Below are 243,793 nucleotides of genomic sequence, written 5' to 3' on the forward strand. Positions count from 1 at the left end.
AAAAAAAAAAAAAAGGATATGAACTGACATCAGAGAGTTGTATGAAGGCTGAATTGGCTGATCAATCCAAAGCCCCAAGCACTATGTGTGGTGCCCAGTAAGAGAGAATGAATGGCAGCTTTCATTAAAGAGGCTGAAAATTGTAAAGAGGCTGCTGGATTTTGTAGCTGGATTGATGATGAACATTGAAAGCAGTTCAGTGGAAAGGTAGGGTGGAGGTCTGGCTGTAGGTGAATGAGAGCTTGAGAAAGTGGCATCTCAGAGTGTAAAAACTACCTGCTCTTGGACCTCCGCTGTTGGTCTAGTGATTAAGACTCCAGGCTTTCACTACAGGGGACATGGGTTTGATCCTTGGATGCAGAAATGACATTTCACAACCGAGATCCAGTATGCTTCAAGGTGTGGCCAAAAAACCAAACAGCAAGAAACTACTTGCGCTGAAGCTAAATATATTGGCTTAGGAGAGGTGAGATGGGGTAGCTTTAACGAGTGACACAGGTTGAGGTGGGTTTTTTTTTTTTTTAATTGCCAGTTAGATAAAATCAGGGAGGTAATGAAGGGAACATTCCAGTTATGCTGAAAGTCTCCCAAAGAGATGACTTTGATAGACTTTATTTTAATCTTATTTCTCTGCATCTTTTTTCCTTTACTATAGATTTGCTACTCGGCTATCTTAGGAAAAGGATTTCTTAGGAAAAGGAAAATTGCCAAGTCATTTTGTTGAAACATTACTATAGGAACAGGAACACTTGAGAAAAAAATGTTACTGTAAACCCAGTTCTACAAATATTGAGTCTTTTCTATGCTAGGCATTTCTGGAAAACAAAACATGAATAACACATATCTTTTTTATGTCAGTGATGAAGGAATTATTGGGGTGTACACAGACTACTGCTGGATCACATAGAAGGGAGAGTAATTCTCATGAAATATGACTTTTTTTAATTGGAGAAGCTGGTCAGAAAATCTAGTAGGGAAACTTATTCAACAATTTTCACAGAAAAAACTCACTGCAGAAGACAAGTGGTTTAAAATACAGCAGATTAAGTCACTAGGCACTCAGTTCAGTCAGTTCAGTTCAGTCGCTCAGTCGTGTCTGACTCTTTGCGACCCCATGAATCACAGCACGCCAGGCCTCCCTGTCCATCACCAACTCCTTGAGTTCACTCAGACTCATGCCATCGAGTCAGTGATGCCATCCAGCCATCTCATCCTTGGTTGTCCCCTTCTCCTCCTGCCCCCAATCCCTCCCAGCATCAGGGTCTTTAACAATGAGTCAACTCTTCACATGAGGTGGCCAAAGTACTGGAGTTTCAGCTTTAGCATCATTCCTTCCAAAGAAATCCCAGGGCTGATCTCCTTTAGGATTGACTGGTTGGATCTCCTTGCAGTCCAAGGGACTCTCAAGAGTCTTCTCCAACACCACAGTTTAAAAGCATCAATTCTTCAGCACTCAGCTTTCTTCACAGTCCAACTCTCACATCCATACATGACCACAGGAAAACCATAGCCTTGACTAGATGGACCTTTGTTGGCAAAGTAATGTCTCTGCTTTTGAATATGCTATCTAGGTTGGTCATAGCTTTTCTTCCAAGGAGTAAGCGTCTTTTAATTTCATGGCTGCAGTCACCATCTGCAGTGATTTTGGAGCCCAAAAAAATAAAGTCTGACATTGTTTCCACTGTTTCCTCATCTATTTCCCATGAAGTGATGGGACCAGATGCTATGATCTTCTACTCAAGACCAATTACCTTTGTAGAAGTCAGAAACTGTTTAACGTTAAATAAATCAAGATACTTTATTAAAACATTAATCCTGAAGAAAATCACACCACTTCTGGGGGTGAGCAGCAACTTTTTAAATGGTGGATAGCACCATTATTTTTGTTTTTCACCCCAGAAAATATTTTCCAGATTACTCTTATTGCAGCAAAAATAATGTTTAGTGAGTGAAAACACAAGATGTTGCTTCCATATTTAACACAGAATGCAGAGAATAATTGCAGTTGAAAGACTGATTTCTTTTATAAAAAATATTATGCAGGAAGCTAAGGGGCAAGGGGTCAGAGATGGTCAGACATTTTTTGCCAAGCCCCAGTTTCTTTCACCCAGTACTCTTTCGGGTATTAAAAAAAAAACTTCAGATAAAAAAGGTGACCATTTGCCTTAGGGTAGTTTTATGGGCGGGGTAATGATGAACCACAAGCTGGAATCAAGATTGCCAGGAGAAATATCAATAACCTCAGATATGCAGATGACACCACCCTTATTGCAGAAAGTGAAAGTTAAAGTGAAGTCGCTTAGTCGCGCCGGACTATTTGAGACCCCTTGGACTGTAGCCCACCAGGCTCCTGTGTCCATGGAATTCTCCAGGCAAGAATACTGGAGTGGGTTGCCATTTCCTTCTCCTGGGGATCTTCCCAACCCAGGGATCAAATCCAGGTCTCCTGCATTGCAGGCAGACGCTTTAACCTCTGAGCCACCAGGGAAGCCCAAAGTGAAGAGGAACTAAAAAGCCTGTTGATGAAAGTGAAAGTGGAGAGTGAAAAAGTTGGCTTAAAGCTCAACATTCAGAAAACGAAGATCATGGCATCCGGTCCCATCACTTCATGGGAAATAGATGGGGAAACAGTAGAAACAATGTCAGACTATTTTTTTGGGCTCCAAAATCACTGCAGATGGTGACTGCAGCCATGAAATTAAAAGACGCTTACTCCTTGGAAGAAAAGCTATGACCAACCTAGATACCATATTCAAAAGCAGAGACATTACTTTGCCAACAAAGGTCCATCTAGTCAAGGCTATGGTTTTTCCTGTGGTCATGTATGGATGTGAGAGTTGGACTGTGAAGAAGGCTGAGTGTCGAAGAATTGATGCTTTTGAACTGTGGTGTTGGAGAAGACTCTTGAGAGTCCCTTGGACTGCAAGGAGATCCAACCAGTCCATTCTGAAGGAGATCAGCCCTGGGATTTCTTTGGAAGAAATGATGCTAAAGCTGAAACTCCAGTACTTTGGCCACCTCATGCGAAGAGTTGACTCACTGTTAAAGACCCTGATGCTGGGAGAGATGGGGGCAGGAGGAGAAGGGGACGACCGAGGATGAGATGGCTGGATGGCATCACTGACTCGATGGACGTGAGTCTGAGTGAACTCTGGGAGCTGGTGATGGACAGCGAGGCCTGGCGTGTTGCGATTCATGGGGTCGCAAAGAGTCGGACACGACGGAGCTGGATGATGACCAGAACGTCATTGCCTCGGAGGTGTGAACGTTGTGAGCCAAGGCCGCCCAGCCCCGAGCACCTGACGGCCACGCCCATACAATGTCCCGCCCCTCAGCCCCGCCCACCTGGACTCAGGGTCCCTTGGGCCAGCACCGTAAAGAGGCCCCGCCCTGTGGCACCTCTGTCCCCCGACCCAAGGGATGTTGTCAAGGGCGGTCCCGGAAGTGACGCAGGGACGCGCCCTCCATTTTGTGGGACGCCAGAGCAGCTAAGTGCGTCAGTTGTGGAGAGACGTAGACGAGTTGAGTCCTGGTCTGCGGGGAGGCGGCCGGCTCTATCGCAGACTACGGACCTCTCTGGGTCTCAGCTGCCAAAGATCCTGTCCGGTAGGTGAGTGGCTCACTTTGAGGGAAAGGCTTCTCGGATCGAGGCTTCTTCATGGCCGCTCAGATCGCGAGTGGTCAGGGCTGCTCTCTGTGCGGAGGACGGCGTCCAATGAGCGCAGTTTATTCGAGGTGGGCGCTGGGGCACGTCTCCCTTTGGGTATTGTGTGAGGGGACCTGAAGGTGGAAGGGCGGTCCTGGGCAGGGTCGTTTTTACAGAGGGGTCGTGCGCCCCTCCCTGCCTTTTTATTTCACTGTCTGAACCCCGGGAGTAGTGGGCCGAGACCTTTGCTCGGGGTGTGGTCGGGGCTGTCCCAGGGTGGGTACAGTGATCCGGAGCGGTGGGGTCGGGAGAGCGGGAGGGAACGGGGGGGTTTGGCACGCGCGGTTCTCCCCACCGCCGGCTCCGAGGCCGCCATTTTGTGGCTGCTCCGCGGCCACCCGCCGCCGTCTGCGCAGGCGCGGCGGTGGCGTCGCGAGATTCCGGCTTCCACCCGCTGTGACGCTCCCGGGACGCGCTTGCAGCCAGTCGCCATTGGGCTGGCCTTGCGGAGGGCGGGGTCGGCTCCGCCCGCACTTCTCGGCCTTTCCTAACTGCGGCAGATGGGAGGGGGCCAGAAGAGCCGGGGACAGTGTGCGGCTGCGCAGTTCCAGAGGCGGCAGTGGGCGTTGCGGTTGCTGCGGTCTGGGCCCAGGGAACGATCGTGTTGGGAGCCGAGTTTTAATTTTGTCTGCAAGGGACCCGGCCTAATAAGAGGCACTCTTGGCAATCTTGTTTATAACATCACCGGGTAAACATTTTATTTTATGCTGTTTATGTTTTTGGTCCCTTGACCAGGCATTCCTCTGACATTCACTGGTACTATCTCAATTGAATTTATTTCCTGACAGAAAGTACTAGCCGGACATGAGTGGCTGTCGAGTATTCATCGGGAGGCTAAATCCGGCGGCCAGGGAGAAAGACGTGGAAAGATTCTTCAAGGGGTATGGACGAATAAGAGATATTGATCTGAAAAGAGGCTTTGGTTTTGTGGTAAGTGTTTAGAACTGGTTGAATTTTCTATTGTTAGTGGGTAAAGATTGTTATAAGCAGTGCTTTTGAGTTTTTTGAGTCCCAATAGAGTATGTTTGGGAAATAGGCATTCTTAAAAGTAGTGAATTTTCTTAAAAGGAAAAGAATTTCACTCCTGGCTGGAGAAATCATTTCCGGTCCCTTTTTGATTGGGCTTAATTTATATGCTGTTGTCATTAACATACTTTTTCACAGGTATTTAGTGTTTTTAATGTGTTGTAGAATAGACTTTTAAAGCAGTGTTAAGCATTATATATATTTGTGTTTTAGGAATTTGAAGATCCCAGGGATGCGGATGATGCTGTATATGAACTTGATGGAAAAGAACTCTGCAGTGAAAGGTGATAATTTTATTTTTAGTTTTATGACTTAGCAGTCTAAAGATAAGCTAGGTATTGGGCTAGGTGTTTTTGTAAATAGATCTCTTATGTAGCTTAAAGTGGATAATGAAGATTTTTCTTCCTTTCCTGTAGGGTTACAATTGAACATGCTAGGGCTCGATCTCGAGGTGGAAGAGGTAGAGGACGCTACTCAGACCGTTTTAGTAGTCGCAGACCCCGAAATGATAGACGGTATGTGATGAATGGTGGATGGCTGCTTTGCACAAACATTACTGGAGGAGTCTTAATGTTCTAAAGTTGTTAGCAAAAGTGATTTTGCTGTATATGCATAATCAATTTTGTCATTCATGTGTTAGTCTGCTGTTTCTAATAAGCGTGAGTCATAAAATAATGCAGAAACTGTTGGTGGAAGTCATTTGAATGACTTGTCATACCTGATTGCTTGAACTTGCCCACAACTGAACACAATAGGTGCACGTTGCTGCATTTCTTCCATTGTGAGTACTCATTTTCTTCCTCAGAAATGCTCCACCTGTAAGAACAGAAAATCGGCTTATAGTTGAGAATTTATCTTCAAGAGTCAGCTGGCAGGTTTGTTGAAACACAGTTTTGAGATATTTTGATGTGGTTTTTTAAATATTAGTGGGTAGTTAATGTTTTTATTAATGTTTTATTAAAAGTAGTTTATCTTTAATGGACTTTTAATTGTAATTTTAAATTTTTAATTAAATGTAATTGGGGGATATTTCAAATTTTAATGCTAGTGATCAAATGTAAATGTTTTGAGGATATATTTTCTTGTTTTTAAAAATCAATTTTAACCAAATATTAAACCCTTTATTTGCCAGCCTATCTGTGTCGTTGGCCTTATGACGAGGAGTGCCTGTGGGTTATCCTAATCGTTGTCTTGGTCACTCTTGGTTGGGCCTGGTTGACTTTGCCAGTCAGCTCCTACAGTGATCAATTGGCCACCTCTAGATCTGTGTTTGCCGGTCTAGACGTAATCGGTGCACTTCTTGAAGTGCCAGGTTGCAGCGATCCCAGAGCGCTGATAACGTGATCTGATCCCTAAGTTGAGAGCTGTCTTCTGTAACGCTTCCGAATAAGAGGTCCTGGTCGAAAAGAGTTGAAAGATTCGAAATTAGGTGGTCGTTGGAATCCTGATCGCAGTAAAGTGGTCCTTGGTAACTACACAAGAGTAGAACCTGTCTGCATCCGCCAATAGTCTGCTAATAGGGAGGGCTGTGCGATTAAAGGCTTCCATCGATTGGGTAGTATCCTTCAAGTGGGTGGCGAAGAGCCAGTCGGGCATATGTCATGAAGGTTTCTCCGACCGATAAATGGTTTGCTGCTTGACTAGCCTAGGGAAATAATAATAAAGGTAAAGTAAACTTTTTTAATGACATATGGGGCACAAAATAACTGGTGTCTTGTAAATGTTCTGTTTTTAAATATAAAATTTCTACTTTAGTCTTTACTTTAAAAATATGTATTGTTTCTTTTTGTTTTTTTTTTTGTTTGTTTTGTTTTGTTTTTTTTCTTTTTGTATTGAGCTCAGTATAGACTAATACTACTTTAATGTTAAAATCTAAACTTCCTCTGGCATTTTGCTTAAAAGCAATATGCTATTTGCTTATTTCGTGCCCTGACATATATTATTTTAAAATTCTGATAGACTACAAGTGTGGTAAATACCATGTTTGTACTTTATCTAACATCTTCTCTTTCAGTAGTCTTGTTTTTATACATTGTGGTTGTTTGTGTGTCACGTTTCCTTTTCTCTGCTTAACTCGATCATCTTGTGTTAAGGATCTCAAAGATTTCATGAGACAAGCTGGGGAAGTAACCTTTGCGGATGCACATCGACCTAAATTAAATGAGGGGTGAGTATGTATTGGCATATGAGAGCCTTTTAAAATGTTCTGAAAGTTGTACTGTGAAGTTAGCGTTCTCAAAATTTGGACATCCTGCAATGTAGCAGTTCTCAATCAGGGTTGAATTTGCTTTTTCAGGGTACATGTGGCAGTGTCTGGAGACATTTTGGTTGTCAGAATTGAGGTTACTGCTTGCATCTTGTGGGTAGAGGTCATGTTGTTCAGTCGCTAAGTCATGTCTGACTCTGCAACCTTAAGAACTGCAGCACGTCAGACTTCCCTTCCCTTCGATGTCTTCCGCAGTTTGCTCATACTCATGTCCATTGAGTCCGTGATGCCATCCAACCATCTCATCCTCTATCATCTTCTCCTCTTGCCTCCAGTCTTTGCCAGCTTCAGGGTCTTTCCTAGTGAGTCAGCTCGTCGTATCAGGTGGCTAAAGTAGAGGTCAGAGATGTTATTGATCTTCCTGTAGTGGACAGGAAAGCTCCTCACTCCTATTGAATTATGTGGCTTAAGATGTCCACCGTTGGGAGGTTGAAGTTTCCTGTTCAATAATAGCGATAGTAAAATGAACGTTAAAAAGTAATTAAGCTAGACTGATAATGGTTTGTGAGATGATAAGAAGTATGTAACTTTACAAATAGTGTATTTTTCCTTTGTAGGGTAGTTGAGTTTGCCTCTTATGGTGACTTAAAGAATGCTATTGAAAAACTTTCTGGAAAAGAAATAAATGGGAGAAAAATCAAATTAATTGAAGGCAGCAAAAGGCACAGGTATCTCTAATATTTTTAAGTCATAGTTTTATTTAAGGGATTTGTGGGGGTCTGCTAGTTAGTTAATTTATTTTTTTCTTTCCTTTCTAGTAGGTCACGAAGCAGGTCTCGTTCCCGTACTAGGAGTTCCTCGAGGTCTCGTAGCCGATCTCGTTCCCGGAGTCGCAAGTCTTACAGCCGGTCCAGGAGCCGGAGTCGGAGCCGGAGCAAGTCTCGTTCTGTTAGTAGGTCTCCTGTGCCTGAGAAGAGCCAGAAACGTGGTTCTTCAAGTAGATCTAAGTCTCCAGCATCTGTGGATCGCCAGAGGTCCCGGTCCCGGTCCCGGTCCCGGTCAAGGTCCAGATCAGTTGACAGTGGCAATTAAACTGTAAATAACTTGCCCTAGGGGCCTTTTTTTAAAAAAAAAAATTCCCAAACCATACTTGCTAAAAATTCTGGTAAGTATGTGCTTTTCTGTGGGGTGGGATTTGGAGGGGGGTGGGTTGGGCTGGATATCTTTGTAGATGTGGACCACCAGGGGTTGTTGCAAACCAATTGTATTAAATGTCTTTTGATAAGCCTTCTGCTCACATTTTTGTGAATGTCTGAAGTATATAGTTTGTGTATATTGACAGAGCTCTTTTATTACTAAAGCAAATTTAATTTTTTTGTACTAGAAAAATTTTGAACGTTTTAGTTCCTGGTTATTCAGATAGTTAATGCAAAATTAGTTTAATACCTCAATTAAACTAATTAACAGCTTTGGACACTTAAAAGAGCTCTTAATTTGCTTGTACATAAAGGCTTAATATGAGTTTTCCTTGTTAGGGTTAAGGGTGTCCACCCACCCACCCTTTAACAGCTGTCTGGCAAAGACGTTAAGACAGCTGTTTGTTATTGATAATAAAAGGTTATAAAACTGCTTTTGTGTGTTTGTCTGAAGGAAGTATGGCTACCTACTTCTTCCCCATGCACTTTGATGCATTTAAAATCCGTCATCAGGAATGCTGTAGCAGTGAGGTAGGTGTGTGTGTCCTAGACATGTCCAACTCTTTGAGATTCCACGGACTGTAGCCTGCCAGTCTCCTCTCTCCATGGGATTTTCCAGTCAAGAATACTAGAGTGGGTTGCCACTCCCTCCTTCAGGGGAATCTTCTTGACCCAAGAATCCAGCCCACACATCTCTTATGTCTTCTACATTGTCATGTGGATTCTTTACCACTAAAGCCACCTGAGAAGCCACCTTAGTGAGGTATGGTGAGCTTTTTTTTTTTTTTTTTTAAATTAGTACCTTTGACGTTTCCAGGCTAGTCAAAAGATTGATGGAGTGTGAAGTATTAAAAGCAAATGATGACTTAGTTTTTTATGACGGTTTCCCTTGTGTGTGACCCTACCTGATTTTGGCATCAGGTTACTTAGGTTTTTCCATAGCCAAGAGAGGGACAGTTTGGGAAGCAGATTGTAAAAGTTAATACTTCATGCCTAACTTAAAGGTTGTAAAACGATTTTGATGGTCCGAGATCATTCCATAAAACTTAAAAATAACTGCATGTAAATGCTTGAAGAGGCTTTCACATACATTTTATTAATAGTCCTGAGAAATGGGCGTGACAGTCTGTTGAAGGGAAAACAGTTGGTAGTGAAACTGCTTAAGGTTCTACATCCACCTCTATTAAATGTTAGAGTCCTATATCTAGGAAATTAGTTTCGTTGTTTCTTCTAGGAATATCTCAGATAAGTTTGATTGAATGCTAGTCAAGATAAATGCTTGTTAAAATGAGTAACATGTAGTAGCTCTGTTAAGTTCCTTGCGGATGTAATGTCACTGAATCCTAAACCACTTAACTATTACATGTAGTATTTGTATAGAAGTATTTATATATATGTATGTGTAATTTTATTTTTTAATACAAAATTTTCTAAGAGGAGAGCCAGGGCCTGGAACAACAAGTAAATGGTAGACTGGCATTAGAACCTTGGAAGTCTAGTTCCAGAACCCCAAAACTACACTTACCTGCCCCAGCCTTTCAGGGATTTTGAGGAAGGCAGAATTGGCAGCACTAGGAACAGGCATTTGACAGTGGGAATCTGCATCAGCAGGCAGTGCATTTGAGAGTTCTTGGTAGGAAAGCTTTCCTGTGTTCAAGACTACAGAACTTAGGCCATGAAATTGTGAAGCTGATCACAATGCTTGGGAGAGTTTGTGTGGTGTACTTGTTGATTCACTTGAATGTGGGGCATTTTGTGGTTACCTCTGTGGGAAACCTAGGTTTTTTTTCTTTATAGTGTATCTGAAGGGTGTACAGTTCAGCCAGAAGTTGCTGATGTCAAATGGAGAGGTGTGATTATTTTCCCCCTTAGGCTGTTTAGATACAGTAACTCAGAAGGGCATGCTGTATGTACTTTGATGTTTTACCAGTGACTTCACCTCTGTCATTAAATACATAGTATCAGTGGCTTACCACTCTTAACAGGATAACGCGCTGTCTTTAAACAATGGCAGAGATGACCAAGTTAATTTTGAAGTGATAAGTTGGCCTGAATTCCCAGATACAGAACATCAGAAATAATGAGTGTGGCTGTAATCCTAAGCAAAGTTTTAGGACCAGGTTTTACAGTTAGTTGCTCAATTGTGTCCAACTGCAGGTTTTGTGTGGTGTGATGTAACTTTTTTCTGCTGTGTGGTGAGGCATAAGGATCTTTGTTCTCTGACAGGGATTGAACCCCTGCCCCCTGCAGTGGAAGCGTGAAGTCCTACTAATCACTGGACCACCAGGGGACTCCCTGTAATTACTTTTCTATATATAGTGGGTCCATAAACAATGCAGGTTTGATCTGCGTGGGTCTGCTTATATACAGACTTTGAATAAATACCTGTTGCTGTATTACATGGTCCATGGTTGGTTGAATCAGTTGATGTGGAATCTCAGATACAGAGAGCTGACTAAATTATACTCAAATTTTCAGCAACATGGAGATTGGCTATTCAGGGTTCAGCTTGGTCCTCTAAGGGAAATTTGAGTGTAATATATCTCAAGTTCAGCCATACTTTACTCAAAAAGCTGAACTTAACTGTTCTTCCTAACCAGGTCTCCTAGATGATGTCAGCCAGATATGAGAGAAAACAATTTGAACAGATAAGTAAACATAGGTAAAATGTAAGGTTGATAGGTGGCAGATAACTTTACAATTTTTTTTTAAAAAAACAAATTAGTGTTTTTAAGAGGTGGTTAATGACCCAAGTTGGTGTTCTGTTGGGAGTAGTGATAGTTATGGACATTGCCAAATGAATGCCAAGATATTTACTTGCCTAGGTTTCCATTTGTACTTAATTAAGGGATATGAAATTCACAAGGAACTTAGGTATAGTCAGGTGTTTTCAAGTGTTTTTATTTGTTAATCTTTGACTTAATGTGTCTATGTGTATGTATGTGTTTGCCTATGAGCAGTATGGAAAATGTGTAAATTTCATTGGGAAAAATTAGAAATTTAAGAATTTCAGTTACTCAGAAGTTAGCAATCACTAATTTTGGCAATACTTTACTGTCAATTTTAAATTTGAACATGACGTGAAAACTACTGATACCTAATGAACTGATGGGGTAGATTATTAGATTAGAGAAATTATTCTCTTGGTATTTATACTTCTCCTTGCTTTTTTGTTTTAAAGCTCTCTTCCAGAATTGTGTTCTCCAGAATGTCCTTTCATTTCAGTATGGTTGTGAGTTTGTCTTAGCCAGTTGGTGTCATGTTCTCAGTAGCTTTGTTGCCAGTGATGTCGAAAGGGAAAGAATGGGATCTAGATTTTTCTAAATCTTAAGGTTAGAAATGACTTCTGAAGTCTCTACTAATCCTACACTACTCTGAGCATCTTATTTCCCTTTTGGGTCACAAAACTGGGAATGGAATTTGGATATTTGATTTTAGGGTGAAAGCCCATTTATTGACCAACTCAGAAATTGCTTTTTTATGCCTGTTAGGCACTGTTCTGGGGATGCAAAGGCAGTTTTGGTCCCTGCCTTTGTAGGGCTATCCTAGAATAAGTCTTTCATTTTTAAAAACAGGTATCAAGTCCTGAGCTGAGGACAGGTTAGCCTTGTGGGGTGGACTCCCACTTTGTTCTCCATGCAAGCCTTAATGATTCTGATAGTTTATGCTGGAAATGCTGGAGAAAGCCTAAGAACACCACAGGTGGTTCCTCTTTCTGCTCTCTTCAGTTTGCCACGTTGAGTTGCTCAATTGCCTTCTGACCAGAATCCAGCTCTTTGGGGAAGGCTGAAGTAAACCCAACATTACACTCCTCCCCTTTGTAAGTGCCATTTCCCAGAGCTGTTGGGAGGGTTTCTTCAGTTGCATCAACTTTGTAGGTCATTTTTGTGTTATCTGTAAAGTTGAAAAGGGTCATGGGTTAGGACGAACAAAAGAGTGATTAAAAAACTTCTGTCTGGGGGATAATATCAACTTACCCTTAGGGTATGCTGTATTTTTTTCTCTTATCTCTTGTCCACCTCTCTCCCCATGACTTAGTCAAACTGAGGAAAAATTAGGTTTCCCCTCAACAACTCTAATGATAATACTAGAAACAAAAGGTCTAATAAAGAGCGCTAAGGTCTAGAGAACACTGACTCTGCTTCACTCCATCTCTATCATCTTAGTACAGCGGTACAGTTGGGGAGTTGAGTTCATGTAAGCAGTGCTTGACTTGCATTCAGGGAGCCAGTAGGGGCAGGGAGCACAGCGCTGTAAGTGGGAAGTCTTCCCAGAGGGTTTCCATACGCCTGCTGTGGTGTTGGGTTTACTTCTGCATACATGGTGGTAGCAAGGAGATATGCTTAGGGTTCACTCTTCCGTTTTCCCATCTTTCTAGAAGGGTATAAGAGTCCAAAGCACAAAAACTGACAGATTCTTAAACTTGAACACCACTTGGGCCCAGACAGTATGTGAGATGAGTAGTAATTTTCACTTAGTTTTCTCACAAGGATCTTCCTACATATATTGATGTCTAGAACCAGAGGCTGTAGAAAATGGCCTTTTGGCATTTCAGCCCTTTTTGGTACTAAAACCGCAAGCCTGGGGGTCTGGAATTGAGGGTGGAAATCTTGAATGGTAACAAATAGCTTGAGTTGCTTTTGGAGAAGTATCAGACTGTATACTTACCCATAGCTCTGTAGTTTTCAAGCAGAGCTGAGTATAAAAATGGTTCATAAGTAATGATCAGTTATTTGTTGGTTCCTTTTTGACTGCTTGATAACCAAGATTACATCTTTTAAGTTACTGTAAGTCTTCATTTGTTACTGTAAGATAAATTCTACCAGGGTAAGTTGTATCTTCTAGGGTGTGAATCAGTCTCTGGGTCTTGAGGAGGTCTTCAAGACATCCTCAAGTTCATGGGAAGTTGAGTCGGTTAAGAATGAGTGGTTAAGATGAATATACTACTAATGTTTAGAGTTATAAAATATTGAAATATGTTGCCAAATGAGATTGAGTTTTCTGGGTTTGAAAAAAGATACTGAAGAAAGATGAATATTTGATGTTTGCTTTGAGGAAAGGAGTCAGTGCGCTTTCTTGAAGTTTGTATCTTGAAGAGAATGAATACTCTTGAGCATCTTAAAAAAGATGCTGTAGGCTAGGAATTTGTGAATCCAGTAGTAATTAGATTAGATTAATGTGAATCCAGTAGTAATGATTAAATCTAGATTAATAGTTGACTTTTTGTTAGTGTGTAACCAGAGTTGGAATCCTCATTTTTTGATTTTGTTTTATTAGACTACATTGCTTTCATGTTTTCCCTCATAAAGCAATGCCAGTGGTGGGGGCTCTGACCTGGTTTCATGGCTTGAGAACCTACACTTAACACAGAATCTTACTGATGCCATAACCATGTAATGCTTAAGACAGTTCTGTCTGATTAATCCTAAATCCTGCATGGTCTTCCCCAGTTAAAGCAGCCCAAATCCCACCATGAGGCAAAGTCCCAGTGAAAATGAGATGCACTTATTATCAGTAGTTTGATTCTTTGGAATTCCTTCCTGCACATTGGTGCTGTGTGGTTCCTAATGACTTTATGAGTTACAGCCCCTCCTGAAAGGTCCTTGCCAGAGACAGTTGCTGGCGAAATCATGTCCCAGGTGAGAGTAGAGCTCAAAGGGGAATGATTCAGTACTTACCGCTGGAATGCTTGCATTTCTCATAGCACCTAAAGATGGCAACAAGGAGAAGCCCTTCTCCAACCTGGAAAATCATATAGAGGAGAGGAAAGAAGAAAAGTGGTCCGATGACTTCAGGGGGGAAGGTCACATTGAGGATGGTGGAGCAGAGTTGAATATTTTGGCATCCAGTCTCCATGCTGACAGTGCGTTTGGATCTGTGTTGATTAAAAAATAACCAAATACCTTCAGAGAAGGGACGTAAGGGTGCAGCTTCACTTGTTCATCTTTCTCCCAAGTACTTTATAAGACAGACTGACAGTCCAACACAGAAAGGTGGAACTGAGCCATGTGCACAGGGTTTTGAGAAAAGTCAAGTCGACGCCTCTCTTAGGTCACTAATCCAGCCTTGTGGAAGATGGTGACTAGTAGGTCCATGTTGGGGAGTTTTTAATGAGGGAATTTTTGATTAGCTTAGAAATCTACAATTTGTCACTTGTGGAATTACCAAAATGAATTTTGGAGAAAATGTCTGCTTCCGGGGAGAAAAGATATGAGCCAGTATCATTCATTGGCACATGTTGGTTACATATAGGACAATCAGGATTTCAGCGTAAAGTAAAAAATTGTCTAAATGTCTGGGAACCTTGTCCTGTGGTCCAATCTCTGGCTTGGATGTCTTCAAAACACAACTGAAAGTTTGGTTCCATGATCAGCCTTTAGAACACATTCTCTTGCTTTACACTTATGGGCTAAAGAATGTACTGTTACATTTATTTATTTATTTATTTTGTACTGTTATGTTTAATACAACATTTTATTTACTGAATTGCAGTTAGTGATTAAAATAGTTCTTTGCTAAAAAATTGTGAGCACTGTCTCTGCACATTTATTATAAAGTTGCCGCCCCAAGGTGGTGTGTTACAACTAAAACCTAGACAGAAAAGGAGGCAAAGGGGAAGGGATCCGTTTCCTCATCCAGGCTTGTCATGAAGACATGGAGCTACTCCGCTGCCCTTTACTACCAGGGAGTTGGGCAGGTGGTGGCATCTAGGCTCTGCTAGGGAGCACTTCGCCATGAACTGTTCCTCTTTGCATGATTAGATACCTTTGGATTTTGTTTCTTTGTGTTATTTATCCAGTACCTTTACTCCTCACTGTTCCTCAGTCCAAATTTCCTTGTTCCGTTTTTGCATTTGAATATATTGCTTAAAAATTATCTTCCCCAGGTCGTGGATCTTATCTTTATCCTGAGAGGTGTGGGACAGTGGGACCTAAAATAATAATACCTACCGTCCATTGAGGCAAAAAAGAGCAGAGAGAAGGTAGCCTAGCAGGAAGCCGATGAAAGGCATCAGGGAGGAGGTGGCCAGCAAGTGTGGTGTCATGACAAACAAGATGCTCTTGCCCACATTGAGGGCGGAGAGCACTACAACAGCCACACTGCACAAAAGCAGGAGGATGATCCCTCCCTGCAAAGAAGGACGAGAAGAAAAGGCAGTTAGAAGGCTGTGGGGATACGGAGGAGCACAGAGGGCTAGGGAAACACTGGTGGATATGGAAGGTGGAAAACATTTTAATAAACGTATTTGAAGTGGAAGGGAATACGCAAGACCTTTATCATCATCTTGGATTTCTTATCTTTAGCTGGGCAGCTTCCTGGAGGTCATAGATCTGATTACCATGTTACTGAAAGCTCAGCCAGACATAGTTTCTGATAGACATCTCTGAGTAGCGGGTTTTCAGTGAAGTGCTGTGACTCTGAAGGATGAGACTATTCAGCCCTCTGGCAAAGTGGATATTGTAAACAAAAGTTCTCTTTACACATCCCAACAATACTTCGGATGCTCTGGATATTTTGGAACTGAGTAGAAGCTGTTCTTAGAACCTGTCATACTTGTCTTAAATACCTCTTTTATGGGTAGGGACTTCATCTATTTTAGGATGAATCTGATTTCTGGAAGTTGCCAAAAGTCATTTGAAGCAACGCTGGTTAAAGCAGGTAATGAAGTCAGATAATGTGGTTTTAGATCTAAATGATGTATAGGGATGAGTGCTTTTCTTGAGTGACTTGCAAATTGGGATGATAGGAAAGTTCCTAAAAGGAGTTTCAAATAGCTCAGGTAATAATGGCATCTTTAGAAACAGTGCAGGTCCACCCTACCCCATATAAGAGCTGTGAAAGCAGCTGTCATCAGGAACAATGGTATGTTTTTATTTTAAAATTATGATTTTATAGTTGGATCTTAACACACCACTTAGAATTTTCAGTAGGCAATTTATCATGAAATTAGAATGTTAAGAATTTTCTCTACTAACAAGGATTCAGGGTTTCAAAGTGTGTTATATGTGTGCATTTTAGAGAGTGACATCTAAACTGATGAAATACTTGCATAAACTTAAGCTCTCATCTTCTGAGTTGAGGTGTTTAGTCACTAACTTGTGTCCGACTCTTTGCAACCCCATGGACTGTAACCACCAGCCTCCTCTGTCCATGGGATTTCCCAGGCAAGAATACTGGAGTGGGTTGCCATTTCCTTCTCCAGGCGATCTTCCTGACCCAGGGATTGAACCCTCATCTCCTGTGCTGACAGGCGGATTCTTTACCACCGAGCCATCAGAAAAGCCTCGTCTTCTCAGTAAAAGTGTGTGCAGCAAACTTTGCTTGAACTTACTGTGTTCTGTAATGGTTATGGTTCCATTTCCAGCTCATTTCACACCTGTGTTTGGTATTTCCTAAGGCTCAGATGGTAAAGTGTCTGCCTACAATGGGGGAGGACCCAGGTTCGATCTCTGGGTCGGGAAGATCCCCTGGAGAAGGAAATGGCACCCCACCCCAGTACTCTTGCCTGGAATATCCCATGGACGGAGGTGCCTCGTAGGCTACAGTCCATGGGGTTGCAAAGAGTTGGACACGACTGAGTGACTTCGCTTTCACTTTAATGCGATTTAAAAAAAAAATGTGGTAAAATATGTAGAACACAAAAGTTGCCATTTTACCCATTTTTGAGTATAATTCAGTGGCATTAATTACATTCAGTGTTGTCCTAGTGACAGTTTAAGGTTTATTTATATTGCTCTAATTGCAACTTCGCAGTTCAGCCTGTGTTTCTAAACCGTGTTGCAACTGATAATCATATAAAACAACACCTGTACTGTTGGTGGTCCTGTCCCAGGATAGGAAGGAATCTCACTAGTAACAGCGTGGTTTAAGTTTTATCAAGAGACTATTAACTGATGTAACTGACAGGGAAGCCTGGAGTGCTGCAGTCCATGGGGTTGCAAGAAGTCGAACACAACTGAGTGACTGAACAAAAATTAACTGATTAACTGCTTAGTTCACCTTTGGGTTTTGAATTAATTTCTCCTTTTGGACTTTTGCCTCTTGGGTTTGTCGTCTACCTGATGTCCAGATTTTGTTCTGAAGAGTGTAATGAAGAATGTAGGAGGTATTGGGCTACAAGGATTGTCTGTGAATCCGGAAGCCCTCTTTCTCTGCGTGAGTATTAAGCCCTCATTCTCATTCTCCCATTCTTGGGGCCTTTAGAGTGGCGGTGAGCATAGACATGGATGTGACCCTGGTGTGAAAACTGGCTTAGCTCTCCTCAGGGTGTGTAAACTGGTGAGTCATTCAGCTTTTTGAATGAGGTTGACAGCACAGCACCTAGCATCTTAGAACGACTGACTGCGTCGTAGCTTGTAGGGAAGGGAGTGGAGCTTAACATCCCGGCTTCTTGTCGCTCTCAGATCTGCCCATGACCTCTTGCTGAGAAGAGAGGCCGCAGTCATCGTCATTTCATAGGGCACCATGTTTTCTGTCACCTGCATTGCCCTGTCAGTGCTGACTGAAGCTGTGATGAGTGTGCGTCCATTGATGGGCAGCCAGCTCAGCTTGCCAGTGATCCAGGAGATAACCTGGCCTAACTCTTCCCATGTAGGTGACCTGGTAGGTGAGTGACCCAGTGAGGAAGTCAGTCCTCTCATTTAGGGAGTTTGTAGAGTTACAGAGAGGGGGAGGCAAGAGCAGAGACAAGTGTGAAAATTTGGACACAGAGGCCTGCAGGCTGCAGAAGTCACAAGGTGGCATAAACTGAGACAAAGGAAAGTCAGGTCATTGATCAGTAGCAGCAGGTGTGGGGAAAGCGTAGGTAGCGTGGTTGAGTCAGTGTCAGGGTGGGATCCTTATTGTAGTGAGAATAGTGAGGCTTACGTGAAGAGTGACACCTGGCCTGCGTCATGCTCAGGCTCACCGACTTTGTAACCTCATGGGCTTGAATGAACTCCTGCATGGGTGAGTTACAGTATTACTTGAATCACCTTTCCACATGGTGAAAATGTTAGTTGCTCAGTTGTGTCTGACTCTTTGTGACCCCCTGTAGCCTGCCAGTCTCCTGTTCATGGAATCTTCCAGGCAAGAATACTGGAGTGGGTTGCCAATTCCTTCTCCAGGGGGATTCCAGACCCAGGTCTCCCACATTGCAGGCAGATGCTTTACCATCTGAGCTACCAGGGAAGCCCAAATAGGGCATCCTTAAAATTGTATCTTGGTGTGTTTAAACGTGACCTCTCACTAGGGAATGCAACTGGTTGAGCAGTTGATGTGATTTTTATGTGGTTCTTTGTTACTGGCTCCTGTCTTTCCAGTCCAGGCGTATCTCAGCCCTTTTAATGTTCTCTGGGGTCATTTGCTATAGAATTGAGTCATGAATGTATAACAAAACAGGAATGAGAGACACTCCCTGGGCCTCAGTTATTCTGTATATAAAATGGGAATAAGGCAGGAGACTACTTCATCTTGAAGCCCTCTCTAGCTTTAAGATCTGAGATTCTTTTTTCCACCCTCAGAACACTTTAAAAAAAAATTGAAGTGTACTTGATTTACAGTGTTGTGTTAATTTCTGCTGTACAGCAAAGTGACTCATATATTTCGCATTCTTTTACATTTCATCACAGGATATTGAATATAGTTCACTGTGCTATGCAGTAGGCCCTTGTCCATCCATTATGTATATATCAGTTTACTAACCCCAAACCGCCATTCCATCCCTTCTCTACTGCCCCTCTCCCTCTTGGCAACAAGTCTGTTCTCTATGTCTGTGAGTCTGTTTCTGTTTCACAGTTAAGTTCATTCATGTTATATTTTAGATTCCACATATAAGTGATGTCTTACAGTATTTGTTATTCTCAGAAGAATACTTAGATCAGGAGACATGTTCTTATATCAGTTGCTTTTGGGATTCTAGTCTCTGGTTTCACCTATAAAGTGGAGGAGGGCAGAGTTGCTTTAAGTGATATCAGGGGTCATTTCATATTTTTATCTTCTGTGATATGTATTTTCTTTTGTTCCTACATTCCACAAGCTCTTTAGTAAGTGAGATGATAGGTTCATGTTTCTGGTTTTCTGTTTTTGTACTAATGTGTAGGAGAGACAGGATTTGTCCTTTATTCCTTTGTTTATTCTCAGGCATTAGATGTGAGTGTTGAGAATTCAGTGTTAACACACAGCCTTGAGATCTTGCTTCTTGCAGGTGGGTGGGGAATAAAAATGAGTGGTATTTTTAATACAGTACGATCAGTGCTACAAGGATGTTGGGTGATAAGGGAGCAAATAGGACACACATTCTGTCCAAGCTTGTGGGTTAAGAACAGCTTCCTAGAGGAGGTGCTAATTGTGTTGAGACTTGAAGGACGTGTCCAGTGAAAGCTGGTGGTGAAGGAGGTGGGATTTTGGAGAGAGGAGTATTCCAGGCAGAGGGAAGAGCATGTGCAAAGAAAAGAGCTGACCCTGGAGAGGTTGGTTGAGACCAAATCAAGAAAGGACTGAGGAGCCTCATCATTCCTGGGGTAGAATAAGGAACCAATGAGGGGCTTTAAGAGTCGAGTGACATGATAGTTTGTTCTTTCCACACTCAGGTTAAAATTAGGTAAGGGAACCAGGTTAGAAGTCTGAGTAGCTCAGTGAGTGAGGAGAGTGGCCTGAGTGAAGACAGTGGATGCAGGGATGGGGAGACATGGGCTCAAGCAAGAGACGGCAGAACTGGCAATCAGTGATCAGTGTGGGTGGGGAGGGAGGGAGGACGCGGAGAATGGCTTTCTGGTTTCTGGCTCAGGCAGTTGGGCACATTAAATGCTTCAGTGAGGTGATCACACAGGGAGGAGGGAAGAGCAAGTTTTGAGGAAATGGTTTAAATTTAAAACATACTGAGTTTTAAATGCCTGAGACATATTCAGTAGAAAGATTTGGTAGTTAATACATGGATGCTGGAGTCAGGAGAGACGTGAGAGCTGAAGATACTGTTCTGGTGGTCATTAGCTTGTAGATAGCTGTTGAGTTGGGCCAGATCTCATGGTGGGAAGGTCCCGGGCTTAGGTAAGAAAAGCAGAAACCTTGGGCTGAATGCAGAGAAGTAACCTTTGCCAGAGGAACTCAAAAGGGAGTTTGAAAAATGCCAGAGAGGTGGTAGGAAAGCAGGTGCCCTGTCACTGAAGCTGAGGAGAAAGATTTCTGAGGTGGAGGCAGTGGTCAGCCATATCAAAAACTGCTAAAGGAAGAGTTGAGTCAAGTCTGTTGGATTTGGTGAAGGAAGTGGAGCAGGTGGTCATCAAAATGTGAGTGGATGGGAGACCGAGGAGTAGACAGTGATCCATGAGGGTGGTCACTGGAGAACAGCCCTGGGGGCTGGGTGCGCGTGGAAGGTAGGTGGGGCAATGGGTGTCTCCTGGGACATGGCTAGGAAGGGGAGGAAAGACAGATGTTGGCTGAAACAGGAAGTACAGTCCAGTGACTACTTACTAAAAAAAGGAGAGATGTAAACCAGAACCGACGTTGATTGGGAAGAATTAATGTGGTGTCATTCTAGAAATGAGAGTGAGGAGGAGGCTATGGGGATAGAGGATATGATGAATAAAAGGAGATTACTGAGAAGCAAGGGTGAAAGCAGAAGATGCCGTCCAGAGCAGAGTGGGGTGATCAGCCATTTGGCAGGAGACTTCACATCTTCCAACAGGTCGGGAGGGGAACTGGCCGTGGTGTTAGGACTGCACCAGGGCAAGGGCAAAAATCTACCTTTGACGATGGTACTGTGAAAATTGAAAGACCCTGGAAACCCGACCAAACCTCTGTTCCAGGCCTAAAGCTGCTGCCAAGCCTTGCGCTTCCAAGTAGTGTACCCTGTAGACCGGCTCAAAGGCGTAGACCCAGGGGCAGGAACAAAAAACAGGCCTTCAGGAAGCAGAGTTTATACTGAGGACAAGGTTGGCACTTGTATCCCAGGGATGAGCAGTGAACCAGAGGAGAGACTGATGGGGACTGAGCTCCAAGGTCATAAGAGTTGGCAGAGGGAACTCTTAAGGGTCTGTTTTTTCCAAAGGCAAGACAGTGGCATGATGCCCTCATAGCATTCCCCCACACCCTTTGGGACCAACTCTCCACTTTCCTCCCATCCCATTCCCAAAGTGCTAGGAGTGTGCCTACCAGCTCTCTGGTCTCTTCCCTTCCACCTTCTCATCTAGTCAGCCATGTCTGCCTTTGGTCTCCCTCTGAACTCCTCTATTCAGGCGTTTCCTTAGGCTTACCCAAATCTGACCCTTTCTTCATGGTTTGGCTCAGGACCACCCCTCCTTCCATCCTCCAGAGAAACCTTTCTTGACTACCTGGCCCTTACTGACCTTACCTTCATGCATTCTGCCAATGCCTGACTATACACTGCTGGGTCTTGTTTCTCACGTGTACTGATTTTCTGCGAGTAAACTCTTTGAGAACAGTGAATCCTTAGAGAGTAGCATAAAACTTAACATCTAGTAGGCACATGATAAAAGCTTAATTATCAGAATGATTGTAGGTTGTGTGCAGTGTTTTCCTTTTTTTCCTGCTAACGCTTCAGAAATACTCTGATGTGCATTACCATCTGATGAAGTAGGTTGTATCAATAGCAGACTTTTTTTTTTAAGCAAGGAAAGAAAACTGACATAGAAAAAGCCCAAATGACTTGGTTCAAGCCATTCACTGCTATGATGGTGGGGTTCTCACTCCCTGCCCAGACCCCCACCTTCTTACCTTGGTGACATAGGGTACGTATTTTGGCCGTTTGGATTTGAGGATGATGCCTATGGTGCAAGGGATGAGAATCAGGAACAGTGATATCACGATGCCGCCGTAGGGCACCTTGTCCTTCAGGGACCCGTCGTAGATGCCCCTGGAGTAAAGGTACAGGAGGAGGGGCATCATGCCCAGGGCAAAGAAGGTGGAGCAGGTGGTCATCACGATGCTGAGAGGGAGACAGGAAAAATGCAGAGAGAGAGCGTGCTCATTAATTCAGGCCTACCTCATTTCATTGCAGTTCACAGTTGTGGTTTTACAAAATGAGCGTTCATGGCAATCCTGCATCAAGCAAGTCTGTTGGTGCTGTTTTTCCAAGAGCATTTGCTCATTTAGTGTCTCGTCATGTTTTAGTAAGTCTCGCAGTATTTCACGCTTTTTCATTGTATTTGTTACAGTGATTTTTGATATTACTATTGTAATTGTTTAGGGGCACTGCGAGTCATGCTCATGTAAGATGTCGAACTTCAAGGATATAAATATTGTGTGTGTTTTGACTGCTCCCCCTTTTCTCTCTCCTCGAGCCTCCTTGTTCCTTGAGACACAATACTGAAATTAGGCCGATTACGAACCCTACACTGGTCTCTTAAGTGTTCACGTGAAAGGTAGAGTCAGATGTCTCTTATGTTGTTAAGTTAAAAGGTAGAAATGTTTACTCTTAGGAAATTCTGTGGAAATCCCAGGCAGGCTGAAGGCCAGGCCTCTTGAACCTAACAGCCAAGTTGTAAGTACAAGGGAAAAGTTCTTGAAGAAAATTATAAGTGCTACCCTAGTGAACTCACAAATGAGAAGAAAGCAAAACAGCCTTATGGAGAAAGTTGTAGTGATCTAAAGAGACAATCAAACCAGCCACAACAGTCCCTTAAGCCAAAGCTTGATCCAGATCAAGGCCTGAACTCTCTTCAGTTCTAGGAAGGCTGAGAGAGAGGAGGAATCTGCAGAAGAAACATGCATGTTTCTTGACATATGCATATATATGCAAGTGCAGGGTGAAGCAGCAAGTTCTCATGTAGAAGCTGCAAGTTATCCAGAAGGTCTTCCTAAGATCATCAGTGAAGATGGCCATGCTAAACAGATTTTCAGTGCAGGTGAAACAAAAGATGAATCTACAGCTCCCATAGATAGTAACTCCTCTGACGGATCTGTGCAAAGTTAACAGAAAATCTTCAGGAAAGGATTCACTATTCTAGATGGCCATTCATGATTCCTGAAAGAGGTCAAAATATCAATGTTACAGGAGTTTAAAAGAAGCTAATTGCAACCCTCGTGGATGACTTTGAGCAATTCAAGACTAGTGGAGGAAGCAACTACAGATGTGACTGGTGAAAACAGCAAGAGAACTAGAAGTGGAGCCTGAAAATGTGACTGAATTGCTGCAACTCATGGTGAAACTTGAATGGATAAGGAGTTGCTTCTTACAGATGAGCAAAGAAAGTGGTTTCTTGGGGTGGAATCTACAACTTGTGAAGATGCAGTGAAGATTGTTGGAATGACAACAGAGCATTTAGAATTTTATGTAAACTTAGTTGATAAAGCAGTGGCAGGGTTTGAAATGATTGACTTCAATTTTGATAGAAGTCCTACTGTGCATAAAATGCCATCAAACAGCGAAATCATTTGTGAAGAAAGAGAAGGGAAGAGTCAATCGATGGGGCAAACTTCACTGTCTTATTTTAAGAAATTGCCACAGTCACCCTCACCTTCAGGAGCCACCATCCTGATCAGTCAGTAGCTGTCAACATTGAGGCAACACCCTCTACTGGCAGAAACATTACAGCTTGCTGAAGGCTCAGATGATGGTTAGCATTTTTTAGCAATAAAGTATTTTAAAATTAAGGTATGTATATTTTTTTAGACACAATGCTATTGCACCTTTAATAAGTTACAGTATAGTTTAAACATAACATGTATATGCACCAGGAAACTGAAAAATCCACATGACTTACAATATTGTGATATCCTGCTTTATGGTAGTGGTTGGGAAATGGACTTGCAGTATCCCCAGGGCATGCCTGTACTATTTGTGGTGTGCCTGCTATGTGCCAGGCATGGCGTGAAGAATCTTACATACGTTGCTTTGTTTCCTCTTCCCAGTAGTTGGAGGAGGTAAGCGTACGATCTCCTTTTTACTGATGAGGAGGAAGCTGGGGACTTGAAGGGTTGTGACTTGCCTAGGATCACAAAGGTGGGAAGGCTGAGGCAGGATTTGAACCCACGTCCCTGTACACTTCACTGTGAAAGGAGCCATTTTGATCTCCTCCATAATAGAACTCTTTTTGCTCTCTATACTTGTACATATGCACAGCCCGTTTTGAAAAAAGCTGTGCGATCCCATCACTGACTGTAGCCCATTGGATCGTAGAATAACACCTGACCTAGGGTGGCTAAGTGCCTGCCTTTAGAGCCTAGGGCATGGCTGGACATAGTGGTTCTGTGACTAAAATAACAAAGATCAAGCACATCAAGAACATTTTCTCTCAGGGAGTTTGAATGCATACACAATTACAGAGCACTTGGTCTTCGAGAGTGGGTGGCATGGGAGGGATTTCAGGCAAAAACCAAAAAACATGCAAAGAAAAAGCAGTAAACAGAGGTTATGATTAAGTGTGAAAGTCACTCAGTCTTATCTGACTCTCTACAACCCATAGTCCATGGAATTCTCCAGGCCAGAATACTGGAGTGGGTAGCCTTTCCCTTCTCCAGGGGATCTTCCCAACCCAGGGATTGAACCCAGGTCTCCTGCATTGCAGGTGGATTCTTTACCAGCTGAGCCACAAGGGAAGCACATATGATTAAGAGGACTGTGTAAAAAAAAAGAAAAAGTTAATTGAAGGAGCACAATAGTGGAATATTAGAGAAGGCAGCAATAGTTACCCACTGTTAAGTGACTAGATAATCTGGTCATCAGACCTGTTTTATATCTTGAATAATATTCTAGTCCCCAGCACTTGAGGACTTCTTAGGTGGTGCTAGTGGTAAAGAACCTGCCTGCCAAAAACAGAGATGTAAGAGATGTGGGTTCGAGCCCTAGGTTGGGAAGATCCCCTGGAGGAGGGCATGGCAGCCCACTCCAGTATTCTTGCCTGGACATTCCCATGGAGCCTGGCAGGCTACATTCTGGTCTGAAGCAGCATGCACACTTACACACACCCAGCATTGATAATCTCATGTCCTTTATGTTTTGGCTTATCTTTAACATTATTTAAGATAAATTGAGTGTGAGTTTCAGATCTTGAATAATAATGTATCTTCCCAATTCTCATTTGTATCCTAACTGTCCTATTGCTCTCTGCATTTGGAATCTCATCCTTGTTAATCTCAGAACACTGTAAGAAGAGGCCCTTCAGGAAGACCAACGGAGAGAGGAAGCTGCTAGGGAACATTCTTGGATTTGTAGACATTTACTTTACAATATGTTTTGGCTTCCATTCTAGTGAGAAGGTTGGGGATGAGGGGTTGATAGGACCCCAGGAAAGCTGCATGAAGTGTGTGTTCCTCCTCTCCATAGCCCTATTCACTATCGACACTTATTCATTGTTTTTATAGAGATCAAATATGACTCAAATGACCATCAACTACATCCTAGTCCAAAGGGTCTGGCGTATAGCCATCAAGAACATAATTGGTGGATGTATCACAAGGAGTCAGGAGCTGAGGAGAGACCCTCAAAAGATACTGTGGGCTGAATAATGGGAACCTCCCCACAACATACTCATGAACACCTAAAACACTTAAGCACATACTCCAGCTTGTAAGAAACTGAGGGAGGTTTCCAGGCACTAGAAACAAAGAATGTTGAGCAATTAGGTAGGCTTGTGCTGAAGCTGCAGCATGTGGAGTAGGTGGTAGGGTGTTAGTCTTGGTAATCTGGTGTTTAGGTTTTAATACATCAATACTCCAAAAGGACTATTGGAAAAATAGAACATCTAATTCTCTTATGGGTTGAAAATGAAATCATAATGGAAAAAAGGAATAGAAGAATATAGTATTTTAAAATATGGGGAGATGACAGAGGATGAGATGGTTGGATGGCATCACCAACTCGGACATGAGTTTGAGCAAGCTCTGGGAGTTGGTGATGGACAGGAAAGGCTGATGTGCTGCAATCCATGGGGTCGCAAAGAGTTTGACATGACTGAGCAACTGAACTGACTTTGGATTAGATAATGATTTCTTAGATGTGATTCCTAAATCACAGGAAACCAAAGGAAAAACAGGTAACTTTGACTTCAAAACTTAAAAAACTGTTTCAAAGGATACTCAAAATAAGTCTCCCACATAATGGGAGAAAATATTTGCAAATCATGTAAGTGTCCAGTGTCCAGAATATATAAAGAACTCTTATAATTCAACAGCTAAAAAACTCCAAATAACTCAATTTTAAAATGGGCAAAGGACTTGAATAGGCATTTCTCCAAAGATACACAGTTGGACAACAAACACATGAAAAGATCCTCAACACCGTTAGTTATAAAAGAAATACAAATTAAAATGGATAATGAAATGATAAAGTGGTAATGAGATACCACTTCACATCCCCTAGTAGAGCTAAACAATAAAAATGATGGATAAGTCTCAGTGAGAATGTGGAGAAACTGGAATCCTCTTATGTTTTTGATGGGCATGTTAATATAACTGCTCTGGAAAAGTTTTGACAGCTCTAAAAAAGTTAAACAGAGTTATCTACTGCTTCTTGGTATATACCCATAAGGAAAGCATATGTTTACACAAGTACATACAAGTGTTCATAGCAACATTAGTTATAGCTGAAAAGTGGAAAATAAAATATTGATGGATAAGCAAATTGTGGTATATTCATGTAATTGAATATTCTTCAGCCATAAAAAGCAATGAAGTACCACTATATATCAACTATCACATAGATGAATCTTGAAAACATGGCAAGAGAAGGAATCGAAAACAAAAGGCTAGGTATTATATGATTCCATTTGCATGAAATCTATAGGGACAGAAAATAGATCTGTGGTTGCTGGGGGCTGGAGAGAGAGAATGGGGAGTGACTGCTAATGTGTTTAAGTTTCTTTGGGGGATGATTAAAATATCCTGGAATTAGTGGTGATAGTTGTACCTTGTGAGTATACTATAAACTACTGACTTGTACACTTTAAAAAGGTGAATTTTATGGTGTGTGAATTGTATCTTAAAAAAATTAAAAATCTAGAGGACAAATATATTCATCCTTAGGAAAATTTATAGCTTGAAATGTTTATGAAGGAAAAGAAGAAGAGGTAATTAATATAATTATGTAAAAATAATTTATATACTTAATGAGCTAAGCTTTTTACTCAAGAGTCGGAAAGAGAAACTAAACCTAATGAAAGTAAGAGAAAATATTAGAGATGAGAGAATAAGCAATATAATTTAATTGAGGATCAATTACACCAAGAGCAAGTTCTTTACAAAGTCCGATAATATAAATACTTGCGGCAAGACTAGCCAAGAAAGAGGAGAATGGGCACAAATTGATGTTAGTATGAATGCAAAAAGAAATATAATTTCTGATACAGTAGAGATTTTAGAGGACCATAGAAGAAATCAAGGCTAGTCTTATATTTTCATTTTTGTATTCAGACTGAATGGACAATTTCCTGGGAAATATAATCTACAAAAACAAAATGAAGTTGAAAACCTGAATCAATTTAGACTCACTAAAGACATTTAATAAACACTTTGAAACCTATTATCCAAACCTCACATTAATGTATATAATTTTACAGTAGAGTTCTGCTAAACATTCAAAGTATAAATCATTTCAGTCTTATACAGAGTTAAGAAAGGGGAAACATGCCCCAAATTATATATGATTAATATGATTTTAGAACCAAAGGTAAAAAAGTCACATTACGAGAAAGAAAAATTAGGGACCATTCTCATTTATGAACACAGAAGCAAAAGTCACAAATAAAATGTTACCTAGTGAATCTAGCCATGCCTTTATAAAATAGTACAGTGAACAAAATGGGTTTATCCCAGCATATAAAAATGGTTTAATATTAGGCAATTTACTGATATGTATCACTGCAGTATTGGATTAAAGAAAAAAATGGTATCATAGATGTAGCAAAGTGTCATTCAACAAAATCCAGTGTTCATGCATGGCAAAAATCAGCACACTAGCAACAGAATGGATTCCCTTAACCTGAAAAGGGTTATCTGTCAAAAAAACCTACAGGAAATAGAAAACCTAATGGTGAAAAATTAGAGGAATAAAGGAAGGGTGCCTGTTCTCATCACATCACCTGCTGTAAATTACAGTCTGTACGTCTTTGCTAGCATTGCAAAACGAGAGAGAGGAAAACTATACAGATGGGAAAGGAAGAAACTAAAATATGCCGATGATAGAACTGTCCACAGAGGAAATTCAAGTGAATTTCTATTATAACTAGTAGATAGAATCCATGAAATTCTGAATACATTAGCAATAAAAAATCAATTAAAATTATACTATGAACAGTTATTAGTAAATGAATTTTTAATTATATGGAAGAACTTCCTAATATGAAATGATTGAATAAAAGGAAACCTGTACCAGTTTTGTGGATGGGAAGATTCAGTATTGATTTGTAAATTTAATGCAAACTTAACCAAACTTTCAGAAATAACTTGTCGACTTGAGAGTTAGTCTCAGAATTCAAATGAATGAGTAAAGGGTCAAAAATAATTAACATAATTTCCAAGAATAACAAGGTAGGGCAACTCCTTTCAATTATCAAGATTTATCATGGAGTTATAATTAAGAAAATGTGATACGGATGCAAGAATAGCCACATAGAATAGAAGAGAGATCTCAGACATAAACCCATGCTTATTTGAGCATCTGATCAACAAGAGGTGGTGTTACAAGTTGCTGGAAAAAAATTCACTGATCCTAGGAATTTTTTCTATTCACATGGAAAAGATACAATTAGATCACAGAATACATATTAATAAATTAAAGATCTTCATGTGAGATGCAAAGCTTTAAAACTTCTCAAACAGGTGAATGTATATATGACCTTGAAGGCAGTTAAGTGTTTCTTAGATAATCCCCCAAATATAAAATGTCAAGGAAAAATATTAATACAGTTGGTTAAATTATAATACGCACTGTTTTATATCATTATCAAAACGTAAGGCTAAGCCCCAAACTGGAAGTAGACTGTTGAAATATGTAAAAACAACAAATGACTACCAATTAATAAGAAGGAACCCCATCCCATAGAAAAATAGGCAAAGGGCATTATTTTCAGAAAGGACACCCGAATGGACAAAGAGATTTGAATAGGTGCTAGACCTCCTGTGAAAGTGAAAGTTGCTCAGTTGTGTCCGATTCTGCGACTCCATGGACGTCCATGGAATTCTCCAGGCCAGATACTGGAGTGGGTAGCCTTTCCCTTCCCCAGGGAATCTTCCTGACTCAGGAATCTAACCCGGGTCTCCCGCATTGTAGGTGAATTCTTTACCAGCTGAGCTACCAGGGAAGCCTATGATGAATTAAATTTAAAACCACCATGACATTTCACTTTGACCAAATAGAAAAATTGAAAAATCTGACAATTCCGAATACAGATGACGACACGGAGAAACAGGGACCTTCATACACTGCCCTGGGAAGTGAGAAGAACAACTACTCTGGATAGATGTTAGATGAAGACGTGCGACCCTCAAGACCCAGCAGTCCTGCGCTTGTGTATGCTCTCACAATGAGCATAGGGGCAGCAGGCAGAAGACTTGCTTAAACAGGAAATCCACACGAATGTCTGACGACAGGACAATGCAAGCAAACTATGGTGGTTGCGGTTTAGACGCTAAGCCATGTCCAACTCTTGAAACCCCGCGGGCTGTGGCCTGCCAGGCTCCTCTGTCCATAGAATTTTCCAGGCAAGAATACTGGAGTGGGTTGCCATTTCCTTCTCCAGGGGATGTTCCTGACCGCGGATCGAACCCGGGTCTCCTGCACTCCAGGCAGATTCTTAACTGACTGAGCTACCAGGGAAGCCTGGTACAAACTATACTGCAGTTCAAATGCACAAAATCACTCTTTTATTTTTAAACCTATCATCTCAAAGAAAGCAAGCTGTCAAATGATATGGGTAGTATGGTACAGTTCATGTAAAGTTTAAAAACATACAAATGCAGGAGTGTATCTTGCTGATGGATATATACATATATAGTAATATAAAATATAAAAGGGTTTGTGGAAGTGCTGAAAGTCAAATCCTGGGAGGTGCTCCCGTGAGCGTAGGGAGAGGGGAATGAGATTGGGAAGGGCAATCGGTGGGCTATAGTGCTAGCTATTGATCTCTGCCTGGGAGAAAGGCCACACACGAAACTTGTGGGCTTGTTTTGATGACCTTGAACAGGGGTCATGCTTACTTTGGCTTGGCATGTCAGGAGGTTTGGAATTTGCTCTGGGACTTGGTGTGCCTTGTGTACTGGGGTGTGTGTGTGGGAGCCGTGCTCCCAGACCTCCTGATACCTCCTCCACATGTGCAAGGGCTGGGCTCTTGGCCTCAATTTATGGTATCTGTAACGGTTGTGATCCTGTTATCCTGAAGGGCAGTGTTGGAAGGACAGTCCTGTTGTAGCTCTGAAACGAACCTGTCATGTGGTAACATTGTGAATCTGGGTTGCAGGCGGATTCTTTACCAGCTAAGCTGCCAGGGAAGCTGGCAACCCTTCTGCAACAGAATTAAGATATGGTCCAGGTTTCTCTCTACAGGACCCAGAGTCTGCTATGGACCTTGTTTAGGGGTCCAGGGACCAGGGGGAATGAGGACTTTTTTTTTTTTTAAAACCTTCCTGCTTAAATTCTCAGAGCACTCCACACAGCCTGCTTTGGGGCAACTGTATATACCCTGCTTGAGGGACAGGTTTTAAGCTCCTGTTAACAAAGGCATTGGCAGCAGAAGCTGAGGGAGCTGTGAGGGAACCGGTCAGCCTCTGGTGAAGTGGGAGACTTCGGGGAACCTGAGTAGCTTCTGTCTCCTCCTGCCTAGTCTTTCGTGGTGGGGAGAGCTGGGAGAATCCTTGGGTTCTCTCCACAGCCATTGGCTGTGCTGTAGGCTGGATGAGGGGTCAGGGGGGAGCAGGTGAAACTGAGGAGTGGCATAGGTGGTCGTCAAAGGGGCCCAGTTCTCCCTGGCCCTCTCTCCTCTGTCCCACAGGGAGGGAAATTTCTCTTGCCTGTGGGTCCACTGTCTTTTTTGAAGCATGACTCGGCATCCTGGAGGAAAGAGCTGCTGTGCCTGACTGCCTTGAAGGTCCACCCGGTGCGGGGGGGTGCCCAGCCTTCTGGAATATGCCTTCTCCCCCTTCCACCCATGAGGGTCTCCCTCAGCCTCACTCCAACCCTGAAGCAGAATGACTGGCAAGAGAGACCCTGGGACTGGCTCCAGACACAGCTTGCCCACAGATTCTCAGGAAGCCTCTAGCAAGTCTCTGGACTTCAGCTTCCTCACGTGTAAAGTGGAATTGGTCTCAACATTCCTTTCTAGTCCAGATGGGAATAGCATGGTATTGTACACAGGCCTCAAACCCGTAGCCTCTGGGTGGCATCTGGGCGGCATCTGGGCCTCTGACATGTACAGTTTGGCTTGCACAGTGTTTTAAAAAATTTGAAATCATTGCCAACAATTAAAAATTTGGAGATTTCACCTTCAAAGGGAGATTCTGTCTTCTCCTGAAAAGCAGGAAGCTATGCCAGCTATGAGTTCCTAATCCCACAACATCCACGGCAGAGATGGATGGCATATGCCCTGTGCAGGGAGGCCCACGCCTCAGAGGCTGGCGGTCACTCTGGCCACACCAGGCATTGAAGATATTTGAGTGAAAGCACAGGCTTTGGAGTCCCCAGACCTCAGATAAATGTATTAACCTCTCTAAGGCTCAGTTTCCTCGTCTCTAGAATGGAGCTCCTTATAGCACCTCCTCATGGAAGCAGTATCAGGATCCCATGTAGAGTCTTTGGCCCGTTGTCAGGCTGTCTTTTATTATCAGCATCATTATTGTTACTATAATACCTGTAACAAGTTGTCCCAGGTGAACTCAATCTGGAATTTGAAGTTTCTGGCAGCTTGTGATGGTGGAGGGTGAATGGGGTCAAAGGCCTGGTTTCATGTGTATGGGAGGTTGGTCTGTGGGAAGGGGCTTTATGGCAGAAGGTAGCTGTCCTGCAAAGTATTATCTCTTGAGGGGCCTAGGTGGAAGTGACAGCTGTCACCCAGGTGCCCAGACCAGGAGCCTGAGCAAGAGAGCATGAGTCACTGGAGGCGCCACTGGTGGAGGCCTAGAGCCTCTGGAAAGCAGGCATTGCCAAAGGGACCTGATTGGCACCCATTGGCTCAAGAGATTAGGACATCTGGTCACTCACACTTAGAGACTCCCCTACTATGCTTTACACTGCCTCCCACCTCCCCATGCAGCTCTGCTGATACCGAGCCATAAGGCCCTGAGTACTCTGCCAGGCTCCTCTGTCCATGGGGATTCTTCAGGCAAGAATACTGGAGTGGGTTGCCATGCTCTCCTCCAGGAGATCTTCCCAACCTAGGGATCGAACCCAGGTCTCCCGCATTGCAGGTGGATTCTTTACCAGCTAAGCCACCAGGCAGGCTTGCAACCCTTCTACATCAGAATTAAGATATGGTTCAGGTTTCTCTGTATGGGACACAGAGGCCGCATTGGGCCTGGTCTAGATCAGGTCAGGGGCTTGTTTTGCTGCAGGAAGGACCTGGATCAGATAAGGAGAAGAACTTCCTCACAGTGAGGTGGCTGAATACTGGACATGTTCCCATGAGAGACTGTACAAGCCAGGCTCTCTCTCCATCAAACACCTCAGTGAGGGTTGAATTATATGGGTGGAGAGTCCAGAGCTTCTCAGGCAGCAGGTCCAGGTAACCCCGCATGATCACTATCATTTTTTCATTTGAGAATCAGCTCCAGCATCACTTGGCATCACCAGGAAGAGGATTCCCTACTTGGCTGGTTTCCTTAGTGCAGTTCAGTCAGGGGCAGGGTAGGGGCAGGCACAAGCAGATGGGCTGTCTTGGATTTACTGCCCTGCCTGGCATGGAACAGCCTCTCCACTGAGGACTGAACCATAGGAGACAGGCTTGAGATGGGCAGTTAAGTAAGAACCAGAGCTCTTGTGCTGGTGAGTTTTCTTCAGCCAGCAGAAGCTGCTGCTGGAGCTGGAGCTGGTCTGACATGGCCTTGCCCTGGGAAGCATTCCAGACGAGTCCCACCTCTTTGGAAGGACAGATATTCCGCCACCCCCTGCAGGATTCTGCCCTTACTGACTTGTGCTGTAATGATTTGGGTGTGGGGATGCTGCTGTTGCCTCCTCCCAGTTTGGCTGAGGTGAGGCTTGTCCTGACATGGGACCCTGACCTGGTGCTGGGGGACTCCAGGATCTACCTGGCTGTGTCTTTGCGTTGAAGGGTTCTTGCCTCTGATGGGTGGAGAGGGGAGGTTTGGAGAGGACAGCCCACTTGTACAGACAGTTAGTTGGGGGGATCTTTGGCAATTCCTTCCTGCTCTGCAGGAACTGGAGGTTCTGAGCCGCCTTGATCTCCTTGGAGATCTTTGGGACTAATCTGCACTCCCTTTCATATCTCTGGCCTTGAAGCAGAATTCTGCCCACCCTGGCTGATGGGTGAAAGTTCATCAGAGGTCCCTTTGCTTTAAATCAGTACAGTATTCCTTCAAGACAGTCCTTGTGCCCCATTTGCGACAACCCTGGGAGTAGGGGCGGGATCTCTCCAGGATGTCCCTGGACCAGCTGAGCCCCATTGGCTTGGAGCCTAAGCCAAGATATACCCCAGCCCCTGCCCCCAGCCCAGTGTTAGCTTTTGACCATAAATGGCTGACACCCCCTGCCCTAGCAGCCTCCCAGCCCCCATTCACTCCCCTCCCAGCTCTTCGCCTTGACTGCAATCTCCCCCCAAGTTGCTCCCTCCTCACCCCCATTCCTACCTCAGGTTCATGTCCCCCTTTATGGCCAAGGTGAAGATGTTGGAGAGGTTCCCCCCCGGCGAGCAGCCGCAGATCAGGATGGCTAGGGCCTCGACGTTGTTCAGCTGGAAGAACTTGCCCAGTCCAAAGGCAGTGAGGGGCATGATGCCAAACTGCGCCACCAGGGCGACGGCCAGCCCCTTGGGCCTCCAGAAGTGCGCCTTGATCTTGCTGAACTCCATGGTGCAGCCCAGCGAGAGCATGATGGTTAATAGCATGATCACCAGAATGATGCTCAGCGCCCGGTCGGTGGGCCGCTTGCCGAAGTTGTGCGGGAGGGAGAAGTTGAACGGGGAAGACTCATTGAAGGCCTCCATCCTCCTGGAAGGCAGCGGTGGAAGAAAGGCTGAAGACCCCGTGCACCCCTGGTTGGTCTACTGACTCCCTGCCCTGCCAACTCCCTGCCCTGCCCAGTCCTTGCTGGGTGCCTTCCTCAATCACTTCCCAGGGCAGGGAGCTTCAGGGCAAAATGTAGATCTGAGCAAATAGAAGGATTATGCAACTGGCTGTTCTTTCTCTGGCTTTGGCCGCAAAAGAGAGAGAGTGTGCCCAGAGCCTTTTCTGTAGGGCTGTTCTTGCCCCTCCTGAATTCCTCAGCCTCTCTGCCTTCCCGGATGCCACTCACACCTCTTCTCACCTCCTGGCTGCTTCTGGAACAAGAGGCCTTATATTTCTTCTCCACATCCCCCCACCGCTCCCCCACTCCCACCTCCGAGCACGCCCACAGGCACTGTGTCCTGAGGACCGATCTGGGTCCAGCCCCTCTTTCTCTGCTCCGTCCCAGAGGCCACAGTTTCTCATTCAGGGGAAGGTGCCTCCCCTTGTCCAGACCCAAGGAAGTAACAAGAGTTGAATTTTACCTTTCCTTCTTGGAAAGGAGGTTGTGGGACAGAGGACAGGCGAATTACTGGCTTCTAGATGTGTCCATGACCCTTCTCCTGAAAGAGGAGAAGTGCCTGTGTCCTTCCCACTCAGGCTGGGAAACTCTTGTCTTAACCCCAAACCTGGCCACACAAGTTCTGGGGGAGGAACATGCCCCCAAGCAGGCTTACCACCAGGGAGGAGCCTGATGGGATGACCCAGGGGCTGGAAGGAAGCCTGGGGGCACTTTGCCCAAAGGGCTGCTCTGAGGGAACCCTGGCTGGGGAGATGTGTTGCAGTCAACAGCCGGAGGAGCCCTGCTGCTTGGGAGACTTGCCTAGAAGGAAGCAGGAATGCAGGTTTTTCCTGATTTCCTGACTGCTCTACTTTTGCTCTGCACCTATCCGGGAGCCAGGTTCTGCATGATGGTGGCAGTGGACAGAGGCAGGCACACCTGCTGGTCTCTCTCCTCCCATCGCAGCCTTGGAAAGTCAAGCATCTTCAGCGAGGGACAAGGAGCAGCATCAAAAGAATTGCCTCTAGCTTGGGCTGGAATCCAAGGGGCCTATATGGGATCTCATGTCTTCATCTTTGCTGAAACACAAGATAAGGAGTTCAGTGTGAGGCTCCAGAGGATAGGACAGGGACCAGAATGTGAACCACTCTGTAGGGAAGGTGGAGATAGATTTTGTCTTGATGTGAGGAACCACCCAAAAATTCCAGCTCTCCACTAATGGCCCCAGGGCCTCCTGAATCTTGCATAGATAAGGGTTGAGGGATAGGATCTGCACATTGTGCGCTCAAGAAGGCTGCTCTCTGGAGTTTTGCAGGTCACAGAGCTACACACTGTGACCTCAGTGACATGAAATTGAAGTCCTTTTCCCTCTGAGAGTCTCTGACACTAATGATTTCCTGGTGCTTGAGTTGGTCTGGCCTCAAGGAAAGGGACAGGACAAGTGGGAATGTTTAGATGCTCATTGGGTGGGTGGGGTGTGGACTGAATGTGCCTGGAAAGTCGGCGTAGGCCCAAAAAAGGCTGCTTTCGTTCTCTAAAGCTGGTCAGAAGAGACCCCCTAATGGAATGCTAGGGGAGAATTACTGATCATCAACTGAGTACTAGGCACTGTGGGAGCATTAAAAACTATATAATCCACGTTCCTGCCCTCAGGAGACTTGCCGTCCACATGACGATTCACAATGCAAAGCAAAGAGTAATCAAGGGCAGAGTCCAGGCTGTGCACTGCATAATGCTAGGGACGCCACACACTCGGACACCCTGTGCAACCACAGGTGTTTACACATCTGCCTTATGCCCAGGGAGGTGAGGAGTAATCAATCAGTATCTGTTAGAAGGGTTTCATGCTGTCTGGTTGACAGCATGGCGGCAGGGGCTGCTGAGGCGGCGGCGGCCTTGGTGGATGTAGGCTCAGCCAGGCAATTTGAGGAGCTGTTGTGCTTTAGAGCCAAGTCCCTCCTTGTGGTCCATTTCTGGGCACCATGGACTCCACGGTGCATCAGATGAACGGTGTGATGGCAGAGCTAGCAGAGAGCATTCCCAGGTTTCAAGCATGAAGAAATATTTCCAAGGAGTTTTAGTGCAGTGAAGGTTTTCGGACTTCAGATGCCCTTGATATCCTGCGGAATGCTTTGGTTTTACTAGTATTCCTGGTCTGGCCTCAGGCAGCTTTGCCTGCCACCATTGCCTTTGTCTTATTAAGAGTTCATCTTCTGGGAGCTCTTTAGAGGGGAGGCACATGTAGTGATCCTCCTGGCTTCAGCAGGAGTTTCAAGAACCTCATTTACTTCCCAGAAGAGTTTTCAGTGAGGGACCCTACTGGAAACCAGCAGGAATATGAGACGAGATCGGCTTTTAGGAACATATAGGAATTTGATTTTGTGAGTCAAGATGCTACTTGTTTTGTTCTGGCTTAAGACTGTTATCTTGTTTCACCTTAGTATTGCCTGTTTTTTGATTTGTATTACTTGGTGATTAGAATCCAGTAGTGCCAGGTTGGGGATCTTCACTGAGCCTGGCCCAGTGGCCAGTGTTCACCAGATGTTGGTCGAAAGAGTGACTGTGATGAGTGCCTTTGTCATCACCTTTCTGCTCTTGGTCTGAGTGTGGAATTGTACGAAAGAAAATGGCACAGACGTTTCTTAGACTTTAGAAAGAGTCTCTTTTAAACACCTGTCTCTGAATGCTTTGCCTTCTCTTTGTTCTTTTTTCATTTTTATTGGACAGTTGGGGCTTCTCAGGTGGTGCAGTGGTGAAGAATCTGGAGATTCTTCATCAAGAGGTGTAAGAGACACAGTTTCAGTCCCTGGGTTGGGAGGATCCCCTGGAGGAGGAAATGGCAACCCATTCTAGTATTCCTGCTGGTAAAATTCCATGAACAGAGGAGCCTGGCGGGCTAGTGCCCAGGGGGTCACAAACAGTTGGACATGACTGAGCTACTGAGCATATACATTGGACAGTTGACACTGATTTTAAAATGTATATAGTTTTTCACATTAAAAAATGAAAAGAATTTAAAATATTGCTTCAAAAGAGCATCCTAAAGAAAAAAGAACTAAGGTAGTAAAAGAGCACCCCAAAATATATGAGATGAAAAGTATAAATGAAAGTCAAATAACTACCTCAAACTGTATTATTGTCGTTTATTTGGATAGAAACCCCAGATTGGTTAAAGTTATAGATAAAGATAGTATTTCAAGCCCAGTGGAAATCTTTCACCCTTGGAAAAATACATGCATATATATTTAAAAACCCTTTAATAATGTAACTTTTCAATACATTTCCTGTAGGTAAAAATGTGAATTCCCCATCCTGGAATGTGAAGTCAAGTGGGCCTTAGAAAGCATCACTACGAACAAAGTTACTGGAGGTGATGGAATTCCAGTTGAGCTATTTCAAATCCTGAAAGATGATGCTGTGAAAGTGCTGCACTCTATATGCCAGCAAATTTGGAAAACTCAGCAGTGGCCACAGGACTGGAAAGGGTCAGTTTTCATTCCAATCCCAAAGAAAGGCAATGCCAAAGAATGCTCAAACTACCACACAATTGCACTCATCTCACATGCTAGTAAAGTAATGCTCAAAATTCTCCAAGCTAGGCTTCAGCAATACGTGAACTGTGAACTTCCAGATGTTCAAGCTGGTTTTAGAAAAGACAGAGGAGCCAGAGATCAAATTGCGAACATCTGCTGGATCATCGAAAAAGCAAGAGAGTTCCAGAAAAACATCTATTTCTGCATTATTGACTATGCCAAAGCCTTTGACTGTGTGGATCACAATAAACTGTGGAAAATTCTGAAAGAGATAAGAATACCAGACCACCTGACCTGCCTCTCGAGAAACATGTATGCAGGTCAGGAAGCAACAGTTAGAACTGGACATGGAACAACAGGCTGGTTCCAAATAGGAAAAGGAGTACATCAAGGCTGTATATTGTCACCCTGCTTATTTAACTTCTGTGCAGAGTACATCATGAGAAATGCTGGGCTGGAAGAAGCACAAGCTGGAATCAAGATTGCCGGGAGAAATATCAATCACCTCAGATATGCAGATGACACCACCCTTAAGGCAGAAAGTGAAGAGGCACTAAAAAGCCTCTTGATGAAAGTGAAAGAGGAGAGTGAAAAAGTTGGCTTAAAGCTCAACATTCAGAAAACGAAGATAATGGCATCTGGTCCCATCACTTCATGGGAAATAGATGGGGAAACAGTGGAAACAGTGTCAGACTTTATTTTTTGGGTTCCAAAATCACCAGATGGTGATTGCAGCTATGAAATTAAAAGACGCTTACTCCTTGGAAGGAAAGTTATGACCAACCTAGACAGCATATTAAAAACCAGAGACATTACTTTGCCAACAAAGGTCCATCTAGTCAAGGCTATGGTTTTTCCAATAGTCATGTATGGATGTGAGAGTTGGACTATAAAGAAAGCTGAGTACCAAAGAATTGATGCTTTTGAACTGTGGTGTTGGAGAAGACTCTTGAGAGTCTCTTGGGCTGTGATCCAACCAGTCCATCCTAAAGGAGATCAGTCCTGGGTGTTCACTGGAAGGGCTGATGTTGAAGCTGAAACTCCAGTACTCTGGCCACCTGATGCGAAGAGCTGACTTATTGGAAAAGACCCTGATTCTGGGAAAGATTGGGGGCAGGAGGAGAAGGGGATGACAGAGGATGAGATGTTTGGATGGCATCACCAACTCAATGGACATGGGTTTGGGTAGCCCCTGGGAGTTGGTGATGGACAGGGAGGCCTGGAGTGCTGCAGTTCATGGGGTCACAAAGAATCGGACACGACTGAGCGACTGAACTGAACTGAAACTGGATACTAAGCCATTTAATTTCTGTCGACTCTTTGTCCTTTCCCCTTTTCAGAAAACCAAAGTTCTACCTCCAACTGTGAATCTTTTCCTTTTGAAAACACATCTTCTTGCTCTCATCTCGCTTCCTTCCTGACTCTTCCCTTATCCATTTGGTTTGTTCCTTTGCAAAGAATGGAAAAATCTCTTCTAGGAAGCTGACAGTCTTCATCCTTTTCTCCATATCTCCTCTGCACCTACTCTAATGCCATGAAATTTGGAAGGCAGACAGGTGTATTTTGTGTTACATTAATAATAACTGGCAGCTATTAAGCACATGCTATGTGACAGACACGGTGGTTTCAGTTACATTTCTTACTCAGTCCTCACAAAAGCCTCACGAAGTAGGTACTGTTACTATTATTTTACAGATTAGGAAAGTAAGGTTCAGAGAGGGTAAGCAATCTGCCCAGTTTGCACTGCTGTTGATTGGTGGAACTGATATTCACACGCATGTCTGAGAGCCTGGGTATGGACACCCAGCCTGGCTCTGTGCCCCTGGCCGTGATGCTGAGTTGTTTCGTTGTGTTCCTTCTTCTGCCCCATCCTACCTTCTACTCACCCTGCTTTTAAGACCTGGAACCTTTGACTGGAAAAGTCCTTGTAATTACATGTTTCTTCCCAAATTGGACTGGACTGGTTTTTTTCATGGACTGGATATGCCAAGTGACACAACATCCAAATGCTTTAATAAGGATAGTAGTAGTCGAGGGAATTTAATTAAAGGGCACTGCAGCTTCAGCTCTAGCAAAATGAATTGTTTTCCCATATTCTGAAATGTCATAAAAAGTCTTCAATCAGCTATTGCCCTTAACTCCCAAATTCTACTTAGAGAAAACGATCCTACAGAAATATTTGAGTGTGAGGTTATACATACAAGGATTTTCACTGCAGCACTGTTGGTAGCAGTGAAATGTTAGGAACAATCTTGTTGCAGTTGTTTCGTCGTGAAGTTGTGTCTGACTGTTTTGTGACCCCATGGACTGTAGCCCTCCAAGCTCCTCTGTCCATGGGATTTCCCAGGCAGGAATACTGGGAATGGTTTGCTATTTCCTTGTCCAGAGAAACTTCCTGACTCAGGGATCAAACCCGTGTCTCCTGCATTGACAGGCAGATTATTTATCACTGAGCCACCAGGAAAGCCTGTTGCAGACAACCTTAATGTCTATTAATAGGTGACTGGTTATGGTGCATTTAAGTGAATGTAGCCATTAAAAAAATATGCTGGTGATTTATGCTATGAAAGTGGCAGGAGAAATTAGAATTTTCCTTTCTTTTCTTGGAAATCATTCAATGATCATAAGAAAAATGGAGGGGAAAACTCACAGAAAACTCCTGCATGCCACAACAGAGAGAGAGCTGACACAGTAATAAATAAATAAAGGGGCATAGAGGAAAGACATAAGAATGGCAAACAAAATAGAGAGGAAATACAGATGTAAGGAGAGGGTAGAGAGAACATGATAGAAATAGAATATAGGAAAAGGAAAATTTAATACATATATAACTGGAGTCTCTTTAGAAGAAAACCAAAACAGTGGAGCATTTCACAGAGGAACGTATGTTTTTGAAATACAGAAGACTTTAATTTATACCCTGTATCATGGGAGGTTATCCCAGAAGAGTTAACTTAGAGATACTGTCCTGGTAAAGTTAGATTACAAGGATGATCCATCAAGGAAAATGACCAAGGGAAAGTGTTACCCAGGGGCTTTCTCAACAGCCAAATTTCCCTTCAGCTGTGAAGACATGGTCTCGAACCATGTGAAGAGAGGGTCTCAAACATGGAAGAATTCAGAGAATATCAATTCTATGAACCTTTCTTAAGGAAATAACCAGAGAATGAATGTTAGCCAACTAAGAGATAATTGAGGAAATTATGGGGAAAAAGATTGACAGCAAGTTTTGAATACATTTATTGTGAACCCGCTCCAGTATTCTTGCCTGGAGAATCCCCTAGACAGAGGAGCCTGACAGGATACGGTCCACAGGGTCACACAGAGTCAGACACAACTGAGCGAATGAGTGTGAAAGCTAAAGTAATTCTACACATTAGGGTGATTGAAAGTATGTAAAAATGATATGTCCTGAGAATATATAAACAACGTCTCTAATGGATATTTGCAGAGGAAGTGAGAGAGTAAGTGAGAAGCAGAATAAGTTTACTGATTGCTATACCTTTAATAACTGGGAGTCAAAAAATATTCATCAAAGCTGACATACCAGGTGATAAAATAAGCACTTTTAAATACAAAGGTAAATTCTGAGAAGTATATTACTGACTAAAACTGGCCAAGAGAGGAGACAAAAGAAAAGAAGAGGAAATATGCTGACTTTTTCTGCCATTGTTCACAGCAAGGAAGTAATAGATATTTGAAAACAGATAACAGAAAGCTGGAGGTATTAAAGTTTTTATTATAAAAGTAACTTCTAAAAGCTTTCAACAAGTCCACAGGCTACATGGTAAGAGATTATGAAAACCTATAAAATTGAAAAGTATAATATGGTATTAGTGTGATAGAACCAGAACTAAGGTTCTATCACAATAAATGTGTATCACAATGTTCTATCACAATAAATGTTCTATCACAATAAATGTCTAAATAGGCTTAACTCACCTATTTAAAGAAAAAGAAATTCAGATTATATTTCTCAGCAAAACTGACCTTATGCTGTTGTCAAGCAAATGACTCATCTAAGATAAAGTGTTTCCCAGAAGGCTGAAAATACATGTATAATGATGCATGAGGCAAATGCAAAGAAAAGAAAGCACGAGTCGTAATCTCAATATCACATCAGGTGACGATGAAGAAAGGCACTTTGTAACATTCAAAAATGCAATTCACAATGAGGATATAACAGTTATGAATGCCTGTCTACCAAGAAACAAGGAACAATATTCATAAAGCTAAAATTACAGGAGATACAGAAAAAATAGACAAGCAAACAAATAGTGGGAGACTTCAATTCACCTCTTTTCAATCAATGACCTTGAATAGTAGAAAAAATAAATTGGATGTAGTAGACCACAATTCCTTATCCAAAACCCTCTGTAATTTTCCAAAGTTTGAAAAGGTGATATGGTACATATCAGTTCAGTTCAGCCGTTCAGTCATGTCTGACTCTTTGCGACTCCATGAACTGCAGCACGCCAGGCCGCTCTGTCCATCACCAACTCCTGGAGTCCACCCAAACCCATGTCCATTGTGTCAGTGATGCCATCCAAGCATCTCATCCTCTGTCGTCCCCTTCTCCTCCTGGCCTCAATCTTTCTCAGCATCAGGGTCTTTTCAAATGAGCCAGCTCTCTGCATCAGGTGGCCAATGTATTGGAGTTCCCTTTAGGATGGACTGGTTGGATATCCTTGCAGTCCATGGGACTCTCAAGAGTCTTCTCCAACACCACAGTTCAAAAGCATCATAAACATATATTATATATCATCCCAATTGGTATTTGGGATGATATATAATATATATGAATTTGGGGCTTGGGGCAGTACCATAATCAAACACACTGATATTTCTGCTGTAAGTCATTATGATGGGATAAATAAGGACTACAGATAGCCTCATACCAGTTCATCACAGGGTTTGCTGTCAAAGGAACTACAGAGAAAAAGAAAAAAACTTTCAGATTTCAGAACATTTTGGTTTAGGAATTGAAGAGTTGAGAGGTGAATCTGTTTCTGATTCTGCAACAGAGTGAGCTTGAGGCTCAGAAAGCCAAAGTCTGACAGCAGGTGTTGCCGCAAAGGAAGGCTTTTTGTTTGCGGGGCCTCAAGCAATGAGTGGGAGATAAGTGTCAGACCCCTTCCAGTTTTGTCTTTGAGTTAGGAATGATTTAAAGAGGAATAACAAAGAAACCGAGATTCGTCATTGTTTTGCGACATTTCTTTGATTTTTTCCTGATTGTGGTTTAGGAAGTTTTTCGTTTACAATTCTCTGGGAAGGTAGTCCATGGCTTGGCGTGGAGGGGAGGTGGTGGTCTGTGAGCTCATCTTGTCCTGGAGAAACAACCTGAGTTTGTAAGTTAATGGTGATCTCTATAATAGTAATTTTAGCACATTAACGATGCTATCAACCACACCAATCTCAGTCATCTGACTGCTTGCTTAGTGTCCAGCTACCAAAGGACTGAGGTCAGAAGAGACAAGAAAGGGATTGTGGTCAGACAAGAAAAGCAAGGGAATAAAGTCTGGGATGGAGAGAGTAAGTATGAATGCAGTAAGGGAAACTGGTTCTTCTGGGCTTGGTTTCAATTTCACATAGGAAAAACCTTTAACCTGTAACTCTAAAAAAGGATGAAGTACCTTGAAGTGCCTGTCACTTCAAGGTGAGGTGGGGTGGATGAGATTCAGGCAAAGATGACCCTTTTTCATGAGACTCAATTTTTGTTATTCAGGCGCTAAGTCGTGTCTGACTCTTCGTGACCCCATCAACTGTAGCACGCCAAGCTTCCCTGTCTTTCACTATCTCCCAGAGTTCACTCAAACTCATGTCCATTGAGTCAATGGTGCCATCCAACCATCTCATCCTCTGTCACCCCCTTCTTCTCTTGTCCTCAATCTTTCCCAGCATCAGAGTCTTTTCCAATGAGTCAGCTCTTCACATCAGGTAGCCAAAGTATCAAAATAACTATCCAAACAGAGGTTCTAGGGTTACCCTGGTTGAAGGAGGGGATACGTTAGAAGGGGTTTTTTTTCCATCCTAAGCACTGCCTGTTAGTTGCAAGTCTCTTGTAGTTAAAGCAAAATGGCATCCTCTCTGTTGTAACACGTGGTTGGGAAATACGTATACAAGACAGCAAACATGGTCTTTCAAACACTCTCAGAGGATTGATCTCCTACAAAGTAAATATGAAAGTGCTGAAAGGTCCACGCGGGGTGTGGAAAGAGCAGCCATCTGATCCTTGTGCTTTCTATGGCTAGACATAATGATACCACTCCTGGAGGATGTCTGGACTTTTTCTAGTCCACAAAACACATCAGTAATTGTCTGATTCGGGGGCTTCAGTTGCTGGGGCCACAGCCAACTTTCAGGTGATCAGTGATACTGATTATCAAGAACCTGGCCCACCTCTGTGAACTCAGAGGCCTGGAGGATTCCCTGGAGCGAAGGCAGTGGTGGGTGGAGGGCATTAGGCCTTTGACAGACCAGGATTGACCTGACATTTATGAACTTGAACTGGGGGATGCGGAAGACAGTTCTTCACTATTAGTGAAGAAGTTCTTCAATGGTTCTCCCAGTATCTCCTGGGCTGTGATTACTGCCATGCTCACTGTGGTTCCTACTCCACTCAGCCTGGAAAATGCTGAGGCTGGTGGAGCAGAGTTTAGCTTCCCCTCCTGCAGCAACTTCTTACCCATGTGTAAGCAAATATTCCATGGTCAGGAGAGAGCAAAGGGCATAGCAGACTAAAGTCCCTGGGGACAGAGAGTTGTAAACCCAGAGGGTCAGCAGTCCTTTTTAACATTGATTTCTGTTCAGCTTAAACAGAATTACACAAGGGAAACAGGTAGAGTAGGCAGAAAGGGAAGATAAGCACAAAGAAGAAAACAAAGTCTCACCACCAGCAGAGAGCATGGTTAATATTTCAGCCTGGTGGTTTCCAACTGGGTTCTTGGAGGAGCTGAAGGTGCTTTTAGGATTCCAAAAATGAGAGTTAGAATTTAATTAAAGAAGTAGGGAAAAACCATGTAAAAGCTGCAGTAAACAAACATACAGGTGAGCTTGACTGAGCAGTAACCTGTGGGGACCTCCAACACAGGAGGATGTGTGTCTCTGCTGGCTCTGGGCATTCGGGTGCACGGGTCAAGACGTGTCTTGGTCGGCAGGCTGCAGCCTCATGGGAAGGTGCACTTGTGAGAAATCGCAAGGGTCCCAGGCGGCTCATGGTGCAGGTCTGGATTTGAGGCTCCCAGGCTTAGGGCCTTCCCTTTTGCACGTGGACATTGACCTTACAGGGGAGTCATAGCTTGCGCAGCAAGAGGTGAATTTGTAACACACTGTGGTGCTGTTCTTCTCTCTTCATGATCACATGATGGATCATTTTAGCATCTGTCTTTTGTGTTTATTACTGAAGCATGGTAAATATCTTTGAAAAGAAATAACTTTTAATAAGTGGCAGGATGATAACGGTGAATATTAACCTTTCCCGTCCCTAAACCCACACGAACCTTCATCCTGAGGTCCCTCCGCTGAATGTCTGGTGAGTTCTCTGGCCTTCAGAGGAGGATTTCAGAAATGCAGAGAGAAAGAAGCAGGGGAATATGCAGGTTTTTTATTTAAAACTTAAAACAGAGAGGAGTCTTGATTGCTTTCAAGACCAAGGTCTGAACAACAGTCTCAGAGGATTCGGGAGTGGGAGGAAAGAGAATCAGAGAGGAAGCCAGAGAGAAATGAAGCCCATTGGAAAGGTGTTGCACTCTGTCCCCGCATCCCACTCAGGGTCATGACTCCAGCCTGGGGATGGTCACCTGAATAAATCTGGGGGCTCTGTGAGCAAAGAGGACCTGTGATCTTTCCTGGGTGGGGCCTGAAGGAACCATTGAGATCTAGCCAGCCCCCTACCTGCTATGGACGCAGGATCCAGGTTTAGAAAAGAAACTGTGAAGAAAGGATGCAGAGGGGCCCTGTACCCTTTTTGAGGGTGGCAGGCCAGCCCTAAACCCTGCTGCTGCTTGTCTATTTCTAGTCTGATCTGACCTTCCAACCTCCTATGAATTCTGTGAAAACCCGTTTTTCTTTTAACATCCCTCCTTTTGTTTAAGACCATTAAAGTTGTTTTTCCCTGTGGTTTTCAATCAGGCACTCTGGCCCACACAAGATGCAAAAACATTATTATATTGGATTCCCCTTGCCATGGTGGGGGCTGGGGCATAGAGATACAGCATACAGGGCCTTAGAAGTCATTGTCAGGTTTTATTTCTTGGTCTGGGAGATCCATACTGAAGTCTGTATTTTATTATTCATTATATATATGCACTATTTGGACATAGAGAATATTTTGTAATAAATATGAACATTTGAAGAATCATTGGAATGAATGGAAATCTCATGCCTGTTTACTCAGGTTTCCATATGACACTCTGTTTGAATCAGGGACAAAGTAAGCTGGTCCTGTTTTCATTGATTTTGTGCTCTAAATTAGGAATAAGAAAGTCCTTAAAAAAAAAAGTCCTTTGTAGCAACAAACTGGATCTAGTAGGTAATTTTGTGTCCCGGCAATGCAACCTCTTCAGTGCAATGCTAGGGTGCACTGCCAGCTCTGACTGCCATTTGAAATCAGCTAAAATTCTGAAATCAAATAATCATGACATAGTGTTATCCAATGGGGTAATTTATTACCTCCACTTTAAATCTTTAAATTTGCCTCTCAGAATGTTGCCCAACTAGGCAAATTGCAAAAGAAAGCAGAAGAGAGAAGAAATACAAGAAAGTTGGAAATATGTTGTTTACAAAGTCAGAAGGAAAATTTTCAAGCACTTTTGGATTTTCTTTTATATCTGTGTGCTTGTAAATGATCTCTTTCTTTGGTTAAGTGTGAATGATTAGAACTTTATATGAGTTCTTATGTGAGCACAAGGAATGATATAATTTCTGTTTCTATTAAATAGAGAATCCGTACTCCAACTAAACATATGTTAAAACAGGTTGAAGGGGTGGCAAGTTATCATCAGCTGCCAGGAGCCCGAATGCCTCCATCTGATGCTGGGAGGAGGGTGGGCATGTTGGTCCATCTTTACATTCCCCGCAGCTCCTAGAGCACTGTGAGATAAACGTTTGCTGCAGTGGCGATCATATTGCAATGTATAAATGTATCAACTCAACATGCGCGTGTTAAACTTCCAGAATGTTACATGCCAATCATATCTGAATTTAGAAAAAAATGCTTTGTGCGTGCTAGATCTCCTGTTATTTTTACCAGAAAAAATAAAAATGAATACAAAATTTTAGCTGCCCTTGCCAATTCTACCACCAGATGGCAGCAAGTCACCTCTGGTGGGATTGCCCTACACCCAGGCCAGCTGGGGCTTGGGGACCAGAAAGTAAACAGGGGTGTGTGGAAAGGCCACGAAAAGGGTAGGAATGGCATGTTTGTTTGTTTTTTGTTTGCTTTTGGTTTTGGCCATGCCGCATGACTTGCGGGATCTGTTTTGGAAATTTTTTTGGAAAATTTTTAATTGATGTACAGTTGATTTACAAGCTGTGTTAGTTCCTGCTGTACAGCTAAGTGATTCAGTTATATACGTGTGTGCATGCATGCTCAGTCGTGTTTGACTCTTTGTGACCCCCATGGACCTTAGCCTGCCAAGCTCCTCTGTCCATGGAATTTTCCAGACAACAATAACGGGAGTGGGTTGCCGTTTCCTACTCCAGAGGATCTTCCTGACCCAGGGATCAAACCCATGCCTCTTGCATCTCCTTCATTGTTAGGTGGATTCTTTACCACTGTGCCACCTGGAAAGCCATATATATATATATGAATATATATATATTTTATGTATGTATGAGAATATATATAACACATATTCTTATATATATTGGGCTTCCCTGGTGGCTCAGACAGTAAAGAATCAGCCTGCAATGCAGGAGACCCTGGACCAATCTCTGGGTAGGAAGATCCCCTGGAGAAGGGAATGGCAACCCACTCCAGTATTCTTGTCAGGAGAATTGTTATATATGTGTGTGTGTGTGTGTGTGTGTGTGTGTGTGTGCGCGCGCATGCATGTGTGTGCTAAGTCCCTTCAGTTTTGTCTGACTCCTGTGACCCCATGGACTGTAGCCTGCCAGCCTCCTGTGTCCATGGGATTCTCCAGGTAAGAATACTGGAGTGGATGGCCATGCTATCCTCCAGCCAGTCTTCCCAACCCAGGGGTCGAACCTAGGTCTCCCACACTGCAGGCAGATTCTTTACCATCTGAGCCACAAGGGAAGCCCAAACAAAAGTGAAAGTCGCTCAGTCGTGTCCGACTCTTTGTGACCCCATGGACTACAGAGTCCATGGAATTCTCCAGGCCAGAATACTGGAGTGGGTAGCCTTTCCCTTCTCCAGGCGATCTTCCCAATCCAGGAATCAAACCCAGGTCTCCCGCGTTGCGGGTGGATTCTTAACGAGCTGAACTACAAGGGAAACCCAAGAATACTGGAGTGGGCAGCCTATTCCTTCTTCAGGAGATCTTCCCAACCCAGGAATTGAACCAGGTCTTCTGCATTGCAGGTGGATTCTTTACCAACTGAGCTATCAGGGAAGCCCATATAAAAAATATATATATACTCTTTTTTAATATTGTTTTCCATTATGGTTTATCACAGAATACTGACTACAGTTCCCTGCACTATACTGGCGGACCATTCTGTATATACTAATTTGCATCTGCCAACCAATCCCAAACTCTCAGTTCCTCACCCTCACCCATTCTCCCCCGGGGCAACCACAATCTGTTCTCTACATCTGGGAGTCTGTTTCTGTTTTGCTGATATGTTCATTTGCGTCTTATTGTAGATTCCTCACACAAGTGATATTGTATGGTGTTTGTCTTTCTGTTTCTGAATTCACTTCATAAGATAATCTCAAGAGGCATTTTTAAAGTCATAGCTTTAATGTGTGACATTCCTACAGTTATTGGCTACCAGTTTCTTGAGACACGTTGGAAACTCCCCGAGCCCTCATGAAGCTCATCCACTCAGGTGTCACTGGTTCTGAGCCATGTCTCCACATGGCCCATAATTTCTGCCCAGGGAAAGCTCCATTTCAGGAAGAGCCTTGATTTCCTTTATATCAAGAAAATTTCTGGTTGTAGAAGGTTAACCCCTGCTTTTTGCTTCTGGGCTTATGTTGTCTTGGGGATCTTCGAAGCAAACAGGTGATGCTTGTGGGATCTTAGTTTCCTGACAAGGGATCAAATCCCGGCCCTCAGCAATGAGAGTGCTGAGTCCTAACCACTGGACCTCTAGGGAATTCCTGGGATGGCGTTTTGATTTAGAAAATTCTCAGTGGAAAAGGGGAAAAACCTGTTAGGAGTATAACTAAGCTTTACACAATTCACTGTGTCTTACAGTACTGTGTATAAACAACTTTTTTTTGTTGATTAGCCTAATTTAAGACTATTTTTCTATACATTCATATTTCCTCTTCATCTTTTATACAGTAGTTGTGAAATGTAAACTCCTCTTGCTTTCATGGTTTAAATGTTCTCTTCCAAACTCCAACACTTCTAATTGATTCATAAAAAGACCTGTAAGAATTAAAAACTGGCTTCCTTTAGGAGCACCTGTGACCTTTATTGAAGACCTATGTTGTGTGAGGCATTTTATGTATCAAATCCCTTTCATTTTTCACAACCGTGCCGTGAAATATTTACCATTAACCTCATGATACAAACGAGAAAACTGAGGCCCAGGGAGACTTAGAAAACTGGTCCCATAACAAGTCAGTGGCAGAGTCAGGTCTGAAGCTCCTCCACACTCATGCATGTCTTACAAGGTTTTTCGGTGTCATCACTGTTAACACTTTGGGCTGGATAATTCTCTGTTGGCGGGGTGGGCAGTGGGGAGAGGGGGAGGTGCAGGTGTTATCCTGGTTATGGCAGGATGTTTAACAGCATCGCTGGCCTCTGCCCACGAGATGCCAGCAACATCTCCTGACTTGTGCCAACCAAAAGTCTGCCAACATTGCCAGATGACCTCTGGGAGGCAAAACCATGACCAGTTGAGAACCACTGATGTATTGGAAGCTTTGCCTGGGCTTCTGGGTGCCACCTTAAATCAGAGAGACAGGGCTCTGCGAGGTGCTGGCTATTTGAAAGTCCTGCTCCAGCTGCCTTCCAGCTGCTGCTCTCCCTACAGGCCAAGGAGTCCGTGGAACTGAGGAGACGTGCCCACCTGGAACAACCCCACCCACTGGACTACGTTCTGTTTTCCAGGGCCTGCGAGGACTCACTGCCAGTTCTCCTGGCTGTTGGAGCGTCTGCTCCGGAGGGGTGGCTCAGTGTGTCTGCTGAGTGGGGAGGGAGGCATGCTAAACATGCGAACTATGCGTTTTGGACGCAAACACGCACGCAGGGCTCCCCCTATGAAGGATGGTGGTGGAGGTGGGAAGGAAAGGATGGCAGACCATCGGCAGGCCTCCCTGGAATCTTGACTCAGCCCGCAGGTATGCGGGTGGCCTCTCCAGACCCTGACTGCTGGTGTGGTCGTAGCTCACACAGTTTTGACCCATCCATGTGAAGACCTCAGAGTCACCATATTTGCCAACAGAAAAAGCCTCTTAGGGCTCCAGGTTTTCTCCTGAAATCCACATTTTTTCTAGAGAAATTGTCACTGTGTTTCTCACTTGGTGGTCATTTCTCACCAAGAAACAGCATTTTTTTTTTTTTCTTCTGGAAAAGCAGAAAGGAGTCAAGGAACTAAAGACACACTGAGAGGTGGGGCTCAGCCAGGCTCTGTCACCAGCCGGGGGGTCCTCACCCGCAGCAGCCTTCTGGAGGGGGTACAGTCAGCTTTGCAGAAGAGAGATAATGGCACCCCCTAACCTCATCCCCCACAAATGGAGCTATCTTTACCATTTTTACTTGAGGGAATCACATTGAGATGACCTCTGGATATACTTGATCACAACCAGTATGGGGTGGGACTGTTTTAACGCATTTAGAATCACTCAAAGCAAAAGTCTACCCATAATCCTCATTAATGGATCATTATAATGTTTTTCCCAGTTAAATTTTTTTTATTGTGGTATAATTGAGATACATTATAGTTTCAGGCATAAAACACGATATTTATATATATTGTGAAAAGTTCACCACAATAAGTCTAGCTAACATCTGTTACCATATATATAGAATTTTTTTTTTCTTGTGATGAGAGCTTTTAAGACTGCTTTTATCAACAAGTTTCAAACATGCAATACAGGGTTATTACTATGATCACCATGCTGTATATTACATCCCCACAACTTATTTATTTTATAACTAGAAGCTTCTACCCTTTGACCCCTTCCACCAATTTTTCCCACCTCCAACCTCCTCAGCTCTGGCAAGCAGCAGACTGTTCTCTATATCTATGAGCTGTTTTCAGTTTTTTGAACATTATAAATAATACACGTCTGTCAGGAGAGGACTGATTATTCATTCATAGTACATCCATATGCTGGAACCCAACACAACCGTTACAACCAACAGCAAACTTAAAAAGACAAGCTAAGATTCGTTTCTTCTTTCACTCATGTAACAGATATATTCTGGGCACATAGCATGTGTAGGTGGCAGGTTAAGGTGCTGACTAATAAAGAAATACATGTTTTGACTTGCAAAGATGTCCATGATACATTATTAAATTAAAAAATTCCAGCTCACAGTGTATAATAAAATCACATATATGCTATCATGTATTGGTATAATGGTAATAATAACCATTTACTGAATGCTGGGACCCATTATGCCTGAATTAGGCTAAGCACTCAGACATGATAATCACACATAATGCTCATATCTACAAGGAGTGTATATCCTATCTATTTTGCAAAAGAGATAGTTGAGGCCTTAGAAGTTTAGGTAACATAGTTAAGTTCATCCGTACAATCTTAAACTGCAGAGCTGGGATCAACTCTGACTAAAGAGCCTAAAATATCTGCAACTGTGCTGTATATCTTTTCCAAAAATATACACATATAAGGCAATCCAGTAAAACTGTCAAAAGAAGTAATCTGTGCTGTTAGGATTATGGGTAAATTGCAGATTATACTACTTTCTATATATTTAACTGAATTATATAATAAATTTGTCAAGTTCCAGAAAGAAATTTGAGATTTTGATTAAAATTGCATTTAACTTAGAGAATACTGTGGGTAGAATTACCATACGTAATAGTCAGAATTCCTATCTAGTATTTTGGCTGATTTTCCCATACAGATTCAAGTTATTTCTGCCTTACCCTTAAATTAAGTGTGATAATTTAAAATGCATAGACCTCACATCTTTCCTGTTCAGTTGAATCCCAGGTACTTCATGGTTTCTGTCACTGCTTTAAAATAAACTTTCCCTCCAGTTTCCTTTTCTAACTGGGCATTTCTGTTCTATGTCAAGGTAACTGATTCTTGGGTGTTAATTTTCTATTCAACCACTGTATTAAACCATCTTATGTTTAAATTTGAGGTGAAATTCACATAACATAAAATTAGCCATTTTAAAGTGAGCAATTCAGTGACAGTTAGCACATTTACAGTGTTATGCAACCCTTGCTTCTGTTTAGTTCCAAAACATTTAATCATCCTGAAATCAACCCCCTTGCCCATTAAGCTGTTATTTTCCAAAAACCATATTATTATTTTTTAATTGATTATCAGGAACTGGGGTTATGAAACCCTCCCATGGAAGTCATCAGGCCATGTGGCAGTGCCACCTGATGGAGGTGGTCGTGATGGTGTTGTGATGAGCTAGGCTGTGGATCTTCTTGTCTTCTAAATTGTGGGAAGCCCCGCAGATGCGGAAATTTTTTTTTTCATTACAGAATCTCACTGGGATTCCAGTCTTCCCTCCTTGCAGCTGGCCCTCCCCACTCCCAAGATAAAGCTGGGGCCCTGCTGACCTGCTTCGTCTCCTCTTATGACTACTGCCTCAAATTCCTGGGAGTCTCCAAGGAAAGCCTGGGACAGGACACATGTTTTAGGATGAGCTGTGTCGGAAAATGAAATGGGTCTAAGGTTTCTCCAAGTCTTAGACACATCTCTACACCCATTCTAAGCCTGCTTGAAAATAAACAGTTCAAGAGATTCACACTGGAATGGCCCTCAGACTTCCTTTGGTCAGTCACAAGCCTAGGTCTTGCTGCCAAGGATAATTGGTGCTTCCGCCCAGCTGGAGCCAAGCCACGTGCTGCCAGGCTGGTCAAGAAACCCTGGGGGTTTGGTGGAAGTTGAGGGCTGGGAGTGAGGGCAAACGCCTGGGAAGCCTGTTCATCTGTGATTGTCAAGACTCAGGGATATTTGCATGGTGTCTCATATTATTTGTATAAGCTGAAATTTATTCTTAAATTTCTCATTCTTTAGAAAGTTTATAATGATGCAAATAAAACAGGAAAAGCTTTCCAGTGGTTTTACTGTCATTGTGAGTCTGTTTTCTATTCCATTTTCCATTCATCACTGAGCCAGTGTTGGGGTGTGTGTGTGTGTGTGTGTGTGTGTGTGTGTGTGTGTGTGTGTGTTGATCTGGGTGCCACTTCCTGTGCTAGGCTGCAGATATTAAGACAATGTATTTTATTGAGTTTCTGTTGGGAGGACTAGAAGCCCAACTCCATTGGTCTCCACCTTCATCTTATGTTGCTCTCTTCACATGTAGCCACAACTGGGATTGTGGGACTGAGTTAGTTACATGTAGCAGAAATGAGGTATGTGGTGAAGTCGGCTCACATGTGAAGAGTCAGCTCCCAGTGGATCCCCGTAGTGCCAGGAGATGTGTGACCTTTAGTGAGTGTGTGGAAACCCTGCATGCTCTGAGCCCCTGCCTTGGGGTTTGGTATCTGTTACAGACTGAATGTCCATGTTGCTCCCAAATTCCTGTGCTGAAACCCTACCCCCAAAAGTGATGGTATTAGGAAGTGGTTAGAATTAGGTGCAGTCATGAGGATGGAGCCTCATAAATGGGGATTAGTGCCCTTTAAGAGTCGTGAGAGAGATGCTTCCTGTCTCTGCCTTCCTCCGTGTGAAGATGCAACAAGAAGACAGCAGTCTGCAAGCCAGCAGAACTCAACCATGATCTCAGACATCCAGCCTCCAGAACTGTGAGAAATACATTTCTGTTGCTTATAAGCTTCTAGTCGTAGCCCAGATGGACCAAGACAGTATCTGATGCTGATGTTCCAGTGGTACTGGGGGCCTGAATCTGGGCAGGAGACTGATCCTGGAAGACACTCTCGATTATGCTTGGACAGGCTGGTTCAGTTTTCCCTGTCATCCTCCTCCTGGAGCAGCCTCAGAGTGCGTGCCGACGGCTCCTCCACCTGCTGGTCTCACACATCCTTCCTTCTCTCTCCTGCCCCCTCACTTGCTCTCTTTTTCAGTTGTGTCTTTTCTTTATTAATAATTTAACTTAAAGTTTCTGATAGATAGAGTGTGCTAATTAAGTTAAGCATTCAGAGAGTTGCCAGTGATGTCACTGTACTGTGGAAATAAATAACGACAGCAAAACTTCTGGTCATAGAAAACAGAGTGAAAAGTTTCAAGTGGAATCAAGCAACAGAGAGCTGCCACAGAAGCAAAATGATCCACAAGGGTGAGGACTGGAACCCAGGACTCAGGTCATGAGGTCTCAGTTATACCTGTTGCCTCATCTTCACGTGTTGTATCTAGAGCTCTACCTACACATAAGTCAACAGAAGAATTCTGTGCAGCGGCCTTTGTAACTACCACAGCCATCGGAGTATGGTGGAAATGATACTATATGCGATCGGAGGCTGGTTCATAAAAATGCCATGAACTTTTACCAATGTTTCTTTATATTTTTTCTTGCAATTGCTATAGCTGCTTCTTTGTGAACACGGTTGCTGTATATTAATAATTTTATATCTTCATGGTGAATTACAGGCTTTATCATTATAAAATGCTCTTCCTGGTCTCTTTTAATGTCACTCCTCTTGTTGATTCTTATATTTACATATTCCCAGCATACTTTTTGGAAGAAAAGCTATGACCAACCTAGATAGCATATTCAAAAGCAGAGACATTACTTTGCCGACTCAGGTCCATCTAGTCAAGGCTATGGTTTTTCCTGTGGTCATGTATGGATGTGAGAGTTGGACTATGAAGAAGGCTGAGCGCTGAAGAATTGATGCTTTTGAACTGTGGTGTTGGAGAAGACTCTTGGGAGTCCCTTGGACTGCAAGGAGATCCAACCAGTCCATTCTGAAGGAGATCAGCCCTGGGATTTCTTTGGAAGGAATGATGCTAGAGCTGAAAATCCAGTACTTTGGCCACCTGATGCGAAGAGTTGACTCATTGGAAAAGACTCTGATGCTGGGAGGGATTGGGGGCAGGAGGAGAAGGGGACGACAGAGGATGAGATGGCTGGATGGCATCACTGATTCAATGGACGTGAATCTGAGTGAACTCCGGGAGTTGGTGATGGACAGGAAGGCCTGGAGTGCTGTGATTCATGGGGTAGCAAAGAGTCGGACATGACTGAACGACTGAACTGAACTGAACTGAGCATACCTTTGTCCATTTAAAAATTATTATGCTATCTGAATTTCTTTGTCTTTTGAGTGTGTCCCTTGTACATTGCGTAGGTCTTTGTTTTGTTTTGCTGGCCAGCCTAAGAATCTTTTCCTTTTTTGGAAAAACATTTATTTATTTGGCTGTGCCAGGTCTTAGTCGTGTTACATGGGATCTTTTAGTTGGGGCATGTGAACTCTTAGTTGGGATCTAGCTCCCTGACCTGGGATCGGATGGCCTACAGTATTGGGCGCGCAGACTCTTAGCCACTGGACCACCAGGGAAGTCCCCCAAATCTTTTCTCTTTAGTAGGTGAGTTAAAAGGAAAGTGGTGCCGTCAATATGTTTGGCTCATTTCTGTCATATTATTATGACATGGCACATATCTCTTATCTCTCATACTTCTTACTGTGTATCTCTCACTACGTGGACTTTTATGTTCTTTCTCTCTTGATACATCTTTTGGTATTTGGGAAGGTTTTAAGTTTTGTTCTAATGGTCATCTTTATATTCATACCTTTATATAATACCCAAAGTACCCTCTCTTCTTTGAAGGTGGCCCATTGTCTTTTGGTGCCATTATACTAAACAATGCTAAAATCAGGTAGTGACATCTTTTTCCTGCCTCCTCCTTTTATACCAGTATTTAAAGTAGTACTGTCATATTTCCAAAAAATACTTATAAGGCAATCAGCATGCTTATTCTACTTTTCATCCACACCCTCCATTCTTATCCACTTTATTATGATAGTTGCATTTTATTTACATTATCAGAAATGTAAGCACTACATGCTATCCTGTCTCACAACCATAATTCAGTCTTAATTTTACAGGTAAATATGTATTTAATGTCTACCACCAGTGCTTATGCAGGTATCTTTCCAGTCATTTTTTTGTTTGTTTGTTTGTTTTCTGAAACTAATTTTCTAATGGATTCCTTAGGAAAAGATCATGGAAAGATGTTCCAGAGTTCTCACATCTTATCAAGTTTTACTTGTGGCCTTTATACTTGAAGGTCAGTTTGGCTGGATATAAAACCTGCAGCTCACACTTTCCTTTTCTTGAGTAATTGATTGTATTTTGTCAAAAAGTATTGCTGTCAGAGAGACCGAGGACAACCTCATTTTCTTTCCCTTGTAAGTGGTCAATCTTTTTGCTTGGATGTCAGTTCTTTTCTTTCTTTCTTTGGCTGCACTCTACAGTTTATGGGATCTTAGTTCCCCAACCAAAGATTGAACCCGAGCCCTTGGCAGTGACATTAAGCACTGGACCATCAAGGAATTCCCAAACAATCCTTTTCTCTTTTCTGTTACTGCTTTTTTTATTTTAAAAAGGTGAATTGAGTATTTTTGGAGAAAAGAGTTAAGAGTTTTTTAGACTCTTGGTTCTAGAACTCCTGTTGTTTTTGCAAAGAGATAAAAAATATGGTGTGGCATTTTCTGACGTTTATTTCCTCTGCTTCACATTTTTTATCCTTTGCTCCTATTGTCCAGTCCTGTTCCACTTGGATGCTATTTTCAGCACCTTCTGGGTTTTCTTCTCAGATTAACTTGCTGTGTTTTTTGATGAATTTTGGGGGTTTGGGGATACTTAGTAGATTGGGGGTGCCCTGTTACCTAATACTGTTGTCCGAGGCCTCTGATTTTGCTATCCTGATGACTTCATCTGTGTTTGGTGGAGCTATAGGGGATTAAAAAGCTGTGCCCTTGCCACCATTTTCTCTGAATCCACTCTTACCCCTACATTTTAATAATAACCTTTAAATTTTCTGACAGCTTTAGATTTATAAGAATATTACAAAGGCAGTACAGAAAGATCCCATATACTCTGCCTCTGGGTTTTTCCTTTTATTAACATCTTCCTTTAGTACAGTACCTTCACTGTAATAAATGGACCAATATTAATACTTTATTATTAACTGAAGTCCATATTTTATTCAGATTTCCTCACTTTTTACTAACATCTTCTCCTGTCTCAGAACCCCTTCTAGGACACCACCATGCCTCCCTGTGCCTCCCTTGGCCATGGCGCTTTCCTTGTTTTTGAGGAGGACTGGCCAGATATTTTATAGAATGTCCCCCAGCTGAGATTTGTCTGATGTTTTTCTCATGACTAGATTGGGTTTATAGGTTTGGGGAGCGCTTCCCTTGTGGCTCAGCTGGTAAAGAATCCGCCTGCAATGCGGGAGACCTTGGGTTTAATCCCTGGGTTGGGAAGATCCCTTGGAGAAAGGAAAGGCTACCCACTCCAGTATTCTGGCCTGGAGAATTCCATGGACTGTATAGTCCATGGGGTCGCAAAGAGTCAGACATGACTGAGCAACTTTCACTTCACTTCATGGGTTTGGGGAGGAAGAGCCCAGAAGTATCATGCCCTTCTCTTCCCATTGTAGCAAGTGCACAGACAGCCTCTGTCTTCTTGTTTCTGACTCCTCTGTCCAGCTCAGAGAAAATAAGACTGATTCAATCTGAATAAGATTCCAAAGGTAGGAAGTGACAGAAGCCAGGGATACAACCCAAACTCAGCCTGCTTTACCTTGGAGCCTGAACTCTTAACCACTCTGCCATGTTGGTTCTAAGAATTAAATCACTGATTTAGCATAGGCTCCACACCACTTCCCTCATATCCCAGTTGGTAAAGAATCCGCCTGCAATGCAGGAGACCTCAATTCGATTCCTGGTTGGGAAGATCCCCTGGAGAAGGGAAAGGCTACCCACTCCAGTATTCTGGCCTGGAGAATTCCACGGACCATACAGACCTATACAGGGTCGCGTAGAGTCGGACTGGACTGAGCGACTTTCACTTTCGCTTTCCACACCTTTCTCTTCTTTCCGCTTCCTGTTCCAGCCTTGTGTCCTCTCCCCACTGTGTCCTCATCCAGGGGCCATGTCTCCTCTCCTGCCCTTGCTTTATGAAGGAAGACCACTCTTCCTCCTACCCAGGGGCAGGGCCATTTGCTCCTTGCCCACCTCCCCCCGACCAAGCTGCCAAGAGGCTCTGTGATGAATGGGAAAGGAAAGCGGAAGGGGTGGGAGGGAGGGAGACGGGAGGGCGGGGGAGAGAGGGATGAAGAAGAGGAGGGAAGAGGGGGGAGGGGAAGGGGGGAGGGGCCAGAATGGCAGATCCACAAACCCTAATTTAATCACAGGGCCCCATGCTCAATTTAACAGATACAAGGGCTCAGAATGGGGTCCCTGTGTGGCGGTGGGGCAATCAGCCCGCTGCGGTTCCTGGGAAAGCATTAATTGCGGATGACAATGTGTAAACAGTGGGGATGAATGGAGAGTGCAGGTGTGAGCTGCTGGGTCCAGCGGGGCTGTTTTCACACGAGCTGAGGCTCCCTCACTGCTGACCTGCTCCCCCAAACCGGATTAGTGGCAGCAGTTGGGGACCGTTGAGAGTGCTGGAGTTTGGCACGGAGCAAGGGGCTGAGAGCAGAAGGGGCGGGGCGGGGGAAGGGACAGGGAGGGCAGACGCCTCGGGAGACCCGGCCGGGGTGGGGTTGGGTGGGCGTAGGGGTGGGTGGGTGTGTGCGCCTGCCTACTTCTGGCCTGCCCCCAGCCAAGCAACCAACTCTCTGGAAAGCAAGGCCAAGTCTTGAAGAACAGCTAAGGGCATCAGAGCCTGGGCAGCACGGGGGCAAGACTGGGGTCTGCTTTATGTCGAGCCTGAGAGGCTGGAGAGGGCTCCCTGAAGTCTTGAGGTCCCAGGATCTCAGACCCTGGAGGTGTCTCGGACCCCGGAGTGGCTGGGCCTTTCTCAGTCAGCATGAACGGGCCCAGCTGATCTGGGTGGGAGAGTGTGGTGGTGGTGTGGAATTGGGGAGTTACTGAGAAACAAGTACAGGAAAGCCTTGATATTCAAACATCTTTCATCTTTGGATTCCAAAGCTCATTTCCAAAGCTGTCTCTGCCTGACATGTAAAAAAATGTAAGTTCCCAGAGTGTGCAGGGTTCCCTGCCAGGTCACACCTAGCTCCTGAAATCTCCCTGCTCTACTTACAGCAAGCACCCCAAGATTTTGACTTATTATGTCCTGTAATACTAATCATGCTATTTATTTATTACTATTATGGATTCTACTTAGTGAGTATTTCTTTGTGCCAGGCCCTCTGCTAAACACTGTACTTACGTGACCCACCAGGTCTGCTTCACGTCTAGCTTCCCATGTGTCTCTTGTCTTCTCAATTCTGTTGTGACTTTCTGGAGACAAAGACAATGCCCCCCATTCCTCTTGCCTCTCCCACAATTCCTAGAACTGAGCTGGACCCTCAGGAATCCTAAGAGTTCTTCAGCCTTTATCCAGTAGGCAGCGGAGATCCATTGCCTTCTGGTATTGCCTTCTGCCATTTCGGTAGAAGTCATCGGGTTTCTGATGCCACTGGCCACCGTGATGGCTGGGGATGGAGGAATGACTTGGAAGTAGATGGGTTTGAAGGAGTTGCAACAATTATTTTGTGAAGTAACTGCAGGCCCAGTTCTACAGGAAGCTTCTGCAACCCCCACAAGAGTGCCTATCTGGAGAAAACTAATTTGAGAAGATGCATGCATCCCAATGTTCATTGCAGCATTATTAACAATAGCCAAGACACGGAAGCAACCTAAATGTCCATTGACAGATAAATGGATGAAGAAAATGTGATACATATGTGTGATGAAATATTACTCAGCCATCGAAAAGAGTGAAGTAATGCCATTTGCAGCAACATGGAAGACCTAGAGATTGTCATACTGAGTGAAGTCAGACAGAGAAAGACAAATATCATATGTCTTATATGTGGAACACCCTCTCCTCCCAAATGAGATAAATGAACTTATTTAGAAAAAAGAAACATACCCAGAGACATAGAAACAGATTTATGGTTGCTTAAGGGGAAAAGAGGGGGGAGGGATAAATTAGGAGTTTGGGATTAAAATACACACACTATTACATAGAAAACAGATAACCAACAAGGACCTACTGTATAGCACAGGGAATTATACTCAACATTTTGTAATAACCGATAAGGGAAAAGAAACTGAAAAAGAATTTAGGGCTGGCTGGCTATGGGGTGCGACAGCCCAGGATTCTGGTTTGAATGACTGGCAGGGAGTACAGATTAAGGGGCAGGTTCACAGTACAAAATAATGAATTGGGTTTGGGGTGACTTTCTTTCTGATTATTACTATGGACTTAAGGTTGGTAACCATGATCTGAGAGCCAAAAAAGAGTGCCAAGGGTATTTCCTGGAAGAGGGTCAGCATGCCAGGTCCCCGCATCTCCTTTCACTTGAGGGACCAGGCTGAGTCACCAGCAGGAAGTGTTCCTGCTGAGGAATGCCAGCCTCATTCTGAACACCTTTCTGGGGTGCCAGTCTGGAGCTAGGGATCCAGAGCAGAGTGAATTGCTGATACAAATTGATAACAGGCTCAGAAGAGGAAAAGAAATCAAGTTGGCCCTAAAATATCTCATGTATAACTGAAGTGAAAACAGCACACAGATGTGAATTGCATTTGAGATCTTGAACTTGTGATTTTTCAGGTACACTGTTCTCCCTCCGCCACCTGTTTGTTTTTATTTCCTTTTTCAGAGAGATGAATTATATAGTTTTTTCCTTGCAAGGTCCTGGCACTTGAAGTGAAGTGACTTTCCAACCGCAGGGAAGGTCAATGGTAACCCAGATCTAAAACACTGGGAGTGATAAGCTAGATATTGAGTACTATCTGTATTTTTGCATCATTTTCCTATTTGAATTTCTAAATAATGGTTTTTGGTACAGTGGTTATGGAATCAGAGCCTGAAATCAGATCTCAGCTCTGTCACTTGCCAGCTGTGTGATTTTGGGCAATACTTAAGCACTCTCTGCCTTAGTTTCTCCATCTATAAAACGAGGATAGTCATACCTGCTGCAGGCTTCGCTGGTGGCTTAGATGGCAAAGAATCCGCTTACAATGCAGGAGACCTCGGTTTGGTCCCTGGGTTGGGAAGATCCCTTGCAGGAGGGCATGGCAACCCACTTCAGTATTCTTGCTTGGAGACTCTCCATGGACAGAGGAGCCTGGTGGGCTGCAGTCCATGGGGTGCCAAAGAGTTGGACACAACTGGGTGACTAAGCACAGCACACAATACTTACTGCATGGCACCACCATGAGGACCACAGGTGTTCACGCATCTACTTGCTGAGGAATGTGTCTGGCTCATCCTAAGTATCAGTATATATTGTGATCCTGGGAGTTTCTCAACTTTTCCTGCTTCAGCCCAAGAAATGCTCTTCTTGGGGAGCCCTCTGGCTTTTCTGCTTCATTGGTCCCTATACAAACTGTACATCAGCTTTTGGGGCCCTCAAGATGGAGTCCTACAAGGAAGTCATCATTCATATTCTCATCGAAGATGATTTAGCCCTGTGGGCCAGATTTGAATGGTGGTTCTTCCATGTTGGGATTTCTTGAATTAGATTTAAAAATGAAACTGATAGATACAGACTACTTGGGAAGTGGGAATATTAAAGAAAGAACCATCATTATTTCATGCAGGGACATTCTAGCACCAAAAATGTTGAAAGGGAACATTGGACATTGATGCGTTTTGACTACCAAGCATCCATTCACCTGCTTTAGCCAACAGCCCCTGTTTTGCTGTGTCCATCTCTCCCCAACAACCAGCCCCTGACTCAGAGCTGAAGCCTGGGGACAAGTGTAAGTCAGTCAGGGCTCCTCATTCCTCCGGGTCCAGCAATGAAGCTCAACCAGATGCTGAGACTGGTTGGAATTCTGTGGAAAAAGCAGCTGGTCCTTTCTGATGAGCTGGGACCTGAGAGCACATAGCCTGGAGGTGGTGCTGTCATATTCCTAGCAGCGGGGATCCTGAGGCCAACAAGGAGGAAGGCTGAATCAAAAGATGAAGAAGATTTTTGAGTTCCAAGTCCAGCAATGCCTGAAGCCTCTAGATTTTTTTAAATATAACCTTTTTATTTTAAAACAGTTTTAGATTTACAGAAACATTGTGAAAATAGTATAGAGAATTCCCATAGACCCTACACCCCATTGCTTCTATTATTTACAACTTACATTATTGTGGCACATGTATCTCAATGAATGAACTGGTATTGGTGCATTATTCAGTTCAGTTCAGTTCAGTCGCTCAGTCGTGTCCGACTCTTTGCGACCCCATGAATCTCAGCACACTAGGCCTCCCTGTCCATCACCAACTCCTGGAGTTCACTCAGACTCACGTCCATCGAGTCCATGATGCCATCCAGCCATCTCATCCTCTGTCGTTCCCTTCTTCTCCTGCCCCCAATCCCTCCAAGCATCAGAGTCTTTTCCAATGAGTCAACTCTTCACATGAGGTGGCCAAAGTGCTGGAGTTTCAGCTTTAGCACCATTCCTTCCAAGAAATCCCAGGGCTGATCTCCTTCAGGATGGACTGGCTGGATCTCCTTGCAGCCCAAAGGACTCTCAAGAGTCTTCTCCAACACCACAGTTCAAAAGCATCAGTTCTTCGGTGCTCAGCTTTCTTCACAGTCTAACTCTCACATCCATACATGACCACTGGAAAACCATAGCCTTGACTAGATGGACCTTTGTTAGCAAAGTAATGTCTCTGCTTTTGAATATGCTATCTAGGTTGGTCATAACTTTTCTTCCAAGGAGTAAGCGTCTTTTAATTTCATGGCTGCAGTCACCATCTGCAGTGATTTTGGAGCATTATTATTTTAAAATATTTATTTATTTATCCGCCTGTGCTGGGTCTTATTTTGCGGCACATGGGATGTTTAGTTGTGGCATGTGGGATCCAGTTCCCTGATGAGGGACTGAACCTGGGCCCCCTGCATTGAGAGCTTGGAGTCTTAGCCACTGGACCACCAGGGAAGTTCCTGGTATGTTATTATTAAACAAGGTCTATATTTTATTCATGCATTCTTAGTCTTCGCCAATGCCCTTTTCTATTTCAGGGGCCCACCCTGGATACCACATTCTATGTAGACTTCTTCTTGGCTGTGACAGTTTCTCAGACTTTCCTTGTTTTGGGTGACATTGACACTTTTGATAAATACTGGTCAGGTATCCTATAAAATGTCCCTTAATAGGTATTCGTCTGATGTTTTTGTTGTGATTAGGTTGGCATTGTATGTTTTGGGAGGAAGACCACAGAAGTGAAGTGTGGTTCTCATCACATCATATCAAGGGTGCCAGTCACCTGGTCAACAGGACATCACGGTTGATGTTGACCTTGATCACCTAACTGAGGTGGGGTCTTCAGGTTTCTCCACTGCCAAGTTATTTATTTATTCAAGGAATGGTTATGTTTATTATTTAAATATTCTTTCAAAAATCTTAAGAATGCCTCACTTGACAATGGTTGCTGGATGCTGTCTTTTTCTTTCTTAATTATTTACTTCTGGCTGGGCTGGGTCTTCATTGCTGCTCTGGCTTTCTCTAGCTGCGGAGCGCAGGGGCTACTCTCTAGTTGTGGTGTGATGGCTTCTCATTGCAGTAGCTCTCTTATTGCGGAACACAGGCTCCAGGCTGTGAGGGCCTCGGTAGTTGTGGCTTCCAGGCTCTAGAGCACAAGCTGAATAGCTGTGATGTACGGGCTTAGTTGCTCCGAGGCATGTGGGATCTTTCCCGATCAGGGATCGAACCCACGTCTCCTGCACTGGCAGGCGGATTCCTTACAACTGAGCCACCAGGGAAGCCCTGTCAAGTTATTTCTTATTGTCCTTTCCATACTGTTCTTTTTGGAAAGAATTCAGTACGTGCAGCCCATGCTTAAGGAGCAGGGATTTATGTTGCTTCCCTTTAAGGATGGAGTGTTCTACATAAATTATTTGGAATTCTTCTGCATGGGAGATTTTTCTTCTCATTTATGTATTCAATCATTTATTTATGTAAGTATGGACTCCTGCATATTTATTTTATACTTTGGGATATAATCCAATGCTACTTTATTGATTTTGTTGCTCAGACTGTTCCAACTTTGAGTACTGGCGGGTGGGAGGTGGTTGTCCATCAGTTGGCTACCATCGTTGTGGTCACCTTGGCTTTTCAGTGACACAAGCTATCAATTCCTTTTTAGTCTAAGTCAGTTTAAGTGAGGGTTTCTATCATTTGTAACCACAGGATTCTTAACAGCTCTTCAGGGAGTATGTAGGTTGCAATACTTGTTGAACACTTCACATGTTGCCAATATTTCTCTTATGTCAATGCAGCTGACTGACCATTTTACCCTGGAAAGAACCAATCCTCTCTTGGGCTGCGGCGAGCACTTTGCTGAGCCCTGTGGAAACAGCCGGAGGCTTGGGAGACGGGGGTGGGTGATGGTGGGGGTGGGGTGGGGTGGACAGATAAGTCATGTAACCAGCCTCTGAGTTAGTAAAAGGGCACAGAGATGAGAGGGGATTAAGTGACGCCACGTTGTGTCCAATCCTGTGCCCCTCATCTGCTGAGCCCCTCATCTGCTGAACTGGCTGCTGCAGAAAGTGAATGAGGCCCCCCAAACTAGGCTCCCAGATAAAACACAGGACATGCAACCAACTGTGAATTTCAGATGAGTATTGAGGAATTTTTAGTATATGTATGTCCCAAATATTGTAGTTGTTGTTCAGTCGCTAAGTCATGTTCGACTCTGTGACCCCATGGACTGCAGCATGCCAGGCCTCCCTGTCCATCACCATTTCCCAGAGTTTGCTCAAACGCATGTCCATTGAGTTGGTAATGCCATCCAGCCATCTCATCCTCTGTTGTCCCTTTCTCCTCCTGCCTTCAATCTTTCTCAGCATCAGGGTCTTTTCCAGTGAGTTGGCTCTTCAAATCAGGTGGCCAAAGGATTGGAGCTTCAGCTTCAGCATCAGTCCTTCCAATGAGTATCCAGGATTGATTTCCTTTAGGATTGACTAGTTTGATCTTCTTGCTGTCCAAGGGACTCTCAAGAGTCTTCTCCAGCACCATAGTTTGAAAGCATCAATTCTTCAGCAATCAGACTTTTTTATGTTCTCTCACATCCATACATGACTACTAGAAAAACCACAGCTTTGACTATATTGACTTTTGTCAGCAAAATGATGTCTTTGCTTTTTAATATGCTCTCTAGGTTTGTCATAGCTTTTCTTCCAAGGAGGAAGCGTCTTTCAATTTCGTGGCAGCAGTCACTCGCTCCACAGTGATTTTGGAGCCCAAGAAAATAAAAATCTGGCACTGTTTCCACTTTCTCCCCATCTATTTGCCGTGAAATGATGGGACAGGATGCCATGATCTTAGTTTTCTGAACATTGAGTTTTAAGGCAGCTTTTTCACTCTCCTCTTTCACCCTCATCAAGACACGAGTGTATGCTTATACTTAAAAAGTTATTTGTTGTTTATCTAAAATTCAAAGTTAAATGGGCATCCTGGTGCCCCTGCTCAAATGCCCTCCTGTGTTTAGGCTCCTCAGGGCAGGAACTCCAGGAAAGGTGACTTTGCAACTTCAACCTGACCCATAGCTTGAGCCATGTGGTGTCCTGGAGATGGACTTTGTCAGACTCTCATGGGTTCAGATCTCACTTCCCTGCCATTTTTGGCCAGTTGCTTGATAATTCTGAGCTCAGTTTCCACACTCCATCGTGCAAAGGGTTGTTAATTCATAGATGCCCTTATAACACTTTAGAGGGTTTCTTTGTGGATTAAATGGTCCAATATCTAGTGGGCACCCAGTCAACAGTGGCTGCTATCGATGATACTCTTATCTGGACAAGCAAACAGCAAGTCCTGTGAAGGCAAGAGAGGAGATTCAAGGTCATGGCAAATCAGCCTCCTCATTCCCAACCTATCCCCTTTTCTGAGCCAGAGCACAGCCCAAATCCCAGATGCAGAGGCTGGAGGTGAGGATGGGGTGAGGCTGCTCTGTGAGAACTTCTCTGAGGCCTGTGCTCTGGGCTGGAGCTCTGCATCCCCTCACTGTCCAGTTTTCTAAGGACTTGGGATCCTCCAGGTGGAGCTGGGCCTGGAGGCTGAAGGCAGGAGCCTGATTGATAGGGTTTGCAAGGTGCTAGTCCTTGGTGGGGGGCTTCCCAGGTGGCTCAGTAGTAAAGAATCTGCCTGCTAATGCAAGAGACACGGGTTCAATCCCTGGGTTGGGAAGATCCCTTGGAGAAGGGAATGGCTACCCACTCCAGTATTCTTGCCTGGGAAATCTCATAGACAGAGGAACCTGGCAGGCTACAGTCCATGGGGTTGACATGAATCAGACATGACTAAGCAACTAAAACACATCCTTGTGGACAAAAGAGGAAACTGGTTCCTTGGGAAAGCTGACTTTTCCTATCATAAACAGGGCAGGTACATACACAATGAAGTGAAGTCGCTCAGTCGTGTCCGACTCTTTGCGACCCCATGGACTGTAGCCTACCAGGCTCTCTGTTCATGGGATTTTCCAGGCAATAGTCCTGGAGTGGATTGACATTTCCTTCTCTAGGGGATCTTCCCAACCCCGGGATCAAACCCGGGTCTCCCGCATTGTAGACAGATGCTTTACCGTCTGAGCCACCAGGGAAGTCTTAAATGTAAATTCTATGCCTGGCTTACATGTGTGTGGAGTCCATGAGCAGTGATCAGCTGTGATCGACTCTTTTCGACCTCAGGGACTGTAGCTTGCTAGGCTCCTCTGTGCATGGAATTTTCCAGGCAAGAATATTGGAGTGGGTTGCCACGCCCTCCTCCAGGGGATCTTCCTGACCCAGGGATCGAACCTGTGTCTCTTTGTCTCTTTCATCTCCAACACTGGCGGGCATATTCTTAACCACTGAGCCACCTGGGAAGCCCCACATGCACAATAATGAAAGCTAAATTTATTGAGCACTTAGTATGTGCCAGACATTGTTTTAAGCACTTTTATCTTCCAGTTTTATTGTGATATAATTGACATAATATTGTACTAGTCCAAGCTATACCACATAATGATTTGATAATTGTATATATTTTAAAATGAGCACTGCAAGAAGTTTAGCTAACACCCATCACCTCACAGTTACTTTTTTTTTCTTGTGATGAGAACTTTTAATATGTACTCTCTTAGGAACTTTCAAATATACAACACAGCATTGTTAAGTATAGTCATATGCTGTGCATCACATCCCCAGAATATTATTTATCTTATAACTGGAGTTATTATCTTTTGATTCCTTCCACCCACTTTCCCCACTCTCTGCTTCTGGCAACCACCAATCTCTTCTCTGTATCTATGAGTTTGTTTTTATTTTTAAATTTTATTTTAAAATTTATTTATGTGGCTGAGTCGGGTCTTAATCACAGCATATGGGATCTCAGTTCCCTGACCAGAGATCGAACCCACATCCCCTGCATTGGAAGATGGCAGTTTCTTAACCACTGGACCACCAGGAAGTCCCTGTTTGCTTTTAGATTCCAGAAATAAGTGTGAATCATATCGTATTTGTCTTGCTCAGCCTGACTTATTTTGAGTAACATAACGCCCTCAAGGGCCACTCATGTCGTTGAAAATGACAAGATTTCATTCTTTTTCATGGCTGACTAACATTCCAGAGTATAGCCCAGGGGTCCCCACCTCCTGGATTCTAAGGCCTGATGATCTCAGGTGGAGTTGATGTAATAATAATAGAAATAAAGAGCACAAAAAATGTAATGCATTTGAATTATCCTGAAACCATCCCTCCTGCCCCAGTCCATGGAAAAATTGTCTTCTATGAAACCGGTCCCTGGGGCCAAAAAGATTGGGGACTGCTGATCCAGGCTGTTTCCATGTCTTGGCTATTGTAAATGGTGCTGCAATAAACACGGGAGAACATATATTATTTATCCTCATTATCCTGTTTTTTCCTTCCTCTGGGTATATTCCCTAAAGTGGGAAGGCTGAGTCATAGGTTAATTCTGTTTTTTAATGTTTTGAGGACTCTGCGCACTGTTCTCCATAGCAGCTGCACCAATTTACATTCCCACCAACAGTGCACAAGCGTTCCCTTTTCTCCACATCCTCGCCGGCATGTGTTACCGTTTGCCCTTTTGATAGCAGCCATTCTCACAGAAGTGAGGTATTATTAAAATATATTTTATTTATTTGGCTATGCTGGGTCTTAGTTGCAGCATGTGGGATCTAGAGCCCCGACCAGGGACTGAACTGGGGCCCCCTGCATTGGGAGCATGGAGTCTCAGCCCCTGAACCACCAGGGACGTCCCAAATGTGAGGTATTATGTATTTTGGGGGTATTACTTCATTTAATGATCAAAACTCAATTTTATTGGTGGAGAAACTGAGGCACAAAAGAATTAGGAAACCTGCCCAAAGTCACACACTTAGTAAATGCGACGGCCTGGCAGCTGTGTGCCAGCTGCACGCTCTGGTCTGTGAGCAGCAGGGTAAAGCTCTGGGAAGGCCCACCGCCCACCTTCCCCTCCCAGCCCCACTAGCCCGGAGTCGCTAGGTTTGTATCTTTATTGTGTAGTTGAGGACTCTGCAGTTTATAGAGCTTGCCGGAGGCATGATTTCACAAGTGAATTTCCAACTTGCAGGTGCCTGGAGGTGTCAAGGAGGGGAGGAGAGGCCAGTGATGACCTTTTCCCTTCACGCCAGCCCTCAGAAGAGGTGGAAGTGTGTTCTTATGCCTTGATTTATAGCAGGGGCATGGGATTTAGTTCCCGCTATCAACTTAGGAGCCACTTGAAGATTCTATTAAAAGAAAATTGCCTTGTAATTTATAACAGTGGGGGTGGGAGCTGTGGAAAAGAAACCAAAAGACAAATCCCAACCAAACAGGAAAACAATTTAAATGGTCAACAATAGAGGAACCCATTAACTCAACTATGGTACAAGGCCTTGATGGTGTATTTTTGCAGCCATTTAAAAATATTTTCCAAGACTATTAACATAGGAAAATGCCCCAGATAAAGTAAAAGCAGGAGATAAAAACTTTCTATGACATACCTCATTAAACAATGATAAATTTATAAATGACTTATTATACATACAAAAAGGCCTGAACAAAAGACTCTGGAATGTTGATAGCGGTTCTCTCCAGGCTGTGAAACTAATAGCAATTAAAAAAAAATTTTTTTAAACTATACTCTTACATACTTGCCACATATTTTACAAATCAGTTCCTTAACTCAGAGACCATTGGAGTTGAAAGGCATCCAGGTGGTATCCAACCATGGCATTTTAAAGGTGGGGAAACTGAGGTCCAGGCCTGGGAAAGCGGCAGAGGCCGGCAGGCTCCTTTGCCCCAGGACCCTGCCCGGAGGAGGTCAGCCCAGAACTCCCACTCTCTGGATAGGGGGATCGCGTGGGGCGCCCCCCTCCACGGGGCACGGCTGGAGTACAGGGGAGGAGGAGGCAGGTGGGGAGACGATGGGAGGGGGCTGACTGCAAGCGAAGATGGGGGAACCTTTCAAAAAATGGAAACCAGATGAACCGTTCAAAGGAGAGCACATTCTTCACGGCGCGCTCCTTTGTTGCGAGCGTGTGAGGCGGCGGCAGCTGCGCGCCTTGCCCCCAGCCCACGGCCCGACGGGGTGGACACGGATAACTGCATTAGACGCACTCAGCTCTTTTCAATAAAACGCTCTTGTTGGCGGCACAATAGGGGGAACGGGGCAGCAACCCCAGGCCCGGCCCGGGGCGCCCTGCCCTCCCTGCGGAGAGCCCAGAGCGCGCTCATTTTTCAGGTCTCGGCTAATTGACGTTTGGTCGCTGTAGGTTCAAAAGAAAAGGCCGAACTCAAGTCCACTTCCACCGGAAATGAGGCCGCCCTCCCCCACCCCTCCCCCGGGGGTCAGTCTCTGGGGGCGCAGCCGGGGACCACAGTGCAGCTGGCCACAGGCTGCGCGGGGAAACGCGCGCCCAGCAGAATCCTATTCCCAGTGTTGCTTTGATCGGAAGATCAGGTGTCCAGAGGGTGTCTACCCCAGGGCTGGGGCGCCATGCCTTCTAGTTTCCGTGGGAGAAATATCAATACATCTCGGGAAGGGGGCTGGTGACAGTTGCCAGTGTAGACAGTTTCAGGGCGGGAAGACTTCAGTAGAGATTACCAAATGCCACATTCTTTTAGCGATTCTAATAAAGATAGCTCAGAACATTCTTTATAAAAAAGAAAAAAAAAGGAAAGAATGAGTACAATGCTTTATCTAGGAGTGAGGTATTTACTGTCCTGGGTTTACAGATGTGAGAACCGAGAGGTTATTGACTTGCTAAAATTGCCATTAGGAAATGGCCAAGCTGGAATCTGAACCCAGGGCTGTTGACTTAAGTTTCTTAACCTGGGAGCTATTGACATTCTAGCCTCAATAATTCTTTGCTGAGGACTGTCCAGAGCCTTGCAGATGAGTGATAACACCCCTTTTTGGTCATGGCGACCAAAATGTCTCTAGATATTGCCAAATATCTCTTGCGGGGGGCAAATTCACCCTCTGCTGAGAGGCAGTGTTTTCAAACAAGCCCGGCATGCTGCATGTCCTGGTATGCTGGTTTGCACTGGGCTCAGTATTTCATCTTTTGGGGAAACCAGTTGGAACAGCAATGTGGAATTCTTTTCATAAAGATCAGCCCTGTGGTTTGTCGAGGGTGTGGTAGGAGAGTCGGCTGAAAAAGACAAGGTCAGACTGTCTGGACACCAGAACCCAAAGCTATGTTGAGCACTGGGGGGCATTTTGAATTGGGTGTCTGTCTGTCTGTCTGGGGTGGCCCTCAAACCCTTCAGCTGCTCTCCCCATTTCTCTCTGCCAAGACGGTCCTGCAAAGGGTGAGCCAACCTCCTGCCTCCATTCACTCTGCCAAACAGCAAATGTAGCCTTCTCCACTGGAAGGGCTGAAGTTTTGGGGATCGCAGCCAGTGAAGGCAGTATGAAGGAAGGTGACGTCACCCTTAAGAGAAACTGAGCCTCACTGTGGAATAAGGGGACCTTGTTGCAGGCAGTCAGCTGCCCTGTGGGCCCACGATGATGGGAAGGGGCTTGAGCCTGACTTTCATAAGTGCTCACAGCATTTTTAGCTGCAACTTGCGTGTGACCTTTCTTCCACCTCCTCGTCCTGCTGCGGGCCTGCTGCTGCTTTAGCTTCCTCAGTGGTTCCACTCCCCAGTCCCCAGAGCTGCTCGGGTCACTCAAAAGCCAACCGCAGGCTCTAGGGCCCCACTGAACTGAGGCCTGTGTCCGTCCAGCTGCCTCTTTCTCACTTAAAGTTGATTGATAACTGGGCAATCTCATATTTGTTTTTCCAGTGCTGACCCTCCTACTATCCAAATGGCTGTGTTGACTTTTTATGGGAAATGCCATTTACAGAAGGCCCTCTGGAAGGAGTGACATGTCCCTGAGGAAGTCAGAGACACCAGGGCCTACCAGGCTTTCCTCTTGTCCCCAGTACCCTTGCGAGCTGCAGTGGATGGGGATGGGGGCCTCAGAGACTTGGAGATGGAGCTTATCTTTTCTAATGGCGCTCCGTCAAGAGAGCATAGAGGATAAGGACTCCAAGGAATTAAAGAGAGGAACAGACCTCTGGAAAGAAAGGAAATGGGAGACTGGGATAGTAAAGAGCAATCTACATCTCAGATAACAAAAGGTTAGGACTTTTGATAACTGAAGATTGTGTCTTGCTCTTTCTCTAATATACCCGTAAGCATTTGGGTTAAGCACAAAAATGTGTATAGCTGTCCCTCCGGATTGGTTCCAGGACCTTCCCCCATACCCAAATCCACTGATGCTCAAGTCCCCTATATAAAATGGTATACTATTTGCATATGAACTATTCAGGTCTTCCCTTATACTTTAAATTTAAAGGGAAGACCTACAATACCTAATACAATGTAAATGCTATGTAAATAGTTGCCAGTGAAGCAAATTCAAGTTTTGCTTTTTGGAACTTTCTGTAATTAAATTTTATTTTTTTTCTCTTTTGAACTGCAGTTGGTGGAATCCATAGATATGGCGGAAACCATGGGTAACAGATGAGGCTGAGTGTGTATACACCCCCCACACACATAGCCTTAGTTTAGTTTGGTCCAAGACATACACTTTTTCGGTTTCCCCTCTTAGCCAATGATACATATTTGGTGGCCACAACTTCCTTCTAAAAGGACCGTTTGTTTTGTTTTATTTTTTTGGCGGCCCATGAGACATGTGAGATCTTAGTTCCCTGACCAGGGATCAAACCTGCACCCTCTGCAGCAGAAACGTGAAGTCTTAACCGCTGGACCGCCAGGGAAATCCTAGAGGACCATGTTACCAGAAGGAAGACAGGAAGATATGTATCTGTGTGCCTCCACCATATGGAACTGCTGCTTTTCTCTGCATGTTCCCCCTTCCCTGGGTGGTTCACACTGGTGCTGTTTTGCTGAGATTATCTGCACTATCCAACTTCATTAGTTGCAACCCCCTCCTTCCCTGGGACAAAAAATAAGGCCAAACTGTTCAAAAGAACACATGGAGACCCCATTAATGTGGGGCCTAATTGTGCCAATTCAACCCCCTCAATAACTCTAATTAAAACCTGTCTTGTGTGGGGAGCTGAATGGCCACACAGCTGTCATTCCAGACAATCCCATAACAGAGCTATGAAAAAAAAAAAAAAAAAAAAAGGCTCTTGATGCAATTTTGGGTGGTGGTTGTTATGGAAAGGGTCAGTGGGAGAGGATTAAGACCAGGGTGCAGTTGGAGCGGGGAACCTTGAAAAAGTCTTCTCTGTCAGGCCACAGTTGGAAATCCGAAGACCTTTAGCTTTTCCCTCTGGCTTCCCCCTCCTTTCCCTCCCCCGCTCTGCCCCCCAGGCAGGAACACCTGCATACTGACTGGAAGGGGCCGTGACCACCAGACACATGGATACCACAAGTTGATTGAAACATCTGAAAGAAGAGGGGGAAAAAAAGAAAAAACTCAACCAACACAATCGCACAGCCAAACCCGAGAAAGAGCTTTTTTTCTCTGCTTCTACCCTTGTCTGTTAGGATCCAGCTGCACTTTGCTGGGCACCATAAATAACTCTGCAATTACATTAATTGGTTGCATATTTGTTGACACTGAAGGAGCAGGCCTTGAGGTTGGGGGAGGTGGGTTTCAGCTGCAATTTAACACTCTTCCCCTCTGCCCTTCCTCCGGGTCTGATCTCCAACCACCCTGGCGGGCACTGAGTTTTTCTGGATGGAGGGAAGCAGTGGGCTGCCCAGCCTGTGTTGAATAGGCTTTGCCAGTCTCCAGGCACACTCCTGTCTCCTTTGTCGGCTGTCCCTGGATCCGTTTGTTGATCCACTGGGTTTAGAAGTTACACCTTGCTCTGGGAGAACTGAGCAATGGGTTCCTGGTAACACTCTATGGGGCTGAATTCCCTTTGGAGGCAGGGGATGTGGTGGACTTTTTGTCAGGCATACTGTTTGGATCAAATGAGAACTGGCTAGACCTTTGTCTGAATCCCCATACCCATCTTGGATGCTCCTTATGGCTTGGCCCACCCGATGGAGTTTCTCAAATTCCATTCCTTGGAAAGAGACAGAATCTTTGTTACCTCGTTCACTGTACCTCAGTCTGTGGGCAAGAGCAGGAAAATTTGGTTGGAAAACCAGCTCTCTCTTATCAGGGAGGACTTCACACAATGAAGTGGAGGGCAAGGAGGGGCGGGTACTGAGCTCCAACTGGCAGTTCAAATTCTGCTGAGTATCAGAAAATTGGGACTCATTCTCCTTCTGCCAGAACTAGAATGGGAGGCATTCCCCTGGGGTTCTGGCCTGGCGCTAGAGGGTGGGTGAGAGTCCACATGACACCCTGGTGGGGTGTGTCTTGGCAGTGGCCCTGCTGAGTGATGGGAACCATCCTTGGAAGGAGGAGCTGTGTCTGTTGAGTTCAGCGCTGTATCCCTACAATGGCCAGCAGGAGCCCAGCACACAGGAGGCTCTCAGCTCACACTGGATGGATGGATGAAGACCTGAAGTCCGGTTTCCTGGTGCTCTGGGCTCTTAAGAAGGAAGGAATTACATCAATCTGAAATCACTTGGTTTACTTCCAAATGGTACGATGGAAAGGGCATAGGCTTTGGAGCCAGCAGACTATAACTTTAAAACCTCTACTTTTTAAGCCATTCTAAGGACAAATAAGCACAGGTAAGTAAACACAACAAAAATGACTTCCTTTTCCTCTCTCTGTGAAGCCAGCCAGGGGAAGAACCTTCTGAATTGAGGCCTCTGATGGCCTCATTGCAAAATAAGGATAATGACATGGTCCTACATATTAGCAAAATGGAAAGCAGGCTTAAGAACCTGAAAGGTAGGCCAACCTGGTCTCCGGGCTTGCTCTCCACTAGTTCTTTGTATTTGCTGTTCCCTGTGTCTGGAATGCTCTTCCCCCAGATCTCTGCAGGGCTCAGGCCCTCAGTCCTTCAGGCCTTTGCCCAAATGTCACCCATTTGGAGAGGTCTTCTTCCAGCACCCTACCCAAAACAGCACTCCCCGCCCCCACGACCATCACTCTCTAGCTCCCTTACCTGCTTTGTTCTTCCTTGTGGTGCTTACCACCTCTGTCATATTACATATTAATTGTTTTGTTTGTTATCAGTGTTCTCTTATTACATACTAAGTTTTATGAGAATAGGAATTTGTCTGTTTTGTTCATGCTGTATCAGTTCAGTTCAGTTGCTCAGTCGTGTCCGACTCTTTGTGACCCCATGAACCGCAGCACCCCAGGCCTCCCTGTCCATCACCAACTCCCGGAGTTCACCCAAACCCATGTCCATCGAGTCGGTGATGCCATCCAACCACCTCATCCTCTGTCGCCCCCTTTTCCTCTTGCCCTCAATCTTTTCCAGCATCAGGGTCTTTTCCAGTGAGTCGGCTCTTCACATCAGGTGGCCTAGGTATTGGAGTTTCAGCTGCAGCATCAGTCTTTCCAATGAATATTCAGGGTTGATTTCCTTTAGGATTGACTGGTTTGATCTCCTTGCAGTCCAAGGGACTCTCAAGAGTCTTCTCCAGCACCACAGTTCAAAAGCATCAATTCTTTGGCACTCAGTGAAGATTGAGTACCTGGCCCTAAATATTTGTTGGATCAAATTATTTCAAGAGAAACCCATTGTAAGAAGTTGGCGAGTCTCTCTTTGGTTTCCAATTTGGGGGCTCCTAGAGCAGAGGTAAGATTACGGCCTTTGGAGCCAGATGGATCTGATTTCAAATCTTGGCTCCACCCCTCAAGAGTAATGCAGACTTGAGGCAATCACCCAGCACCTCTGAGCCTCAGTTTCCTTTTCTGAAGATGGTTATAGTAGCCCCATAGGACTATGGGGTGAATCGACATAACATTGGAAAAGTATTTTCAACATGTACAACAAATGGTGCACCACTGTCATCGTGGTCTCAGCCATCATCATTATCCTGATGCTGAAACCCTTCCTAATTGGGACTGGGGCTGGTCTAAGGCTTTGCAGTACCATGGGGGTGAGTGTTGAGAGTGCAGACTTCTATTGCAAAATACTCTCCCCCCACTAATCACACGTAAGGAGGGGTGAGCCAAGCCCTGTGTTGTTGCCTCTATGTCTCTCCTCACTTACTTTTAAAACTTGCACTTGGTTGCCAGTCACACAGTTATGAAGATGCAGAAGGACCCCAAATTCCACACTGCGTTTGTTCCCTCAAGTTTGGACGGATGGGGCAGAAGGTCCTGAGTGGTATTTGAGTCATTATCACCTTGACAATAAATCTGATTCCTCTTCAAACCAGAACACATTTCTGTGCAAAGCCAGGGTAAATGCCATCCCTTCAAAGAAGCCAAATGGATGAGTCAGAAGCAGACAAATCTGGGCTATTTTTCAGTGTCCTTGGGAGGTGATGAGTGGGCACACCCTCATTCCTTACCGACCACCAAGCGCTGGTCTCAGGTGTGGGCCGAGGAGATGGCCTGTTCCGGGCACTCAGCCTGTCAGTCCGCATTTGGACCGAGTGGCTTTCGTGGGATGTGGCAGCATCTCCCTACTCAGTCCCTTATTTAGCCATTCACCCTGTGTTCAGCTGCACTGTGTGGCGAGATACGTCTTTTTACATGCACACAGGGAAACACACACTCCATATACAAACAGTAGTCACTCCCTGCTTTTGGAGACTTGGAAACAGCATGGGTTTTGGAATTATCTAGACCTCAACATCAAGTACTAGCTTTGCCATGTAGTAGCTTTGTGACCCAGAGCAAAAGACCTGGGTTCCCTAGAAGTGGAATGTAGTTCCACCTGTGTGAACACTTTATACATCCAAAGGAGCTCTCCTTATTTCTCCTGGCAGGAGAGGTGGGGTTGACTAAGGGTTCCCAGGGAGAACAAAAGGGGAGGGAAAGGGGATAAATAGAGAACTACTGGGCATGGAGAGTGGGGGCAAAAGTGAAGAATCACTCCCCTGAGCAAAACCCCCGTGTTACGGCCCACCCCATGAGGCTGGGGTCAGGGGCCAATGGGCACTCAGTGCTACCCACACGAGACAGCACGGCCCTTCAAGGTGTGCAGACCCCAGGGCATGGCATTACCTGGGCTGAGCTCTTGAGCAGGGTGTGCTCACCGGCAGCAAGTGGAGTGCAGAGCAGAGAAAGACTCTGTCTATGGAGACACCAGAGAGTCAAAGAACTGTATTGATAAGAGAATTGCAGTGGTTGACAAAGGGGGGGGGGCCCCACACAGTCCTCTGGACAGCCGGAGGAGAAGAATAGAACTTCTATTTGCAGTCTTCCTAAAAACAAGAAACACAAGTCCTCATTAATGTTTACTCACAGAGTGGCTCTTATTCCCTCCATCGGTCCATCCATCAGATGCTGTGTGCCATGCCGACTGTGTGAGAGGAAATCTGTGCATTAGGAGGGGGTGCCCTCACCCTATTCTGTATTTCCAGCATACTGGGATATATTATAGTATACTTGCGCCTGTTAACAATCATGTACAAAGTGTATCATTTAGCTTGAACTAATATCTACCCTCACAAAGTAGACAGGCAGCCATAGAAGATTCCTGCAAAAAAAAAAAAAACTATTTTAAAGATAATATTATTAATCCAACATTGTTTTGCAAGCAAAGGCAAACAATGACAATGGCTGAGTTGAGACTTCTCTAGTTTTTCTTATAAATTCCCCCTTTCAACCACATTATGAGGTTAAAAACAATGGTCTGGCAAGAAATCAGCGACAAAAACAAATGGAAATTATCTTAAGTCTACTGGAAAAATGGATTTACGGCAACACTCCATGAAGAGTCTTATCCTAAGTAAATATTTGGCCTTGAAATATTAGTGAGTGATAAATTGAAGCCATCATGGTTAATAAAACAAAAAACCCCCTCTGATTTCATGTTTATTTTATCCTTAAAATAATTTCTATATGTTGCGTTCAGAACATATCAGCACAAATAATACAGCATGACAGTAAAGCGTCTGCCTGCAATGCGGGAGACCGGGTTCGATCCCTGGGTTGGGAAGATCCTCTGGAGAAGGAAATGGCAACCCACTCCAGTATTCTTGCCTGGAAAATCCCATGGATGGAGCCTGGTAGGCTACAGTCCATGGGGTCACAAAGAGTTGGACACGACTGAGCGACTTCACTTCACTTCAGACATACGTGCAGTGAGAATGAATGCTCAAAATGTTTTTACTGGTAGAGGTATACAATAAAAGAGTTTGAATCTCACCTGTCCAGACTGCCCTTCTGGTTGTATAGATGAGGTAATTGAGGGGAAAGAAGTCAAGCCATGTGTTCAAAGTGAGTAGTCTTGGCACCATGCAGGTACTGGGACTCAGGTGAGTGCCTGTGTAGAACATTTTAGCTGTTTGGATTGTTGTTGTTGTTGCTAAGGATTTAGCACCTGAACAACTATGCAATCATGGGAAACACTGTAGGGTGTTTTTCCCTCTCTGTAGTCCAGCTTTATCTATAAAACATGAGGTGGTGGTACCACTGCCCAGATTGTGTCCAGACAATGTCTGTCACCTCAAGAATCAGGACCTTTAACAGTAACCCTTGCGCACTCATAACCAATATACCAATTATATTTAATTTGCATCTATTAAAAACTTTGAGTGCTGTTTTCCTGGAACTCTTGGTAGATAGTGTATATTTTAGAATGCAATAAAATCAAATTTCTTTAGCTGCATTCCATTCACCAAGTATTTGGATATAGTCCATTCATCAAGGTTTTGAGTGATGGGACTGCTCTCTTCCCTCCTTTAGGGAAGAAAGAGAAAATCTGAGCTCTCAAAAAGGTGCTGGGTGCTGAGAGGAAGAGGCTGCTGGGAGTGAGCTGGAAGGAAAGGAAGAAAGGGAGGTCTGGATGGGAGCAAATTGTGGAGGAAGTCAGAAGAGTGTGTCTAGGGAGAAAGAGCTAAGCAGGAGAAGGAGCAAGGTGGAGAGGGAGGGGGAGGTATGGGGAGGGGGACCCTGGGGTGGAAGGGCCCTGGGCTTGACTACACTCCCGGCTTCTATTAATCCAATTAAAGTGTTGAAAAATCAGATCACATGGGAAGCCTTTAACATGAATTTTTCATTATGTCATGGGAGGGAATGTACGGAGGAGGGGAGTAGGAAGCAGCAAAAGTCATCCTGTGGGAATGGGAGGTCCCCTCGTCCATCTTCTCCAGGACACACATGCTTGTGTGACACTGGGTCTATGCTGGCTTCTGCTCTGGGGAGCATTGGAAACTCTATCCTCCTCCCTCAAGTACCTTCTGCCTTTTTTTTTTTTTTTAAATATAATTTATTTATCTTTGGCTGTGCTGGGTCTTTGTTATCCTGTGTGGGCTTTCTCTAGTTGCCATGAGTGGGGACTACTCTCTAGTTTCCCAAGAAGGGCTCTAGGAGGCGCAGGCTCCAGTAATTGTGGCACTCCAGCTTCATTGCTCTGAGGCATGTGGAATCTTCCAGAAAGAGGGATCAAACCCGTGTCTCCTGCATTGGCAGGTGGACTCTTAACCACTGGACCACGAGGGAAGTCCACTTTCTGCATTCTTTTTATTTCCTGTTTATTTTCTGACCATCCCATTTTCCAGGTAGAGTGCTTGGCAGACAGGGTATTGGCATTACCAGCGAGGACACTGGGTCCCAAATGCAAAGGAGAAAGGACTAAGATACCAATGCCTGAGTCCATACGTGGAACCTCCATGTGCTTCAGAATTTGGTGCAACAAGAGTAACTCAGGAACCCCAAGCATTCAAAAACGTCCCTTCTGATCCTGGGATAGCATCACAGGAAACAGGAAAGGTTCCCTCACGTGGGAAAGGCAGCTCTCCCTTCCCTCATCAGTGTCCCTTCCATACTTTTTCCAGGCGACTAAAAAACTGTGTCCAGGCTATACCTGATGCCTGGTCTCCTGCTAGCTTGTCCGGCTCCAGCCCTGAGCTTGTAGCATCCTGCTGGGTGAGACAGACAAGGACCCAGTGAGAAGACACGGATTGTCCTGCGCAGGACCAAGGAAAGAACTTCTAGTCTTGGTTCGCAGCCTCCCTGGTTGGAGAGCAGGCAGGACCAAGCCGGGGCAGTGGTCCCAGGTCTGTCTGGTGAGCTGGTAGAGCCGGATGAAAACAGACTTGCCTCCTTTCGGTTCCGCCCCGATCCCGGATTTCCTTCCAAAGTAAGCTTGTTGCATGATAAATAAATTTGGTAAATTAAAAAAAAAGTGACATCTGGTCACCTTCCCGGCCTGCGCCCTCCTGGGTCTGATGGGCGGGGCGGTACAGGGATGGAGCAGGGGCGTGGCTGGGATGAGCGCGATCCGGGTTGGCCGGGTGGGCTCTTCTTGAACTCCCGGCTCCAGGCTCCGCTCGCCTTCTTGGAGGTGGGGGTGGGGGCGCCCCCCCACCCCGCCCCTCGCGGCCGCCTGGGGTTTAATCTCCGCCAGGCCTCCACACCGCCGAGCCTGCTGGTGTGTGGTCTTTCACACTGAAGGGCCCCTGCAGCTGGAACTAGTGAGGAGGGAAGAGGGGGACCGCCGGCTTAAAACCCTGGCACTTCTCAAAACAAAACGAATGGCCTCCAGCTTTTAATCAGTTTAGGGCTGAGGTTGGGGAATTGCGTTTGGTTGGACATAGAGAGCCCGTTTTTACGTCTCTGCTGAAATGTCAGAGGATCTTCGACAGCCCTTTCTGCAAGTGGTTGCAGCAGCCTGGGCAGGAGGTGCTGGGGCTGATCCAAGCTGGGCCTTCGGGGAAGAGGCCAGACCCTGGGGCCCAGGGTGGCGCTTTAGCCTTTATCGTGGGGGCCCCTCTTCTGCAGTGGCCCCTGGTACGGTGTTATCCCCTCTCCTGATCTCCGAAACCAGGAGAACCACAGCTTTGGGGACTGTGCCTGGCAGTTGCCTTCAGTTTTGACAGGTGGGCTGCTTCAAAAGTGGGGCTGTTACATTTAAGTTTTAAAAATGAGTTTCTGTGATAAGACTGTTAAGAGTTTGCTATTTATAGGACCTCAGCTGTGAAAGAGTATATTTGTAAAGTGAAGACTCCTGTTCCATTCTCTGCTCTGGCACCCGCTGGGCTGTCCAGATTTTTAGATACCAGGATATTCTAGGGTCTATAATCAGGGTAAACTGACAGTGCAAAGCAGTGACGGATGAGTGGTACCGCTGGCCTAGGGTGGCTAGATTGAACAACTAAAAACACAGGAAGCCCAGCTGAATTTGAATGTCAGGTAAATGAATACATTTTTAGTATTAGGATGTCCCTTGCAATAAAATAGGGTTGTACAGTATTTGGAACATAACTTATAAAAAATTATTTGTATTTTGTCTGATGTCCATTTAACAGGGCAGCCTGTAGTTTTCTGGGAACCCTGCTCTGGTCTTCTTTTGCATGAAGCCCTGAAAAGCTTTCTTTCTCCTGGTCTTTTCTAAGACCTCTTCCTTTCATCCCCTGGTCCTTTGGGGACTTAGGTCCCCCTGGGGCAGGACCCTATTGTCTTTCTACCTTTGTGTCGGGTTGCAATTCCCTCATTCACCTCCTCCTTTTTCAGTCCTACTTGTTGGGTTGGTCAAGATTCAGCCGCTGGTTTGAGGACTAAAGCCAATAATGGTGATAGCTGTAATTTAGTAATCCTGTACTATGCACCAGGCACTGTCAACTGGTTTACCAACATTAACTCATTTAGCCTCACAGTAAAACTGAAGGAAGGCGTTTGCGTGGGGAACAAAAAATACATACACACATACATACATATATATATATACTTTCCTCCTCCCCTGGAGGAGGGCATGGCAACCCACTCCAATATTCTTGCTGGGAGAATCCCAGGGACAGAGGAGTCTGGCGGGCTGCAGTCCATGGAGTCTCAAAGAGTGGGACACAACTGAGTCAACTTAGCACTCATATATATCATAAAATTTACCTTTTAAAAGAAATCAAGATATAATTGATCTACAGTATTATAATGGTTTCAGGTGCACAGCATATTGATTTGATATTTGTATATATTATGAAATGATCACACTGCAAGTCTAATTAACATTTTTCTTATGAGAACTTTTAACTCTCTTAGTAACTTTTGAATATACAGTACATTAACATTATATTAACAATATATAATACATGAATATTAACTATAGTCACCATGCTGTACATTACATCCTCATAACATTAATTTTTTTATATCTGGAGGTTTTTAATCTTTTGACTCCACTGACCCATTTACTCTGGGCTTCCCTGGTAGTTCAGCTGGTGAAGAGTCCACCTGCAATGCAGGAGACCCCAGTTCGATTCCTGGGTCAGGAAGATCCCCTGGAGAAGGGATAGGCTACCCACTCCAGTATTCTTGTGCTTCCCTGGTGGCTCAGACAGTAAAGAATCTGCCTGCAGTGTGGGATACCTGGGTCTGATCCCTGGGTTGGGAAGGTGCCCTGGAGGAGGGCATGGCAACCCACTCCATTATTCTTGCCTGGAGAATCCATGGACAGAGGAGCCTGGTGGGCTACAGTCCATGGAGTAGCAAGAGTCAGACACGACTGAGCGACTAAGTATAGCATAGCCCAGGACCCAGGTACTCATTCCCAACCCCACATTCTTGGCAACCACCAGCGTATTCTCTGTATCTATAAGCTTGGCTTTGTTGTTGTTATTGTTTTCTTTTAGATTCTGCATATAAGTGAAATCATATGATATTTTGTCTTTTTTCTGCCTGACTTATTTCACTTAGCATAAAGCCCTCAAAGTCCTTCCAGGTTGTCCCCATATATCAAGATTTCATTCTTCTTTTTTTTTAAAAAAATCATTTATTTATTTATTTTTGACTGCTCTGGGTCTTCGTTGCTGCACTTGGGCCTCTCATTGCGGTGGCTTCTCTTGTTGTGGAGCACGGGGCTCCAGGGAGAGTAGGCTTCAGTAGTTGCAGCATGGGAGCTCAGTAGTTATGGCTCGTGGGCCCTCGAGCACAGTCTCGGGGTTTAGTTGCCCTGTGGCATGTGGACCATTGCCCTGGTCCAATCTCTGGACCAGGGATTGAACCTGTGTCTCTTGCATTGGCAGGCAGATTCTTAACCACTGGACCACCAGGGAAGTCCCAAGATTTCATTCTTTTCTATGACTGTATAATATTGCTTTGTATATAAAGTTTGCCCCTTCGACCATTTTTAGGCCTACAGTTCAGTTGCATTTAAGTATATTCGTTTTGTTGTACACCCATTACCATTACTCATCTCCAAAACGTTTTCATCTCCTCAAACTGAAACTCTGCACTCATTCAACAATAATTCCCCGTTTTTTCCCTTCCTCCAGTCCCTGGCAACAGTGGTTCCATTTTCCGTCCATGAATTTGACCAGTCTCGGTACCTCATGTGAGTGGAGTCATCTGGTATGTGTCCTTTTGTGTCCAGCTCATTTCACTTAGTACAATGTCTGCAAGATTTACCTGTGTTGTAGCTTATGTCAGAATCTCTTACCTTTTTAGAGTAGAATAATCTTCCATTGTATGTACGTACCACATTTTGTTTTTCCATTCATCTGTTGATGGGCCGTGGGCTGCTCACATCTTCTGACTACTGTGAATAAGGCTACTCTGAACATAGGTGTACAAATATGTGTTCAAGTCCTTGCTTTCAGTTTTTTGGGGTATATGCCCAGAAGTGCAATGGCTGGGTCATATGGTAATTCTGTGTTTAGCTTTTTAAGGAACCGCCATCCTGTTTTACACCACTGTGTAAACAGTACATTTGCATCCTTGTGCCTTTCTAGCAGCGATGATTTCTCCACATTTTTGGCCGATGCTTATTTTCTGTTTTTAATGTATTTTTATTTTTTTTAGAATAATGGCCATCCTAATGGGTGTGAACAAGGAAGGCACTTTTAATTACAATTTCACAAATGAGGAATCTGAAACTCAGACAGGTGGAGTGACTTCTCCGTGGTCAGCCAGCAAGTCACAGAGATGGAATTTGAACCAAGGTTTGTCTAACTCTCAAATTGGGACTCTTAACTGTTATATTTCCTGCCTCTAATATGTGCCTTCAAATACAAGTTTTTCTGTCTTTGCACAGATGTCTAATTGTGCAAGACATCTGGTAAAGGCACAAGACTAGGAATTAACTATGTCCAAGGAGTTTTTACAGGTTCTTAATGAAAATACACCTCTCATATGGGAAAACAGTAATAGCAAATAATTTCTCCTTAATCTACATTTCATCCCAGTTAATTTTCAAATAATTTTTTCAAGTTGGCTGACCCATAGCCCTTTACCTCAATGTTATCTGACCATTTAAATGATCTGTTTAATGGTGTGAGTGAGCATGGATTTTGACCTTAGGTGGAAGGGTGGAGAAGCTAGAAAATGGAAGTGTGGACCCTAACCTCGAGATATTTGTGGTCTACCAAAATAAAATATCAGAGAGATGTGCCCACCTGAGAGGCATTCTGCAGCAGCAGAGACGCAGGACCACAGGAAGTGGTGGGCTCCTGGGAGGATGAAATTCGGAAGACTGAGGCCGATTGCGGTGACCTTGTGGACAGTCAGGGAGTGTTCCTGGCCGAAGGGCAGGCTGCCTCCATGGCTGGGTGCAAGGCCTGGTGTAATTCCAGGCAGTTCATGATAGAGGAGGCTGTGGTAGCTCTCCAGACCCTTTCTGAGTGCCACTTTGTGCAGAGGCCACCGCCCCTGATTGCGCCATTAGCTTTGGACCCAGGTCCCATGGAGATCACAAGGTTCCTGTCTCTGGTGCCAGCCCAGCCTTTAGACTGCCTTGTAGGAAAAGCTCCACCTGGCTGTCCAGTTCTTCCAACACAGGCTAGTGGTGATGAACACAGGCTTTGGGGTCAGAGGTGGTCAGGTTGGAAAGCAGTTCTACCGAGGCTGTAGCAGGAAAGTGTCTCAGCCTCTGAGTTTCAGTTTTGTCTTCTGAAATGTGGGAATTATATCAGGGGTAGTAAGGTTGCATGAAGATGAAATAAGATATTTGTAAAGTGCTTGGTATATGGCAAATAATAAATAGAAGCCATAAAATGCATATATGGGACTCAATGGTTAAGAATCCACCTACCAAGACAGGGGACATGGGTTTGATCCCTGGTCCAGGAAGATTCCACATGCTGTGCGGCAACTAAGCCCATGTGCCACAACTGCTGAGCCCACTCTCTAGAGCCTGTGAACTGCAACTGCTGAAGCCCACGAGCCCTAGGGCCCATGCTCTGTAACAAGAGAAGCCGTGGCAATGAGAAGTCCGAGTGCAGCAACAAAGACCCAGTGCAGCCAAAAATGGATAATAAGGAAAAAAATGCACATACATGTAAAGTAGAAAAACCCACTAGGTTGATGCTTATTTCTTCTTGTGGTTGGACAGTTTTGTCACTCTAGCTACATCATCGCAGTTAACCTCAGTGGAAGGAAGAGGTCAACTGACTTGCGGAAGAAGAGAGAAGATAATCTAGGTGAGGCTGGAGGATGAACTGTCTGCTTTTTAAAAAGGTTTTTATATTTCTGTACTTACTTATTTGGCTTTGCCAGGTCTTAGTTGCAACATGTGGGATCTTTAGTTGCGGCGTGTGAACTCTTAGTTGAGGCATGTGGGATCTAGTTCCCTGACTAGGGATCAAACCTGGGCCCCCTGCATTGGAAGCACGGGGTCTTAGCCACTGGGCCACGAGGCAAGTCCCTGAATTGCCTCCTGATCTTGCTGCTGGTGCAGATGCTCAGACGGGCTGGTGGCTTCTCCCCACCCTAGCCACATGGGATCCACAGGCCTCCTCTGAAACCTGAGCCCTGGGGCCCAGCTCTACACATGTCCTAATTTTCTTACACAGCCCTCCCAGGGTGGGAGCATCTCCAGGAAGGTAGTGAGTTAGAAGAAGGCCCCAGCCATGCCACTGCTCAGATGTAGAACCAGGGTCCCTCTGCCTCTCCAGCGGCCAGATTCCTCTAAAGGAGCAAAACTGTTTATAGCACAAAAAAGGAGCTTGCTGTGCTCTTTTTTCCCCAGGACGACAAAGCCTACTGACCCCTCATTTACATGACTTCCCTGGTGGTTCAGATGGTAAAGAATCTGCCTGCAATGCAGTAGACGCAGGTTCAATCCCTGGGTCAGGAAGATCCCCTGGAGAAAGGCATGGCAACCCACTCCAGTAGTCTTGCCTGGAGAATTCCATGGACAGAGGAGCCTGGCAGTCTACAGTCCACGGGGTCACAGAATCAGACACGACTGAGCGACTAACACTTTCACTTTACTTTCACTTTCAAAGGGACTGGAGTGACTTTTCTGGAACAAGGCTATCTGTTTTGAGATGGGTGTCTGTCCCTGCCTGCACCCCAAGCTAGCTGGCAGATTATTAAATACCTTGCTAAAGAAAATTAAAAACACAGACCATTCTTCTACAATGCATGGTTTTATTTATTACTCTCAGCAACTTTATGAAGAGTTTGTGGTCCCTCTTCAGTAGAGACTGCAATTGAATTCAGAGAGGCCTGGATTGGAATCCAAGTCCTCCATCTCCACACTCAGGGTGGTTCCAGTGCCTCAGGCAGTTTCTTAAATGAGATCAGACTGTCCATCTGCCACCCTGGGAACCCATTCCAACGTTTTGTTAAATGGAGAAAGCATTTCTGATGATTTTAGACAGCTCCTTATTCTAATGACCTCTAAAAGCATTCTTTCTCCTAAACTGTGCTCTACCATCATTAGCTAGTCTCCTCTCTGTTTGGCTTGATTGCATCCGCTCACTCTGCCCTGTTGTGAGTGAGGCTTCCAGGTAGAACAAGAAGAGCCCCTATGATTGATGTTCGGAGCTGCCGCTGCTTTATCGTGATGTGGCTTCAACTTGTGTCTTGGTTTAGAGTCTCCCGACAGCATATTCTTTTTTTTTGTCCTCCCCTCAATGGCAGATTCTAAAACAAGGAATTTCAGTGCACATAGTTTATTTGGAGGTGATCCAAGGAAGCACAGTAAGGGAGTGGGGGAGTACAATAGGGAAAGGAAGAATGCCAACTAATGATTCATTAATGAGAAAGCAACTGGGGCTTAATCCTGTTGGGGGCCCACTGAGAGGCTATGGAACACACCTCAGAATTGTCTTGCTGGGGGGTGAGGAAGTTGGGAAATTTACTCACTAATCCTGGTTCCGAATTGGTTGAGAGTTTCACTTGGTCGGGAGGTAGGGGTATTGTTTTCCAGAAGCTTCCAGCTGCTCTCTGCAAAGAATGAGCTAGCACCCATAGCCAGAGGAAGCCCTCGGGCAGAAATCTGGGGGATGTGGATGGGGCATGAATAGTGTCTGCTACAGGTCCTCTCCCTGGTGCCACTTCTCCCAGATCTGCTAGGTTACTTGTGTTAATACCATCCAGGCTCCATTGGACCTAATTTTGTTGATTTTGTTTAAAGCACTTGTATCTTTTAAAAAGCATTTCTTGTAAATAGCTTTCTTATAAAGATATTTCTTGAGGGACTTTTCTGGTGGTCCAGTGGTTAAGAATCTGCCTTCCAATGCAGGGGATAGGGCTTTGATCCCTGGTCAGGGAACTAAGATCTCATATGCCACAGAGCAACTAAGCATGCGTGCTGTAACTACTGAGCCCTTTAGCGCCTCGAGCTGGAGGGCCCATGTGCCGCAACCTAACAGCCAAAAATAAACAAATATTTAAAGATATTTCTCGACTTTTATTCTTTTTAAGGTATCTTCCAAGGCACAAAATAAATTGACTTATTTTTTAAAGATAGAATAAAACTCATTCAACCTCACAGTTATGATATGGGTATGGGTGTATTGTTTTGTAAATGTAAGATACTTTATGAGATCTTAATGATCTTATTTTTTCTTATGTCTTGAAACATTGTGTTATTTTGTCATCCTAGGAATTATTTTACCATTACTCACCAATTATTCCCAACTATGCTGAAAAAGACTAAAAAATAGTACGAAAACTGAAGAACCACAGAATTATCTAGAAGAATGATGGAATAATGTCATAAACCATCCAAATTTCATCATCCTTCAGGGTTCTTAATTCACTCCCTGAAGTGTTATGTCATTTTCCAAGAAGACATAAAAGAAAACTGGGGACACCATCTTTGTGGTGTCTTTAGCTTTCATTGGATACAGTTGGATATTCTGAATTTTTCATTTTCTACTTATATAGGCAACAAGAAAAAAATTGACAGAGGAAGAAGTTTCAAATTATTACATAAATCAGAAGACAAATACAAAGAGGGAGTAGCATTCTAGAATATAAGCAAATGATGATAGTGAAATTGATTATGTAAGAGAAATCTTAGCCTATGACTCTTTAGATGATAATATCCTAGATGTTTTTTCTCAAATTCAATTGAATTTTCTCAAACTCAAAAATCTAGATGGTTTTTCTCAAACTTTTAAGGACAAAAAGGAAATGTGATATTTTCATCCAGTTATTGCTCAACAAGAAAGACTTAATTACACAATATTTTATGACAAGAAGCTGAACTTTCCTATTTTGCAAAAAAGACATATGGTAATATTCATTAATCTTTTAGATTTTTGTGCACCAAAATTTACTTGGAGTGGTTTGTAGATAGACAAATTTTGAAGGCAGATGTGCTCAAAAAGAGGAAATAGATGACGTAGAAATGAAAATATTAACTGGATTGAAGATTTTTAATTATGTTTATAAATCTACAGGTAGAAATGTTTTGCAATTACAGAGCGAAGAAGATGGCCATACTCTCTTCAACAAAATTATAAGCCACCAAACTTTCAAAAGTTCTGTCTTGATGGTGCAAATGTAAACAGAAGAACCATAAGGATTGATAAACTATACCAATTAGAAATAGATTTGAGTTCTGGAATCAGTATTCCAGGTGAATAAATTCCAGGATCATGACATTTGATCAGTGGATGGTTTCCTCAAAGTTTGTTGTCTATGTCAAGTATGTTACGGTTTGGGGTTTATTTTTAATTTTAATTTAATTTTTATTTTTTGGCTATCCCTTGCATCATGTGGCATTTACTTCCCAGACCATGGACTGAATCTAGCCTTTGGCAGTGAAAGGGCACAGTGCTAACCATTGGACCATTGGCGCTCCCCAAATTTGGGTTTATTATATTTATTTTTTGTAGTCTTTTAAAAATTTTATTTATTGATTTGAGTAGTGTAGTTTTGTCCCCGCGGGGTCCTTTGCTGCTGCGTGGGCTTTCTCTAGCGCAGCAGGGGGGAGCCACTCTCCATTGGGGAGCGTAGGCCTCCTTCGCAGTGGCTTCTTTTGTTGTGGAGCGCAGGATCTAGGGCTCATGGGCTCCAGCAGTTGCAGCGCGGGCTTTAGAGAGCAGGCTTGGTAGTCGTGGCGTCTGGACTTATTTGCTTCCATGTGGGAGCATGTGGGATCTTCCCGAACGAGGGATGTGGGATCTTCCTGGACCAGGGATCGAACCCGTGTCCCTTGCATTGGCAGGTGGATTCTTACCCACTAGACCACCAGGGAAGCCCTGGGTTTATCATATTTAAGTTCTTATTAATAGTTCTGACAGAGTTGCTTTTCACTATCTGTGGTCATTAGCCTTCAAGGTGGCTCCCTCTGACACTCGCCTCCAGGCATTTGCACCCTTAAAGTCCCTTCCGCATTGTACCAGGTTGGTCTGTGTGGCCAACAGAATATGGCAGAAGTAGTGATGTGTCACTCCTGAGATTTGCTGTTCAGTTTCTCAGTCGTCTTTTTGCAACCCCGTGGACTGTAGCATGCTAGGCTTCCCTGTCCTTCACCATCTTCCAGAGCTTGCTCAGACTCGTGTCCGTTGAGTCGGTGATACCATCCAACCATCTCGTCCTCTGTCATTTCCTTCTCCTCCTGCCTTCAATCTTGCCCAGCATCACGATCTTTTCCAATGCATTGGCTCTTCACATCAGGTGGCCAAAGTAGTGAAGCTTCAGCTTCAGCATCAGTCCTTCCAATGAATATTCAGGGTTTATTTCCTTTAGGATTGGTTTGATCTTGCTGTCCAAGGGACTCTCAAGAGTCTTCTCCAGCACTACAGTTTGAAACTATCAGTTCTTTGGCACTCAGCCTTTATTTATTGTCCACCCCTCATATCCATACATGACTACTGGAAAAAACATAGCTTTGACTATACAGATGTTTGTAGGCAAAGTATTGTCTCTGCTTTTTAATATGCTATCTAGGTTTGTCATTGCTTTTCTTCCAAGGAGCAAGTGTCTTTTAATTTTATGGTTGCAGTCACAGTGATTTTGGAGCCCAGGAAAAGGTTATTAGCCAAAGACTGTGGCTTCCATCCTGGGCTCTTTCACTGATCACTTGCTCTCAGGAGAAGCCAGCTATCTTGTGAAGACTCATGTGGAGAAAAATGGAGATATCCTGCCAACAACCAATGACAAATGAGGCCTACTAACAACCATGGGAGTGAACTTGGAGGTGGGTCCTTCAGCCTTAGATGACTGTAACCCTGGCTGCTAGGTCAACTGCAGTGAGAACGAGCTACATAATTGCTGGGGTCCAGTGTAAACTGAAAATGGATGGTTCTGTTTTCAAAAATTTTTATAAATTTAAATTCAGCCATTGCAGAGTCTTAAGCTAAATGTGAGAGTGAAAAAGTTGGCCTAAAGCTCAACATTCAGAAAACGAAGATCATGGCATCTGGTCCCATCACTTCATGGGAAATAGATGGGGAAACAGTGGAAACAGTGTCAGACTTTATTTTTTTGGGCTCCAAAATCACTGCAGATGGTGACTGCAGCCATGAAATTAAAAGACGCTTACTCTTTGGAAGAAAAGTTATGACCAACCTAGATAGCATATTCAAAAGCAGAGACATTACTTTGCCGACTAAGGTCCGTCTAGTCAAGGCTATGGTTTTTCCTGTGGTCATGTATGGATGTGAGAGTTGGACTGTGAAGAAGGCTGAGCGCCGCGGAATTGATGCTTTTGAACTGTGGTGTTGGAGAAGACTCCTGAGAGTCCCTTGGACTGCAAGGAGATCCAACCAGTCCATTCTGAAGGAGATCAGCCCTGGGATTTCCTTGGAAGGAATGGTGCTAAAGCTGAAACTCTAGAACTTTGGCCACCTCATGCGAAGAGTTGACTCATTGGAAAAGACTCTGATGCTGGGAGGGATTGGGGGCAGGAGGAGAAGGGGATGACCGAGGATGAGATGACTGGATGGCATCACGGACTTGATGGACGTGAGTCTGAGTGAACTCTGGGAGTTGGTGATGGACAGGGAGGCCTGGCATGCTGTGATTCATGGGGTCGCAAAGAGTCAGACACGACTGAGTGACTGAACTGAACTGAACTGAAGCTGAATGTGGGACTTTTCATGACTGCACAGCTTGCACGTCTATGACCCTGGACCTGACTGTGACCTCAGAGACCCTGAGCCAGAACCGCCCAGCTGAGCCCCTCCTAATCACCTGACGATAGAAACTATGAGATAGTCTTTGTTGCTTTAAAGAGTAAGTTGTTACATAGCAATAAATAGCTTATGGAATAAATAGCTTATACACTATTCCTTTATTCCTACTTTTGTAAACTGTTTGTAAAATGACTTAAAAATATAAAATGAATCCACCAGCCAGATAGTGACTGATGACAACTATTTTTACTGGGATACTGAGAGTTAAAAGGATGAGTGATCCAGCTGATTGAAAATTTATTGCTATGTTTCTCCTGCCTCAGTGCCTTTGCACATACTGTTTGCTATGCCCAGAATGCTCCCCTCCCCCAATCTTTGTACTGATTAAACCAGACATCCTTTAAATCTAAACTTAAACATCACATTCTCAGAAAAGTTGACTCTCAAGATTGAGTTAGGTGCCCTTTTTAATAACTCCTCAAATACCCTGGAGAATCCCAGAGATGGCAGAGCCTGGTGGCCTGCCATCTGTGGTGTTGCACCAAGTCAGACATGACTGAAATGACTTAGCAGCAGCAGTAGCAAATACCCTGTACATCTTTGCAGGTACCCTGGGCACTTGTAACTAGTGAGTTAATTACTAATTGTTGTTTAGTGTCTGTCTTCCCACTAAAGTATAACGTCCTTGAGGTCAGTTGCCTTCTTTCTTTGTGCTCACTGTATACCAGTGCCTAGTTCGGTGCCTGACACATAGTAGGGGATGCAATAAAATTTGATTGGTCTGTCTCTGTGCCGATGAATCAAGAACAAACAGTGATGATTTGCAATGGAGTCTTCAACCCCAGTCTCAGTGGTATCCTCTTGACAATGCTTTCTCTGGAGCGCCCAAGCATGGTGATTGTGAGCCTATAGATGGGAAAGGCTCCTTGTCTAATGGGATCCCATGTGAACAATACAGACCAATAAAGCAGGCAAATGAAAGATAAAGCAAGTAAGTCGGGAGAATTCATACACATGGAAATAGGAGTTAACTTTCAGTAACACACAAAAGAGCATGTGCAAATACAGCATGTGCTCTGACTCCTAGGACTGAGAGATTAAAGATGATGTGAAAGCTTTATTTTTTATAAAAAAAAAACTTTTACTTCATATCGATGTATAGTTGATTCAGTTATACATACACATTTATCTATTCCTTTTCAAATTCTTTCCCCATTTAGGTTGTTATGTAATATTGAGCAGAGTTCCCTGTGCTATAAAGTAGGTCTTTGTTGGTTATCAGTTTTAAATATAGTAGTGTGTATACTTCAATCCCAGACTCCCTAACCATCCCTCCCCTCCGTCCCCATCCTTCTCCTCTGGTAACTGTAATAAGTTTGTTCTCTAAGTCTGTGAGTCTGTTTCTATTTTGTTAATAAACTCATTTGTATCATTTCTTTTTCAATTCTGCATGTAAGTGATGCCATAAAATATTTGTCTTTCTCTGACTTATTTCACTCAGTATGACAACCTCTAGAACCAGAGGATGCCAAAACTTTTGGTGTGCCTTGGTATGGTAATCTTTGTTGGTTAAGCCTCAGTTCTTCATCTGAACAATGGGACTAATAATACTGACCTCATATGCTCGGTCTGAGGATATAAGATCATGCATTGAAAGTGCTCGGAGAAGGCAATGGCAGCCCACTCCAGTACTCTTGCCTGGAAAATCCCACTGATGGAGGAGCCTGGTAGGTTGCAGTCCATGAGGTCACTAAGAGTCAGACACGACTGAACGACTTCACTTTCACTTTTCACCTTCATGCATTGGAGAAGGAAATGGCAACCCACTCCAGTGTTCTTGCCTGGAGAATCCCAGGAACAGGGGAGCCTGATGGGCTGCCGTTTATGGGGTCGCACAGAGTTGGACATGACTGAAATGACTTAGCAGCAGCAGCAGCAGTGAAAGTGCTTAGCAAAAAGTTCAGCTCTTGATGGACTGGGCTCAAGTTCTGATTCTGCTATTTGTTTCTGGCTGAGTTATATAACCTTCCCAAGTTTCTGCTTCTTCATTAGTAAAACAGGGGAAATGATGGTACCTACCTTGTAGAGTAAATGTGAGAGTATGTATTAAAGTCTTCATGTTATTGCTGTCTTAGTCATTTTGAAACCAGGTCACAGAAAAGTAACCAGGTGAAAAGAGATTTCCCTATAGGTGGATGCAGGAGGGAAGGAAACAGAAACAAGAATACAGGCGATCGCCCAGAATATTTTCACAAAGATGGCATTCTTCCCAGTGGTCCTAATTGACTGCTCGTCTCATCAGGGGGCTTCTTTCTTGCCACTCTGGCACTGTGTGGCTTGAGCCTCATCCAAGTATGTTCTCAGATCCTCCCACTTGAAGGTGCCTAAGAGAGGGAAATACCAGAAGTAAATTTTTGTGGCATCGAGAGTCTGGGTGTCTGGCCCTAAGGCCAGTAATGTTTTGAGCATGAGGGAGCTAGATGTGCAGAGCTAGAGGAAAGCCACAGCTAAACACTCTGGACTGCGCTGCGTTGTCCGTGGTTCTTTCGTTTGGCAACTCGAGATATGATAATGATGATGGCGTCTACTTCTATTTTTGTCCCAGGGTTTTCTCCTTCCTTGGTAACATAAACTCTGATTTTCAACTGGACACGTGTGGCCACCTTGAATTAATAACACAATTTTTTTTAGCCTTATTTGTGGCTAAGTGTGGTCAGGTCACTAGGTTTTAACCGATGAGATACAGTGACTATGACTTCTGGGAGTTATCTTTAAAGAGAGGGGCATGCTCTTCTTTCCCTCTTTTTCCTCCCTGTGGGCTGGAAGACAAATGTGATGTATGGAGATTGAGCAGGCATTTTGAATTATGAGGGAGAAGTTGCTTGTTACAAATAGACAAACTGACAAATAGGAGACAAATAGAAGAAGCCTGGGTTAGAGAGAGCTGCCCTAGACCTTGAAGGGAGTTTGTGTCCAAAAGAGATAATCTACATTTTTGTCATTCTAAATTATTTTTGTCATGTATATATACTTTTCAGTTTTATTAAGGTATAAATGACAAATAAAATTGTAAGATATTTAAAGTGTACAATGTAATATATACATTTTATGAAAGGATTCTGCCCATCGAGTTAATTAACACATCTATCACCTCACCTATTTACTTTTGTGTGTGTTATCAGTTGTCATGTGTATTTAAAGTGTAAGGACTGACCTTGGTAAGATTAACTTCTGTGGATCAATCTCACCTGCATAATGGAAATAATAATAACTATCTCAGCCCAATGCTAGGTTTTTCAGCAAGTTTGTCACAAATCCAGAAACAGAGCCCAGGATTCTTGATGTTCCAGGTTTCTGATCTCAGTCGTATATTTGAAAAGAGCCCTGAACCTTAGACACCACTCACCTTTCTCTGTTGGTAGTGGTATCACAAGTGAAGCAAGTATAAACCAAGGAGTATTTATATTACAGAAGCACCTTTCTCCAAAGCACCATTAAAGACCTACATTTCTGAAACCTTCCCTGCCATTAGGTTTTTAGTAGGTCTCTGCTCTCTGAGTCCCCAAAACACACTGCAGTCTTTATTCTTAAATATATTCTCCAGGTCTCTGTCTGCCGTTTCTTAGATTATAACCTCTCAGAGGGCAGGGTATGCATTCCAAGATCCTTTATTATAATGAGCATTGTGTTAGGCATAGAAGGAGATGCATCAAAGTGCTTGTGAAAATGAATAGAAAGAGTCTGTTCTGAATATGAGACAAGACTCCTGGCCTATACAGAAACATATATTTGAAATGGGCGTTCCTAGTTGCTAATAAATATTTGAAGCTCTCAGACCTCAACATGGGGTATAAAGTATTATTTTTCCTCACTGAAATATCCCCTTGCAAACAGAAGTCCCACAGGACAAGGAGCAAGGCTGAAACTGGACAGACCAGATGCCAGGAGAGCTAGATTTATTTTTGGACCGTAAGCTTGGCCTCCAGGGAAAGAAGGAACTTGTCAATTTCACTTTTTGCTTGGATCAGACGATTGAGCCTGGCAGAGAGACGATGTTTGGGACTAGTAGTTTTCTGGAATTTCTAACCTTCTCTGGGCTTGGGAGGAGTCGGGAGAAGAAAATGCATCGTTTGAATGATAGCCATGGTTACGAAAGGCCTCCCATGCCAACCGGAGGGAAAGCAAAATTACTTTGCTGAGCAAAGTAACTGGAAAGCAGTTGCTCATATTTTAAACTAAGCTATATGGTTGAAATCCAGAATAATGTAGACTTTTGGACCAGCGACCACTTGGAAACAAGCTTTCTGGCTGGAGAGCAGCCTGTGGTGTTACGGATGGAAAGGACTATTGCAGTGTCTTTTCCCTCAGCACTTTGTGCTGCCAGATACTAGGGGGCCATCTCAAGCATACTTACTTACTCCAGGAGATTTCTCAATAATTCCAGCAACAGAAAGAAGTTGACCAGCTTGATGGGTGCATGTGGTAAGGTGGTAGAGTCAGAACAAACCTACCACACTGCTGAGCCTGAGGGTGACATTTTCATCCTGGGGAGCCCCTGATGGAGGAGCACTCAGGCAGGCACAGGGAAATTGATGTAAGTGCTTCATGAGGCATGGGAGAAGCAGACAAGTCCAGCTGGGCAAATTCCCAGGATGCCAGATCACAAGGGCTGTTTCCAGGAAAGGCTGACCCTTGCTGTTTCCATGCTTTTCACTGAAACTCAGTGAAGCTCAGAATCTCAGCTCCCTTGCAGGCCACTGAAAAAATTCCCAGGAAGCACACAGGAACTGTCAAACTCTGTGCGATTGGACATCGCAGTTATCAGATGATGGAGGCAGAATTAGACTCTGAAAACCTGTACTTGAATGTTTGCTGTCATTTGCCAGCCAAATGAGGCCAGGCAAGTCCCAGGCGCATGGGGTATCTGGTTTACTTACCTGTAAAGCTGGATCTCTCTGTCGACTTCACAGGATCATTCAGAGGGTAAAATGAGATGAGGCATTTGTACTGCCCTCTTCAGATGCCAGGTTGTGATGTTTCTAACACAGTCATTCTAAGGGACTTACATATTCCATCTCCTTCAATCCTGACAACTACTCTTGAGGTGGACACTATTTTTATTCCCATTTTACAGAAGGGAAAGCAGCACCCCAGATAAGTAAAGTGACTTATGCAAGGTTATACCACTAGGTGGCAGACCCAGGATTTGAACCCATGCTGATGGGCTCCAGAGAACATTAACTGTTTCCTGCTATTTCCCAGCAGAGGAAGACAGACAATTCTCTTAGAGCAGTTTCTCATTTTTGTTTGAAGAACCATCAGTACTTTGTAATTGTTCTAACATCCAGTCAGGGCTTTTTGATCTGATGACGCTGGGGAGAGTTGAAGCCTTTTAAGCAGAGAGTGACGATTCAGGTTTGCGTTTTAGAAGGGTGACTGGCTGCTGGGTAGAGGCTAGGTGGCAGGCAAGCCGGGTGAGCAAAACTGAATGCAGGAATTGGGTGGGGAAGCTTGTTTATGCAACCCAGGAGAGAAGCTGTGAGGGAGCAGAGTTAACCTTTGTCAGGACCGCTTAAGTCACAGGGAGAGGAGTTAAGCCCTGGCGCTGCTTCCAGCCTGGTTGGAGTAAAGAATCCCTCACCTTCAAGTGAGTGGTCCATACCAAAGAAAATAAACACTAAGGGTTGTGTTCCACTTAAGAAGGTAAACCATGGTTCTCTTAGGTTGAATGCAGTGGACCTTTTCGCGCCTTTGAAGGGCTGGTGTGATGTGTCTGTGACCATTCCCAAGATGAACTCCTGGGGATCGTCCTGGGCAGAGCCTTCTAACATCCTACCGGCACTCAGGAGAGGTCTCCCTGACTTCTCTGACCCATCCCTGGGGTCTCTTCATCCACAGATTACCCCTCCTATCAGTGCTTTTTCCTCTTTTCTTCCCCCAGTCAGGAGACCAGGTCCCCTCTGACCTCTCCTGCCAGGGCTCCTGGGCCACAGAGAAGCTGCCTGTTGGCCTTCTAGTTCCAGGCAGGGAGCCAGGACCCCTGAGTTCTAATCCTGTATCCACCACCAGGCCGTGGGTTGGCATCATCTCATACCCACAGGGGCCCTCCCTAGCAAGGAGATGCCCAGCAGGAGCTTCCTCTCTCCCCCTGACACTGCTCCCGGGCCGCCGCTGTAGGACTTAATGCGTTACCTTGTCTGCAAGCAGCGAACGCGCCCAAGTCCCACTCCTAACGCTGGTTGCAGCCTGTACTCCGCGTGCAGGTGACCTGGCGACTCCCCAGTTATTCTCGGTGTTGGTGCAGCCGGGAAGCAGATTTGTCAGCCCCTCCTGTGCCCTAGTACCCTCATCTGAGAAAACGGGGCTAGGAGTGTTTTCCCTACCTATTTCATCCGGCTGACGTGACAACTCACTTACTGTAACCTAAACATGCTTAAGGTGTGACCATTTACGGGCGGGCATTCTGGGACGTTCAGGCTGCTGGAGCTCTCGGACGCTTTTCTGGGCCGAAGGGCCAAGATAAAGTTCCTCGTTATGCCGGTCTCTCCTAGAGCCCACTCGGCCGAGCCACCAAGTGTCGCTCCTCGGTGGGGTCGGTCGCGAGCCGCCCCTCTTTCCTCCCTCCCATTGGCTCTCACCTGCCCGAGGGGCGGCTGCCACGGGCCTCTCGGCCAGTCAGCCAGGGCCGCCGGGCTCCGCCCCGCCCCTCCCGGGGGTTTATAACGGGAATTCCCATGGCCCGGGCTCTGGCATCCAACCTGCTGCCGCCGCGGCCCAGCCGAGCGGAGAGCGCGGCGCGCAGAGCACACACGCTCGCGCTCAGCTCCGCTCCCGGGGCGGTTCATGAGCGCGCGCTCCGACTGCAGCCTCCGCGATCCCGCGCTGCCGCCGCCCGCCGTCGCCAGGGTCCCCCGGGGTGGGAAGGAAGGCAGGAAGGCCGGCGCGGCCGTGCGCTCCGTGAAGCCCGCCACCCCTGTCCGCAGCCCGCTGCCCGGACCGGCCTGGCACCATGCTGCCCGCGCGCTGCGCCCGCCTGCTCACGCCCCACTTGCTGCTGGTGTTAGTGCAGCTGTCCCCGGCTCGCGACCACCGCACCACCGGCCCCAGGGTAAGTGCGCCCCCAGCCGCGCGCCCACCTGCGGAAGGAGACCGCAGGTCGCTGGCCTTCATCCCTTGGGGACCGGAGAGGGAGGTATCAGAACCTGTGCCCCCCCGCCCCCCACCTACTACCCCGTCGCCGGTGGGCTTCTTGGCGAAGTTGCTGAAATTAAAATTTCTCCCATTGTTCCCCCCCGCCCCACCCCTTCTTTCTTGCAGCACCGACTCTGCCTTCCCCCTCCTCCCCCTCTCCCCCTACTGTCACTGGTGAGTTCTCTTTCCCCATCTCTCCTCTCGGGGCATTTTGCTCTAAGACCCTTAGAGGTGCCTCCTGCATCCGAGGTGCCTCCTGGCTCTCCGCTCAAGCGGGGCTGCTCGGTGGGCTCACCCCGCGCGCGGTCCTAGAGCGCTGGCGTTCTTGGCAGGCGGCGGCGGCGGCAGGGGCGGGGGGCGGTTCGGGGGAGAGCAGCTCTGCCTCCAGGGTTTTAGGTTACCGGAGAGCCACACAAGGACCTTGTGTTGTTGTTGTTTTAAAAAGCGATCGCTGCTCGTAAAGCCCACAGCAGATAATTTTAATGCTCCCTCCTGCTGGGCACAGCCGCAGAGGAGGGGTAGAGATGGGGGGCTGTGGAGAGCTGGTGGAGAGGAGCTGGCAGTGTTCGAGGAGCTCTTTCCTTGCGTTCCGCCTGGGAGGGTGCACTACTTGTTGAACCTTGGTCTGATTGGAGTTCCTGAACGATGTGAAACGTGCCAATTCTGCGCACAGGGCAGGCTGTTCAAGGCATTGTAAAACCTCCGGAACCGACAGCATTGTGTTCCTTTCTGGGCTAGATTCTTGCTCTCGTATAACCCAGTTAGTCTAATGAAGGATTCCACTACCTTAAAAAGTGTACTCTTAAACCACCCACTGATTCATTTGACCAAACTGATCCAGAGGATGGGGCTTCCCAGGTGGTTCAGTGGTAAAGACTCCGCCTGCCAGGCAGGAGGCATGAGTTCTATCCCTGGGGTGGGAAGATCCCCAGGAGAAGGAAATGGCAACCACTCCAGGATTCTTGCCAGGATAATCCCATGGACAGAGGAGCCTGGCTGGCTACCGTCCATGGGGTCACAAAAGAGTCAGACATGGCTTAGTGACTAAACAACAACGATCTCTGGCCAAGAATTACTTTATGTCAGGGCAGTTGTCTGTTGACAACTATCTCGACAGACAACTGCCTGCCTTCTCCAGGCAACAGGAGAGTCCATGTGGAAGTAGCTAGTATCTTTGTGAAAAGATTGGCTCCTTAACCAGCTTGTGCTTTCCTGGATATTGTTTGGCCTAGCCCATTGCCACCTGTTCAGATTGCAGGTTCTTTCTTCCTAGCGCTTGCTCCGTGAGAATCGTCTTTATAACTGTCGTGTGTGTGGGAAAAGCCTCGCAAAGCTTGACGAGCCTTAATGACTGCCCAGATGCTGGCTGATTACATCTGAGCCTGGCTATCACTGTAAGATCAGATTTGCAGCCACTTAGGAAAGAAAAGTGTTTGTCCCCATGTTGGGCCGGCCCTTGCTTTTATGACCAGATGTGCAACAGCAGCAGTTAAAGTGTGGCCGATTAGAGCCAGGGCGTGTCATAAATCCTCGACAGCAGGCATTCCCGAAGCTGGGGCAAGCTAGGGCTCCGGGAGTGACTTTTATGGATGCAGATGAGGATGCCTTTTAAATGAAGCTGCTTGGTTTGATATTAGGACTCGCAGCTTTTAAACTCCGAGGTCAGGAGAGCCACGGCGTTCCCTCCAATAATTAGGAACAGTCAAGACAGAGACGCAGACCAGAGCACCCGACTGAAAGCTGGATGCCCGCCCACATGAGAGGCCCGGAGACAAATGGTGGGGGGCTCGTTTGTTGCTGGGCGAGTCTAGGGTCTCAAGCCATATGGCTCTCCTTCCTTGCCTCCTGCAACTGGAGGAAGCAGCTCTTAGGGGTAAGCAAGGGACTTCAAGGGAAAATAGAGACATGGGTTAGTTTTCCCTTGGGCTTCTTTAGTTTATTAATTTGATAGAAATGGTAGAACACAAATAGGAAGTGTAAATAGGCTTCTGTGGGTTCCAGCTGGATTTTTTTCTCTCTTTTTCTCCCTTTCTCTGTCTCTCTCTTTCTCATGCAGACACACACACCGCACACACACACACACACACACACACACATTTAGAAAGTATCAAGGGAAAGCTGCTGGATGCATTTATAGACCCCAGTAAGAGCCCGCATTTATGAATTCTTGGGCCGGGCACTTTCCATGATCACTTACATTTATAAGAGCAAGAAGGTGGGTCTTTTTAGCGTCATTTTGAAAGTGAGACTCAGGAGGGTAAAAGCCTTGCTTGCAACATGGTGCATGCATAGCGGTGGGAGCCACATCCCAGTATATATGGTTGTGCAGGTTGTGAGCTTGTGTGCTTTTCACACCACCAAGCAGCTGCAGGAAGTGTTCGTCCGACTAGCGATGCCATTCCTGTTAAATGGGCATCAGGCGAGTTTGTCTATAAGAAAGCACTATTAACAAGATTTTTTGGTGTCTGCATCTCTAAAGGGTGATGCCTTTGAGTTTCAACCTATTCCGGAAGCCTGCAGTTCTCTTCTGTGGCTTCTTGGTGGCGTCAGAAATGCGGTCCTGGTTGTGGGCAGCAGTGTCATGAGAGGAGCAGAAACATCTGGCTGTTGCAGTGTTCCCTTGGGCATCCCTGGGTCTCTTCTGTTAATCTTTTGAGTGACAGAGGCTTAGGGATTGGCATCTTTTCCAGCTGGCTTTCTAGGAAACCCAGAGCATGCCCTTTTGGTTTAACTTTATCTGGCTCACTAATTGAGCTCCCTTGAGGCCTAGACTCCAATCCTTGCCCCCTTATTTGCTTCCTGCCTTCATAAAATGCCTGACATTTGTTTGACTCTGGCTCTCAGCAGCTATCAGGTATCAGATTGGAGGCTATTATGTAGGAAGCACCTGATTTCTTGGTCTCTCGGCTCTGAGTGGCCACATGGCTATCTGGGATGCTGGTCAGGAGCTTTTTAATTACGGAGGAGGCAGCCATTTGTTTAATCCTGCACAATTTACTGAAAATGTTTCTGGGGAGGGTTAATGGGGGAGGGGATCTCTCAGGCCCATGGAGTCTGATGGCCACGCCAAGCCACTGCCTGTCTTTGTCTAAACCTCCATCTGTTCTACAGACTGGGAGCTGGCTGAAGGCAGGTTCGTGCCCAGCTTGTCCATCAGTGTATCCCCCAGAGCTCACACAGGGTCTGGCACCTGTGGAATGAACAAATAAATGCAGATGATGGATGCTTTAACATTGTACTTATTTATTTATGTCAGCCTCACTGAGTGGCATGCCGAATCTTCGTTCCCCAATCAGGATTGAATCCTTGCTCCCTGTACTGGGAGCACTTAAGCACTGGGCCACCAGGCAAGTCCCCAGATGATGCATGTTTATCAGTGATTCACAGGTTCCACTTTCTTGGTACAGGACTGGAGGCAGGGAATAGATTTTAAGAAGTTTGAGAAATAGAAGAAAAATTTGATTTCTTAATTTTTTTAGCTGTATTCTTTATCCTCTCTCCTCTCGAGTACTCCTCCTTTGAAACCTAGCTCTAGCATCACTCTCCAAGTTGGTTAGAATTGATCACTCTCTACCTTTGCACAGCTTCAATATCTGATTCACTTGTGTTCTTAACTTTCGCTAATTTTACAGTGAGCATCTTGAGATCAGACCAGCATCTTCATCCTCTTAGCATTAACTTGCCCCTTTGGCACTCCATCCATGATCTTGTCTTGTTAAATGAACAAGTTTACAACCTCTTGAGGGCAGAGTAAAGATGTTATTTGTCAGTGTGCTGGTCACACTGCAAAGTGTACTGTAAATATTTATTGAAATGAATTTGACTGTACTGTGACATCCATGCTGGACTCCCTGCTCTCATTTAAATGAAGTTGGTTACTTAACAATTTATTATTTTTTTCCATTTTAGGCTTTTGTTCCTAAAGTGTGTGGGGTGGTTATGGGAGGTGTGGGGGTGGAGAGACTGAGCAAACAAAACGTGAATAGGGGAACAAGCTTTGGCTCCACATAAACCCTTTAAAAAAAATCTTGCATTTGCCAAATGTGAAGCAGCTTGTAGACAGCTCCCTTCTCTTTGACTAACCTGTCTCAGTGTCTGGATGAGGGTGGGGCCTTGTGTCTGTAGAGATGCCCTTCTTATTATCTGTGTTCAGAACAAGAGCCCTTTCCCCCCCTTTTTTCCACGTGGTGGATTTAGCTGAGAGGCTACTCTGGTGTTAGGCCAAGAATCTGATTTAAACCTTCTGATGGAGCTGGCACAATTGAGGAAGACAGGAAGAGGAAGCAATCATCTTAGAAACTCTAGGAAATCCAAGCAAATGGAAAACACTTTGATATTATGTCCTAAAGTTGAAGGTACACATTTTTTTTGGCCACCCCACTTGTCTTGAGGGATTTTAGTTCCCCATCCAGGGACTGAACCCGACCCCTTGGCAGTGAAAGCTTGGAGTCTTAACCATTGGACTATAAGCGAATGTCCCAAATGTTCACATTTCTTATGGCCTGTGATTCCATTTCTAGATGTATACGCCCAAGAAAAACTCGTGTCCAGAAGGAGACATATGCAACTGAATTCACACTACTGCAAACCTGGAAAGAGCCAAATAAGCCATCAGTTGGAGGGTGGAGAATTATAGTCAGTCAAAACACATGATCAACAGTGACATGCAAAAATATGGATGCCTCTGAGTAATACGATATTAAGTAAAAGAAATACAATGAAAGATGCAATGTGACATCTTTTATAAATTTATAAACAGCTAAAATCAAAGAAAAAACTTTAAGGAATACATATAGCTGCAAGAAAACTATATGAAAAGAAAAACAAGGTATACAGGATCAGGGGAGGTTAGGGTGAGGCTGAGATTGGATTGAGATTGGATTAGTGTAAGTTAGTATCAATACTTTACCTTTTCAGAGGAGAAGGGAGATGAGGTGAGTCTGAAGTTATTTGTCCATTGGCAAAGATCAAAATAGCTGGTGTATAAAAAATAAGTGTGGCTCCTGCATAGGCCAATATTGAGTGTGTCATGAACCAGGTTCAGTCCAGTTCAGTCGCTCAGTCGTGTCCGACTCTTTGCGACCCCATGGACTGCAGCATGCCAGGCTTCCCTGTCCATCACCAACTCCCGGAGTTTACCCAAACTCATGTCCATTGAGTCGGTGATGCCATCCAACCATCTTATCCTCTGTCGTCCCCTTCTCCTCCTGCCCTCAATCTTTCCCAGCATCAAGGTCTTTTCAAATGAGTCAGCTCTTCACATCAGGTGGCCAAATTATTGGAGTTTCAGCTTCAACATCAGTCCTTCCAATGAACGCCCAGGACTGATCTCCTGTAGGATGGACTGGTTGGATCTCCTTGCAGTCCAAGGGACTCTCAAGAGTCTTTTCCAACACCACAGTTCAAAAGCATCAATTCTTCAGCACTCAGCTTTCTTTATAGTCCAACTCTCACATCCGTACATGACTACTGGAAAACCATAGCCAAAGATTATGATTAATTCAGTTCTTTGCACCCGAGATCAGATGAACACAAATTCCCTGAGTAGGGACTCCTTTCTTGTCTCCTTCTGCTCCCTCCTGTCACCCTTTCCAGATGTGTGTCTTAGAAACTACCCGAAATACCATGCTGGAGAGTGATTATTGGTTTTTGTTTGAATTCTTGTCTGGTTAGACCCTGAGCCAGACGAGGCTCTGGCGTAAATATCTACATCACCTGGCCAACGGGCTCGTTTGTAAAACTGAACCCTTTGTGGGCCATCGTGCACCTTCCTCGCTCAGGGGGATCAACCTTGTACATCTGAGTCCCTAGCCCTGCGGAGCAGAAAGGTTCACTAGCAGACGCTTGGGCCAGAAGCCTTACTTGCCCGTGGGGGTGGGGGAGGCATGTTTCTGGCTGATCCCTGCCTTCATTCCGGCCTCTTCCTTCACTCCCGATGGCAGAGGCTGGGGAGGGGAGCATGGCCCCCGCTTAGCAGGTACAGGGCACCCTTTCTCTCCTGACTACATAGAGTTCTATTGTTTAAGCAGCCAAGTTCTTGGCATCGCTGCTGCTGGTGGGGGTTGATGTCAGTGTGGAGGCCCCCTCCTGCTGCATTTGTCACCGTGAAGCAGTTTGGGAGAGGACAAGGGTTGAGCTGCGGATGGGAAATCGATCAGAGCTGCTTGTGAGGCTGCCAAACAGGGTTAGCGTTGTACAAATGTGCAGTGCGTGAACCCTGAGTCCCTGAGGGGGTAAGAGAACTGGACCTCCTCCAACACTTCCAACAGCCTCATAAGGACCCCAAGTGACATAGGTCAGTAGAACAATTAGTTGGATTTCCTTTTGCACCTGATGTCATTCTAAACTCAATTGCTAGATCACGAATTAATCTTAACTTGGGCGGACATGTTAGGTGTGGAGCTCTGTGTACTTCGGCCATCCCCTCGGTTGATTTCAGCCTCTTCCTTCTGGAGCTGGAGCTGGGTGGCCTCTACAAAGCCACTCAGAAAGTCTGGTGTCTCAGAAGAAACCCCGCCACCATCAGGGAGAATGGAGACAGAGTGAGGTTCTGCGAGACAATGTGGCAGGTGTTTTGAAACCTGAAAAATACTCTATAAGTGTCAGCAACTGTGCCCCTTCCCATTAAAAAACTATTTCTCACTGCAGCATCGATCTGATTCTAGCAGATAAAGGCCAATTTTTTTTTTTTTTTAAGTGTTGGCAGTGGAGAAAAACTGGACTTATTTTTCCAGAATTGTTCATTTTTAGGACTACAGAGCATCTATTAGACAGCACTGGGAGTTCAAAATATGGGGCATATTAATTATGCCTCTCGAAAAATTCTGCAAAGCCCCAGGGGAGAGGACACAGCAGTAGTAACAAGTGAGATGGTGAGGTGGACAGTGTTATATACCTGAGCCCACCTTCAGGTGCTCAGTGCTCCCGAGGGGCCCAGAAACGAGGACTCCAACGACTTCCCTTTGTCAGTGTTGCTGTGCAGTAGCCCTTTTGGCCGGGATGAATATGTCCTATATCTGTACTGTCCAGTATTAGACACGTGGCTATTGAAGGGAGTTTTGTATTGTTTGTTTGTTTCTTTGCTATTGAAGTGTTAAATGTGGTGTATAAAACTGTGGTGAAGTGGCTTTTTAACTTGAGCGTAATGAATTTAAGTGTAAATATCAATAGCCACAGGTGGCTAGTGGCTATTGTATTTATTGGATGGCATTAATCCCTCTCCAAGGTACCCCAACTTACCTCTCACCGTATATCCCTGCCCCCACGTGAGGATATACAGACTTTGGTTGCCCTGAGCTGAGCTGTATTTCCTGACCTCTCCTTCCCTCCTCATCTCTGTCCAAATCCCACCCATTATTTGAAAGCCTTCACACAGTCCTCCCAGCCTTGGCCCAGGAGGGTTCTCTCAGACCCCTGTGCTTTGCTTACCCCCAGGGCAGTGTGTGCCCCCATCTGCCCTGTATTCTAGGCTGACCGGAGAGGGAGGGCAATGGGGCACAACCTTCAGGGGTAGACACACCCAAGTTTGAGTCTGGCTCTGCCACTGTGAGCCTGGGCTGGTCATGTAACCTCATGGGTCCTTGGTTCCCCAGTTTGTCTAGTGGAAATCATAGCATCTACGTTTTAGGGTGGCAAGAGGATGAAGTGGGAAGTCTTAGCCTCCTATTCTGGTTCCTACTCCTATACCTTTCCTGTTATAACAAATAATACAAACCCAGAGGCTTAAGCAATACAAATTTTGGGGGGTCTGAAGCCTGATGCAGGTCTCAGTGGGTTGAATAATCATCAGAGCTGAGTTCCCTTCTGGAAGCTCTAGAGGAGAATCCATTTTCTTAGCTTTAGAAGCTGCCTGCATTCCTTGGCTTGTAGCCCCTTTCTACCTTCAAAGTCAGGTTAGGTCTTTTTCATGCTGCCGTCTGTCTGGTTCTGACTCTCTGCTTCCCTCTTCCCCACTTAAAGACCCTTGTGATTGCTGACATTGGGCCCACCAGGAGAGCCCAAACCATTCTCCTTATTTTAAGGTTGGCTGATTAGCAACCTTAATTCCTCCTTGCCATATAACTTGGCAGTTATTAGCATGTATTAGTTATTAGTATGAATAGCATGGCAGTTAATAGCAGTATTAGGATTAGGACATGGGGCATTATTCTGCTTTGGAGAAGGAAATGGCAACCCTCTCCAGTATTCTTGCCTAGGAAATCCCATGGACAGAGTCTGAGCCTGGTGGGCTACAGTCTGGGTACTCTCAAGAGTTGGACATGATTTAGCAACTGAGCATTATTCTGCCTACCACACTCACTGAAGGTCTAATACAGTGCCTAGGTTACAGAGGATACTTGATAAGTGGGGGCCATTACTGTGACCTACAGCTGTGAGTTTCTTTCCTTTTAGAATGGAAGTCTCTTAATGGCAGCATTGCTTAATTATCTTTATAGACTTCATTCTGTGCTTAGTATATAATTACTGAATAACAGAATTTTTGATGAATGTAGATTGTCTCTTTACTTTTAAAGAAATATTACACAGTAGAAAGAAGTAAAATGTAAACCAAAATATGTAATCCCCTTTGTGAAAAAAAAAAAAAAAGTTGACTTATGTTTAGAAAAATGAGGTGGGGTATATGTTATGCTGTTAATAGTGGTCATTATGGGGATATTCCATTTCTATGAGATGTATCTTAGTAATTATTAAAATAATTTGTTTTTACAATGAGCGTTTTTAATCTCAGATGAAAGTAATGTAGATTAAAACAGGCATGATTCAAAGAAATACCTGAAGCTGTCTTAATCCAGATAAGCCCCCTTCTACATCAGACACAGTCAGTCCTATGCTCACGTGGAGTTGATTTTTAAGTTAGTAACTATCAATATCAGCCTCTGAATCAATTTCTGCATGCTTTGAACTCAGTCTTCTTTAAAGGAGAGTTTTCAATTAACCTCAGCAGGACATAACTGTAAAAAGTATATTTATTGCTGCTGGTGGGAATATAAATTAGTATAACCACTTTGTAGAATTATAGTTGAAGCTGCACACACCCTTTGAGCTTGTAATTCCACTCTGGCATATACCCCAGAGAAATGGGCTGAAATCAGTATTAAGAGATGTATTTAAGGATGTTCACAGGAGCAATTTTTGGTTGGAAAAATTGTAAACCAGCTAACTGTCCATCAACAGGAAACTACAAATGGAAATTTTGATATATCCAAATAGTGGAATATTACACAGTGCTGAAACTAACATAAAGCATCACTTATTATTATGGATCAAATTCATAATCAAAATATGCGGTGAAGAAAGGCAAATTGTAGAATGCATACATCATGGTGCTATTATTTATATGATGGTTGAAAGCATGTGAAAATTACATGTATTTGACTTAAGGGTACATACATGCATAAAACGGAGAAGCCAATGGCACCCCACTCCAGTATTCTTGCCTGGAAAGTCCCATGAATGGAGGAGCCTGGTAGGCTGAAGTGCATGGGGTCGCTAAGAGTCAGACACGACTGAGCGACTTCACTTTCACTTTTCACTTTCATGCATTGGAGAAGGAAATGGCAACCCATTCCAGTGTTCTTGCCTGGAGAATCCCAGGGACAGGGGGGCCTGGTAGGCTGCCGTCTATGGGGTCGCACAGAGTCGGACACGACTGAAGCGACTTAGCAGCAGCAGCAGCAGCACATACATAAAAAAAAATGTATGGTGGACTTCCCTGGTGGTCCAGTGGTTAGGACTTTGTGCTTCCATTGCAGGGGCATGGGTTCCATCCCTGGTCTGGGAACTAAGATCCCACATACCATGCATCATCGCCAGTAAACAAATAAATATATGAAAATTAAGGGTAATGATAACTCTGAAGCTCAGATTATGGTGGTTACCTAGGGTGCGAGGGCAGAAGAGAAAGAAACACTGGTTGGGACTTTCGTGTTTTTAAAGGGGAAGGTGAGTACGTGGATATTTAAATTCCATTTTACATGTATTACATACTATATCGCAACATTGTCATTGAGAGATAAAAAGGCATTTGGATAGATCGCAGCACAGTTCTAAGAGTAGGACATAGAAGTGCTGTTTCTGCACAGTGTACTCTGCTCCAAGAGTCTGATCATGTTGTTCCTTTCCCCTGAAGGCCATGCTCAGGGTCGTTCAACCACACTTGTGATCCCCATCGAGCACCCGAGTGCTGGCCACTTCCCTCCTGCCCTTGTGAGGCCCTGAGGCCGTGCCTCCTCCCCTGAGCTCCAGGTGGGCCAGGTGGGTACAGGTGCAGTGGCCTTTTCCCATCCCTGCCTGGTGGGCCCTCTGCTCTTGTTGTACTTGCTGTCCCTTGATAGTTAGAGATGAGGTTGATCATTTTCTCAAATTTATTGGCCATTGGTTAGGGTCACCAGAGTTGGCAAATAAAAATACTAATATAAGGTTGCCTAAATTGTAAATTGCATAAACTTGAATAATATAATGTAAAATAATGTAAATTGCATAAATTGAAATTTACATAAGCAACAGATGTTTTAGTATATTTATTATACTAAATATAATAACTTACTATAATAATTCTTTGTTATTTGTCTGAAATTCAAATTTAACTGGGTGTCCAGTATTGTATCTGGCAATCCTACATTAGTTCCTTTTCTTCCAGGAGTCATCTGTCAAGTATTTTTGCTAGTTTTTAAAATAGGAGTGGTAGTTTTTATTTTTTTCTTCTTCACCTCACAGACTGACTTGGGAAGAGTTTTTTTTTTTTTTAATACTAAGAATATCAGTCTGTTTTGCTATCATGTCTGGCATATGCCTTTCATTATGAAAAAATACTAGTTTCAGTCTTCTAAATTTTACACCTTTGTGTAACCCATCTGTCATTATGATTTCTCTCTTTGCTGTCAGGATGAGAAAGGTCTCTTCCTCCTAAGTTTATAGAAATTAGGGTGAATAAGTTTCTAAAGGCTCTTAGAAATGCAGTATACGGATCATCCATTGATTTAATGTTTGACATGCATTTGTGTGGGAAATGGGCTTCCCTGGTGGAACTTCTTAAGCAGCCCCTATGGAAGGAGCACTTGTCCTGTATTTCAGAAATCCCCAATAACATTTAGAAAGAAGATATGTCAACCAGAAATATTCTGTCAAGGTTATTACTTAGGGGACGTTTATATAGAAAGCGTTACTTTGAGTAAGCAGGCTTTCTTGGGAATGACGGTAAGACTTTGGCAAAGAGCTTAGACTCTGCTTCATCTCTGGGTCTTTTCCATTCATTAAGAAAACTGCCAAATACACAAAAGCAAAGACCAGTATAGTGAATTCCAATGAACAACTCCTGGCCAAACTTGATTTTTTCACCTGTCCCTCTAGTCCTTTGATCATATTATTTTGTACCAAGTTCAGACATTATATCTTATTATCCATAAATATTTTCATCTATCTCTAAAGATAAAGACTCATTAAAAGGCACCTAACCACAAAACCACATCACAACCAAAGAATATTAACAACAATCCCTTAATATAACAGAATTCAATCAACATTCAAATCTCCTTGATTATGTCTCAGATCATGATCCAGTTAAGGTCCACATCATGCCTTCTCTCTAAATCCTCTTTTAATCTGCTAGTTTCCTCTCCATCTCCTTTTCACTTTGTAATTTATTTGTTGAATAAACAGGGTTTTCCAGGGTTTTTCATGCTAGCTTTTTTGGGATTATATTCCCATAGAGCTGTGTGACATATTCCTCTATCTTTTATATTTCCTGGGAAATGATAGATCCAGAGGCTTGCTCAGATGCAGATCTGATGTTGTTTTCCAGTAAGCATATTTCATGGGTGTGCTTCCGTCAGGAGGCACATACCATCAAGTGATGTGACTGCAGTGGTGGTCATTTTGGGACCCATTGATTTGATAGGCATCGCCACTGATTTTTAAACAAGTAGCAAGTGATACTGAAAAGCACTTCTACCTTCCGTGTGGCAGGACCATCTTTCTTGTCTCTGAGTTGGCATGGAGGGCTGCAGAGGAAGGGGCTGTGTTCCCTTCTCAGCGGTGGCCTCCCGATGGCTGAGACTGCATGTGACCCCAGCGCTGTGAGAGAAACTCTGCCTGATTTCTCGGTTGGTGGCCTAGGAAGGGAGTTTCCTTGGTGTCTGGTGGAAGTGGTAAGAGCACAAGGGAGCTGGCTTTACTCTGTGGTGCTAATCCCTAGGCCTTTGAAGTGTGACTGTAGATCAGCTTGGTGTGTGATCTTTGGTATCGTGTATATCAGTTGGGAATTTATCTTATAAGAAGCAGATACCATGTTTTGAACTGGCTTATCCAATGAAGGGGATTCATGGGCTCAAGTAATAGAAGGTACAGATACAAAGTAGATTTCAAGACTGGTTTGATTCAGCAGCTTGATGGTGTCATCAAACATTCGGTGCATTTATGTTCTCCCCTCTGCCTTTTTGTGGTGCCTTTAACCCAAAGCCTAGCTTTTCCTGGTGGCAGGATTGCTGCAGCGGTTCCACGCTTCATATCTAAACATCACACTTTCCAGGGGAGGGAAGAGAGAATTGGCCTCCAGACATACTTTCCTGGGTACTCTCAGATAACTTTGGCTTTTAGATTATTGATCTAAATGGAATCAAATGCCCACTCTTTTAACCAATCCCTTTGGCCAGGAAAGTGCCGTGCTGTGAGTGATGTAGGCCTGGATTCCTTAGACCATCCCTGTGCAGCGAGAGAGGGGGAATACCCATTTCTGGCACGGAGGGTCAGGTTATTTTTCCTCCTTCCTCCTGCCCACATGGCTGTGTAAGGTGGGAGGGTGGAAAGGATGTTGGGGCAACAAGCACAATATCCATCTGGGTATTTGTAGCCCAGCAGAGCGGTGGGTGGTATGTGGGGTGGGAAGTGTGAGAACACTCCTGGTCAGAGCCCAGAGAGGGCGATCTCCTGTTGCTGTGTGACCAACTACTTTACCATCACAGGAGAATAAATGACCTCCAAGGTGACATTCCCAGGTGAGGAGCTGATGGGAAAAAGGGAGTGCAGGGAAAGTTTGGACACTTTAAGAGTAGAGTAGGCCACATGAAGATGATTCCCCATCTTCATGAGGGCCCCCAACATGAAGAGAACGTGACATCATGGGCCCACAGATGGAAGGAACATCAGAGGCGCCTTTGTTTCCTCCGTGAGTTAGCTGTGTGGACTGTCTGGAGTCCACACAGCTAAACCTTGGCAGAGCTGGAGCCAGAACCCAGACCTCCATCTCTATTGCTCTGTCCCTGACTTTTCCATTCAAAGATATCCTGGAGAACTTAGGAAAGTGTCAAAAGTCTGGCCAAGGGGAGGAAATAGCCTGAATTTTAGGAGAGGATTATATTTCTGAGTTGCCTTTGGCCAGTTCACCAGCATAAAGTGGTTGGAACATGTGGCCACAAACTCAGGACATGCAGAGTCTTCAACCATCCTCGTTATTATACCTTCCATTTCCTAGGGTTCTGGTTTCTTAGTCCCTGAAAGCCATGGATTTCTGGTTTCTGCAAATTCTGATGGTTTCAGTTAAATGCGCAGCAGAGCAAATAGAACACGGAGCCAGTGATGGATGCAGTTTGAAGTAAGGGTAGGTCTGGTGTAAGACTCTTCATGCTTGTCGGTAGCTATGCAGTCGGTGCACATCAGTCCAAGTTAAATGGCAAACGGGCCAGAGCACAGAGGGTGTGTTTTTCGGTTGGCACAGTGTTTTCCTGGGAGACCTTTTAAAATCAATACTCAATTTGAGGGTTGAAGTGGAAACCCTTTGTGTTTGTTGAAGAGTGTCTGAAAGTGTCCACGGCCCTCCTCCTGTGGATGCTTCCTATCTCTTGGGGCAGGTTCACAGCTGCACTGGCCCCAGGTAGCTTGAAGTCAGGAGCTGCCCAGAGGATAAGATGCATCATTTCCATCCTTCTCTCTTCTCCTTTGCCCTGAGGACCAGGTGCCCTCTCCTGATGGTGTGTTATTGTGTTTTATTCTCCCATCAAGGGAGAGGCTTAGAAAAAGACCAGGCCCAAATCTGTTGTGGATTCCCAGTTTGTACCTTTTCTTTCATTAAAGCTGCCTTTACCTTGAGAATGAAATACATCCCCCGTCTCACTGCTGAGCAACAGAGGCCTGAGATATTACCATTCCAGCTTTTTTGCCCATCCAGAAGGTAGTGTAGTGTAGTGATTGGGGTCTAAAGAGGCCTAAGAGTAAGCCCTGGCTTTACTGCTTTCTAGCTGTGTGTCCTTTGGCAAAGTAGCTAACCTCAAAGCTTCAACTTCCTCATCTGTAATTTGAAGATATTATGTATCTCGTTGGGTCATTGTGGAGCTTAAATGAAGTAATGGCAGGATGCTCAGTAAATATTCAGTTCAGTTCAGTTCAGTCACTCAGTCGCGTCTGACTCTTTGTGACCCCATGAATCACAGCATGCCAGGCCTCCCTGTCCATCACCAACTCCCGGAGTCCACCCAAACCCATGTCTGTCGAGTTGGTGATGCCATCCAGCCATCTCACCCTCTGTCATCTCCTTCTCCTCCTGTCCCCAATCCCTCCCAGCATCAGGGTCTTTTCCAATAAGTCAACTCTTCGCGTGAGGTAGCCAAAGTATTACAGTTTCAGCTTCAGCATCAGTCCTTCCAAAGGACACCCAGGACTGATCTCCTTCTGAATGGACTGGTTGGATCTCCTTGCAGTCCAAGGGACTCTCAAGAGTCTTCTCCAACACCACAGTTCAAAAGCATCAATTCCGCGGCACTCAGCCTTCTTCACAGTCCAACTCTCACATCCATGCATGACTACTGGAAAAACCATAGCCTTGACTAGATGGACCTTTGTTGGCAAAGTAATATCTCTGCTTTTGAATATGCTATCCAAGTTGGTCATAACTTTCCTTCCAAGGAGTAAGCGTCTTTTAATTTCATGGCTGCAGTCACCATCTGCAGTGATTTTGGAGCTCAAAAAAATAAAGTCTGACACTGTTTCCACTGTTTCCTCATCTATTTGCCATGAAGTGATGGGACCAGATGCCATTATCTTCGTTTTCTGAATGTTGAGCTTTAAGCCAACTTTTTCACTCTCCTCTTTCACTTTCATCAAGAGGCTTTTAGTTCCTCTTCACTTTCTGCCATAAGGGTGGTGTCATCTGCATATCTGAGGTTATTGATATTTCTCCCGGCAATCTTGATTCCAGCTTGTGCTTCTTCCAGCCCAGCATTTCTCATGATGTACTCTGCATAGAAGTTAAATAAGCAGGGTGACAATATACAGCCTTGATGGACTCCTTTTCCTATTTGGAACCAGTCCGTTGTTCCATGTCCAGTTCTAACTATTGCTTCCTGACCTGCATATAGGTTTCTCAAGAGGCAGGTCAGGTGGTCTGGTATTCTTATCTCTTTCAGAATTTTCCGCAGTTTATTGTGATCCACACAGTCAAAGGCTTTGGCATTGCCTGCTTATAAAAAGAACAGATGTAACAAGAAAAGATGATTCATATGAGAAACCAGTATTTTTTTTTTCCTATAGTTTTCCCCTCTCGAATTAAAGCTAAAAAGCTCATCAATATATATGGAAGAGCCTCTCATCTGTGGTTCTATTTCCTTTGTTTAAAACAAAGTTAGTTTTTGTGTGCAATAAATCAAATATCCCCATCCCCCATTCCTTTCGCCATAGGTCAGGAGAAGCCCCTCATGGAAATGGGTGGAGGAGGAAAGACGCTCTTTGGTGAGATCTTCCTCCGTGTGCCATGTGGCTATGTCTGCTCTGAGGGACTGTACTCTCTCTCCTTCCTGAAGTCTTGTTTCATTTTCTCTTTTCCTGGCATGGTAGGTTGCTGGTAAGAGGTAACCAGAAGGCCCTGCTGACATGCCCTCCTTATTTCTGAGCTAGGGGTCAGGCTGGTGACTGCCCAGTACATGTCCAGATCTGGTCCCCAGGCAAAGTCTGTGGAGCCAGAGGAGCAGCGCCTGGTTTTGCCTGGCCACCTCCTCTCACTGGATGCTGAGCATTCCCTTATCTGGAATTGGAAAGCCAGTCCCAGTGAACCTGTGGGTGGGCCTGCACCTGATCTCAAGGCTGCTTTTAGAGCATTTCAGAAACAAAAATCCTTGCTGTTAGCATGACTTCCTGGAGGGCTATTTCCAGATAGGATGGCTTGTGCCAGCCATACCCACTTTTTTTTTTCTCCATGATGGCTCAGCAGTAAAGAATCCACCTGCCATGCAGGAGACACAGGAGACTCAGATTTGATCCCTGGGTCGGGAAGATCCCCTGGAGGAGGAAATGGCAACCCACTTCAGTATTCTTGCCTGAAAAATCCTATGGACAGAGGACCCCGGTGGGCTACAGTCCAAAGAGTTACAAAAAGTTGGACCCGGCTGAGCAACTGAGCATGAATACTTTTATTTGGTGCATTTAGACCACTGACATTTAAAGTGACCAGTGGTGCTGTTGAATTAATACCTCCCATATTTGCCAGTTTTCTATTTGTTGTTCATGTTCTTTGTTCCTATTTTTTTTTGTCTACCACTCTTTTTCTGGTGTTGTGTTTTTAATTGAGTGTTTTACATGATTTAATTTTCCCTCCTTTCTTAGCATATCCACTATACTTTATTTAAAACTTTTTTTGTGGGTTTCTCCAAATTTGCGATATACATTTACGACTAATTCAAGTCCGCTTTCATATAACTCTATACTATTTCTTGGGTGGGGCAAGTACCTTATAATAACAAAATGCTCCAAATTCCTTCCTTCTGTTCCTTGTATCACTCATTTCAGTTATACATATGCTATCGTCATTGAATACATTGGTGCTATTATTGTTTTGAGCAAACTGTTATCGTTAGATCAAATAAGAATAAGAAATGTGAAAGTTTTTATTACTTCTTTAATGCTGTTCCTTTCTTTATGTAGATCCAAGTTCCTGACTTACATACTTTTCCTTCATTCTGAAAATCTTCTTTTAACATTTCTTATAAGGCAACAAATTCCCTCAGTTTTTGTCTGAGAAAATCTTTATTTCTCCTTCACTTTCTCCAAGTTTGCAGGATACAGACTTCTAGGTTGATGAGTTGTTTTTTTTTTTTTCTTTAACACTTTTTTTCATTGTCTTCTCATTTGGATGGTTTCTGAGGAGAACCCCAATGTAATTGTTATCTTAGCTTTCTTATAGATGAGGTGTTTGTTTCCTCTGACTTTTTAGAACATTTCTTTCTTTATCTTGATTGTGGTTTGGATATAAAATGTTTAGGTGTAGTTTTTTGGAATTTATCTTTTCTGGTGTTCTCTGAGCTTCCTATACCTGTGGGTTTGTTGTCTGACATTTACTTGGGGGAAAATTCTCAGTTATCATTTCTTGAAATATTTCTGCTATTCCATTTCTCTTTTTTCTCATTCTGATATTACTATTACATGCATGTTACATGCCTTTTGTAGTTGTCCAATAATTCTTGGTTATAATGTTCTATTTTGTTTTAGCCTTTCTTCTTTGCTTTTCAATATTCTATTTGAAAAATTTCTGTTGCTGTATCCTCAGGCTCAGGGATTCTTTCCTCAGCTGTGTCCAGTCCATGAATAATCCCATCAAAAGCATTCTTCACTTCTGTTACAGTGTTTATCTCTCGCATTTCTTTGGGATTCTTTCTTAGAAGTTCCATCTCTCTCCTTACATGACCCATTCTTGCATGTTGTTTGCTTCTTCCATTGGAGCCTTTAGCATACTAATCATAGTTTTTTAAAAGTTCTTGACCTGGTATGTCTCTGCCATATCTGAGTCTGACTCCAGTGGTTGCTCTAATTCTTCAAATTATGTGTTTTTTTTTTTTTCATTTTAGTAAGCCTTGTAATTTTTAATTGAAAGTCAGACATGATATACTGGGTAAAAGTGGCTGCAAATAAATAGACCTTTAGTGGTGTAGTGGGAAGGTGTAGGGGCAGGAAGTGTTTTGTAGGCCTGTGATTAGGGTCAGTCTTTGAGTAGACTTGGGCCTCTGCACGGGGAACCTTCCAAATGTTCTCAGTCTTTTCCTTTCCTTAGGTGGGACCGGATGGCTGAAGGGGGCTGGGATGGGGGTATTTCTCTTCCCCCAGGTCAGTTAAGCTCTGATAAAACCCTAATAAGCTAGACCCAGGTAAAACAGTTTCTCCTGAGAGTGGGCATTATTAATAGCATGAACAAAATGTTCCGGCTATTTCAAAAAGGCTGCTTTTCCCTCTCTGTGCAGGAAGCATGAAGGGATTCCTCCCTGATAGTTGTTGTGAGACCCTGGTACATGTTCTTGCCTATCCCCAGCACCCAAGGGTGTTGTGTCAGCTGTGGAAAACCTGCTAATCAGGTATTTCTCAGAGCTAGAGCAGGTCAGCTGTGCATCACAGGGTAGATTGCTTGCCCATCCCTGTGTTAACCGAGGTTGGTTGGGCTCATGACCATAAAATCACAGAAGTCTGGCCCAGTTCGTGGACCCTTAAGTCATGCCAGCTCTGAGGAGCTGAGACCCAGCAGACAGGAATCTTGTTACATCCTGTAGACCCATATTTCCTAAAGCAGAGTCTGTAGCTCACCTCAGATGCTGCAAGGTCCAGGAATCTGTATTTCTGAAAAGTGGCTCAGATGATTCTCATGCTTACTCTAGCTTGAGGCTTCTTTAGGCTAAAACTGTAGAAAGGAATAAAATCTGTCAGACAGGGACTGGAACCCATGACTTATGGAACCTGTGACTTAAAAGAACATGTGTGCTGTGCTTAGTTGCTCAGTCGTGTCTGACTCTTTGCAACGCTATGGCCTGCAGCCTGCCAGGCTTCTCTGTCCATGGGGATTCTCCAGGCAACAATACTGGAGTGGGTCGCCATGCCCTCCTCCAGGGGATCTTCCCAACCCAGAGGTTGAGCCTGGGTCTCCCGCATGGCAGGCAGATTCTTTATTGAGTGAGCCACCAGGGAAGCCAAAAGAACATAAACAAATGCAAATTCCATTTCGTTACACTGAGTCTTAATTCAGCACGTGGGGTCTTTGTTGCGTCATGTGGGACCCTCTGCTGTGGCGCCTGGACTCTCTAGTTGTGGTGCGCAGGCTCAGTATTTGTGCCACACGGCATATGTGCTCCAAGGCATATGGGATCTTAGTTCTCTAACCAGGGATCGAACTCATGTTCCATGCATCGCAAGGCAGATTCTTAACCACTGGACCACCAGGGAATTCCTCCATTTGCTTTTGCTGATAATTACTTACATATATTTAGGGCTTCCCTGATAGCTCAGTTGGTTAAGAATCAGCCTGCAATGCAGGAGACCTTGGTTTGATTCTTGGGTTGCAAACATCCCTTGGAGAAGGGAAAGGCTACCCACTCCAGTATTCTGGCCTGGAGAATTCCATGGACATGGGGTTGCAAAGAGTCAGACACAACTTTCATTTTCACTTACATATATTAAGACAAGCTCCCTGGAAAGAAGTGAGCTTCTTGGAGTCTCTGGCCTCTGCTCTTCCAAGTGTTATATTCATGTTTGAGGGTAGAGGAACATCTTGTTTTGGGATGGGAGCCATTCCTGTACTGGCATGAAACTGAGGATCTTAGCTGGGTAGCAGTTTTAAAAGGGTGGTGTCCAATTCTGTGGAAGGCAAGTCGTAAGGGCCATGTGCAACTGCTATCAGTTCAGTTCAGTTCAGTCGTTCAGTCATGTCTGACTCTTTGCGACCCCATGAATCACAGCACGCCAGGCCTTCCTGTCCATCGCCAACTCCCAGAGTTCACTCAGACTCACGTCCATCGAGTCAGTGATGCCATCCAGCCATCTCATCCTCTGTTGTCCCCTTCTCCTCCCGCCCCTAATCCCTCCCAGCATTAGAGTCTTTTCCAATGAGTCAACTCTTCGCATGAGGTGGCCAAAGTACTGGAGTTTCAATTTCAGCATCAGTCCTTCCGAAGAACACCCAGGACTGATCTCCTTTAGGATGGACTGGTTGGATCTCCCTGCAGTCCAAGGGACTCTCAAGAGTCTTCTCCAACACCACAGTTCAAAAGCATCAATTCTTCGGTGCTCAGCTTTCTTCACAGTCCAACTCTCAGATGTGGTAAAATTTAAAACAAAGATTTCTTTTTCCAGCTCCTTATCCCATACTCAGGGAATGTCCATGAAGATGAAAAGATGAGAGCTCCAATGTAGATTAGCATAGCAGACTCCAAGAGGTTCCAAAGAGACGGACTGGTTGGGTTTCTCTATGACCATCTTTGCTTCCTGGACCTGGGAGCTTTGGATCTGAGCAACTTTGATTAGGGAAGGGCATCTTGATTCATTCTCTCATTCATTTATTCAAGTTGCCCCTTGATGGGTCCTTGGCAGGTAAGGAGAAAATTGTATTTGCCTCTGATCTGGAAAAACCACTGAGTTAAAAGACAAAGCATTCTGCTTCCCACTGGGGAGAGCCATCTTTGGGAGCAATGTGACAAATACCTGAGAAAGAATGTCTTTTGCCAGACGGAAGCACTGTGCAAGTGCATGTCACTAGAGCTTTGTCTGACGCCTTTGTTTTTCAAATGCACAACAAATCCTTCAGTGGTGCACATACTACCCCGCTGGGAAACTGCGACATTTCAGCTGGCAGAGTAGCATGATGTATTGGGAGAGAGCTTTTCCTTGCATTCTGTGGGGACTCTGTCCTGTGACCTATTGAGAAGCCTATTGTAATAAACATCTGTGGTTTTGGTCTGCCTAATATCTATTTTCTCTTCCCTGGTAATAGAATCTCTGTCTTCTTTTTACTCTTGGTGCCCGTCATCGAAGTGCACTGATTCCTCCTCCTAGTTGCGGGCTACAGGTGTGACCTGGACTTGATCAATGAGTATGTGCTCTCTCTTAGGTCAGGGATGGTCATGAGACCCAACTTGGACCCATGAATTTGATTCTAAGGCTTAGGTACAACTGTTGGGGGATGGAAGTTCTGGTTGGGCTGGAACACTGTGAGGATATAGGCCTAGAGTGGTTGGTGGTCACTTGGTCCTTATGAGTGAACAGTTTGCTGGAGAATAAAGCCAGCACAGAGCAAAGCAAAGCAGAGAGAGGAAAGAGACAGGTTTCTGATAGTATGTTGTGAGCATCTGAATACAGCTATGCTTAATGAGCCCCTGTTTTCTCCCATTTATATATGTCAGTAACTTCCTGTGATAGATAAAGCATGGCCACAGTTTCTTTGTGGCTCCTTCCACAGGAGGTAGAGTCTATGTCCCTATCTCTTGAATCTGGGCTGGCCTGTGACTTGCTTTGACTCGTAGAATGTGTTGGGAGCAACTCTTTGTGAGGTCTGGAGACTAGGCCTCAATGGGGCCTTGTAGCTTCTGCCTTCACCCTCTGGGACTTCTGCCCTGAAGCCACCAAGTAAGAAAGTCAGCCTAACCTACTGGAGGATGAGTGGCCATGCATAGGAGAACTGAAGTTGCTGCTAAGTCCCTTCAGTTGTGTCCGACTCTGTGCGACCCCATAGACGGCAGTCTACCAGGCTCCCCAGTCCCTGGGATTCTCCAGGCAAGAACACTGGAGTGGGTTGCCATTTCCTTCTCCAGTGCATGAAAGTGAAAAGTGAAAGTGAAGTTGCTCAGTCGTGTCCGACTCTTAGTGACCTCATGCACTGCAACCTACCAGGCTTGCCCACCTTGTCAGGGAGGGCCTGACAGCCTAATGGACCTTCCAGCCTAATGAGCAGCTAAAAGCATCTGCACGAGTGAAACCATCAGAGGAAGCTCCCCGTCAGCCCACAGACTCAAAAGTTGTTATTTTAAGCCGCTAAATCTTGAAGTTTTGTTTTACATCGGTAACGGCTCATACAAAGTCAGTTTGATGTTATTTGCTATCATTGCAGATGAGACTGATTTGCAATAGTTCTGATCAATGTAGTTATGTAATAAACTAAGCTTGACCAGAAATGGACCTTTGTGGAACTTCTTCCCACCTCTGCCTTCAAGGTGGTGAAATCAGCTATCTACGTATAGATCTTCACTTGTTGGGTGTGTACATGAACTCACTTGTTGATGGAATCCATTTCTCGCTCATGTTAGTGTAACTTACCTGAATGATAAGTCCCAGTGTCCTCAAAAGGCCCTTTCCTGGTGCCTCTGTTGGTCAAGAATCCGCCTTCTATTCAAGATACTGTCTTCAATGCAGGAGACGTGGGTTTGGCTCCTAGGTTGGGAAGATCCCCTGGAGAAGGAAATACAGCCCACTCCAGTATTCTTGCCTGGGAAATCCCATGGATAGAGGAGCTTGGTGGGCTACAATCCATGGGGTCACAAGAATCAGATATGACTTAGCAATTAAACCACCACCACCACTGTCTTCAAAAGGGCTGATTTCTCTAGCACACACACACCTGAGGGGAGACCACTCAACAACTCTTTGAGTTTTTCAAGGAGCAGAGAAAAACCATTCCCACTGTGGCATTTCTGAATTTCTGACCCACAGAATCTGTGAGCATGGAAAAATCGTTGCTTTAAGTTGCTGAGCTTTAAAGGGTTACAGATTGAATGGTTGTGTTCCCATGTCTGTTTGTATGTTGAACTCCTAACCCCTCAATGTGATGGTATTGTGTGTGGGGGGTGTTTTGGGAGGTGATTAGGTCATGAGGGTGGAGCCCTCATGAATGGGATTAGTGCCCTGATAAAAGAGACCCGGTGAGCTCTCTTGCCCCTCTCTGCTGTGAGAACATAGTGAGAAGATGCCATCTATGAAGTAGGAGTTGGGTCCTTACCAGACACAGAATGTGCTGGTAAAGGCAATGTGCCTCTAATTCAGTCACACTCAGCAAAAATGAGGCTGGATAAGACAGAACTGGAAGAGAAGAATTAAGAATGAACCTAAGTAGAAAGTAGGAGAGTAAGATATGGCATAGACCTATGGCACACTCCATAAAAATGGTGCTGCGTTTTTGACATGAACATGTTCACAGTGAATTTAAAGTGGAGAAAAGGGAGGTCCAAACATTATATATTGTATTCTGAACTCCCATTTTGTAAATGATAAATATACACAGAAAAAGAGTACACATTAAAATGTTAATAGTTTCCTGTGGGTGGTGGGGTTATGAAGATATTCATTTTTCTCGTGTAAAAGGAAGATGTGGTTCTTGTGTGTATAAATCCAATTAGTAAAAATGGAACCACCACTGAACCTGAATGTCTGTTCACTGCCAATGTGAACGTTGAGCGGTAGGATAGAACAGATATCTACTAGAAGAAGGTAAGGCCTGGCTGTTGCCTTTCCTGATATTTTACCCCCTTATGGGAAACCATGTTGCACCTTCATGCTGGCTGCTGCCCAGAGGATGGTGGGAACTGGGACAGACTGGCCACAGGACCGGCTGTGTTTAAGTTCAGAAAAGGAAGGAACACTGCTAGACCCCCAAGAGTCTGCTAGCCAGACTGAGAGGGCCTGGGCCTCTGGAGCCTTTCTGCCCCTCTGCCTCATCTGGCCTCCGTCCTGTTTCTTTGAAAAATATGTATATTTTGGCTGCTTCTCTAGCTCTGGTGGTGCCTTGGGTTCTGCTTGTGGTGTGCTGGCCTTCCGGTGCCCTGCGACGTCCTTCCTGTGAGTGCTGGAGGATGGAAGAGGAAGGACCAAACTTTGGTCTATTGTGGTAACCTCCTCAGGTACAGTTAGGACGGGGGGTGTGCTGGCTTGAAACAGGGCAGGGAATGTTTTCATTCTCTTTCCGTCCCCCCTTTCCTGTTGATCTGAGGTGTTGGGGTGTCTGTATGTGTGTCTTTATTTGAGGCAGAATTTTATTTGGGAGAATTCAACCCTCCAGATCCAACTGCTCTTCCTGTGGGCTTCCCTGATAGCTCAGTTGGTAAAGAATCCGCCTGCAATGTAGGAGACCCTGGTTTGATTCCTGGGTCCGCTGGAGAAGGGATAGGCTACCCACTCCAGTATTCTTGGGCTTCCCTTGTGGCTCAGCTGGTAAAGAATCTGCTGCAGTGAGGGAGAGCTGTGTTCAGTCCCTAGGTTGGGAAGATCCCCTGGAGAAGGGAAAGTCTACCCACTCCAGTATTCTGGCTTAGACAGTTCCCTGGACTGTATAGTCCACGGGGTTGCAAAGAGTCAGCGACGACTGAATGACTTTCACTCTCGCTTTCTCCTCTTTCTGCCTGTCCCTCAGCATTTTATACTCATCTCTGCCGAAGTCCTTGATGCTGATGGGTTGGTTTGTTCGCTGTAATTTCTCTTTTCGCTCCAGTACAGTGTGGGCTCCTTGAGGGCAGGAACCTCATTACTAACTACGTCAAAAGAACTCAGAGGACAAGAGATCTGTCTTCAGTCTCTATATTTCTAGGACCATATTGCGTCAGATGCTAAATAACAACCTCTTGATAATGGTACCAGCCAGCATTTCATCATAAGTGGGGGTGTTTCCTGCATCTCTGAGTCATAGTACATGTTTACTGTATATGCTGTGTGATTTAACATGTGAATATGATCTTATGATCCGAACAGGTGATAAACTCCATCCAATAGCAGAGATTAGCTTATGCCCTTCTCTATTTGTTGGAAACTTCTCTAAGCAAATACACGTCTCTGATGGACTTCATGTTGATTTTATAGACTGATACATTGAATTCTGACTTACAAAGTTCCCCCTGCAGCGTCTAGATGGTGTAAAGTTAGCCTGGGGTGGGAGACAGCTTTCAGTTCAGAGTGTAACTGGGTTGGGGTAGCCTGATTTCTGGCAAGGGTTTATGTAAAAGTTATTCAGAATTGTGACTGTATCTTTCATGAATGTTCAGTTTCTTATTTTTGCAAAGAGCTATTTTCTATTGGAAAATAATCTTGGGTTTTAAGTTAGGCTGTGTAAAAGGCTCCCAGAAAATGTCAGGGCATTTTCCAAGAGCACCCTAGGGAGTAGGAACAGTTAAATACTTTAAAAAAAAAAATCTGTGTTCTGATGGACCTTGGCCATTTAACTTGTTTTTCATTGATTCTTGGGCCAGAAAGAATTCCACCTGGGCATGAGTGTAGGCGAGGGGAGTGAGAGACCAGAGGCTTATTGGTATAACACTCCCTAGGAAGGGAACCCATGTGATTATTAGTCAAGGTGATGCTTTGCTAATTATTAGAGAAATGCAAATCAAAACTACAATGAGGTCAGTCAGAATGGTCAACATTAAAAAGTCTATAAAAATAATGAGTGCTGGAGAGGATATGGAGAAAAGGGAACCCTCCTGCACTGTTGGTGGGAAGGTAAATTGGTGCAGCTGCGGTGGAAAACAATATGTACACGTGTGCACTCAGCCACTCAGTTGTGTCTGACTCTTTGAGACCCCATGGACTGTAGCCTCGCAGTCTCCTCTGTCTATGGGATTTCCTAGGTAAAAATACTTCAGTGGGTTGCCATTTCCTCCTCTAGGGATCTTCCCAACTCAGGGATTGAACCTGCATCTCCTGCATTGCCAAGCAGATTCTTTACTGTCTGAGCCACCAGGGAGGAAGCCTGCCCTGCAGAGGGGGACACCTATTATCCCCACTGGTAAATGAGCAAGCTGAGGTTTGAGAAGAGTGCTCAGGCACCTAGGAAGAGACTGGACGTGAATCCCAAGTCTCTCTATCACCAAGTCCTTGTGTTTTCCAATGCACGATGCTGCCTTCACAGCCTGTGAGAGCAGGCTTTAGGTTACCAAGCACAGGTGGGTGGAAAGAAACAGTTGGGAAGAAACCTTCCTGTGAAGGTTTTTACTGTAGTTCAAGCATGTAGGGTGGAGTTTATGATGGCCAGGCAGGAGGCCTGAAGCTGGCAGAGTGACTCTGGCACCTTCTGCCCACAAGACAAGCTCTGTTTATTTCATGCCAGCTAATGTGGAGGGTGCCTTAAATGATTTATGTTCGAAGCATTTTTTTTTTTTTGTCGACAAAAGTACCCCTTTTGCAATAAGTCTTGGATACTCTGTTTTTAATAAACCAGGCTTAGTAGCTGCCTAAGGTCAAGAGAGACACATTGTGTTTATGCAGAGGAGGTGTCTAACCGAGTTTGCCCCTGGTCAGAATCCCTCCAGAGGCTGATGGATTTTTCATGGCTTGAGTCTCACGAATTAAGCTTGGACATGCAAATTTTTAGGGTACGGTGTCCTCTGGCAGGTCATCAGGGAAAACGGTTAGGAAGCCTGAAACTGGGGGACTTCGGTGGAAGTGGGTCCGTTGTCTGTATTATTACCAGGGGTTTTTCAAGGACTGAGACTGTTATGAGCTATAGATTTAACTGACACGTTGAACAGTATCCAGGCTCCGTGTTACCCTGGGCAGACCCTCAAGTCCTGGGAGCTGGGCAGCTGCAAAGGCCAGTAACAGGGAGTCGCCATGGAACTTGTTGCTGATGTTTATGCAGTGGCTTGTACGGAGCCACATACAATATGGCTATTGTTCTGCATTTCAGGGGTGCCAGCTAGTGGCTGGTGTTAAAATGTATCCAGGATTTGGCAGAGAATCCTCTCTGCCTACCACTATATTAGATTCTGGGGGTTTGTCCAGACAGTGTCTGGGGCTGGGGGCTGGGGATAGAATAGATTGGGGCAGACACTGAGGCTGGGGCTAAGGGGGGCATCTCAGGATGGCCGTGTCGCCCAGGTCTATTTTCCTGAAGGGCCTTCATTTGCACTTTTTAAAAATTTGGCTTTTAATTTACATACAGTAAATGAAACGCTTCCTGGTGTGCAGTTCTGTGACTTCTGGCAATTGCGCAGAGTTGTGTCCCCACCACCCCAAAGGTACAGAGCGGTGCTATCACCTCCCCGGCTCCGGCCAGATTCTCTCACGTTGGTCTTTTTATTGACCTGGCCTGGTTTAGGCTCTGACAACTGCTGCTCTGTTTTCTCTCCCTATAGTCCTGCCTATTCCAGAATATCCTATAAATGGGATGATGTGGTCTTTTGAGTCTGGCGTCTCCCATATGTTACAGTGCTTTTGAGATTCATCCATGTTATTGCATGATCAATGGTTTGTTCTTGTTTATTGCTGAGTATATGTCACAGTTTGTTTATCCACTCATTACCTGAAGGATATTTGGGTTGTTTCCAGTTCGAGGCTGTTATGAATAAAGCTGCTAGAAACATTTGTTTACAGGTGTTTTGTGTGAACATGAGTTTCCGCTTCTAGGGGTAGGATTGCTGGATCATAGGGTAAGTGTTTCTAACTTTGTGAGAAACAAACTTCTTTCCAGACTAACTGTACCATTTTGTATTTCTGTCATTGATGTATGAGGTTTCCAGGTGCTCTCTGTCCCTGTCAGCACCTGGTATTGTCATGGTGTTTATCTGTTTTGAGCATTCTAATAGGTACGTGGCCTTTCACCATGGTTTTAACTTGCACTTCTATTTAAATGTTTTGGGTATTGCTTTCAAATGAGGTTATAATTTTCAGAATTTAAAGAGGTAAATAGCAGTTATAGTAAATTGTTTTTTGTATGGGAAAAAGTTTTCATTTGTCAAGTGTATATATTTAAAAGGAAATACACTTTTGGTAACCTTGTTTCAATATGTCTTTATACGTTCAGTCTTCAGTTCGGTCAACATAGCAGCAGAGTGAGCCTTCTGTGCCCAGGATCGGCTCTGTCACTGCCTAGCTTCCCATCTTACAGCGGCCTCCAAGGCCCCGTGGGATCCGCTGTCTGCTGCCTCTCTGAACTGCCCTACTGGCCCAGCTGCTCTGGCCTCCTGGCTTCTCCCTGAGTACTCCAGGTACACTTCCTCTTCAGGGCCTTTGCACTTGCCATGCCCTCTGTGCAGAAGGGTCTCTTCCCGGAAAACTGCCGGGCTAGCTCATTCACTTCCGTCTGCTCACATGTCACCTTCTCAGAGAATCTTCCCTGACCACCCTGTTGATAAGAACTGATATCCTTTGTTGGGCTTTGTTTTCGTCCCTAGCAACATTCATACCTGTTGGATTATACATTTACTTGTCTACTAGCTGTGTCCTTCCACTGGAGGCAAAGCCGCAATGAGGGCAGTGACCCAGTGCCTAGAATGGGGCCTGAGATCCAGAATGTGCTGGCAGCAGGTGGAATGAATGAAGTCTCATGTCTCAGACTTAGTTCAACTGTGTTATCATAGGAAAGTGGCTGTCGGACTTTTAAAAAGCAAGATCATTCTTCCTCCAAAAATCTGGAAAGAACTTTGATCTGTAGGACAGATATCGCTGATACTCAATCAGTTTGAATTTGTTGGATTTTTATGTTGTTTTTGTTATCTTTTTGTAAAGTGTTGAGAAAGTCTGGATATACTTTGCAGTAGCAGAATACCTTTGAGTTAAACTGACCCGGAGTTTGAAGGGAGGATAGTAAAATATATGTATTACTAAGTTGAGTTACTAGCGACATTTAACAGCTGTTTGTTCTCCCACCCACTACAACCCCCACCCCCATCATCAGGGAAGAAGTCTCCAGATTTATAATAGTGCCTCAACTGCCAATAGCTGGCTGTTACTATGATGTGATAAGTTACACATTCATGGGTTCTTGGGCAATTGACCCAAACTCTTTGAAGGGAATACTTGCTGAGTATAGGTGCCTGTGCATTCCGCCTAGTGCACGTGTGCTGATGTGGTGACCTTGACTTGTTTTTAGAATTTCACATGAACAGACAGGTAAGCCTGAATTAAAACAGAAAACAGAGACCTACATTTTCTTGATCAGTGAATGACACATTTAAGAAACATTTAAGTATCGCACAGTGATGACCTGGGAAAAGCCCTGTTATGAGTGTTGTGCAAAAGCCTTGGGGGGAACATGAGATAGTGTGTGTGTTTGCAGTCTTCTGTGTGTTAACAGTTGGACTATAACATATCAGCTTGTTTAAAGGATAGTTTAACACAGTTAGATTCTTATGACTTATTCTCTTTCTTCATCCTCTCTTTTGAAATAGGAAATATTTTTTCTCTGGTTTATACATGAACAAAATCTACTGAGCAAAGTGCAGTAGGCCAATGAATTTGATGTCTTTTCCAAAGGGCTCTTAGGGACGATTCTGAAGTCTGGGAACATAGTAGATGCTCAATTAATGAACATTAGATGTTGAATGAACACAACAGAAATCAGAAGGGAAGGCAACCTCAGCTGCTGCTGCTATTGATGCTAAGTTGCTTCAGTTGTGTCCGACTCTGTGCGACCCCACAGACAGCAGCCCACCAGGCTCCTCCGTCCCTGGGATTCTCCAGGCAAGAATACTGGAGTGGGTTGCCATTTCCTTCTCCAGGCAACTTGCAGAGTCCTCTTTAAAAGACAAAACCTTGCCTCACCTCCTTTCCTGCTGCTGCTTCTTGGGGTCCACACACTTGGTTTGGAGCAGTGCTGACTTAGGGTTATTTTTGTAGAAGTGAGTAGAATGAATCTTTTTTCTCATGGGACTGGCTTCCCATTGGGAAACCCTGTTACTGCCTCGTACAGCCATGTCAGGCCCATGGGAAGAGCTGGACTAAGCAACCCTATTCTGGCCTAGAGTGGGTGTTCAGAAACCCCCATGTGTTCCCACAGGCTGAAGAATGACGCCCAGGCCCCTGGTAGGCCCTCCCAGCCCCTTCCACCCAATGTGGACTCTGTCTCCCAGTCTTCCATGTCCCTTGTCCAGCTTGTATTCCAGCCAGCAGGGAAGTTCCCCACACATACCCTGAATGCTTTGCCTCCTGTACTTTAAAAATTATAATGATTATTATTTCAATCACAACATGTATTACTACTAATATTTACTGAGACCTGGAAGATGCCAGGCACATGCACTATCCTCACAGACCTGTGATGGACATATACAGAGGAAACTGGGATATTAAACTTAACCTAAACCCTTGGCTTGTGAATGTGAAACTGGGGTTCAAGCCCTTATGGCGACTTCAGACCTCATGCTCCCAACCCACCATTGTCAATGCTGTCGGGATGGATGGGCCTAAGACCTGCAGGGACCCTGTCTTCACTCCCTCTCCTGACTTTAAGGAAATCAGTGGAAACCTGCCAGAGGTAGGTTTTTCAAAAACTGTGTTTTTATTTTACAATTATTCAGCATGAATTTGGAGGATTAGCCAATATAGAATTAACATATTAATTATGTTAATATGTTAACATTAGCATCTGGACTCAGTTATTTATTGACAAATAACCCACACACAGACACACACACACACACTGTCTCTCTCTCTCTTCTGCATTGGAGGTAAGGGGCACACATCATACCTTAAAGCCAGAGTGGGCGCCTGCCATGCCCACCATCTCCTGGGAGGTGTGGGTAGTCTTCCTCTCTCCCGAGTGGCTGCCAAGGCTGTGACGGGAATGGATTTAGTTTGAGGGATCTCATCAGAGTGAGGTCCAGAGCCCTTATATTCTGCCATGGGAAGCTCCTTCCGTGACTGGTTTCTTTAGGGCTTTGCTGTGACTGACTCTTTGTGAATGAATGAACCCTAATGTGCTGATCCTCGATACAATCAGTGCTCAGGCCAGCTCTGTCCTTGCTCACCTACCTGGCTGTAGATTTTACCGGTATGCAATTTAGGCAGGTGCAGACGAGAAGGAGGGGGCCTTCACCAGGAGCAGGCAGCCCCCGTGTTATTGATCAGCAGCTGTGGCCAGAACTGGGACTTGGAGCTGTAATTCAGATGCTCGTGCATCACAGCCCATTTCTGCCATATTCAAACTATTGGCTCCACCCCAAATGCCATTACTCTGTCCTCCCAACCTTATCCTAACATGCGTCCAACACATTTGCTTCTGCTCTGTGCTGGATTCAACCCCACCCAGGTGTAGATGCAATAGTGAGCTCAACAGACATCACTGCTGCCGTCTGTCATGGAGCGGGTAGCTAGTCGGGGAGGGCATAAGATAATCACAGAAACAGAATACAGCTTCCACGTGGTGAGAGGTATGGGGGAAGAACTGCTTGGCCCCGGGAGCTTTGACTCTTTTTGGAGGATCAGAGGGGCAGGAGGGCTTGCCTGAAGATGTGCTGTTCCAGGTGAGGTCTGGACGGGGAGGAAGGCTCACTCAGCGAGGAGTGGGAGATGGGGGTTGCTCCAGGCCAAGGGTTCAGCACAGGGAAAGGCTTGGTGGCTGGAGGTGGCTGTTGAAATTCCACCGGCCCTTTAAGCCAGTCACCAGTCACCTTGCAAATGGAGAACCCTGTTCTGTGCCTTTTTAGCACTGGGTTCCTTAGGGTGTTTGACACACCCTGGGCCCTCTGAGACAATTCCGAGGGGCTGAGGGCCCACACTTGGCTGCCAGGAATGGCCATGAGCTACCCCCTCTCAACCAACTTCATGCCTCAGGGCTAGCCAGGTGCCTCCTAAGCTCTGCCTCTGCCTGAGTCACAGCCTGGGGAGCCCAGGGACAGGGAGGGGAGGGAGCTGGACTCTGCAGCCCCCAGCTTCACAGCCTTCAGGCTTGATCACTCCATCGCGGGTGAGATCTTGCAGGCTGAGGGAGAGATGGAGAAGCAAGAACAGCCCTGAGCATCTCATGCGGTGTTACCTGGGCCTTCCTGGGCCATGAGGCTCACAGCGGCCCTGGTTTTCCATTTCCACTTACTGCAAAATTGAGAGTGATGAGTTCTTCACTGTTTGGGGCCAAGTTTCCCAGGAGAGCAGGAGGAAATATCAATTCATTGAACACACATTTATTGTACACCCCTGATGTGTCTGAGCCTCTGGGCTCTGGTTCTTGGAGCCTGCAAGGTGAAATGGCTCTGTTCCCTGTCCTTTGGGGCTCCCAGGCAGGTGCCATTGCTAATTTCCCTCCCCCTCTCTGGACCCACCCAAGGTGGGTGAATGAAACCTCATATCTGTGCAGGGCTTTGTATCCTGGGGACGGAGACAGCTGACATAAACCCCAGGAGAATCTTATTAGTTTTCTCTTTCCAGCAGATGAGCATTCCCCAGGGCTGAGCTGGGGCCCTAGCTTGGGTGGTCCTGCTACATCGTCCAGCTGGGGAATGAACCGACGCTTCTCATTTTTTTTTTTTTTTTCCTTTTATGAAATGCTCAGTCAGTCTTGAAGCCTCCGGGACTTTGTGGTGGCAACCAGAAATATCAGGGTGGGCAGCAGGGTGAGGAAAGATGGGGGCCAAGGGAAGAAGGCCTCTGTTTTCCCCCTGGACCCCTGAAGGACCCCTGGTCAGTTTGGGCGGTGGTGGTCATGGGATGCCCCACTGGGCATACAGCTCCTCCGTGCCCCACTCCCTCCGTCTCCAGACCCAGTGCTCTTGCAAAATCAGGCAGTGCCCGGCGCAGAGCCACTGGGCTGGCTACTCCATAGCTCATTGAAGATCAGCTCAGATGTCATGATGCAGAGTGCAGGCTTCCAGGTGGGACTGCCTGGGCATTGGCTGTGCTGTCCTGGGCAAGTAATGCCCTTTCTTGTTGGTAAGATATAAGTGCAAATACCACAAGCTGTACAGATAGATTGAAGAACACGCTTAATGTCCTTCACAGGTGGCTGGCATCAAGTCAGCGAACTTCAGAATCAGAGGCAGATGCTTGTTTCACTCTTCCCATCTTGCTTTGGGCTGTCAAGGTTCTGTGCCTCTCTGTGTGCTCAAGTGTAGTATGTGCTGCTTCTGGAGATGCTGGAATGGGCCCTGGGGTTAGCTGAGCCCTTGCTGCTGCAGGAACGGGCTTTTGTGGGGGAAGTCACGGCTCAGGTTGACCGTCTGCTGTTGCCCTGGACCCTTGCTGTTGGATGTAATGTGTTCTCTATATCCTCGATGCTCAAAGTGTGGTCCTCCAGCCAGCATCCATGGTGTCGCCTAGAAGCTTATCAGAAATGCAGCATCCCAGGCCCCTTCCAGACCCACTGACGTCATGTTTATTAGACCCCAGGTGAGGCATGTACCTTAAAGTTCAAGAAGCACTGCCCGACACTGTTTTAGCTCATGGGCATAGAGGCTTTACTCTGTTTTTGGTGTGTGGAGGAGAGGGTACCTCTGGAAAGAGGAGGGGAGCAGAACAAACAGATGAGATAACTGAAAACCAATAGAACTTGACCTGTGACTTTCTGCATCCCAGCAGTTGTTGTACGGAACCTCCCGCACCTGCTGACCCCTTCCTCCCCTAGGTGAGCTCCAGGGGCAGGGTCTCCGTGCTGTCTTTACACCCTCCCCACCAGCTCACTGTCTGCCTCGCTGGAGGACTCATGTCTGAGTGAACACAGCAAATCTATTTCCATGGATATGTGAGTTTCCTCTTCTTGGTCCTGAAACCGAGGTGCAGATGGGGTATGGTGGAAGTGTGGGGTGACTTGGTGTAGACTAGAGGGAGCGAGGCTTGCTGGCCTTCCTGTGATCATGCTGGGCTTTCCTTCTCGGTCCCTGTGGCACCTCCCCCTATTCTGCCCCTTTCAGTGTGGGGTTGACCCGTACCTTGGCCCTGGATGCTCTGCTTTTCTCTTGATGGTCTCATCGTGTCCCACGACTTTAAATCTGTGCCCTGGCGACTCTAATATTTGCATCTCTAGCCCTCACTCCAACCTCCTATGCTAGCTGCCTAGGGGACATCTTCATTTAGGTCCTGTCTTACTTGTGTTCCCTGGTGCAGGCAGAGCCTGAGGTCAGGGGTTCTGGCTCGGGGTTTATGGAGAGCATGCTCTCTGGGGAAAGGGAATGAGAGAGACGGGGCAGGACAGGGAAGAGGCTAGGCAAGGATGTGGCCCCACTTGCTTCTATGTGGAATCTGAGAAAGTGAAACTCACAGAAACAGCAGAATGGTGGTGGGGTTGGGAGCAGGTGGGGGAAGTGGGGAGATGCTGATCAAAGCGTACAAACTTCCAGTTATAAGAGGAATAAATTCTAGGGAACTAATGTACAGTTTGGTGACTATAGTTAATAATAATGTATTGCATAATTAGAAGTTGCTGAGAGAGTAGATCTTACGTGTTTCTCACCACACAAAAGAGGTAACTTTGTGTGGTGACAAATGTGTTAATTAGCTGACTGTAGTAATCGTTTTACAATATTTGTTTTTCCAAAACATCATGTTGTATACCTTAAATATATTCAAGCTTTGTCCATCATAAAGGTGGGGAGAAAATAATATGCTGCCAGGAAATGTCTGTCCTGGGCCTGATATACCAGATGGGCTGGGGGGAATAGGCATGTCCCTGGTGTCCCTGGATAGAGCTTCATCAAGGCAGGTCTGTAGAGAAGGTGTACAGCACTTTGAGCGATTAGGGGACGGATGCACTAGCCTGAGAGGGATTCTACTACTGATGCCCAATAAGCATCTATGGCTTTCTTGTTCAGTTGCTGAGTCATGTCCCACTCTTTATGACCCCACGGCCTGAAACACGCCAGGCTTGCCTGTCCTTCACCATCTCCTGGAGTTTGCTCAAACTCATGTCAATTGAGTCGGTGACGCCATCCAACCATCTCATCCTCTGTTGTCCCCTTCTCCTTCTGCCCTCAATCTTTCCCAGCATGAGGGTCTTTTCCAATGAGTTGGCTCTTCAAATCAGGTGGCCAAAGTATTGGAGATTCAGCTTCAGCATCAGTCCTTCCGGTAAATATTCAGGGTTGATTTCCTTTTGGTTTGATCTCCTTGCAGTCCAAGGGACTCTCAAGAGTCTTCTCCAACACCATAGTTCTATCTTCCCTTGCAAGCTTTGCCCTCCTCAGACTGTTCCTATGTTAGTGGATGGCACCACCATTCACTCACTCATTTGCTCAAGCTAGAAATCTAGGGACCACTCTTAATCCTGTTTTTGTTTTTTCTTACCCACCCATCTGTTCTGTCAGCAGCTCCTGTTGCATCTACATCCCAGCTGCAGTGACTTCTCACTCTCTCCCTTTATACTATCCTGCTCTAAATTGATACCCCCTTCCCCGCCCCCTGCCCCCAGCTCTTGGCCCTGGAGAGCCTCATAACCTCACTATTGGTTCCTTTGCTTCTGATCTTTCTTCACATAGCAGCTGGGGTGAATATTTTTAAAGACTTTATATTTTAGGTTTTCAGCAAAATTAAAAAGAGGTTGTGGAGATTTCCCATATGTCCCCTGCCCTGACATGTGCACAGCCTCCCCCATTATCAGCATCCCCCACCAGAGTGGTACATTTATTACAATTGATGAACCGACATTGGTGTATCTGTATTATCCAAATATATAAGGGTCTATATAAGGGTTCACTCTTGGTGTACATTCTGTGGATTTGGACAAATGCTTAATGGCATGTACTTTGACTTTAGACTTACATTCATTATTATAATTTAATATGGAGTGGAGTATTTTCACTGCCCTGAAAATCCTCTGTCCTCTGCCTGTTCATCCCTGTCCTGCAACTCCTGGCAACCACTGATCTTTTTTCTGTCTCCATCATTTTGCCTTTTCCAGAATGTTTTGTAGTTGGAATCATGCAGTGTGTGGCATTTTCTGATTGCCCTCTTTTACTTAGTAACATGCATTTATGTTTTCTCCATGTCTTTTCATGATAGCTCTTTTTTTTTTTTTAAATGCTGAGCAATGTTCCAAGTTTTGGCAATGAGGAATACAGCTGCTATAAACATCCATGGGTAGGTTTTTGTGTGGATGTAAGTTTTCATCTCTTTTGGTTAAATACCAAGGAGCCTGATTACTGGATTGTATAGTAAGAATATGTCCGGTTTTGTAAGAGACCACCAGACCATCTTCAGAAGTGACTGGGCCATTCTGTGTTCTCACCAGCAGTTGACAAGCATTCCCGTGGCTCCACATTGTCACCAACATTTGATGTCCGTGTTCCAGGTTTTGGCCATCCTTCTGGTGCGTAGTAGTATCTTGTTTCCATTCACACTTCCCTGATGATGTGGAGTATCTTTTCGTGTGCTTATTTGCCTATCTGTATATCTTCTTTGGTGAGATGTCTGTTAAAGTTTCTGGTTCACTTGTTTTTTAAAATTTTTCATTTCCTATTGGAGTACAGCCGATTAACAATGTTGTGATAGTTTCAGAGGAACTGCAAGGGGACTCATCCATGCTTATACATGAACCCATTCTCCCTAGAAAGCCCCTCCTGTCCAGGCTGCCGCATAACAGTGAGCAGAGTTCCCTGTGCTATAGAGTAGGTCCTTGTTGATTATCCTTGTTGGTTAAATATAGCTGTGTGTACCTATTGATCCCCAATGTTTTTTTAAATTAGGGGTGAATCTTTAAAAATCTTGTATCAAATCATATCATTTCCTTGTGTGGAATCTTTCAACGCCTTTCCATGGTACTTAGGATGAAATCCAAACTCCTCAGCCCTGTGTCGAGTCCTACCTAATCTGACCTTTGTCCCCTCTCCCTTCCCCATCATCTCCTGCCTCCTGCCTCAGGTAGGTATGGTAAAGTACGTCTTTGTGCTTCTTTTCTCCTCAGCTAGGCTGGGAGGCTCCTGAGGGAGGAGCCACGATCGTCCCTGGATTTTGTGTGGGCAGCACACTTTTGACATTTGAGTCTGTGCTCAAACGTCATCCACCCTCCAGTCTTTCTTCAACCTCATGATCCAATCACTTGCTGTGCCATCAACTGTTCCATTTTCTTCAGAGCACAGATTCCTGTCTGAAACGACTTGTCCATTTATTTGTGCACGTGTCTGTCTCAGCCTCCTAAGGTATAAAGCCCACGAGAGCAGGGGCTTGGTGTATTTTACCCACCACTGTACCTCCCACACCAGCAACAGTGCTGGGCACAGACCAGGTTCGCGGACGTGTTGACTGAATGACTGATCACCAGGAGAAGTAAATAAAGAGATGCCAGGGCTGCAGCTCTCTGGAATCTTCAGGGGCCCATTTAGCACCAGGCAGCTCTATCCAGAAAGTTCATTGTAGGTTAGAAGTTGTCCTTTTCCCAACAACTTCTGCTTTTTCTTATCAAAATAAGCAGAGCAGGAAACAAACCCCAGTTTCCTGCTTATACCTCAGACCACCAGGAAAGACAGATGATCTGGAAAAATCTGAGAACGCACAGAAGGGGTGTTCTGGCTCTTCCCAAGTGAAGACACACCTCCCTGGGAATGGCTCAGCTCCCTGCAAGGGGCTTGTCTTAGGAACCTTCTGGTACCGAGGCCTAAAGAGCTGGTTAACATCACAGTCTTTTCGAATTATTTTCCTGTCTCCTGACTTGGTATTACCCAAACCCTGACAAAGACTGGAAGTTGCATGTTTAGAGAACAAACACAAGTGAGCTAAATTCTCTAAATAACAACTTTGAAGGGCAAGAAATAGGACTTTTCTGATGGTGGAGTCTTAGGCCGTAAGGAAGATAAGCCAGTCAAGCCTCTGAATGGTGAAGTTCTCTGAGGAGAAGTTCTTGGAGGAGAAGGCTCAGAACTAGGACCAATCACTCCCCTGAAGACTAGGTTGGACTTCAGTGTTTGATTTTGTGCCAGGGGGCCAAGGAGGCCTGAACCATCCTCCCTGCTCCCAGCTCTGGGTCAGGCCATGGTGCAGGAAGGGTCCTGATTTCTCTGGGAGCATGGGGAAGAGGAAGTGGAAAAAGATAGGGTTCTGGGGGCCAGGCCGTGGATACAGGGGAGATATGGAGCCCTTCTCTTGCTGTATCTCCCACTCATCACTTCTAGTCCCAGAGGCTCTGCTGAGGACAAATGGCTTTTTCTTTTGAGGCAGCTGAACCCTGCTCTGTCTCACAACCAGCACCTCTGACCCAGCCTGTCACTTTGCTTCCAAACCAGCTTGTGGTCTTCACAAATTCTGTTCCTCCATGGGGCATAGTTGGGGACCATGTTTGCTTTGCTCACTATTGTAGCTCACTGAGCAGAATAGTGCATAGGCATCAGATAAGCATGCTTGGATGTTGAATGGTAGAAAATGCTTTGGAGGAAGAAGACCTCATTGAAAAATGTGTTCTAGCCCTTCTTTCCCTGGTGACTTTGAAGAAGTTGCTTGACCTCTCTGTGTGCATGCTCAATCGTGTCTGACTCTTTGTGACCCCATGGACTGTAGCCCACCAGGCTCCTCTGTCTGTGGGGTTTTTGAGGCACAAATACTGGAGTGGGTTGCCATTTCCTTCTTCAGGGGATCTTCCCAACCCAGGGATCAAACCCACATCTCCTGTGTCTCCTGCATTGGCAAGCAGATTCTTTACCACTGAGCCACCTGGGAAGCCCCTTTGACCTCTCTGAACCTCAGTTAATCTCTGCCAGGTTGCTATGAGAGCCTGAGTGTGGTTATGATGGTGACATGAATAATGACCAGCGTTTACTGAGAACTGCCTGGTGCCAGGCATAATGCTATATTCTTTACATGTCTTCGCTGGCACTTCACTTGATGTCCAGTACCCTGACGTGGTGGTTCTGTAATCATGCTCATTTTGCAGATGTGGAAACTGAGGCAAAGATAAGTCAAACTCCCTGCCCAAGGCCATAGACCAGAGCTCTATTTCTCATGACCAATTGAGATAATATGGGCAGGACGCACTGTCAAGTACTGGCTGACTTCCAATTGCTTCGGTATTATACTTCCAAGGAGGGTCCAGGCCTTGGGTTTGGTCTTGGAGGTCACTGACATCTGAGCCTTTGCCATGCGTGTGCTGGGCCTGACAAACACCAGACGGGAAGGCCCCTGCGATTATGTGAGAATGTGAGGGGGCCAGCAGGATAAGGAGCTGGACTCAGTAAGGTGGTCACAGGAAAGCTCTTCCTCATGCCAGCGAGGCTCAGGGGGGGTGCGGGACTGTTTGGAGTGAGGCTGCTTCTCCAGCCATTGTTCTGGTTTTCTGGGCGGAGGCTGGAAGGGCTTGGTCCTCTTGTCCTGCTCACAGCTGAACCAAGCACTCGGCAAAACTGCTCAGCTGGGGCGCCAAGCCCCCTGGGCCAGGGTTGCCTTCTGTCCTACAACATGAGGTTAAGAGAGAGCCCTTGACAAAACAAGAAGGGTCAGTGTGGGGAAGAGAGGGTAAACGGGGAGCGGGCAACGAGGTTGTGGACGGCTGCTGGCCTTCGTGCAGTGGCGTTCCTGCTGAGGAGAAGGGATGCCTTGAGTAAGTTCAGGAGGCTTCAGACCTGAGACCCGGATGGGAGAAAAGACTGGCCCAGGGCCAGCCCTGGAGGAGCATGTGTGTGCGTGAGTGTGTGTGTGTGAACATCTGCGTCTGGCACCCAGCTTGGGAAGCAGGAGGTTGGGCTGATGGTGAATCAGCCTCCTCCTCCGGGAAGCGGGCCGGCTTCCTCGGCGCCTTTGTGCCTGGGGACGGCTCTGACTCTTTTTTGAGATTTTCCTTGTCTGTATCAGAGATGATTTTTCTTGGCCAACTGCAGCTTTTTCAGAAAGCAAGACTGCAGTCTCCTCCTGGTCCTGGTGAGTGTGATCCCGTTTGTTTATGCAGGCTCTGTGTGCTTGAGGCCAGAGTCAGAGCCAGCCAGGGTCAGAGTCCGGCCCAGCCCGTGCAGCTTTGTAGCTGGATTTATAGACTCCAGTGCAGCTCTAGCTCTGGGTCCTCCTAATCCTTGGTGTATGTACTTGGGTGGGGTCTTGGGTTTCCTGTGAGCCCTACTTTGGTGCTTTCTGATGGCCCCTTTTCTCCTTCCTGGGACCTTTCCTTCAGAGGGCAAGGGGAATAAGAACCTGCCTTATATAACTACTTGGTAGGAAAATCTAGATTAATTCATTTTGCCCAGTTAATATGTCCATCTGGGTAGGGTTACTAATATTACATTACATTTCTTCAGAGCCCAAATAGTTAAACCACATATGTATATGCTTCCTAGGCTTGCGTTTATTCTTATTTTCCACCTTTATCATAAATTCTCCAAGAGTGAGTCAGGAAGCAGAGCTCTTGAACCCCCAAGTGGTAGATGGTGTGAGTGCCGGGATGTTTGACAAGGACAGAAGTGTTTCTGGACAGGGAACCGCCCTCTGCAAGTCTCTTTGCCCTGAAGTGGCAGCTCTCTGGAGTGTCTGGATCTCTTGGTAAGACCTCTTCGAGAAATAGGAGCCTCTTCAGGAGAGACAGGCTCCCGAAGGTCATAGGAAGGGACCATTTTGGGACCAGCGTCTGCCATATTTGAAGTCCCTGGAACCTCTGACCCTTAGCAGAGGAAGAAGAAGAAACTGGCTGGAGCTACCCCGCTCACCTGTCCTATGTTGGTTTGAGAGCAGTGAGTGGCCCCAATAAGCATAGCCACCATTTGTTGGGTGTCTACAGTGTGCCAGGCGTGGGCTGAGCACACTATGTGTCATTTCTCTGCTCCTCATGACAGATCCATGAAGTGGGCGTTATTCTTATTTTACAGATGAAGCAGCTGAGGCTCAGAGAGGTTAAATGACTGTCCCAGGGTCACACAGCAAGTAAGTGCTAGACTCGGGTTTTGAAGTTCTGCTCTGCCTTGCTTCTAAAGTTTATGTTCTTAAATGTACTGCACAGGCCACAGCAACACCTGGGAAACTGAGTGCCTCCTGGGACATTGGGGTGAGTGCTCCAGAGAATGTTAAAGAAGGTTCTGGAAGCCATTTGGGAGCTAAGTCTGGAGCATAAGGTACTGAATCTTGAAGGCTTCTTTTCGGAATGTGAACTCCCAGAGAAGGAGAGGAGAGAGACATGATCTCCAGGGGAAAGTACAAGCCAATGAAGAGCTTCTTGGGTCTGGATTAAACACAGGTGGGACTTCTCAGTAGTACTAACTGAGAGTTTGGCTAGACGCCATGGGGCTTCTCAGTGTGGACACAGAAGGGGGACGGCCCAGGGGCGTCAGGTGGGTGAAGGAGAGAAACTTTCTTACAAGAATACCTCTTTGTGGTGTCTGGACCCAGCTGGGCACTGTCCCCTTTCTGGAGGTTTGACCAGGGTCTGGTGCAGAACTCAATAAGGGCCCGTGTCGGGGTTGGGTGGGGGGCATCCAGAGGACACCACAGCCCCCGAGAGGAGCCCAACCCCCAAGCCCACCTCGGAGGCGACTGGGCTGCGGCATCCACGCGCTTCTGCTGCCTGTGCGTCTGGATGGTCCTCGCTCTGTCCCATCCTTTGCCTCCCACCGCCTCCCGTCCCTGGAGACTGACACCCCTGACGGGCCCTTCCCACCTCTGCACATCTCCAGTGGGTCCCATGAGGCCCACCTCACTCAAGAAGTGCATGTGGCACTGGCCCTATGCCAGAGACTTTTCTGAGGGTAAGTGGATGTGTGCCTGGGGCAGGGGTCAGGGGATACCAAGTCCTCTTTTGCAAGGCATTAATGCCTAAACCATAGCTCAGTTGGTAAAGAATCTGCCTGCAATGCAGGAGACCTGGGTTCAATTCCTGGGTTGGGAAGATGCCCTGGAGAAGGAAATGGCAACCCACTCCAGTATTCTTGCCTGGAGAATCCCATGGACAGAGGAGTCTGGCAGGATACAGTCCATGGGGTCACAAGAGTTGGACACGCTTAGTGACTAAACCACCACCACCACCACCAATGCCTGAACCAAACTGCGGCTTCTGGGAGGGTGTCTTTTTCCCTTTGGAGGCTGACAGGGTGCAGAGCAACACTACCCAGCCACTTCTGAACACTCCTGGGTGGGAGCCAGCAGCTCGGCCCCTGGGCTGGAGTTCGGAGGGCCTGAGGTCTGAGGAGGGTCCCCCAGGACACTGTAGACTGAGTCAGGGGTTGCAGTTGCTAGGCTCCAGGGCTGGGCTTCGGGAAGTTTCGTTCTGGCGCCAGAGGAGCCTGGCGAGAGGGCACGTGTGAAGCTTGCTCCTGACGAGGGCACGGGTCCCCCAGCACCTGAAGCAGTGCTTGGCCTGGAGCAGGGAAGGCAGCAGGTGACCCAGTTACATCACATTTACTGAAGTGGGCTGGACGCAGAAGATGGTGATGGCCGTTTCAAGAATCTTCCCCTAAGCCATCTCCTGAGCTGATTCTTTCTTTCCATCCCCACTGCCACTGGGTAGCCCAGATCCCTGTCAACACCTCCGGTCTGGATTTCTGCCACTGCCTCTTAACTATCCATCTTGCACTTATTCTCTCTCCCCTTCCGTCTCTTCTACCCATGGTGGCCAGAATAACTAGCTGAAAATGCCAGTTTTATGAAGTGACTTTCCCGCCCAAGCCTCCCAGGGTTGCCTCTGGCCTGAAGGACTGAGAGACCCGCCTGGTGCTGACATAGACATTCTGCTGCAGGCAGTTTGGTCTTGCCTTTGTCCCTTGCACATGTGCGGTCATTTTGCCAAAAGCTCTCTCCTTTCCTCCTCTCAGCCATGAGCAGAAATCGCATCTGCCCTTCAAAGAGGTGCCCATGTCCTCTGCCTACTGTGTGGTCCCCTCCATTGCTCCAGCTCATCCTTCTAGACACCCTGTAGCTCACTTGCCTTCACTGCTCATGACAGTGAGGGGATGAGGCAGGCAAGGTATGGTGCCTTCCTGCTTGTCCATCTCTTCTCTGCAACCAGAGCATTGGCTTCTGGAAGGAAGGAGCCAGATCAGGTTCTTTTGTAGCCGGGGGGTTGGCCCTGGGTCAGGCCTCTAACAGGGGCTTCCCGGGTGGCACTAGTGGTAAAGAACCTGCCTGGCAATGCAGGAGACAAAAGAGACACAGGTTCGATCCCTGGGTTGGAAAGATCCCCTGGAGGAGGGCCTGGCAACACACTCCAATATTCTTGCCTGGAGAATCCCATGGACAGAGGAGCCTGGCGGGATACAGTTCATGGAGTCGCAGAGTCAGACACGACTGAGCAAGCGGCTGAGCACACATACACACAGGTCTCTAAGGGGATACTCAAGAAATAGTTGTTGGATGAATCAATAGGAAATCAGCTTAATCAATAGGAAACCAGTTGCAGTGTAAGGGATTTATTTATTTTTTTAATTATAAATTGTATTTATTTATGGTTGTCCTAGGTCTTTGTTGCTATGTGGGCCTTTCCCTAGTTGCCGAGAGTGGGGGCTGCTCTCTCTTTGTGGTGCACAGGCTTCTCGTTGCGGTGGCTTCTCTTGTTGTGGAGTATGGGCTCTAGACACAGACGCAGTGGGTATGGGGCCTGGGTTTAGTTGTCCCATGGTGTGTAGGATGCTAGCTCTCGGACCAGGGATCGAACCCACGTCCATGTATTGGTAGGCAGATTCTTAACCTCTGGACCACCAGGAAAGTCCCAGTGTGAGGGATTTCAGTTCAGTTCAGTTCAGTTCAGTCGCTCAGTCATGTCTGACTCTTTGCGACCCCATGAATCAGAGCACGCTAGGCCTTCCTGTCCATCACCATCTCCCGGAGTTCGCTCAGACTCACGTCCATCGAGTCAGTGATGCCATCCAGCCATCTCATCCTTGGTCGTCCCCTTCTTCTCCTGCCCCCAATCCCTCCCAGCATCAGAGTCTTTTCCAATGAGTCAACTCTTCACATGAGGTGGCCAAAGTACTGGAGTTTCAGCTTTAGCATCAGTCCTTCCAAAGAAATCCCAGGGCTGATCTCCTTCAGAATGGACTGGTTGGATCTGCTTGCAGCCCAAGGGACTCTCAAGAGTCTTCTCCAACACCACAGTTCAAAAGCATCAATTCTTTGGCGCTCAGCCTTCTTCACAGTCCAACTCTCACATCCATACATGACCACAGGAAAAACCATAGCCTTGACTAGATGGACCTTAGTTGGCAAAGTAATGTCTCTGGTTTTGAATATGCTATCTAGGTTGGTCATAACTTGTCTTCCAAGGAGTAAGCATCTTTTAATTTCATGGCTGCAATCACCATCTGCAGTGATTTTGGAGCCCCCCAAAATGAAGTCTGACACTGTTTCCACTGTTTCCCCATCCATTTCCCATGAAGTGATGGGACCGGATGCCATGATCTTTGTTTTCTGAATGTTGAGCTTTAAGCCAACTTTTTCACTCTCCTTTTCACTTTCATCAAGAGGCTTTCTAGTTCCTTTTCACTTTCTGCCATAAGGGTGGTGTCATCTGCATATCTGAGGTTATTGATATTTCTCCTGGCACTCTTGATTCCAGCTTGTTTCTTCCAGTCCAGCGTTTCTCATGATGTACTCTGCATGTAAGTTAAATAAGCAGGGTGCCTTAAGGATGAATTTCTAGAGAGCAGTTAGATGTTTCAAAAGGATGCCTGGGAAGGCTGTAGCAGTACTAGTTCTTATAACATCTATGGAAAATTAGAGAAGATTCTCCTGAGAATTGTTGTCAGGGTTGTGGAGGCAGTGTTGGCAGCAGAAAAAGAGGAGGAAGGTAAAAAAAAAATGTCATGTCTGGTTGTGACTTCCGTTTACAGAGCCTCTCTGCCTCTCCATTTCTGATTCTCGTCATTGGTTCAGGGCTTTCTTGGCCTTTCTATCCTGTCACCCAGCCTTGGCCTGGCCGTAACTGAATCAGATTCAAGGGGTGGGAAGAGAAGGGAAGTAGGAGGCAGGCAGTGGGGAGGGCGGGGTGGGGTATGCCAAACCTTGCCAGGGCTAAAGCTTTGGAGCCATCCTCTTGTTTTGGGCATCCCCAACCAAGCAGTGGCTTGTGCCATCCTGTCTCCTGAGACCAGAGAGGTTCATCAACCAGCAACCAGGTGTGCAGTTGTTGGAAGGTGCCAGCGTCTGTCCCCACCTTCCCCCAACTCGACTTGGCCACCAGGGAAGTGGGAGGGGGCTTTGGCTTTCCAGAGATGTGTGGGACCATGGGTTTAGCTCCTCCACAGTCAGAGTTTCTCAAAGGACCCATCTGAGGGGCAGGTGGGACACTGGTGTTTTAGGAACCATTGTATTTTGTATTTTGCAGTAGAATGCATGCCTGCCTGGCTAGAATAGGCCACGCCCAGGGGTAACCTTCTGCTATTTGGGGTGCTGTCCCCTATTTACTCCCATCTTCCCAGGGGTGGGGTGGGTGGCCCTGAGGGAAGGAAGCAGGGAATGTGAAAAACAAAGGAGTCAGGAGGAAGGGGGCAGTGGGAGCCGGAGGGGCCTTCTGGTACCCATTTGGGCTACAGATGTAGCACTGTTCACAGGGGTGCAGACCTCTTTCCCTGCTCACCATGGCCAGATGAGCTGCATTCAGTGGGTCTCTGCTCCACGGTTCACTCCAGGGCGGTTTTGTAGGTCTGGGGACTGATCCTTCTGCTTTGGGAATCTTGAGCCTGAAGAAGAGAGATGCTGGCTGTCACAGCCATGTCAGTGGTCTCCTGGTGATCACAGGAGATGGGATGGGAGGGATGCAGAGAAGGGCAAAGATGCTCTGTCAGGCAGGGCTGAAAGATCTGGGGAGATGGGGATACTGGTTCTCCTTTTGTCACCCCACGAGGAGTTCTGAGCAATTCTGAGATGAGCTATAACGAGACAAGACCCACCTAGGGCAGCCGCTCTGAGACTTCTTGAACACATGGTACACTTACATGAAATCAAACCATATTTTAGTGTGTGCAGGGGGACACACCTATTATGCGCAAAGCAAAAATTTAAAAGTGATATGCTTCTCTGACATTCAATTTGCAACAAAACTATACTCTTTGCTCAAGCAAAAAAGGGCACAGTTTTGTTGCAACCCGAATGTTTTTGTTTTTATTTTAATCTTTTACCTCAAGCCAGTGACCCTTATTGGAAAGAATGAGGTCTAAAACAGTGTTTAGAGGAGTAATATTTACTTTTTGTGGAAGTCAGATGGCAATTGTGGGTTTGTAGTAACATTATTCTCCCATTGAAAAAAACTCATTGTTGCCCTCTCCATAAAGACATTTTGATTACAGTTAGTAACAGTTGTACTATTCTTTAATTTGTAACTTTTTAGAACTTAAATATTTTCCACTTCGTTTTGCCATGGTTCTGGATGATACGGCTGAAAATCACTGTACTATGAAATTAGAAAGAAATGCACTCACACAAATGGAAAATACAAACATAATGGGCAATTTCACAAATATCCAAAGTTTAACTTTGCCAACCAATCCCCAAAGATTTTCAGTGAGAACATGTGGAACTCAGAATGTAGTTTGAACAACTTGATTTAGTTAATAATAGAAGTATTAATATAGTAATAGCTTAGATTTATCAAGAACTTTTAAGGTAACAACCTAACCTTTCATCCTCATATCAACAATTGATGGTAGAACTGCTCCATTTCCTGTCTCCATAGATGAGGAAACCGAGACTCATAGAGTGTCTTGACCAAGGTCTGAAGTTCAGGGACTGGATCCCAGGTCTGTCCACTCAAAGCCTGTGCTTTTAACACCTGCGTTTTCTGCAGAGTACAGAGCACTTTCCAAATAGCATTTTCTTTGCTGTGTCTTGTGAAAGGCTCAGACCTGGTTCCTATTACAAATGCAGTTGGAGAATTGAGTGAGTTTGTCATCCATCTTCCCCTCAACTCATAAATAAGGACAGTCCCCTTTCCCCACATCAGAAATAGAATGGCATTGACTCTGAACTTTAACCCCTCTTATTTTCACCTGTGTCAGAGAGCAGTTCCCCGAGACATAAAGAGCACCCATAATCCAGGGTGCAGGTAGCCGGGGAGATGGGGTTGAGCTGGGCCGCAGGGGTGGGGGGTGCGGGGCCCGGGGGTGAGTGCTGCTGGGCCAGGTGCTGAGGCCTGTTAAGGACCCAGAGTCTTTGTTTAATGGTACTCTTCCTTGCTGCCCTCCTGTCCTGTCCTTTTGTAAGGGGGTGGGTGGGAGGCGGTGACAGTGTGGGGAGAGAGTATTAGAAGGTGACATTTTCTTGACTCAGTAGTTAGGTGCGAGGACATATCCATGTCAGATAGCATTTTTTCCAGATTGCTGAGCATTTTGTAGACCAAGGCTAGATCAGGTAACGCTTGTGGGTAAAATGGTTCTCTGATCCTTGCTAGCTGTGATAATATGGAGTCATAGCTCTAGCTTTGGATTCTGACTGTGTGACCTTGGGCAGTTGCTTAACTTCTGAGCCTCAGTTTTCTTATATGCAAAGTGGGACACAGAGTATTACCTCTTAAATTGTCAGGGTCACTGAAAATAATTCATGCAAGATGGCTGCTTTGTGCCTTGCACGTGGGAGCCCTACAATAAATGAGAACCCCTTGCCTCTTTCTCCCAAATATATTTCTATTATGACCCTTTCCCCTCCAACTTTCTTTCAGATTGCTTTTAAATTTTAGCTGTGCAATTAGGCACTTTATAGCCTAGGTTAGATAAATATAGTCTGCTTGGAACTTCTGCACTAAAATATAGTGTTTCAAGGCTGTTTTCTGGTGGACCCCAACAGATTTAGATCTGGTGTGGAGAATCTATTTAAAGCAAAGATGCTTCTACTTTAAGCATCTTCAAAATGCTTTAAAATGCATCAGGACTTGGGAGGACATACTCTGTTGAGGTAAAAAGGGGCAGTTGGAAGCTGCCTTTTTCTCCTTTCCCTAGGAGGACGTTTCTTGCACAAGGTCAAGTGCTCGAGCATGTTACCCTTGCTGTGCTTAGTTGCTCAGTCATGTCTGACTCTTTGTGACACCTTGGGCTATAGCTCGCCAGGCTCCTCTGTCCATGGGGATTCTTCAGGCAAGAACACTGGAGTGGGTTGCCGTGCCCTTCTCCAGGGGATCTCCCCAAACCAGGGACTGAACCCAGGTCTCCTGCATTGCAGGTAGATTCTTTACTGTCTGAGCCACCAGGGAAGCCCATGTTACCCATAGCCCTATCTTTTTGGAGATCAAGCTGGGAGGCAGTCTCTCCTGGATCTTGGCACAGTCTGAGCCTGAGCAACATCAGGACTTGGTCTGGGGGCCTCATAAATCCCTTTAACAGCAGGTTTTCAGGTTCTCTTTATGGTGGGTCTGCTTTTCTGGATCAGCTCATGAAATGGCATTGGCTTCTGGGGGCACCAGCCGTTGTGCTTTAGACCAAGAACCTTCCCCAGGGAGTTTGTTACACGTGGATGGCTTGTCCTGCTTTGACTTATCCCTGCTGTGAATTCCATGCCTGGATCCTGACTCTGTAGAGCTTGGAGGGACCGAGGACCTAGAAGGACATTATCTGTGTGCGAAATATGAACGGGAGGGTTGCAGAGACTCAGCACAGCCCTTGAGGGCAGGAACCATGTCTCTGTGTCCCTTACTGCACCCACTGCCCAGCACCATGCCTGGTCCATAGAAAGGTTAGTAAATGTTTATTCCATGAATGAATGTGGCAGTTTGTGAAGCTGGGACACAAAACTACTTTGCAAGTTTTGATTCATTTTGCAAGGAAGGAAATGCAGGGACAATTTTGTTCTAAAGGCATCCTGCAGGAATGGGAGGACAGATGACCCTCTGTTCCCACCCATGTGTGCATGTGTGCTAAGTCGCTCAGTTGTGTCCGACTCTGTGCGACCCTATGAACTGTAGCCCGCCAGGCTCCTCTGTCCATGAGATTCTGCAGGCAAGAGTACTGGAGTGAGTTGCCATACCTTCCTCCAGGGAATCTTTCTGACCGAGGGATCGAACCCACATCTCTTGTGGCTCCTGTGTTGCAGGAGGATTTTTTTCTTTTTTCACTAAGCCACTGGGGAAGCCCATTTACCTCCCATACCTGAAGCCAAGGCCTCATTTTCAGGCATGGACTTACACTTCTCCTCCATCCTCCTCCCGCCCCCCCCCCCACCCCACCCTGCCCCATAAGACAGCATACTCAGCACCCACCATCACCTTGCAGTGTGATGGCTGATGCAGGCCACATGTGCACCCTTTGGAAGGCTGCTGAACGCACTGGCAAACCCTGTCATACACAGTTTTGGACTGGAAGATGAGAGTCAGAGTTCCTTCCGTCGGGAGGGTTGAGACTGCCTCACCTGGCCACCTGAACTGGAGCAGGAGATGATGTGGTGACCAGGCTGTTGCCTGCGTGGAGGGACCATCCGGGCCCAGCATGACAGCCCATGGAAAGGAGGCCAAGTCTTTCTGTGTCTTCTTTACAAGAGCTGTGTGTGTGATGCAGAACAGGACACCTGATCAGGCGCCAGGAGATAAAAAAGCCCAGAGGAAGGCACCCTCCCCTCCCACCTCCAGGGAGGCAAGCTTCTCCCAGTCCCTGGCCTCAGTTTTGGTGGCAACTTTGCTGAAAGAGGCAGGCCTGGGTCAATACAGTTTTGTCTGTTCTTCACTTTCAAACTCCCTTGAAACAAGCTTATTGTAGGAACATTGGGAAACGAAGAGTGTAAAGGAAAAGAGCTGACTCATTGGAAAAGACCCTGTTTCTGGGAAAGATTGAAGTTAGAAGGAGAAGAGGGAGACAGAAGATGAGGTAGTTGGATGACATCACCAAGTTAACGGACATGAACGTGGGCAAAGCCGGGACCAGGAAGGCCTTGGCGTCCATGGGGTCGCCAAGAGTTGGCAACAGAACAACAACATAAAGGAAAACACCAAACAAACCCGTCTATGTTCCTGCCATTTGGAGAGAGCCAGCGTTAACACGTTGGTGTATTTCCTCCTATTTTTTGTCCTCGCTGTCTCTCTCTCCCTCTCTAGAGTGGAAAGAAGATATCCTTAAGTAAACATGTGTACATATGTGTGTGTGTGTGTATGCATGTATATATGTATGTCTAAACACACACATTTATCTCTCTTTCAGTTCAGTTCAGTCGCTCAGTCATGTCCGACTCTTTGCGCCAGGCCTCCCTGTCCATCACCAACTCCCAGAGTTCACTCAGACTCACGTCCATCGAATCCGTGATGTCATCCAGCCATCTCATCCTCTGTCATCCCCTTCTCCTCCTGCCCCCAATCCCTCCCAGCATCAGAGTCTTTTCCAATGAGTCAACTCTTCACATGAGGTGGCCAAAGTACTGGAGTTTCAGCTTTAGCATCAGTCCTTCCAATGAACACCCAGGACTGAGCTCCTTTAGAATGGACTGGTTGGATCTCCTTGCAGTCCAAGGGACTCTCAAGAGTCTTCTCCAACACCACAGTTCAAAAGCATCAATTCTTCGGTGCTCAGCCCTCTTCACAGTCCAACTCTCACATCCATACATGACTACTGGAAAACCATAGCCTTGACTAGATGGACCTTTGTTGGCAAAGTAATGTCTCTGCTTTTTAATATGCTATCTACATTGGTCATAACTTTCCTTCCAAGGAGTAAGCGTCTTTTAATTTCTTGGCTGCAATCACCATCTGCAGTGATTTTGGAGCCCCCCAAAATAAAGTCTGACACTGTTTCCACTGTTTCCCCATCTATTTCCCATGAAGTGGTGGGACCAGACGCCATGATCTTAGTTTTCTGAATGTTGAGCTTTAAGCCAACTTTTTCACTCTCCTCTTTCACTTTCATCAAGAGGCTTTTAGTTCCTCTTCACTTTCTGCCATAAGGGTGATGTCATCTGCATATCTGAGGTTATTGATATTTCTCCCAGCAATCTTGATTCCAGCTTGTGCTTCTTCCAGCCCAGCGTTTCTCATGATGGAAGAGTATATACTCTGCATATAAGTTAAATAAGCAGAGTGACAATATACAGCCTTGACATACTCCTTTTCCTATTTGGAACCAGTCTGATTGTTCCATGTCCAGTTCTAACTGTTGCTTCCTGACCTGCATATAGGTTTCTCAAGAGGCAGGTCAGGTGGTCTGGTATTCATATCTGTTTCAGGATTTTCCACAGTTTAATGTGATCCACACAGTCAAAGGCTTTGGCATAGTCAATAAAGCAGAAATAGATGTAACTCTGGAACTCTCTTGCTTTTTCAGTGATCCAACGGATGTTGGCAATTTGATCTCTGGTTCCTCTGCCTTTTGTAAAACCAGCTTGAACATCTGCGTATTACCTATCTCTATCTCTCTGCACACACAAACATATGATATTCTGCTTTGCTTTTATTTAGTCTATATTATGAGCGTTTCCTTGGCCCTGAGACCCCCTTTGAGCCTGGATTAACAGCTTTTAGTGTGATGTCTCTGGGGGCATGAACCTCGAAGCACAAAGCCTGAGCAGTCCCATTCCCTGGGATTGTGCGGGCTTGCCCAGTGTGCCCTGCAGGCTCTGCCGAGTGGTTCCGGCCTGCCCCTTGCCACCTCGTTTCCACAAGATGGGCTGCTCAGATGGGATCTGCCAAGAGCAGAGGTCGAGGTTCCTTTCAGTCAGGTCTGCTCATCCAGCATTTGAGGGAGATCTGAACTCCAGAAATGTCTGGACTGAAAGAAGAAGGTCCTCACAAGTCAATTACAAGTTTTGAATCCTAAAAAGAAAGGCTTTTCTCTGTGCCTGGGATCTGAAAGGATTGGGAGAACCATTCTCTCTCTGTCTCTCAGGAGTGGGCTTGCTCCGGGTTTCCGGTCAGTTCCTTCCCTGTCTGTAGAGCCTGACTTGGTTGTATTGACTGTTCTCTGGCCCCAGTTTGGGTCAACAGGATTTCTCCTCTGCCCAGAACAGCCTCGCACTTGTGTGAAGTAAGATGTGAGCCTGGGCTCTGCACAGCGGTAATTAATCCTCGTCTGAGCTGCGCGGCAGGGGCTCTCGGCCTGGAGACGTGTGGCAGCATCGGGTTCTGTGTGGCGCATGGCCATCCCGCGTGGGCTCCGCTCTTTCTTCTCTTTTGTCTGTGAGGGACTTTGAAGGCCTTGGGTGTGTGCGGCTCTGCTTGTGTGTTTGGTGGTCTGGAGCTTGGCACGCTGCACCCGGGTCTCAAGATGACAGTGGAAACGGCAGTAAAAAGGAAACACACACGCCCCCACGCAATCTGATGACATGGCAGGACTGGGATTTCCTCTTCTGTTTGGGTTAGTCTCTGCTTGTTCAGCTCTCATCCCCAGGGTTTAGCGCTGTAAGGGAGTGGATTTCCTCAAGTGTTGTGGATAAAGCGTTTTTTCCCCCTCTGTTATCTTCCTTGTCAGGATAAATTACTCCACTCTTTAAGCAGAGACGAAGATGAGCCTGTGTGTGTATGCTGTAGGATCTGGTCCGAGCGAGATGGGCTTTAAAATGACATTTTCCTCCGTGATAATTCCATGACATTGAAAGCACACCCGTCTCTCCCTTTAGTTATCCTGGAGCCAGGAAGTAATTCCCAGGGGCCGGGAGGGTGTAATACGCCTGCCTGTAATACTTCTCGCTGTGTTTAGACTTTGTGTGGAAGTCTTTTATCTTGGGTGGGCTGGGGTGAGACTGTTTGGGGCCCTTCTATGATGATAAAGGGAGCAGTAAGAGGAAAAGGCTAGAGGCCTCAAGTGCAAAATGGGTGAGTGGACAAAAATCTTCTAACGGCAGAACACCACCAGCGGCAATAGTGCCAAGAATTCTAAGGGGTGGATGGTGAGGGGTGGCCCTCTAGCGAGGCAAGGGGGGAGATTTGGCCAAGACCAGAGTCTGTCTTTCAGGTTAAGGGGTTCAGTGCCAAAGTGGGCTTTGGGGCCTCTCCACCACTCAGGAAAACTGGTGGGGGGTGGCGGTATGAGGGGTGGGGGCAGGATCCACGCTGGTGGGGAGTCACCGCACAAGTGACCCATTGCTGGGGGGCTGCAGGAGTGTCTGATCGTGACCTCTGTGAGAACCATGGGGTTCACTAAACAGAGTGTCCATTCCCCTCCTTTAAGGAACATGTTGTGGTGTTAAAGGACTTACAGCTGACGATGCAGAGCAAATTCGCAAGGAGAGGAAAATGACTTCCAGAGTCACTGTTTTAGCAAGTAACTTAGCGAGCAGCTTCCCCCATCCAGTGTTCTTAACCCTACGCTGTTGAACCAGAGGTGGTGATTGTGCCCTACAAAAGAGTACTTGCTCAGGGCTCTTGCTCAGGGCAAGTGTGTGAGTGTGTGCACACACACGTGTGTGTGTCCGTACAGTGGACACACTCAGGCCTAAGCTCACAAACAGATGACCAGTGCTGTGCGGGACTATGCAACTCTCACCCTGCTGTTCGGGGCTGTGAGTTGGTAGTTTTATTTTAGCCACATAACAAGTTACTGAGGCATTTTGCTGACCAGCCTGGGAGCCTGACAACTGTGTCCGGTATTGCCGTTTTGGAAAATGGAGTTTTGGATGTTCAGTTGGCCTTTGCAAAATCTCCCTATGTTCTGGTGCTTGTCTGACTCCTGCAGCCTGCTGAGTGGATCTGCACTCCCACTGGCGTCTCTCTTAGAACTGGCATTTCCAAGTCTCTTCTGTCTGTTGATGACAATGGCGTCATATCTACCTTTACTCCCAAATTACAAAGGAAACAAGACCCTCATCTGCTCAAACACTGGTTCCTCTCAGTCTCTACTTTGGGATGCTTCACACATTTCCACCAGCTAGTCATAATTTCCCTCTTTGCCTGAAAGGAACCTCGCTGCTGGCAGTATGCATCAAGAGAGCATCCGAGCCTGGGCCAATGGAACTGCTCCTAGCTGTTGCCAAAGCTGTTGGTTCAGTTGCCAGAGCAAGGCTGGGTTTCAGGCAGCTGGGGGGTGGGGGGAAGGACCTGCCTCGCTTCTGTGTCTCTTGGTCACCTAGACCCTGAAATAGCTCTATGTACATCCAGAATCTCTCAAAGTGATCTTGAACCTCTGCACCTCCTACTTCCCCCATAATCTCACTCAACACTTCTATTTTGGGACTTCATCCTTCCAGCCAGAGGGCCTCAATTCCTGCCCAGCACCTGGCTGGATCAGGACCAACCCCAGTCTTCTCCCACAATAGTCATTACCCCTAAGCCTGACCAATATCATCCCTCATTCCCCTGGATATAAACAAATGTCACATATCAGTAAAATGCTGCTAGTGAGGGGTGGGGCAGAGGATGGTGGGCAGGGCCAGGATGTGCAGGAGTCGTGTCTGGGCCATGTTGCCACTAGCCAGGATGCTCAGTGTTGTGTGAGATAGTTGCATTCTTAGAAAAACCCACTGAAAACTTGGAGCATGGCCCTAGGCAGAGCCTGTGGGAGCATCCAAGGGTAACCGTGTAAGGAGCCACTAGCCTTGGTGAAATAAATTGTTCTCCCCAGGTAGAGAGATAGAGCGAATTTAGCAAACCCTGACTGCCAGACGTGTGTGTTGTTGGGATACAAGGTGGGGTACCTAGAACAAGACAGGTAGGTCCTTAAGAACACCTTTACGGTCCTCTGGGCTTTGAATCCCACGCCTGAGTTTTCTCTTGTAAATCGCCATCTCCCGGATGCATCTTGAATACAAGACCAGTTTATTGTCCCTTGTTAATACCATCGACTTAACCTTTATTTTTTTCCCCAGTGCTAATGGACTGAGAGAACTAAAAAAAAAAAAAAAAAAAAAAAAATCTGGGTTCTGGAGAGTGTACTGTTTATTTGATTTGGAGAGAGAGGAGTTTTTTATTTATGCTGGTGGCAGACTTTGAGGGATGGGGCGTGGGGGTGGGCGGGTGACTTTCTCTATGCCCTCAGTTCCATTGGCTGGGATTTAGTGACTGGGGTTTTGCAAGCAGGAAACAAAAATAAACGCTCTGTGTCTCTGATCAGAAGGCTTGACACCCTGTAGGGCTAAAACCTAAACAGATTTTAAGCTAAAGGATTCCACTCATTCAAAGAAATATTTTCATCCCTACCTGTCCTCTGTGTCCCCTTCTTCGTTGCTGACATGCATGCTTGTGGCACACCCCCTTTCCCTTCCTAGCCTTGTAGAAATCCCACGGGGCTGTGATGGAGAGCACAGACCATCTCCTCTGGGCAGCAGCCCTACAGCTACCTGGTTCTTGGTGTTTTTATCTCATCCAGTTGCCTCACTCAGCCACTTCCTTGGCCCATATATGCCCCCTCTTTTCGGGATTCCTCTTGTTCTTCTGTTCAGCTATAGGAACTTTTGAATCAGTGTTTCTGTTGTCTTTCAGATCCCTGCCAGAGATGTCTAAAGCTCACGTCTGATCTTCTGATCTTATCTTTTACTTTCTTCACTGGCTTCCAATTCTTCAAGGGAAAAAAAAAGACAAATGGAAGTTTCAAGACCCTCCATGATCTTACCCCTGCTGCTGCTAAGTCACTTCAGTCGTGTCTGACTCTGTGCAACCCCATAGACAGCAGCCTACCAGGCTCCTCCATCCCTGGGATTCTCCAGGCAAGAACACTGGAGTGGGTTGCCATTTCCTTCTCCAATGCATGAAAGTGACAAGTGAAAGTGAAGTCGCTTAGTCGTGTTCGACTCTTAGCAACCCCAAGGACTGCAGCCTACCAGGCTCCTCCATCCATGGGATTTTCCAGGCAAGACTACTGGAGTGGGGTGCCAATGCCTTCTCCTACCCTAGCCCTAAAACTTTGTATCCTCTGTAAATGGTCATTTTGAAACTATGTTTTGAATTTTGTTCTTTACTTTTGTGTACCTGTTGCTGTTGCTCAGGGTGCATTCCTGCTTGGGGAAATCCTTTGCCACCCAGACTCAGCCCCTTTATGAGAAATCCTCCTGCTTCCTTGTAGTCTGCGTTAGGCTCTTACCCTGTCTGCTCTGCCCCCAACACTTAGCATGGGTGCTCAGCTATTCTTTGCTGAACGAATGCCTCCTTTTCCTTCCTCTCCTGTCTTCTCTCTCTCAGAGTTAGGCATCTCACATCTTGGATTCCCGGGCATCCCATTTTCAAATATTCTCTTCTTTCGTCTGTTTGTGACTCAGGCTTTGCTTCCCGATTGCTGATTTGGAAAATGTTGTCCCGATGAAGTTAGCTGTACACATGTCCATCTTGGCAACTGAATCAACTTTTGGGATTCAGTTAGGAGGTTTACCTTTGCAACGCTGTTAGTGCTTCTTTCCACCCAGGGTCTCAGCTGCTTTGTTGAACCCACGGACCACCTCCCCACCCCTCCCCACAATGGCACTTGGTGTAAGACAACCTTGTCCCTTGGGTCCTGCTTGATAGCTGTGGGGGACAGAGTGAAGGAGGGAAGCTGGGTGGACAGGCCGGGGTGACCACGGAATTCCTCCCTTGGGGAGGGGGCGGGGCTGGGGTGACGAGGGTCAGGCCTCTCCTGGCTAAAACAACACAAGTGGTTCCAGCTGCCAAACAGCTGGAGGGGGCTGCCTGCTTTCCCTCAGCAGCTTGAAAAGCCCTTTAATCGGCATGCCGTTGTCAGGCCCTGCCGGGGAGGTGTGGAGAAGAAGAGCAGACACCGCCATGCTGCGGCCCCCACCCCCTTTGACCTCCCTTATCTCCCCTCCTCCATCTCTGGGACTGCTCTGAGGTGCCCTGAGTGAGGCCCTCCTGTGCACCTGTGTAAATGCGGGGGCTGCGAGGTCAGGGAAGGGTGAGAGCCTGGGCAAAAGTGGGGATGTGGATTTTCAGGGCAGATGATGGATTAGATGGTGGGTGGGTGAGGGATGTCTTCGTGTGACTCGGCTCCTCCTCGTTCCCAAGGATGCGGCCCCTGCCCCGGAAAACAAGGCCAAAACCCGGTTCTGCAGATGGTGAAGCCGGTGACAGCAGGCAGACAGGGCCAGCTTGGGACAGGGCCGAGCTGCAGCCGGACGTCCTGGAATGTGGTTCTTGACTTACTGGCTCCATGAGTGGCCTTTTCCCCTCTCTCAGAAGTAGATTTATCTCCCAGAAATGCTTTTTAGAGCCTGAGTACTAAAACCTTGAGCTGGACTTGGACTTACAAACATAACGAGGAAAAAATTCCCTCCCTTAGGAAAGCTCTCTTTGCTTGCAGAGCCAGTCTCCTCTCCTGTCCACCAGTCGGGCTACTGCCAAGAACCACTGATACCAGAGCTAACAGCAGAGCTTCCTTTGTCCCACCCACCCACACCCCTGCCCACCTCCCTAGCCAGCCTCCAGGGCTCAGCCCTCACCATCCTGCCTTGAAGGAGGTCATGTGGTGTCATAGAGAGAATCTGGGCCACTGAGTCAAACTTATAGACGTATTCTGCCACTTACTAGCTTAACTTGGCTGAGCCTCAGTTTCCTCTTCATTCATTCAATCAATAGATATTTATTACACACCCACTTTGGGCAAGGCCCCTGCCAGGCACTGGGGATCCAGCAGGGTGACACCCAGCAGATCATGGTTCCTGTCTGTAGGGAACAGTGGCTTAGTGGGGAGGAGGGGGCAAGAAATGCATTGATAAATAGTTGGTCATTTAATTTCAATCGTGGCACAGGCCACAGTGGGCAGTAGAGGGTGTGTGGAGGCTTATCATAGGGTCCTGACCTAACAGAGAAGTCAAATGCCTCGAGGAAACGGCATTTGCGCTGGGATTGGAAGGGTGAATAGGAGTTTATGAGGTGGAAACACAGTCCAGGGAAAAGGTCCACACATGCCAAGTCCTGAGGCTGGAAGGAGCAGTGTGAAGGGCCAGGGATTTCTACCCAGCTGGGGGCCTGGTACTGGAAGCCTTGACTGTGCCTGTTTCCTACTCATCAGGCACATGGGGAAGGCTCCTTCTCCATCTCTTCCTTCGAATTTGACACTAGTGGATTGGGCTGAGACACTCACCATTATTTACAACGTTGATTCTATGGAAAAAAAGTAAACTCAGAGTGTCAAAAACATGATTTATAAATGAATCTGGCTTTTGTTTTTACTCAAGTACATGCATATCATAGCTGCCAGAAAAACCAGAGTGCTAATCACATTGGCTGTTAAATTGTCAGGGTTTCCTGCCTTAACATACACATTTCAGGCTTAGCAACCTTGGGCATCTCGGATTACTGCCTGTCTTGTGGGTGACGTGACTTATCTGGGCGGTGGAATGACTTCCAAGTTTTGTGAGGAGGATTCTCAGGCTAATGCCAGTTTCACTGGGAATGAATTCCATGGACACTGTCTCAGCCACTCAGCTGCATTCTTTTCAATGGTTCAGGAATTTTTTTTCCTCCTTAATTCAAGGGGAAAGTCCTGTGGTTAATGTATGGCTTCCTTTATATAATAGATGTTTCTTTAAAAAAAAATTGAGATTGTTAAGCATTTGGTGGTGGTTTGACAAAGAATATCTCTTTTTACAGTAAGTGATAGAAAAAGGAGCTTCTTTGGGATTTCTTTTAGGTAAGGTTTGATATTCACCCATCTATTCTTCAAACATGTGTTAAACAACTGCATTGGATCAGGCTCTGGCTTAGGCCCTGTGTGTACAGAGAGCGATAAGACACAGTCTTTTTTAGACATGTACATACATAAATGTTAATGGAGTATGTAGAAGGTTTTGATAGATGTGTGAAGACAGTGTAGCAGGAGGTCTGAGGAAGTTAGCAGTCATGTTTAAAACATGAAAGCATTTGCTTCTTAGAGTGGTAACTTCAGTTGGTATGGAACTGGAACTTGAATGGGGAAAAAGATTTTGTGACAGAAAGTTAGACATCTAGATAAGAGATTAAGGATTGAAAGAAGTCAATGTGGATAAAAGAAGAAAGTCTTCTGCAGAGGGAGACCTAACCAGGCCCTCTGTACCTTCAGCCACTCCAACTAGGCACCAGTGTGTGAAGTCACAGTGGGTGTTCCAGCCCCAGCCAAGCTCCCAGCTGAATGAAGCCTGTGCGTTATCTCAGCTGAAACCACTTGGAGCAGAAGAACCATCCAGCTGAGCCCAGCCAACCCATAGAATTGAGAGACATGATGAACAATTTGGAGCCACTAAGTCTGGGGAGGGTTTGTTTTGTAGCACTCTATAAGTGAAACAAAAAGGTTAAAAGTCAGTAACTGAAGCTGTGTTACAAATGAATTTATATTAAAAAACCTCAAATTATTTGAGTTTGGCCTGTGATTTTTGAGTCTGATATCATAAAGAGGAGCTTCCCTGGTGACTCAGCAGTAAATAATTTGCCTACAATGCAGGAGACGTGCAATCCCTGTGTCCAGAAGACCCCATGGAGAAGGAAATGGCAACCCAATCCAGTATTCTTACCTTGGAAATTGCATGGGCAGAGGAGCCTGGTGGGCTACAGTCCATGGGGTCGAAAAAAGTTGGACACAGCTTAGTGACTAAACAACAACAACTTCATAAAGGGAATGCTGCTTGCTTTTCCAAGTTGTGGATCTCACACTTCCAAACCATTGCTTTGTATAGTATGTTCGTGCCCCCCTTTCTACACTTGAGAAAACTATAGAAATAGGCATGTTACTAGCAAAATGCCATTTTGGACTTTTAGATGCTGGGGAAATCACCATGGTGCAGGTAGAACTGTGAAACCAACTCCCTATTATAAAGAATCGAACATCTCCTCCCCAATGGAAACTTAGGCTGCCTCTGTTGTTCCCTCTGTTGTCATGGAAACTTGGCAGTCTGTTAAACCCAACAGTTTGTGGTAGCGGAATGGTCTCCCTGAGAAAAAGCTGTGGCAGGGTTTACATTGTACTCTGCTGGAAACTGAGGGCAAGGATCAGCACGTACACATTTCAGACAGAAGGGACTGTTATCTAACATTGATTTCATTTGCCCACGCCTCTTCTCTGGTGAAGATAGTCCCCATCGGTAGCTTAATTCTCCAGTAGAAAGGATGGATTGTTTAAATATATTTCAAGCGCTTGTCCTACTTTACAAATGTGAGCAGAACACGAAAATTCTGTGTTTGCTTTGGAACCACTCACTCCCCAAGGAGAGAGGGAGGGAATAGGAGCCATTTGCAAATGCACAATTGTCTTGGCCCCTTTTGTTTGGCTCCCATATTACACAATCACACTTAACATAATTATTTTGTTTTTGTTGTCTTTTGGTGAGGAAGAAGGAAGGGTTGTGGGGATTTTTATGAAAATGCTATTTCTTCCTCAGAGGGAAATGGTTTGCCTCTTTGGGGAGACAGCTTGCCTCTGCTTAACTCCAAAAATTTCCACCGACTCTGGTTGTTCTTGAGCCCACAGCAGACTTCTCTGGCCCAGGAGTTCAGTCCCAGCAGGGTGACTCAGACTCTGAGTTTTGTCTGTGTGCTGGGAGAAATGACCCAGTCATGGGCGGTGCTGGGGACTTCCATCCTGTCCCTCCTGTCTCCTAAAGAAGAGAGGAAAAAAATCTGCCTTTGCGACTTTAGGTGGACTGTGTTGAACTGCTGGGATGTTCTGTTGTTGAAACCTATAAATAATAAATTCATGTTTTCATGTCCAGTTTCCAAATGCAGAAATTATCTCAGACTCTGCTTCTTGGTCTAATCTGTTGTACCTTGGCTCAACTAGGAGAAACTCCAGCGAGGGTGAGCCATCGGCCTCTATCCCCTATCCCCTGCAATAGTGGTGCTCTTGAATCTGGCAACCACTAGCCGCATATAGTTATTCAAAGTTAACCAAAATTAAATGCAACCAAAGATTTAGTTCCTCAGTTGCATTAGCTATGTTTTAGTGCTTCATAACCACACGTGGCTTGTGGCTTCCATAAACTAGATGGCACAGATATAGAGCGTGTCTATCACTGCAGAAAGTTTTCCTGGGCTCTGTGGCTTTGTGGCATTGCAGAGTCCCAAGGATGAAATCTTCTCTTCCTTCTGTGGTTTCCTATTCCCTTGTTAACATGGTTGATGTCAGGTTGCTTGTTCTTGAGACCCTAGAGTGCAAGCCCATCGAGGACAGGACTATGCGGCTTGTGTCCTGCTTTCCATGCCTTGCAGTGCAGGGCGCATCATAGAGCTTGGCTGTTAAGTATAGAAGTAGATCAGTGGATGACCGAACAGTGTCCTAGGGTCCCTGGAGGCTTGGGTGCTTCCATTAGGGCCTGGTCATTCTACTATTCCAAGATACGGAAGCGACTTGTGTCCATCAATGGATGAATGGACAACGAAGATGATACACACACACACACACACACACACACACACACACACACACACAATAGACCATAAAAAAGAACAAAATGTTGCCACTTGCAACAATGTGGATGGACCTGGAGAGTATCATGTTTAGTGAAATAAGCCAGGTAGAGAAAGACAAATTATTGTATGACATCACTTATATAATAAAAAAAAGAATCAGGCTCACAGATAGAGAACAAACTAGTGGTTACCAGTGGGGAGACAGGAAAGAAGATGGGTGAGATAGAGGTAAAAGGTTAAGAGGTTAAAAACAACTATGTATAAATTAAATGAACTAAAAGGGTATATTATACAGCGCAGAGAATATAGACAATGTTTTATGAAACTATAAATGGAGTATAATCTTTAAAAATTGTGTATCACTGCATTTTCTACCAGAAATTTATTCAATATTGTAAATCAACTATCAGTTCAGTTCAGTCGCTCAGTCGTGTCCAACTCTTTGTGACCCCATGGACTGCAGCACACCAGGCCTCCCTGTCTATCACCAACTCCCAGAGTTTACTCAAACTCATGTCCATTGAGTCGGTGATGCCATCCAACCATCTCATCCTCTGTTGTCCCCTTCTCCTCCTGCCGTCAATCTTTCCCAGCATCAGAGTCTTTTCAAATGAGTCAGCTCTTTGCATCAGGTGGCCAAAGTATTGGAGTTTCAGCTTCAACATCAACTATACTTGAATAATAATAATAAAAGCTCCATTTTATAAAACTCATCTTTTTTGGGGAAAGCGATCACAAACACCCGCAGTTCCTAAAATAGATAAAGATGAGACACCACAAATGATTGGAGATGGCCTTTAGCAATGGTCCTGGGCTATTCTGTTACTTTTTCACTTGTCCTTGGGGGCCAGTCATTTCTAGATGGACCCTTTTGTGAGCTCTTCTGAAGCCAGGGGAGAGGGGAGAGCAGGTGGAGCTAATTCTGAAGCTGCCTTTAACCTGTCCATCTCTAGGCAGTGCTCTGTGAGTTATGAAGCAAGTCTCTGGCACAGCTGCTGTGGCATCTCTGTTGGCCCAAAGCAAACCATTTCCAAACCAAATTTATGGCGCATAGTTCACCACCACAGGGATGCCCGTATCTCTCCTCTCCTGTGAGCTACAGAGGAAACAGCAAGGCAATGCTCAATCCCTCTTTTTTGAAGGTGAAGAGAGCCATATAAGGAGCTACTGGGATCGCACAGAGTTGGACACGACTGAAGCGACTTAGCAGCAGCAGCACAGTAGGTTTAAAGTGCCTGGAGGGCAGGGCTGTCGTAACTGAGTCTTCAGTAGTTGGTGTCTTACATGCAGTAAGCTCTTGGGTAAACAGTTTTTGATTTGGAAATCCAGTTTGTTTGTTTAGTTTTCCATGATAGTTAATTATAAGGTATTGAATGTAGTTCCCTGTGCTATACATTCGGGCCTTGTTGTTTATCTATTTTATGTATAACAGTTTGTATCTGCTAATCCGAAACCGAATCTGGTTTTCCAATTGGGTTAGAATTTCTGTTTGCAGTGTTACTCTATAATATTGCCAGGCAGTGTGGTGTAGTGCTTAGAAGTTGTGGCTGTGGAGCCAGGCCGTGGGTGTCAAGTTCAGCACTGACCCTGCCTCTTAGGGCTACTTTGGAGGTTACATTAGTTAACATATCATAAGTGACATATTATTATCAGCTCTTCTCACTCTTCAGACAAGGTCTGGCTACCAAATCCCTCTGTGACCAAGGATGAGCTTCTTGACTTGCCCAAGCATTGGAAGATACTGATATTTCTATCCTTGTGTGATTGTGAGAGCCAGCCGCTCCCTAGCTCCTGCAGATTGACATGCAAAGTTGCTAACAAACAGGTCTCACTTCCTATAAAGTAACCCCGACCCCCATGGACCAGGAGAGAGCAGTGGGACAGCAGTGTCTTGACCTGCTCTGGGACAGTTTTGAGGCCACCCGTTGGCCTGCGAGCCAGGGTGTGAGAGCACAGATCTCTGGCTGGTGCTGGCTGCCCACCAGCAGGATGATGGAGCCAGGTCTGGCTGCTTTTCCAGGCTGCAGACAGATTAGGAATGGGTCTCAGGGAGGGAGAGAGACTTCGAGGCCAGCTTTGCTGGTTGCAGCCCCCTGGGTCCTGTGCCCACCCAGGTGCCCACGACCAGGGCTTCTAAGCCTGAATCATTCAGCTGGACCTTGGGTCCTAAGTTTTCCCTGGTGCCCAGTCGGTCCAAGGCTGGGAAGGCAGGAGTGGCAGAGGGGCCTGGGGTGGGGATGGTGAGAGAAGAGACCCACCTCTCAGCCTGAGAGATAACTTAGATTCTGAAGTGGAGCTAGGGCAGGAGTCTGTGGCCCACCTTGGCCCACCATGTTTTGAGGGAGGGAGGGGGAAGCTCAGAGAGGAGGGGCTGGGGGCGGGGTAGGGGAGTGGCCCAGGGACCCCCCCCACCCCCACCCCGGCTCCCCACCAGGGATGGCAGGAGCCTGGGAGTTGAGGCCTGTCACTTCACACCAGCTGGTTTGCAGGTAATGTCATGTGGGAAAGACCCCTGCAGGGATGCGTTCGTCCCCCAAATAATCAAGTGCCCCAGCATGGCGCTGGATGCCGGAGATGTGTTCACAGGCTGAAAGAAACAGTCTCCTTGTCATCTCGGTGCTCAGAGTGGGGGATACATTGCTAATCAAATCCCACAAATCAGTTTGTCCTCAAACTGTGGTAAGAGCCCTGAAGGAAAAGCGAGGTATGAGAGGTTCTTACAGGGGGACCCGTCCTCACCTGTGAGAGTCAGGGAGAACCTCCCAGATGAGCCCAAATCTGAGCAGCAGCGGGAGGAAAGAGAGAAGGAACAGTGTGTCTAAAGGCCTGAGGCGGGAGTGGAGGGGCGTACCTTCCTGGTCGTCCAGGGGCTAAGCCTCTGGGCTCCCAATGCAGGGTACCAGGGTTCGATCCCTGGTCAGGGAACTAGATCCTGCATGCAGCAACTAAGACTCGGCACAGCCGAAGAAAGAAAGGAAGAAAGAAAGGAAAATATTAAATAAAAATAAAGGCCTAGGTGTAGGAGCCAATGGGACCTGGAAGGCAGGCCAGGGTGCCCCACTAAGCAGTGAGCAGAGTGAGGCCAGAGCAGGAAAAGCTGAGGCCAGAGAAGGGGCAGATTTGTTAGGGCAGGAGACCCTGTGAAAGTCCCCAGGGACAGAGGGGCACGACCCAAGGGTCTGAAGTGTGGACGACGCTGCCTGCCCCCCTCTCCGTCTGCTTATCCCTCCTCTGTGGCAGCCTGGGGGCGTGGGCTGCCTCGGGAGATGACTCTGTATACGACAGATTTCTTACCTGGGGACGTGCTTAGTTGCTCAGTCGTGTCCGACTCTTTGCGACCTGTTGGTCTATAGTCTGCCAGGGTCCTCTGTCCGTGGGATTTTTCAGGCAAGAATACTGGAGTGGGTTGCCATTTCCTCCTCCAGGGGATCTTCCCAACCCAGGGACTGAACCTGAATTTCCTGTGTCTCCTGCATTGTGGGTGGATTCTTTACCCGCTGAGCCATCACACGTTACCTGGGGACACTGAGACACTATCAGGACATTCCCTCTGAGCTTTGGACAGGACTCAGGCTGGACGTGTGAGTGTGGCTGTCCAGAGCATCTGAAGAGAGGCTTCATCACGCTGTCCATCCTGATAAGCCTGTGTGTGCACGGTGGTCTCAGTTCAGCTGCTGCTTCCCTGTGCCGAGCAGCCGGCATCCAAGCGTGTGGTCAGGAGAGCGGGAGGGGCTGGGTTTACAGCTGGGAGGCAGCCTGTGTGTTCACTGACAGGGTTGGACTCTGGATTTGGCCAGTATGGGCCATGTGCTCCTTTGAAGGGAGGGTTGCTGCCTCTGGACCTCCGTTGGGTGTTCTGGAAAAAGATCAATAAGTTCTCATCTATTTGCTTCACATGAAGGGCCTGCAGATAGAAATAGGGGGTGTAGTCATACCTTTTCTAAACCTCTATGAGCGTGGTGTGATTATCCAGTCAAATCTAACATCACTGATGGCCAGACGTGTGCGCACGACATTGCCATGTGCCATGATGGGTTTTTCATTCTCTCAGTTCACCCTGACGAAGAGCCTTCAGTGTGTCCGGAGCTCTGCTACAGAGGGATGAATGAAAGTGGATCCAGCTCTCAAGGCCCATGCAGTCTAATCATGGGTTCTTCAACAGGAGCTCATGGATTGTAGAATCCAGTTATTGTTTTCCAACAGCATCCTACAGTTTTGAACAGGAGTTCACTGAGAAGGGGGTTCACAGTCAAATAAGTTTGAGAGATACAGCATCATATATGCCCTTGATCTGGTTAGCTATTGCTCTGTTTCAAACAACTCAAACCTTAATGGCTTGCTGCATACCTGAAACATTATGTATCAACTGTACTTCAATAAAAAGAATTTTAACTTAATGACATAACTTATTATCTCTCACAGTTCTGGTGAGTCGACTGGGCTCAGCTGGGCGGGTCTTGCTTGGGCAGGGGTCTCTCAAGCAGTTACTCGTTTTCATCTCTGTTGGTTACAATCAAGTGACTGCTGAAGTTAGACTCAGCTGAAGGCTTCTTCACTCACGTGTCTCTGCGCCTGTGTTTGGCATTTCTCTCTCCACTCGGTTTTGCCCCGTGCTAGCTTGGGCTTCCTCCTAGCATGGTGGTCCCAGTGTTGGGCTTCTCACATGGTGGCTGATTTCCCCTAGGCTGTGTTGCAAGAGACCTGGGAGGAGGCTGCAAAGCTTCTCATGACTTTGCCCAGAAGTCACACAACATCACTGCCACAACATGTTATTGGTCAAGCAAGTTATTGAGGCCAGTCCAGGTTCAAGGGAAGACTCCACACTCAACGGGAAGAGTAGCAAATACTTTATAGCTATCTATCTTTAATTTACTGTACCTCTGGGAGATTAATAATGCATAAGAATGTACCAAAGGTATCTGGGAAGTCCTGCCATGAAGAAAACTTTAACTCAGCATTTCACAATCTGATGATGACGTTTATGTTAAATTAGGAAATTCCCTTCTTCTAGAAAATTACTTAACCTGTATTCTGACAGAGAGCAGTGGGCAGAAATGGAAGGGTGATAGATGTGGGGTCAGTAATACTTTCTAGACAATAAAACTTTCCAAAGATGGAGAGTAGAGATTCCTGGTGCATTCCTGGTTTGGGGAGGTACCCAAACCGGTCCAAGTGCAGAGACCATCAGTGTGGACCAGAGGCTGAAGTTCCCAGTGGTAAAAGCTTGGACTTGACCTCTGACCAATCTAGGTTCAGATTCACCACTTAGAACTGTGTGAGACTGGGCAAGTTACCTCTCTCTAGGGCTTCAGTTTCCTTATCTAAAAAATAGGTAGTTCCTATTTCATAGGGTTGTTGTGAGGTTTAATGAGGTCCTGCATGTGTGTTACTGAGTCCAGGATGCCGTCCTTGGTTAGAATCTGTGGTCGCTTGGTTTAATAACTTTGGAATTATTCTGGACTTGCTTCCCAAAGGCAAATTAGTATTGTAAATTGTGAACTCATCTTTCCTTTTCTTGCAAAAGTAACCCCTGTACCATTTCACTTTTTTTTTTTCCAACCCAGTTTCTCATAAGTGACCGTGACCCTCAGTGCAACCTCCACTGCTCCAGGACTCAACCCAAACCTGTCTGCGCCTCCGACGGCAGGTCCTACGAGTCCATGTGTGAGTACCAGCGAGCTAAGTGCCGAGACCCAACCCTGGCTGTGGTGCATCGAGGCAGATGCAAAGGTGAGTGTGCACGCGCCCCACGGAGGAAAGACAGGCTTGCGCACCACACGCCTTGCGTGGGGCACTCCAGCGGAGGGAGCTCAGAATGAGTCTGTTCATTTGCCAGCCTCTCCCCTACCCTTTCCACCAGGGAATACGGAAAGGAGGACTGGCCCACTGAAAGATAAGTACTTTTCTGGCTTTCAAACACTGCCACCAGGGCTTAGAGAGATGCTGCTATTTGGCTATTGCTTTTAATTTTTATAATTCTTTTCCTTTTTTTTTTTTTTTCTGTAGAGAGGCTTAAAATGGCAAAACATGATGGCTGGCTCTTGAATAGGGATTCCACACTGACAGCCAACAGATGTGTTTTGTTTGGTCTGCTCACACATTTAAACATATTAAAAACGTTTGAGACAACATTTAAAAATTGGGAAATTCAACCTAAAAATCTGGATGTTTGTATTTCCCATAAAAAATTGGAAACTGTGGTGATATGAGGTCTGTGTTCCCTCCCTCAAGGCAAACATGTGGCTGCTGCTGAGTAGCCGCTGCCTCCTTTAAAAGGGAGCCTGTTCTCCAGTTTGCCACAGTCCCCAGCATTCCCTGTGGTGCCACCAAGCTGAACGCCACGCTTAATACACCCAGCCCCTTCTCTAATTTGTATCTCTTTCCTACGCCCTGTTAGTATTTGAGTTTGTGACCCGTGGACTGATCAGAGCTATTACAGAAATTGTGGGAGACTAAGCCAGCTGCCCTAGGGCCTCTGATTTCCCAAAGAAAGTGCTTGCTGGGGACTTCTCTGATGGTTCAGTGGCTAAGACTCTGTGTTCCAGTAGAGTGGGCCTGGGTTCAATCCCTGGTCAGGGAACTAGATCCCACATGCCACAACTAAGACCTGGCATGGTCACATAAATAAATAAACAAATAAATATTTAAAAAAATCCATGGTGGTGCCAGAAAAAAAAAAAGAAAAGAGCTTGCAGGTTTTGAATTGCCAGGCATCTTTGAGACTCCTTGGGCTTGCATGTTTTTAAATAAAGTCAGTGAAAAAGAGTAGAAGTAGAACTTTTTTTCCCTAGGAGGGATTAGGGATATTTGGGAGAAAAGGAATAAACAGAACCAGGTATAAATATGACCCCCCTGACTTTTTCTAAGAAGACCTTTAAGAGGCAGGTGAGGCTGAGGGGCATTCGCTAGTCCCTGCCCTCGTGTTCCTGGAACAGCCAGCTTTTATATGTCTGTGTGCATGTGTGTCTGTGTTTGTGTGGCGTGGCTTCTGCCTGCGTGTGTGTATGTCTGGGTGTGTGTGGTGTGTGTGTGTGATGTGTGGCGGTGTGTGGGCCTCCACAACACAGTGCTTTGCTCTCAGCGTTTCTACAGCTGGAGTCCGTGGCTCCTGTGTGGGGCCCAAGTGACTCTGACGTGCACACCTCCCTCTTTAGACGCTGGCCAGAGCAAGTGTCGCCTGGAGCGGGCTCAGGCCCTGGAGCAAGCCAAGAAGCCCCAGGAGGCGGTGTTTGTCCCGGAGTGCGCCGAGGATGGCTCCTTTACCCAGGTAGGCCTTGGCTGCTCTCTCAGGTCCTGGGGCCTGGGGGCCTGGGAGCAGGAGGGCCCCGAGAGCCTTGCTTCCTGGAAACAGACGAGGGCTCTGTGACTCCGCCGTGCTGCCTGTGGGGCCTGTGTGGCCCCCGGGCCCCCCACCACTCGGTGCCAGCACTGGCAGCGGGTCCTGAAAGGCTTGTGCGAGTTTGAGCCAGGAAACTGGCACTGCTTTGTCCCCGTCCTCCCGCTGCCCGTCTTCATTGTTCTCTTCTGTCAAATGTAGGCTGGTTATTTTTTCTTATCCTCGTGGGTTTCCATGGGCAGCCTCTGTATTCCCTTCACTGTTCATTGCTACCCCTTCTGCACACCTCTTCATCCTGTCCCAAGCTTCCGCTGAAGCCATGTTTCTTTTGAATGTAAAGTGTCTGGTTTGTGGAATGTGTGTATGTGTGTGTGGTGTATGTGTGCCTGTGGGTGGGTGTTTGTGTGTGTTGTGTGGTTCTTGTGTGCATGTGTGTCTCTGTGGGTGTTGTGTGGTTTCTGGTGTGTGTGTGTGTGTGTCTGTGTGGGTGGGTGATATATGCGTGTGATGTATTATCTGTGTGCATGTGTGTCCGTGTTTGTGTGGCGTGGTTTCTGCCTGCATGGGTGTATGCCTGGGTGTGGTGGTGTATGTGTGTGATGTGTGGTGCGTGGTATCTGTGCTTGCGTGTCTGTGCATGTGTGTGGATTCTGTGTGGAGGCTGTCTTTCTGTGTGTGTGTGGTATGTGTGTGCTGTGTGGTGTATGGTATCTGCGTGCACATGTGCGTGTGTGGTGTCTGTGCGAGCATGCATGTGCACGCGTGTATGCATGCTCTCAGATTCTAAAATCTCCTTTCAGGCAGTCTTCCCTCTGATCCTGTGTGACCTTCTGGCTGGAGGCTGGGTAAAAGTAATGCCGGCTATGTTGAAGTTGGCACAGATTGGAACGCAGGCAGCATGGGACAACGGGGTGGCAGAGCTTTCAGGCTGGAGCTGGGGACAGTCTAGCAGGGCCGAGACAGCTGGGTGAAAGTGGGGAGGGTCACTGGACAAGGGTGGGTCAGCCACTGGATTGGGACAGGCATGACTCCCACTGGAATGTAGTGTCATTTGGGGACCTCTGCCACGTGAGAGCTGGAGGCGGGGGCCTTGGGAGTTTCAAAGTTTCCCTGTAATCGTCCCAGAATTTTCAAGGGGGTGGGGGAGGAGGGAAAGGATGAGTCTGGCCTTTGGGCTGCTGGGTTTCAGCTTTCACTGGGGGGCTGGGCCCAGGGGACTGCTGATTTCAGGCCCAGTGCTGGTGGAAGTGGTGGGGTAGGGATGAGGCCTTGTATTTTTTAACGTTTCCAGTGTTCAGCCAAGATTGATAGCCACAGAGTTAGACTGACCTTGGCTGCCTGCCCTGTGAGAGGTGCTTTTATTCGTCTTCTCACTTATGGCTCACCACGAGCCTGCCAGGCAGGCGTTGCTATCATCATTTACAGAAGATGCAACCGCAGCGGGAGGCAGAGTGGTCCAGGAGCTGGGAGGCACGCTCAGATTGCTCCAGCACCCAAGCTCCCTCGGAGCCCTCCACACTCTGCTGTTCTCTGAGCTGGCAGTTTAAAAGGATACTCTCCGTGCTCGCTTTGGCCACACATGTACTAAAATCGGAACAATACAGAGAAGACTGGCACAGTCCCTGCGTGCAAAGCATTCCCTGTTTTATCTTGATTTTACCCCCTCTCAAAATTCTCCCAGAAATGTAGCTCTTTACTATGTAGCTATCATAGTAAATAAAATAAACACACGGTGCAAAATTTTAGATGAATTTATAAAAATATTTAAATTCCTATCTCTATAAAACAAATGCATAGTGAAATTCCATTCTTAGAGTTTAGTCAAGTGGTCTCCTTTAATTTGAATATTATACTGGTTGGTTTCTTTTTGATAGAAACAAAAATGCCTATTGAAAAAAGAGTAAAGGAGGCCCTGAGGTATGACCTAGAGAAAGGCGGTCTAGGGCTGTGGCTAGCGCACCTCTCCTAGAGCCAGACCACCTGGACGTGAATCCACTCCCGTCTCAGGCACATCATCTAATTTCTCTAGGTCATAATTTCCTTAAGTGATGAATAGAGATTATTATCTCTATTATTATTTTATATAGTAATTATCATTATTATGGGCTTCCCTGTGGCTCAGTGGTAAAGAATCCACCCTCAAGGTAGGAGACATTGGTTTGATCCCTGGGTCAGGAAGATCCCTTGGAGAAGGAAATGGCAACCCACTCCAGTATTCTTGCTTGGCAAGTCCCATGAACAAAGGAGCCTGGTGGGCTACAGTCCATGGGGTCACAAAGAGTCAGACATGGTTTAGCAACTAAACAACAACAAATTATTATATTATACATTTTTATATGTTACTATTATTATTACTATTGAGTATTACTGTAGCTTACCTCATGAGGTGGTGATGAGGATTAAATGAGTCAACACATGTAAAATGCTTGGAACACATAAATACTGTGTAAATACCTGCCATTATCAACATTAGCCCCATCTCTAATCTGGTTCTGTTACTCAGATCTTCTCAAGATGTTACAGACGATGTCACCCAAGAAAAAGAAAATCTTCTGTTGGACCTTTCGTCCATGGATTCTTTATTTATCATTTATTCTAGTGAAAAGAATCCAGGTGATCTTTGTGCTGAAAATTCACGTATGCAGGAGAATATCAAACCTCTTGCAGCTGCATTTGAGGCTGAGACAGGGGTTAAGGTAATAGAGAGGAGGCGGAATCCTTTTTTCCCCCCTTTCTAGGCTTCTGTAATCCTGAGTGTGTTGCTTATGAGAACGGTTGACCCCTGCCCTCCCGGTTCTGAAGTGTTTGCTGCCTCGTGACAGACAGCCGCTGGCCAGCTTTTGTTTGAGGGAGGCCAGGCTGGCCCAGGTGGTGTTTGCCGGGGAGGGGAACTTCCAGATTAGTCTGGGCAGAATTGCTAAGTGAGGGGGCCCCTGAAGTTCAGCAGAGGTTGGATAGACAGTCAAGAGCCCCCTCATTTGTTTGACATGCTAAGCGCTGCCATGTGTCTGCGGGCTGGAGGCTGGCTCACCCCGGTGGGCAGCCAGGCAGCCAGACAGCCGGTCCGACCCCGTCACAGTGATTGAAATGGATGTGCTTTTTCCCTTGATCAAAGACGCTGCAATAACTTCACAAAATGAGGCTGTCTCTTTGAGTGTGCTTCAATTGCATTGACAGGCTGCCAAAAGGCTATGAGAAAAAAAAAAAAATGCTTTTCTGCCTCCCCCAACCTCCACTATCACTGACCTGGACTTTTTTGGTTTTGTTTTCTTTAAGACCAGAACCCAGAAACCAGGTCCATTATTTCAATGTTGCTTAGACTATTGACATGCATGCATCCTGGTGTTGGTAACATATTTCCATCCTGTGAATCATTATACAGTGATGTGCTCTTGAGGTTTATGGAGGGGACCTTCATGGGACTGGGTTTGTCTGGCATGGGACACAGCTTGGGACCACATGACTAAGTTGGCTTTAATGGGGTTCATATGGGATACAGTGGTCTCTGCTCTCTAATTTGTTTTCCCTTGACCTCTTCTCTTGCTACCCTGCACCCCAACTCAAACAGCAGAGTGGTAAACATTAGAACATCAGGTTTTAAAAAATCCTTGATATTTAGACCACATCTCAGATCATTAAATCAAATTCTGGATGAGGGACCCAGACATTATTATTATTTCAAGCTCTCCAGATGATACTAGTGTTGGGTCCAGGTTGTAAATGACCTGCTGTTAATCATTCTTGTTCTTGGTTGCACCACTGGAATATGGACTTAAGGCTTTTTGATGACCTGCTGTGTGAGGATGGGAGCTACTGACTTTGTCCTTTGCTGTGGTCCTGTCTGCTTTCTCTTCTGGGTGTCAGGAATGTTAACTCCTGACATCTGTTCTCTGAGTCCTCTGCCAAGCTGTTGTCTGCTGCCCAATATGATGAACTGAAATCACAGCCATAGAGGAATGGTATTGGATCACCACCACTAGGATGTTGGCTTGTCAAGCTTGTGCGTCACTGAGTAATTATAATGGCAACTCTTTATTGAGTGCTATTTGCTGCCAGGCATTGATTTTTACACTCATTAATCTTTACTAGAACCTTTTGAGGTAGTTATTAATACCCTTATTTATATCAGAAAACTGAGTTTCAGAGGGGTTAAATAACAAGTTCAAGGTCACTAAGGATTTGTACCCAGGCCTACCTAATTTCAATGGCACCCCACTCCACTACTCTTGCCTGGAAAATCCCATGGATGGAGGAGCCTAGTAGGCTGCAGTCCATGGGGCTGCTAAGAGTCGGACACGACTGAGCAACTTCACTTTCACTTTTCACTTTCATGCATTGGAGAAGGAAATGGCAACCCACTCCAGGGACTGGGGAGCCTAGTGGGCTGCTGTCTCTGGGGTCGCACAGAGTTGGACACGACTGAAGCGACTTAGCAGCAGCGGCAGCTATCTAATTTCAAGGCCTATGCTCTTAACCTTTTATGCTACCAAAGTGTCCTTGATGTGTATGTAATTAATTTGCATCGCGATTGTTAGTCCAGAAGTCCCCTCTCTGATGCTGTTGGCCAATCAATCAAGCAAACATTAAAAAAAAAAAATCCCTTTGCTTATGGAAATTTTTAAATATACAGAAAAGTTGCTAGAGTTCTCTGGTGGTCTAGTGGTTAAGACTCCAGACTTCCACTACAGAGGGCATGGGTTTGATTCCTCATCAGGGGACAAAGATTCTGCAACCTACAGGACACATGCCTCCCACCTGCCTCTGTAAAAATGTGTGTGTGTGTGTGTGTGTGTGTGTGTGTGTGTGTACACAGAAGTAGAAATAATAGTATAATGAACCCCATGTACCCATCACCCAGCTTCAACAATGATTAACATCTGGCTGATTCTGTTTCATCTTTACCCTATTTTCATCTCCTACGCCAAACTGGATTGCTTCAAAGCAGATCCCAGACACAATATTTTTTCATCTCAGACATTTGGAGCTCTGCTATGTTCTGGGTTATGAGCTGGTTGCCCTGGGGCATTCAAGATATGCCATGGCCTGTGCTTTCAAGGAGCTTACATGCAGAAAAGATATGAAAACATACCATGAAGTAGCTAGTATATAAGACCCTACATGTACAGTTGGGTATATTTCAAATGCCCAGTTATAAGTCAGTAATTTGGAATTCTGAGTGACTTTATTATTGCGAAAAGATGCAAAATTAAAAATTTCTGAACATAAAATTAAAACACTTCTGAACATCAAAATTAAAAATTTCTGAACATAAAAGTACCTTAAACAAAGCAAAGGGCAAATGATATATATTAGCCTTAATGACAAAAGGCTAATATTAGATTTAAAAAACTCTTAAGAACCAGGAAGAAAAAGATCTTAGTGGAAAAGTGGGCAAGAGATATCAATAAGCAGATTATACAGTAATAACAAATAGTCAGTAAATGACTATGAATGATATTTTCCTTAGTAATTAAAGAAATATAAATACAGATAACGATGTGGCATTTTGCTTACCAAATTGTTGAAACTTGGAAACGAGTCATATTCAGGCCTGGATGCAGGGAAAGGATTATGCCCCACATCATACTTGAAAAAGTAAATTGGCACTGACATTTTATGAGAGAATTTTGCAATATGGGTCAAAAGTCCTTAATTGTGTCCAAATCTTGAGCTTGACATTTCACTTCTAGGAATTTATTCTAAAGAAATAATTCAAAATATATGCAAATATTTAGCCACAGGGATTTCCATCTAAGTTCTGCTTATAGTTGCAAAAATTAGGAAACAATCTAACCTGAACATCCAAAATAGAGAAGTGCTTAAACAGATTATGACATCGCCATACTGTGCAGCTAGTAGAAAGATATGTTATAGACGCTCATGTCACACAGTATGTGTATGTGTGTGCATACACACACATATGCAAGAGACAATCAGATATTCAAAAGAAAAAATATTTTCATTTTCTTCTAAATCGAAAAACTGCACACACTTTGTAAAAAAAACATTCTGAGAGTGCAGAAGTACATGGATATAGAGGTAAAGTCAGTGAGTTCATCTCTTTGAAGTAGCAACTGTTAAGTCTATGGCCCACTAGGTTTTCTTCCTTTGTGTACTTATCATTTTTGAGGGTGAAAATAATAAAATGTCATATATCACTTTCTAATTCTTTCTTCTTATTTAAAAAATTGCTTATTTTTTGTTTTAGACTGTGCTGGGCCTTTGTTGCCGCACAGGCCTTCCTCTAGCTGTGGCGAGCAGGGGCTGCTCTCTCTCTAGTTGCAGGGTGCGGGCTTCTCAATGCGGCGGCTTTTGGCGTGGAGCAGGGGCTCTACGCGTGTCGACTGTAGTAGCTGCTGCACGTGGGCTCAGTAGCTGTGCTTCCTGGGCTCTGGAACTCTGGCTCAGTGGTTGTGGCACTCAGGCTTAGTTGCTCTGTGGCATGTGAGATTTTCTTGGACCAGTGATCGAACCTGTGTCTCTTGCATTGACAGGTAGATTCTTTACCGCTGAGCCACCAGGGAAGCCCTCTAATGCTTTCCTATACTAATTATACTGTGATTTACTTATTTCCAGGTTTATTGCATATTACCCTATGTCATTTTAAAAATGGCCGTATGTCCCATTGTATGAAGGTACCATGAATTCTGGAAATTTGGGGATTAAATTTCTGAAAGCTGAATATTGGGTCAAAAGGACATGCCCTTTCAAAGACGTTTGATGCATACTCCCAAACTGCCTTCTAGTGTTGAGCAACAATGTAGTTGATTTAGTGATTGTTACCAAATACATTCCCAAGCCATTTAATTTATTTTATGTAGCTAGATTGTAGTTCTAATAGTACTGTAGAGTATAAAATACCATTTGTAACATTACTGCTACATGAAAAAAATGTATTGTGTGTCCCACTTTAAGCCCCATGTTCCAGGAACAGTCTTTCTTGATATAGCTCTGTCTGGCACCCACACTGTCCCCATTTTTCTTCATTCCAATCACTGCTCCCTACACCAGCACATACATATATGTTTTTTTATTTCCCAAGTTTAGTTTTTTTTTTTTTTCACATGGGTTTGGGGAGCTGTAATTTCTTCTTGATAATGCTTTGTTCAGAAGCTGGAAGTGCAAAGAGAAAGCTCTGTTGCTTTTTGGCATAGATGGTGGGCTCCCCTTGTCAGCATTTCTGCAGCTCCTACAGTTTTCTCACACCTGGGGACTGCGGCTTGTTTCCTAGGTGTGTGGGCTTGAGCTGTGAAGCCGGCCTTGAGGCTCCTTTGCAATGACTCCTCTCCCTGCCCCCACCCCCCCCAACCCCGGCTGAGCTGTATGACTAGCTTGTCTTGGAAACACCTGTGTTTACCATTTTGGCCTCCGTCTTCCAGATTCTCAGCAAGTGCTGAAGGTATGGATGCTTTGCATCAATTGCGAGCCTTTGTGGACCAACTGTCGAACCTCTGATAAAACACTGGCAGGCTGGAGCACTGAGTATCGTCATGGGGGAAGGATTGTCCCATCCTTGATGAGTCCAAGGGCTACATCGTTTTGTGTTAATGTGAAACTATCTTACCTGAAGCAATAGTGTGGGTGTCTCCTCAGTGCAGAGGGTTCTGTAGGTAAAGTACTAAGAGCCTGGCTTCATCCATAGCTGGACTATTCTGAGCTTCTCTAGGCATATCAAGTTCCTTTGGATGCCCCAAACACAGACAATTCTGTGTGTTTTAGTGGATGGTGCCAACTTTTTTAAGCAGTCACACTGTTAAATATTTAAGTCCATCCTTTATGTACAGATGGCATAGTGATCAAGAGACCCACTGTTGCGTCAGTTGTTGCTTTTCTCTGTCCTTTTCTGTTGTGTTCAATAAACATATTATTATTGTTACAGTTTGAACATCTACTGTGCCCAGAGCATCTTACTACTTGTTCGACATGTGTTTTTCTTTGAATTGCTTTTGTTCCAAACAACCAGATGCTGCATATGGTAATTTATACAAGCATGCTCACAAATAACACATAACTGCTATTCAGCAAATGTTAGTTTTCTTCCTCTTTGGGCTTGGTTTGCTCAACTGTATAATGGGGGAGCTAGCTGAGCTCCTCCAGAGGTTGTCCTGTGGGCCAGCCACATGGTTTTATTATTTAAAATAGCAGCTCTATTAAGGTAGAATTCACATGCCATAAAATGTATCCCTCTAAGTGTATGATTCAGTGGTTTTTAGTATGTTTGCAGAGTTGTGCAACTGTTACCGCTATCTAATGCCAGAATATTTTCATCACCCAAGAACACATCCATGTACCCACTGGAGGTCATATGAAAGTAAATGTTTAATTCTGTAAATCATGGCAGGGACAGGACCTGATGCCTCCACATGCAGGAAGGACTTGCCTAGTAAGTGACTCATCTCATCTCTCACAAATAGTGGGAGCCACCACTGTCATCTTTTCGATGAGAGAACCCTGTGGGCACCCACAAGTGCAGAGGAGGGCAAGATGAGGGTGGGTGGAGCTCCAACGCTGTATCCGTTGTGTTCGGTGGTGACCTGCCTACTCCAACCACTGCTGCGTCCTCCCCTCCAAGGCTCCTCTGCATGGCCCTGAGCCTCCTCTCCCAGACTGGCTGGCATCATTTGCTTTGGAGCAAGTTGTAGACTCTGGGTGCTCTCAACTGGGCATCTGACCTCCCTGCAGTCTCTGGTGAGTCTGCCCCTAAGTCTGTTGTGGAAATGAAAGGAGCAAGCCCTGGGCAGTATCCGCAGCTGCTCTTCTGCAAGGGGGGGTACTTGGGAGGAAGGGATGGATGAGGCCTGCTTCTCTGGTCTTCCTGCTGCTCATGGAAAAGGTGAGGCTCAGTGATGGCGGCTTCCATCACTCTCTCTGCTATTCATTTCTTTTCAAGATGATAGCAATGTAACACCTGTATAGCACTTACTTTGTGCCAAGGTGTTATCTAAGTACCTGACACACATCAACTATTTCAGCCCTCACTATGACCTATGAGTAGATACTATTGTATTCTTAATTAATAGATAGGAAAATGGAGCCACAGAGAAGCTGAATAGCTTGCCAGGAGTCACACAGCTTGCAAGTGACAGAGTCAGGATTCAAACCCAAGCAGCCCTGTGCCAGGGTTCTTGGTCCTAACCATTGCGCAATACTGCCTCTTAAAGGGCAAGGCCTTCTTTTATAGTGGTATTGCCAAACTGGAGCTTATCTAGGAGGATAACTCAGGTGAGCAGGCTGGGGAAATTGTGTCACATGAGGAATAGTCAAAGGAGCCAGAGGTTGGTTTGGAGATGAGAAGAACCAATGGGTGGATGAGAAAAAGACGACCAAAGGGATGCATGAGGGCCATCTTCGCCTTGGTCTGTGGATGCCAATTGCTTTTTCTTGAGTAGTCTCACAGAGCCGACCCAGGATCACTGAGTGAAATATTTAATGACTCAGATTCTGACTCAAACCCAGGAAGAACTTTTTACAAGAGGAGCAATCCACAGATGGAATATTTTACTCAAAGAGGACTTCCCATCCCAGGAAGAGGACAGACAGGACTGAAGGGGTGTTCAGGTGGGGTGCTGTGGGGAAGGAGGGTGCTCCTGCACTGGGAAGGGAATTAACCTGATGACCTCTTGGCGTCTCCTCCACACCTACTATGATTTTATGAGCATAATGTTCAGTCTGGTGGGTAGGCACACAGTTGACCCACAGCAAACTCTTATTCAGGAACCTTCCAGGCAGACCCATTAATACACACACATTCAAGGCTTTTGCCACTCTGCTCTGGGTGCATATGACATGCCAGGTGGTGACCCTGCAGGCGCAGGTCGTGACACGTGACACTGTGTCATAGTATAATGCTGCCTCTGAAGTGGGGGAGGGAGGTCAAGTCAACTTTTTAAAGTCAACTAAACTCTTGGTGGCTCAGACGGTAAAGCGTCTGTCTACAATGCAGGAGACCCAGGTTTGAGCCCTGGATTGGGAAGATCCCCTGGAGAAGGAAATGGCAATCCATTCCAGTACTGTTGCCTGGAAAAATCCCACGGACAGAGGAGCTTGGTAGGCTACAGTCTCTGGGGTCGCAAAGAGTTGGACACAACTGAGCGACTTCACTTTCACTAAACTCTTCTGCAAAATGAACAGGATCAGATTTTTTTTTTCCCCCTGTCAAAGTCTGGAAAAGTAAAAGGAACATGGGAGGGAGATATGAAGGCAGAAAAGTTTAATTAAAGTGAAATCAGATAGAGGAGGGCTTCCCAGGTGGCGCTAGTGGTAAAGAACCCTCCTGCCAATGCAGGAGACAGAGGAGAGGCAAGTTTGCTCCCTGGGTTGGAAAGGTCACCTGGAGGCGGTCATGGCAACACCCTCTAGTATTCTTGCCTTGACAACCCCATGGACAAAGAAGCCCGGTGGGCTCTTTGCAAAGAGTCGGACACAGCTAAGTGACTTAGCACGCATGCAAGCACAGACATGACAAGCAAGAAAGAGCCCCTACTCCTGCAGGCTACCCTTGTCCCACCACTGGCCAGATCACCACAGCTCCGCTCTGAACAAAGCTCCTACACAAAGGGACTTATTTTTTACTGGATATTTTAAAAACATAAAAAGTATTTGATCTCTTCCCCCCTGAAGTGGAAGTAGAAGCGAACAAATGAGAGGTGCTGTGTTTGCTGTTTACAAAACCTGGGTCATTCTAGGCACCAAACAAGAGGGAAGAAGTCAAGCAAATAAAGTTCTTCCGAAACCCTGACACTAAGATTTCAAAAATATCTTTATGTGTGTGTTGGGGGGAATGCTCTTTACACTTTTTGGAAACTAACAAAATGTTCTTCATCATGTATTTGGAAAAGTGGTCCTAACCCTGGCAATTAGGTGGCAGTTTGTAAATATTGACCTTACTCTTAAGTAGCAGAAGTTCACCTTGGGGTACAGTTGTAGAATCACAGAAGTTTTGGATCAAAAGGGACCTTAGAGATAATCTGGTTCATATTTTCCTTCCTCTCCCTGTCTCACCACATCCAGGGTTCAGAGTCTACTTATAATATCTCACCAAGCCATCATCTGTCTTCTGCTTGATTGCCACCAAAGACAGGAAACTTATTACCACCAATGGCAACATAATGCATTTTGGGCAAGTTTAATTGGAAAGTCCTTCTCTGGGTTGACCTGAGAGTTGTGATTTCCAATAGATGACCCCCATTCTATCTAAGGGACTTACTGAATCCACAGAAATCTCATTTTCCACAAAAAATCTGAAGACCAACACCATTATGTCCTTGTAAAGTCCTCTTTTACAGCCAAGAAATATTTCTTTTTGCCCTGGCAAAGCTATTTAGTTATAGCACTCATTCCCATATCTTAGAGACTTATGTCTCTCTTTCCTCTTGGCTTCCTTCCTCTGATTTCAGTTTGCAAGCCCCGCCACACTCCTCCCCCCACCACCGCCCCACCAACCCTGCCCTTATAGAATGTCCTTCCCCAAACTGGATACAGTGTTTCAGGTATGGTCAGAAAGAGCTTAGGAAAGAATGGTATTATCTCTTATTCTTAACTCTCTACTGCTTGACTAATATCACGTTGGCAGCCATGTTACACCATCAAGTTATAAAAAACATAATCAACAAGGACTCCCACATTTTGAAGAATTTGAAATTGAGGGGTTACCTTCCTTCCTTGCCTTTCCTCCATTAAATTCTGGAAGACCAGGTAAATACTCTAAAAGGAAACTCCCTCATTCCCCAGCAGACAGTCCTCCCTAGACTTGGCATTGAGCAGGAGACAGTGTCTACAGCCAGCAAGAATAGCATTTCTTTAAAACTACAAAGGACATCCTTTCTGCAAATGGGAAGGGGAAAAGGACAAAATCTGCTTGTGCTGAGTGCATTCTCTACATCCAACACTATTTTAGATGCTTTATGTATCTCGTCTCACTTTGTCTTCTCAATAACCTTCAAGGTATGCACCGTCAGTCTTGCTTCATAAATAGGCTTGGAGAGGGTAAATGACTTTGTGAAAGTCACACAGAGATGGTATTTAAACCCAGGTCATTTTGAATCCAAAGCCATGTTTTTCCTTCTGCATCCTGTTGCTTCTCATCCAAACCTGACTAAAGATGAGGGGGACATTTGTGGGATAACCTCTTCCAAACTGAGGGAAAAACAGCTCATGCTAGCCAGACCAAAAGGATTACGCCATCTCTCCTGTCTACTCTCGCTTTTCTCACTGCAATCAAACTTTATTCCATGTGTAAAATCACCCAGAAGATTTAAGGCCACAATCGCTAGATTCCTGAATTAAAAGACCACATGTCATCAAGACAACTGGAACAGAAAAACTTTGGAAAGAAGTATTGTCCCATGGCCCCTTGCTCCCAAATTCCCACCTAGAAAAGTGCTTGTTTCTTGAGTATTTCATGATAAATGCTGGAAAGGATGGAGTGATGAAGTGTCTCTTAAAACAGTGGTGCTTGGAGCGTGGTCCCTGGACCAGCAGCAGCAGCATCACCTGGGGACTTGTTAGAAATGCATATTCTCCAGCTGACCCTGTCCCTAATGAATCCAGAAACTGTGAGCCGGGCCTAGCAATTTGTTTTCATAAGCCCTCCGCATGAATCTTACTGTGCAATAAGCAATGTTCTCTTGCAGCTTCTGATGGAGAGAGGTTCTAGGGGGATAAGTGGCAACCTCAGATGGCCTGGAGACTCAGTCATTCAGCGAGGGTGCATGGCACCAATGGAAAAACATAATTTCCTACAAGAGGTCCTATAGGGAATGCATAAGAAAGGAAAATATGCCTGCTGAAAATACTGCACTGAAACTGAGTTGCTGGGTAGATCTACAGCAAGATGTTTAACTTTGTGCATTAGTTTAATCCAAAAAACCTACTAACTGCTTTGGAACAACTGGCAGATTACAGAGAAAAATATGGTTCATAATCCCACTGCCAAGGAGAGTTAGAGAAATATCCACATGCCTTCTGCTTTTAGTTTAACTTTTTCCCACTGGGAAATGTTCCTGTACATGAGAGTAGTCATTTCATTACAAGTTTGGTAGTTGCTACTAAGAATGCTGAATCAAGCCTGTCTTTTTGCATATGGTTCACATTTTTCTATTTTACAAAAGAAGCACAAAGAAAAGGGATGTGGGAGGGATGTAGCCACTGGGTTGAAGGTGCCTTGGAGGGGACGCCAGTTGTCAGTGAAGGTCTGAGGCAATTCAAGATGGATTTCTTAATAAATAGAACATGAGAAAGCATTACAGAAAAGGAGGTGGGGATTTGCCAGAGGGAAATTGTTTCAAGAAGAGTGAACTAAATGAAAGCCTGATACCTGGATAGTAAGAAAGTATGACTGGGAAAAAGAGAAATATGGCAAGGCCCTGCACTTCATTATACTGCCTTTTTTTTTTTTTTTTAAGGCATGTTTCAGAGAACACTAATACTACCATGGAATGCTCCTGAACTGAACTTGGGTTCGCGCTCCCTCACCTATGCACAGCAAAGCCAATTAACTGACACCAAGTTACGGTGAAGGAACATAGAGCATTTATCACAGGGCACCAAGCAAAGAGAACAGGCAGCTCATGCTCTAAAGACCTGAATTCCCTCATGACTTTCAGGGAAGGGTTTTTAAAAGCAACATTTGGAGTGAAGGTTGCAGCTTGTGGACTTTCTTCTGATCGGTTGGTGGAGAGGTAATAGGGTGATGTTTCTGGAATCTTAATCATCAATGTCTGGTTCCATCCAGTCTAGGGTCTATATGCTGTGGTCAGCATGTAGTCATCATCATCCATCTCTCTGCGTAGGTCTTAGTTCCTGCAAAACAACTCAAAGATATGCATCAGATGATTATGTAGATTCCTTGAGGAGGAACTGGGGCTGGTTTTTAAAAATTTATTTATTTTTAATTGAAGGGTAGTTGCTTTATAGTATTGTGTTGCTTTCTACGAAACATCAACATGAATGAGCCACAGGTTTACCTATGTCCTCTCACACTTGGACATCGCTCCCACCTCTCCCCCATCTCACCTCTCTAGGTTCTTACTGAGCTGGAGCTGGGGCTCTGTTTTATTGAAGAATTATTGTTTAAGCTATCATTACTTTTCTTACTTGACTGTTCTTCCTTTGTTTCTGCATACTCTCACTTCCCTAGTTAGTAACTGCTTGAGTCTGCTCTTTGGAACTCAGGGAAGGCCTAGGAGACCAAAGCCTTTTTCTACAAACAAGGAATGGGCTTTGATACCTGAGAGGACCACACAGGGTCTTGTTCAGTTTCAACCCCACCTTTTCTTTGATATTCCTCTACCCTCTGAGGGGAATACAAGCAGGACCAGAAAGGGGATAAAGTTTTGGATAGAGAGATTAATCATAAACTCAGCAGGGGAACTCAGTTTTAGGGGGATTTGGGTTCACTCACTCAAAGTTAAGGGAAGTTCTGACAGTTAAAGAAGTTTAGGAATTGCTGCAAATGGTATCTTCCTCTGAGAGCTGAATTGTGGACAGATTTAAGGCTCTGAGAAGTCCTGCCATCAACAAATCTTTTTATTTTATTTGGCTCAATATTTCCAAAGTTATTTGGCTAGAGAACCCCTTCATCCCCAATAATTCCTGGTCACACCCCAAAGGGCACCAACTGTATCCATCGCTATAGCAAAGTGACAGATAGCAAGATGGAGAAACAACAGCTTCACATTCCAGGAGAAGGGAAGAAAGTAGCCACACTTGGGGAGACTGTTCTCCTAGGGAAGCTGGTAGGAAAAACAGCAAAAGTTCAACAACAAATATGCTACTTTGAGATGTGAGGTCCAACCCTGTCCAAGGAGTCCCCCAAGAACAGCTAGAGGAAAGCAGGCTGGCCAGGGGGCACAGCAAAGGCCCCCATGTTGTCATCTGAACCACTCCAGAAATGGCCTTCCACTCAAACTGGAGCAAAAGACTCTTGATTTGAATATTTATCCCACTTCCTCCCCTTCTCCCTCAAAAGAGTTCCATTTGCCAGAGAATTACAAAGCATAAAGATACCTGGTCAGTTCCCTTATACACCAGCCCTGAGACCCAGGCCTTTCTTGGTCTCCCTTCCAGGTCTGGGGGACTTCCGTCTGCCAGGATGGGTACTGGCCATCATGCTATCTCTCTTGTCTCTGGGCCTTGGTTTCCCCATTTGTAAAGCATTTGGGTGAGACTAGTCACCTCTAAGGTTTTTCTCCAGCTCTGTCAATTCTGAAATTTTGTGAGAGCTTGGAGTTTGGGATCTGAATTCCTGTACTGTTATGAACTAGCTGTGATATTTGAACAAATAACCTCTGCTCCATGCACCTCTCCTACGAAGGATTTGCACACTGGGTGACCTTGAGGCCCAAATGAGATACTGTCTCAGTCATGGCGGTGTTTGGAAAATCATTGTAAAGACAGAAAGTGGTGTTTTTCATTTGGGGTGTGACATGTGAGTGCTCCTTGGCTCTACATATGGCCCATCGTCTCCTTTGTTTTCTCGTGGTTTCCTCCCTTTTGATGCCCCCCATTGGTTTGTTTTGCTCTGTTCGCTGGTGTTTGCTCTGTTCTCTGCTCATCAGTTACTCAACTGCACTCATTGGCAGTGCTGGCCTCCCACACTTTCCCAGGTGTCTACAAGTCGGGCTAATGTTGAAGACTAACAAGCTTAAAATAATTTCAGATTTGTCTTCATTTGGACAGAGAGGTTGACCCAAAGTAAACCACTGGGCTGTTTTTGCAAAGGGCTTCTTGCCAAAAATATTTAAGTATATGAGTCAGAGATGAAATTTCCTACCTAAGAACACACTGCAGTCTAAGCAGAGAGTAACCTCACTTAGATTGATGTAAAAACACTTGTTGTCTTTTAAGGAAGACCCATCAGTTGACATTTTAACCTTCTCAAGGTTGTTCCAGAGTGGGGTAGGAAGAAATGCCATGGTTTGTATCTGTACCTTTGTGGCTGGAACAACCCTGAGATTTGAAAACTGCACTAGATGCTAAACACTAGAAATGGCCGGTTACCTTGTCAGTTCCTCTTGGCCCATGCTCTTCACATAGATTAAGTCTGAAAGTTCATGAATTGGAGGTTGGTGTTCTGAGCAGGGGGAGATAAAACAAAGCTGCGTTGTTCAGTTGCTCAGTTGTGTCTGACTCTTTGTGACCTCATGGACTGCAGCACACCAGGCTTTCTTGTCCTTTACTATCTCCTGGAGTTTGCTCAAACTCATGTCTATTGAGTCGGTGATGCCATCCAACCATCTCATCCTCTGTCACCCCCTTCTCCTCTTATTCTCAATCTTTCCCAGCAGCAGGGTCTTTTCCAATGAGTCTGCTCTTCAAACCAGGTGGCCACATGTATTGCAGCTTCAGCTTCAGCATCAGTCCTTCCAATGAATATTTCTTTTAGAATCGACTTGTTTGATCTCTTTGCAGTCCAAGGGACTCTCAAGAGTCTTCTCCAACACTGCAGTTCAAAAGTATCAATTCTTTGATGCTCAGCTTTCTTTATGGCCCAACTCTCACATCTGTGCATGACTACTGGAAAAATGATAGTTTTGACTATATAGACCTTTGTCAGCAAAGTGATGTCTCTGCTTTTTAATACACTATCTATGTTTGCTGTAGTTTTTCTACCAAGAAGCAAGCATCTTTTAATTTCATGGCTGCACTCACCATCTGAACAAGGAGGATTGCTTATTAATTTTAAACAATAAAGTTTGCAAGGGAAGAAGGGAAACTAGGTAGGATTTAACATTTGGTCTGATTGCTTTTCTACAAGAAATGTTACTTCTCTCTTCTGAGAGTAATGAAACTATTTCTATATGAAAATAAACTTTCCCTTCTTTTACTCAAACTTTTTCACACTTTTTGCTGATTTCAAATTGCCCCTTCCCTTGGGGCTGGTTGGAATAGAATGTTCTTTAGTTTCCATCAGAGAATCTGGCTGTGTTTTTCTTTTGAGTGCAGATAGCTGGCTAAAAAAATAACACCATGATAATAAAAATAAATAGCTAAGTTTAACTGGGCACTTACCATGTGAGCTAAGCGCTTTATTTACATTATCTAGTGTAATCCGCCCAGCAACTGAGTGAGGTAGGTATTATTATCTCCCTCTTTCTAAATGGTCATGGACAGTCTGAGGCTTGGTTTGACTACAGACCTTTTCAAGGCTGCAGAGGGTTGGAAAGCTCAGTGGTTAATTGGAAGTGGCGGAGCTGGTTAGTTAAGGAAGGCAGGCTACAGTCTGACTCTGTGACCACTGCTTTCTGTCTTCATATGACTTCTTTTTCTTCAAGAAGACATCTTGGAAACTTCCCAAGACAATTTGCAGACAGCCTCTAGGTGAAGAACTGTGGGTCCATTCACTTGGAGATCCTTCAGGAAAGGAAAGTGACCTTGCTGGGTGCTTCCTGCAGTGGCCTAGGTCCTCTGGGTCTTCTTTTGTTCACTGTTGTTCTTGCCTCTGCAGCACACCTGGGGCAGGTGTGCCCATAACTGTGGATTCCATGCCTCAGAGGGACATGGCAACAATCCCTCATTCAAGCTCAGCTGTAAAACTCTGAAGGACTTGGAAGCAGCCTTCAGCCTGTCGACTTTGTCGTCCGGAGTCTATTCCTTGGAGCCTGGTCTGAGGAAAATGCTGAGGAGAAAGTGGGGCTGTGTTTGGGCCTGTGGGCCTGGCCTGGGGGCTGGGAGGCAGCCTCTTTATGTCCAAAGGGGCACAGCGGGTACTCTCAGGTAGCATGTGGCCCTGGGGACCCTCGGAGCCCCAAGGTCAGATTATATGCCCCGGAACAAAGCTTTAGGCTCTGTCTCTTCTTCAGGCACACGCTTCTGTCCCCAGCAGCCTCAGCTAGGACTCTGCAGGCCCAGAGGAGGGGTGCTCCATGCTGTCTAAGAGTCGGACTTGGGGGCTGGGTACCATCCTCAAGAAAGAGACGCTGGCCTTGGCCGTGAGAGCCAAGGAGCCCCAGGGTGAGTCAGCGTGGCCACTGGCCCCAGGGACAGACTTCCCCACAGAGGAAGAAGCAGCCAGTTAGGCCCTATTAAAATGCTGCCCTTGGCGAGGAGCCGTCCCCTGTGGGCCGTGTTGAGTCTGAAGGGGTGGACTCCAAGTTTCCGGGAGTGCTCCCCACCAGAGTCTCCCGGGCTTCCCGGGGGTGTTTGCGCCCACGTTGGAGGCCGGCTGGCCAGGCTGTCTGACACAGCCAAGAGCAATCTTGCTGCAGCCACCCTGTATCCAGCCATCGGCCCAGGCCAGGCACTGGTCTCACACTTGCTGTTTTCCTGGCCAGTGCCCTCCCGGCTAGGTGCTAGAATCCCCATTTTATAGATGGGGCTCAAAGACCTAAGTAACATAACTGCCAAATCCGAACGTAACTGGCTGGATCTAGGATTCAAATCCAGGTGTATCTGGCTTGCTTTCCATTCTACCCTTAGGCCTCCTTGGAAGGTAGCACTAACCTGCCAGAGGACACTGATCTTGAGTCAGCATCTGGGGTAGCAAGCGTGATCTTGGGATTCAGGGCTTGTCTCCACGAGATAAAGCGGGAGTGAAATGTGGTCCTTTGGTGAAGGCATTGAACAGTTTCTCTGCAGGCATGGTGCAGGTAAATGCCTCAATTATACAGTCATCATACTGGTAGGAGGGAGATGCCCTGCATCTCGTTCTTAAATCCCAATTTCTGAGTGCAGGTCTGTAATGAAACAACTAGTTTTGGGGGAAACTGTGGTGTTTGGTATCGTCACAAGAGCAGAAGTCTTTTCTGTAGCTTTTCTGTCTTGCTGATAACTTACGGATTTTACAGAGGCTGTCTGCTCTGTCCTTTCCTTCTGTAACCTGTCCCTTACCTCTCAGTTTGTGTGCTGTTGCTGTCTATCCTCGATTCTGATAAGTCCTTGATCCCAAGAGGCACCTTTTGCCCACACTTTAATGTCTGTGCAGTTGGCACACATCTTGTGATTGAGGTCTGCATTTAATGTGGCAGGGCTGTTTAAATTGATGTTACATTTTTAGGATGGATTGAAACCAAGAATTCAGGAAATATGATAATGCATGCATTCTTTCAACTCATCAAATGCCTACAATAAATCTCAGGCATTGTGCTGGATGCTTGGAATACAGAAACAGCCAAGTTTCAGTCTCTTGCCTTTGGGAGGTCACAGTCTAATGGGGGAGATAGACTAGACAGATCATCTGGCTCATTGTAATAGGGGGAATTAGGGGAGCCAGGCTGTGTGGAGGGTCAGAGGAAGGAGGGGGAGGACATAGGGAGCCTGGGACCACTTTAAGGAGAAGGTATCCTGAATGAGGTGGGAAGACAAAGGCTTGGGTGTAGGCTGGGATGGGTTGAGGAATGGTATTCCAGAAAGATTGACTGGTTGAAGCAAACAGAGGTTCAGAATCATGAGACACTAGGATATGTTTCTGAGCCTCGACAAGTTGCTTGTGGCTGGAATGGAGGATATGTGGAGATCTGGGGGTAAAATGGGGATATGAGGAGAGCAGGGGCCAGATCATGGGGATCCCTAAGCTTGTGCAAATCAGCCTCATCTCCATCCTGAGTCCAGTGGCAAGTCTTTGAGGTATTTTAAGCAGGGGAGTGATGCCCAGATTTGTGTAGAAAGTGGGTGGAAAAGGGATAGCGGGGTGCAGTGGAGGAGGTGAACAGAGTGACAGCTATTGGAAGAGAAAGAAGAATTGCCCCAAATGAAGGCCAAAGCCTCATTTTAATGTACTGTTCCCAGGCAGCATGGACCTAAGCAAGGAGGCTTGAAGAAGGCCAAGCAGTGGTGCAGCAGGGCACCTAGAACTAGCACCTGCAGGCGCAAGTGGCCTTATTCTTGCCTCAGCCCCATCATGTGTGGCCTTCTCTCAGGAAAGTCACATGATCAGTAGGCAAGCTGACTGTAGGAACAGGTGCTGGGAAAAGCTAGAAAAAGAAGAAAAGCCTTTCACTTGTCTCTGCCTGTTAAGGGTTGTATCAACCTACAGCGATGACATTCCAACTTGTACTTGCCAAGTTAGTTCACCAGTCGGAACTTCTTACAAATAGATGGGACATGCATCGGCCATTTCTGAGTGTGGTGTGAGAGATTAAGTGTTAAATGTCATAAGGAAACAGCGTGAAGCCCAAGATAAGTGGCTGTGGTTGCTCCTGAGAGTCACGCAGAAAGCACATCCTCAAGGGACATGCTGGGGGCGGGCTGCTGGAGTGAGCAGTGGAAGCAGCGCTCCGCCTTGCCGGGGAGGGTTTGAAACGGATGGGAGGCCACTGTTGATGCTGCGACCCAAGACTGATGGTTCTTTTCTGCTCCCCACTTCCCGAACAGGTGCAGTGCCACACTTACACAGGGTACTGCTGGTGTGTCACCCCCGACGGGAAGCCCATCAGCGGCTCTTCTGTGCAGAATAAAACTCCTATATGTTCAGGTACCGTAGGGAAGGGCGGAAGGAGAGAAAAGGGGTGGAGAGAGACGCCTTGGCCGGTCTCCTGCATCTGTGGGTGGACCTCTGAAAGACTGGTGGTGGTTATGAGTCCTCTTCCCCGTCAGGGAGGAGTCCGCCTGAACGTGCTTGCTCTGTTGGGAGCTGGGTGATAGGGTCAGTATATGTCTCTGGGTATGTATTTCTTTATTTTGAGTTTAGGTTTCTGGTTCAATGCTCTTTACCCAAGCACAGTCTATAAGTTTACAGCTTGGGTGCTCTTGGTTGCTAGGGATCCTAGGCACACTTTATTGAGATAGATTTCAAGAGTGCACAGGAGTTCAGCATCAAAGGCTATGGTGAGCAATCAGTGATGTCTTTCATGGCTGCAGGAGAGGGGAGCGGTGGTCTGTGTTGCCATATGTTTGCCACCAGTGTAACATACAGTGATGGACAACATTCATGGCAGGGGTCCTGAAATCTGGCTGTCATCAGCGGTGCCTGGGGAATTCAAAAAGAACCCAAATGTTGAGGCTTCTTCAATATTTGGATACAGCAGGTCTAGAGTGAGACTTGGAGTCTACATGCCTATGAAGCTCCTCAGGTGGTTCTGATGCTGAGACAAATTAGGGAACCACTCTTTCACAGAGACCCTCCTAGTAAGTCCATAGGAAAAATCAAATCTTTTCTATTTCCAACTTTATGGGCATAGAGAAATTTTGTTCTTAGGTCAGTTTTGTGGGATTGTGTATTATGGATTTATAGAAACCCCACGCTTCCATTCTGATGGTAAGGAAATTCAAGTCACTCCCTTAATTCACTGTGCAGCTCAGCCTATGTTAAAAAAAAAAGTCTGTCCCACCCACCAGCTGCTTCCTATTTCTCTGTAATCTGTGTATATGAGATTTTATGTATTTACGTATTTTTAATTTTTAAGTGCAAGCAAAGTATAAAACATTATTCTAACGCCTATGGGAAATTCCAAACTCCAGCAGTCCTGTCCTAACATTTTTCTTTTTCCCCTAAATTTATTCATTTTTTTCGACCAGCCCTGCTATATAAGGGGAAGAGTGAGTGGAAAGGGCAGTAAGTATCTACATTAGGAAACCAAAATTTGCAGGCCAAAAAGGAAAGTTTACTTTATTTGTGGTTTACATGGAAACTGGAAACCTTAATTGGGGTTGGTGTGGGGAGGGGGAGGAATGAAACTTTCTTGCAAATGACCTGGAAAGTTTCATTTAAAGCAAACAAATGTGCTAGAAACAAGTCATGCAGGGTAATATAATTGAATTCGCACAAAACTCGTATATGGAGAAGGGGTCGGATGTGAACAGGGATGGATTTCTTCTCTTTTGTCGCGGGGACCTCTCCCGATGCCCTTCTATGCTTGAGCTGGCTGTGCCCTGTGTGTGGGGGGCAGGGCATCCCGGGGAAGGCAGGTGCAGCAGGGTCAGGACTGTCAGATGGGGGCGCAGGGCACCTGAGTACACGCAGGGCACCGCGTTTGGCCAAACGCACCCACTACCCACCCTCCTTGAGGATCGGGCTGCATCTAGAAAATTGTTTCCATGCCTCAGACTATTTTGGCCCATTCAGTACGATTGGGCCAACAATTTTCTACTTAATGCAGATGGAAAATCACCGATTTCCTGCCCTTACCGGCAAGGGATGTCAATCACTGCATTTGCAGTGAGAGGGGTTTTCTTTGCCGTCGGCCCTACTGACTGAACGTGGCTCAGAACGTGGAACTGGTGGGAAGTGGAGGCGAGGGGGCAGTGAGTGGAATGTTCAACAAAGGAGTTATGTGGATGTGGAATTTTGTAAAAATCTGCTCGAGACTATTGCCAGGGAGCCTGGAAATCATGGTTCATCTCAACAGTGCTGTGATACCAGTGACATTGATGTTAAACAAACCCCACTCACATGTGTGTATGTACTCACTTTGTATATAATGTTCCTAGTTGTGTATACAGTATCTATATACATAACCATATGCTCCTAACAGCAGGCTTTACCAGCTCTGAAAGAAACCAACCGCGATGCATTCTGAACGTCTGTGTTTTTGTTTCCCCTCTCACCCAAGGTTCGGTCACCGATAAGCCTGCGAGCCAGGGTAACTCAGGAAGGAAAGGTGAGTGGAGTTTCACGCTTTATCTAAATGTTTGCTTCTAAAGCCCGTCCAAGCAGGCGTTCTTAGACAAGATGGAAGAAGCCGGGGGTGAAAGCTAAAAGTGCCCTGCAGAGAGTCTGTATTCTTATTCTGTTCCTTCCCAGAAGCCCCGGAGGTAAGTAAAGCTCATCACCTCCCGGAATTTCTGAGAGAGATGAGCAGTGCACGTGGCAGGCGAGGACCCTGAGACCCTTGGTTCCTGGGAAGTTCAGTCAATCAACTACCGGTAACCACTGGCGTTAACCAGAAGCGCACAGTGAAGGCGGGCATGCCCAAGCCTACCCAGACTCTTCTATTTTGGAAACTCATCTGAGCATAATTTTTCCTCTCTGATTCTCCTTGATAATTGTTCTGGCACATCCAGAGTCTCTTCACTAAGACTACGATGCTCCATGGGCATGTGACCTGGGCAGCTGTGGTCTCGAAATTCTTGTTATTTTGCCCTTGAACTTGGGTTTTGTCAGCACAGTGCAATGGGACAATGAAGCATGCATGTGGGCAGTAGAGACACGTGTGCTATGCGTGTTCACTGTGGCTTCATTGTAGAGACACATGTACTGTGCATGTTCACTGTGGCTTCACTGACAGATAGCTTTTGTGATGAGGGCTACGGGTCTTCCATAACCTGCTTAGAATTTTCATTTTTCTTTACCTAGAAAGTAAGAACGTATTTGTTACTCAGTCATTGTCTGATTTTTGCGCCCCTGCCCCCCCCCCCACCCCATGGAATGTAGCCCACCTGACTCCTCTGTTCACGGGATTTCCCAGGCAAGAATACTGGAGTGGGTTGCCATTTCCTTCTCCAAGAGATCTTCCCAAGCCAGGGATCGAACCTGGGTCTCCTGCATTGTGGGCAGATTCTTTACTGTCTGAGCCACTAGGGAAGCCTTTCTTTACTTAGAACAATGACAAATAGCAAGTGGAAAAACACCATGACAAATCAAGAGAGAGACCATGGAGGAGAGGATCAGACTTAACATTTTAGTGTCTTTCGTGGCACCCTTTCTCTGGCTTTTTGAAGAAAAGGCTTTTTCACTCTGCACTGGGCCCTACAAATTGTGCAGTTGGCCTTGATGAGGGCATTTGTCTGAGTGCTGGTTAGTGGACTAGCCGACATGAGGAATGGGCCCCTGGGATGTGCTCACCATACTTTCCAGTATGGAAGACGCTAAGATTCGCCACTTCTTACCTCCAGAACAGCATACACACAGACAGCGGGTGGTTGCATGGAAAACAGGTTTCAATTTTATTGCCCATGCAAGCACTCCAGAAGCCTCATTTTGGGGTCTCAGGTAAAACCCAGGTGGAAGATCTCAGCTGAGTTTGAGCCCTCCTACTTGACTCTGAGCCTTGGGAACTTCATGCTCATAAGAGCTATGTGGAGAGTTGGGCCTGCAAGGATCAGAGTGGGGCAAGCAGGCTTATCCTACACTGCAGTCACAGAGAGACCAAGGTGAGGCCCTGGCCCTTGCCCCAGATGCTAATTCCATGGGGACCCAAAGAGGAGGCAGAGTCCCCCTGCTTGAATGGAGGAGCTGAAAGTCTGGAGAACCTGCTCTCCCTGCATGCAGGTGCTCCAAGAAGATATGGGAGTAGAGCTTGGTGATATCACCTCCTTCTAGAAACCATGGGCCAAAGGACCCAATGGGCTGCTTCCCTACCAGTGAACAGGAATGAGTAAGTGGGCAAAAAGTACTTCACAGCGCCAGGAAGACAGCCTTGAATGTTGGTGGTTCCCTTCTAGGAGGGAGGGCAGGAGAGGGGATAAACATTTCTTCCTGAAAAGATCTGAAATCATCAACTCTGTGAGTGGCATGTCTGTCTGTAATTGATTGGGGTTGGAAAAGGGAACTGCCTTTAGTTTTGCTTGTTGCCACTGAAGTCTTCAGGAGCATAAGCTTTAATCCTGGTCATGAGGTCCTGGTGGTAGGAAAAAGAAAGAGCAGCCATGCAGAACAGACCACCCAGACTTTCCCCACGGAGTGCATGATGCTGGGTGAAGCACCTGCCCCCAAAAAGGCCAACCAGAGCATCTGGCTTTTAAACTGCTCAGAGAAATATTTCCCAGGTTGTCTTGTATGTTGTGAATGACAATAGGAATCAGACCCGTGCTCACAGCAGGCTCTTGCTGATCCAGGTGGGAGAAGACAGGGGAATCTGATTCCTCCAGGGAGCGGGGTGGATAGAGTGTGAAGCCTGAAGTTTCTACCTCTTCACTCCCTTATCCTGGTGGGTTCCTCCATTCCAGATGGTGGTGTAGGGGCTTCCTCTTTGGTGCAAAGGCCTGGCAGGGGGGTGGGGGAAGATGCTAGGGTTCACTTGCTCCCTGGAGACTTGACTTCTGCCCAATGGCCCCTCTTTCCTTCTACTTTGGAGGGTTCCCAGAGGTGCTGCAGTCTGTGGGATCGCAAAGAGTCGGACACAACTGAACAACAGCAGAGGTGTTGAATCTCTTCTCTTTGTTTGCCACGGGCAGGGCAGTGAAAAGCCACCTGTAGGAAGGCCCACCTGAAGCCACACCTGTCCAGGAAGCTGGGGTTTGAATGGGGACAGAGTGCGAGAGGGCATTGGTAATATCCTGTGTCAGCCCCGCTGAGGTGCCTCTTCAGCTGCCACTTAAGAATGGAATGTGCTCCGGAGGGCAGCAGGTGGGAAGACACAAAGGGCCCTTGTCTGAGCTCGTGCCCACATGGGGGGTCTCCCAGAAGGCATCTCCCGAGAGCCGCAACTCCAGAGACCTGCCCAGAGGGATGCTTGGCCCAGAGGACGTCCAGAAAGGAGGCGAGGCTGGGGGTCTGGGTGCATGTATGTGTAGGGGCTGGGGTGGGGGGTGGGAGCAGGGGAGGAGCACACCCAGCTCTTTCTTTTCCCACCCTTCCGCCTTTTTGAACATGCTCCATGGACGGGACTTGGAGGGATTGGTTCTCTCCGCCTGGGAGGAATGAAAAGGCGTATTGTGCGACGGAGGGTCTGGTTGCCGGCCAGGAATCAGTCCTCTGAAGGCGAGGAGGAGAAAGGCAGAGTGGGAGGAGGCTGGGGGAGGAGGCCCGGGGAGATAGCAGGAGGCAGGAGAGAGGGAGAGAGGCCAGGCGGTAGCAGGTCACAGGCGTCTGGCCAGCAAGCAGGTCTGGGTCGCTCCTGCTCCTGGGTCCACAGGTGTGGGGCCCGAGGGGAGAAGTGGGGGGAAGGAGGCCTGGTTATCTTACCCAGATGCACGTGCTGCAGGAGAGGAGGAGGGTCAGAACTTCAGACTGTTTACTTAATCCCCTGGAATGTCTTCACTGTGCTCTGTTCTTTGGGCCCCTTGTGTTTCCCCGGACTCCTTTATGGGCACATGTGTGGTAATTAACACATGTGGGGGAGGTCCCGGGCCATGTGTTTGAGTTTCAAATATCCATTGATCTGGGGCACTCCCATCCTGCAGCCGTCCCTTCTCTGATGGTCCTCGCCCTCCGAGAGAGATGGAAGGGGTATGTGTGCATTTTGGGGGGGCAGGGGGCACACGTGCATCCACATATGTTTTATTGATGCTACAGAGGAATATCAGAAGAGAGGAAAGGACCCCCCAGCAACCCCTGAGTTCTGACCATCTGCTGCTAAAACAGTTGAAAGCTGCAGAAATTGAGAGGAAGGAATTTGGGGTTTCCATTGAAGTAGAAAAGTGACTGGGAATCAAAATGCGATTTAGAAGTGATGATTTTACCCTGAGCAGCTTCTCCTGGCCCACCAAGGCTTGTGGATTTTCCCGAGGTGCCTCTTTCAGGGGTCTAGATGCTAACAAATGTGGGTGATTTGAGAGAGTTTCCAGGATAACCTAACACAGAGTCAAGGACTGGTCCTAGGCTTCATTGCTTATGAAGTGCAGAAAGGACATTCTCAGCTTCCGGTGTGGTGTTGGTGGGGCAGGTGAAGAATGGGAGAACAGTGGGAGAGGACTTGGACAATGATTTCTGGCAGTTTCCGGGAACTTTTTCTTTGGAGCGCCTAGGATACGTGGCCAGTGAAAATTTAGGGTCATCGGGAGTTTTCCGCAGTTTGCTTTCTTAGTTCTAAGAGCTCTGGGAGTGAGCAGTGTAAGGAAAGTGAGAGAAGAATAAAAACATTTAGAAAACTGCTCTCTTTTCTGCACGTGCTCCTGTATTTGTCAAGCCAGCCTTGGAGAGAAGCGGAACCTCCAACATTCAGCTCCTAGAGACTTCTTTTATTGCGCCCTCAAGCCCCGCCCCTCCGCTGACGGCTCCGTAGCCTGTGCTGCAAGCGCAGAGTGGGCTGCAGTTATTTTTCCAGCGTCTCTGGGCCTCGGTTTTGAGGATCTCTCGCGGTGTTTGGTCTACACGTTGATGCCAGCTTGGAGACCTTTGTCATGCAAACGGTGGAGCCATCAGCACTCCCTCTCAGGGCCTAGGGATGTGCTTCCGGCAGGGATGATGGATGGCAGGTCTCCCAGATGAAGGGGCTCGTGTGGTCTCTAGCCTCTGCCCTCACGGGGGCTAAGTACATCTGAAGGGTTTCCTTGCATTGTCTCCAACCTGGTGGAGGTGTGCAGAGCCAGCCGTCTCAGAGCATCCTATACACAGAATGTCGCCCGTTCACGGGTCTTTCACCTCTTCCCAGCCACCTCTTTTTTCTCTTCTCTCAGCCCAGAGACGGCGGCTAGATTCACGGTGATCTGTCAGCCTTGCCACGAGATGGCTTAAGTCTGATTACCTTCCAGCCTGGGCTGGATTTGAATGGAGATGGGCAACTGATGACCTCTATGTGCTGACCTCGGATTTCCCTGTGGAGAACCATTCCTTCTGATGCATGCCTGCTACAAACTGCACCTAAGTAGCTCCAGGCCCATGAGATGCAGCTCTTTTCTTCTCTGCGTGCAGGTCGCTGTCTGGTGTCCGAGCCACCCTGACCAAGCCTGGCATATCAGTATATCAGCTTCAAAGAGATCAGCTGCAGAAGGGGTGTGCACGAGTGTGCTTGAGCGTTCACATGTGCCCCTCATCTCCCACTACCCAAGTTCATTACTCCCCCAGCAGGGAGTAACTCCATCTACTCAACTGCCCACCCTCCACCTCAGCCCCTATTCTGGGGTCTCCAGAAGAAAGTTTACGAATGGAGGATACCTGATTTCCGAGGAGTGGAGAGGAAACAGGGTTTGTGATCTGGATTCTAACGAGTCCCCTGGTGTTAGTGACCACTGGTGTTTTATACTTGGCTGTTTTATTCTTTCATTCAACAAATATTCATTGAGACTTCAGTGCCAGCTTTGTTACAGTCCCTGAGGACCCAGTGGCGGGTGAAATGTAAGAGCCCTCAGCTCGTGGAGCTCACACTCTATGCTCTTAGCCTCTTCTTGTCGAAGGCATCATCACGGAGGGGAAGCCTCCCAGAGGAACACAGACTTCTAGATGCTGGGATACTGGGAAGCAGGGGAGGGATGGCAGGTGGCCCCTCCAAATGCCCTGGCCAGCAGCTCCCAGGATCAGAGCCTCTAAGGAGAGACCCTTGGAAGAGGCTGCCTGGGATGAGCATGGTGCACTGGCAAGTTCTTGATTCTTCTGCCTGGTACCTTTGTGGGGCTCCTGAAGTCTAGGGGATGCTTTGACCTTGTCTGGCCACTGAGGACATGTTCTTTGGCTGAATGAGTTCAGTTCCAAGTGTGGCCCAGCAAGCTGGAGGGAGGCAGGGATATCAGCCTGTGGGTGGACAGGCCTTGGGGCCACATCTGAACCACTCCTCCAGCCCTAAGCGCCACGTAGCTCCTGTGGTCAAGGCCAAGGAGTTGTCACTCTCCGGTCCTGTTGTACCTGTTGAAGGAAAGCCATGAGGTTCAAGGGCTGCTTATTCCAAAATTTATGTGGAAAGGCAATGGCGGTGTTGTTGTTTAGTCCTCAAGTTGGGTCTGACTCTTCCCTACCCCACGGGCTGCAGCACGCCTGGCTTCCCTGTCCTTTACTACCTCCCAGAGAAGGCAATGGTGCTACAGTAGCTGAAACAATTTTAAAAAAGAAAGTGAGAGGAATCACTGTATGTGATTTTTTTTTTAACCAAGAGATCTTTAATATTTTACTCCCTTCATGACCCTTTATGAATTTTCAATCCATGCTTTGCTTTGGTCATCTAAACAAATGTGGTGACTCCATATTTTTAAATGTCTATTTTATTCTGTTTTTATTTATTTTTGACTTAGTTTTCTAAGAGTAGTTTTAGGTTCACAGCAGAATTAAGAGGAAGGTCCTGAAATTTTCTATATGCCCCTGTCCCCACACATGTGTTGCTTTCTCCACCATCAAACCCCCCCCCCCCCCGACCCCCGCCAGAGTGGGTACCTTTGTTACAACTGTGAACCTGAATTGACACACCATGAACACCCAAAGTTCACAGTTTATATTAGGATTCACCCTTGGTGTCGTATACTCTGTGGGAATAGACACATGGGTAGTGGTATCCACCGTTATAGTATCATACGGAGTATTTTCACTGTATGTTGACATAAGGATCAACAGAACAGAACAGAGAACCCAGAAATAGACCTACACAAGCTCGGCAAACTGATTTTTGAAATGTGCAAAAGGAATTCAGTGGAGTAAAGATAGTCCTTTCAACAAATGGTGCTGTAGCAATCGGGCACCCAATAGACAAAAACAAAACAACCTGCCAAGACCTTCAGCCTAAACCTCACACCTCATACGAAAATTAAGTCAAAATGGATCTTGGACTTCAATGTAAAATCTAAAGCTATTAAAACTTTTATAAGAAAACATAGGAGAAAATTTTTAGACCTGATAGGTGGGTGAGCCTTGAGCTTTAGTGTTGTAGAATACCAAACATGTGATTCAAAAAAATTTTTAATTGATAAATTGGACTTAACCAAAATTGAAAACTTGCTTTCAAAGTATCTTGTTAAGGAAATTAAAAACTACAGACTTGGAGAAAATACTTACAAACCACCTATCTGACAGAGGACATATGAACATATAAAGAATGCTTAAAAACTTAACAGTTGAAAAACAATTTAATTTAAAAATGGAAAAAATACATGAGTAAGCTTCTCACCTAAACACATATAAAGAGGGCAAATAAACACACAAAAAGACGTTCAACGTCATTAGCTATAAAAAGTGCAAATTAACCAACAAGGACCTGCTACATAGCACAGGGAAGTAGACTCAGTATTATGTAATAACCTACAAGGGAAAAGAATCTGAGAAAGAATATGCATATATATATGCATAACTGAATTGCTGTGCTATACAACCAAAGCTTACATGATATTGTAAATCAGCTATACTTTGATCAAAAATTTTAAAGTGCAAAGTAAGAACACGGTAAGATATCACTACACACCTATTAGAAGAGCTAAAATAGTGACAATACCAAATGTCGCTGCAGAGGAACTGGATCTTTCATAAATTGTTGATAAGAATGTGAAATGATACAGCCGCTCTGGAAGTTTCCTAAAAAGGTAAACAACAAAACATATGCTTACCATATAATCTAGTGATTGCACTCCTGATTATTTATGCCAGAGAAATGAAAACTTATGTCCACACAAAAACCTGTACACAAGTAGTCACAGCAGCTTTCTCTGTAATAGCCAAGGGTAAAAACAACCCAAACGCCCTTCAGTGGGGGAAACAAACTGAGGTGCATCCACACCATGGAATACTATTCAGTAACGTAAAGGAGCACACTGCTGACACACGCAGCTGACACGCGCGGCAACAGCTGGAAGGATTTCAAGGGCATTATGCAGAGTGAAAAAGTCCAGCCTCCAGAGATCGTCTCCTGCGTGATGCCATTTCTATAACATTCTGAAGATGACAAAATTATAGAGATGGAGAAAGCGTTAGTGGTTACCAGGGGTGAAAGATGAGATGAAGAAGGGGAAGTGTGATTATAAAAGGGTAGCGCATGGCATATCTTTGTAGTGATGGGCTAGTTCTATATTTTGATCGTGGTGGTGGTTGCATGAATCTGCACATGGATAAAGTCACATAGAGCTACACGCCGCCCATCCAACCAGACACCCAGCAACAAGCACATGCAAAACTGGTGCGATGTGAATAAGGTCCCTGGATTATACCAATATCCATTTCCTGATTTCGATATTATACTATTATGATGTTATCTATATAATTATGTTACCTGTAAAGATGCTTGCTACGTTGGAGGAAACTGGGTGGAGGGTTCATGAGGCCTCTCTGTTTGCAATTACCTGTTGAACGTCATTTCTAGTTTAAAAAACTAGCCCAGTTTCTGTGTGAACCCAGCTCTGAGCCAGCTCTGCTGCTGCCAGTGCCACGGATGCCCTACACCCCACCCCTCTCACCACCCTCTTCTTCCATCTCTGGTTTACCCTTTTCGCCAGCCCTTTGTTTCTGTTCTAACTCAAGATAATATGGAGCTTGATGATGTGGGGAACTGCTTGCAAAAAGACAGTTTTAAGCTTGTTTTCACTTGTATTGGGAAGGAGGGTGCATGTGGGTGGTCAGATGTAGAGCACTGATCTCTCACTCTGGAAAGGACCTGAAGTACTCAGATAACTTCTGTTCTCAATGGTCAGAATCAGGACAGCTCAGAGTACATTTCTGAGCCTTGTTGGTCATGGGACCTCAGGAAATGTTGAGGTTAACTAGCAACTCCATCCTCCCCCTGGTATGATTCGGGCCAGGTTCTTAAGGGACATTTCTGTAAACAGACACTGTTGTCTCCCTGTGATGCCCGGAATAAGTCATCTCGACTTTCATACTGGGTCTGAGTCACATGCTGAGGGGGACGATGGCACTGGAATAAATGTAGTCCCTTCAATAGCAAGAACCTTCCAACACTTCTACTGGGCTGAAGTTTATCTCCATGTCTTGCAGCCTGAATGAATCCAAGAGGGAGGGTGACCAGTGATGGACCAGGGTTTGGGCAGAACCCAAGAATCGAAGCAGACTTGGGATCATTGAGAAACTTTCTCAGTCTCGGGCTGTGGGTGGTGGTTTCTCTTTCTCTCATTCTCCAAGGCTCCTCAGTCTCAAGACCCCAAGAGATGCCATTAATACAGATTCCTCCTCTGGCCCCTTTGACACATTTGCTTTTGAAGGACCTGGAAGAGAAAGCTCTTTGTATGTGGTCAGAATAAACTCATTGTACACCCAAACAATTAACTCCTCAATGGACTTGCCAGCCCCTTGAAAGGCCCAGCCCTGCCTCCTTGGACCTCTTGGGCTCTATTCAGTCCCTTAAGCACACCAATGTTTTGGGGGTTTTGTTTTGTTTTGTTTGTTATTCTGAAAAGTCTTTCCTTGCGAATAGTCAGAGCGGGTCAACATTGTCCTCAGTGCGGCATTTAGCTCCACTCGCCAGCGAATGTCAATCAGGAGTCAAAAAGCCAAACAGAGGAGGCTTTGAACAGTGTCATTGGGGGTCGAAGTGACTTCCAGCTGTCTGTGCATGGGCCAGGCCTTCTTGCAGGGCAGGGAATTGTGGTGTCACATAAACCCACTGTCTGGATGGGCTTACAGGGCCCATGCTGGGGGCTGTGGCTCTCTGGGGCTGCACCTGCGAGGGGAGGTGTGGTTGGGGGGCTGGGGAATTTTGGAGAGGCCAGATGCCTGCTCCGGGCCTGAGCAGTTGCCAGTACCGCTTGCTCACTGCCTCTGGGGTCTTGAACAAATCACTTCCCTGCGCTGAAGCTCAATCTCTTTTCATCTGCTTGGTGACTTCCTGTGCCCTGGCCAGTGGCAAGAATAGATGAAGAAAGCAACCTGCTAGGAACTCTGAGTGTTACAAAATGTGGTAACACGTACTATTCTTGATCTTGACATCATCCTTGAGAAATTTTCTCAAGTTTGACTGATTTTGTTTCAGCTGTTGTTGTTCAGCTGCTCAGTTGTGTCTGACTCTGCAACCCCCCATGGACTGTGGCACGCTGGGCTCCCCTGTCCTTCCCTGTCTCCGGGAGTTTGCTCAGATTTGTGTCGATTGAGTCTGTGATGCCATCTAATCCTCTGTTCCTCTGGTGCCCCCTGCTCCTTTGGCCTTCAGTCTTTCCCAGCATCAAGGTCTTTTCCAACGAGTCGGCTCTTCACAACATCCTAAGTCAGCCTTAGGATTTCTGTATTTCTGTGCCCAATCTCAGGGCCACATCATTTGGAATAATGAGTGTTATGTTTCTATCTACATATGCCCATGGGATTCTTCAGGCAAGAATACTGGAGTGGGTTGCCATGCCCTCCTCCAGGGGACCTTCCCGACCCAGGGTTCAAACCCGTGTCTCTTATGTCTCCTGCATTGGCAGCCGGGTTCTCTACCTCTAGGGCCACCTGTAAACCCCTCTTTTTCTTTAATGTTTCCAAATTTACCTTTTCTCCCTGTAAGAGAAATGATCATCTTTGAACTGTGTTTTTTTTTTTTTTTCAATATTCTATCTTCTTCTCCATCAGGAAGAGTATTATGGCATCAAAGAAAAATAAAGTCTTACTATTGCAGGTCTGTAAGAATCACCAAGCGTGAACATACACACACATGAAATCATCATGTGCGTATGTGTAAACTGAAATTCAGATGTATTTTTCTTTAAGCTCTATGGAAGAGTCTCCCCCCAAATTAAGGATCACTCAGATAATCTAGCTACTGCCTCCTGATGGTGTATCTGTGACGTCTTTGGTGCTCTGTCCCTCTTTGGCTTTAAAATCTTTATTAAGGTATAATTACACACCATAAAATTTACCCACTGTAAATGTACATTTCAGTGAATTTAGTACATCTGTAGAGAAGTACAGCTATTACCAGAGAACATTTCCATCACTTCCCGAAGAAACCTTGTACCCATTTATAGTTATATTGACCCTCTCCTCCAGGCAACCATGTATCTGCTTTCTATCTCTATAGAGTTACCTTTACTAGGCATTTTATATAATGGGGTCATACCATATGTAGTATTTGCGCATGGCTTCTTTTACATAGTGTAATATTTTTGAAGTTCAACTATATTATTACATGTATCAGTAATTCATTCCTTTTAATTGCTAAATAATACTCCGTTGTATGAATGTATCACCATTTGGTTACCTCTTCACCAGCAGAAGAACATCTGGATTATTTCCAGTTTGAGGCTATTAATGAATAATGCTGCTATGAATATGTGTGTATATGTCTTTGGGCAGATATGTCTTTATTTTTCTTGGATAGAGTCCCAGGAGTAAAATTTCAAGATTGATTGGTAAGTTTATGTTTAATTTTTAAAGAAATTGTCAGACTGTTTTCCAATGTAGCGACCCAACTTTACATTCCCATGAAGAGTGAATGAGGATTTGAGCTCCTCTGTATCCTTGTCACTTAAGAGTGTCTTTTAAAAATTTTTTTAGCCATTCTAGTAGGTACATGGTGGTATCTCATCGTGGTTTTAATTTGTGGTTTCCTAACAGTTAATGCTATTGAACATCTTTTTGCATATCTATTAGCTGTCCGTGCATCTTGGAAATGTTTATTGAAATATTTTACCCATTTTGAAATCAGGCTGTTTGTCGTCTTACTGGGTTGTAAGGTTTACTTGATTTTTTGTTGTAAAAACTGTCGAATTTTCATGCTGCAAATCCAATTTTAAAAGTAAGCAGTTGGATAAGATGATTTAACACTTGATGATTGAATGCCTTCTTTAAGAGGCCTGTAGAGTCTTTTATAGACACAGTGTCCTGAGGCTAGGATGCAGTCATTCTTCACTTTTAGAAGAGGATATCACTGCCCAGAGAAGAAACGCGAGGGGTTCAGGTTATCCAACTTAGTGGATGTCAAGTCGGGGTCTGCACAGTGACCCCACTGGAAACTGGGAGGCCAGGGGTACACGTATAAACTTTTCTCTCTCCCCAGGGCCCAGTGTAGGGCTCAGTGTGGGGCCTGGTGTCGCCCCAGGGCTTGCCAGGAAGCAGGCTTGATGTGGACCTTGGACCCAGGCCTTGGACCTATGTTTGGGAGAAGGGTGCGCTTGTTTGCTGGGTTGGACGCCAGGTGCCCAGGTGCCCGGAGATGATGGTCAGAGGGTCCTGTTGGCTTTGGCTTGGCTCCCCATCCTCGGGGCATGCTGGATGTCACAGGTGGTTCTCCTGGCAGCAGGGCACTTGTCTTTTCTCACTTCATAAAGATTTCCAGCTAAGGCCTCCATGGTGGCAGTGCAGCTGTATGTCTTCACCCTCGGTGACCCTACCCTGCAGGAAGATTCGCTCCCTACACGTGGCTTCACGCTTTGTGGGCTTCTGAACCTGCATCTGGGCAATTGTGGAGGTCCTCGACTTCCCCGGGGCGGGGGGGAATCTGGAAACCCTCCTTCCTCTCCTTGAGCAGCAGACTTCTTTGCTGATTGCTGGACCAGATGGACTGTCCCAGCCTCTCCTGTCAGTGATGGGAGAAATAAACAGAGTATTTTCTGTCTTCCTGCTCCAGAGAGAGAGAGATACAGCTCTTAGAGTATGGGATGATTTTAATTGAATATCAAGATATCGCATAAGCCATTTTGCACTTGGCTTGTCACCATTGTCCCTGTGAGAATGTTTGATTTCTCACTTTCCCTTTGTTACCTTTAAGACTTCTGAAAGGAAGCCACCCTGTGTGGAGGGGCTGAGCACACTGTGCTGGGCTATTTAGACTGTGAACCCTGCATCCGGCAGGAGCAACCAAATGTGCATTGCAGCTGCCAAAAGACTTCATTCAGTGGTTCATTGAATTCAGCGGAAAGGGGTGTTAATAGAGTTGGGGAAGTGATGCTATTAAAAAAAATGACATTGTGTGTTTTTCCACTGTGTTTATTCTCCCTCAATGACTTCCAGATCAAATGGGCAGTTTGGTGTCAAAAGATGACTGTTCAGGACTCCAGTTTGAGGCAAATAAGATATTCAGCTTCATTATTCCTCTCCTCCAGGGGCACCTCGTGTCCGGGGATGATCGTCGGCTTGTTCAGGATCGCCCTGGCCCCTGTGGGAATTGGGTCTTACGTCGGCACGTGACAGTAATAGCAGGGTCAGGTGTCACGCAACTCAGAATGCTGGCCTCAACCTCCAGCAAGCGTCAGGATCTCCACAGCTATTGAATCTTAAGATCCCAGGGGTGGGGCATTGGTGTGAAAAAAGGGATCCGCGCTCTGTGCTCTTTCTCCTTCCCCTGATAAGAGGCAGGGAAGTCTGCCAAGAGTTCTGGGAGCTCCAAATGGTGGAGGTTGTTATTACTGATGATCTGACCGGCGTTGCAGACGATATGAGAACTTGTATTCTCCATTAATAGTTAATGCTTGGAGAATATAGTGTTTAGTCCCCAAAGATCGCTGGGGGTCTTGGGAAGAAGGGATTGTGTAACCGCAGTGTCTGAGACTGAAGTGCTCACCTTCCTTTCTCTTGCTGAGGGAGAAAACAGAAAAATCGTGGATCTGTGCATTCTCAATGTAAGTAAAGATACCTGTTCCCAGCTTTCAACAAAGAGATGAAAATTGTTTTCGGGGGGCGCAAAAGAACCCTTTCTATTTTTACATATAAAGTACTGACATACATACAGTACGTAAATATACAGTGTATACAGAGATACAGTGTATCCTTGTTATTAAAATTTCATTAGGAAACTAGTTAAGGAGAAAATGCCTAAAAATGCTCCTTAGATAGACAATAATAAAACAAAAGTTGAGAAACAGTGTTCAAAATTAAGGTTTGGGGATCTTGATGAATGTAATTCAAAGTCCTGAAAAGTAGATAAAGCCTGCACTTACTCTGACCTGTAGAGGTTCTTGGTCTGCAGAGAGAGCTGCCAACACTACTCTGACCATAAGTGTTAAGACTTTGTCACTGAGAACTCCCTGCTCCTAGCATCTGTGTTAGAAATTTCAAAGGAAACCCAGAGTGCAATTACTCATGTTCCCTCTCATTTTGTCTGTCTCCATGTCTCCTTGGGAATTGGTTTCACAGTTACAAGCGTTCTAAGAAAAAAAAAAAAAAAGTGTTCTAAGGATTCCCAATTCTTTTCAGTTCAGCATGCTGGAGAGAGAATGGTCCTTCTTACCCTCACTTCATTTCTAGATGAGGACGGAAAAATAGCTAGGGGTTTGGGAGGGAATGGTGCCATGGTCTTTGGTTTTCTTCAGACTCTTCAGTGAGGGCCACTAGAAAGGTACTGGGTTGGTCCCTTGCACAAGAGGGCAGGAAGGAGCTGGGGACATCAGCACTTGACGTCATAAGTGTGCTAGCATCTCCCAACGTGCCTGGCCAGAGCTAAGGGCTCCTGGGAAGACAGCACTCCCAGCTTTCCCGGGGAAACAGCAAGGGCTAACAGTCATGCTGCTGCAGAGTCATGAGACGGGGTCCTCCAGAGCCATGATAACTTGGGTTCCTTCCCTGGAATGGCGAGCATGCACCTGGATTTGTCTTACTGTTGGTGTCTCGTCTGTGTTGCTCTTTTCTTTCTTGCTCTTTTCTTCTTTCTTTTCTTTTTCTTTGATCTGTTCCTTGGGACTTGGCCGGGCCATGTGCAAACCCCAACCATTCAACAGTGCTGGAGAGTAGATAGTATTTACCTCAATAATGGTAGTCTCCTTTCGATTCTTTTTAACCCTCAATTCAGATGACGGGTCTAAGCCGACACCCACGATGGAGACCCAGCCGGTGTTCGATGGAGACGGTAAGCTCTTGTATTACTTCAGATTCGCGTTGTCCCACTGTTTTCAGATTTGGGACAGGTCTTTCCTTCGGATGTTTGTTTAAGTTTTACTATTATTTTTTTTCCCCTTTTTTAATTTCAATTTTTCCTGGTTTAAGCTGGGCTGTTTTTAACGTTTTTAAAAAATGCAAACCCTCCCAGGAACTAGTACACCCTCCACTTCTGGAAAGGCCCTCTGTTCTTGCCAGGCTTCCTGCCTGGCCGCTAACATCCAACAATAACACAGCCTGGATGGACCCTGCAAACTGCCAAGACCGAGGAGCCATGGCTGAGAAAGACAGGCCGGCAGCATCGTTTTTCTAAATGAGTCAGCTCTTATAAGTCCTTGTAGCGCTCTGTACCCAGCATTGTGCGAGGCCTGCTGGGGACGAAGGAGAAATAGATAAGATGAAAGCCTTTGCTCTCAACAGAGTGGCAACTATTGGAGAATTTATGTATGAAGCTACGTGGTCTCAGTTTTATTTCCTCTGTGATAGACATTTCCAGAAGAAAGAGATCACAGTGGTCTGCGAAAAGATTCTGTGAAGAGAGGGAACTTGAGCTGGATCTGAAAGTGTGAGGGAAGAATCAGGGTGTTCCGGGCAGGGACAAAAGAGGGAGTATGGTGGAAACAGAGCGTAAGGAGGAAAGTCGCAGGAAGGAGACTGGTGCATGGAGTTGGCGTGGCTGACTTCCAGGGACCGTGAGAGTTGAGTCCAGACATTGAGGGAAGAGAAATTCTAGATCAAGAGAAATAGTGGTAGTTGGTGGCAAAACAGGCTGGGTATCTCTGGAGGTCTGAGGAGTGGACAACTGGAACTTGGATGCAGAAGGCTGGCTTCAGTTTGTGTTTGAGCTGCTCAGGGCCTACATCCTTCAGCGTGCTTTGCTAAATACTCCAGGTTCCCATGAGGGGGAGCAGGAAGCTTGGCAGAGTGCAGTTTCTAGAAAGTCTGACAATGAGATGTGGTGCTCAGTGCAATATACCTTTTAGTAGCTTTCAGCTGAGTATACCCAGGCTTGGATCCTAAGATTGGACAGTGAGACAGAGGAACAAAAAGAAGTGATGTCACTTGTTGGAACTATTGGCTAAGAATGGCCCTAGCCCAGGCTCAGCTCTAGACAGAAACACAAGATAGCCTTTGCAGCTGGCCATGGAGTGGAACACATGTGTGTTCATGCCTAGAAGTTCAAATGTTTCTGTGATCCACAAATGTCCTGGATCATTGGTGAGTCTGGGACCCTGGACCCTGAGCAATCTGGGCAGGAAATGGGGACCATGTCAACTTGGAAGACCTTTCCAACGTACTCATGAAAGGTCTCATCTCCAGTACTCAGGGGCATCCTCAGATTTCCACAGCACCGGTCCACTGGGTGACCCCAGCCCTGGAGAGCCTGGTGGCCTCCTGGAGCTCTCTGGAATGAAGAATTCAGCCTCTGTTTGATGAGAAACCATTAGAAAAGAGATTGAAGCATACATTAGACCCATTACTTTCTTTCCCATGTGGAGCAGAGTCTCAGCAAGCTAAAATCTGCTGTGGCTCAGGTGTTTCTTCCAAAATGGTCTCTGTGGTTTTTTTGGCATTGGTTTGTTGATTTATTTCCTTTAAATCTTCTTCCAGGCAAGCAGCTGAGAGAGACTTGGCTTGGCCCATTTTCCTCACCTCCTGGGATAATATTTTTATTCCTGGATGGAGTGGCTCAATGCCTCTGGACTCTGACCACTCTGCCTCCCAGCGCAAGAGGCCCTAGCTGGCTCCCCTGAGCTGATGGAGAGGAGCTTCCATAGGGAGCAAGAGGCTGTTGGGATGAAGTGGACATGGGATGAGGGAAATGGCTCCATCTTTGATGCCTCAGGCTTTTAAAAAGTCTAGGGGTTACATCCCAAGTTTCATACTCTCTGTTGCCCAGACTTTATTTTCTCTCTTCTTTTTTTTTTTTTCAGAAATCACAGCTCCCACTCTCTGGATTAAGCACTTGGTAATCAAGGACTCCAAACTGAACAACACCAACATAAGAAATTCAGGTAAATTATCTGCCTTGGATTGTGTGCATACCTGATCTACCCATGGGTGCCACATGGTTACTCCATGACTGTCATTGTGTGGGGTTGGGCAAGTCATTTCAATGTTTTGGCCTTCAATTTCTTCCACAGCTGTAAAATGAGAAGATGAGATGAGTTAATCTCTTCCAACTTTAATTGTCTTCAGTTAGGACTCAGGGATCATCTTTCATAAGTAGTAGATCCTTTTAGCTAAAAAAAATAGTTTGATGGTATGTTTTAGTATTCTAATTGACTTTCTATGTGTAATACAGAAGAATTTGGAAGAATGGCTGGGCATAGAGAAGTTGGACTTCAAACCTAAAGAACCTTGGATCTATGTGTTTTTAAGGCCCTAACTAACTGCCTACAATCACGTCTTTTCTAATCTGAGCTTTCAAGATTTTGTAAGTGTCCAGGTCTTAGTACTAGCTAAACCCTTGTAGTTGTTGTTTAGTTTCTAAGTCATGTCCAACTCTTTCATGAACCCCTGGACTGTAGCCCACAAGGCTCCTCTGTCTATGGGGTTTCCCAGGCAAGCATACTGGCATGGGTTTCCATTTCGTTCTCCAAGAGCTCTTCCTGACCCAGGGGTCAAACTCATGTTTCCTGCATTGGCAGTTGGATTCTTTAGCACTGAGCCACCAGGGAAAACGGAATCCTTACAGAAAGGTAATAATTTGTGAAGAGTGATCAGATTATAGAGTTCATTTACCATCAATGAAGACCAAAGTTGATAAAGTTCATTTACCATCAACAGAAACTAGATGTCCATCAATGAGTTATTAACAGACCCAATTTATTTCTCCATCGTGGGGACTTACTCTTCTTTCAGCCTCAGGCTTCATTCTGAAAAATGCCACTTGGCATATTTCTGCCTGGTTATTGAATTTAGCCATATCATCTTTTCCTGATAAATAGCAAGGACTGTGAACTAAAGATACATCCCTTTCGCCTGGGAGGCAGAGTTTTGCATGACCATCAGTGAATGAGTGAGCTGTCTTGCCCTCCTTTTGGTTATCTGTATGGTACTCCAGCTTTGTCCTAAAGGTTGTGGACACTGGGGTACGTGGAATGGTTTAGACCGTGAAGTGAAGCCACATGGCATTGATTGATTTTCTCTGCCATGTACCCCAGCCCATGTCTGGTTCCCTGTTTGACAGAAGCTGGAGGAGACCGGGGATACTGGGGTGGGAAGGAGCCCACATGACATCCTGTGGGCCAGAGTCTTTGATAGAACAGGGGCCATGGTTAAAACACCAATTTTGGGTTCTCTTTCTGGCTCCAACACTTGGTGAAGTCAAGTGAAGTCAAATCAACTGAAGTCAGACACCCACTGAGGTCAAATGCCTCCCTCCCTCCCCACCAAGCCTCAGTGCTCAGCTGGAATAATAATCTCCCCCTTAAAGGATGGTGAGTAAAGGTTAACTAAGTCTGTATATTACTTAACCAATGCCTGACTAAGTGATAAACAGTAAGTGCATGATAAATTGTAACTACAATGGTATTTATTACTATCATCATCTTTGGTGGGAAAATTGGGACTGTAAAGAATACGCCTGCAATGCAGGAGACTGAGTTTGATCCCTGGCTTGGGAAGATCCCCTGGAGAAGGGAACGGCTACCCACTTCAGTATTCTGGCGTGGAGAATTCCATGGACTGTATAGTCCATGGGTGGCAAAGCGCTGGACACGACTGAGCGAATTTCACTTTTCACTTTCAATGATACTGCTTATAGTGAGAATTCCTTAATTAGGAAAGAATTTGTAATTGTCACCTTAAGCCAAAGCATCTATTAGGAAGCTTCTTCTTAGACCTTTCCCCCACTCTTCCTTAACTGTTAAGCAAATATGGTAAGTCAAAGAGAAGTCTTTTGGTACCTGTGATATCTGTAAGTGGTATCTGCAAAAAGTCCCCAGTAGGGGGCTCACTTCTCATCTGGTGCCCAAGGGGTAGATAGGAGGGAGAGCTCTCTCTGAAATTATGTGGTACTTTTTGCCTGATACATTTGACCTTTAGCAACTGCTTTTGTGATTCTTTTCACCTGTGTGTGCTATGTTGCTTCAATCGTGTCCAACTCTTTGTGACCCCATGGACTATAGCCTGCCAGGCTCCTCTGTCCGTGGGATTCTCCAGGCAAGAATACTGGAGTGGATTGCCATGCCCTTCTCCAGGAGATCTTCCCAACCCAGGGATCGAACCTGAATCTCTTCTGTCTCCTGCATTGGCAGGCGGGTTCATTGCTACTGGCGCCACCTGGGAAGCCCTTTTTTCACCTACCAGTGGTTAGTTTCTCTATCTAGGCTACACTCTGTGAAGGCAAGGGCTTTCGTGCCTGTATGTCATATCTATTAGAGAATTTTGCTTAACATGTTTGATTGCTTCGGAGAAGGATCCAGCAGAAAGGATCTTCATCAATAAAGACAGAATCGTCACTGTCATCACAGCTATCAGCTACCTGTATCAGCTCTGTGTTCTCTTTGAGCATTGCCATAACACTGTGAGATAAGTGTTGTCGTCCTTGTCTTATAGATGAAGAGTCAAAGGCCAAGAGAGAGGAAGTAACGTGTCCTGGTTCACAGCTAGTAAGTGGTTCATTTAAGTTCAGTTCAGTCACTCAGTCATGTCCGACTCTTTGCAACCCCATGGACTGCAGCACGCCAGGCCTCCCTGTCCATCACCAACTCCCAGAGTTTACTCAAACTCAGTCCATTGAGTCGGTGATGCCATCCAACCATCTCATCCTCCGTTGTCCCCTTTTCCTCCCACCTTCAATCTTCCCCAGCATCATGGTCTTTTCAAATGCGTAAGTTCCTTGTATCAGGTGGCCAGAGTATTGGAGTTTCAGCTTTAGCATCAGTCCTTCCAATGAATGTTCAGGACTGATTTCCTTTAGAATGGACTGGTTGGATCTCCTTGCAGTCCAAGGGACTCTCAAGAGTCTTCTCCAACACCACAGTTCAAAAGCATCAATTCTTAAGCACTCAGCTTTCTTTATTGTTCAACTCTCACATCCATACATGACTACTGGAAAAACCATAGCTTTGACTAGACAGACCTTTGTAGTAAGTGGTAGGGCTGAAGAAAACAATTTCTCTGGGAATACAGTGCCTATCTTTTGGGCCACTGTTCTTTGTGTGTAATGAAGGGCGATGTCAAGTTTGCTAATGTTTGCTTCCACTCGAGTCCTTCTTTCCACTCCTTCTTCCTCTGAGTAGTTTCCAATCGCATGAGTATGGGGTCATGCTGAGAAGTGGTTTCCAGGCAGGTACAACCCCCTTACTTTTGTCAGAGGGGCCCAGTCACCTTATTTTTCCATGGTTGGCCCCAGTTATGTCCGTGAGGTTGGCATATAGGACAGGATAGCTGGGAGAGAGCTAAAGGTGCCAAGGGAGAAGCTGAGACCAGTGATCATTATCAAAGATTGATACCATGGGCTTTTTCTAAGAAAATGGGACATTCTCCATCATGGTCAGGTGGTAATACTGACAGAGTGCCTGCCAACCTTTTTGATGTAATTCTGTGTGAAGGCCATCATGTCTCAAACATGCATAACAGGTTGGCAAAAGGCCTCGTGACTGATTTTGCAAATAAAGTTTTATTTGAACACAGTCATGTCCATTTATTTATGTACAGTCATCTATGGCTGTTTGCATGCTCTAACTGTCAAGTTGAAGAGTTGTGTCAGAGACTGTTCGGCCTACAAAGCCTAAAATATGATCTGATTCTTTACATTAAAAAAGTGTGCTGGCTGCTGGTATATGATTGTTGCTTTGCTGTTACTCACTCGCTAAGTCTTGTTGGACTCTTTGTGGCTTCATGGACTGTCGCCCACCAGGCTTCTGTCCATGAGATTTCCCAGGCAAGAATCCTGGAGTGGGTTGCCATTTCCTCCTCCAGGGGATCTTCCCGACCCAGGGATTGAACCTACGTCTGCTGCCTTGGCAGGCGGATTCTTTACCACTGAGCCACCAGGGAAGCTCGTATAAGATTGAAGGAGAAGCATTCAGGTGGGATGGTGAGTAGAAGTGTGTCTTTCTCACATTTTGTGGCCTCTTTCTTAGAAGTAGGGGCTGTGTCTCCTGAGATGTGTCCTGACGTGCCCTGGGAAGCCTGTATTAGCGTAAAATTCTTTAGGTGGCTCACGTAGCACTTTCACCTCTCATGTGAGCTTTAACATCCTTTCCTGTGCATGCTCTCACACGTGGGTTGCCCAGAAAGCATCCTGAGGCTTGGCCTTCATAGGTGGGAGGGTAGGGAATCTTTTGTATACAGAAGAGCTTACCCATGTAACAGCATGAGCATGGTCTTTGGTATCAGGCAAGTCTGTGGATGTGAGAATTGGACCATAAAGAAGGCTGAGCGCTGAAGAATTGATGCTTTTGAACTGTGGTGTTGGAGAAGACTCTTGAGAGTCCCTTGGACTGCAAGGAGATCCAACCAGTCAATCCTAAAGGAAATCAGTGCTGAATATTCATTGGAAGGACTGATGCTGAGGCTGAAGCTCCAGTCCTTTGGCCACCTGATGCGAAGACGCCGGGAAAGATTGAAGACAAGAGGAGAAGGGAACAACTGAGGATGAGATGGTTGGATGGCATCACCGACTCAATGGATATGAATTTGAGCAAGCCCCGGAAGATGGACAGGGAAGCCTGGTGTGCTGCAGTCCACAGGGCCGCAGAGTCAGGCACCGCAGAGCGTCTGAACAACAGTGGAACTGGCTGCTTCCTACCGAGAGGCTGGGTGACCTTGAGAAAGTTAATAACTAGCTACCCTGAACCTTGATTTCCTTATTTATTAGATAAAGTTGTTAATGCCTTGCAGGATTTTTCTGAGAATTCAGTGTAGCTAAAATGCCTGGCACACAGTAGGAGCACATAAATTATTGAAAACCCCTCAATGGACTACCTTGATGTATTGTGTTAACCACTTTCCACATGATTTCACTTGGTTTGATGAGAAGTCACATAGACTTGAATGATAACTTGTCTGGGTCTGGGCTCTGGAATGGACAGCAGCCTCTGCATGGGGCCCCTGGGGCACTTCCCCATTAGAGTTTGATGAGAGATTCTGAGTCCAGAGAGCTTCCACTCACACCCCTGGGGAGGTTGGAGTGGGATTCTGTGAGCCGACTGAGTGAGTACTCTCCTCCTCGGCTCTCTCTCTCCCACAGGCAGAAAGGCCATCCCAGTTTCTTTTACACCCCAAACATCCTTCTTTCACGCTCAGACCCTGTGACGCCAGGTTTGGTTTCTGGCCTGGGGACTGTTGACGTTGGAAAGGTTCCACCGGGCAGCTGAAGTTTTGCAACAGCTTATGACACTTATGCCTGCAGACTTATCCTGTCTCCTTCCCTCCTCCTGAAGGTTTTGGTCCCTGTTTTTAAGGCTTTGTCGTAAGCTTATCTTGGTCAGGGTCACCCTCTGAGTACGTGGCAGGGTCCACAGCAGCCGGTTTGCCTGTTGAACTTCTGTTTGATTCTCGCCTCCTTTGTACCAGGACTTCTTCTTGCAACCAGGCAGACAATGCACCTGGTGGCGAACATCCTAGAATTCGACAGCGAGCATCTTCTCCTATACACACGTTGGCCAGAAACTCTGCTTTTATAAGAAAAAAAAAATCTTGCTGAGATTTTGGTACCAGGGACTAGTGATCAAAGAATTTCTTCTTATAACTAGATTAAAAAAAAACCAACTGTAATCACTTACATGTTAGAGAAGAGAGTACAGAGATCCAAGAAATGAAAAAAACTAGGCTTCATCTCATCTTTCATCCATATCTTAACTGCTTCTAATTTTGCTATATGCGGACATGTTCCTACAGCATGTGATTTATAAAAGTCTTTTTTCCCCTCTCTCTCTTTCTGTGTGACAAAATTCTGTGCTTTCTCCTCCGGGAATATATTATCTCTCAGGGAATGTGGTCGTGTGAGCCTTCACTCTGCTGTTCGTCCAGACGATGCCCTGAAGGCATGTACTACAGCCCTTTTCCTCTTTCCTGGCCTGGTACCCACAGGCGGCCACCTGTGAGGTCATTTGACTTCTCCCTCTCCCATCTCTTTCTTTCCTTTATCTCCATCTTTTCTAGTTAACGTCGTGTTCTGATCTGACTTCAAGAGGCCCCAGCACCTGGCGCTGTGGGTTCAATTCAAATGGACTGTGTCTTTCCTTCCTCACCTGTTTGCCTGGCAGACCTTCCTTCTGTCCATCTGCAAATGCAGCAGCTGCTGGTAACTCTGCTCTCTGGAGACCAGCCACCAGCGGGGACACAGGTGGAAATGCATTTCTTATACGTCTGTCGCGACCGTGACCCCCACCCTCCTTGAACGTGAGCGTGTTTGCCTCAGTCACCATCCGAGTCACAAGTAAGCTGTTTTCAGCATCCTGTCCTGACCTGCCAGGGTCAGAACAGTGCTCTCCTAGGCCTACTTTGGGCTCCTTGGTCACCTTTTGGATACTCTTCCCTTCCCTGGAAGCTCCTGTCGGGGTGGCTGCTCCTAGAACTGGGACTTAGGGTCACAGAGGCAATAGCACCTCCTGGCTGGATCCCCCACCCCCTAAAACCAGCGCTCTTGGCCTGCCCAGAAACCGCGGGGTGATGTAATGACCTGAGGCCTGGAAAAATAAACAGTGTTCAGGGAAACCAGCGGTAGCCGTTGTAAGCAAATACCCCACAGCCACCTGGAGACTTGCGCATGACGTGATTGGAAGGAAGAATGAGTAATCCACTAACGTTAGCAGCCGCAGATGGGGCTGGGCTGGTGTGCATTTAAAATATCTATATAAAAACAAATCCTTGATGTTTATTTCTATCACTGGCCTTCTGGATGTCTGCCCACGTATCTTCTGCAGGTGTCTTGGTCCATCATGGCCAGTAGAGTAAGAGCCAGGGGTGGGGATGGGTGGTCATTCTTATGACTTTCTCTCTGACAACAAAGGCCTTTCTTAAGTTCTCCCTTTGCTAAGAGGATCTGAAACACATTTGGAGGCCCCAGAGCGCCTAGCCTCACAGTCCGTTTTAATCTTGTTTTGAGATTAGTTTTCCCAGTCGCCTTGCTCCTTTACCCCATGTTGTCTGTTTGGAACATAGCGGTGCAGTGTGACTGGGAGGGGTCTGGAACTTGCTCCACTAGCAAAGATTTTATTGAGTTTGTATGCTTGTGGTTTTAAGAGCAAACCCACCGCATCCTAATGTTCTACTTTTGGCCTCTGCTGCTGGAAAAAAAAAAAAAAAAAAAACAACCCTAATCGAAGGCCCTGCTGAGATAATTGTAATTGACTTCTTCCAATTGTTAGAAGTGAGCTGCCATCTCTGCTTTGGTCTGAGCAGCCTCATTCTGTGTTTATTTATAAGACTTTGGAAGTAGACAGGGTATATAGTTTATGAGCACACCCATATGTGCAGCATTATTGTTTGGAGGAGAAGAGTGAAGTTATGATACTTTATTTGACAAATTAAAAAAGATCTCTCTTCCATCTCCCCCTTCCACAACCCCTCCTTCCTGCTCACCTGAATTTTTATTTGCTGGCTCTTGTCCTTAAAGGAAGAGCTTGTCGGGTCAAGGTCAGCGAAGTTAGTGAGAAAAACTACAGAGATGCCAGCTTGCCGCTTCTTAGTACTTGTCATTGCAAAACCACTGTGAAGAGTTTCATGTTCTTTTTGGTGGAAGGGTCATATGAGCATGAGTCAATTGAGATGGCGCCTTTTCTAAAATTCGAGTGGCTGTGAGTCAGTGATGCTTTGGGGAAAAAGTTTAAAAAAAGTGCCTATATGCTATATTGGGACAGTCCATCCTAGAAGAAGTATCTTCTGTAGAATTTAGATCTTGTTTTCCTCCAGTCCCAGAGAGAAATTATTTAGACAGGCTGGTTGGTTTGTAATTTTCCCTTACGCCTCCTGACCCACAGCCCTTCATCTGAGCACCGGGCCCTATTTACAGAGCCTACTGCACACACACCTGTGAGTGGGTGTGTCGGGGACACGAGGCGGGCATTGTTAGTTTTGTTTGGCGGGGGTGGGTTCTAAGCCACAGGCAGCTAGACACAGTATGGCCGTGGCGGGAGTGGGGGTTGGGGGAGCGAGGCCTGGGGGCAGACCTGAAGGCCCCCCGGCAGGCAGCCTCGACCCGTGCTCAGCTGCTTCCTGGCTCTCGGGCTCCCCTGGGGTGGGGGAGCCTGAGCGGGCCCCGGCGCTGAGCGGTGGGGGAGCTCTGGCCTGGCTGTAGGGTGGTGGGCTACGGCGGCGGTCGCCTCTAGTACGCCTGCTGCAATTGCCTTTTTAAGAGATGTATTGTTGTTGTTCAGTCGCTCAGTTGTTTCCGACCCTTTGTGACCCCATGGACTGCACCCTGCCAAGCTTCCCTGTCCTTCACCATCTCCCAGAGTTTTCTCAGACTCATGTCCATCGAGTCGGTGATGCCATCCGACTGGGAGCATTCCATATGTCATGGAGCAACTTGACTTCTAGCAAGACAGAAGAAGCCAGTTACAAGCCTGTGTGCTTGTAATCGGATGTGTATGGGCTCGGATCAAGCCCATAACCCCTGCATTAGCAATTGGATTCTTAGCCACTGGACCATCAGGGAAGTCCACCACTGCTTCATTTTAAATGAGAAAAAGGAGCCCAGACTAAGGGCCTTGCCCAGGGCTCCAAGCCCATCAACAGCTCTCACGTCAAGACCTCTGTGTTGTTATTCAGTTCCTAGGTCGTGTCTGACTCTTTGCGACCCTGTGGACTGCAGCACGCCAGGCTTCCCTGTCCTTCACTATCTCCCAGAGTTTGCTCAGATTCATGTTCATTGAGTCAGTGATGCCATCCAACCGTGTAAGCCTCTGTCATCCGTCAGATTAAAGGGTCATTTGGAGAAACCTATTCCCATGGTAGAGGTGACCATTTTAAATTGCGTGTATTCTGTGTCTGTTCTCTCTATGTCTACCCTTGCTTGATACACACCCGAGCACAGTTTCAAGGGTTGACTTTGTTCTGTTTGTCAAGGGGTCTGCTTCTTCCCTGCCCTGGCAAGACCTCTCCTTTTCTTGGCCACTGTCTGTTCCAGAGGGAGCTCTGAGGAATGGTTCTGTGGGTTCCCCTCCTCTTGAGGGGGTACTTGGAGTCCCTGGATGACTCTGAGACTAGGGGATTGATGACGGCCAAGTGACAGCTCAGTGCTGGGCATGACGGGAGGACAGAAACGCGCTCACAGGTGCTGAACCACATGTGGCCAAATAAATAGAAAGGGCTGCTCAGTGGTGTCCTGCGAACTGTCCGAGGCCATACATCCTGCAGCATCTCCTCCCTAGAGACCGCGTGTCCAGTCCCAGGGCTGGCTCTTCGGAAACAGGAAGTCAGTGCCTTCAAACCTGGTCCCTCCAGTCCCTCCTTTTGTTCCTGCAGTTTCTTCGTCAGCCAGATTCTCTGTGAAAGTCCCCAGAGCACACGCCACTTGTGCCAACCCAGAGACTCCTGAGGCAGGAGCCACGCAATTTCTTACGCCTCTGGAATTTCATGTTCTGGAATTTCAGGAAAGGTGGTTTTTTGTTTTTGTTTTTAACAGACAGCTTGTTATTTTGTGTTATCCTTCAGCATTTCATTCATTTTTGATAAGAGTCTAGGTGGGTGTGAGGTATTTGAAGAGGTTTCAGGGTAATTGTAGACGAAACAACGCTACTGTTTTCCTTGGTATTCTTGGCCCAGTGGGACAATTCCTTTTACAACATAGAGACACTGCTCCTGTTTTTCAGGCGGGTACCATGTATTGATTTTTCCTTTAAGAAAATCTAGTGCTGGATGGTCTGAGGGTTGAGTGTGGCATCTCCTAGGATGAGTCAGAGGGACAGGTTTTCTTTTTCTAGACTCTGTGATCTCATCCCTCCCGAACCCCCGCTCCCCGCACCCCCCACACACACTTGGCAGTGACTCAGCGGTGGGGGCCCATCTCTGAAGAGTCAGGGTAGCACAGAATCCTGCAGCTGGGGATGGCACAGCAAGTATTCAAGTAATAGCAGGGTTCTTGGGCTGTATGCTCTGAGCATCCTTTACATCTGGGTCTCCATGGTTCTCCTATGAGTGAGGTGCTGGGGCTCAGGGCTGGATGTGGGGAAGGGTCAGGAAGGCTGCAACAGGGCCCTTGCCCTTAGGAGCTTTCAGTCTTAAGTTCCGGTGCCCAGGGTGAGGAGTCCAGGAGGGGAGCAGAGGGAGGCCTTGGTCTAGGTGGGGCCCCCCAGGGAAAGCTCTGGGGATGGAGGAGGCCTGGAATGAGGGTAGGTTAGGATCTCGTGGCTAGTTCTTTCTTCTTGCTACCTCTTATGAAACTTTTCTGACCTCTTCCTGAGCCTGCCATGGGGCCAGCGCATACCCAGTCCCGGGGGCCAGGAAGTCCCTCGACCCCCTCTGCATCCTCTCTGAGCCCCAATCTCCTGTGTTACCCCGGATCCCACATTAGGGCTGAGACCGCAGGAGCACTGATCTCTCTCAGGACATTGTTGTCGGCCCTGTCCGCAGCCCGCTCCCCTGTGTGTAGTGTAGGTGGTGCTTGGTCGAGGCAGCCTGAAAAGCTGCCTTTAATTCCCAGCTGATCCTCCCCTCGGAGGAGAGCTTCTGGTTCTTTCTCTGGGAAGACTGCATCATTCACTGAGGCCTCTTTCCCGATACATGTTTCTGAGACCCATGACTCTTCTCAGCTTTTCTGTGTATGGTTTCCTATAAGATAGGGCTTTTTTCCTGGTCTCATTTTTCATAGGGACCCAGTGATGACTAATTTTAGGGGCCAGCTTGACTAGGGCACAGTAGTCAGTTTGGTCAAACACTAGCTTGGATGTTGCTGCAGAGGTATTCTTTTAGACATGATTAACTTTTATAATCAATTGACTTGACGTAAAGCAGATGACCCTCTGTGGTGTGGGTGGGCCTCATCCAATCAGTTGAAGGCATTAAGAGTGAAACTTGAGATTTCCTGGGAAAAGAAGGCATGCTGCCTCCAAACTGTGACATAGAAATCCTACCTGAATTTCCAGCCTGCTGGCCTGACCTATAGATTTTGGACTAGAGACTGCCCCCATCACTCTTACCTGAATTTCTAGCTTGTCAGTTTGGAGCCAAATCTTTGAGATAAATCTCTCTCTCTCCACAAGTATAGCCATATCCAGATATATATATTTTTTCTTTTTTCTATTGGTTCAGTTTCTCTGGAGAGCCCCCACCACTACTGATGCTCCCTGATTGCTGCCTTCTCTCTCCTCCCGTCTCCCTCTGGGTCTCCATCACTATATGGTTCCCCAGCTCTTTCTCCAAAGAGTTCCAGATGTGCCTGGCTCGTCAATACCTGCTCACTTGGGTGTTTGGTTACGCAGCCTCCCAGCTTTTCTGTCTGTTCCTTCCTTCAGCAGCTTCTCTGGAATGCAGCAGCCAGAGAGAAAGACCAGCCCAAGGACGTGAAACTTGAATCTTTTCATGTTTATGTTTGTTGGACACTTTTTTTAAAGTAAAGAAAAAAAAAAAGAAACAGATGATAAAGAAGAAAATGTTCCTAGAAACAAAGGATAAACTGTGGGCTAAGATGAGATGGAGGGTCAGCTGGGGGTTGAAATTGTCCACGCTCTCCATTGCTCCTAATTACCGTGGGTAAGGCACAGAGGCAGGGACTGGCCGTAGCAGGCAGGGCTGTTTTCCACACTCCTCCTGTCTTGGCTGGACAGCCGAGAATCTGCACCCTGGACCTGCAGACAGGGTTTGTGTTGTCTGGTTCAGCCTGCTCTCTCTCTCCTGGGTCCCCCTCCCTGCCCACCCCCCACCCAGGCGCAGTCCTGCTCTGCTCCGCTGCTGTGTGATTGGTGGCGAGGGCTGTGTGCTTTCCGGTGGCAAGAGCTGGACCGCGTTGTCATTCCTTCCCCGGGCTGCTTCTCTGTCGTGTTCTTCTCTCAGGCAGCCGGAGGTTTGTGAGTGAGAGTGAAAGGACCCATTGCCAGGTGGGGAGTGAGTCGGCTCTCACTTGTCTGCACTGTCTCGGAATGAATCAGAAGGGCTGAGTGTGCTTGAGCGCAAGAATGTGTGGTTAGGTATTCCCGAGTCGCCCTGAACAAGGCCTGCCTGTTTCCTCTCCCCCGATCTTTATGTCTCCCCAGTGTTTACAGATGGTCCCAGCCCATTCTTAGAGTTATCAGGCCAGACCTTCTAATCTTCTCATCTTTCCCTGAACTTCCCTGAGCAGAGACTGAATGTTTCAGAGCAGTGAGTGCCAACTTCGGAGGAGCTTCCTTTCTGAACCAGTGGTCAGACCCTTGAAATAGGTGCCCTGGCTTGCATTCTGGAAGGTGACTTCTTCACAGTTGTCAATTGTAAGATTTGTTTGGGAGTGACTGAGAAAGGCAGAGGGTAGCAATGGCCCTGAGGGTGGAGCTGGCTTCTGGGTCTTCAGATGCAGAATAAGCTTATGCCTCTCGTTATGTATGAGGAGTATTTGCATGACCTCTGGAGAAGCACTAAAGGAATAATTGATTGATTGATTGATTGGTCGAAGGGTCCAAGAGGGCTGCAATGCTTGTGGGGTATATAATACTTATGGGATCATTTGATCAAGGGGATTCCCAGGGGGCACAGTGGTAAAGAATCTGCCTGCCAGTAGAGGAGATGCAAGAGACTCAGGTTTGACCCTTGGGTCAGGAAGATCCCCTGGAGGAAGGCATGGCGACCCACCCAAGTATTCTTGCCTGGAGAATCCCGTGGACAGAGGAGCCTGGCGGGCTACAGTCCATGAGGTTGCAAAGAGCCAGACATGACTGAGCAACTGAGCATGTGCGCACACACACTTTGATAAAGAGCTGAGCAAGCCTGAATGTTTCAGTTATCTATTGCTGGGTAACAGACCACCCAGAAACATAAAGGCTTACAGCAAAAATAATTTTTTCTTTCTACGGTGTTAGTGGTGGTTCCCTGATGGATCGTGGCTGCACGTACTCCTGGACTTGTCCGACTGGAGGGTCACCTGGGCTGGGATGTCCAGGATGACCTCACCCTTACACCTGGTGGATGGTGCTGGCTGTGGTTGGACCCCTTTGGTTTTCTTCCATGTGGCCTTTCATCCTCCATGGGGATGGACTGGCTTCCTTATGGAGTGGTCTCAGGGTGGACTGCAAGAAAGGGCAAGTAAAAATTGTAAGGAGTCTTCAGATCTAGATCTGGAAACTGTATACTGTCACCCCTGTCCTTTCCGCTGGTCAAAGCAACTCAGAGTCAGCGTGGAGGGTCTATTCAATGGCGTGAATACAAAGAGGTACAATCCGCTGTTATCATCTTGTAACTGTCTACCATACTGAGTAAAAGGAAAACGTATGTTAGAATAAAAATCAGATTAGCCTATGGCAGTGAGAGCTGACATTTAAGAAAGATGAAGGCCATGGCCTGGGAACAGACTGTTTGGGCTAGAATGTAGGCTCTGACACTTCCTCACCATTGACCTTGGGGAAATCACACAGCCAGTCTGCTCAGTGACTATACTATTATTATAGTAACACTTATCGTAGAGGCTAGTGATGAGTTTGAGTTAACGCAAGTGCCCAGTACTGAGCTGGGCACGTAGTAAACACTCAGAGAGCAATTAGCTATGATTATTCATGTTACTGTCTGTCAGTGGTGGGTGAGTTACAGATTTGGCTTTAGGTGTTCTGGTTCGGAGGCAAAGAGGGAAAAATACGGGAGTATGAGGTCCAGAGTGCGCTCTAGCGGAGAATTGTTGGTTCAGAAGAAGCAGTGCTGTGTCAAAAGGGTAAGTATGGGTTTTTACACATTTGCTTTCGAAGGCAGCAGGTTTATGGCAGTCTGCAAATGGACTGGCTAGAAAATCTTCACACCATAAAAATAAATGTACTTTCCCCTAAAAGCAAATGATTAGAGGCAACGACCTCTGTCTAGAGTTCAACAAGACAGGCTTGATTGTCAGAGCCCTTGACCAGAGCCCCAGCTCTCCTCTTGCCTGGCTGAGTGAACCTGGGAAAATTCATGAATGTCACCTGGTCTATAAAGTGGCAAAGGGACTTCCCTGGTGTTCCCGTGATTAAGAATCTGTAGGGGACATGGGTTAGATCCTTGGTCGAGGAACAAGGCAACTAAGCCCATGCATCATAGCCCATGCGCCAACAACTAGGACCCAACACCGCTAAATAAATAAATCCATATTTAAAGAAAGTAAAATGGGCATAATAGCAGCACCTACTTCACAGGGACAAAGAGATTAGGCAAGTGAAGTCCTTATTCTACTGCCTGGCACATGCTTCTCAGTGAATATTTGCTTTGACTATTATTAGTATAAAGAGGATTTTAGGGGAGATTTTCTCTCTGTTGGAAGACAAACTCTCCGTGTTTTCTTTGCAAATGGTTAGTACAGTGATTATAAACCTTTCCTGCCTCTTTCTTAGAGCAGCACTTGGACTTGCAGAGATCATCATAAAGTAATAAGCAAGCAAGCAAACAAAGAAAAAAGTAATAAAGTAATAAACCCTGCGTTTAGCCTTTTCTCAAATTCCACTGCTAGTCCTCTAGTTTTTCCAAATGAGCGCACGTCATCGTCTGTATGCTTTTATTCTCCGTGGAACTCCGTGCAGCCTCTATGGAAGCGGGCTGCAAACATCTCAGAACAGCCTTCAAGGACATCCAGAAATCTGTCGACAGCCCCCAGACTACGGGTTCCCACCTCTCCTGGACTGGCTCCTCTCCACATCCCTGCAGTCTCAGGATCCCCGATGGTGTGAAGTCAGGCCCATCATTTGCTCTGTCCCCAGGGAAGCTTTCTCCACCTCTGTTCACATCTCACCTTCCATCTGATTTACGGCTTTAGAATGTTGGCCTGGAGGATCTTATAATTTAAAGTCTCTGTCAGAGGTTGTTACATGAACGCGGGGCCAGTAAAAAGCTGTTTTCTTTTGGTTTTGCTCATCTGTCACTTTTTTTGTGTGTGTGGCATGAAATACGAGGTAGGAAAATAAAGTTACCCACTTGGGGTTGGGAGAGCTATTGAAACACTCTTGTGTAATCCTCTGGAAGGTGCCAGGCTCCATCCTAGCCAGGGGCCTGATTCAAAATTCTGAGTCTTCAGGCCAGGTCTCCCCAAAGGCCCCTCTCTCCAACAGTTTGTGTCTCTTCCCTAAGCTGGCTCTAGGGGCAGTTCTGGTGGAAGTTATAACTGGGTTTAGAATCATAAGTCTATTGTCTGTCAACTGTTCTAAACTGCTGTTCATATAGCCAAGGAGATTCTGTTCAATTTTGCTATGTTTGCATTATGAAAACAGTAATTCCTTTTTTTCATTTTCCATATCAGAATTATGTTTTAATAGCAAATATGTATATATACCATCTGATATTTTTATGCCCTTAAGGAAATATTCCCTCACCCTGCAATGAGAATTTTTCAGCATCTTTTTTTAGGAGACCAGAAATCATTTTCCCGTCATCTGACTTTCCTCTAAGACAGCATTGCATCTCTGCACACCTACAGTCCACTTCAACATTTGTCTGGTTCATATGTGTATCATTAACAGAGCCCATTATTTCAAAGGGTTTGGCTCCATCAGAGTTCAGCTTCTGTTATTTTCATCCATTTGTTCAGTGAGCAGGATGAATCTCCACATTGCTGATGCCAAATTCCTGGCTCTCCGAGTGGTATTTTTGTAACACACTGTGAAAAAGTCACGGGATGCCCAAGGTGATTCCTGTCACATTCTTCAAGAGGAAAGTTGTGGATTACTGTTCATGAGAGAAATAAAGTGATGATAAAGTAAATGAATAAAAAGAGAAATAAGTAGATCAAAAACAGTGGTACAAGTTTATGATATGGTCCCTTTTATTGTTAAAAAAAACACCAAACCTCGTGTGTGCATATGTATTTGCTTGTGTGTGCATGCAAAAGAGAAGATCCAGGGTCGGTAGAACTTTGGTGGGATTAGAGATTCTTCAAATATTTCTCTATAATGAGAAAAGAAACCCAATGCTATTTATTTTTAATAACTAAAAAACAAACCAAAAAACCCACATAGTATCAACAAAAAAACAGGAAAGGGAAGTCGGGCAGGTTGACTGGTTAGCGGCCATGGGGTTCTAAAGCCCCCGGTGCATGGGGTGCCTCAAGCTGGGCTTGATTCTGGGAAAGCTAGGTTTGGCTGTTCAGACACGCTGGCATGGTTTCTGAGGCCTCTGAGTGCAGACACCTTCCTGTGGGAAGGTGTGTTGTGTAATGAAAGCTGCTACTGCTGCTGCTGCTGCTAAGTTGCTTCAGTCGTGTCTGACCCTGTGCGACCCCAGAGATGGCAGCCCACCAGGCTCCCCCGTCCCTGGGATTCTCCAGGCAAGAACACTGGAGTGGGTTGCCATTTCCTCTCCAATGCATGAAAGTGAAACGTGAAAGAAGTCGCTTAGTCGTGTCCGACTCTTTGCAACCCCATGGACTGCAGCCCACCAGGCTCCTCCGTCCATGGGATTTTCCAGGCAAGAGTACTGGAGTGGGGTGCCATTGCCCTCTCCGTGTAATGGAAGCAGTGTTGTGTAATCAGCTCAGCTCCATTCAGCCTCCTTTGTCCGGCTCTGATGGAGCCCTGGAAGGAGTGGGTTTGGGCCTTGGGTTTTTGCTCTTCTTGGGTGCTGGGCATCAGAGCATCTTCCCACCCTGAGGACAGTGACTGTGGCCCTGTCCTACAGGGTCTGGGTTTGGGAGAGTGTCCACACACATGGGCATTCCTGCCTCAGCTGTCAGCTTGCAGGGCTGGAGCCAGGAGACATGAGCAGGGACTGTTCTGAAAACAGTCAGGAGATTCCACTCCCAGGCCAGCTGCAGCTCCGATGAGGAGTAGCCCTGCCTCTCTGGCTGTCTTGCAGCCGCTGGAGCCTACCGGCATGAATGCTACTGCAGCCTGGCTGTGCGAGGGCCAGAGTGAGGTGCTCTGCTTCTCCAGCTCCTCACTCAGGGCTGGCGTGGGGACCCAGCTCCCCTTGGTGATTCACCAGTCAGCCATCATCAGTTCCTGGGGGCCAGGCCGGGTCCTGGCAGGGAAAGCATAGGAGTGGGAAGTCACCACGGGCTGTGTCTTTTCTTGCAGAGAAAGTTCACTCGTGTGACCAGGAGCGGCAGAGTGCCCTGGAAGAGGCCCGGCAGAACCCCCGCGAGGGCATTGTGATTCCCGAGTGTGCACCCGGGGGGCTCTATAAACCAGTGCAGTGCCACCAGTCCACTGGCTACTGCTGGTGTGTGCTGGTGGACACCGGGCGTCCGCTGCCGGGGACCTCCACACGGTAAGCCCCCGGAGCCCGTCCTGCCCCTCAGATGGACCCTTGGGCAGGAGAACCAGCTTCCTGTTAGGCTGGCGCCTCACATCTCCTGGATTTATTGTCCTGGCCGGGTGGGAATTGAGACACTCACGGAGCAGCATCTCTGCTCGTGGGCAGATGAGGTCCTGGTGGAAAGACCTAGATCTTTGATTCTGGCCACAGGGCTGGCCTTTTCTAGCTGGGTGGCCTTGGGGAAAGGAGGTAATCTCTCTGAACCTCAGTTCACTCAGGCAGATTATTGCCCTGCCTGAGTCACTGCGTGCTATGGGTCAAAAAGATCCTGTGTGCAGACATAAGGGAACACCACTCTACTTGAGTAACTGAGATGATGTGGCAAGATGCCTGAACATGTCTCTGTGGGGACGCTGATGCTGGGATTGCCCTGTAGCTAGTGGACAGTGCGGGAGCTATTTTGCCACCAGCTCTGGGTGCTCTACGCTTAGAGACCACACAGATCATTGCTAGTGGTAGGGGCTGAAGTCGGCTCAGGTTCCAGCCCCTCCTTACCCCCTGCCTCTCTCTCTTCTCAGCTACGTGATGCCCAATTGTGAGAGTGACGCCAGGGCTAAGAGTGCGGAGGTGGAGGACCCCTTCAAGGACAGGGAGCTGCCAGGTAGGAGATGACACTGCCTCTTGCTGACATCCTCACCCCTTCCTGTCCCACCACCCCCTTGTCGTGCAGAAGCAGTGCCCGCCTCTGGGTCTGTTTCCTCATCTGTAAGCTGGGGTGGGGACGGACAGTGGGCAGGGGCATGGCAGGAGCCACAGGATCGGCATCCAGTCTGGCATTTGTCCCTAGTTAGTCCTGAACCCTTAAACACATGGTTTCTCCTCCTTGCTCTTCCCTTTTTAACCTTTAAAATGTAGTCCTTGGCTTAAAGGGCTTCCTAGGTGGCGCTCGTAGTAAAGAACATTAAGAAACGTGGGTTCAGTCCCCTGGGTCAGGAAGATCCCCTGGAGGAGGCCATGGGAACCCACTCTAGTATTCTTGCCTGGAGAATCCCACAGACAGAAGAGCCTGGCTATGGTTCATAGGGTTGCAAAGAGTGGGACATGACTGAAGCGGCTTAGCATGCACACACGTTGGCTTAAAATCCTACCCTCAAAAACGCTCCAGTTTTTTCTCTAACCTAGGGTGATTGGGTGGAGAAGAAAATGGCAACCCACTCCAGTATTCTTGCCTGGAGAATCCCAAGGACAGAGGAGCATGATGGGCTTCTGTCTATGGGGCTGCACAGAGTTGGACATGACTGATGCGACTTAGCAGCAGCAGCAGCAGGGTGATCGGGACAGTGATCTGGGGGCTGTGGACCCTTTTCCCCAGAAGCTAACTCTCAGGGACAGGCTATTCTGCGGGGCATGGTAGTGTCGGTCACCAACTCTGTAGAGTGCCTTTGCAGTGACCCTTGGTGGCCCAGAACTGTCCCTGGAGTATGACACAAGAGGCATAGGCAGGGGCCAGGGCCTCTGAAGGGCTGCTGGGCTGGGTTTCCCTTATTTACCGTGTTCTCTGCCAGTGAGTAACAATGCGATTACTAAATAATGATGGCTTGAAACACTGTAGTTTTAATCAGGTCAGTGCTGATGGGAGCTCTCACTGTTCCCATCAGGACTCCAAAGGAGAACTGAAAACAGAGGCTCTTGAAAGTCCGGGGGTTCCCAAGTGAGGTCTGTAGAAATCACTGTCATGAGAACGGAGTCATAGAGGCCAGGATCCCTCTGTCTAGCCATCACTTCGACAAATGTGAATTGAGATTTCACTGTGTGCCAGGCACTGGGTATGTCTAGTAATCAAAACGGAAGTGAAGCCTATGTAGTGTGGGAGACAGAATATACAAATAAATGAATACAAACCATGAAGATGGTGACAGGTACTCTAAGGGGAAAGAGTGAGGTGCTGGGAGAAGGGCAGGAAGAAATCTGTGGCTTCTCTGAGAAAGTAGCATTTAGCCAGAGACCCGGGGGAACTGCGGAGAGACGAGAATGAAATAGTAGCTGCAGAGAGGAGAACTGTAGGTAGTGTTGAGGGACTGTTTGGGGCTGGCAGTCATGAATTTACAGGAAAACCATCTCTCCAGTGGTGTGATGGTTTTTACACCAGCAACATTCAGCTCTGTGGGTGTGGATTTGGAGAAGGCATATCTGTATAAAGGTTCATCCATCCTTGGGGTTTTGCTGGAGTCCAACCATGAGGAATAAACAAAGGAGTTGAGAGTACTTCTAAGGGAGGGTTGATCATTATAATCTAAGCTGGCTGAGGAGAAATGTAAAAAAAGGGAGTTTCTTGGATAGGTAAACTAGTAGGTCCATTGAGTCAACGTTGACCTTGGATTTCTCTGCATTCCTAGTGCCCTTTTAGCACCTGGTCCTCGCCTCTGGAGTAGCCTGGTCTCACTGTACCACTTGAGTTTCCCAGCAGACTATGGACTTAATGAGGAGAAGAGCCCTGTCTAGTATATTCCTAACATATACCATAGTGCCTGAGTTGATACTCAGCAAAAATTTGTGGAATGGAAGAACACCGAAGGCTTTATTGTCCATGTGGTCTGATGATCCCTTGTGGGCTGTGGGGAGAGGAACTCTGTAGGTTTATGACAATCATCTGGGGCTTCCCTGGCTCAGCTGGTAAAGAATCCGCCTGCAACGTGGGAGACCGAATCATTTGAGCTGTGGACAATTCCCAAAGTGGATTTGGCTGGACAAGAAGGACTCGGAGAGGCTGAAGAGACTGCTAGTGGAGGAAGCTGTTTCACTTGATCATTTACCTGCCACATGCCTTCAGATCTCACTTTGTCTTTCAGGCTGTCCAGACGGGAAGAAACTGGAATTTATCACCAGCCTACTGGATGCCCTCACCACTGACATGGTGCAGGCCATTAACTCAGCAGCGCCCACTGGAGGTGGGAGGTGAGAGTATGAGCAGGACTCAGGCCCAGTGGGACCTCGGGGCTCCTGATTTTTTAGATGCGGCAGGACGCTGAGAGAGTGGGGAGGGCTTGGGTAACACAAGGGCTGGAAGTTGATCCTTTTCCTGAAACCATGTAGCTGTGACTTTGTCCAACCTTCTGCCAAAAATCTCACCACCCCTCTCCCCTTTCCAGTCCTTGGGAGTTGCTTTTCTCTAGCTTGTAGTTACCTGATTACAGGTAAGTCCAGGAGTGTCTGGGACTTCCCAGGTGGTGCTAGTGGTAAGAATCCACCTGCCAATGCAGGAGACATAAGAGACATGGGTTCGATCCATCCATCAGGAAGATTCTCTGGAGAAGTGAATGGCAACCCACTCCAGTAGTCTTGCCTGGAAATTCCATGGACAGAGGAGCCTGGCAGGCTACAGTCCATGGGGTTCCAAAGAGTCAGACATGACTGGAGCCACTTAGCATGGCATGAACCAGGAGTGTCGGGAGACTTCAGCAGTGTGTGCCAGAACGGCAGGAAGTGGGGTGGGATGTAGTGGGGATGGCAAGGAGGAAGTCTGGAGCACTGGTGGTTTTCTCCTCTGAGAAGGCAGGAGCCGCATGCCCGAGATTCCCAAGGGACTCTGAGTGTTGGGATTGGCACTACCTTAGCCAGACCCTACCTAAATCAGGAGCTGATATGCTGACCAACGCAGTCTTGACACAGGGCCGAAGTCCACCTGCTCCTTAACAACTAGCATCACCAGCGCTCACTGATTTGGGCCCATTGGGTGGGTTGGAGCACGCATGCTCAGACCTGCTGAACATGCATAGCACAACAAGCCCTGGGCTAGGGATTGGGAATCCAGGAATGTGAGGCGCGTCCTTATCTTCAAAGAATGCACCTAGTGAGAAGGAAACGGCAACCCACTCCAGTGTTCTTGCCTGGAGAATCCCAGGGACGGGGGAGCCTGGTGGGCTGCCGTCTATGGGGTCACACAGAGTCGGACCTGACTGAAGCGACTTAGCAGCAGCAGTGAGAATACTAGGCTGTGGACAGATACAAACTCTGTGGTAAGTGCTAGATCAGAGGTGAAAGAACAGAGAAGAGTTTGCTCATTCAGTCTGGAGGAATCAGAGAAGGCTGCCAGGAGGAGGTGAACTGAATTTTGAAGGACAGGTAGGACTTAGCTAGTAAAAGAAACAAAGCCATTCTAGGAGAAAAAGAAAGAACACTGTAACCCCAGGCAAGCGCATGGCCATAGTTCAGTATGGCTGGGCTGGGGCGGATGGAGGAGAAGAGGAGAGGATGGAGAAGATGACAGTGGTGGTAGGTGACGTAGAGAAGGAGGTGGGAACCAGGTCCCAAAGGGCCCGTGAGATGTGCTTCCCATTATGAAGCCAGAGGGTGAGGCTCGGCAGAGCTGGGCGGTGTTCAGGCCCCTGTGGCAACAGGAGCTACCATGTGCTTGGCAGCAGTGGGCAGCCTGACTCTGAGTTTGTGGGGCTCACCGAGGAGGGAGGGCTGATTCCTCCACACCTGCCCAGAGGCAGAACTGTCAACAGGCAAGAAGTGCCACCATGAGACCGGCCCAGGCCCCCAGGCTGGTGGAAGGCTGACTGCCTCTGCGGGCGATCAGCGCAACCGCAGGGCACGTATCTAGGGAGGGAACCAGGACTCCCAGCACAGCTGTCAGCACTTCTGTGTCCCAAGGAACACGAGGGCAGTGGCCCCCCACTTTCTTTTTTAAGCGTGCAACTGTTTTCATTATATTTGCAAAGTGGTACAGTTACCAGCCAAAATTCCACAACATTTTCATCAACCCCCAAAGAAACTCTGTACCCATTAACACCCACTCCTCAGTGGCCCTCCCCCAAACTACTACTACTATTACTAATCAACTTTTGTCTCTATGGATTTGCCTACTCCGGACATTTTATATAGATGGGCTCATACAGTGAGTGGCCTTTGGTAAAAACCATTTATGTCCCATCATGATGAGTGCAGAGACTGCCTTGTGGATTGCCACTCTAGGAAACCCCCTGTCTGGGCTTGCTTGCCCTCAGCTACTCTGTGGTCCTGTGAGCTCTGAGGCTCGTTTGTTTTGCTCACCTTGTGAATGGGGCCAGGCCTCCCCCACAGCAGGAGGAGCAGGGCACTGAGTCTGAGATGATGGAGACAGGGTCTGACAGGTCGGCAGATGGGAACTGCCCAGAGGCAGTGCTCAGCCACTGGAGGTCTAAGACAGAGAGAGCTGTGTCCTCATCTCCTGGAAGAGGGAAGGGAAATTATGAACAGGCGTATTCAGGATTGTATACCTTTTTGCTTTTCATGATTGGAATGTGAAAACATACCTGTTGTTTCATGCAAAAATGAGTATGAGCTATTTATGTTTTTTTAGAAGAGAGGGACTAAAGAAACAAGGAGGGGGCATGGCCCTAAAAATCCAAGATCTGGAGCCCCTCCACTCACAACTCTTCTGGGCTGCTGGCTCTGACCCACCCCTCAGGGAGTCTGCCTCGTGCTTATACGTGGGTACAAGGAGATAGCACTTCACCCTCCATCCTGTTTGCTTCTGCAGGAGGCCAGCCCTGAGCTTTGCCTGGCCTCAGATCCAGGCAGGCTTCAGTGACAGGGAAAGCAGAACCCAGCTGGGTCCTGGGCCAGGGAGGTCAAAAGCACAGGTAGGCCTGCTGCCAGGGCAAGTTCAGATGGACGCCCTCAAATTGCAGGGTGAGGAAATTTTAACAGAAAATAAAAACTAAGAAGTTTATAAATGCTTTTAATCCTAGTATGTCCTTAGGGAAGTGATTTTCTTTTTCTTTCCAAAAAAAAAAAAATCTCTTTTAGGTATAATGAGAGTTGGAAGAAAATTTTTTTTTAAATATTCTTTCCTAAACATGTTTTTCATTTTAAGCTCATATGAACTTGACCGTGTTTGGTTCTGATGAGAATGAAAGGTTTGAGCTGCATTTGGTAATTGTGTTACCTGGAGGCTATACTTGTAATCAAAAGACAGACAAGATGAATCGAGAAGTAGTTTAGAGATCAAGGGAGTCGGGGTGGGCCTTGAGGGGAGAAGGAGAGAGGAGTGGTTACACAGGGGGGTAGTTGGTCAGGGTTACTGGTTTTACTGCATTTAAATCCCTCTCAGATCTCTCTGTTATATTGGGTTGGCAAAAAAATTCATTCGGGTTTTTCCATAATTTGTTACGGAAAAACCTGAGTGAACTTTGATGTCGACCCAATGTTTAGGAAAATCAAGCCCTAACTCTGACCATGAATTGGCTCTGAAGGATGGTCTTGATGGCGCTCACCCTCCTTTCATATGCCACTGCCTCCCATCATTACATGACAGCTGCTGGTGGTCCTTCTCAGGTGCTCAAACAGGCCAAGCTCTCACCACCCCAGGGCCTCCATGCCAGCTGCTTCCTCAGGCTGGAATGTGAGTCCCTTATCTTCCCGTGACTTGCCCCGCTGTTCCATTTAAATATCACCTTCTCAGTGACCATCCGAACGAAAGGAACAGCCCTGTCACCTTCTATTGTGACACCTCTTTCTAATTTTCAGCCTAGTGCTTATCACTACCTGATGTCTTGCTGGTTTGTTTATTTATATCTGCCTCACCCCACCCAATGAAAATTGAAGTTCAATGAGAAAAGGAACATTTTTCACCCTCTTCCCTGCTTATTCCTGGAACTCAGAAAAGGGCCTGGCATACAGTCGGTGCTCAGTAAACGTTTGTTACATGAATTAATAGCCAGAAGGATTGGGGGGTAGATGGATGGACCCCTGTCAGGCACAGAGAGGGATGGCTCAGTGAGGCCTCTTTTCCTTGGCACACGTCTGAGGGTCCAGCAGCTACTTCAAGGCTAACTATGAGGCCAAACCCAGCCCTGAAGTTCACTGCTGCCAGAGCTTTACGGTGCCCTGGCTGGGCGCACAGGACTTGGGCACCTTTCTAGCGCAGAAGAGCAAAGGCAGAGGAGCAGGGCCGGTGAAGAGAATTAGGGAATCCAGGCTGCCTGGCGCTAGGCCTTGGCTCTGAATTCAGGCAGAGTTGGGACTGCAAGCACGAGGTCAAGGAAGCCACAGCTGATCCCTCCTGCATCCTCTCAGGGTCTGGCAATTAAAGCCGGACATCAGCTGGGGCCAGTGGGAAACAGTCTTATTTAGTGACATTGGAAAGAAGGGACAGGGGGATGTTTGGGCTGAGTAGAAGAGAGGGTGTCTTCGTCCCAAACTAGCACCTGTCAGGCTTGGAGGTTTTAGCTTTGCACAGACTCTTTCATCTCACACCCAGGGTAAGCTCTGTGCTTGGTTCTGGGGATATACAGGGATACAGACTTGGTTCCTGGGCTGGAGGAGCTCCTGGGAGAAGAGCTGTGTAGTCACGTGGGTGCCCTGTAAAGCCAGTGTGATAACAGGCAGATGAAGTCATGCAGGCAGGGACTCAGGGGAGGAAGGCACGTGAGAGAAGGCTTTCCATAGGAGGTGATATTTAAGCCACATCATCCCTTACGAATGAGACAACATCCTGACCTAGTTGGACCAGGAGTAAGAACTTCCCAAGGACCCTTAGGATAGTGAGGTATGAACAAGGTAGGGTCTGTGGGCTTCCCTGGTGGCTCAGATGGTAAAGAATCTGCCTTCAGTGCAGGAGACCCAGGTTCGATCCCTGGGTCAGCAAGATCCCCTGCAGAAGAGAATGGCAACCCACTCCAGTATTCTTACCTGGAAAATCCCATGGACAGAGGAACCTGGTGGGCTACAGTCCATGGTGTCACAAAGACTTGGACACAAGTGAGCAACTAACACACACACATATACATACACACACAGGGTCTGTGGAAGGACTCGTGAGCAGAGCTTTAGGCTTGGGAGGCAGGTTGTAGGATGAGGCTGTGGAATTGGGCAGAGCCCAGACCCTGCTGGACCTTGTGATTCATACCAGAGAGGCTGCAGGGAGTCAAGGAGTTAGATGGGCATTCCTATGGGAGCTGGACGGGAGGGGTGCTGGATGGGGCAGGAAGGTTACAGTGTCATCTGAGTGAAAGGTGATGAGAGTGTGGACTAAAGATGTGGGGGGTAGGATCATCTGCTGAAGTTCAAGTAATGAAATCAATAGGATTTGCAGACTTGTCGGATGTAGGGAGTAGAAGAGAGAGAGATGTCTACTTCCTTTTCTGGCATCTAGCTTGATTTGGGGGGGAAGCAGTGTGGCCAAATTTAAAAATAGGCCAAATGAAAGGGGTACCCATGGAAACATCTGTGGCTGGAGCCTGAGCGGGAGCAGCCTGCAGGTTTCATTGCATCTCAGGCTCCTCTGTCCACGGGATCCTCCAGGCAGGAATACGGAGTGGGTTGCCATGTCCTCCTCCAGGGAATCTTCCCAACCCAGGAATCGAACTCATATCTGCTGCAACACCTGCATTGCAGGTGGATTCTTTACCCCTGAGCCACAGGGGAAGCCCACAGGTATCATTAAATGATAGCTTTTCTCAGTGAAGGGTTGATGGATCATTGAGTAATGCTTTTGGTCCTCCCTCCTGCAAGAAGCAGAGCCCTCCTCCCCACCCCATAGATCGGCCTTCCTAGAAAAAGCCAACATCGAGAGGAGGTGGGCTGAGCTGCATGAGCCTCCCAGCCCCTCACGGGGTCCTGCAAGGAGAGGCCCTTTGTCTTGCGGCTTCCTCCTTCCTGCCCAGTGTGGTTACTTGTTGATGGTCTTGCAAGGAAGAGGCTGAGAATGTGGCTGACTTGGCATTTCCCAGCCCCACCCCGCCCGCACAGCTGGTGGGGCCTGGACCCGATTCCAGATGGGGCTCCGTTGGTCTGCTTGGCTTGGCTCATGCCTCCAGGCCATCCCACCTCACCTTGTTTAAAACTGCTTGGGACAGCAGAATTGGGCCCAAGATCTCGGCCAGCACCGGTTTCCTTGTGGTAAATGGGGCTGGCTCTCCAGCTGTGCATTGCAGCCAAGGCCTGGCCGGGCTGAGGCTGCAGAAGCGACGCAGTGAGGGCTGCAGGGGAAGGGCGGCACCTGCCGCTTCTCAGTGTGGGAGAAGACTCGGTGGGGCCAGTCCAGGGAGGGACCTGGCTCTAGTGGTTTTCCTTCTCCCTGGAGGCAGGAGGCACAAGGACAGCTACCAAAAAAGCCCAGAGGCAGGGCTGACACCAACATTTTACTGGCTCTTCACGCCATACCCGAGAAGACTTGGATCTTCTGCACACCCAAGGAGCCCTTTTAATAGAAGTGGAATTTTACCTGTAGGGAGGCCCATAGCAAGGACCTGGGTGTCACTGTTAGGTGATCTAAGGAACCATTATTGGCTCTAATGTTGGGTCCTCAACCCTTGCCCGATGAGCAGCTTTGATGGCCCCAGTGGGGTTTCTGCGTGCGCGTGTACGGGAGAAGTTGGAGTCCATGCCAGCGCAACCCTGGAACTGGGAGTGCAAGTAGCCTGTGTTTTTAAAGGATACTGCTAGAAAGCTGCAAGAGCTGGAGGGGTCAGTGGGGTGTGGCTTTGAGGTCAGTGGCAAACTGTGGGGAGCCTAGCTGTGATGGGACGGACTCCAGCAAAGACTGTTGAGAGATTCCTGGGGCCTCTGGAGAAGGTCATCTTGCCCCACCCCTGCACTCCCCTGGGAAAATCCCAGCCTCTCCTCAGTTAACGGAGGTGCCCATCTTTAACACATGCCCACTGCCAGTTTGGCTAAATCAGGACTCCTGATAAGTCTCACTCTTAACTAGTTCTTGTATGAAGTATGGTAGTTTGGGGACTTAAAGCTGCTGTGAAGCCAGAAACCTCACTTTCAGAGCTTTGAGCCAGATGCCTTCAGTAGTTTTCTTTCTTTTCTTGTTATGCTTTGCTGGAAACATGAAAACTACTCCCAGGCTCCTTCCAATTGCTGTTTTTTTGTCTCATCCCATCTTCTCCCAGAAGGTGCATACTTATTCTTCTAGGGCCGTGACTGGAGTCTCTTTCCCTCTAGACAAGGGTTCTTAACTTGAATGAGGCTTGGAGCATCTATTAAACCCCTAAAATCTGCAGAGTTCTAGGTGCACGTGCATTTTAGAGAGAGGAACTGTGGCTTTGTTTGTGTTCTCTGAGGGTCCATGATCTCCCCCAAGCTAAGAAATTCTTGCCTTAAATGCACTTGGAGCTTGGCCTAGACAAAAGGTTGGATTCCAAAGCAGGACCCTAGCGCTGCCCAGCTATACATGTAGAGCTGGACCCTGTTGTCTGGGGGAGGATACAGCATGGGTTCTGGAAGTCAGAGGAATTCAGAAGCAGAGAGCCTCACACTAGCTGGGGAGAAGGGAGGGCAGAGGCAGCCTGTCGGTTGCAGCAGAGCTCGGGGAGCCAGAGGCAGGCATGGAGGGCCCTCGGAGCACCTCTCCTGGGCAAGTGTCCTCAGTGGGGGCCGGGGGTGGGACATGCAGGGGTGTAGCTGTCCGAAGTCGTGGCTCCTCCTCCGGGCTGGGAGGTCCAGCTGGGAGTGAGGAGGGCAGAAATTTGGCTCTCCAGACCAGGGAGATGGGGAAGGGAGGGGAAAAGAAGCAGGAGCCAAGTGACAGTCACTCTCTGGCCTGAGATGAAACTCTTAGAGGTTGTTGCCTGGGGAGAAGAGCTGCTTCTTGCTGCAGACTAGCCCAAAGGAAGGTGCAGGGAGCCCCAGTCACAGAGTCGCCGAGAACTGGGCAGGCAGGCGGGAGCCCAGGAACACGTGCTGGAGGCAGCAAGCCTCTCCTGGCAGGGCGTCTGGGTGGGATGACCTCATCCCTTCCCGTCTCAGCGACTGAGGCTTTATTATTCCAGCCTCTAGGTAGACATGACGCTATGCTGAGCCTAAAGGTTAAAGGAAGAGCTGCCTTTGCCAGGGGCGCTCATGGCCCCTCAAGGGAGGGGCTGAGGGGGAAAACCCTGACCTCCTCCCCTGGATGCCTTAGAAAGCTAGGAGGGGAATAACTAGAGCGCCTCCCCTGGGGTCCGTCCTGGCTCTCCTCCCTGGCCCGGGTCCCACTCATTCAGGGAAAGTTGGAGGCAGACAGGGTGCTCTGCAAGGGAGCTGACCACTCTCCCTCCTGCTCCAGGAGCATCCTGATCAGGGTGCTCTGAAAGGGAGCTGGCCACTCTCCCTCCTGCTCCAGGAGCATCCTGATAGAGATGTTTCTGGGGCCCTCCTGGTATATGCCTCTCAAGCTCAAGAGTGAATATTTCAGTGAAAATAGAGGAAGCTCAAAACCACCAAAATACCATGCACTGAGACGACAGCCTGAGCCCTGCCTGTTTGCCAGCCGTTCCAAGCCTGGTTTCTATGACGGACCTAGCAGGTTCCCCAACAGCTAGAAGCAGACAGTCCCTCACACCTTCCCCAGGTACTCCCTGCTCCAGACATGTCAGGATGAGGTCCTGCTGGCTGATCTACCAACTGTGCTGTCTTGGACCTGCTCCAAGGTGCCCAGTGGGGCCTGCCCAAGACCATAATCCACTTAATTAGGAATGGGCATTCGGCAGGGATGCCTGGCTTTTTTTGGTAATGAAACTTCTTTTTCCCTAAATGGTGAGGTCACTTGGGGTGTGGGGAGGGAGGGAGTTTGCTGGCTCATTCATAGGGGAGGGGTCAGGGTTGTCCCTTCCCTCCTGGAAACCTCAGCAAATTCCAGAGAAGAACCCCAAGGCATTGGCAAGGACCTTGAATATTTTTCTTGCTAGGTACAGCTTCAGAGTGTGCTGGCAGGTCCTGAATCCCTGCTGTAGGACCCCTGGTGTAGTCTGTCCGGTTCCCTACAGACGATGGGCCAACCTCAGCCTCAGTCCCCCAGCCAAGGGAAGGTTACCCAGGGCTTTAAACACAAGGCTCTGGACCAACCCTGGCAGCAGGAGCCATGGGGCTTGTGTGGCTCCGTTCTCCTGGCCAGTCACCCGCTCTAGAACAGACTCACCATTGGCTTTTAAAGTTTTCAGTATTACCTAGCACCCTGAATCCTTTTGGGGGAAAAAAAAAGAGGCGTGAATAAGTAAAATGAATGGGTAGACCTTGTGTAAGTGGCACATGTAGCCATTGGTCTTGTCGTGTTACAATCAGGGGCCGTGTTAGAGGCAGTCACCGCCATGCATCTCGACCCCCAGGAAGCTTTCTTGGTTACTCTAGGTTACTCTGCTTTTTAGCAGAATTCCCCAGGTGCTCGAGTTAACATGTGGCTTCCTGGGTCTGCCCTCTCTTAAGACCTCTGTGTGGAGAGACTCACCGTTAGTAGGTCTGGACTTGCCAGCTATAGAACCTCTCTCTGTGTCCATCTCAATTGCCTCCTTCTCTCAATTCCTACCGCACTTGGTACCCGGCAGCGATGGCCCACAGGAACTTCACACTTCACGTTGAGTTGCTGCTGTCTGGTTTCACTCTTTTTGACTCTGTCTTGCTAAGACAACAGTTTGAAGCCAGGGGCTACTCCTGCTGCTTTGGAAGCCCTCCTGGGATCTAGCCTGGGCGCTGAGTGGGTGGTACAGGCTCCAAGCTCCCTTCATAGACACACTCATTTGGGTGTCAAGTTCATGTGTGATGGCAGTTTGTGCATCAGCCACACTAGGCTAGGAGAAGAACAGTTTGGATCCCTGTGGTTTTCTCAGGTGAATGAAATACAGTCGGTATGTCCTGAGCATTCCTCTTGCACGAGAACATCCCTAACTATGGTGGAGGATGTGGCGGGTTCACCTAGTTGGGGATCCCCCAGAAATGAACTGTCCGGGCTGGAGGCTCAAGTTGGAAAGGGTGCTTGATTCTGCTGCAGGCTGAGCAGGGCTGGGAGGGTTTGGGCTTGGAGGAGCCGTTTCTACCTAGCTGCTGGCAACCCTTGGCGTCTGAGCATGTGGGAGCAGCTTGCGGTGGGGCTGGTGGTTCCTGCAGGATCCTAAGCGGGGCTTGGGGGTGGGGTGTCTGTCCGTGGCCCAGGTTCTCGGAGCCAGACCCCAGCCACACCCTGGAAGAGCGCGTGGTGCACTGGTACTTCAGCCAGCTGGACAGCAACAGTAGCAGCGACATCAACAAGCGCGAGATGAAGCCCTTCAAGCGCTACGTGAAGAAGAAAGCCAAGCCCAAGAAATGCGCCCGGCGTTTCACTGACTACTGTGACCTGAACAAAGACAAGGTCATCTCACTGCCCGAGCTGAAGGGCTGCCTGGGTGTTAGCAAAGAAGGTGAGTGATCGCCTGTGCTCCTGGCCCTCCAGGACTTGCCCCTCCTGGAGGGAGGGGACCACCCTGCAGTAGATGAGATTCCCAGGTATGCATTATTCGACTACTTACTGGGAGTGCATCGTGCTTTGCACTAGACGCCCAACACAGTGGAGGAATGGAAGGGTAAGTTTCCTATCCTTCCACAGTCTATGGAAGAGACAGATGCTAAAGTATTTACATACACCAGGCTGAGCGCCATGAGGGTGTATTAGGATACACCGGGCTGAGCGCCATGAGGGTGTATTAGCATACACTGGGCTGCAGTGACAAGTAGAACCACACATGTAATTGCTCAACACAGTGGAAATCAGTTCCTCTTGCCCATATAGTAATTCACCATGATTCCAGGTCCTAGGGTGTGTGTGTGTGTGTGTGTAGGGGGATAGTGGAGATTGCTCCAGGTGCAGTCACTCTGAGAGCCAGGCTGAGAATGACTCTGCCAACTTCATTCTGTGACATCCAAGGTCACCCTGTGGGTCTTCTCCCTCCCCAGTCGGATGGCGTAAACCCTGGAGCAGTGCCCATGGGGCAAGGTTGATGGGCCAGTCCTGGAAGTGACATACATCACCTCTCCTATTTCACTGGCTGGATCTCCATCACTAGACCACACCCCACAGTGAGGAGGGCTTGGGGCCCAGGAAGAGGAGGAGACACCTGGTGGACTGGTAGACACCCGATGGTCTCTGTCAAAGTGCAGCAAGTGCAGAGTATTGCGGGAATATACCTAAGGCACCCACATCTGCTCAGGGTCCATCAGGCTTAGAAATCTTCAGGAAGGAAGTGATGTCTTACCCAGAGGTCAGCCAAACATAGCCCATGGGCCCAGTCTAGTCCACGGCCTGTTTCTGTATAGCCTGTGAGCTAAGAGTGGCTTTTCTATTTTTCAGTTCAGTTCAGTTGCTCAGTCGTGTCTGACTCTTTGTGACCCCATCTGCAGCATGCCAGGCCTCCCTGTCCATTACCAACTCCCAGAGTTTACTCAAACTCATGTCCATTGAGTCGGTGATACCATCCAACCATCTCATCCTTTGTTATCCCCTTCTCCTCCTGCCCTCAATCTTTCCCAGCATCAGGGTCTTTTCCAATGAATCAGTTCTTCGCATCAGGTGGCCAAAGTATTGAAGTTTCAGCTTCAGCATCAGTCCTTCCAATGAATAATCAGGACTGATCTCCTTTAGGATGGACTGGTTGGATCTCCTTGCAGTCCAAGGGACTCTCAAGAGTCTTCTCCAACACCACAGTTCAAAAGCATCAATTCTTCAATGCTCAGCTTTCTTTATGGTCCAACTCTCACATCCATACATGACTACTGGAAAAACCATAGCTTTGACTAGATGGATCTTTGCTGGCAAAGTAATGTCTTTGCTTTTTAATATGCTATCTAGGTTGGTCATAACTTTCCTTCCAAGGAGTAAATGTCCTTTCTATTTTTAAAAGGATATAAATTTCAAAATATAAGACTATGCAGCCAAGACTGTTGCATATTGTCCATGGTCCACAAAGTTAAAATGATTGCATCTAGTTCTTCACAGAAAAGCTTGCTGCCCTTGTTCTGGATGAATCCCTGCCCAGTGAGTAAGAGGAAGCTGAGCTGAAAGGTCGTGGAAGGGAGGAGTGTTCTGAACTGAGGCAAGTGAAGAGTGAGGCTGTGGAGGTGGGGAAGGAGAGTTTTAGAGGAGCTGAAGGACATCAGGGTGACTGGGATGCTTGTTTAGGGTGGAAGGGGAAGGCAGCAGGAGGTAAGGATGAGAGAGTTTAAACTATATAAGGTCAATGGGAAGCTGTTGAAGGGACTCAGTCAGAGAAACGATAGCATCAGTTTTGGTTAAAAAAAAAAAAATTCTTCCAATGCAGTGTGGGAAATGGATCGGGGGATGAGTGAGGGCAGAGACCCAATAGGAGGCCGGAGCACCGACCAGGCAGGAGATGATGGAGGCCTGAGTTAGGGAAAACCCAGTGGGTTTGTAGAGTACTGGGGGAGGTGACTGGGTAGGGCTTCAGGGCTTGGTGATCGAGTGCAGAGAGGGATGAGGGCTGGCGTGGGCAATTGGAGGGTGGGCCATTCACTGAGACGGGCAGCATGGGAGGAAGAGAAGAGCAGGTTGGGGTGGGGGAAAGATAACAGACATGACTTGGACCTGTCAAGTTGGTTGCACCCCCAAAATTAGAGAGTCACAGTGCAGGTGAAGGGTCTGGGCTGATGATGCTGATTTGGGTAATTCTGACTTGTTTGGTGCCGAGAACTGCCTTGAAGGAGACATAAGGGCTTTTCCTTGTTCTAATCCTTGGTTGATAGGGTAAACCCCAAAGGTAGCTGGGGAGGTGGCTGAGGTACCCAGTCTTGGGATCTGGCCCTGGTTCTGGGATGTGTGGCCCTGGTTCTGGGATGTGTGACCCTGGGTAAGTGATGCTCATCCCCAATCCATTTCCCACACTGCCCCAGAAGAATTTTTTTTTTAACCAAAACAGATGCTATTATTTCTCGGACTGAATCCCTTCAACAACTTCCCATTGCCTTTATATAGTTTAGACTCTCTCACCTCCTGCTGCCTCCCCTCTCCTTCCATCTCTAAACATACATCTCAGTCACCCTGACGTCCATCAGCTCCTCTAGGCAGTCCTGTCTGATGAGGATGCCTCTCTGTGCCCCCTCAACTCTGAGTCCCTAGGACATGGTGCAGCGTCATGGGTCAAACCCTGCTTCAGCCACAGACCAGCTCTCTCATCCAAGTCAAACTACTCAGCCATCCCAGATTTCCGTTTCTTCATCTGTAAGATGGAAATAACCATAGTATCCACCTCACAGGGCCATTGTGCCGATGCAATGAGATAGCGAGTTAAAGCAGTTGCCGAAGGCATTGGGGGACCTCCGTGGTTGAGGCCTTGAGGGACCTCCGTGAAAGTTCCATAGATAATGCTATTCTTCTTCATGAGACTGTTGCAGCTGTCAGAAGCACTGATCACACTGCATGCAGTCCATGCTCCTGATTCTCCCCTGCCATCATGGGTGTGCCTTCTCAATTCCTAACCTCAGGCACAGTGCATTAGATCCTGGTCAAATGACGAAGGGCTGGGAGAGGGACATCCTCTGTGGTAGCATTATGCTTTGGCACACTTAGAATCTGTGCCCATTTCTCAGAGCACAAGCTGGGGGCCAGTATTGGAAAGAGACTACCCAGCGTTTATGTTGACCCCCAGGCCCACCTGGAGCACTTCTGGGCTCAGTAGGTTCAGAATCACGGAGCTCCACCGGCACTCTGCCCTTGGTCCGCTTCCTGTGCTGGTAGTTAAGGTCCGCATGGCACACAGCAGCTAGGGGGAGGCTGGGTGTGCTGACCTCAGGTCCACGCAGCTCACGGAGGGCTCCGGGCTGCCCTCTGAAGCTTTGCCAGGCACCAGGTGCACAGGACCCAAAGGAAGCAGGCAGCCCTGGCACTTCCCAGCTCTGTAATCTTTAGCAAGCTACCCAAAGTCTCTGAGCCTCAATTTCCTCATCTGCAAAGTGGATATGACAGCATCTGCTTCACAGATTTGGTGTGAAGATTTAACAAGCTGGTGCCTGGTTTGCGGTGAATGCACAGAAGAAATTAGAAATAGTCGAGAAACACAAGAGGCAGTGGTAAAGAGCTCTTCTGCCAACGCAAGAGATGTAAAAGACCCAGATTTGATCACTGAGTCAGGAAGATCCCCTGGAGGAGGAAATGGCAACCCACTCCAGTATTCTTGCCTGGAGAATTCCATGGACAGAGGAGCCTGGCAGGTTATAGTCCATAGGGTTGCAGAGTTGGACACGACTGAAGCGACACAGAGTGACAGCCCTGGGCGGCCAGCAACTTTGCGGGGTCTCTGTGCTCTGGGAGCAGCGGAAAAGCCACCTGGCTAGATTGTCTGCAGGGACTGAAGCAGATGTTGGCCATCTGGTGTCGTGCGCTGCCCTCTGGTGGGCTGAGAGGGGCTTGCACACCCAGTGGGGGGCAAAAGTCAGGTGGGGCAGGACATAGAGTTTGGGGGTGAATGTAGCTTTGGGTCCGAGGGACTGACTTTTGGGAAATGCCACATGAATCCAGGCATTTTCACCCGCCAGACTTCTCACTGGGGAGCTGACTGCCCAGCACAGTCTTCTCAGGTCTCTTTCTTAACTGGTCCTTCCCAGCTTATGAAGCGCAGTTATCAGGATTATTTTTCACCACCCCGTGAGGCTGGAGACAAGTCCTTCCGTTGAAAAAACCCACCAGCTCTCCCACTGACTTGCCCGAGGCTGGTGCCTAACCCTGAACAGAAAAACCCTCTCGAGTGATGGAATGGATATATGTATTTGGAGTCCTCACTAAAGTGTTTTAGTCGCTCAGTCGTGTCTGACTCTCTGTGACCCCAGGGACTGTAGCCCGCCAGGTTCCTCCGTCTATGGGATTTCCCAGGCAAGAATACTGGAGTGGATTGCCATTTCCTTCTCCAGGGGATCTTCCAGCCTCAGGGATTGAACTTGGGTTTCCTGCGTTGCAGGCAGAGTCTTTACCATCTGAGCCACCAGGGAAGCCCAGAGTTCCCTTAAACTCAACTCTAATTTCTTGCTTATTCCTCCACTTCTCAGTAGGACGTCTCGTCTAAGGAGTGGAAAACCAAAGGGCAGGTGGAGAGACCAGGGAGGCAGGATGGATCATCAGACAGCTAACCTTCGGCGTTGCCACGGCCCAGCCACATCCCATGTAACATAAGTGGTGCCCATCGTGTTTGCACTTTTAATAACTCTTATTTGTGTGTTTTCTTTTTCGGTTTCATTTTTAAACACCAGTATCTAATACCGCAGTGGGAAAAGGAAAGGGAAGAAAGACTGTTTATTCTCTTTTATTGTTAAGTTTTTGGATCTGCTACTGACAACTTTTAGGGTTTGGAGGGCGGGGGCCTTTCTGGAACTGAGAAGAAAGAGATTTATATACTGTATATAAATATATATGTAAATTGTATAGTTCTTTTGTACAGGTGTTGGCATTGCTCTCTGTTTATTCCTCTCCCTCTCCCTGCTCTGAGCTGTGAGATCTCCGGACACACGGCCCCACTCTCTAGAAGCCAGGACTCCATCCCCGGCCAGCCTGGATCCCATTGTGATCACAGGGCAGACTCCGTGGGTATCTTTTCTGGTGGGAGGAAGGGGCCACCTTCTGCCGTGGCTGTCAGAGCAGCAAGTCACTTGGCGGTTGACCTTCTCAAGGGAGGGAGTGGACATTGCAGGACAATGGAAGTGGCTCCTGGAGGGAGGCCTGTAGCCCTCACGAGTCCCCATTCTCCAACACCCATGTGGTCAGGCCATCCAGACCCCCAGGTGGCCCAGACTCAGTGGGTGCCTGAGTCGACAGTGTTGTTGGTGCCTGCTGAACAAATTGCCCTAAGGATTTGCGTTCGGGTCCCTTGAAACATTTCCAGCTATGTTTAGCATCTACTACGTATAAAGCCGGAGAAGGCAATGGCAACCCACTCCAGTACTCTTGCCTGGAGAATCCCAGGAATGGGGCAGCCTGGTGGGCTGCCGTCTATGGGGTCGCACAGAGTCGGACACGACTGAAGCGACTTAGCAGCAGCAGCAGCGGCACATATTAAGCAGGAGAGGGGAGGCAGAGAAGAATAAGACACCCCGCGGGACCTTTTGTTTAGTAGTTAAATTTCATATCTGAGGTAGAAGCACAGAAGGCCTGTCCTGGTGAGTGTGGTGCCCACCCAAGGCTTCTCACCTCTCGCACACCCGTGAGTGAGGCTTCCTGAGACAGCGCCCAATGCCAAGGTCAGGCTGGGCAGCTACTTCTGCAGTCCTCCTTCTCCCCTGCTGTTCTCTGGTCAGCGTAAGCCTGAGGGAAGAGTTGTGTCCATCACCTTGTTGGTCACTCAACCTTTTCTATTTTTTTTTTTTAAACTCAGTACCAAGGTTCTTCCTGTTTTCCTAAATGCTCTTACGGGCTTCCAGGCTTGAGGCCAATTCCAGATTCATGTTGGGCCTGTTACTTCTGCATCCCTTGGAAGTGAGGACAGAATGACCCAGCCATGGGGAAATCCAGGCCTAGCTTCCCACAGGTATTTTACTGTGATTCCAACATGGACCATCCAGCCTTCTGGTCATACCCCAGCTTCCTCTTGCCTGGGGTAGCAGGGGTGGGGGCATGGCCATCCAACAGTCATCCAACAAAGGGTGACAGGTGACCCCGCACCCTCCTTCCCGTGAGCAGCCATAGCAGCAAGGAGGGAGGGTGGGCAGTTTTCCAGGACCGGCGCCTTTGTGGATTATTTTTGGAAATCTGGCCACATCTCTGTGTATCTCCTATCCCATCCCATCCTCTGACTGGATAAAGTTCTTGCTGTCCTAATGAAAGTCCCAGAGGTTGTGTCAGGGTGACTGGAGACCCCATCCCAACGTGGTAGGATGGAACGAGAGCCCTGGCCCATCAGTCTGGACCAGAAAGCCCGGTGTGCTGGCTGGGTGGACTTTCCGGAAGACCTCAGCCTCCTTCCCTGCCCTAAAGGAAGCACCTCTGTGAAGAAAGTTGGAATCTGCCCAGGACATCTTCTCTCTCACACACGTGTGGAGGCTGAGTTGTGTGGTTTTCCTTTGTGAGGAGGGAGGGAGACCGTTTGTAGCTTGTTTTATAAAAAATAAAAAATGCGTAAACCTTGGTGGCGGTTGCCTCTTTCTTTGGGTGGCTCCCTTTGATGGAAAGCGTTCATTTCCTTAAAGGTTTAGTTGTTTACTATGGCCCAGGTGCCCTCCACTCTGATCCTAGGCAGTCTGAGGGGCTAGACCAGAAGGGGAGCCAGAAGTGGCCATGAGGTGGTGCCCCGCTTGCAGTGAAGACCTTGATCCCCTGGGCCCTTGCCTACAGTGCTGGTACCCTGTTTGTAACGCTTCCTCTGACCTGCCTGTATGCAGCTAGCCCCGCAAGCCATCACTTGAAAGCAGGGGATGTTGCTGGCGGTGCTTGGTGGGCAGGGCTGGGGGAGCCTGTTCCGTGGCACAGGCTGATGGGAGTGGGGATATTGGCTGTAATCCTGAGCTCAAGACCCCAGGCTGGGAAGCAACTGTACACAGGGAGCAGGCCCCAGTGGGGTTTATGCCGTCTGTGCCCTAGTTTTGTGGGGCACGTATTCAGGTCAAGGCGGCTGGTCTGGCTCACGTTGCTAGAGGCCTTCAGGGTGGACACTGCGGCAGAGGTGAGGCTCCAGACTGTTTCTGGTGCTACAGATATCTTTCCCCTTTGCCACCCTCTCTGCACAAACAGCTGTGTCCAGAAGTGGCTTCCTCTCCCACCTCTGAGAACTTCCTTCTGCCACCTCCATCCCCTTACCCTTTGCAGGTAAGCAGAATACAATGCCCTTGAAAATGACCCTGCCCCCAGCCCTTTCTTTAGCTAAGCGTTCCTGGGAAAGGATCTCAGCCTTCAGATGGGGTCCGGCAGGTTTCCCTCCTCCAGGGCTAACAGTGAGCTGCTGTGTCCACGGGCCCTGAACTAATACACCAGCCCAGTGCCACAGGCATCATCCCCATCTTACAGGTGTGGTCACAGGCTCAGAAGCTCAGTGACTTGCTGGGTTGCACCAGGCTAGGAAAGGCACAGCCGGGCATCACCTTCAGATCTTTCCCTCCAGGCCCGGAGCTCTGCTCACTGCGGGCTGCCTTCCTTCAGGCACTAGAACATCAGCCTTCTCCTTCCTTCACTCTGCGTGGCTGTATTCAGCTGTGAGTGCATTTTTTTTTCTTTCTGCATAGTTTAGAGTCTTATTAAAAAACCACTAATTGCAGATGCCTATCATGGGCTTCAGGGATTGGGAAGAGAAATAAGGGAAGTGTTTGCTTATGCAGGACCTCACTGGGAGACTTGGGGTTGAGCCCTGTTTAGGCTTCCTCTGCTTTCTCCAAAGACGAGAGGGCCATTCCTAGTGGCAGTCAAGGAAAAGGGAACCGTAGACCCATCCTGTTAATTCCTTCACCCAAAGGCTTCTGAGTC

At 46.3% G+C, this 243,793-nt stretch overlaps 3 protein-coding genes across 23 annotated transcripts; 2 read left to right on the plus strand and 1 right to left on the minus strand.

Moving 5' to 3' along the window:
• The first annotated feature begins 3,496 nt into the window (after positions 1-3,496).
• SRSF5 (serine and arginine rich splicing factor 5) lies at positions 3,497-39,760 on the plus strand. 18 transcript variants are annotated; one of them, XM_042252691.2, is made up of 9 exons: positions 3,497-3,735; positions 4,342-4,394; positions 4,495-4,636; positions 4,946-5,016; positions 5,149-5,247; positions 5,538-5,607; positions 6,826-6,899; positions 7,556-7,666; positions 7,757-8,568. In XM_042252691.2, exons 3-9 carry the CDS (start codon positions 4,511-4,513, stop codon positions 8,028-8,030), a joined length of 825 nt encoding a protein of 274 aa, XP_042108625.1. In that variant the 5' UTR covers positions 3,497-3,735; positions 4,342-4,394; positions 4,495-4,510; the 3' UTR covers positions 8,031-8,568. The 18 variants fall into 18 exon arrangements, with proteins under 18 accessions (XP_042108625.1, XP_042108626.1, XP_027827758.1 ...); XM_042252692.2 differs by having other exon boundaries at positions 3,497-3,610; XM_027971957.3 differs by lacking the exon at positions 4,342-4,394.
• On the minus strand, positions 9,210-34,343 carry SLC10A1 (solute carrier family 10 member 1). Its single transcript, XM_027971954.2, has 5 exons — positions 33,863-34,343; positions 21,848-22,058; positions 15,085-15,263; positions 13,813-14,009; positions 9,210-12,028 (listed from the first exon to the last, which is right to left on the minus strand). The coding sequence occupies exons 1-5, from the start codon at positions 34,216-34,218 to the stop codon at positions 11,859-11,861; spliced, it is 1,113 nt and encodes a 370-aa protein (XP_027827755.1). The 5' UTR covers positions 34,219-34,343; the 3' UTR covers positions 9,210-11,858.
• A 58,044-nt stretch (positions 39,761-97,804) lies between the features above and the next one.
• On the plus strand, positions 97,805-242,465 carry SMOC1 (SPARC related modular calcium binding 1). Of its 4 annotated transcripts, none has more exons than XM_027971960.2 (12): positions 97,805-98,164; positions 164,320-164,485; positions 165,910-166,022; positions 186,402-186,501; positions 188,579-188,626; positions 203,213-203,302; positions 205,266-205,346; positions 222,441-222,633; positions 223,200-223,282; positions 225,471-225,576; positions 235,522-235,766; positions 240,397-242,465. In XM_027971960.2, exons 1-12 carry the CDS (start codon positions 98,066-98,068, stop codon positions 240,411-240,413), a joined length of 1,341 nt encoding a protein of 446 aa, XP_027827761.1. In that variant the 5' UTR covers positions 97,805-98,065; the 3' UTR covers positions 240,414-242,465. The 4 variants fall into 4 exon arrangements, with proteins under 4 accessions (XP_027827761.1, XP_027827762.1, XP_027827763.1 ...); XM_027971961.2 differs by having other exon boundaries at positions 240,400-242,465; XM_027971962.2 differs by having other exon boundaries at positions 203,246-203,302.
• The last annotated feature ends 1,328 nt before the right edge of the window (positions 242,466-243,793 follow it).

Source organism: Ovis aries, chromosome 7, assembly GCF_016772045.2.
Source record: "Ovis aries strain OAR_USU_Benz2616 breed Rambouillet chromosome 7, ARS-UI_Ramb_v3.0, whole genome shotgun sequence".
Taxonomy (NCBI): domain Eukaryota; kingdom Metazoa; phylum Chordata; class Mammalia; order Artiodactyla; family Bovidae; genus Ovis; species Ovis aries.

What these genes read in the sequence shown, in the direction of transcription:
- SRSF5 (XM_060418214.1), top strand. Translation starts at nt 37,854, where the DNA reads ATGCTCAAAATTCTCCAAGCTAGGCTTCAGCAATACGTGAACTGTGAA.
- SLC10A1 (XM_027971954.2), bottom strand. Translation starts at nt 34,218, where the DNA reads ATGGAGGCCTTCAATGAGTCTTCCCCGTTCAACTTCTCCCTCCCGCAC. An exon ending in CTTTTTTGCCTCAATGGACG is followed by an intron (nt 14,010 to 15,084) that starts GTAGGTATTATT and finishes TAATCAACACAG; the next exon opens with ATCCAAACGCACTGTCAGCA. An exon ending in GAAATGCAAGCATTCCAGCG is followed by an intron (nt 12,029 to 13,812) that starts GTAAGTACTGAA and finishes TCAACTTTACAG; the next exon opens with ATAACACAAAAATGACCTAC.
- SMOC1 (XM_027971960.2), top strand. Translation starts at nt 98,066, where the DNA reads ATGCTGCCCGCGCGCTGCGCCCGCCTGCTCACGCCCCACTTGCTGCTG. An exon ending in GGGTAACTCAGGAAGGAAAG is followed by an intron (nt 188,627 to 203,212) that starts GTGAGTGGAGTT and finishes CAATAATGGTAG; the next exon opens with TCTCCTTTCGATTCTTTTTA. An exon ending in CAAGGACAGGGAGCTGCCAG is followed by an intron (nt 223,283 to 225,470) that starts GTAGGAGATGAC and finishes TTTGTCTTTCAG; the next exon opens with GCTGTCCAGACGGGAAGAAA.